We start from the raw sequence: 238,668 nt of genomic DNA on the forward strand, positions 1-238,668 counted from the left end.
CGCTGGTGGATTCTGTCCCAGGGGCTTGGAATCCCCAACACTAAGCCCCAGGACAAGGACACAAACTCACCCTTATCCTCCGCAGGTCTTGAGAGCTCCTTTGTCAATGAAGTCAGGCCAGTGTCCTGAGCTCCCCACCCCCATGGTCCCCTGACTCCCATGGCCTCACAGCTCCCGCCATTTCCCACTAGGTGGGAGACCCCACCCCAGGCTCCTTCCCTTTTCCCACCCATTCCTGCCCTCCCTCCTTTGAAGAACTGCACCAGCTGAGAATAAGTCCTTAAGCCAAAGGAGCAAGGTGAAAATGGTACAATTTCAGGCACTGCAACATATTTTGGGACAGGTGGCCACCTGCTCTCTCCCTCCTGAGGCCAGCGCCTGACACGATGACCTACTGGGAGGCTGGCTCTTAGAAGTACCCTGCAGTCCTCTGTAATGCTCAGAGCCCCCCATGCTACACACTGTGAGCTCAGCAAGGGCACGGGCGGCTTCTTTCCCAAGGAATTCACAGAACCTGGCATGGAACATGGGCTCAATAAATTCTTGTTGTTCACAACTGCCCTGCGCTGCCAGCCACATGCTGCAGGAAAACACTACAGGCTTCAGCCAGCCTCAGCTCTGCTCTCATCCCATCACCTCGAGCTGTCCAACCCAGGGCATGGCAGTTACAGCCATGCCAATGTCTGTGGTTGCGTCTATAAAACAGAGTGAAGAGGTAAAGACTCCACAAAGTAAGGGGATGAGTACAGGCTGTGGCACGTGGGAGGCCTCCACAATGTCAATTCCCTCCCCTAAAGACTCAGCCAGTCCTTGCCACTTGGGGCCCCACGTCTCATGGCAGGAACTCGTTGTATCTCAGCCCTGCTGTGAAAATAAAGCCGTCAAGAGGCCTGGGGAAATCAGGGCAGAGTTCTGAGGAGAGACTGAACAGAAGGTCGAGGGTTTTGACAGAAAAGTCAGGATCTCCCTTATGCACGGTGTTGAAACTGTACCAGAGTTCAGAGCCGGATGTGCAGATGTGGCGCTTGGAAATCAAGCCCTTAAAAACTAGCCCAGCTGCAGGGGGCAGTAAGCCCCCAGGCTGCAGTCCTGTGGTCTGCAGACAGCCGAGAACAGAGATACGTCCAAGGGTGCCAGTGGGTCCAAAGGGTACAGGGCCCCTACTGTCCCTGGGGCTGAGTCCATGGGCCCAGGGCAGCTCCTGGGACTGCAGCTCCTTACTCAGGGGCTGCACTGGAGCAGCCGCAGCAGCTGGGGCACTGTAGGGACTGCATAACAGCTCGAAGTGGCCCCCTCCGGCCCTCTGCAGACAGGCTGTTCTCGCTGGCAGGGGCCCGCTGCAGCTGCTCAAACTGCATCTCCAGGTGCTTCTGGATGGCCAGGCCGAGTACCTCAGGGTCCACTGCAGCTCCATACACCTCCCATGTCATACCCTCAGCATCCCATCGCACGTCCCGCACAGGGGATGGCACCTCCTCCAGGCTGGACCCCAGAGTTACCTCCGGGAATGTGTGCAGGGCCACAGGGGCCTCCAGAGGCGGGCTGGTGGCCACAGCTTTGCAGACTGCCTTGGGGGCTGCTTGCACACCGGCATCCTGGGCTGACAGAGGTGATGCCAAGATGGGGGCCAAGTCACTTGCTGAGGTCATGGTCCACATATCCTTGGTCCTGGCGCCAGCCTCCATAGTTAACCCGGTGGGACCCCAAGGGTAGGCACAGCAGTGGGCATGCCCAGGAAGCCCCGCAGGCAACCTACACTGGAATTTCACCCCATGCTGAGCCTGCAGCCCAGATTCACTCACTGATGCCACTAGTTTAGGAAAGGCCAGGATCCCTGGGGCAGGCAAGCCATGGCAGCAGCTGCTGGCCCCCACCTCCCTCACGCCACAGAGTAGGGCCGCTGGGGGCAGAGCATGGCAGGAGGTGGTGGCCGACTGCCCAGTGGCTTTGAGGCTGCTGCTGTGGGTCACTGTGCCCCCCAGGTCAGGTGGCGGCACCCACACCTGACTCTCCTCCAGTGTCCAGGCTGAGTTTGAAGTCTCATCCTCCAGAGCCAGGTCCCTTTCCAGGCCTGCGGGGGCTTGGCCACCCTGGCCAGAAGTGCTGCTGGGCTGCAGCTGAGCTCTATGGACAGGCGAACTGCCCAGGGCCGAGCAGCTGAGGCTGGCCTTTCGGGCACTGCTGTGGCCCCAGGTCAGGGTGCTGCAGACCAGGTCCAAGTGGCTTCTCTGCACAGCGGCGGTGCTGGGGTCCCGCAGGCAGCACAGGTCACCACCGCCCACGGTAGACACGTTGCCCACAGTGCTGCTCCGCCAGTGACCCACGGCCCTGGGCTGTGGCCGGGGGCTGGAGGCCCGTGCCTGTTCCTCACTCTCAGCCTGGCGCCCTTCCTCCTCCAGGACCTGGGCACCCGTGCTGGCCTCGCCCGGCTGGGCCCGCCATACGGTGCTGCTGGCGCTCTTATGGAGCTCCGGCCTCTGACCCCGGCCTTTGCCCAGCAGGCTGGAGGAGCTCCAGGACAGGGGCTGAGGGCAGGGACTGAGGGGTTCCTGGGCACCCCGCTCAGGGCGGCTGGATCTCATGGCTGCCTGCAGGAGAGAGAGAGGGAGGGAGCGGCGTTGAGTTGGGTGCAGCACTTCCGCTGGACTCTGCTGGGGGCCCACAGGGTGCAAGGCACACTGCGGGGACAGCTTCAGTCCCAGCCTGCCTGACCAGTCAAAGCCACAAGCAAAACGATGACAGAAGACCAGACACTTCAAATCAAGGTCACCACACATTATACACAGGGGTGACACTTCAAATATCTAAAAACCAGAACCGAGCGATCAGAAGGAGCCCTAGGGTAAGGTCGTAGAGACCACCCAGCTGTTGACTCTTTACTGCTGGGTTATGGGGAAGGGGGGAGCCAGGGGAGAGGCCAAGCCTGCTGGGGACAATAGGTCTTAGCACAGAAGCATTGCAGTATTTTAATAACCAGTAAAGCTCAACTGGTGAATACTAGCCAGGTTCCTCCCACAACTGTCAGTATCTCTTTCACCTGGACTAGAGCCTCCTTGGTACACGGTGTGGGGAGGGGGCTCAGAGAAGTTTCATGGGACAAGCAAGAAATGAATACAGGGCACACTGAGACCCACCCTGGGTTCTCCCATGCTCCCTCCCCATCTCCTCTGGCATAGCCTGACTGAGCTGTCATGCCTCTGGGGATCGGTCTTGGCTGCCATGAAGGGGAAGGGCTTTCCTGGCTTCCATCACAGGCTCCGAGGGTAGGAAGAGGCCCCCGTACCAGCCCTCTATGCACAGGACTCACTCGGCATTTGTTCGTTCCTCCCACAGCCATCTCCTGAGCACCTACTGCATGCCAGGCTCTTGGAACTGGGCAACATGGAACTAGTTTAGATCAGCTGTGCCCCCCGAGAATGGGGTCCAGTACAGGCCTCCCCCACTATCCGAAAGTACAGCACTCCTATGGAACCGTTCGTAAACCCAAATGGCGTAAAGCAAAGAAGCAACTACCTTTTCTTGTAAGATCCTCTTCGGATTTCTTTCCTTTATTGAAAACATGTACTAATTAAGGTAGGTCTCTCATACAAGTGAAGTGACATAAAGTGAACTTTTGAAAAGCAGGGGATACCTGTACCACCAATCAGACACCCACACCCTTCCTGCCCCATTCCCTCCCTGCCATTCCTGGCCCTTCCTCTAGCCATACAGACTCCTCCAGACCTGCCCGCTGGCCCGTCTGCAGCCCAGAGTCAGCACCGGCCCCTTCAACCTTAGTGTCTCCTCCCGGGGAAGCTTTCCCCAACGGGACTGGCTCCATCTCTGGCTGAGCACCGTCTGGATAGAAAAGCCTGGCCAACTGTGGGCCTCCCACCAGCCTGAAGCTGTCAAAGCCTGTGGCCTGTTCCCCACTGTCTGTCCTAACACGTGGCTGGCACTCAGAGAGTGTCTGCCGTGTGTCTGATGGAGAGAACAAGCGAATACAAGAGTAAACCCATAGGGGAAAGGGCTGAGTGCCAAGAACGGGGTCTGAGGGAGGTCATTTCCAAGGGAGGAGAGCTCACTTTGCGTGATGGATCAGAACTTCCTGGAGGACCAGCCATGCAGGTCAGGCCTGGAGAGAGAGGAGGGAGATGGTGCCCAGGGGGAAGGAACAAGGAACAGGGTAAGCAGAAAGCAGGAGGCATATGTTCAGAGCACAACAAGGGGGCAGCAGGCTAGGGGCGGGGCAGGGCCCCAAGGGGAGGGAGTGGGGTCAGGGCATCTGGGCCAGCCTGGCCCCGGCCAAAGCTGTGAATTAGAAGCATTACTCTGAGACTCCCAGCCAGGCAGGACCAGCTGGAGGAACACGGCAGGGATAGCAGGTAACAGCTGCAGTTTGGGCAATCCCAGTCCTGCCTTCCCAGCCTGGGCTGATAAGAACTGTCAAGAAACCAACCACCCTGACCAGGTGAGCAAGGCCACTTGAAAGGGAATGTGGGAAGGGCTCTCGGGAACTCAGTTTCTGTATATTACAAACCTCTCGCTGTCCCAGAGCTCAGGAGATGGCTGGTGGCTGTTCGAGCCAATGGTGAGGATGTTTCTAGGGCAGCTGTCCCCTGAGAGCTCCAGGCTTGCTATGAAGCCCAGTTCAGCACGACTTCCGGCAATGATGGAAAGATGCTGCTCTGTGCCATCCAATGCAGTAGGCGCTGGTCACACGTGAGCTGAGCACTTGACCTGTGGCTAGTGCGACTGAGAAACTGAAATCTTATTTTACTGAAATTTAAGTAAGTGAAATTTAAAGGGCCACCTATGGTTAAATGATGACCATACTGGACTGTGCAGCTATAGACATGGTCCCAGCCTAGGCAGGAGTATCCTGTCCTGGCTGCTCCTTGGGGCTGAAGCCAGACTGGTCCCCGGAAGAGTCAGGAAAAGGATGAGTAGGCAAGAGAGGACTGTGGCCCAGGCCCAGCCCTCAAGGAGTTCTAAGATGGACACATAAACAGAGAAGGGCAACAAAGCCAGTAACAATCACAGTGATGATAATAAGAAAAACAGCTCCTGGTGACCAATCGCCCACTGTTTGCCAGGCACGTGCCATCTCCTTTCCAGCACTGTCTCATTTAACAGTCCAAGCAACCTCATGACATATGTCATCTGAGACGTATGAGAGAGGTTTAGTGACTTGCTCAAGGACACACGGCTGGTAAGTGGTTAAGCCAGGAATTAAACCCAAGAGTGTCTGAGGGTCTCTGTGCTCCCTCTGAGCACCGTGCAGACCTCCATCCCAGACACCGTCAGTCTCCACTGTCGTTCCTTTTTATTTACTGTTGTCATGGCTCACCTGGAGTCCCAGAACCCGGCGCAGCGTCTGGCACTCCCAGTGGGGCCCACAACATGCCAGTGGAACAAGTGAATGAGTCGGAACAAAGCCTGGATGTCCATCCCGCCCGACCTGCTTCTTAGCAGCTTCATAGGCTGCCCAGAGTCAAGAGGGCAGGAGGAGTGCCTGCTGCGTGGGAAGGCTGTGGTCACAGATAGCCCCTGGCAGGCAGACAGCCACAGAGCCCCAAGACCAAGTATGCCAAGGAAGCCCTATCTGGACAGCCTACACAGCTTCTGGCTAAGCCTCACCTACCCTGGACCCTCCTCACAAATAGGTCCTTAAGAAGCCAGGCCAGGCCCTGGCCATCCTAAGGAAAGGGTGGGACAAGGCTGGGGATACCCTCAGACTCCACCAGGAGCTGGTGAGAAGCCATCAGTGACAAGGGTCCCGCTGTGCCTGCCTCACCAGATGGCTGTCTAGTGTCCAGGGTTGGTCATCACCCAGTGAGAGAACAGTGACCACAAAGACACCGGGGGTGGGGGGAGGAGGTTATATTTCTGTTGGTTCCCTGCCTCAGCCTACCTCCACAAATGGCAGGTGACAAAACTGAGACCTGGAGCAGCTCAGAAATGTCAAAGAACCCACAGCTGAACCCTAGCTGGCCTTCCCAGCCTGAACGAGGAAAGGGTTTCAAGGGAAGTTACTCGAGTTATGCCAGGGAAAGGAGGTTTCCCACATAGCATACCACCAAGAAGAGGGGCCTCTCCAGAAGCAATGGAGCTGACCAAATGAACCTTGGAGCCAAGTGCAAGCAGGTGGGGCAAGGGGTCTGCTTCCAATCCAGGCTCTTCCCCTTCCTACATATGTGCACTCAGGTGGACCCCTAACCACTTTGAGCCTCAGTTACCCCAATCTGCAAATCGGAAATAAATCCCCACCCTGCAGGGCTGTTGTGAAGACTGCACGTGATGGCATACGGACTGCCTGGAACAGTGATTGTTAATAATCTTATCTTTCTTCCTCCCATCAGGAGTGACTTGTGCTCAAGGTATCACAGGACGAGTACTGGGGGGTGGGGGGGAGCAGAAAGATGGCTTTTAGGAAGCCATCGAGACACCCTATAGGTTAGCCTGGTCTCGCTTCTTAATCTTTCCTACCCTCACCCCATCCTAGGGCCTAGTTACCAACTGTTCCCAATGTCTCCATCATCACACTGTTTCCAAGTCTATTTTAAACCTCAACTTTGAAGGATGCCCATGCACACGCTCATACCTGCATGCATACGGACACACACAAGTTTGGAGTCTGCATTCTAAGTGCCCCAAATGGCATGTCCATCTGCCTTAAAAATCATGGAAAAGGCTCTGGTTTCATGCAAAAAAGAGACCCTGGGGAGATGTTTTAGCACAAGTTAAAGCACAGGCACAGAGGCATCCAAGACCCCTAGTGTTCTTCAGATGACAGTTTAATGTTCTCTCTCCTGCCCCATTTGATGCCAGTCAAATTTGCACTGTGGCCAGTTCCCTGTGGCCAAGGCAGCACTCTCCTGTTGCCTCAGTTCTGCTTGTCAGCAAGTGGAGGAGCAACCAGCCTCACACGCAGCATTCAACCACTATCGTTTTGAGTAAAAAACTCCAGTTCTGCAAAAACTTCCAGAGTGGCCCAACCAAAGAGAATGCTAGGTTGACCTGGTCAGAGGTTCCAACTCCTGCTGTGTCGCCCTAGCAGAGGAGCCCAAGGCCTCTGGGGATGAGCCCAGGGGGATTACCAAGGCCAGTGCAAGCAGGCCCCATTGCAGACGACACCTGTGGCATCCATTTCGGCCTTCTCTTTTAAGGGACAGGCATTTGGATGATGACTTCTGCTTCCAGCAAAACCAAGACAGGAAAAAGCAAAGCTATGTGGTCAGGAGGAGAAACTGCTCATATGTTGAGATGTGGATCTTACCACTCAGGGACCAGGGAGGGATACACACCACCCAAATCCTTCACTGCATAGTGAGGATGTGGCAACCTCCAGCAGGTGGTCTGATCCATCCCAGCAGCAAAAGAGGGACTGATGGGACCAGACTGTTGAGGGCCAAAGTGGGGGAATGCAGTAGGGAGCATTCCTGAGCTACTGAGAAGTGTTTAGAGGGACAAAACGTACCCATCACAGAGCCTTAAGAACAAGATGCCCAGGTCACAAGCTATGCAGGAAAGGGTTCTGGGGTAACAGTGGGGCAGAGGCCCCAGGACCCAGCTCTGCTCACCACAGAGAAGCCTAGGCCCCACCAGCCCCAGATTTGCCCATACTTCCCAGGAGGAACCTGGGATGGAGAAGGTCAGCCTCCAGGCCCAGCTGCCCCAAACCCGAAGCAGCCCAGGTGGCTGGTTTGTCCCTACCTGCGTGGCCACGGGCACCCATGAACCAGCATAGGCCCACGCCGCAGCCGTGGACACACCAGAGGCCGACATACAGGCCCGCTTGCTGTGTGAGCCTGCAGGAAACAGCATCCACACAGCTGCACACTGCACAACAAACGTACAGGCTGTAGAGCCAGAGGCCCGAACACACCACACCACACACTCTCCCCCAGGGGCAAGGGTCCCTGCCCTGACCCTCCCACACAAAGCCCACCGGGACTCAGGGAGAAGGTCCTCAACGCGATCCCCCAAACTAGGCTACAGACCTTCCCAGCAGCAAAGACAGTGACTGAAGGAACACGGGGCTGTGGGCCAAAGGGGTAGGGATGGAGGGCAGGAGGAATGAGAGAGGGAAGGGAGGTCTGGGGCTGGGGGCAGTGGGAGGAGGGTGGGATGGGCGGTGGGGATGGAAAAGGGAGGAGGAAGGGGAGGGGAAGAAACCATAGGAACAGGGGTGGAGGCAGCATGAGACGGGGTCCTGGGCAGAGTATTGAGAAATGGGAGGATGGGCAGAGGAGACGTGGAAGAGGGGATAGGAAAGACAATGAGACCAGAGAGAGGAGGGATGAGGCCATGGGGGGCGCTGAGCACTGGGCAGGGGCCGGGATGCGGAGGGTCCGAGTGCAGGGAGAGGTGAGGAGTGGGGTTCCGGGGCGCAGGAAGGGGAGGCGCCGCCCATCCCACCCTCCTTCGCCCTAACACTGGCGAGAACGGAGCTGGCCTCTCACCCTCTCGCCCGCCCAGGGCCGCGCAGGCCGGCGGAAGCGCTGCTCCTGTGGCCGCCACAGGTGCCCGGCGCAGCGGCCCAAGATGGAGCCGAGCCGGACCTGGCCTGAGCCGAAGACGCCGCCAGCCGCGGTCCGCCCGGCCCGCGGAGCCAGCGCCGGGGAGGCGCCGAGGGGTGAATGGGGCCTGGGGTGGGGAGACGGGGCAGACGGAACGAAGGGGGCGGCAGCCCTGCTCACCTGGGCCCGCCCCGGCGCTCCACCGCCCACGTCGGCGTCCCGGCCCCGCCCCCGGCCCCGCCCCCACGGTCTCTCTGCTCCCCGTACTGTCCCCACATCCTACAGCCGCACGAACCCTCCCCTACTCTGCCCCGCGAGCCCCCAGTCCTCCTTCCTGACCCCCTGCTCGCGGCACGTCCCACTGTCCCGTCTTTTCGGCCCCGCCCCACCATGATCTCCAGTTTTACAGGCCTGTCCAACGACCCCCCACCCAAGACACCCATCTTCCCGACCCGACCCCGCCGTCCCAAGTCTCATAGGCTCGGCTCCCCACAATCCTCCAGCCCCCAACCCAGCTCCCCAGCCCAAGTCTTCCTAGCTCCACCGCCTCGGTCCTTGTTCCCCTCGGTCACCACGCCCTGCACAGAGGTCTACAGCCGCTCTGGAGACCCCCTTTCTCACAGCACCGTGTTCTTGGTCACCCTGGCCCCGCCCTTCACAAGTCACGGACTTCCCACCCTGCCCTCGAGAACCCCAGCGCTAGGACCTGTCCCCTGGGATACTCGGTCGGGTCCCTCTTCATCCCCGCCCTGCGGACGTTCATTCTCCAAGCCCTGGACCCCAGAGTCCGATCCTCTCAGATTCACTCTCGCAGACCCCAAGACCGACCTTTGTCCTATGCACTCCGCCTTCACGGCCCCTCCAAGACCCAGGTCTTGTCCCCAGAGCCCTCCACCCGGCCTTCACAACCTAAACCTCCTAGATTCCATGCCCAGTGTTGCTTCCCCAGTTCTGGCCCCAAAGCCCGTATTCTCCCACACCTTTCCTCATCCCTTTCCTCGCCCATGTCCCTGTCTCCACCTTTGCCCCCAAGCCAACCCAAACCCTGGCATTCAATCTTCAGCCCGCTCCCAGGGACCCCGACAGCTGGCTTGCGCATTGACCATGTGGGAATGAGCCGACTCCGCCCAAGCTCGCACCCCTTCCTGCTGCTCTCTGCAGTCCCAAAACGCCCTGTCTCACTCTCTCCCCACCCTACGATGCCAGGAACCAGTCCAGGCCCTGGGAAATCCTGATCCTGCCCTACTAGGATGGGGGCCTGTGAGCTCAGTTAGCTCAATATCCCCCAATCTCTGACAACCACCGGCTCCTTACACACAGACTCCCATCAGGCGTCCACCAGCCCAGACTAATCCTGACCCCTTCCACCCTCGAGATCCTACCACCCTCCGCCCCACCCCCAGGGCCCCTTGTAAGAGAATCTTGTCCTATCTCTGGGCTCTGAGAATTGAGCCCCAGTGTCGACTCTCCTCTGTTGATCCCAGCTTCAGGGACCACTGATTTGCTTGCCCAGCCCTTTGCTGAGGGGTCTGCACCCCTCTGGTTCAGTGGTGGAAGAGGCAATACCATCTCTACTGCTCTTCCAGTTTGGGAAGACCTCAGGCCCCAGCCTCACTTCTCCAGTCTCCACCAGCCCTGTGCCTCCACCTAGCATCAAGAGGGGACCTGCAGAATGTTCCCCAGCCATTGGAGAGTGGGAAGCCCAGGCAGGAGCCCGCACCATTCACTTTCCGTAGCCCCTAGCCTGGCACCTAGTCCAGAGGAGGGGGCGTGCAGCACTATGCAGCAGGTGTGGCTTGGACCTCACACCCAGCTGCCCCCACCCAATGCCTTGGTGTGTTCTCTGCATGTGAGACCCCTCCCAGCCTTAGTACTCCTCTCTGTAGCTCTGAGCTGCCCCTCATCAGTTTGTCTCATAGACCAAAGTACACAACAGATAAACAGTCATTCCCTCAGTATCCGCGGGGTATTTGTTCCAGGCCCCACCGCAGATATCAAAATCCTCAGATGGTCAAGTGCTATAGTCGGCCCTCTATATCTGCAGGTTCCACATCCTTGGATTCAACCGACTGCTGATCGTGTATTAAGTTTGCCATCTGTGGTTGATTGACTCCACACGTGTGGAACCCATGGTTACAGAGAGCCGACTCTACCACCATGTCACACACAGCATTTGACCCTGTGGGTCATGCCCTCACGCTTCTCTGCCCAGATTTTAATGACGGGCATCACTGTCTACTCCCCCCAGCCTGAGATCCTGCCACTTAGGGCCTGGAAGCATTGGTTTTACCTTCTCTGCCCACCCACCCCACCCTTCCAGTTACAGCTTCAAGTTGGGATCTCACTCACTGGTGAAGAGGGTGGGGTTCTGCTCAGGAAGACTCAGACTGTCCTAAACACCCCTTTCCAGTGGGGTCTCTTTCCCAGGGTCTAGCAGATGGCTGGCCTCCTCACCATACACAGCCTGGCAGGGGTATATGGCCAAAGGGGGCATGTTGGGGATTTGTTTGCTGAGACCACCACCCACTCCTGCCCCTGCCCAGGAATTAGGGCCCCTCCTCCAACATCTCATGAATCTTACTCTTATTTCCTTTTTAGGGAAGTCAACAGAGTTCCAGGAAGGGATGAGCTATGTGGGGATATACTGAGAGTTGGTGCCAGATCCGGGACTCAGACCTGGGGCTCCCAGCTCCCTGAGCATCAGAGAGCCCCCTGAGAACCTCACTGCAAGTGTTTCAAGGATCCCTGCTCGGAGGTGGGTGTCAGCTGATGTCTGCCATGCTGGATGCCCGCAGATGCAGCCTGACTGGACCTGCCGTTAGGGTCTCTGAACATCACCCTGGCCTTGGCCCCTTGTCCCACTGGTCCTCTTCTTCCATTTGTGGCTGGTCATGGGAACTCTCCTGGCTGCAGTGGCTGCCGGCAGAGAGCCCAGGATGGAGAGTCAGACAGGAATGACAATCCCAACACCCCCGCATATTCACTGGTTCTGTGGTCTCACACCCAAGCTAAACCATCCCTCTCTCTGGGCATCAATTTCCTCATCTGCAGAATACTTATTCTTACCTCACAGGACTATAGGAAATAGAGAGCTTAAGTGTTCTGTAGAGTCTTCTTGCTGCTATCAGTCATTTGATCAAATATTTATCAAGCTCCTCCTTTGTTCTGGAGATACAAGCTAGGACTGCATGGGGTGGGGATGGGAGTGGAGTTTGTTGATTGCTTTGGTAGAGAGAGGAGGCGCTTGACTTAGGACCTCATGGGCTAAGTGCCATTTCCTGAGACTCAGACCCTGACAGAAGAGAAGCAGGTATGGTGGGCTCAGGAGTTCAGTGGGGGCATGCTGGGATGGGTGAGACAGCAGGTGGAGAGGCGAGTGGCACATACAGGACTGGGGGTTGGGCTTCCCCAGGAGGTCTGGGCATCATGGGCACAGGGGTCTCTGAAGTCACAGGAGTGGATAGGTCTTCAGGGAGAGTGTGGAGAAGAGGACCTAGGACCCACCTGTGAGTAACCAGGTGGCAAAGGACTGAGAAGGAGCAGCCAAAAAGGAAAGAGGGAAACCGGGACATTGCTCTGACCCCGGGCGCCTAGAACAAGCAGCTTCAACGAGGTAATGGAGCAAGAGCCACTGGAGTCAAGGGGGAAAATGGAAGACAGTGCTTGTGAAGGCAACTCTTTTAAGGATGGCCGTAAAGGGGAAAGGAAAAAAAGGTGTCACTTGGAAAGGGGTGTGGGATCAAGAAAGAGATTTTTTTGGTGTTGGTGCTGTTTCTTGGTTCGCTTTTTTTTGGCTGTGTTGGGTCTTCGTTGAGCATGGGCTTTCTCTAGTGGCAGCAAGCAGAGGCTACTTTTCATTGCAGTGTGTGGGCTTCTCATTGTGGTGGCTTCTCTTGTTGCGGAGCACGGGCTCTAGGCGCGTGGGCTTCAGTAGTTGTGGTACATGGGCTCAGTAGTTGTGGCTCGTGGGCTCTAGAGCGCAGGCTCAGTAGTTGTGATGCACAGGCTTAGTTGCTCCGCAGCATGTGGGATCTTCCTGGACCAGGGCTTGAACCCGTGTCCCCTGCATTGGCAGGCGGATTCTTAATCACTTCACCACCAGGGAAGTCCTGGTTTGCTTTTTAATATGATGCATCATGTAGTGGTTTTCCTTGGTTTCAAGAAACAGAAAAGGACACTGGTTAAGTTAAGCAAAAAAGGAACTTGTTGGAAGATTGCAGAGAGCCCAGATGGAAGCTAATGCAAGAGAGCTGGCCTTGGTTCCTCAAGACAGGAGCCAGGTGAGTGCAGACCCCAGCAGCAAGGGCCACCCCACCATCTGGAAGGAAGGATTTCAGTTGTTTGTCTTCCGTATGCCTCTCAACTTGAGATTTAAAGAACCAGGGAAGCAGGAGCTCATTTGACTGAGCTAAGGCCACATGCCCTCTGTCCTTGGATGGTGAGAGGAATACCTGGCCGAAGGCATCTCTAGGAGCATCACACTGGACCCACCAGGACCGCACACACAAGGCATTTTCCCCAGAAGGAGGAATGGAGACTGGGTGGCCAGACACAGACAGATCACTGCACCTTGTAACAAACTGAGTTTTTTTTTTTTTTTTTTTTTTTTTTTTTTTTTTTTTTTTTGCGGTAGAAGGGCCTCTCACTGTTGTGGCCTCTCCCGTTGCGGAGCGCAGGCTCTGGACGCGCAGGCTTCAGATGCGCAGGCTCAGCAGCCATGGCTCACGGGCCCAGCCGCTCCATGGCATGTGGGATCTTCCCGGACCGGGGCATAAACCCGTGTCCCCTGCATCGGCAGGCGGACTCTCAACCACTGCGCCACCAGGGAAGCCCCCAAACTGAGTATATTTGACAGTGGAGAGACGGGCCCATAGAGAGGGAGTGCATGAAGAACAGGAAAGAGTGGGAATCACTGCTGGTGTAAGGTCCCCAGTGGGATCCTGAACGCGGTAAACAGGAGTCAGGCGATTTCTCTGTGTAACCAGAGGGCAAGAAAAATGATGGGGTAATACCTAGGCGCTAGGTTTGGAAATGGAAGTTTGTTGATCTCTGTTTTCTTGTCTGATGGTTCTGTTTTCTCTGTGTAATAAAACACAAGATCTCGTGCTGAGACAGACAGGGGAAGATGGAAAGGTTGGAGGGGCAAGGAGGGAGGAGGAGGTTTGAAATAGTTGTTGCAGAAAGTGGAAGAGACTACTGGCCAAAGAAATGCCATAGAAGATCACCAAGAAATATTGGGGGCCACGCAAGTTTGGAACCAGAAATCATAAAGAAAGAATCTTCATCAAAGAAAAACAAGTTTTAGTTAAGACTCACAGTTACGAGAGAATTAGAGAGTTAAACTTTAAAAGGTGCTTTTGAGACTTCCTTGGAGGTCCAGTGGTTAACACTCTGCACTTCCAATGCAGGGGGTGTGGGTTCAATCCCTGGTCGGGGAACTAAGATCCCACATGCCGGGTGGTGTGGCCAAAAGATAAGAATGAATGAATGAATAAATAAATAAATAAATAAATAAATAAAAGGTGCTTTTGACCCGTCTCCGCTTAACCAACTTGTGGAATGAGTCAAGGTCCCCATTCCTTCAGTAAAGATGGTGAACAAAGCCTTCTGGATGCTGGTAGCCAGGAGGACACACTTTAGCTAGCTGGGCACCCCTGCTCGCCCAGCTGAGTTGCTGGCTTACCAAGGGTCAGTTGAGTTTGTATCCAAACTTACTTATTCCAACCATATGTGTTATCATTATGCAAGGTAATTAAATAGCACATGAACCCATGGAATATGAATATGAAAAGAAAGTTTTGCTCCTGTGAAAACTGGGTTAAATGCTCTGGAAAGCGAGTCATCAAAACTGCTGCCAGTTAAGTGTGGGAAAGGCAATTTGAAAAAGCATAAGAAGAAAGTCATAACAATCTAGACAAATTCTGAATCAGATTGCTCCCCATATGTCTCTGAGTTAATTAACTTGCTTATTAACCAATCCTTGATCAGAACTGAACTCTGAGTAAAAGGGCTAATGTTTAGGCAAAGAAGAGAACTTCCTGAATCTAGCTTCAAGCATTGCAAAATTCAAAGGCTCTGTCTCTCACACTCCTTCCCTCTGATCCCCTCTGGGTTAGAGTCATTCTTACCTGGGCTCTCTCCTCTTGGGAAACAAGGGTTGCTGGCAGCCCCAAATCTACATCCTCATGTCTCTGGATCCACAAATCAAATCTTACCCTGCTTGACAATCCTGGGCCAAGGGGAGGGAGCTCTTCGATTGGCCAGCCTGTGTCGTGTGCTACTCCTGGGATGGTGGGGACATTGTGCTATGACTGACAGCCCCTCCAGGGTCACAGAAGGTGATGAAGATGCAAGATGCTGTTGCCAGACTAAAGGGGAAGTGACACTGAGCTAGCTCAACAGTGACCACTGGGGCAGCAACTCTGGGAGTCTCAGAAAAGGAGACGCTGAAAGTTCAAAGGTGTCAATGTGTCATTGCCTAAGGAAGAGAGAGCTCTGACTAAGTTGAAAGGTATATGCTTATTTTTCAGACAAAAATATCCCTAGAGTGTGAGAGACTCTTCTAGCCATAAGATCCATGAGTGAAAAGAACCTCCTGGAGAGAGAAGACTCCCTGGGACCTGGCATCTAATAGATGCTCGCTGAAGGAACAAAGGAAGGAAGGAAACGAGGGAGGGAGGAAGGGTTGAAAGGTAGTTTACCCAGGAATACCTATTACCACCTCAGTTTAGTCCACAAGCATTTTACCGAGTCCCTAATAAGTGCCAGTCCTCAAGGCCTCTGTGATGGGAGATTCAGGGACAGCAATGACAGACACACAGACAGACAATTAGATCATGGTGATTAAAGGAGGCGGAAGGGGCTGGGGCACACGAGGAGAGAGCCTATAAATAGACCTCTGTTGCTTTTTGCTCCCCGCAATCCATCCCCCCATTTCATTTGGAGGATCACCCCCAGACCGAGATTGCTGGTCATCCCCCAATATTTATTCTCCCTTTCTATAGTAATAGAACTCCTCTAGCCAAGAACATGACTACCCAGAATAAAAGCCACATTTCCCAGGCATGGTGCTGCGAGGCCTGCCAAGGGCCTAGGTTGTGTCCAGTGAGATGTTAGCAGAAGTGATGAGTGCCATTTCTAGGTTGTGTCCTTCAGAAAGAATGTGCCTTGGGACTTCCCTGGTGGCGCAGTGGTTAAGACTCTGTGCTCCCAATGCAGGGGGCCCAGGTTCGATCCCTGGTCAGGGAACTACATCCCACATGCATGCCACAACTAAGAGTTCGCATGCCACAACTAAGGAGCCCGCCTGCCGCGACTAAGCCGGTGCAACCAAATAAATAAATATTAAAAAAAAAAAGAATGTGCCTCGCCCTTTCCCATCTCACTTGATGGGATGAAGTCATGGCATTAAGCCAGTCTGTACCATTCAAATGAGGGCAGAGCCCTAGGGATGTCAGAGCAGCAAGTTAGAAGGGGCCTAAATCCCAACACTGTGCATGGTCTATCAGTCCTGGACTATTTACGACCGAGTATCACATGAAAGAGAAATTAACCTCTAGCCTATCTGAGCCACTCTTTGGGGTGGGGGCTGTCTTGCAGAAGGAAAGCCTATCTATTAATTAACAACAATTTTGACCTGGAAGGGAAGTGCCGCAGGTAACGAAACTTAAAATATGTTCTAAATACATACTATTGCAGGCTGGAAAGCTGGAAACCCATGTTATGCCACACTGAAGCAGTTGATAAACTGATTCCTAACAGTGCCTTGGAAAGTCATCTGTAGCTCTAGGGAAATGGTTGAAAATTTCAGGATGTTGAGGTTTGCGGGCTGCTTCTTGCCCCTCTCAACAAAGTCCTACATGAGCCAGAAGAATCTGGATAGAGGTGGCAGCATGCAGGCAGAGATGGGGGTTGGTGTGCTAGGAGAAGCTCTCTTTGCCTATTGGCTACAACCTAAACTGAAAAGTCTTTCAGGTTGAAAAATCCTACTGCTTCTATAGCGCAAACTGAGGCAGATATAGGAGTCGTTTCTGAAGAAGTGGTATTGGCCAGAGGCAAGACTATGGACCCCTGTCTTTCTCAAGTACTTTCAGTGAAAGCTTCTCAGTGTGACAGTGACAGCCAGCTCACTGGCAAAGACCAGATGGAGGATATTGCCTTCCAATCCAAGCTGAATGTTTTCACTGGTCTCAAGTTGAGAGGGTGGTGAACAGGTATATCATATAGGCTCATAAATAAAAGACCAGAGTTTTAAATTCTCTTACATGCCCAAAGCTAAGATTTTGAGGGACATGTGTTTCCCAAAAAAACCACAAGCCCGGCCAGCAACAGCCTGCATTGTTGACTCAAAGCAACGAACCCCAAGTCACGAAACCCACACCAGCAGGAAGTGGGCTGAAAAACTATGCAGCCCCAAGAGGGGTGCACCTTCGATGCCCACTTCAGATGTGGCCACAGAAGAGAGTGAACAAAGTGGGGAGCACCAGGGCCCAAAGGAACAGTCCTGGAGAGAGGACCTTCATCCAAGGAATTTGCTCCACACCCTGGGATTCTTTGCAATTTCTGCCCACCAAGATTTGATGACAGAAGCCAACCAGTGGTTGCAGGGGTTTCCATTTTCCCTTCTTCTGGACAGGGGTTCCTACTATGTTATACTGTTCTAATGAACTGTTGTATATTGGCTGTGATGAGGCAGCTAACTTGTGTATGTGTTTAGAGGGCACTGCACCACAAAGAACTACATCCAGACCCCACACTGCAGGCTGTCCATGCCCAGATCCTAGGCTGGGAGCTGGGTACAGGCACTGGATGGAACTTTGGGGTTGTCTTCCCCGGGGAGAGGACATTTGAAGCTTTGGGAGAATGGAGCACACAGACATTTGGTTGGCCAAAGGGACAGACTGGTAATGAGACTGCTAACTGGCCCCTAATGGTCATGATCTCCTTCTTCTATCTGGGGACATGGAAACCCAGGGGGGAAAAAAGACAATATTTCATTATCTTCCTGAAAGCAATGTTTGGCCAAGTAACTGACCAGTAGGACTGAAGTGCGGAGAGGCAATGCCTGTAACCAGAAGGGGTGAGCCCTCCTCTTTCTCTTTTCTGTTCCTACTGGCTGGGTGGTAGAGACAGTGAAACATCTCATACCACACAGATACCTAATACCTAAGGCTAGTGAAGCAACAAGATAGGAAAAAGCCTGGGCTCCCAGGCTGCTTACCTACACACAGGTAAGAGAGAAAGAAACTCCTATCTTGCTTAAGCCAATCTCACTTGAAGTTTCTCTTCCAGCAGTTCAACCTGTATGCTACAAATTACTCACCCTCTCCTCTCCTCCATGCCCATGTGCTTTGGGTGGGTCTCAGGAGGAAGAGCATATGACGAGGCCTAAGCCAATCACTGCATCACATTACCCTGGCCGCAGAGGTTGTTCAGGACAATAGGTATGTGTCCCACTTAGCGCCAATGACATACAATAAAGAATTTCTCTAGGAGTCTTGAGAAAGAAACTCACTCGTGGGGACTTCCCTGGTGGCGCAGTGGTTAAGAATCCGCCTGCCAATGCAGGGGACATGGGAGTCCTCAGGAACAAGCAAGACAGATCCAGAAATATCCATTACTGCATTGCTTCCTTCCTGGAGCTAAGTGCACCATCTAACCTCTTGACTTTCCTCTTTTCCACTCTTTCTACCAACTAGAGCCCTCTACTGATGCAGAATTTCTGCTGCTTGGACACCTTGAATCACCAAGGCCCCAGCTCCTCCTGGTGGCATCTCTTAATGCATCCTTCTTGTGTCTTCCTCTGCAGCTAGCTGCCTTGCTCCTGCCATCTTTCCAACTTCCCAGTTCAAACAAGAGGAATCTGATAGACATATGTGATCTTTAATGCCAAAGAAAAGCTCACAAGTCCTGCCCAGCCGATGAACTCAGCACTTTAGACCATGTGGCCCTCTCCCATCCAATGGCCACATGGTCTAAAACATGTCCACCTACTAGCTGTCCCCTCTGTTAGGGCTGTGGGCATAGCAGGTGCCACCACTGATGTATTGTACTTCTACATAGAAGTATATTAGCCAGGGCTTCCCTGGTGGCACAGTGGTTAAGAATCTGCCTGCCATGCAGGGGACATGGGTTCAAGCCCTGGTCCGGGAAGATCCCACGTGCTGCGCAGCAACTAAGCCCGTGTGCCACAACTACTGAGCCTGCACTGAGCCTGTGCTCTAGAGCCTGTGCGCCACAACTACGGAAGCCCACACACCTAGAGCCCATGCTCTACAACAACAAAAGCCACCAAAATGAGACACCCGCGCGCAGCAATGAAGACACAATGCAGCCAATAAATAAATAAATAAATAAAATATGAAATATATTTTTTTAAAAAGAAGTGTATTAGCCAGTGTACGCTTTGGACTTTGAGAGGCAAAAACCCAACTCAAATTGGGTGAAGCACCAAAGGACTTTTCTTAGGCTCTTGTAATGCAAGAGTCCAAAATCAGGTTTGGCTGAATCCAGAGGCTTAAATGATGTCAGCAGAGCCTGGCACCTTGGAGCTTCCCTGGTGGCACAGTGTTTAAGAATCCGCCTGCCAATGCAGGGGACATGGGTTCCAGCCCTGGTCCGGAAAGATCCCATATGCCGCGGAGCAACTAAGCCTCAAGTGCCACAACTACTGAGCCTGCACTCTAGAGCCCGCAAGCCACAGCTACTGAGCCCACATGCCATAACTACTGAAGCCCGCGTGCCTAGAGCCCATGCTCCAAAACAAGAGAAGCCACCACAATGAAAAGCCTGTGCACCACAACAAAGAGTACGCCCCACTTGCTGCAACTAGAGAAAGCCTGTGAGCAGCAACAAAGACCCAATGCAGCCAAAAATAAATAAATAAATTTATTAAAAAAAAAAAAAGAACCTGGCACCTCTTCATCTCTTTTAGCTGGACTTTCCATACGTTGTTAACTCAGCAGCTCCTGGGTTAGATCCTCACAGCTCTAAGTCCATGGAAAAGAGTTTTAGGAGTTGAGAATAATGTTAAATTATTGTAATAGGTATTATTGTTATTATCACTCTCAACAGTTCCCCTTAAATTCTAAGGAGTCATAATAAACTAACATGAGTCACTGCCCAGCTCTTCACTCATCACCATGGTCTAAGGAATGCAATGTTCTGACTGGCCAGGTCTGGATCAAGCTCTAGAGTCAAGGATAAGTCAGCCGACCCTAAGAATAGAGGTCTGAGAACAGAGGAGAACACATGGATTTTGTCACCAGAAGAAGCAAGAATGGATTCTGGACAGGCAAAAACACCAAATATCCATTGCAACCTGCACCTTTGGCCACCCGACATCCACTCCTATCCTTCCTCCCATAAACATACTTGTTAAAATATTCTTGCTTAAGATAATGAATGCAATTTTACCATATGCCACCAAAACTCTACTCATATCCACTGCAACAGAAGACCACAGGGGACCTAGATTCTCAATCAGTGACTGCCTCCAGCTCCAGGTCCATAATCTCTGGGTGATGTGCAATGCTTTCAGGGAGCCCAGAAAGAACTGTACTAAGTGAGGCTCTGAGGACTAGATAGCAGAACCTAATAGAAGATCTCTTTAGCAGGCAGGAGAATAAATTCCAATCAGTTTCCAATTCATCTGGATTATTCCACTCAAGATTCAGGTTTCAGATTAAGAGCATCTGATTGACCTAATCTGCATCCCACACCCACCCAGCCCCCGTTGACTAGGACAGAGTGCATCTGATGGAAGAGGGAACATGGTTTCTGTTATTCTATGAGGGAAGCAGGTATACATGGCAGATTCTCACCACATCTATTTCTAAGACTTGACAAAGAGATAGAGACACTGCTGAAGAGCTAGCTGGTGGGAGGGTGGCTGAGTCAGTGGGCTCAGATGTGGCATCAATGGCTGCTCCAGATAGGCAAGCATCCCTCATGCCTGAGAACCTATGGACTCAATTCTTTTTATGAGGCCACTAAAACAGCCCTTGCTCTGGGGAAACTGGGACATTGTTTGTGCCAGTTCAGGCCAGGGTGTTGGTTTCTTGCTGATCCTATCATTATATTGCCTGAGGACTAAATGATGGACACTGCTGATTGCTTACCTGTGTCAGGATAGGCTAGATTACATAGCAATAGCAAACCTCGTGAAAATATCAGTGTCTTAACTAAACAAAGGCCTATTTCTCTCTCTTGCTTTATATCCATCATAAGTTGGCAAGAGAGCTCTGTTCCTCATAGTTCCTCAGGAACCCAGGCAACTGGAGGCTTCTTGACATATGCTTTTACAGTCACCACATCGATGGAAAATGATGGGGAATCACGCACCAACTCTTAAAGCTTCCACTAGAAAGTGGTATGTGTCACTTCTGCTCGTATTTATTTCATTGGCCAAAGTAAATCATACATCCATGCCTAAGCCCCAAGTGGAGGTTTGTACCACCTGCATGAATAAAGGAAAGCCAACTGTACTGGCCAAGTACACACACAGTACTTATGACAAACGCTACCCAAGTTCTCTCTTCTTCTTTCTTCCTAACAGAGTCACAGTTTTATCCAGGATGACAATGTGCCCAGCTAAATATACATTTCCTAGTTTCCTTTGTAACTAGGAGTAGCCCTGTGACCTCATTCTGATCAATGAGATTTAAGAGGGAATCATCAGTAAGGAAAGCTAGATGTGATGTCCTAAGATGCAGCAGTCATGCTGTGACCATAAAGACAGAGCTACACAATAAGGAAGTTAAAGGAGGGGAATGAGGGAGCCTAGAATCTTAATGAAATCCTTGAGTGGCTGCCTTTCCCTAGGCTGCCAATCTCTGGGCTGCTTGTTACCCAAGAACAGTAAACCCTTATCTCTTTTATCCACTGATAGTCGGGTTGTACAGTGTTTGCATTCAAATACATACCTTATTATTTATCTTCTCTGTGTTTGAAGTTTCTCACTGTGGGTCTTTAACATACAGATGATTCATGGTACAAGGAAAAGAACATGGACTTTGGATCACTCAACACTGGCTTCAAATCTAGGGTTGACCAATTTTTAAGTATGTGTACTTGGGTGGATAACTAAGGATACATAACTAAGGTTCTTTGAGCCTTAATTTCCTTATCTATAAAATGGGAACAAAAACCCTGTGACATGGACGGCCATTTCTGAAGTCCCTTGCCCACCTCCCACTGTAAGACTGAAAAGTCAGTTACCTACTTTTTTTGTCTCCCTTGAAACCAGCCTGGCTGTGTGTGGGTCTTGCCCATGATGTATAAGAGTCAACATGCTGAGGGCTTTCTGATGAAAGGAGAGAAGTGAGTGAGGAAAGAAGCACTCATCCCACCCATGTTCTCTTCCTTCTTTTTCTGCCTTTGAACTTGGTGTGATAGAGAACACCAAGCTTGGTGCTACAGTAGCAATCTTGCAACTTTAAGCTGACACATGCTGAGACGGCAGAGCAGAAAGACACAAGGAGCCTGAGTCTTGGATGATACTCTTTGCCAAACCAAATCTGAGGCCATCTAACTCCAATTTCTTGTTAAGTAATACTATATTTCACCAATTCTAAGATCCACATTCTTTTTCACATGTAATACCTCTAAAATCAAGTCACATCTCACAAATGATTTGATAATAAAGAATTGCTTCATAGTTTGATAGTGTTTTTTTTCTTATGCAAAGAAGGTAGTGTACTAATGATACATTTCATAATCAATGGCATCTTCAAGTTAATAAAATATGGTAACAAATCTCCTTATGGTTTAAGCCACATTTAGTCAGGTTTTCTGTAAGCTGTAGCCAAAATAATTCCTAACTGATAAAAAAAAAAATACCTACTGTAACATAAAGAACAAACTTATGGTCACCAAAGGAGAAAGAGTTGGGGGAGGGATGAATTAGGAGTTTGGGATTAACGGGTACACACTACTATATGTAAAACAGATAAACAACAAGGACCTACCATGTAGCACAGGGAACTATATTCAATATATTGTAATAACCTATAATGGAAAAGAATCTGAAAAAGAATATATATATATATATATATATATATAAACTGAACCACTTTGCTGTACATCTGAAACTAACACAACGTTGTAAGTCAACTACACTTCAATAAAAAGTTGTTTGATTTGAAAAGAAGAAAACTTCATAATCTAAAAAATAAATACCTACTATAGAGGGTGGTTATGAAGAATGAATGAATAAAATAATGTAAGTAAAGTATGTACTTTGTGTAGACAGTTTTCAAGGGATGGTATTTGGTCAGCGGCTCAATATATATATATATTTTTTATTAGAGTATAATTGCTTTACAATGTTGTGTTAGTTTCTGCTGTACAATGAAGTGAATCAGCTATATGTATACATATATCCCTTCCCTCTTGGACCTCCCTCCCATCGTTCACACCCTACCCATCTAGGTCATCACACAGCACCGAGCTGAGCTCCCTGTGCTGTACTGCAGGTTCCCACTAGCTATCTATTTTACACATGGTAGTGTATTTATGTCAAACCTAATCTCCCAATTCATCCCACCCTCCCCTTCCCCCTCTGTGTCCACATGTCCATTCTTTATGTCCGCATGGGTCATTTGTAGAGATGTGGCTCAATATCTTTTTATATAAATTCTTTTTTTCTACCATGTCCAACAGTAAACACACATACACATGTATACACATACACTCACCTAAGAGGGGTATATGTCCAGAAAATAAGGCCAGGTAAACAAACTCTGAGTTATAATTTGGCCCACAGAGAACTCAAAGCGGGTGGCAATCTTGTATCATTTGAGATTTTTGATTACAAATGGCAGATACCCACCCAAACTTGCTTAAGTACAAATGGGAATTTGTAGACTCACCTAAGGGAAAAGTTCAAGAGTGTTCTGGCTTCAGACATGGTCTGATTCAACTGTCACCAGGACCCAATATTTCTCTCCCTCTGATCTCTGGTCACCACAACTCCAAGATGATCTTGTTCTCATCATGCTCTTTTCTAATCATGCAAGATTCCTGCGTTATATTCAAGGCCTTTGGGAAGAGCACCTGTCTCTCTCCCACCATTGTGAGGAAAAATGGGGTTACATCTCATTGGCCCTGATCAGCCCTGTGCCTGTGTCTTTCTGAACCCATCACTGCACCCAGGAGAGGAACTGCAGAGGAATCAAGGTCAGCTCCAAAACAGAGGGTGGAGTCAACCACACCTGAGCCATCAGCACTGAGACAACGCACACAGGGTACCATTTTAGCAGAAGAAGGATGAAGGATGCTGTGTTACAACAACCCCAGGTATCCTCCCTGAGCCTTTTTCTCTCTTTCCCCTAAATCCACTACCACCACCCAGGCCTTGGAGCTTTACCACTCCCACAATAATTAAGGCTGGTCCAGGGACTTCCCTCGTGGTGCACTGGTTAAGAACCTGCCTGCCAATGCACGGGACATGGGTTTGAGCCCTGGTCCGGGAAGATCCCACATGCCGCGGAGCAACTAAGCCCGTGCGCCACAACTACTGAGCCTGCTCTCTAGAGGCCGTGTGCCACAGCTACTGAAGCCCACGCACCTAGAGCCCATGCTCTGCAACAAGAGAAGCCACCTCAATAAGAAGCCCGCACACCGCAACGAAGAGTAGCCCCCACTCGCCGCAAACTAGAGAAAGCCCGGATGCAGCAATGAAGACTCAATGCAGCCAAAAATAAATAAATAAATTTAAAAAAAAATTAAGGCTGGTCCAGGGAAGACCAAAATCAGCCAGTAAGGAGAATTGGCAAGACCATCCACCTGGGGCCACAGCTGCAAGGTTTGTGAAGCAGGAGAAAGGATGTAGCTCTTCAAAGGTGAGCTCTGCTCAGCTCCCCACTCCAGTCTCACCAAAGTAATCAACAAGAGAATGATTGTGTTTCAGTCAACTCTTGCTGCCTACAGAATCTCTTGGGCAGTAAGCATTTATATCACCCTTCCATGTCTGCGCCTTGGCTGGGGTAGGTTGGCATAAGCTGACCTCATTGATTCCAGGCTTCCAGACCAGTTTGGATCTGCTCCACAGATCTCTCTCTCATCAGTCTGGAACCAGCAGCTCCCTGGGTCATGCTCTTCTCACCTCAGTGGAAGAAGCACAAGAGAGCAAGGCAAGTCCAGCCTTTGCTCGCATCATCTCTGCTAACATGCTATTGGCCCAAGCAAGTAACAAGGCCAAGCTGAAGGTCAAGTAGAAGGGAGGTGAGTTTCCCCACTCTGTGCAAGAATGAGGAAGTACAATACTAGTACAGGGAAAAGAGGACTTGGGATGGATAATTTAATCTGCCACAGAAGGTAACCAAAGAATAACCTTCCCCACAGGCTCAGCACTTCAACTGATTTGCTCTTTATAATGAACGCTCAGCCTTGAGCCCTAAAGTCCAATAAGATGGCCTTGTCCCTCATCACATGATCCATTTGGAGGGGGGAAAGGAGTAAGATATGAGAGAGCCCTGAGCTCTCTATGGAGGCCACACCTGGAATGGAGCAACATTCAACAGAGATTTCTTCTCTTCTGTCCCCTGCCCTCATGCCCTCAACAGTCTTGATTTGAAACTGAGCAGGAATCTGTGGGGCCCTCCTGGGTATAAAAGCCTTTCTGTGCTCCCCATTTCTTTCTTTCTTTTTTTCTTTCTTTTTTTTTTTTTTTTTTTTTTGGCTGCATGGGGTCTTAGTTGCAGCATGTAGGATCTTTAGTTGTGGCATGGCATGTGGACTCTTAGTTGCGGCATGTGGACGCTTAGTTGCGGCATGCCTGCGGGATCTAGTTCCCAGACCAGGGATCGAACCTGGGCCCCCTGTATTGGGAGAGTGGAGTCTTACCCACTGGAGAACCAGGGAAGTCCCCCCCATTTCTTGCTTGTAGGAAAAAGGCTTCAGCCTCCTAGACGTTCCCTGAGTTCCAAAGAGCAGATTCAAACAGTTACTAATTAGGAAAATGAGGGAATGCAGAAACAAATTCCTGCAGTCAAGAAACAATAGTGCAGGGACTTCCCTGGCAGTCCAGTGGTTGAGACTTCGCCTTCCAATGCAGGGGGTACGGGTTCGATCCCTGGTCAGGGAGCTAGAATCCCACATGCCTCGTGGCCAGGGAACCAAAACATAAAACAGAGGCAATGTTGTAACGAATTCAATAAAGACTTTGGAAATGGTCCACATCAAAAAAAAATCTATAAAAAAAAAAGAAACAATAGTGCAGCCTTGGGGCAGGGTCCTGGTTCCTCCTCGGGGAGGGTGGGGGATATGAATAGCAATTTGATACAAATCTTTGAGTTCTTCTACAGGAACTAAGGCTCCCACCCAAGTGGAGGATGGTGACTACATGCTGAGCGCAAGCACTTGGACCCCAGACTGGTCAGAACTAGATAGAAAGCTGATGACTGACATTCCTGGAACATCACCCTGTTAGCTCACCACCAACCAGTCAGTAGAAAGTCACATACCCTGCAGCCCTCCCCCAAATTTGCTTTTAAAACACTTTGCTGAAACCCATCGAGGACTTTAGGCTTTTTGAGCCAGTTCTCCTTGCTTGGCCCTTGCAATAAACCTTTCTCTGCTCCAAACTCCAACATCTCAGCTTGTTTGGCCTCACTGTGCATTGGGCACACAAACTTGGGTTCAATAACAGATTCAGTCTTCAGAAAAGCCCAGCCCAGGTAATAAATCTGAAAACCTGAGCTAGAGTTAAGTCTTCCCATCTCCCATAGCCAGGGCCAGCCTCAGGCAACCCCCTGATCTCTGAGAGAGTGTTGTGGTCAGCATCTTTTACTCTCTCACCTTGCCTACTGCAGCCTGCTGAGGTCAGAGCATAAGGAGAGAGGAAAGGAAGAGGTATGGAAAGTCCTTTCTTGATGGTCTCATGTGATGGCCTTATGCTCTCTGGATCTGGAAGAGGTTGAATTTTGTCATGGGCACTCTGAAAAGTCTCTTAAAGATCCTCCCTTCCCCACCCCTACTCCCCCACCTCTTTACCCCAACCCCCAGCTCCAGAGATGTGGTTCCCTTGACCCCAACAAATGAATCAGAAGCCACTTGCTCACTTCTCAGCCCCTAGAAAGTTTACCTCCTACTTCCTTCTGCTGCAGCCCCATCAACTCTCTGGGTAGGCACCCCAGCTCGTTCGTTCATGTGGCCCACATCCGATCATGGGAATTATGCACACAGCCCACGTCCTGACAAGCCCCAGGAGCAAGTCACTGGTAATTCCATGTCACTCAGACCCACATTCCCACCACAAGTGGCACATCTAGTCCCCGAGATCCACAGCTCTTTGACCCTCATTAGAGGGAGGGCAGCTACTTCCCAACACAGCAGCAGATTGCTCGGGCCTCTGGCTCTCTCTCCACCATCTCAAGCCAGAAGCCACAGTTGCCTGTGCGCATCAACCTCCAGTTCATTTCCTCCCAAAGCAAGCTCTCAGAGTGGTCCTGTTGAAGCTGAAGCTCCCTGGGCTCGAGGGGAGGGTGTAGCTTCCCCCCTGCCCCGCTTGCCGAGGGTCCCACATCACAGCCCAGCCTTCCCCAAAGGCATCTCCCAAGTCCTCTCTCTCCTCCACTCTCCCAGCCTTTTCTTTCCCACTATGGGCCAGTCATCCAGCTGGTTCTCAGCTGCCTTTGAAAATCTACATCATAGTCTACCCCCACTCTTTGGAGTTTGATTGCTAACTTCTTAGTATCTCAGCCAAAATGTCAATTTAACAATTTGAAATATCAAAAGAAAAAAAAATTTTCCCAGCAGCCCCCTGGAAGATGTCTTCATGTATCTCACTGGCTAAAACACAATCCTATGGCCACCCCTAGCTGCAAAGAGGGCTGGCCAAGTCAGAACGTAGCAAAGGGAGATGTGGGTGTCAGGAAAGGCTCAGACCCTCCAGATGCATCCCTGTGGGCCAAGCACCCTGCTGCCCCTAACAAAATCTGGGTTCCACTGTGAGCATCGGAGAAGCCGGAGGGAGGGTTGGGGTGGGTGTTGAAGGCTAAGTAGTAAATTAACTGTTGTTTGTCACAAATGGGCCTGGTCGATAAGACCCTACACTCGAGTGCCCAAAACAATCCTTGGGACAGCTGCCTGGTCAGAGGTGACAATTCAGAAAGGGCAAGTCTTGCATTGATCCCTGACTTCTGCTCTGAGGGGCAGCCTTGGTGGTCAGGGAACCCAGAGCTAGAACAGCTAATCAAACCTGGCCAGCCACTCCCTAGCCTCATCACCTCAGTGTCCCTCACTTCCACCTCAGTAAAATGGGAATAAGAGCCTCACAGAGCTTGCTGTCCCCACCTCCCATTCATTTCCTGCCTTGGCTAACAATTAAGAGTCTTAGTTGCAAATATCAGAAATCAACTCATACTGGCTTAAGAAAAAAAAAAGGTAATTTATTGGACCAGCCGGGATAAATGGCTGCCGGCACAGCAGGACCAAGAGCAAGACAGCTTCATCAGGCCTCCCGTGCTGCTCTGAGCTCTTGTCTCACACACACTCCTCCACACGGGTGCTCCCAACATCCCCAGACTCAGCTCCTTCAGCTCAACAACTCCCACCAATAAAGGGAGTGATGTCACAAAAATTCCAGGATTGATTCTGATTAGGTCATGACCTAACCCTGAACCTATCCCTGTGGTCTGGGTCATGTGCAAAGCTCCAGAAAAGAGGCAAGCTGATGATGCAGGGAAAGGGAAGAGATTGGTTTTATCAGCTACTACATGGACAAGGAGACGAGAGAGTAGTTCCCGAGAAAGAAAAGGCAGGATGCCATTGCCAGGAGAGGAAAAAGGCTGTCAAGCAGGGAACAGGAAGCAGGGAGAACTGGGCAGCGGAGCAGAGAACATCCCTGGAAGGCAAGAGTGAGCCGTGGGCTCTGGGCTCCACCCTGGGACCCTGGGTGGTCATCCATAGGATGGCACACATTTGGAGCCAGCATGGTGGAGTAGGGGAGAAGGAGGGGACTTCTGACCTGACAAGGACAGATGTTCCCTCCAAGCTCCTCAGCAGAAGGGGTTATGGGAAATTCGGGCTGAGGTCACCCTAATACAACCAGAGAAAAGTGATGATGCTGGTGGGGGAAACCCTTCCCCATCTCACAAAGAGGGACCTGGGATGACTGGGCTGGAATTGACATAAATGTCAGAAACACAGTCTTCCACACGTTTCTCAGCGTGTCCTTTAACCTGCTCTGGCCTCTCTGTTCCTAAGTGATGACAGATGACACTTCCTTAGACAGGGCTGATTCTTAAGGTTAATTGAAAGTGGCCTTTTGCGTGAATCATCCATTGCACTGAATTATTAATCACCTGCAGACATTTGCAGGCTTTTAAACACTTGGACTTCCTGCAACCCTCCCTGGAAATATGACTTCCTTTTGGCCACGGAAAACAGAAACATTGCCTGCTGCTGTTTCCAGATTTCCCAGCTCCCAGAGACCCAGTAAGGAGCAAGATCTGAAAACAGGAAGCAGGGTGGGGGCTGCAGCCAGACTCAGAGCCCATTCTTTTCTGCGGAGTTGGCTCCAGGCCAGCCTGGTCTCAGAACCTCCACGGGACAGTAGACAGAGGGAGATTGACCACAGTGCCTGTGGCTGTTGGCCTTGTTCATGGTCATCTCCACAGGAAATGGTGCCCAGGGGCCTTGCATGGGTCCTTCAGTGGGTCAGTGGGGAGGAAGGAATGAGGAGGGCCAGGTGTCAGGTCCAGCTCCACCACTTACTGGGTGGGCCATGGAACCTCTTTGATTTGGTTTCCTCGTCTGAAAAGGTGGTCCCTGCTGGACAGGCTGACACAAGGCAGGGCTCAATGGGATCATGTACATCAAGCCTGCATCACGGGACTTCCCTGGTGGTCCAGTGGGTAAGACTCTGCACTCCCAATGCAGGGGGCCTGGGTTCAATCCCTGGTCAGGGAACTAGATCCCGCATGCATGCCACAACTAAGAAGTACACATGCCGCAAGTAAAGATCCCACATGCCACAACAAAGATCCCACGTGCCACAATCTAAGACCTGGAGCAGCCTAAATAAATAAATATTAAAAAAAAAAAGTCTGCATCATGATAACCAGAACATAAGGAGCAACAAGAAAGGTGGATTTCCCTCCTGCTATCTGCTCTCATTCTCTAGTGGAAGAAGAAAGACTCAAAACTCAGTGGGCTGGGGCTTCCTTGGTGGCGCAGTGGTTGAGAGTCCGCCTGCCGATGCAGGGGACACGGGTTCGTGCCCCGGTCCGGGAAGATCCCACATGCCACGGAGCGGCTGGGCCCGTGAGCCATGGCCGCTGAGCCTGCACGTCCGGAGCCTGGGCTCCGCAACGGGAGAGGCCACAACAGTGAGAGGCCCGCGTACTGCAAAAAACAAACAAACAAACAAAAAAACAACAACTCAGTGGGCTGCCTGGACATGTAAGCTGCTTGCAGACAGAGCTACCAAAGTAAGGGCAAGTCCCAGCAGCTGGTGTCCAGGGCTAGGTCAAGGAGCTCCTATCAGACCCCGAAGGGTGAGCCCAAGATGTGTGATCCATGGACAATGGTGGCAGAAGCCAGGAAGCAGCTCAGCCTGAGGGCACAAGCTCTTCATCCACCATTCAGCACAGCCTTGGCCGGGAGGTGGATATTGGGAACGCTGAGATAAATAAGACATGGCCCTCTGCCTTCATGGAGGTTCTGGTCTGCCAGGGAGAGTGAGCTGGGGTAACAGTCACAGACACAGACTCCTATAAACCAACATAGTAGCTGCAGGTACAGTGATGACAAGGAAGGGGTGATGAAGGGCTTCATGGACGAGGAGGAGATACTAGAGTTTCATCCTGAAGGATGAGCAGTGAAGAAGGAGAGGGGGGCCCCTGGATATCTCAGGCAGGGAGAGGGCAGCATAATGAAAAGGCACCTGGTGCATTGGCAGAGCTGCCAGAAGTAGTTCCACCAGTCTGGGCCCTGAGCATTGCAGAGGGACGGGGGGATATGGGGTGTCCCGGTGGGTGAGGATGGGGAGAGGAGCCTGGGAGAAATAAGCTGGGGCAGGGGTATAGGATTGAATCTAAACTGCAGAGAGAAAGTTGATGAGGGGAGGCATGATGAAGACCTGGGCCAAGTTCTTGATGGTGATGGAGATGGATGGAGGAGGAAGAGGCAGGACTTGGTGACTGCTTGGTTATGAGTGGTGAGGGAAGGAGGCCAGGGAGGAAGATGGCACCCTGGGAAGGCACAGCGCAGGGCTCGGGGAGGATGGGCAGCTCTGGGCCTGGCACTTCCTGACTGGTCACAGGCATTGCCTTTTCCAGGAGTACCCACTTCCCCACCCCACACCCAGAAGGGCCCCAGGGCAGCTCAGGCCCAACTGTGGAAGTGGCTGGGTATGAATGGGTGCCATGCCCATCAGGGAGGAGTGGTCAGGCAGACAGGACAGTCACGAGTCAAGGGGGGGAGGGGTATGCTGTGGTAATGAGGGGTCATGGTGTCTGGAGGATTACCATCTGGGGGCACATGGGCCTTGCTAGCTGCCTGGTCCCAGCTTAGGAGCAAGCTGAGAGCTCCAGGCAGCAGGAGGAAGGAGAATATAAACCATCTCTCCCAGAGGGCTGCCCAGACACTGTGCTCAGCACAACGATAGCTCCAAAGATGTCCACTCCCTAGTTCCTGGAACCTGGGAATAGGTTACTTTATAAGGCAAAAGAGACTTTGTAAATATGATTAAGTTAAGCATCTTGAGATGCAACATCACTAAGTATTAGAGAAATGCAAATCAAAACTACAATGATGGGGGCTTCCCTGGTGGCACAGTGGTTAAGAATCCGCCTGCCAATGCAGGGGACATGGGTTCAAGCCCTGGTCCGGGAAGATCCCACATGCTGCAGAGCAACTAAGCCCTTGTGTCACAACTACTGAACCTGCACTCTAGAGCCCGAGAATCACAACTACTGAAGCCTGCGCACCTAGAGACCATGCTCCGCCAAAAGAGAAGCCACCACAATGAGAAGCCTGGACACTGCAATGAAGAGTAGCCCCCGCTCGCCACTAAAGAAAGCCCACACACAGCAATGATGACCCAATGCAGCCAAAAATAAATTAATTAATTTAAAACCATATGGTAATTAATTACCATATGACCCAGCAATCCCACTACTGGGCATATACCCAGAGAAAACCATGATTCAAAAAGACACATGCACCCCAACGTTCATTGCAGCACTATTTACAATAGCCAGGTCCTGAAAGCAACCTAAATGCCCATCAACAGACTAATGGATAAAGAAGATGTGGTACATATATACAATGGAATATTACTCAGCCATAAAAAGGAACGAAAGTGGGTCATTTGTAGAGACGTGGATGGACCTAGAGACTGTCATACAGAGTGAAGTAAGTCAGAAAGAGAAAAACAAATATCATATATTAATGCATATATGTGGAATCTAGAAAAATGGTACAGATGAACCTGTTTGCAAGGCAAAAATAGAGACACAGACGTAGAGAACAAACGTATGGACACCAAAGGGGGAAAAGGGGGATGGGATTGACATATATACACTAATATGTATAAAATAGATAACTAATGAGAACCTGCTGTATAGCACAGGGAACTCCACTTCGCTGTACAGTAGAAACTAACTCAACATTGTAAAACAACTATTCCCCAATTTTAAAAAAAAAAAAGGACCTTGAGATGGAGAGATTATCCTGGATTATCTGGGTGGGCCCCATGTAATCACAAAGATTCTTATAAGAAAGAAGGGGACTTCCCTGGTGGTCCAGTGGTTAAGACTCCATGCTTCCACTGCAGGGGGTGCAGGTTCGATCCCTGGTCAGGGAACAAAGATCCTGCAAGCCGTGCAGTGAGGCCAAAAAAAAAAATAAAGGAAAGAGGGAGACAGCACCTTCGGTCAATTAATCTGTGACAAAGAAGGCAAGAATATACAATGGAGAAAAGACAGCCTCTTCAATAAGTGGTGCTGGGAAAACTGGACGGGTACATGTAAAAGAATGAAATTAGAATAGTCTCTAACACCATACACAAAAATAAACTCAGAATGGATCAAGGACTTAAATGTAAGGCTGGACACTGTAAAACTCTTAGAGGAAAACACATGCAGAACACTCTTTGACATTAATTGCAGCAATATCTTTGTGGATCCACCTCCTAGCGTAATGAAAATAAAAACAAAAATAAACAAATGGGACTAATTAAACTCAAAAGCTTTTGCACAGCAAAGGAAACCATAAACAAAATAAAAAGACAACCCACAGAATGGGAGAAAATATTTGCAAACAAACTAACCGAGGAGGGTTTAATCTCCAAAATATACAAACAGCTCATGCAGCTCTATGTCAAAAAAATAAATAAACAACCCAATCAAAAAATGAGCAGAAGATCTAAATAGACATTTCTCCAAAGAAGACATACAGACTGCCAACAAACACATGAAAGAATGCTCAACATCACTAATTATTAGAGAAATGCAAATCAAAGCTACGAGGTACCACCTTACACCAGTCAGAATGGCCATCATCAAAAAGTTTACAAACAATAAATGCTGGAGAGAGTGTGGAGAAAAGGGAACCCTCCTAAACTGTTGGTGGAAATGTAAATTGGCACAGCTACTATGGAGAATAGTATGGAGGTTCCTTAAAAAACTAAAAATAGAACTACCATATGATCCAGCAATCCCATTCCTGGGCATATATCTGGAGAAAACCATAATTCAAAAAGATACATCCACCCCCATGTTCACTGCAGCACTATTTACAATGGCCAAGACATGCAAGCAACCTAAATGTCCATTGACAGATGAATGGATAAAGAAGATGTGGTACATATATACAATGGAATATTACTCAGCCATAAAAAAGAACGAAATAATGCCACTTGCAGCAACATGGATAGACCTAGAGATTATCATACTAAGTAAGTCAGGCAGAGAAAGACAAATATGATATGATATCACTCATATGTGGAATCTAGTTTTTTAAAAATGATATAAATAAACTTATTTACAAAACAGAAACAGACTCACAGATTTTGAAAACAAACTTATGGTTAACAAAGGGCAAATGTGGGTGGGAGGGATAAATTAGGAGATTGGGGTTAGAATACACACACTATTATATATAACATAGATAACCAACAAGGACCTACTCTATAGCACAGTGAACTCTACTTAATATTCTGTAATAACCAATATGGGAAAAGAATCTGAAAAAGAATTAATATATGTATATGTATAACTGAATCAATTTGTTGTACACCTGAAACTAACACAACATTGTAAATCAACTATACTCCAATAAAATTGAAAAAAAAAAAGAAAGGCAGAAAAAGTAGATATGTAGATGACAGGAAGTCAGAGATATTAGAAAGAACTGCTGCTGGCTTTGAAGATGAAGGCAGCTTCTAGAAGCTGGGAAAGGTCAGGAAATGGATTTTCCCCAGACTCTGGAAGGGAAGCAGCCCTGCAGGCCCATTTTAGTCTTCTGCCGTCCAGAACTGTAAGGTAATATATTTGTGCTTTTTAACCACTAAATTTGTGGTTATTTGTTACAGCAGCAACAGGAAACTAACACAGACATCCAGTTCAGACCTGAGGGGAAAGACGGGGAGGTCTGGGGCCACTAAGGCCCCATTTCCTGAGACACCGCCCCCATCTCCAGCCTGGTGAAAGCAGAGGTCAGGGCCTCAGGTCTTCCAGACACTCCAGCCAATAAGACTCGTCGCGGAGGGAGGGGAAAGGGCAGTGGAGGAAATGCCCTGCCTCCACCTGGCAGGGTGAGGGGGTGGAGTGGAATGAGAGGTCCCACTCCTCCGGGACACTTTCGGAGCCCCATCTTCTCACCACCCCACGCCCATCTAGATCCTGAAAAAGACTGACCACACTTCCTCTTCACTCTAGCGACCAAAGGCTCCCAGACAAACCCCTTCCCCTGAAGGGAGGGGGATCCCTGTTCACCACCCCTCCCACCTCAGCTCATTTAGGGCTCAGGCAGGGCGGGGCCTAAGGCACACTGACAGACTGGTGGGCTCTTCACCTTGTCTACCCCGCCTCCTCCTTCCCTTGATAGGCACAGGTGTCACTTGGGAGCAAGGTCCAGGCTCAGGCTCTGTCTTTGGACACAACCTTCAAGACCGTGAAACAACAAGACCGACCCTCCCTCCGCCCACAAATATCTTCCTTTCCTTCCCCACTTACAGATGCTTTGAAGTCTAAGTCGCTCCCACAAATGCTCTCCGCAGGGACGCCGTGCGGGCCCTGGGAGAGTGCTCATCCTCTACGGGGTTGCACGCTGGGTGAGAGCGGGCTGCGGACCAGGAGGGCCTTTACTCCAGCCTCTCCGTCAGGGCTGCGTTCAGCAGCCTCCATTGGCGTAGCCCCTGCGGTCTGACGGTAATCACTATAGAAATAGTGACAGTGGGTGGTTAGGACTCCTCGCTTCCACTGCAGGTGACACGCGTTGGATCCCTGGTCGCGGAACTAAGATCCCAAAAGCCTCACGGCTGGGCCAAAAAAAAAAAAAAAAAAAAAAACCCAAAGGTTACTGTGGGTGCAGAGTAGGAAGGAGGCCTAGGCGAAACCGCCCTCCGTCAGAAAATCACAATAGAGGCTGGCACGCGCTCTCCCAACCTTGGGCCAGTCACCGATCTGAATACATTAGATACATTAACCCTAGAGGGAGTACTATTATTAACCCAACTGAGCTGCGGAATCTGCGCTCTCCAACGCCTCATTGCTGTCTGTGTCTATTGAGCCGGCCAACTTGTAAACCTGGGCGCTGCCCTGCGCGCCCCCACGGTCAGACCGCAGCGCCGGGGCCGGACAGGGCGCGGAGACTCGGCCCTGGAATCCGCGAAAGCTCCCGGGAGCAGGGGTCGGAGTTGGGCCTCAGTCTGCAGAGGATCTGCGGAAGGTGGAGGCACATTCCTAGACGGGCACAGCGCGTGCCAAGGCCGCCAGGGGTGAAGAGCCAGGTGCGAAGCCGTCTACCAGACGCGGGCGGAGAAGTCTTTAGCTCTGCGCCCGGGAAGCCTGGCCTCGCGCCTCAGCCGCGGAGAGGCCCGGGCGCTCCGCCCCGGGCGGAGCCCTTCGGTTCCGGGAGCGCATGGTCGGCTCCGCGCCCTTCCAGGGCCACGACCAGGGCCGGGCAGGGGCGGAGCCGCGGCCTCCGGGAGCTGGGTCCCTGCCCCCGCCGTTCTTTGCTGACCGGAGCGCGACGAGGTACTGTCCCCTGCGTCCGCCCGACGGCCCCGCTCGGCGCTTTAAAAACCCGCCCGGCTGCAGCTGCTGCTGCTGCGGCGGCGGCGGCGGGAGGCGCGGAGACTGGCGCGACCGAGCCCGGGGCCCGCGCCCCAACGGCCGGCCAGAGCAGCCCCATGGAGGGTAAGTACCCTCGCCTCCTCACCCGCTACCCCGGCGCCGCGCTCCGCGCCCCGGCCCCTCAGCCACCCGTTGCAGCACTTTCCTTCACCCCGCGGGCCTCTGCTGGGGCGCAGCCCTGCCTTGCCTCCCGCTCCTAGCGGGGTGCGCGGATGGAGCGTAAGGCCCGCTCCTTGAAGCTAGCTGCGGGTCAGGAGGTGTGGATGTCTTTCCTTCTCACTACCCAACCGGGTCCTGACCCCAGAGCCTGGGAAGACCCGCGCCCGCGCGTGGCCCGAAAGAGGGACCTTCCTTGCTTAGCGCAGGATCGAGGGTCCGAACTCTCTCAGCCGGCTCAGACTGAAGCCTCCCAGGTCCGGGCAAGTGTGGGGTGCAGGTGCCGGTAGCAGAGTGCCTGTGTTTTGGGTTTCTCACGCTCGCTGCTCCCATCCTCATCCACATCCCCTCCACCGCCTCCCACTGACTCCGCTAAGTGGGCTTGCTGTGAGAGAGGGCTGGGCGGAGGGAGCGGTTTTTAGAGAAAGTTACAGAATTCAAGCTACAGTCCAGCCTCTCAGCAGGTTCCAGGACCCAAAGGGTAGAGCTCCGAGTGCCACCCAGGGCGTCATCCCTTCCCCTGCTTTCCTTAAGTGCAGGGTGCCCAGCTCACCCTCAAGCCTGAACAGGAGTCCAGGGAAGATGGAGGTTCTGAAAAGAGAAGGGTTAATTTCTACGCAGAAGCACAAGGAAATGGTTCATTTCACCCAGAATCCCAAGTCCCGGGCCAGCTGCTTTCCAAGGGAAATCAGAAAGCTCTGCCCAGGGCACTAGGACCGTAAGGGAAATGGTTTCTCCTTGAGACCCAGCAGAGCCCAGCCAGCAGCACCCCTCCCCAGCAGATACATTAAACCTGCTTCTATGTTATCCCTGGGGTCCAACCCAGGGGGGTGGGCTTGCTGCTCAAATTCTGTCCCCAGCCTGCCAGTGGTGTAAAGGGGAGTGGCCTTCCCCAGGCATCACATCCCGGTGGTGTCTGCCCCCAGAGCAGGTGGCCCTGGTGATTGGGGGCATCCTTGGGGGACTGCTGCTACTGCTGCTGTTGATGGTGGTGAGCCGGTGTCTCTGGAAGAGGCTTTGCTCCACGTTCGGCTATGAGGAGCTGTCAGGGACCACGGCTGCCTCCAGCACACAGGGACACAAGCTCTGCCCACTGGATGCCAGGACCCAGGCAAGCAGGTGAGGCAGGATTGGGGCCTTGGGGCCAAGGGAGCTCCTGCTCTTGCTTCGGGCCCTCCCTGTGGCATTTCCACTGGAGCGGCGTGGGGAAGGAAAGGTCTGTTTATGGAGGGCCTCCTCTGTGCTGTCAGCAGTCTGGGAGCTATCACAAAGAAACTCCAGAATTCTCACCACAGCTGTGAGGCAGGTGTTATGAAGCCCGTTTTCCAGCTAAGGAAAGTGAGGCTCAGTGGACATAAGTAATGGGTCCAGATAGCACAACTAGGAAGTGGCAGAACAGGCATTCAAACCCAGGCAGGCCTACTCCGGAAACTGTGCTCCTTCTCCAACTCAGCACTGCTGTGGGCAGACGGAGGTGTTGCCTCTGGCTCTGTGTGTGTGTGTGTGTGTGTGTGTGTGTGTGCGTGCCCTGGTGTGGGCCCAGAAAATGGTGCTCTTGCCTCCTCCTGGCTTCTGCTGGCTTTTTCTCCTCCAGCGTCTGGCACTCAACCCCTCTGGGCTGAGCGCTCTGAGGCCACACTTCACTAGCCACCTACGTGTCATCTCCCTGCCTCTGGACAGGCCACCGGGTGTACCATTCGTGGTGCCCCCTTCCCTCCAAAGCCAAGACTGGGTGCCCCTGAGCAGCAGAGAGTGGGCCCAGCCCCCACAGGACCCCTGCCCAGCCCCGGAGCTCCTGCCTCATGCCACCCGCAGCAATCTTGGTGAGTGTGCCCACCAGGGCCTGCCCCAGGGGTCATGGTCTGCTCAGGCCAGGGCGGACCCATCTGGTTTCATGGGCCTGGCTCCAGAAAAGAGCCTGGATGGGCCTGGGGATGCCAGAGTTGCCCAGTGACCACTGTTTCCAGGTGCTTGGGTTTACCAAATGCCTGCTGCACCCCAGCCTGGGCCAGATATGGCTTCATGTGCCATTTTGGAGTTAGACCATAACTCTGGGGCCGGGGGAGGGATTATCACCCCATTTTACACATTAAAAAACCGAGGCTCCAGAGGTTAACAGTGCCTTGCCCAAGGTCACAGAGTCAGTAAGCAACAGATCTGGAATTGGAACCCCAGTGTTCCTGGGTGCAGAACCTGTGCTGTGTCCTGCTTCAGGATGATGGGTTGGCCAATCTAGAAGGCAGCATGGTGGAAGCTGGGCACACAGCTTTCTGCCTACCTCTTTGCTCTGAAGACCTCCCCAGGAACTACCCAGTAATCAGCTAGGCCCTTCTAATTTAAAGAGGAAGAAAAGGGACAACACTGTATTACTGAGACACCCTCTGGACACCACGGAAAGGGGCCAGGCCAGATGCTGGGAACTGTGCCCCGCCCTGCAGGCCCTGACCTCTGGGGGTGGGGGTCAGTCACGGGGGCAGGGGTTGAATGAATACTGTGGCCTCTGCTAGGAGCCCCAGGGAGGAGCAGGTCTGGATGTAGAATGCCTTAGTGCTGAAAAAGCCTCTTGGGGGAGCTGCACTAGAGAGAGGGGCTGTGTTCAGTCTGGAGAAGAGAGCGGGGCGAACGTGGTCAGGAGAGGCCAGTGAACTGCCTGGTCAAAGCTCAGCCAGGAAGGGCTGGGCCAGGAGAGGTGTGGCAGTGGAGCCCAGAGCTTGCTGTCCCCCATGCCCCTGCCTTCCCCTGGCCTGCCAGTCCTCCCAGCCCCTGTGTTGTAGGAGACGCATGCGTGGTGGGGACCATCAATCCAGAGCTCTACAAGATCCCGGAGGACAAAAGTGAGACCCACTTCCCTGAGGGCTGCCTGGGGCGGCTGTGGTTCTCTGTGGAATACCAGCAGCAGGCCGAGCGACTGCTGGTGGGCCTGATCAAGGCACAGCGGCTGCAAGCCCCCTCAGAGACCTGTAGCCCCCTGGTGAGGCTCCATCTGCTACCGGATGAGCGGCGCTTCCTCCAGTCCAAGACCAAATGTAGAACAACCAGCCCACAGTTCGATGAGCACTTCATCTTTCAGGTATGGCCTCCGGAGCGGGCAGGGTCTGGGGCCCTCTCCCTCCTGGGAAGGACAGACATTCTGCAGGAGAGCCCCAGCCTTCTGTGCTAACCACGGCCCTGCAGCCCCCAGGACCCCTGTGCCACAGGCTCTGCTTTACCCCTCCTGCCAGGTCAGGGTGTACAAGAGCCCTCACCCTTGAATGGTGGGGGAAGATGAGAGACTTGAGGGATGAGGGGCCAGAGGGCTAGGCTCCTTCTGTCCAGGTTGCCTGGAGGTGAGAAACAGAAACATCCACTGAATGCCAGGCGCTGGCTCATGGGGCTCAGGGAGGCACCCCAAAGCCCTGGAACACGAGGAGCTCTCTGGCAAGGTTATCCACAGAAGGTGGAGGGGGAGACCCCCCCCCAGGCCCCTTGGGGTGGGGGCAGGAACTCACCCGTCCCATCAGAAGCCAGAGCAGGACCTGAGAGCCATCTTGCGACAGGTGGTGCCTTGGCAGCATGGTGGGCGGATGAGCTCAGGGTCTGGAGGTGCTGAGGCTGCCAGGGCACTGAGCCAAGCTCACGGCGGCCTGGGAGCCTCAGCAGGTGACTGGGGCCCTTATGCGAAGCCAGCGATCAAGAGCTGCTGAGAGGCCCTGGACAAACATTTTTAAGAGCAGGGCAGCAGGCTGGTTGGCAAGGTAAGGAGAGGCCAGTCTGCATCTGGGAAGAGTGTGATTCCTGCCTTCTTCTGGGGCTGAGCACTGAGAAGAGAGGCGGCCTGCGGCCCAGCCCCTGGCTGTCCTGCTGGTGCCGAGGCTGTGAGAATTCAGAGGTGAACCTGCTCCTCTTAGGACATCCAGATCCAAGGTGGGGAGGCTTGGATCAGCCACACATCATGCTTGCATAGTTACACCCATCACTTGCTCCTGGCCTCTCTGTGCTTTATGGGGGAAGGGGAAGGAGAAGAAGAGAAGAAAATCAATATTAATTAACCATCTGCCATTCGTGGTTTTATAACCCAGAGAGTAAGAAACATTATCCCATTTTACAGGTGAGGAGACTGAGTCTCAGGGAGAGGACTGTTCAGGTGCCCAACTCAGGTAGCAGAGACAGGCGGGTTTCCTGGGCTCCAGTGCGGGAGCCTCTTACACTTTTATGTGTAGGCAAATCATTGGGTGCCCTGTAAAATGTAGATTCTGCTTCATGGGTCTGGGTGGAGCCTAAGGTCCTGCACTTCTGAGGTCCAGGGGGTGGTGTGTGCTGCTGGTCCTTGGAGCACACTCTGCGTGGCAAGGCTCTGGCACACCCTGCCACCTCCCCGGGATACTGGCCCAATGGCAGCAAAGGGTCCCCTGAGGATGCCTGGGTTTGGGGTGCACAGGTCCCTGGTTGAGACACCCCTCATGGAAGGATCCTGTGTCCAGAACATACCACGCCATCCCATCCCCTGACCCCACACCTGAGCCCAGCCGGGCCCTCATCTCCCTCAGGTGTCCAGCAAGAGTGTCACCCAGAGGGTGCTGAGGTTCTCGGTGTACCACGTGGACAGGCAGAGGAAGCACCAGCTCCTGGGCCAGGTGCTGTTCCCCCTGAAGAAGGAGACCCTGGTGGGCGACGGTCGGCGCATCATCTGGAGAGACCTGGAGGCTGAGAGCCTGGAGGTAAAGGTCAGGGTCACCAGACATATGCCACCATGTGTCAGACTACCGTGGACAGCCAGCAGGTGTGGCCCAGCACCTGCTGGCCAGTGTCAGCCCTCAGCATACTGCCCACCACCCCTACAAGTGTGACTCAGCATGGTGGGCCCGGGCCGGAGCTGCGTGGGACAAGGAGGGTGTGTGGAGCCTGGGCAGGGAGGGGTGCCTGAGCCTCTTTTGCCCTGGAGGTCAGATTACCTGGAACATCCTGAAAAATCCACGTTTGGATTCCCATCCAGATCAGACAGCTGTGAAAGATGACACCCCAAATGGACCAGCCAAGGAAACTACCTACTCTTCCCCCAACCCCCAGTGAGGGTCCGGGTGGCTCAGAATAGGCCTTGGAATCCCCCAGACCTGGGTTTGAATCCTCAGCTCTGGTCCTTACTACTGTGTGACCTTCAGCGTGCCCCTTCAACTCCCCAGACCTCAGTTTCCCCATCTGTAAAATGGTGGGTGGGCTTCCAGGACGGAGTGTGGCTATGTCACGGAGTACCCAGGGCCTGCCTGCCAGGAGGAAGGAGGAGGGCGTGGGGGCCTCCAGTACCTACCAGGGTGACGGGTGCTTTCCTCTCGGCCTCTCCAGCCTCCCTCTAAGTTTGGCGACCTCCAGTTCTGCCTCAGCTACAACGACTGCCTGAGCCGCCTCACGGTGATCGTGCTGCGAGCCAAGGGCCTCCGACTCCAGGAGGACGCGAGCTTTGTCGGTAAGCCTTCGCCCTGGGGCAGGGCCCACCCCGTGAGCTTAGGACCCTCACCCCCGCTGTCCAGCTTCTGCTCGCATATGCTGCCAGGAGCATCACTGCCTCCAGAGCCACGCCCTCCCACTCTGCACAGCTGGGGCGTGAGAAGCTGCTTCGTTATGTGAATCCCAGGGCTGCATCTCCTTGGCCTCCATCAAGACCCCTAAGACACCTGAGACCAAGTTTGTCCTTCCCTTTTCCCAAAGCGGTGTCTTGGCTTCTTGCCTGCGCTGCCTGACTCTGCCCCGCCCTTCTGCGAAGGTTCCAGTTCCTCCAGGACGAGGCCCTGAGCCCCCCTGCCCCGGGAGCTGGGGGTGGCGGGGGCACCCCTGCATGCAGAGCTGATCACTCAACCGGAGCCCGGGAGCTGGGGGCACAGGAGCCCTGCTCGGGCTCACCCTGCATGTCCCGCCCCACAGTGAGCCCCCCAGCCACACCGTGGATGGTTGTCTTCCCCCATGCGTCTCTGCCTCTGGCTCACTGTAAGCAAGCGGCCATTCAACCCTCCACTGCGGATCCAAAACCCATCTAAGCCTCCCCCCAAAAAAACTTGGCCTCTGAAGGAGAAGGTGTTTAGGGGCCCCAGGAGGCCTGAGCACCCGGCAGGCAGGACCCGCCCCCTGTGGGGAGGGATGGGAGTGTGGTGCCAGGTTCCAGGAACAAAGGCCAGCCGAGCCGTGGGTGCGTGCGTTCAGGAGACAGGGAGAATAGGAAGGGAGCCGAGCGTTTCCCCGGCTGCAGGCAGTACACTAATCAACCCCGTTTCCTCTTGTAACGCCCTTTGGCTGCAGCAGCTGTGAGTAATGGGGTCCTGGCGCCCAGGCGGGGCATGTGCCCTCCCAGCCGGACCTCCCACAGGCTGGAGGCTGGGCCCCTGCTCGCCCCTCCTAGCCCGCAGTCTGCACTGCCCCCCAGGTGTGCTTGTCAAGGTGTCTCTGATGAACCACAACAAGTTTGTCAAGTGCAAGAAGACTTCGGCTGTGCTGGGCTCCGCCAACCCTGTGTACAGCGAGACCTTCAGCTTCAAGGCCGACCCTGCCGAGCTGGACACGGCGAGCCTCAGCCTGACAGTGCTGCAGAGGGCCGAAGGGGACAGTAAGGCTGCTCCCTTACCCTCAGGCCGTGGGGGCAATGGGCAAAGGAGGAGCTGCTGTGCATTCAGGAAGCACGGACCCTTTGGAGGGAGCTGTATGGTTTCTGTTCTCCACCTAAGGAAACTAGCGCTCAGAGAGACTGAGATATTTGCCCAAGAACACGGAGCTTGCTAGTGAGAGAGCTGGGATTCACACCCAGCTTTACTCTGGTTTGATTGTCCATAGCACCCTAGAAAGAGGTTAAAGGAGCATCCTTTAACTGCCTCCTGGGGCAAATCACCAGAGAGGTTGTGAGACGGCACAGCTACCTGCCACCAGCCCAATGACCTGGTGCCGTGGGTCTTTATGTGCCCTTGTGTTGCTCATGCCTTCTGTACAAGTCTTGAGGGTCCTGGGTAAGGTTTGGTGCGGATGAGAGGGTGGAGTTATCCCAGGCTGCTCTCCCATACTGCCCCCCACCCCAGTGTCCACTGTCACTGAGGGAGAGCTGTCGGGCCAGCTGGTCTCATGGGCCAGAGCTTAAGCCCCTTCTCCACTGTGGTAGTTGGTGGGTGAAAATCATTGTTGGATACTCCCCCTGAATATACAAGTAGGCTGATGGAAGAGGGCTTCCTTCTGGAGGGGCCCCTTCCTCCCTCGGCTCTTTGATGTGAGGCAGGTTTGACGGCCCACCGGGAGGGTGGGGGCAGAGTGGGTGCCCCAACGGAAAGGCAGGCTCTCCACCTGGGCTCCCTTCCCCTGCCAGCTGCCACTCCAGATCAAAGTCAAGACTTCTTTGGAGGCTGTTAAAGAGGGAGGGGGCTGGCTACTTCCTTCGAGGGGAGGAGTGAGAGAGAGAGAGGGAAGGCACTGGGGATGGCTGAGGTCATGTGGCTTCTGGGCTCCAGAGAATGACAGTGTTCTCCCACCCCGCCCCCCAACAGGGAGCCACGAGCTGGGCCGGGTGGTGGTGGGCCCGCACATGTACACCCGCGGCAAAGAGCTGGAGCACTGGAACGAGATGCTTAGCAAACCCAAGGAGCTGGTGAGGCGCTGGCACGCGCTTTGCTGCACCACTGAGCCCTGACCCGGGCAGGGACCTCGGGTCTGCTCCAGGAGCCCTATCTCCCCACGGCCATGCCTGACAGCCACAGGCCTGGACGCTGCATCCAGCATTCTCACTGGGCTGCAGGACCAGCCCGAGCCGGGGGATCACGAGTGCCGATGTGCAGGAGAGAAGAGACGACAAGAGAGCCCCGGCCAGGGCAGTGTTGCGGCTGCTGGGTTACATCTCACCAGCACGAGAGGCCCTCCCGACTCATTCCATCCTTCTTTACCCGTGGGGCTGCCTGGGCTTGGAATCCTGGCTCCTGGTCATCCCAGTCTCGAATTGGACCGGAATCTCAGGCATTGGGAAGAAATACTCTCTAGAGTGAAAGCATGGCTGTGCATGTTGCGTGGAGTGCCAGGGAAACTTGGAAAACTGATGATGTGTTGATGCTCAGCCTCCACTTTTTTCCTCTGTGGTTTCTCTGCCTTCTGCCTGGAGAAAATGAACTGCCCAAAGCGGTTATTTCGGTTGGTCCACAATAAATAGCACAGTCTGAGAAACTGGATCGGCATGTAGGTGCGGAACAGTCCCCAGGATGCCTGGGCAGCACGGCTTGGGAGAAAAGGCTCCTGGGGATCGCGACTCACTCGCTTCACACCTGCAGGAGAAAGCAGCCCTCCCAGGTACCAAGTGGTGGACGGGTTCTGGGCGTCCGCTCCTGGGGCTCTCACTTTGGGCATGAAATGGTGAAAGCATGTGGCCAAAGCATAGCCCATAGGGCTGAAAGCTTTTCCCGTAAACCTAGCAGTTCCATTATGAGTATTGTGTTGTGGTAGGTGTCGGTGTAAACTTCATTAAGATGGAAGTTCCCTCAACTTCCCGTGAAGATGTACTCAAGGTCACCGGCAGCCCTTGTGCTTGTCACTGTTATTTATCAGTCAGTTTGTATTTTCACCCAAATGCTACTAAACTTGCAGATTCAAGCCTCGTTACTGTGTAATTAGAACAACACTTAAAAGAGAATCTTCTCTTTTCTTAGGCAGTGAAGCAACTTCTGCAAAAGCAAGTAGTGAATGTTGACGTCGGTTTGTGCCTCTTTGACTTCATCTCCATTGTGTGTCGATGCACAAATATAAGCTTTGCTGGCAGTGGTCCATACGCACAGAATACCTTGTGTTTGCTTTTCCTCACTTATTTCACGGGTACATTTTTAATGTAGTCCACACTCCAGGAATTTCTAATAGTGCTGTAGCACACACATAATAGGCATTCTCTGTGTGTTTGTATAGCCAGCTACTAAAATGGAACTGTTCCCCTTTCACCTGGGGTCATGAAACCATAGGTGCCAACCACCTCCACATTTCAAGGGGAGGTTCATGCCTGTCAGTGACCTTTCCAGGGCCACTTGGAAAAGTTGGTAAGTTTTCCCTTTGCAGGACAGAATGGACGGGTATGGCCTACTCACAGTAGAAAAATCTCAATGGCAAGAGACAGGCAGGCTCTCTGCTCTGATGGGGAGGTGGGGGTGATATCCTGGACTGGCCCCCGTCTACAGATGCAGTCAGGGTAAAGAATCACAAGTGCCTCCCATGGACCAGAGACAACAGCCAGCCTGGGCTATCTCGATACTGTCCACAAGGTGACCTCAGCAGAATGAAGCCCTTGGCATTCCATAAAACATTTAGAACCAGCTTCTCAATTTCCACACCAAAAAAGTGCTAGAATTTGGTTGGATTCTTCATGGAGTATATAGATCAGTTTGGTGGCCACTTGGTATCTTTACAATGTTGAATCTTCAACCCATTAACATGGTGTATCCCTCTATTTCTTTAAGTCTTTTTGCAAGTTTCCTTAAACGTGTTTTGTGGTTTTCAGGAACGTGTTTTTGTACCTCTTTTCTTGGATTTATTCTTAGGTGTTTTATATTTGTTTGTTTCCAATATAGAGAGATTCTATTGATTTTTGTATGTTGACTTTGTATCTAGTGAGTGGCCTTGCTCAAGTCACTTGTAATAGTTTCTCTGTAGATTCTTTGTACTTTCTCTGTGAATGATAGTTTTACTTCTTCCTTTCCAATCTTTATGCCTTCTTTATCTCTTGCCAAATTGCAGTGGCTGGGTAACTGGACAAGAAAAGGAAATAAAAGGCATCCAGATCATGAAGGAAGAAGTAAAACTATATTTATTTGCAGATGACATGGTTTTGTATATAGAAAATCCTAAGAAATCCACCAAAAACTTTTGTGAATATAGAATTCTAGGTTGACATTTCCTTTTCTTTCAACGGCTTTAAAATGTTATTCACATTTCAGAACTTCTTTTTCTCTTCTTTCTTTTTTTTTTTTTTTTCGGCCATGCAGCATGCCTTCCAGGATCTTAGTTCCCAGAATGGTGGATGAACCTGGGCCACCGCAGTGAAAGTGCCAAGTCCTAACCACTGGACCGCCATGGAATTCCCTAGAATTCCTTTTCTGTGTCTCCCTTTTATCTGACATCTTGGCCCCTACAGCCCCAGCTGCCTTGGCAACCCCAATCTCCAGTGTCTTGTCTCTCCAGCTCCAGAGCCTCTGCTGCCTTTTCTGCCTCTTAGCCATGGACCTCTGTCCAAATGCTCAGCCTCTTAACTAGAATCAGCAAGTTTCCTGAAGGGAAATGTGGTTCACAGAACGTCAGCTCATCTCCTTGTGTTTTCCTTCTTCTGAGATCATGGCCCATCAAATGTTTGTCGACTTGGCAGCTCTTCAGCAAAGAAGTTTTCTGTATTTTATTCAGGTTTTCTAGTTGTTCTCAGCAATGAACATAACTCTGATTCAAGCAGAAGAATAATTATTTTCTCAGATTTCTTCTCCCAGAAAAAGAATTCTTAGCAAAGAGTGATTTTAGGGGGCTTCCCTGGTGGCACAGTGGTTGAGAGTCCACCTGCCGATGCAGGGGACACGGGTTCGTGCCCCGGTCCGGGAAGATCCCACATGCCACAGAGCAGCTAGGCCCATGAGCCGTGGCCACTGAGCCTGCGCGTCCGGAGCCTGTGCTCCGCAACGGGAGAGGCCACACAGTGAGAGGCCCACATACTGCAAAAAAAAAAAAAAAAAAAAAAAAAAAAGAGTGATTTTATACAGGGAATTTGATGACACAAGTTACACAACCTTCTTGGGAGGCTGATGAAGCTAAAAGGAGAAAAGTTGCTTGTATCAGTTGGCTATTTTTGGAATAATGGTGCATAACAAAAAATCTCAACATCTCGGTGTTATACTAAAATGAGCATTTATTTCTCACACATCTATGGGTCAGCTGAGTGTGGGCTGATCTAGGTTAGGCAACTCACTTTCAAGCTGTGGGTCTGGCCAGACTTGGGTCCTCATCCAGGCCTGCTCCATGTTTGTTCATTCTGAGCTCCAGCTGAAGGGGCAGCAGCTACCCAGGGAAAGCTCTTCTCATGGGGAAGGCAGAAGAAGGGCAAACACATTTCTACCCTCTGCTTGTGTTGTGTCACCTAACAGCCCATCGGCTGAAGTAAGTCATGTGGCCAAGTTCAAAATCAAGGGGCAGGGAGGTAAACTACACCTTTTTGTGAGAGGAACTGCAAAGCACCATAGCAATGGATACAGCTACAGCGGGGGTTAAGGATTGGGGTGATAACTCAGTGCACCATACTGATGTCCCCTGGAAATGGGGAAAACCAGGCCCCGTGCTTGGCTGTGCAGGTGCAGTCCCTGAGGAGGAGACCTCACTGCCTTGTAGCTGCTGGCAGGTCTCAAAGCCATTGCTGCCTATTTGGTATCCCATAGTGATTGACTGGGCAGAATTTGCACAAATTCTTTGCTCAAATCACTGCAAGAGCCTTGAGCATCCTGCTGTCATAAATGTCACAGTCAAAGGGAGAAAAGGATGATTTTTTACCTTCTTTCCACTTTCTAGCTTCACCTAAGTGTCTCACATTTGGTAAACTCATCCTGGAACCCTGTTCGTACGTGTCAGGAAGCATAATTTCCAGACTTCCATTTCCAAAAAAATGTAATAAGACCTTTAAAGGGGATGGGGAGGGGGCTGTGTGCCAACCCACACTCTGGGGCAAACCTGAGTCACAGGAACCTGCAGAGAAAGGAGGCTCTTGAAGAACCCACGTGAGTACTCTAGCTCATAACTGGTCATGTTAGAACCTCTCCTGCCCCTTAGGTGGCCTTCCCATAACCCTTCCCTGCCCCTGTGTGGATGATCAGAAATCCCTGTTAGCAAGTTGGGAAAGGAGGAGTGGGAGCACAAATTGGAGAAACAGGAAAACAGTGCTCTGAGCAGATCTTCTGCTGTGGCCCGCTATAGGCATGAGCCCAGGTCAGGGCAGGAGTGAGGGGGAGGCGTACACTTTAAATGAAGTTGGAGATAACTAATGAGAACCTACTGAATAGCACAGGGAACTCTACTTAATGCTCTGTGGTAACCTAAATGGGAAGGAAATCCAAAAAAAGAGGGGATATATGTATATGTATAGCTGATTCACTTTGCCGTACAGTAGAAACTAACACAACATTGTAAAGCAACTATACACCAATAAAACATTTAAAATAAAAATAAAAAAATAAATGAAGTTGGAGGTTTGGATCACTGCATGACTGGACATTTCAAGTGCTGAACATAACCTGTTTTTGCAAGTAGAAGTTATAGGAAAAACTTATTATTACATAAGAGTGCTCAAAAAAGTCATGGAACTTGCCCTAGATTTTATCCAAATGGCAGGAAGAAGCTACCTGCCAAGCAGGTTTGAATGGATAACTGGGGAAAAAAAGGATCAAGTATTTTGCTGATTACATTCTATAAGGCCGGCTCTTTCAACAAAATGGATATATTTCTTAATTGAATTTAATATGCCCTTATGAAGACAGATAGGAATACCTACTTATTATGGGGTTTTCCCCCTTATTTTTAAGTATGGAATTATTTGCTCAGATCACTCTTCCCCTCTCAATTTCAGAGGTGTGTTTCTCAGAGCGGAATGACTGTCAGGGTGGGGAGAAAGGCACTAGCTCTGAGGAACTGTACTAGGTCATTGCACATCATCAGCTCGTTAAACTCCACAGCAGTCCAGGAGAAACTGCCCCACACTTAGAAGTGAGGAAAGTGCACATCAGGGAGGAGATGCCATCTCTCAGGCCCCAGAACTAGGAAGTGGTGAAGCTGGAATTTGAATCAGACTCCAGATGTCTAAAAATGGTGTCGTTATCACATATAGCCAGAGAAACCTCAAAAAAGCGACGGTGTAGTGCCAAAACAGTCCCACAGCCTGGGATCCTTTAAAGGACTTTTTGTGTGTGTGTGTGGTACACGGGCCTCTCACTGTTGTGGCCTCTCCCGCTGCGGAGCACAGGCCCTGGACGCGCAGGCTCAGCGGCCATGGCTCACGGGCCCAGCCGCTCCGCGGCATGTGGGATCTTCCTGGACCGGGGCACGAACCCGTGTCCCCTGCATCGGCAGGTGGACTCTCAACCACTGTGCCACCAGGGAAGCCCTAAAGGACTTTTAAGTGCCAATTGGATAGAGCCGCTTCTGTTTGTGCACCTTTGGTTGCTAGTGAGGCTGTGCATTTCTCCACATTTCATCCTCCCTTTTTCCCCTCTTCCCTCCCTCCCTCCCTTCATTCTTTCCTCTTTCCTTTCTTTCACTCCTGTCTGTATAAATTATCTGTTCATCTCCACTGATGAAGTATAATCCAGCAAGTGACCAGATTTGATTTCTATCTGCCCTTTGTTTTTGGTAATATGTTTTTACCGGTTTGCTGATTGACAAATCTGATAGGACAAACGCAGGGGGTAGGTGATAGGTGGGTGGCACACCGGTGCAGACTGGATAGGGGGCTGGAGCTGGTGGCCTCCTTGTCAGGAGGGCTATGGGAACATGATTGACGGCTCAGGCCGGCCGCAAGCTGGTGGAGGGACCGGCGGCGTCCAGGGAATGTGGCCGGAGCAGAGCGCCACCCGGTCGGTGTCCTCGCACTCAAATCGGGACTGATGCGCAGCTACTGGAACAGCAAGAAAAGCGCCTGCCTCCCTCAATGTATCTCTGGCGCCCTCTACTGTTTAGCATCATACTCACTGCGAAGGAGAGACGCTTAAGGGAATTCCGTCTGCAGAGCATATATTGAAGGACGAATTTGGAGTTGATTCCGGAGGTGAAAAGCTGGAAAAAGGACCTCAGTTCTTGTCTTCTTTGAAGAATTTAGCAAAGAGACCAAGGCTGTGAAAAAGATAAAAGCCCTTATTAGAAGCAAAATACATGTGGAAGAGGCAATGTATGTGTGGAAAAAACAAAATACGTTTGGAGGAGCACACAGTCTGGCTCAGAGTGAGTTGCGCACAATAGGGGCAACTAGGTTGCTTATATAGGGTCAGTTTTCCGGGTTTTGGTTTTGGCCAATCATCTCCATATTTGGTCCTGGTGTGGGGCACATCGCTCAGCCAAGATGGATTCCAGCTGGCATCTTCTCCCTCTTGTCCTTCCCCTAAACTGAGGGCCTTCTCTGAGCTTGTGTCAGGCCAGGAAATCCACAAGAACGCACCCAGTCAGGGCCCACTGCTCCCGCTGGTATCCCATCTCAAAACGTTGGCAGGAGATCAGCTGCAGCTGCTCAGCCTGGGGCCTATCTCCTACCTCAGAGCTGCGAGGCAATTGCTAACTGGTGAACCAGCCCTCCCAGAATCTTTCCTTGCGCCCGCTCCCAAAGACTACCTCCCCCTCTCCCACCAAAATAGCCACTAACCTGATTTTTTAAACCACTTTATACCCATTAGAATGGCTAAAATGAAAATGATTGGCACCCCCAATTGTTGGCAAGGATGTAAAACTGGAATCCTCATACATGACTGGTGAGTGTGTAAAACTGGGCAGTCTTGGAAACTGTACACTGACAGTGTCTTATAAAGTTAAATATACACCTACCCCATAAACCAGCAATCTCAATAGGCATTTACCACACGCCCGCAGCTTCAAACTGAAAACATACATCCACAGGAAGACTTGTAAAAAGATGTTTATAGCCAAACATCTATAGGTATTCATAACAGCCAAAAACTAAAAGTGACCTTTCATAGGAAAATGGATAATGTAATATATTCATTAAATTGGTGTATTCCTCAGCAATAAAAAGAATGAACTATTGAGTCACATTAAAACTTGGGTTAATCTCAAAAATGTTGTGTGAAAAAAGCAAGTCACCAAGGAATATAAGCTATATGATTTCATTTATATGAAGTTCAAGAACAGGTCACACTAACCTATGGTAATTGAAATCAGAACAGTGGTTTCCTGTCATGAGTGGCAGGGGACTAACTGGAGGTGGAGATGAGAAATTTTTAGAGTGATGGAAATGTTCTAAATCTTAATTGGGGTATTGGTTACATGAATGTATTTTTTTTTCTATATTTGGGAAGTGATCTTTTTATTATTTTTTATTTTTTTTGGCCACACTTCACGGGTTGCGGGATCTTCGTTCTCCAACCAGGGGTCGAACCCATGCCCCCTGCAGTGGAAGTGCAGAGTCTTAACCACTGGACTGCCAGGGAATTCCCAGTGAAGTGATCTTTTTAATATAGGGAATTTATATTCTTTTTTTTTCTTTCTTTCTTTTGCGGTACGCGGGCCTCTCACTGCTGTGGCCTCTCCCGTTGCGGAGCACAGGCTCCAGACGCGCAGGCTCAGCGGCCATGGCTCACGGGCCCAGCCACTCTGCGGCATGTGGGATCTTCCCGGACAGGGGCACGAACCCGTGTCCCCTGCATCGGCAGGCGGACTCTCAACCACTGCACCACCAGGGAAGCCCTGGAATTTATATTCTTTAGAAGTTAGGGACATTTTCCTAGTAATTCCATCAAGTAAAAATAAAGAATAGGATTTCCCACCCAGGGGAATCACTATACCATTTTGGTAAGATTCTTCCAGACAGTATGATCCCAGTGCTGCATACATTATACTATACACATATGCAAATAAGGACAATTCCTTAGCTTGTCTAGTATCTGATTATGCAGACAATTTGCTGACCTGCTATCTGAGCTTATCTGAGCACGGAGTGAAGTGAATCAGAGATACCAGGATGGAGAGAGGAGTTACCACTTGGAGGGAGTTGTGGAGTGGAAGAGATCAGGCAGGAGCTTGATCTCCCATGACAAGAAATTGTCATATACTATATAAAAAGGTTTTGTTGGGAACTACAGACCCTTCTCCACAGAAGAAGGTACTTTTGTGTGTGTGCACTCTCATACAATCATTTTTGTATATGGTTTTGAGGAGAATCACAAAACTCCTGAGGTTCATTTTTAGGGAAGCCAAGTTAAAAACCAAAAAAGCCTGAATTAGAGAAAACAATTTCAATGAACCAAAAGAATTTTTAAAAACACACCTAGTAAAATAAACTTGTTCATTTTATCATGAATTTAGTTATGTTCAAACAATATGATTAATCTAGCAATCCTCCAAACTTCCAGGTTAAGTACCGCTCCCTATTTCCTCATTGGTGACTACCCTTCTCTACAAGCTGCTGCTACAGTCGTAATGAGAGAACCAACTGCAAAGTGTCTGCTGGCAAGCAAATTCAGTGAGGCACTCAAATCCTAGAAATGAACAATGTGACTCTCGGCCTCCCCTGATAAAGAGTTGAAACATGACCATGTTTCCTGCATTTTCAATGCCTCTTTATTGAAAGACATGCTCATCTGGAAGTTGTCTAAACGTAGGCTTATATGAACTAATCCATAGTCATGAAGAGTTATAATCAAGGAAATCATGTCATGTCTATGGTTTATTAATGTAGGTATAAGGAAAGCACTTAAGAGTTTGTGACCATAGCAGAAAAGCAATTCCTGAGGAAACGCCTCAGGTCCGCGTCCTAGTACTTAGGAGAGTGCCTGGAATGGAGCAGGGACTAAATGGAGAGAGCCTTTAATCCTAATGAAATGCTGCGTGTTCCCTTCATTGCTAGATCATTTTTCTAGAAGCAAGAAAGGGAAAGACCAAAAAACAAACAGAAAAACTCACAGAATTTTCTCAGGGAAAAAAAAGTTTTAATTAATATCTTTAACACAACTCTCTTTATAAAATATACTTATTTTAAAACGCCGAGCAAAAGCCCTGTCGTTCATTTCAAAAGACAAATCATTTCAGTGCTCTTCCGTGAAGTGCCTGTAGTTTCTTCCTCTGGTCTTAGAGAAGGGCATGGGACCCGTGCTTCATGTCGTCAGGATAAACATCCAGGAGGGAGAAATCCTGTTGTAGCGGGTAGCTGTTTTCATCTAACACAAAGAGGCTCTGAACCTTCAGGACACAAGGTGCCCCACTGCCCGCCAGCAAGGCATGGAGCAGGTCTGCGGCGACCAGGTCGTAGGTGACGTCTGAGGGAGGGGCTGAGGAAGAGGAAACATGAAGGGCTCTTAGCATCCCTTCCAGGGGTGTGGACATGCTCACATTGAAGGGTTCATTGTTTCCCTTGGTTTCTCAAGTCCCAAACCCACTGTAAATGTCTCTTTCTAGCCCCTCTCTTTCTAGTCACAGGTTACTCTAGAATGATGAGGCACAATTCCTGCTGATCTGGAGAGAAGGCACAGGTAATACACTGTTCAGACTGATGGTGTTTCCTATTATGGTACAGCCCCTGGCTTCTTCAAACAATCGAAGGAAGAACTGAGATTAATCTTTTCCTAAATTAAGCCTGAAACAAAAAGGGCATGTCCAGGGCTTCCCTGGTGGCGCAGTGGTTGAGAGTCCACCTGCCGATGCAGGGGACGCGGGTTCGTGCCCTGGTCCGGGAAGATCCCACATGCCATGGAGCGGCTGGGCCCGTGAGCCATGGCCGCTGAGCCTGTGCGTCCGGAGCCTGTGTTCCGCAACGGGAGAGGCCACAACAGTGAGAGGCCCGCGTACCACACACACACAAAAAAGGCATGTCCATATCAGAAAAGTACTCTTATATTTATCTAGTCTATAGCTCTTATCACAGTTACATATACACATATTTATTGTTTATATAACAGGACTCTAAGTTGGTTACTTAATATCAAATCTTGATAATATATACAAATACTAAGATTATAGGTGGATATGTCATTGTATTCTGCATTTGTCCTATATGCTTCCTCTCATTTTTTGAGGACATCCAATCAAGTCATTTAGCAAGTTGCTCAACACTAGACAGACAAGGCACCACTGACTATGCTCAGACTCTACTGGTTCCCTGACAAGCACCACCAGCCTTTCTTGGATTGAGTCTACAGACTCCTGGAGGGCCCATGACATATTCCTGGAGGTGTGAGAATTCTGTACAGCACTTAAAATTTTTGAATTTTCACTTTAATAAGCTAAAAAAAAATCAAGGTTAGTGGTAACCTGAATGATCTGATGAACACTTTATAACGGTGCCCACATCTTCACTTATGGATACAATTTAATTAATGCCAAGAAGGAGGACTTTAATTGTCTTAGGACTGGGCAAAACACAGGTCTATACTGTATATGAGAACAATGCTTCTCTGAGAAATAAAGACTAACTGCCATTGTGCAAAAAGTGAAAAGACAAGACTGAAAATAAACAAAGTACAACGAGAAAAGGCATGAAAACAGTGGAAAGAATGAAAATTAATAAAGAAAGGGAATTAAAAAAACAGAGAGACTTCCAATTAGGATGTAGAATACTGGGAAGAGTGTGGCTCCTACCCTAACAATTATTAGAAAAAGCTGAATAAACTACAAAATCACAATCTTCTTGGACCTATAAGTGAGCCAAGGTTGTACAGCTGCCAAGAAGACTGCAGTGTAAGGAGAGACAGGACAGGAGCATGGGTTTGCCTGGGGCTGAGCTCAGAAAGAAGACAGTCCACCAAACAAGCAAGAATGAAGAATGTGCTTAAAGTTTCAATGAACTGCTAAAAGGCAAGCGTGGACCAGCGTCAAAGACAAGGGGGCACGTGTTCTTCTCATCTCACCAGGTACTCACAAGGCTGGATGCAGGGCAAGACATCAGAGAAAGCTTCCAGCTATGGTGAAGGCCTGGGAAAGGGGAGAAGCTGCCAGGAGGAAAAGCACAAAACACCATTCAGGACGGCTCCCTTAAGGAACAAAAGCCTTAAACTGCTGGAGGAAGACCTCAAGTCCTACTGCCCCAAGATACAGATGGTGAGGATGAAGATGGAGGAAAGGTGAAAGGAAAATCCCTCTATCCCTGGGGGAGGGGCAGAAAACCACCCTGGATCAAGACCATTAGCGGTGCCCTGCTGCTGAGAGAGGGGCAGGACCACACAAAGATACCCACCAAAGACACAAGGCAGAGCTTGGCTGACTTGGCAGCAGGGGCAGGGTCACTGAGAAAGCACCACATCCAAGACCCAGACACACAGAGCCTGTGTAAGACTAAGGCTGGACCAGAATCAAAGGGAATCACTCCTGCCCTTCCCTCCAGGCTTGGATGCACCAAAGGACAACAAATAGAGCTTGTACAACCTGGGGAGGTACAAGAACATGAAGAGAAACTCTCTCTGAGGCCCAGGTACAGAGTGAAGGGTTAAAGCTGACTGGTGAAGCAGGAATATTAGGGAAAACTCTCTGGAGAACCACTCCCCACCATGAGCATACATAATGCTAGATAATTGGAAGCCAGTGGTGACCAGAAGGTAACCAGAACAATAAAAAACTCAAATCCGACTCATGGTCTGACAAGATTAACTACCCTGCCCACCCCCAACCCCCAGTAAAGGTCTAGGAAAACAGGCATGCCCACTTCAGGTACAAATACTGTTTACCTCAGTCTGTATTGTTCTATACGCAATGTTCAGCATTCAAGCAAAAATGAAAGCCAGAAAAAATAACTCACTATTAACAGACAGAGCAATGAATTGAACCAGATTAACTCAACTGCTTAGAGAGTCTAAGACTAATGAGAAAAGGATGGAGTTTGAGCATCTGACAAATGGGTTATCTTCACTTTGTTGTTAGCCACTGACTAGACCTATCATCAGAGCTGAAGATCCTACATATCCTCACCACCAACACTGGACAATCTTTATATGTTTATATAGTGTCACACATTCATTTACTTAACTATTATAAAACTAAGGTCCTGGTGTTGGACACCAGGTAGGTCCTTGTTGATTATCTATTTTATATATAGTAGTGTGTATAGTCTTGTGTTTCACTTAAGCTAAATTATCCTTCTGCTTATATACTGACAAAAAAACCCTCTTAATTTACAGTATAGTGTTCCTTCTGTTCCAATATACTATCTACACTCCTGAAATGAATGGTTTCACCAAGAACAACCTCTTGATGGCGTGTTGATATCTTACCTATAACTCTGTTGAGCCAGTCAGGAGAAATGTTGAGAAGAATCTTCTCTATCAGCTTTGATCCTACATGGACGCAAACCTTATATATTCCATCAACTATGGTCATTAAAGCTGGCCTACAAAAGAGTAAACAGCACAGGACCCTCAAAAAGATTTTCAATTAAAGAAATGTTTAAATGCAATATAATTTCAAAAATCACTGGGTTTTTATGCAGGGTTAATTTTAATTCCTAAAACAACTCTAGGATGTCCTGAAACATCCCAGAAATAAAAGAAGGGTATTTTTTTTTTAAAAAAAGTGTTTCAAGTGATAAATTAATAAATTTTATTTATTCCATATTCATTTTAAATTTTCAGATACTAATGTAAGAAGACATTACTTTACACTGCTGTGTAAATTATTTCTAGAAATAAAATAAAGATGATAATCATGTATTTCACAATCACGATTTCAAGTTATTTTTTTCCACTGGATTCTTTCTCATCAAAAACAAACTGTTTTGGGTTTGAGAAAAGCATGGGTCGCAAGTACACATTGGGACCCTGCCATTAATGGAGGGGAAAAGCGGGGAGACGCCAGCAGATTCCATCCTGTAAGCTGGTAGGAAGCCTGAAGGCTTGATGGGATTCCAGTGTGATAGGAGGCAAGGACATGCTTCAGGACCCCGGAGGAAGATGGCGGAAGAGTAAGACGCGGAGATCACCTTCCTCCCCACAGATACATCAGAAATTCATCTACACGTGGAACAACTCCTACAGAACACCTACTGAACGCTGACAGAAGACCTCAGACCCCCCAAAAGGCAAGAAGCTCCCCACATACCTGGGTAGGGCAAAAGAAAAAAAGAATAAACAGAGACAATAGGATAGGGACGGGACCTGCACCAGTGGGAGGGAGCCGTGAAGGGGGGAAGGTTTCTACACACTACAAGCCCCTTCGCGGGCGGAGACTGTAGGTGGCGGAGGGGGAAAGCTTCGGAGTAGCGGAGGAGAGCACAGCAACAGGGGTGCGGAGGGCAAAGCGGAGAGATTCTGGCACAGAGGACCGGTGCCCTCAGGCACACACCAGCCCGAGAGGCTTGTCTGCTCGGCCGCCGTGGCGGGCGGGGCTGGGAGCTGAGGCTCGGGTATCGGCTTTCAGTCGGAGCGCAGGGAGAGGACTGGGGCTGGCGGCAGGAAGAGAGCCTGAAGGGGTTAGTGCACCACGGCTAGCCCGGAGGGAGTCCGGGGAAAGGGTCTGGAGCTGCTGAAGAGGCAAGAGACTTTTTTCCCTTTTGTTTCCTGGTGCGCGAGGAGAGGGCATTAAGAGGGCTGCTTGGGGAAGCGCCGGAGACAGGCACGAGCCGCGGGTAAGGCACGGACCTCGGAGACGGGCGTGGGCCGCCGCCGCCGCCGCCGCCCGCCGCCGCGGCCCGCCGCCGCCGCTGCTGCCGCCGCCGCGGGGCCTGTGTGCGAGCGCGGGTCACTGTCCGCCCCGCCTTCCGGGGGGCCTGTGCACCCCGCCACTGCCGGGGTCCCCGAGACCCGGGGACGGCTTTCCCGGGAAAGCGCACGGAGCGCCACGGGCTGCTGCAACGTCACGCCGGCCTCTGCCGCCGCAGGCCCGCCCCACACTGCGCGCCCCTCCCTCCCCTCTGCCTGAGTGAGCCAGAGCCCCCGAATCAGCGGCTCCTTTAAACCCGTCCTGTCTGAGCGAAGAACGGACGCCCTCCGGCGACCTACGCGCAGAGGCGGGGCCAGGTCCAAGGCTGAGACCCGGGAGCTGTGAGAGCAGAGACAGGGAAATCTCTCTGTGCAGCCTCGGAGGCAGCGGATTAAAGCTCCACGGTCCATTTGATGTGCCCTGCGTCTGTGGAGTGCATGAATGGACAGCGAATCATCCCAAATTGAGGAAGTGGACTTTGAGGACAAGATTTAAGACTTTCCCCCCTTTTCCTCTTTTTACAACGAATTATTCCAAATTAAGGAGGTGGACTTAGAGAGCAAGATTTCAGACTTCTCGCCCTTTTCCTCTTTTTACAACGAATTATCCCAAATTGAGGAGGTGGACTTGGAGAGCAAGATTTTTTATTTTTCCCCCTGCTCTCTTTTTGTGAATGTGTATGTGTAATCTTCTGTGTAAGATTCTCTCTGTATAGCTTTGCTTCCACCATATGTCTCAGGGTTCTATCGGTCCGGTTTTTTTTTTTTTTTTTTCAATAATTACTTTCTAATTTTAATAACGCTACTATATTTCATACTTTATTCTATTTTACTTTACCTGCTCTTTCTTTTTTTCCTACTCTCCCTTCCTCCCTCCCTCCCTCCGCTCCTCCTTTCCTTCTTTCTTTTTCTTTCCTCCCTCCCACCCTTCTTCTTTCCACTTTCTTTTTCTTTCCTTCCTCCCTCCCTCCCTCCTGTCTTTCTTCCTTTCCTTCCTCCCTCCCTCCCTCCTTTCTTTCCTTCTTTATTTCCATCCTTCCTCCCTCCCTCCCTCCTTTCTTTCTTCCTTCCTTCCTTCCTTCCTTTCTTCCCTTCTTCCTTTCTTTCCCTCTTTCTTTCTTCTACTAATTCTTTCTTTCTACTTTTTCTCCCTGTTACTCTGAGCCGGGTGGATGAAAGGCTCTTGGTGCTGCAGCCAGGAGCCAGTGCTGTGCCTCTGAAGTGGGAGAGCCAACTTCAGGACACGGGTCCACAAGAGACCTCCCAGCTCCACATAATATCAAGCAGCGAAAATCTCCCAGAGATCTCCATCCCAACACCAGCACCCAGCTTCAGTCAACGACCAGCAAGCTACAGTGCGGGTCACCCTATGCCAAACAACTAGCAAGGCAGGAACACAACCCCACCCATTAGCAGAGAGGCTACCTAAAAACATAATAAGGCCATAGGCACCCCAAAACACACCACCAGACATGGACCTGTCCACCAGAAAGACAAGATCGAGCCTCAACCACCAGAGCACAGGAATTAGTCCCCCCCACCAGGAAGCCTACACAACCTACTGAAACAACCTTAGCCACTGGGGTCAGACACCAAAAACAACGGGAACTACGAATCTGCAGCCGGCAAAAAGGAGACCCCAAACACAGTAACATAAGCAAAATGAGAAGGCAGAAAAACACACAGCAGGTGAAGGAGCAAGATAAACACCTACCAGACCTAACAAATGAAGAGGTAATAGGCAGTCTACCTGAAAAAGAATTCAGAATAATGATAGTAAAGCTGATCCAAGATTCTATTTCCATGATCCATAATCTTGGAAATAGAATAGACAACATGCAAGAAACAGTTAACAAGGACCTAGAAGAACTAAAGATGAATCAAGCATCGATTAAAAACACAATAAATGAAATGAAAAATACTCTAGATGGGATCAATAGCAGAATAACTGAGGCAGAAGAACGGATAAGTGAGGTGGAAGATAAAATAGTGGAAATAACTGATGCAGAGCAAAATAAAGAAAAAAGAATGAAAAGAACAGAGGAGAGTCTCAGAGATCTCTGGGACAACATTAAACGCACCAACATTCGAATTATAGGGGTTCCAGAAGAAGAAGAGAAAAAGAAAGGGACTGAGAAAATATTTGAAGAGATTATAGTTGAAAACTTCCCCAATATGGGAAAGGAAATAGTTAATCAAGTCCAGGAGGCACAGAGAGTCCCATACAGAATAAATCCAAGGAGAAATACACCAAGACACATATTAATCAAACTGTCAAAAATTAAACACAAAGAAATCATATTAAAAGCAGCAAGGCAAAAACAACAAATAACACACAAGGGAATCCCCATCAGGTTAACAGCTGATCTCTCAGCAGAAACCCTACAAGCCAGAAGGGAGTGGCAGGACATAATTAAAGTGATGAAGGAGAGAAACCTGCAACCTAGATTACTCTACCCAGCAAGGATCTCATTCAGATTTGATGGAGAAATTAAAACCTTTACAGACAAGCAAAAGCTGAGAGAGTTCAGCACCACCAAACCAGCTTTACAACAAATGCTAAAGGAACTTCTCTAGGCAAGAAACACAACAGAAGGAATATACCTACAATAACGAACCCAAAGCAATTAAGGAAATGGGAATAGGAACATACATATCAATAATTACCTTAAATGTAAATGGACTAAATGCTCCCACCAAAAGACACAGAGTGGCTGAATGGATACAAAAACAAGACCCATATATATGCTGTCTACAAGAGACCCACTTCAGACCTAGAGACACATACAGATTGAAAGTAAAGGGATGGAAAAAGATATTCCATGCAAATGGAAATCAAAAGAAAGCTGGAGTAGCAATTCTTATATCAGACAAAATAGACTTTAAAATAAAGACCATTAGAAGAGACAAGGAAGGACACTACATAACGATAAAGGGATCGATCCAAGAAGAAGATATAACAATTGTAAATATTTATGCACCCAACATAGGAGCACCTCAATACATAAGGCAAATACTAACAGCCATAAAAGGGGAAATCGACAGTAACACAATCATAGTAGGGGACTTTAACACCCCACTTTCACCAATGGACAGATCATCCAAAATGAAAATAAATAAGGAAACACAAGCTTTAAATGATACATTAAACGAGATGGACTTAGTTGATATTTATAGGACATTCCATCCAAAAACAACAGAATACACATTTTTCTCAAGTGCTCATGGAACATTCTCCAGGATAGATCATATCTTGGGTCACAAATCAAGCCTCGGTAATTTTAAGAAAATTGAAATTGTATCAAGTATCTTCTCCGACCACAATGCTATGAGACTAGACATCAATTACAGGAAAAGATGTGTAAAAAATACAAACACATGGAGGCTAAACAATACACTACTCAATAACGAAGTGATCACTGAAGAAATCAAAGAGGAAATTTAAAAATACCTAGAAACAAATGACAATGGAGACACGACGACCCAAAACCTATGGGACACAGCAAAAGCAGTTCTAAGGGGGAAGTTTATAGCAATACAATCCCACCTTAAGAAACAGGAAGCATTTCGAGTAAACAACCTGACCCTGCACCTAAAGCAATTAGAGAAAGAAGAACAAAAATACCCCAAAGCTAGCAGAAGGAAAGAAATCATAAAGATCAGATCAGAAATAAATGAAAAAGAAATGAAGGAAACGATAGCAAAGATAAACCAAACTAAAAGCTGGTTCTTTGAGAAGATAAACAAAATTGACAAACCATTAGCCAGACTCATCAAGAAAAAAAGGGAGAAGACTCAAATCAATAGAATTAGAAATGAAAAAGGAGAAGTAACAACTGACACTGCAGAAATACAAAAGATTATGAGAGATTACTATAAGCAACTCTATTCCAATAAAATGGACAACCTGGAAGAAATGGACACATTCTTAGAAATGCACAACCTGCCAAGACTGACTCAGGAAGAAATAGAAAATATGAATAGACCAATCACAAGCACTGAAATTGAAACTGTGATTAAAAATCTTCCATCAAACAAAAGCCCAGGACCAGATGGCTTCACAGGTGAATTCTATCAAACATTTAGAGAAGAGCTAACACCTATCCTTCTCAAACTCTTCCAAAATATAGCAGAGGGAGGAACACTCCCAAACTCATTCTACGAGGCCGACATCACCTTGATACCAAAACCAGGCAAGGATGTCACAAAGAAAGAAAACTACAGGCCAATATCACTGATGAACATAGATGCAAAAATCCTCAACAAAATACTAGCAAACAGAATCCAAGAGCACATTAAAAGGATCATACACCATGATCAAGTGGGGTTTATCCCAGGAATGCAAGGATTCTTCAATATACGCAAATCAATCAATGTAATACACCATATTAACAAGTTGAAGGAGAAAAACCATATGATCATCTCAATAGATGCAGAGAAAGCTTTCGACAAAATTCAACACCCATTTATGATAAAAACCCTGCAGAAAGTAGGTATAGAGGGATCTTTCCTCAACATAATAAAGGCCATATATGACAAACCCACAGCCAACATTGTCCTCAATGGTGAAAAACTGAAACCATTTCCACTAAGATCAGGAACAAGACAAGGCTGCCCACTCTCACCACTCTTATTCAACATAGTTTTGGAAGTTTTAGCCACAGCAATCAGAGAAGAAAAGGAAATAAAAGGAATCCAAATTGGAAAAGAAGAAGTAAAGCTGTCACTGTTTGCAGATGACATGATACTATACATAGAGAATCCTAAAGATGCTACCGAAAAACTACTAGAGCTAATCAATGAATTTGGTAAAGTAGCAGGATATAAAATTAATGTACAGAAATCTCTGGCATTCCTGTACACTAATGATGAAAAATCTGAAAATGAAATCAAGAAAACACTCCCATTTACCATCGCAACAAAAAGAATAAAATATCTAGGAATAAACCTACCTAAGGAGACAAAAGACCTGTATGCAGAAAACTATAAGACACTGATGAAAGAAATTAAAGATGATACAAATAGATGGAGAGATATACCATGCTCCTGGATTGGAAGAATCAATATTGTGAAAATGACTCTACTACCGAAAGCAATCTACAGATTCAATGCAATCCCTATCAAACTACCAATGGCATTTTTCACAGAACTAGAACAAAAAATTTCAAAATTTGTTTGGAAAAACAAAAGGCCCCGAATAGCTAAAGCAATCTTGAGAACGAAAAACGGAGCTGGAGGAATCAGGCTCCCTGACTTCAGACTATACTACAAAGCTACAGTAATTAAGACAGTCTGGTACTGGCATAAAAACAGAAAGATAGATCAGTGGATCAGGATAGAAAGCCCAGAGATAAACCCACGCACATATGGCCAACTTATCTTTGATAAAGGAGGCAGGAATGTACAGTGGAGAAAAGACAGCCTCTTCAATAAGTGGTGCTGGGAAAACTGGACAGGGACATGTAAAAGTTTGAGATTAGATCATTCCCTAGCACCATACACAAAAATAAGCTCAAAATGGATTAAAGACTTAAATGTAAGGCCAGAAACTATCAAACTCTTAGAGGAAAACATAGGTAGAACACTCTATGACATAAATCACAGCAAGATCCTTTTGGACCCACCTCCTAGAGAAATGGAAATAAAAACAAAGATAAACAAATGGGACCTAATGAAACTTCAAAGCTTTTGCACAGCAAAGGAAACCATAAAGAAGACCAAAAGACAACCCTCAGAATGGGCGAAAATATTTGCAAATGAAGCAACTGACAAAGGATTAATCTCCAAAATTTATAAACAGCTCATGCAGCTCAATAGCAAAAAAACAGACAACCCAATCCAAAAATGGGCAGAAGACTTAAATAGGCATTTCTCCAAAGAAGATATACAGACTGCCAACAAACACATGAAAGAATGCTCAACATCATTAATCATTAGAGAAATGCAAATCAAAACTACAATGAGATATCATCTCACACCAGTCAGAATGGCCATCATCAAGAAATCTAGAAACAATAAATGCTGGAGAGGGTGTGGAGAAAAGGGAACACTCTTGCACTGCTGGTGGGAATGTGAATTGGTACAGCCACTATGGAGAACGGTATGGAGGTTCCTTAAAAAACTACAAATAGAACTACCATATGACCCAGCAATCCCACTACTGGGCATATACCCTGAGAAAACCATAATTCAAAAAGAGACATGTACCAAAATGTTCATTGCAGCTCTATTCACAATAGCCCGGAGCTGGAAACAACCTAAGTGTCCATCATCGGATGAATGGATAAAGAAGATGTGGCACATATATACAATGGAATATTACTCAGCCATAAAAAGAAACGAAACTGAGCTATTTGTAATGAGGTGGATAGACCTAGAGTCTGTCATACAGAGTGAAGTTAGTCAGAAAGAGAAAGACAAATACCGTATGCTAACACATATATACGGAATTTTAAAAAAAAAATGTCATGAAGAACCTAGGGGCAAAACGGGAATGAAGACGCAGACCTACTTGAGAATGGACTTGAGGATATGGGGAGGGGGAAGGGTGGGCTGTGACAAGGCGAAAGAGAGGCATGGACGTGTATACACTACCAAACGTAAGGTAGATAGATAGTGGGAAGCAGCCGCAGAGCACAGGGAGATCAGCTCGGTGCTTTGTGACCGCCTGGAGGGGTGGGATGGGGAGGGTGGGAGGGAGGGAGATGCATGAGGGAAGGGATGTGGGAACAGATGTATATGTATGACTGATTCACTTTGTTATAAAGCAGAAACTAATTTAAAAAATAAATAAATAAACTTTAAAAAAAAATATGGGAAAAAAAAACTGTTTTGCATGTCAATAAACAAGGAACTAGGTAAATAGTTTTCGGTACCTCATGCAATGGAATATTATGTGACTGTTAAAATGAATGAGGAAGATTTATAAGTGCTTTTAGGAGAGGAATGCCATGATACACTCTAAGGGACAAACAATATGAACAAAACGATATGGATAATATTATTCTATCTATGTACTTTTAAAGACAGGGATATACCTCTTTTAAAAATAAATTATTAAAAAATAAATTGAAATCCAGATACTACTTGTGGCAATCACTGGGTCTGTGAACATCAATGGCGTCAAATAAGGAACATGGTTGTGTTCCGTAATGTAGTTGAGGGCCAACCTTTTACAAACACAGTGGTAGCAACCAAGTAACTTTTGGAAGAGGAAACAGAGGATTCACTGTCTTTGACAATGATGATTGGGCATTATCTTCAACTTTGCAAACTGGTCTTCCTGCTGGTACATATTGTGATTTTATTTCTGGAGATAAAATTGGTAATGATTGTACAGGAATTAAAATCTATGTTTCTGGCAATGGCAATGATAATTTTTCTATTAGTAACTCTGATGATCCATTTATTGTGATTCATGCTGAATCTAAATTATAAAGCTTGAATTAAATAAATATACCCGGGCGGGGGGGAATAAACTGAGAACAGAATTTAGAAAGACTCACTAATATAGGGGAATTTAGTGTAACAGCTAAAACATGACTACTGATTTTCCCTCTAAAAACTTACTTCCCCCTTTATCCACATGATGATTCTAGTTCCTTTCCTCTTTTACACTCTATACTCTTTCTCCAGGCTATCTTTCTTCCTCCATTCTTTATTTCAACAAATACATACTCGATATCTTGTACCATGCAGTGTGCTAAGCACTGGGTATACACTAGTGAATAAGACAGATCTGGTTCCTTCACTCAAGGAACTTAAGAGTTTAATAGGATAGAAAGACAATAAGCTTTTCAACAATGGTGGCAAGATGATTCAATGGGGATAGAATAGTCTTTTCAACCAACTGTACTGGGACAACTGAATACCCACATGTAAAAGAATGAAGTTGGACCCCTTGCTTATACCACATACAGAAATTAACTCAAAATAGATCATGGACCTATACATAAGAGCTAAAGCTATAAAATTCTTAGAAGAAAATATAGGAGTAAACCTCCATGATCTTGGGTTAGGAATGATACTTTTCTTAGATATGATGTTTCTTTATGTTGCTTGAAAAGCACAAGCAACAAAAAGAAAAACAGATAATAAAAAGTGTTGACAAGGACATGGAGAAACTGCAACCCTCACACATTGCCGGTGAGACTGTAAAATTGTGCAGCAGCTTTGGAAAACAGTTTGGCAGTTCCTCAAAAGGAACAAAAAGTTACCATACAACCTAGCAATTCTACTCCTGAGTATACATCCAAGAGAAATGAAAACATGTCCACCCAAAAATTTGTACATGAATGTTCAGAGCAGTATTATTTATAATAGCCAAAAAGTGGGGACAATCCAATATCCATCAGGTGATGAATGGATAAATAAAATGTGGCATATCCATATTATGTGGCAATAAAAAAAAATGAAGTACTGATACATGCTACAATATGGATGAACCTTGAAACATGTTAAGAAGAAGCTGTCACAAAGGACTGCACACTGTATGATTATTTACATGAAATGTCCAAAATAAGCATATCTATAGAGCCAGAAATTCGACTAGTGGGTGCTATGGGTTGGTGGGAGGGGAGAACAAGTGACTGCTATGGGTATGGGGCTTTGGGGGAGGGGGAGATGAAAATGACCTAAAATTGATTGTGGTGACAGTTGCACAAGTCTGTGAATACACTAAAGCCATGGAATCGTACATTGTAGATGGCTTAATTTGATGGGATAGGAATTATATCTCAGTAACGATGTTTTTTAGAAGACAATATGCAAGTAAACGACTCCAGGTACACACACATGGCACTCTAACAGAGAACAAAAGAGGTGACTAAGAAGGCCTCTCTGATGAACGGTCACTGAACTAAGACACGAAGGAGCCAGCCTCGTGGAGTCAGGCAGAGAAAAGAGCATGTGAGAAAGCCCTAAGGAGGAAAAAGTCAGAGTGTCTAAAGAACTGAAAGAAGACCGCTACAGCTGCAGCCCAGTGAGCAAGGCAAGGAGTACAGCAGATTAGACCGCAGAGGCGAGTGTGATGGGAAACTCTGGAAAGGTTTTAAAGGAAGGGAGTGGTCATTCTGTCAGCTGTGGAGAATGGACTCAGGGGAGGCGAAGAGAGGGGACCACGCATCTGAATCCAATTTTCTTTTCCAGACAAGCAACTTTCAAAGTAAGAGCAAAGTTCATTTACTTATTTAAAACAAACATAAATATATGTAAAGGGAAATAAGGCTTATGGACTAAGCTTCTGTAAATTTTCTTAAAGTATTCCATGATAACATGCTGAATATATTTGCACACGGTTTTTAGATATTGCAGTATTTAGAAATAGAAAAGAGAATAAAACACTGAGTGCTAGTCTGCTATCCTTAATTTCTAATATGAAGCTGGGGAAACTGAGATACAGAAAGGTTAAACACCTTACTAGCTTCCACAACTCAGAGGTTAGATCATATAATTACTTTTAACCTTTAAATTCCAAAAATATGTTAAGGTGGGGAAATGAGTTTCTTATGAGCCATTTAGAACTTGGTTAAAAATGTAAACCAAGTAAAAGTTTTCTTCAGTATAGCTGCTTAAAGACAATAAAATCTCCCAATTAACTGCTTTTGAAAAATTCCTGTTATGATTACTGGGCAATTTCTGCTTTCATAAATAGCTATTTATCACTCAGGAGGAACAATTTATTCTCTTGGATTAGCTCTAGTTAGTTCTCATTAGAAAGAGTTGATATATGTAATTTTTTGGTCACTTCCAGTCCTATAATATTAAACATTTTCCATCCTGCTGGCTTACTTAGTTGCCTTACCTATAGTATTTTTTCTTCATGGTAAATGGCAAGCAGCTAAAACATTGTTTGTAGATCTTGTTCTCATCTGTTTCTAGTTCCAATCCACATTTTGCACAACCAGTATATATAATATTGGGAAGAGAAGAAAAAATAATCTTCAGAGAACTGTGAGCATTTAGAGCTATCTTCAGAGATGCTGTAATGGGAAACACTAGCTCTAAAATCTGGGCTTTGATTAGAATCACTCCTGTAAAAGACAAACAGAAAGAAATATCACAAATTAGGAGACTAAAACCATAATTTAATTTACAAACATGGTTAATTATACAGTTGATTCACAGTTATTTATAGTAAAGGATACACCGAGGTCTTGTTCTTGGTCTTCTCTACTCTTTTCCTAGACAGTCTCACTCACATAAGGACTTCCGTAATTACTCTAGAGTGTAAGGGGTGATCTGCCTGCAACTTAGAGTAAAGATTTATTTGGCTAATTTGGCTGAAAAGGTGGATGTTTTCTTCCTCCCTGTCCTCTGGAATCATGAAAAATCAGTTTAATCTTTTTTAGAAGAAATCCCTCTAAACACTTGAAACTAACTAATATGCCATCTCTTCTTTCTTTTTAATTAATCATCATCAAAAGTCAAATAGGAGGTCAGTAATTCTTCTATTCTCTACTTTGTCCAAAAATAATACACCACTAGCTTACCGTCTTTTTAAACTTTTTTTTCAATTTCCCACCCATCATCATCCACACTCTGGGTGTTGGTTACATGGCCACGTGAGCCCTGAGGGTCCTCATATACTAAATATTTTCTGTGTGACTCACCAGGCACCTCAAGCATGTTCATTCACTACTCACTGGCTCATGCACTCACCCATTCAACAAATACTGAGTATCTCTTATCTGCCAGACATTCTTTTTTTTCTAATTTATCTTTGCCTTACTGTATACTAGTGAGATTGATGAGTTTATCTGAGCAACCTTCTCTTTTCCTCTCCATGTTCAGTTTAAAGGCTTTTTTAAGGCTTTGAATTTGTTCCTCTTCATCCTTTTAGCACACTCCGGGTCAAGAACTCATCATTCGGTGTCCTGTTCCCTTTCCTGGTAATCTCTGCAGGGGTCTCATTAATGGTGACTTTCCTATTCCTAAGCCCTTCAGTTTGCTTCAGTCTTTTAGTGCCTGAAGACTGTTTCATCATCTCTTCCAATCATGTCATATATCTCTACACAAATTACAAGGGTGTGTAGCGGTCAGCATACCTAATAAACTATAGCAGACTCTTCAGCACACCTTTCCATAGACATGATGAATCACTAAGAAATTATTTAATGAAATAACTCAGTAATTTTATTTTTATTAAAGCATAGCTCACCTATGTTTTTTGTTTTTTTAATATTTATTTATTTATGTGGCTGTGTTGGGTCTTAGCTGCGGCATGCAGGATCTTCGTTGTGGCATGCAGGGTCTTTCGTTGCGGTGCATGGGCTCTTCATTGAAGCACGTGGGCTTCTCTCTAGTTGTGGCGCGTGGGATCCAGAGTGTGCAGGCTCAGTACTTGCGGCGCGTGGGCTTAGCTGCCCCACAGCATGTGGGATCTTAGTTCCCTGACCAGGGATCAAACCCTCGTCCCCTGAATTGGAAGGGGGATTCTTAATCACTGGACCACCAGGGAAGTCCCAATAATTTTAGAAGAATGTTAATATAATTGCTAACATTTTGTAAATTTACACAACTCTTGAAAAAAATTAAAAGTTCATGATGAATGTGGATACCGCTTTCAAGGGGTTCATGGCCTGCTGGGCACTGATATTCTGCCGATGGCAGGATACTTCCTTTCTTTCTCCCCTCCTCCCTTCCTTCCTTTCTTTTTTTTTTTTTTTTTTGGCTGTACCACGCAGCTTGAGGGATCTTAGTTCCCGACCAGGAACTGAACCCAGGCCACTGTAGTGAAAGCGTGGTCCTAACCACTGGACTGCCAGAGAATTCCCAGAATCTTCATTTCTTTACAAGGAGTCAGACACAGCCTCAACCCCTCTGGCTTTTACTAAGGAAGCGGACCCTCTTGGGAAATTCCCCCTGTTAATCTCCCTTTCTTCTGCCTTTTATTTAACTATGAAATAGGTTAGAAAAACATTGCTTGTATTTCCACATGCTCTCCCCATGTCTGTCTTAAAAACACATAAACAATGATAAAAATTATGAATTCCACCCTCATAGCTAAACATCAAGAGACTGAAAATAGCTAAAAGGGCCTCTGTGAACACAGGATACTGTTACTAAACACAAATTTGGGTGCCCGGTGCATAGTGAGGCTAAACAACCCGAAATGTTAGAGTTTGGAGCAGAGAAAGGTTTACTGCAGGGCCAAGCAAGGAGAATGAGCAGCTCATGCTCGAAAAATCCAAACTCTCTGATGGTTTTCAGGGAGAAGTGTTTTTGTTTTTGTTTTTATTGAAATATAGTTGATTTACAGTGCGCCAATCTCTGCTCTACAGCAAAGTGACTCAGTTATACACATATAGACATTCTCTTTTTTATAGTCTTTTCCATTATGGTTTATCACAGGATATTAAATATAGTTACCTATGCTATACATTAGGAACTTGTTTAGGGAGAAGTTTTGCTGAGCAAAATTTGGGATGAGGGCTGCAGGGTGTGACTTTCTTCTGATTGGTTAGCGGTGAGGTAACAGGGTGGTATTCCAGGATTGTCAATCATCAGACTTTTGATTTCAACCAGTCTGAGGTCTCAGCATGTAATTAACCATGTATGGTTAGCATGTAGTTAACCGTCTTCCACCATGGTGGGGGCCTTAGTTCCTGCAGAAGAACTCAAAAATTCTGTTATGTATATTACTTGAGCAGGAACCAGGATCCTGCCTTAATAGTTGCACTATCATTTCTTGACTGCTCCTTCTTTGTTTCTGCATTCCCTTATTTCCCTGGTTAGTAACTGTAATCTACTCTTTGGTATTCAGGAAAGTCTAGGAGGCTGAAGCCTTTATCCTGCAAATAAAAAACTGGGGACACAGAAAGGTTTTTGTACCTGGGAAGGCCCCGCAGGGTCCTGCTCAGTTTCACAACCAGGGACGGACTATAACAGCACGAAGTTTTTGCATGGTTTCCCACTGGGGAGTACCTCTCCAGGGTATGCAAGAATAGTCCCAATTCCCAGCCTCATCCCCAAATTGGTGAGTCTATATACTTAGAACCATTAATCATCAAAACTGTAGCCACCTAATTTGTTGTTGTCCATAATGTTGTTTATTTTTATTTTTAAATCTACTTCTAGGTCTCCAATCTCAGCAAGTAGCTGTTTTATGTAAAAGGTAGATAACAGAGTAGACTTCTCTGTGACACCAAATTAAATGTAGCCCCTCTACTGCCTATGGCATTCTTCTTGCAGTGACCAGCTCCACAAGCCTGTGGGGCTTTGGGGATGGGGGGGGCGGGGACAGGAAGGACATATAAATATGAAACTGGGTTAGAAATTTACATGGCACTACAACACTACCCAAGATTTCACCAACTAGTATAAATCTAGAGTTTCTATAGCCACTTACTTCCATTTTTGAAAGTTGTATCAAAATTTTGTTTGATATAAAAATTTGTAAATTTTCTATCATCTGTGTTTATTTTCCAGAAGTTTTATTAATTTAACTTAACTGTTAGTATTGAAACAGAGCAGGACCCTGTGGGGCTCTCCCAGGTACAAATCCTTTCTGTGTCCTCATTTCTTGTTTGTAGGAAACAGGCTTCATTCAGCCTCCTTGATCTTCCCTGAGTTCCGAAGAGCAGATTCAAACAGTTGTTAATCAACGAAGGGAGGGGATGCAGAAACAAGGGAGGAGAAGTCAAGAAACAATAGTAGTACAGCAGTGGGGCAGGGTCCTGGCTCCTTCTCATGGAATATACATAACAGCATCTTTGAGCTCTTCTGCAGGAACTAAGGCCCCCACCCAAGTGGAGATGGTAACTTCAGGCTGAACACACAGATTCCCAGAGCACCACCCTGCATCTCTCACCCCAAATACTGTCCATAAAACTTCTCCCTGAAAACCACCAGGGAGTTGGGATTTTTTGAACATGAGCTGCCCATTCTCCTTGCTTGGCCCTGCAATAAACCTTTCTCTGCTCCAAACTCTGACATTTTGGTTTGTTTGGCCTCATTGTGCATCCAGCAAACAAACTTGCGTTTGGTCACAGTATCAATAAATGTTTCCATGTAGAAGTGGGTATATGGAGTTCTCCGAGAATAAATCTCTGTATTCAATTAAAAGGTGGGTTTTTTGAGAGGCGGTTGTTTTTGTTTTCTACTTGCATTCTCCTTAGCTTAGTTTTATAATGTAATAATGCTAACCTATAATCACATCTTGGAAAATAGTCAAACACACATACCTGAATGAACACAACTTGTAAAATTTTAACCTGGCATTTGGCCAAGGTAGAGTAAGCGACTGGATTTATGCTCCTACCTTGTGATTAATAAAAAGTAAATATTCGGTCTTTGTCCTTAGTTCCTAGCACACAGCTCCAAAAACTCTTGGAAATCTCCCAGAGTGATAAGAGTATCTTTCTTTGCTAATGAGATGACTGGTGACTGGGGCCCATAGGTAGCTTCAGGATGGGGGCTGGTCACCAGAAGGACCAAGGCAGATTAGATGGTTAGAACTTTCAGCCCTACCCACTGACCTCTGCAGAGGGGAAAGGGGCTGGAGATTGAGCTAATCACCAATGGGCAATGATTTAATCAATAACGCCTACACGATGAGTCCTTGATTAAAAACCTTAAACAGGGTTCAAGGAGCTTCTGGATTGATGAACACATTGAGATGCTGGGAGGTTGGTGCACCAGAGAGGGCATGGACGCTCCATGCCCCTTCCCCCATACCTTGTCCTATGTATCTCTTCCATTTGGCTGTTCCTGAGTTGTATCCTTCATAATAAACTGGTATGTAAATAAAGAGAGTTCCTGAGTTCTGTGAGCAGTTCTAGCAAATTACTGAGCCCGAAAGTGGGGAGGGCTGTGGGAACTCCCAACTTTGTAGCCAAGTCAGACAGAAGGGTACCCAGGGTACCTAATACTTGAGACTGGCATCTGAGTGAGGAGAGTCCTGTGCGACTGAGCTTTTAAACCTGTGGAGTCTGATACTAACTCCAAGCAGGTAGCATCAAAATTGAACTGTAGGACACCAAGTTGGTGTTCAGAGTCAGAGAAATGGCTGTTGGTGTGAAAAAAACAAAAACAAAAAAACAGACCAAAAAACCCCATACATTTGATGTCAGAAGTGCTGTGTATAAAAATAGTTCAGGGCTTCCCTGGTGGCGCAGTGGTTGAGAGTCCGCCTGCCGATGCAGGGGACACGGGTTCGTGCCCCAGTCTGGGAAGATCCCACATGCCACAGAGCGGCTGGGCCCGTGAGCCATGGCGGCTGAGCCTGTGCGTCCGGAGCCTGTGCTCCGCATCAGGAGAGGCCACAGCAGTGAGAGGCCTGCGTACCGCAAAAAAAAAAAAATTGTTCAGACACTTGAAACAACTAAAAACCAAACAAAATGTATGACACAACAATTCTCAAGACGTGAGATATCAGACAACAAAGGACAGTGATCCCTAACAGATGAGAAGCAAAAGATGTAAGCCTGGTGACTGTCCCAGCTTACAAAGAGAGTTTCCTGGCTGTGGTGCAGGAAAGGCAGAGACTGGTGGTTTCCCTGAGTTGAGAGTTTTGAGTCTGGAAGGCTAGTATGGCTAGAGTTCTCAGGGTAGAGTACTAGATAGATGAGAGCTGCAAAGAGAGTGAACTCTGGAGAAATGCAGAGGGAGAATTCTGGAGAAATGCAGACGGTCCACCCCTTGGAGAATTCAACTGAGTATTGACCAATATATGTGACCAGAGGCCAAGGAAAGAACCAAGGAAAAGGATTACTGGGAACAATCACTGAAGCTTACACAGAGCTGGGAGTAGTGTATTTTCCCACCAGCTAGAGTGGAAAACCTTGTAATCCATAGGGCACTGGATAGAGAACTTAGAAGCTGTACTTGGAGGAAAATTTATGGCACTAAACTCCTACATTGGAAAAAAAAAAAAGTCTCATATCAACGACCTCAATTTCCACCTTAAGAAAGGTAAAAAAGTGAAACCCAAGAAAGCAGAAGAAAGGAAAAATAAAGACCAGACAAGAAATCAATGGAATAGAAATAGAAAAACAGAGAAAAATTAATGGATATAAAAGGTAGTTATTTGAGAATATTAATAAAATTGGTAAAACTCTAGCGAAAATGATCAGTAAAAAAAAAGAGAGAGGACACAAATTAGCAATATCAGGTAATACTGTTACGAGTCCAAGCTTGCTCTGTTCACCACCAGACAGGCCAATGAATCGGAGACTAGGAGATGAGGCAAGGAATACAACTTTATTCAGAAAGCTGGCAGACCGAGAAGGTGGCAGAATAGTGTCTCTGGAAAACCATCTTTTCTGGGTCTGGATGCCAGTTTCTTTTATACAATCAGAGAGGGAGAGGTGGTGAGGAAGTAAAGTAAAAGGGCCATCAGTCTTGCAAAACATCTCCTGGAACGACCAAGCCTTGGTGAGGGGATGTGTTAGTTTCTTCTTTCTTGCAGCCCATTCATAGGTGGGCAGGGTTCCCTGAGGCAGGCCATTATGTATGATTATAATAACAAAAACAACGGAAAGCAAAGGTTAAAGTCAAACAGGTCCAACATGGAGTCCAGTTTACCTCTTCCCCGTTACCAATATTACTATAGATTCTACATATATCTAAAAGGATAATAAGAGAATATTATAACTTTATGCCAATAAATTGTTGTTGCTGTTGTTGTGCCAACAACCTAGATGAAATGAACAGATTTCTTGAAAGATACAAACTACCAAAGCTCACTCAAGAAGAAACAGATAACCAGAATAGTCCTATATCTATTAAATAAATTTAATTTGTAGTTAAACCTTCCAATAAAGAAAACTTCAGGCCCAGATGGCTTCCCTGAGTTCTACCAAACATGTATAGAAGAAATCAATCTAATTCTAAACAAACTCTTCCAGAAAACTGAAGGGGAAAAACTACATACCAGCTCATTCTATGAGCATTGCTCTAACACCAAAACCAGAAAAAAGATATGTAATGGGGAAGAGTTAAATGGGACTCCATGTTGGATCTGTTTCTTTGACTTTAACCTTTGCTTTCCGTTGCTTTTGTTCTTATAATCATACATAATGGCCTGCCTCAGGGAACCCTGCCCACCTATGAATGGCTGCAAGAAAGAAGAAACTAACACAACCCCTCACTGAGGCTGGCCATTCCAGGAGATGTTTTGCAAGACTGACGGACCTTTTTACTTGACTTCCTCGCCACCTCTCCCTCTCTATTTTGCCTTTTTACTTTACTTCCCTCTCTGACTCTACAAAAGAAACTGGCATCCAGACCCCGATGAGATGGTCTTTTGGGGACCCTAGTCCACCATCTTCATGGTCTGCTGGCTTTCCAAATAAAGTCGTATTCCTTGCCTCAATACCTCATCTCCCGATTTACTGGCCTGTCACGTGGTAAGCAAAGTAAGCTTGGACTTGGTAACAGTTACTACAAGAAAAGAAAACTGCAGACAACACAGACATAAAAATTCTTATTAACAGATGTTAGTGGGAATTCCCTGGCAGTCCGGCGGTTAGGTCTCTGTGCTTTCACTGCCAAGGGCCCAGGTTCTATCCCTGGTCAAGGAACTAAGATCTCACAAGCTGTGCATGGCGCAGCCAAAAAAACAAAAAAAACCCAGAAATGCAAAGTTGGTTTAATATGCAAAAATCAATCAATGTAATTAATTATATTAAAAGATTGGGAAAAAACTATGATCATCTCAATCGATGGTGAAAAAAGCATTTGAAAAATTCTAACATCCATTTCTGATTTTAAAAAAATATTTTTTCAGGACTTCCCTGGTGGCACGGTGGTTAAGAATCCTCCTGCCAATGCAGGGGACACAAGTTCAAGCCCTGGTCCGAGAAGATCCCACATGCCGTGTACACCACAACTACTGAGCCCACGTGCCACAACTACTGAAGCCCGTGTGCCTAGTGTCCGTGCTCCGCAACAAGAGAAGCCACCGCAATGAGAAGTCTGTGCACTGCAACGAAGAGTAGCCCCTGCTCGCCACAACTAGAGAAAGCCTGCAAACAGCATCAAAGACCCAACACAGCCAAAAAAAAAAAAAAAAAAAGAATTAAAAAACAATTTTTTTTCAGAAAACTAGGAATAAAAGGGAACTTCATCAACCTGATAAAGGCATCTATGAAAAACATACAGCCAATATCATACTTAATAATGAAAGAATAAATGCTTTCTCCCTAAGATCAGAAACAAGGTAAAAATGCTTGATCTTACAACTATTTTTCAATATTGTATTAGAGGAGTTATCAAGTGTAACGAGGAAAGAAAAATAAATAAAAGGCATCCAGACTGGAAAGAAAGAAGTAATACTGTCTTAACACACTGAAAACTATAAAACACAGCTAAGGAATTAAAGGAGATATAAACAAATGGAGAGATACATCTTGTTCATGGATTGGCAAACTCAGTGTTAAGATGCTTCAGTTCTTCCCCAAATTGATCTGTAGCTTCAACACAATCCCAATCAAAATCCCAGTAGGCTTTTTTTGTAGAAATTGACAAACTGATTCTAAAATCCATGTGGAAATGCAAAGGTTATAGAACAGCCAAAACAACTTTGAAAAGAACAAAGTCGGAAGGCTAACAATATCTGACTTCAAGACTATCAGTATAAAACTTCAGTAATCAAAATAGTGTGCTATTGGTGGAAAGATAGACAAATAGATCAATAAAACAGAAGAAAATCCAGAAATAGACCATACATGTGGACAACTGATTTTGACAAAGGTGCAAAGGCAATTCAATGGAATAATCTTTTCAACAACTAGTGCTTGAACAACTGGATAGTCATACAGCAAAAAACAAATAAAAAAAACCCAACTTCAAGCCATACCTCATGTCATATACAAAATTAACTCAAAATAGATCATAAACCCAAATTTAAAACCTAAAACTCTAAAACTTTTAGAATAACACGTAGGAGATAAATTTTTGTGATATTGGGTTGGCAAAGATTTCCTAGAAATGACACCAAAAGCACAATTCATACAAGCATAAATGGATAAACTGGACTTCATTAAAATTTAAAACTTGTGCTCTTCAAAAGACCTGGGTAGGGCTTCCCTGGTGGCGCAGTGGTTGAGAATCTGCCTGCCAATGCAGGGGACACAGGTTCGAGCCCTGGTCTGGGAAGATCCCACATGCCGCGGAGCAAGTGGGCCCGTGAGCCACAACTACTGAGCCTGCGCGTCTGCAGCCTGTGCTCTGCAACAAGAGAGGTCGCGATAGTGAGAGGCCTGCACACCGCAGTGAAGAGTGGCCCCCGCTTGCCGCAACTAGAGAAAGCCCTCGCACAGAAACGAAGACCCAACACAGCTAAAAATAAATAAATTAAAAAAAAAAAAGACCTGGGTAAAATAATGAAAAGACAAGTAAAAGACTACAACAAAGGCAAGAAAAGACAAGCAACATTTTTGCAAAGCTTATAGTTGATAAAGAACTTTTACCCAGGGAGTTCCCTGGTAGCCTAGTGGTTAGGATTCTGGGCTTTCACTGCTGTGGCCCAGGGTCAGTCCCTGGTCTGGGAACTGAGATCCTGCAAACTGCACAGCACAGCCAAAAAAAAAAAAAAAAAAAAAAAGAAAGAAAGAAAGAAAAATAATTTTTACCCAGAACATAAAGAACTCTCAAAATTCAATAAAACAATCAAGTCAATTTTTTTAGGTAGGCAAAAGATTTCAATCGACACTTCATCAAAGAAGATATATAGTTGCCAATTAAGTACATAAAAGATGTTCAAAACCATCAGTCAATAAGGAAATGCAAATTAAAACCACAATGACCCATTACTACACACCTATTAGAATGAACGAAATTAAAAAGAATGTCCATACCAAGTGTTGAGGTAGGTGTGTAAAAAACAGAACTCTCATACACTGCTGGTGGAAATGTAAAATGGTACAACTACTTTGGAAAACAGTTAGGCAGTTTATTTTTATTTTTTGGCAGTTTCATTAAAAGTTAAACATATGCCTACCATATAATCCAGCTATTGACTCAGTTCCTAGGTATTTACTCATGAAAAAAGAAAGACTATGTCCATATAATGCCTTATACTTGAATGTTTATAGAAGCTTTATTTATAATAGCCAAGAACTGGAAACAACCCAGATGTCCATCCACAGCTGAACAGATAAACAAATCACAGTATATTCATATAATATGTACTACTGATACACACAACCACATAGATACATCTCAAAGAATTTGCTAAGTTAAAGACGCCAAACAAAATAATGTACATACTGCATGAGTCCATGTATATAAAACCATAGAGAATTCAAAGTAATCTCTACTGACAGAAAGCAGATTGATTGCCTGGAAGGATCTGGGGCAGGGATGAGGAGTCAGAAGAGATTACAGAGAGACAGCTGACGGTTTCATGACTGTGGTGACGGTTGCACGGGTTTCATGTCAAAACTCACCAATGTGAATGTGCATGCTTTAAAAAAGGGTAATTTCCTGTGTGAAAATTACATCCCCAAAACCCTGTTAAAAATTTTTTTTTAATCTGACTCTCTGAATCACATTTGAAAAGCACTAACTCTGGACTTCCCTGGTGACACAGTGGTTCCTGCCTGCCAATGCAGGGGACACGGGTTCAAGCCCTGGTCCGGGAAGATTCCACATGCTGCGGAGCAACTAAGCACATGTGCCACAACTACTGAGCCTGCACTCTAGAGCCTGTGAGCCACAACTACTGAGCCTGTGTGTCTAAAGCCCGCGCTTCACAAGAGAAGCCACCATAATGAGAAGACCACTCACCACAACAAAGAGTAGACACCGCTCTCCGCAACTAGAGAAAAGCCCATGCACAGCGACGAAGACCCAATGCAGCCAAAGATAAATAATTAATTTAAAAAAAGAAAAAGAAAACCACTAACTCTGAAGTATCCTATTAACTGCATATGACACAACTCTTACATTTCTGTGGATGAACCAAAAGTGGGCATAGCATGCTAGTAAAAAAGCCCAAGAAATATAGTTGAGAATCTTAGCATGTGATCTCTTAGGAGCTTCAACTTACTTTATTTGGGACCAGATTCTTTTCACTAGAAAAACTGTTAAAGTAATCTTAGTCCACTTAAAACACATTTAGCATTTAACAAAATCTAAAACCATCTATAAGAATTCAGAAAATTATTTATGCAGACTGGAGAATAAACTTCACATTCAGTATCAAGATCCAAAGCTCCTGAGTTATTCTCAATAACTCAACCTATAAAAGCACCAAAAATAGTAATCTTACAGAAATTCTGAGGAAAATTTTTGACCAAATTTTTCTTCTTCATTAAAACTTAAATTATGTAACAATAAACCTGCAGATACATCTCATTTTTTTCAACCCTTACTTGCCCTCTAAATACATTTGCTATGGACTTCCCTGGTGGCGCTGTGGTTGGGAATCTGCCTGCCAATGCACGGGACACGGGTTCGAGCCCTGGTCTGGGAAGATCCCACATGCTGCGGAGCAACTGGGCCCGTGCGTCCTAACTACTGAGCCTGTACTTTACAGCCCACAAGCCACAACTGCTAAGCCCATGTGCCCAGAGACCATGCTCCACAACAAGAGAAGCCACAGCAGCCGCTGGAAAACTTTCTATTAGTTTCCAAAACTGATAATCACTGACATTTACTCATTACTGGCATTTAGCAACCTTAACTATAGCTTTAAATGCTGTTTAATTTGTTATACCTTCAACCAGGAGTTAGCATCTTTTTAGCATCATTTCTGTAGTTAGGAATGCAATTTAGTGAAAAGTATTTCCCACTAAAATTGTAGCAGTTTATCTAGCTATTTTCACTATTTTACTCTCTCTTCATTCCAAAGTGTATAGCATTCTGAACCTAAAACATACGCCTTTTACTACTGCACTCAAAATAAATTAATTATATTTAGTTCATGGAAATTGTGTGAGTGTGTGTATAAAATTCATCAGGCATTCTTCCAAGTAGTATGCTTCTGAGAATGAAATTTATACGCACACTCACACTCACACACACATATTTGAGTTCAGGAAGTATGTTATTACATTATACAAAGCAGTAAGTAAATTCCGTAAATTCTGTATCAATGCTAACTTTTAACATTCATGTATAGATGATAGCTTAGTAACTTGATAAAATGTTTATCTCAACAGTGATTCTGGCTAGAGTCATTTTTCTATTTCTGGCTTATTAAATGATAAGCTGCTTTTAACTACATGCAAAAAATATTTTTAGGTAATCCCTAATAATTACAAATTAACCTCAAAGGATTGTAGGCAAAATGTTAGGAAGATGTCAGTACCTGTTTCAGCTACTTACAGAGATCTATATTTCACTTTTATATTCAATTACACATTTTCCCCACAAATGGCAGCTTCTTTGCTTATATTAATACTAGCAGACTTCCCTGGTGACGCAGTGGTTAAGAATCCTCCTGCCAGTGCAGGGGACATGCGTTCAAGCCCTGGTCCAGGAAGATCCCACATGCTGCGGAGCAACTAAGCCCGTGCGCCACAATTACTGAGCCTGTGCTCCAGAGCCTGTGAGCCACAACGACTGAGTCCGTGTGCCACAATTACTGAAGCTCACGTGCCTAGAGCTCGTGCTCCACAACAAGAGAAGCCACCGCAATGAGAAGCCCGAGCACCACAACAAAGAGCAGCCCCTGCTCGCCGCAACTAGAGAAAGCCTGAGTGCAGCAATGAAGACCCAACGCAGCCAAAACTAAATAAATAAATAAATAAAAGTATTAAAAAAAAAAAACTAGCAATGTCTTATATAAATAAAGGTCTTACCTGAACGCTTATCCTCTAGGTGTGTCGCTAAATCTGACATCTTCACAAAGGAGGGTGTGTTTTTTTGAAATTTTGCTTTAAATGTAATTGCCCTTATATCATCATCAAACAGGCACTCACAGGATGACCATGGTGTCGTGTGCAATTCTAGGTTCTCTAGGATACAATTGCGCTGAACAAAAAGATATTTAAATTCCCAAATATAATCTTAAACAAAACAGAAACAAAAAGTTACCAAAAAGGAAATAATCTAGGCTCAAAATCAGATTAAATAGATTGACCTGATTAAATCAGTTAAATACAACTTTCATCACATTAAGGAATTTGGATATAAAGAGGCAAAATATGAATGTTGTATTAAGGCAATAAGATAAGAATGCTAGAAATAATTTTAACAAAAATTTTTCTAAAGATTACTTGGTCTCCTAAACAGTCATAACTTATCATAATCAACTGCTTTTCAAAGTAGCAAACTCTCATTTTGAAAGCTACAGAAAAGATTTTTTAAAATAATGGCATAGAAATGGACGTCTGCCATAATCAATATTACTCATTGATTTTTCAACACCTTAGTTTCCTTTTATATTTATTCATTTATTTATTTATTTAGTTGCACTGGGTCTTAGTTGACGCAGGTGGGCTTCCTTAGTTGTGGCTCTCAGGCTCCTTAATTGTGGCATATGGGCTCCTTAGTTGCAGCTTGAGAGCTCTTCAGTTGTGGCATGTGAACTGTTAGTTGCAGCATGCATGTGGGATCTAGTTTCCTGATCAGGGATTGAACCTGGGCCCACTGCATTGGGAGTGCAGAATCTTAACCACTGTGCCTCAGGGAAGTCCCCTTAGTTTTCTTATTTAGCTAATTTTTCCACAACAAAAGAAAGCATTTAGACTCAGTTGCTCCTATTTTTAATTCCCTTAGTAATAATTCTGAACCACAGTAGCACAGACCTTCTTGCCAAATAATCAGACTATAAGTTAATAGATTCAACTTTAAAACTATATCAAAACAAAAAGAGGTCTCTTAGCACTAAGTTTTCTAATGACAGTTGTCTTTTTAGTTTCCCACATACTTCAGGCCATAAATCTAATTCACAACACCCTACCAGCTTCCTCAGTTTCTTTCATTGGACAGCTTTTTTTTGTGGACAATCTTAAAACAAGTCAATACATCTGTATAGACAGAGCATCATTAGAAAGAGCTAAAGCATGTATATTCCAAGCTGTTGCTTAAAACCAATCACTATTTTAAAATAGTTTTCTTGCATTATAAAATACATGCTTAGAAATCACAGATAAGCAAAGAAATAAATGGCAGCTATAATCAACACCTCAAAATAAACACAGTTAATGTTTTAGTGGCCATCTAGTTGTTCTCAATTTGTTTGCTTTTTACTGATGTCAAATATATTTTTACATGTCATTAAGTATTATTCTACATTATTTAAAAATACTGCGTAATATGTCACTGCACAGATACACCAAAATCTTAAAAATTATTAGAGTAATCCTCTCTTTTGGGGCATGTTTCTTATTTTTCACTATTATAAATAGTACTGTGATAAAATACTTTTAGATACATCTTTATGCACAACCATGATAAATTCCTATTAATTATGATTGTTAGGCCAAAGGTATTCCAAATTCTAAGGCTTTCATATGCATTGTCAATTGTCTTCAAGAAAGGTTTTACCCCTGAAACTAATACACTGTAAGTCAATTATACTTCAGTTAGAAAAACAGTAAAGAATAGGGCTTCCCTGGTGGCGCAGTGGTTGAGAGTCCGCCTGCCCATGCAGGGGACACGGGTTCGTGCCCTGGTCCGGGAAGATCCCACATGCCGCGGAGCGGCTGGGCCCGTGAGCCATGGCTGCTGAGCCTGCGCGTCTGGAGCCTGTGCTCCTCAACGGGAGAGGCCACAACAGTGAGAGGCCCGCGTACCGCAAAAAAAAAAAAAAAAAAAAAGACTTCTATTAAATGATTTCAGGAGAATATTGCATTGGAAAGGCATTTAATTCTGAATAGCTTATTTTATGCATACCCAAGTCCCAAGAAGTGTAATTTATGTCCCTAGCCCACCCTCATTAGGACCTAAACTGTGACCAATGCTTGCTACCTATAAGGCATACCAAATTCCTACTAACAACGCATATTTCTAAAAAATGCAAATTGGGGATTAGTTTCTTATTCTTCTTCTCCAAAACATTGACTCTGTTATCTCTAGTATTCAGTAATGACTGCTTGACGATCATTTCTGATTATATCACCTAAATGTGAGTTTGTTTTCCTTGGGAACAAGTAAAACCAGGGCCCAGTACAGAAAGAATAATACAGAGAATGCCTTAAGAAAAAAAAAGAAATACTAAATGAATAGACAGAATGCTAACAATTTGTGAAAGTAGAATCACTTACTTAAATGATTCTTCAAAATTGGTATTTTCCCATTTTAGAAAGAATGATCTTGAGGTATTAAGGTAGATATTAAAACTTAAAAAACAATGATTATAAATAAATATGCTGAATGAATGAACAAAGAACAACTACACCTTAATTCCTGGATTCATAAATTTTCAAAATTAACTTAAATATCATAGAATTATCTAGAGATAACTACAATTCCTCTTCTATTAACCAAATAACTATTAGTTTTAAAAGAATATTCATATTAAGCATGGAGCAATCTGCTTTGCTACAGCTCCACTGTAATTGGAATGACACCTTCGACCTACATTCTGCTCAGCATGCAGTAGACTCATGTTCCTGGCCATGACATGGTGGTCAACAACGATGGTTTGTCTATCATCGACACATGTTTCAGATTTCTCAACCAAACAAATATTTGTCACTGTTTGATCTTAACATAAAAGTCAAAAGTCAAATCCTAGTTATGGGCTATTAATGATTAAGAGAGACAATGTGATAGATCTTTAGATAACTATTTTGAAATAGAAGTTTGAAAGAAACATTAACTCTTACAGGTAAAAAAGAATGGGTCACATACTTAATCTTTGAATTAATTTAGCAGAGTAAAATAACTCATAAGCCAGTAATTACACTGTTTCTGATTGCTGCAGCTAAAGGATCTCACAATATCAAAAGGAAGATGTTATACTGTTTTATTGAAACATCAATTCCATTTAACTCAATACATCATAAGTGATTAACTTATGCTTCAAAGAAAAATGTAATCATGTGTCATACTTTAAACATGAACATTCTATGGATGGCTAATAGTCCACACTTTTAAAACAAGTGGAATAAAAACCTGGCGCACAGTAATTTATTAAACAGTAACACTGCGACTTGAAAGAGTTAATGCAAATCCCCTAACATCTGCCCTACAACCAGAGAGAAGTTTATTTATCAGAGTACTTTGGCTGAATAAAAATTGTAGAAGCATCTCCAGAATTAAATTTTTAAACAACATTATCCAAAGAAGGTAAGATCTTCACTACAAAGGTAAAGTAGTATACCTGGGAATAAACAGAAGATTTTATTTTGCTACCATTAATTATAGAAGACTTTTTAGATCACTGAATTGCTTACAGGAGGTATAAAATTATAACAGAAGAAATCTGCAAAAGAATATTCAATCATGATCAATTATATTTCAAATGTAGTCTGATCTCCAGAGTCTCTTCATCTTAGGCTCTTAAGCATTAATCATTTACCTAACTATAAATAGATTAAATGCTTTTTGGTGTATTTACCTTTTTTCCTTTGAAGTTGAGGGTACCAGGCTGCTCCAGGACCCCATAATACAAGCACATAATGTTGACCTTGGGCCTGTTCCACTGTTAACATAATTTTCCTTTGCTTCTGTCCTCTATAACTGTATAATGCCTCTGGAAAAGGAAAAGAAATATTTTAGTTGGCATTACTCTGTTACATGGGATACTGTACTTCAGTGTCTAATGATATCTACTGATAACCAAATGGTACACTAAGACGGTCCTGTATCTTAATTTTTTAAATTGAAGTATAGTTGATTTACAATATCGTGTTAGTTTCAGGTGTACAGCACAATGATTCAGAAGAATATACATATATATATTCTTCTTCAGATTCTCTTCCCTTATAAGTTATTACAAAATATTGAGTATAGCTCCCTGTGCTATACAGTAGGTCCTTATTGTATCTTAATTTTTTTATAACCTAAAATTAAGGAGGCACCCAAAATATTTACCTGTCAGTATAGTGATATCAACAACTCTTAGAACTGCATGGACTAATACGTCTGGCTGAAGCTGCTCCAATTCTACAAATTCTATACTGCTCATTTTCTGAAGCTGCCTCTGAGGAAGATCTCTGAGATAGGAATGTTTTGAAGACACATATGCCAGTAAGTCTTGAAGTACAATATCACTAACCATACTGGAATCTAAGAAAGAAAGAAAAAAAAAGACGACATGTACAAAAAATGGAAACATTATATTTTCCTGATAACATGGTATCTTCTTAGAACTGTTTATGTTGTAAAGTGTGATTAAGTGTAAAACATGATTTCATTTCTATAAAACATGTAGCTTATTCTTGAATCAGTTTAGATGACAAAATAAGCTTGATATTTTTAACCAATGGAAATGGAATTATTTACCCTCTCCAAAAAACTTGCCCTGCTCTCTTACTTCTCTATTTTGTTAATAATATCATTTTTCCACCAATTAACCAAGACCAATATTTCAATTATTTTTTGATTCCTCCATTACCCTGTTGTATCCAATCAGTTCCCTAACTCCTGGAGTCTGATTTGATCACGTCTTCCCCAACTATCCCAACCACTGCTATTCTTCCTCAAGACTGTTAGCATTTCTCATCTGAAATACTCGAAGACTCCCCTAACTGGCTCCCCCGGAACATGCCTTATTCCTTCTCACTGCTAAGCCTCTGCCTTCACTATATTCACTGGCTATAATGCTGTCATCCTCCTCTCTCCCCATCCAAATACTATACAGAAAAACAACCACTATAGACTCCCAGTGATTTCTCCTTCCCCTGAACTTAGTTTTTATCTCTAACTCTCTTGGCATTTGTGCATGCGCTACTTTACATTTCTCTTGATTGTTAGATCGATTATTTAGTTCTTAAGTCATTATGCTACTTAGATGTTTTTCTCTCCTGTCTCAATTTTTTTCCTCATTTTTATACTTTACATACAATAAAATACACTTTAAATGTACAGATGGATGAGTTTTGCTGATTAAAATCTAATTTCCCTGAAGGAAAGGGAGGTATGTTTAAATAAATGACTAATTGTTGATGAAAAATAAGATCTTAGCAAAAAACAGGAGTACCTTTTGAAAAGCAGAGTCTGTTAACTGATTTCAATAGAAAAAAATCAATGATTCTTCTTTCCTTCTCCCAGTATCATTTTCATCCTAATGTATTTCTTGTGCCACACTAAAGCCTCATTATTCACTCACTCATCAGTAGACCATCCACTATGTGCCAGGCATCATACCAGGTGCTAGGGACACAAAGACATGAACCCAAGGCTGAAGAAATTATCAACCTAGAGGTTGATAACCAACAATGGGCTTAGGGTATATGCAGTATATGTAAGCATTCCTAAGAGCACACCAAAAGAACTGCCCCGGGAAGTTGGAAGAGGCTTTATTGTGGAAATATTTAGCAAGGTTTTGGAAAAATGCCTAATAAAAGGTTTCTAGGTAGTAACTGGGAAGGATAGTATATTACCAAGTAAAGAGAAGGGGCTGGTAATCCTTTATGTACCTTAGACGCTTTGATATTCTGATAAAGCATAGAGACCCATTATCAGAATAATAATTTTTTTATGAATAGAGTTTATTTATTTATTTATTTATTTATGGCTGCATTGGGTCTTCGTTGCTGCGTGCGGGCTTTCTGCAGTTGCGGTGAGCAGGGGCTACTCTTCGTTGCGGTGTGCTGGCTTCTAATTGCGGTGGCTTCTCTTAGTGTGGAGCATGGGCTCTAGGTGCGCAGGCTTCATTAGTTGTGGCTCACAGGCTCTAGAGAGCAGGCTCAGCAGTTGTGGCTCACGAGCTTAGTTGCTCCGTGGCATGTGGGATCTCCCCACACTAGGGCTCGAACCTGTGTCCCCTGCAGTAGCAGGCAGATTCTTAACCACTGTGCCACCAGGGAAGTCCCCAGAATAATATTTTTATAACAGCTTTATTGGAACATAATTTACATATATAAAGTTCACACTTTTAAAGTGTAAAATTCAGTGTTTTTTTTAGTATTTCACAAAGTTGTGTAACTATTACCATTATCTAATTTAGAACATTTTTATTACAGAATAATATTTTTAAGTTCATGAAATGAAATAGGATAGTAAAACCAATTATATGGAAATACAGTAATCAAAATATTTTTAAAACTGGGCATAACCTATGAGCCTCATTAAAACATTAAATAACAAGATATAGCAGAGTATGCAGCAACTACTTTAATTTCAAAGTATGCCAAAGTATCATGGGCATAAATGATATTCAAGTTATCTTCAACAACTGTAATGTGATATGAAAATAGATGTGTTTTCCACTGGTGACCAAGTCACAAGTATTGATAATATTACTGTGGATTGTCACCTTATTCATAATGGAAGGAAATGCTAATTTTCAATAAGCAATTAGTGAAAATAAAGATGTAATATCTTACTGTTACCAGAGATGGAGGTGGGGGCAGGGGAAAGTGGATGAAGACAGTCAAAAGGTACAAAGTTCCAGTTTTAAGATAAATAACTACTAGGGGTGTAATGTACAACATGATAAATATAATTAACACTGCTGTACATTATACATGAAAATGGTTAAGAGAGTAAATCCAAAGAGTTCTTATCACAAGGAAAAAGAATATTTTTCTATTTCTTTAATTTTGTATCTATATGAGATGATAGATATTCACTAAACTTACTGTGATAATCATTTCATGATGTATGTAAGTAAAATCATTATGCTGTATGCCTTAAACTTATACAGTGCTGTATGTCAATTATATCTCAATAAAACTGGAAGGGAAAAAAAGATGTAATGTCTTCTCATCCAAGTTTATGGACGCTTTAATGTAGAGGAATCAATTTTCATAGATGAAAGAGTAGGAAGAACTTTTAGAAGGTTAGTGACCATCCAGCAGATGAAAGGGCTAGAAACCAGGCAAGACTGCTTAAAGGGGAAAACGGTGATAGATTTGTGAACTAGTTCTGAGGTAGAATCCAAGAAGCAATTAGATGTGGAGGGTAAAGAAAAGACTGCAGAAGACATCAAGATTTCTGGCACAAACGAGTGGATGGATAAAAACAAATGTTCTGGGCTTCCCTGGTGGTGCAGTGGTTGACAGTCCGCCTGCCGATGCAGGGGACATGGGTTCGTGCCCCGGTCCGGGAAGATCCCACATGCCGCGGAGCAGCTAGGCTCGTGAGCCTTGGCCGCTGAGCCTGCGCGTCTGGAGCCTATGCTCCGCAATGGGAGAGGCCACAACAGTGTGAGGCCCGCATACCGCAAAAAAAAAAAAATGTTCTAAAGCTTTTAGAATCTGATACATGAAATCTATTCTAATTAAGGTGACTCAATTCCTAAATGGATTTTATAAAATAATGGTGATAGCATAACAAAGATAATGAGCATAAGAGAAAAGAACAGACAGTATGAAAGATGAATGAGAAAAAGGGGAAGAGTGGGGATAAGGAGACCAGTTAGGTTACAGCAAAACCCAACTCCAGATATCTCCTTCCACAGCTCCAGTTTATTCACCAGGCCTCCTGATTCCTCTTTCACAATATTTCCAGCACATTTGGAATCAGAAAAACTGGGTTCAATTCTGACTTCGTCAATAATGACTCCTCTGAAATTGTACTTAACATCTCTGGGCTTTATTCTTTATCTACAATAAGAGCTTTTTTGGGGAAAAAAGATTGCTAATATCAAATTATTTACTTATTCTTACTTCATAAAAATTTGTACAGAAACATCTGATTACTTAGATTTCAAATAAAATATTCTACTTCATGAAAACATTGTGTTAAAACTTAGATTTATATACTTAATTTAATAATATTTAAGATAAATTTATATCCTGTCACATTATCAGGACTGGGTTTGTAAAATTTATAACACCTTACTGTAATGAGGAAAGAACAGGAGCACCATACACATATTGATCAGAAGTAAGAATGCTCTCATGAGTTGTAACAACTTGCAAAAACAAAAAATCTCTTAACTAAACTAACCAAATTGACTTATTCTTTCAGAAGAAAAACAATTGCAATATTATCAAAGTATCAACTGTTAACTATTTCCCTAAATCAAACAAAAAAAGCCTTAGAACATACTTTATTTAGCTACTAACTTGTGTAACCTGTGAAAAACAAGGCAATATAAATTCTTATGTAAGTATAAAAACAAATTTGAAGTAACCTCTAAAGGTTATTTAATTAGCTCAAGGTTTTTCACATTGTTCTACAAAACCTGAAGCTCCCCAGGTTCCATGGGATATTCTCCATCCAGAATTAGATCCTAAGATTTTTATGAAATTACTGAACTAGAGCAATCTTACTTGAATCTATATCAGTCTTAAAACCAAAACTATCTACAACATCTGTCTCTCAAATCCCTTGCAAAATATTTACATACCATGTTATTTTCATTATTGTAAAACATTCTTTACCCTTCCATTGTATTAACATCTATAAAACATTTATAAAAGCCATTTAGCTCCTTGGAAATATGCTTTCAAAGATGTAGCAACTTCGAATGCTCATAATAAAAGATTAAACTTTAATCTTTTTTTTTCTAAACTTTAATCCTTTAAAGAAATCCCAAAATTAAAAATTGGCTGACTTCAACTGGCCAAAACCATACCGTTTTTAATTACTATAGGTTCACACTAAATCCTGATATCTAAGAGGGCAAATTATTCCTGCTTTTCTTTTTCAAAAATGCCCAGGCTAAAAAAATATATAGATAAATATAAATAAGTAAATACAATAAAGGCCCAGGCTGCTTTTGACCACTTACTCTTTTACCTATCAGAATAATCTTATCAAATTTCATGAAAATCTTATTGGGATTTTGATTGGATTTTTACTGAATTTATAGATCAACTTGGAGAGAACTGAAATCTTTACAATGTTAAACCTTTCAGTGAACAAAGTATGTTTATTTAGTTTTTTAATATCTCTTAATTTTTTCATTTAACAACAAAATTGCTAAATTTCTTACTAGATATTTAGTACCACATGATAATATTGTAAATGGTGCCTTCTCTTTATTTGTGTTACCAGTTGTTAGTCACTCCACTCTAGAAATGCAACTGACTTTTGTATATTAACCTTATACCTGGCCACCTTGCTAAACTTTCCCATTATTTCTAATAATTTGCTTGTAGTTTTAAGAGGGGAAAGATCCTTTGTAAATCTATGAATAATAATTATAATAATCCATCACATCATCTATAAATAATGACAGTTTTATTTCTTCTTTTCCAATCTTTCTGGAAATTTCTCTTTCCATGTTTTCTCACACTGGTTAGTATCTCCAATAATATGCTGAATAAAAGTAGTAACAGCAGCATCCTAGTCTCGTTCCTAATTTTTTTAAGGAATGTTTCTAATATTTCTCCAATTAAGATATCTGCTCTGGATTTTTAAAATATACTTCTTATGAATTTAAAATAAATTTCCTTCTATTCCCAATGAATAGGGGTTGAATTTTATTTTCAAAAGCTTTTCTGTACCTTTGAGATGAACATATATGGCTTCTTTTAACTTCTTTTTTTGAACTAATATTAGTCTTACAAAAAAGTTGCAAAAATAGTGGAGCTCTCTTATATTCCTTATCCTATGTCCTCTAATGTGAAGATCTTCATATGTACAGAATAATTATGAACAGGAAATTAATACTGCTTAAATACTATTAACTATAAATCTTACTCAAATTTTACCAATTTTTCCACTAATATCCTTCTATGTAGCATCTTATCCAGGATTCTACATTACATTTAGTTATTTCTCTTTAGTCTCCTCCATGCTGCAGTAGTTATCAGTCTTTTTTAAAAATATTTATTTATTTATTTGGTTGCATGGGGTCTTAATTGCAGCAGGCGGGCTCCTTAGTTGTGGCTCGTGGGCTCCTTAGTTGCACACGTGGGCTCCTTAGTTGTGGCATGCGAAGTCTTAGTTGCGGCACGCATGTGGGATCTAATTCCCCGACCAGGGATCGAACCTGGGCCCCCTGCATTGAGAGCACAGAGTCTTATCCACTGCGCCACTGGGGAAGTACCCAGTCTTTCTTGTCATTCATGACCTCGACACTTCTGAAGAGTATTAATCAATTACTTTGTAGAATGTCCCTCCATTTGGGTTTCTCCAATGTTTTCTCATGACTGAAATGAGGTTATGCATTTTTGGCAAGAATACCACAAAAATTATGCTGTCTCCCTTTCAATGCAACATAGCAAGGAATTCATGATATCCTTAATACTGATATTTACCTTAATCACCCAGTTAAGTTGGTGTCTGCCTTGTAAGTTGGTTTTCTCCTTGTAAGCTGATAACTACCTTGGGGAGACATTTTGAGACTATGCAATGTTATTTCTCCCCCAACTTCTATCTACTAATTTTAGCATCTATCAGTGGATCCTTGTTTACAATATTTATTACTGAAGTGGTTACCTAATGGTAATTCTCTGTTTTCCTTTTTCTTCTCACATTTATTCATTGGAATTCCAATTTATTCATTGTGAAGAAGAGCTCTTATTTATTTGTTTGTTTATTTGTTTACTTAATTTATTTTGTAAGTCAGTCAGTTGAATGTTTATTTATTTCAGTATGAACCCATAAATATCTTATTCTATGGGCTATAATCCAATACTATCTTTTTTTTCTTTAAATTGTTCCAGTTTTGGCCAGTAGGTACTCCTTCATGTTGGCTCTTGTGTTCTTTCAAAACAACCCTTTTCTGACACCACCAGATGTTCCAGGCTCTTCTTGTATTTTTGCTGTCCCAGTGCTGTAATCAACCACTTCTAGCAGTGCTGGTTCCTTTTACAGACCAAGATCTGGGCACTAGGTATGATCATTCTTACCGAGGTGTCACTACTTCCGTGTCCTCTCAGCAGACAGAACTAGGAAATATATGTACTAAGCATAGTAGTCCACCTATACATATATCTATATTTCTGTATCCCTTTATCTGTGTGCTTATCTATCTATATATTGAAAACCATGAGCTTATACTAGTATTTCTAGCTCTAATCCAAAAGGTTCCTTTTAACCTTCCCTCTTTTTTAAATATAACTTCTCTCTTTAACAGTGAGAAACCCAATTCTCATTATCTGCAATTTATTTACTTACTTGTTTAATTTTAGTACATATACAGAGTTGTTGCTAATCCATTCCTCTTTGAGAAACACTTTTACTAACTAGATTACATCATTTATGTACGTTTTTTTCCTTAGCCTTACAGAATCCAGTCAATACACTGTTTTCCAGTTTCTTAAGTTTGTTCTTTTTCCCCCCACCCTTCTGTGTAGTTATTTTATTCATCTGTAATACTGTTAGACTCATTTGTCAGTGTTCATTCCATTTTGGGTTCCCCCTCCACCACATTCTAATTGGTTTTAATCGTTTATTTTCGGGGGTATATGAAACATCACTGTGGTTCTGCGAGACAGAGCCACACAAAAAGACATACTCAAAGAGGTGTCGCTCCCTCCTCATCAATGTTACCCTATTTCCATTCCCTCTTTCTTTCTACCCCTTTCCCAACCTTTCCCAAGATTGCAGGTATCCAATCTTGTTATTTCTGGTTTATCCTTTCTTCATTTTTTTTGCACAAATGAGGAGTTACATGTATATTTTCTTATTCCTCCCTTCTTTCTTAGATGAAGGATAGCATACTACATACGCTTTTGGGGGCTTTTTGTTTTTCACATAACAATATGTCGCGGAAATCACTTCATATCACTTCACACTTTTTCATTTTCTTTTTACATCTGCATAGTATTCCACTATGTGACTGTACCACAATTTAATCAACCATTCTATGTATGAGCATTTCAATTTTTTCAATGTCTCATAATTATAAACAATACTGCAAACAATAACCTTGTTCTGATGTATTTTCATATTTTTGTAATGATGGTTGTATCTTCAGGATGGATTCCTAAAAGTAAGCTTGTTGGGTGGAAAGCCGCGTACATATGTAATTCTGTTAGGTATCACCAAATATCCCTCCAGAAGGGTTGTGGCAATTTACCTTCCCACCAGCGATGTGTAAAAGAGCCTTCTCCCCCACAGCCTCATCAACAGAATATGTTGTCCTAGTTTTTAATTTTTGCCAATCTGATAGGCGAACAATGACATCTGTGTTGTTTTAACTTGAATTTCTCGCGTCTACTTCCCATTTTTCCATCAGGTCCACTGTTGCTCAGTTTTTAAGAGTTCTCCACATATTAGGAATACTACTCTTTTGTCTTAGATGTATGTTGCAAATATTCCCTCCAAGTATGCCAGCTGTGTTTTGACTTTATGTTGTTTTTAGTCATTCAAATTTTTATTTTTCCATAGGTAAATATATTAGTCTTGTATTTTATTGCCTCTGGATTCTGAGTAATAGTAAGAAAGACTTTCCCTACACCAGGTTTAGAAGGGAATTCATCTATGTTTCCTTCTAGTAGTTATATGGTTTTATTTTTTACGTTTAGATTATTATTTTTTTGTAATTTATCTTTTTTTTAACATCTTTCTTGGAGTTTAATTGCTTTACAATGGTGTGTTAGTTTCTGCTGTATAACAAAGTGAATCAGCTACACATATACATATATCCCCATATCTCCTCCCACCCTCCCTATCCCACCCCTCTAGGTGGTCACAAAGCACGGAGCTGATCCCCCTGTGCTATGCGGCTGCTTCCCACTAGCTATCTATTTTACATTTGGTAGTGTATATATGTCAATACTACTCTCTCATTTCATCCCAGCTTACCCTTCCCCTCCCTGTGTCCTCAAGTCCATCCTCTACGTCTGCATCTTTATTCCTGTCCTGCCCCTAGGTTCATCAGAACCATCTGTTTTAGATTCCATATACATGTTAGCATTTGGTATTTGTTTTTCTTTTTCTGACTTACTTCACCCTGTATGACAGACTCTAGGTCCATCCACCTGATTACAAACAACTCAATTTCCTTTCTTTTTATGGCTGAGTAATATTCCATTGTATATATGTGCCACATCTTCTTTATCCATTCATCTGTCAGTGGATACTTAGGTAGCTTCCATGTCCTGGCTATTGTAAATAGTGCTGCAATGAACACTGTGGTACATGACTCTTTTTGAATTACCGTTTTCTCAGGGTATATGCCCAGTAGTGGGACTGCTGGGTCATAAGATAGTTCATTTTTAGTTTTTTAAGGAACCTCCATACTGCTCTCCATAGTGGCTGTATCAATTTACATTCCCACCAACAGTGCAAGAGGATTCCCCTTTCTCTACACCCACTCCAGCATTTATTGTTTGTAGATTTTTTGATGATGGCCATTCTGATTAGTACGTGATACTTCATTGTAGTTTTGATTTGCATTTCTCTAATGATTAGTGATGTTGAGCATCCTTTCATGTTTGTTGGCAATCTGTATATCTTCTTTGGAGAAATGTCTGTTTAGGTCTTCTGCCCATTTTTGGATTAGGTTGTTTGTTTTTTTGATATTGAGCTACATGAGCTGCTTGTATATTTGGAGATAAATCCTTTGTCAGTTGCTTCATTGGCAAGTATTTTCTCCCATTCTGAGGGTTGTCTTTTCGTCTTGTTTACGGTTTCCTTTGCTGTGCAGAAGTTTTTAAGTTTCATTAGGTCCTATTTGTTTATTTTTGTTTCTATTTCCATTTCTCTAGGAGGTGGGTCAAAAAGGATCTTGTGGGGCTTCCCTGGTGGCGCAGTGGTTGAGAGTCCGCCTGCCGATGCAGGGGACACGGGTTCGTGCCCCGGTCTGGGAAGATCCCACGTGCCGTGGAGCGGCAGGGCCCGTGAGCCATGGCCACTGAGCCTGTGCGTCCGGAGCCTGTGCTCCGCAACGGGAGAGGCCACAACAGTGAGAGGCCCCCGTACCGCAAAAAAAAAAAAAAAAAAAAAAAAAAAAAAGGATCTTGTTGTGACTTATGTCATAGAGTGTTCTGCCTATGTTTTCCTCAGAGTTTTATAGTGTCTGGCCTTACATTTAGGTCTTTAATCTATTTTGAGTTTATTTTTGTGTATGGTGTTAGGAAATCTTCTAATTTCATTCTTTTACATGTAGCTGTCCAGTTTTCCCAGCACCACTTATTGAAGAGGCTGTCTTTTCACCATTGGATATTCTTGCCTCCTTTATCAAAGATAAGGTGACCATATGTGTGTAAGTTTATCTCTGGGCCTTCTATCCTGTTCTATTGATCTACATTTCTGTTTTTGTGCCAGTACCATGCTATCTTGATTACTGTAGCTTTGCAGTATAGCCTGAAGTCAGGAAGCCTGATTCCTCCAGCTCCGTTTTTCTTTCTCAAGATTGCTTTGGGACTTCCCTGGTGGTGCAGTGGTTAAGAATCCACCTGCCAACGCAGGGGACACGGGTTCGAGCCCTGGTCCGGGAAGATCCCACATGTCACGGAGCAACTAAGCCCGTGTGCCACAACTACTGAGCCTGCGTTCTAGAGCCCGCAAGCCACAACTACTGAAGCCCATGCACCTAGAGCCCGTGCTCCTGAACAAGAGAAACCGCAGTGAGAAGCCCGCGCACCACAATAAAGTGCAGCCTCTGTTCACCGCAACTAGAGAAAGCCCACGCGCAGCAACGAAGACCCAACACAGCCAAAAAAAAAGATTGCTTTGGCTATTAGGGGACTTTTGTGTTTCCATATAAATTGTGAAATTTTTTGTTCTAGTTCTGTGAAAAATGTCATTGGTAGTTTGATAGGGATTGCACTGAATCTGTAGATTGCTTTGGGTAGTATAGTCATTTTCACAATGTTGATTCTTCCAATCCAAGGACATGGTATATCTCTCCATCTGTTTACATTTAGATTCTTAATCCATTTGGAGTTTATTCTTCTATTTGCTGTGAGAATTTGTTACCTGAAAACTCAGTTCACCTTTTCGTGGGTGTCAAGTCAAAAGACACTACCAAGTCAAAGACGGGGAGAAGGCAGGATTTATAACTTGCAGCAAGTAAGGAGAACACTGGTGATCATTCCCAAAGCAGTGTCTCCCTGAACAGCAAAATTGCATAAGTTTTAAGCTAAGGGTACCTGCATATTCATGATGGGGTTTGGGCTGGTGTACACATACTCATGAAGGGACTTGGATGGTTGGCAGAGTCCAAGCTGGAAAAGGTCAATACCATCATCCCTTAGGTTCCAGTTGATCTGGTGGTTCAGCAATTCAGGTTAATCTCTACCTTTGAAATAGAACTGGGAATCTTTACAACGGATATTTTATCTTTGTTATTGTTACTTCTCTTCCCTGATAACAGTCATTGGTTTCTGCATTCCTTTGTTCCCTTAAGATCATTAATTACTGAGACTGTTCAAGGACAAGCATTATGGCCATGCTTAAACCACAAAATGGCTTAGGCCAAAAATGTCTTCTCTTGTGTCAAGAAAGCCATGCCTGGTTCTCTTTCTCTGGGGACTCCCTTACCCCATCTGGTTCCAAAATGGATATAATCTTATCTTTTTCTAAATGGCTACCCAGTTACCTCAGTACCATTTATTAAAAAGCTAACCATTACCTCAGTGCTTTCAGATACCATCTTTGTCATATACTAAATTATACATATGTGGTCTAATTCTGGTCTTCCTATTCTGTCCCACTGATCTAGTTGCCTATTCATGCACCAGTATCACACTGCTTTAATTATGGGGGCTTTAGAGTAGGTTTCAATGCCTGATAAGCCTAGTCTCTCACAGTTTTTCTTTTTCCTAGCTTTCCTAGTTTTTCTGTTTTCCTAGCCATTCTTGCATGTTTGTTTTTCCATATGAATGTTAGTATCAAGTTGTATATGCCATAACATAGCATGTTGGTATTTTTATTGAGACTGCATTGAATTTATAAATTATCTTAAGGAGAATCGGTATCATTATAATGTTGAGTCATCCCATCCAAGAATAGGGAATGTTGTCTTTCCATTTGTTCATGTCTTCATTTTTTTCTAGTGTACTTAAAATTTTTCTTCATATAGGTGTTGCACATTTCTTATTTAATTTATTCTGAAGTATCTTCTTTATTACTATTGTAAATGAGTATTTTGCTACCATTATGCCCTCTGTTTGGTGTTTGTGTATACAAACATTATTGGTTATTTTTAACAGTAATTTTTGTATTGTTACACGACTGAATTCTTTTATTGTTTGAACTGATTTTATCTTTGAGTCCCTGGAGTTTTCCAGATATGTTATCAAGCATTTTTACATAGAGATAGTTTTTATTCTTCTTCACCCATTCAAATGTCTCTTCTTGTCTAATTGCATTGGTTAATAAGTCTATATATAATGGTGAAGAATAGCAGAGATAGTGAACATTCTTATCTTATTACTGATTTTAGTGGAAATGCCTCTAGTGTTTCTCCATTAAATAAGATTAGGCATTAGGGCTAAGCATATCTATATTATTGATACAGTATCAACTGTATTGTAACTGTAGCACCGTACTGAAACTGTACTTATTGATAGAAGGAGAAAGTATCCCTCAATTTTTACTTCCTGGAGTGCTTTTTATGATAAATTGATGTTGAATTTTGTCAAAGGATTTCTCAGCATCTATGGAGATAGTCATATAACTTTTTCCTTAGATTTATTAATATGAAATATGATACTCATGTATCTTCTAATACTGAACAAATCTTCCATTTCTGGAATAAATCTCACTTGGTCATTATTTTCCTAATGTGGTATTAGATTTTGTTTACTAAAATTCTGTTTAAACTTTTTGTACCAATAATCATGTATAATACTGGTTTATATTTTTATTTGTAATGTCTTTATTTGGTTTAGGTGTCAGTGTTATATTTGCTTTATAAAAGGAATTAGGAATTTTCCTTCTTCAATACTCTGGAATATGGGCTTCCCTGGTGGTGCAGTAGTTAAGAATCTGCCTGCCAATGCAGGGGACACAGGTTGGAGCCCTGGTCCAGCAGATCCCACATGCCACGGAGCAACTAAGCCCATGTGCCACAACTACTGAGTCTGTGCTCTAGAGCTCGTGAGCCACAACTACTTAGCCCGCATGCCACAACTACTGAAGCCCACACGCCTAGAGCCTGTGCTCCGCAACAAGAGAAGCCACTGCAATGAGAAGCCCATGCAGCGCAACAAACAGTAGCCCCTGCTTGCCCCAACTAGAGAAAGGCCCACGCACAGCAACAAAGACCCAACACAGCCAAAAATAAATTAATTAATTTTAAAAAATACTGTGAAATAATTTTAACACCATTGGAATTATCTGATCTTTGAAGGTTTGGTAGAATTTCCTATGAAACTATCTGGGCCTGGCACTTTTTTGTATGGTAGTTCCTTAATTCTTTTTTTTTTTTTTGGCTGCACGTCACGGCTTGTGGGATCTTAGTTCCCGGACCAGGGATCCAACCGGGGCCTCCAGCAGTGGAAGCACAGAGTCCTAACCACTGGACGGCCGGGGAATTCCCTGTATTTCTTCTATAGAAACTGGTCAGTTTAAGCTTTCTATCTCTAATGGGATCAATTTTGGCAATCTGTATTTCCCTAGAAAATTATATATCTAGCTTTTTCAAATTTATTTGCATTAAGTTCTGTAAAATAGCCTTTTATTTTTTAAACATATTATTATTATTATTTTTGGCTGCCTTGGGTCTTCATTGCTGCGTGCGGGCTTTCTCTAGTTGCGGTGAGTGCAGGCTCTTTGTTGCAGTGCATGGGCTTATCATTGTTGTGGCTTCTCTTACTGCAGAGCACAGGCTCTAGGCGCATGGGCTTAGCTGCAGCACGCAGGCCCTAGAGCACACAGGCTCAGTAGATCCGAGGCATGTGGGATCTTCCCGGACTAGGGATCGAACCTGTGTTCCCTGCATTGACAGGCAGATTCTTAACCACTGTGCCACTAGGGAAGTTCCCTTTTATTGGTTTTTAACTTCTGTTTCAATGATTATTTCCTCCTCCTCATTTATTCTGTATCTTTGTGCTTTCTCCCTTTTTTCTTTTCTTTCTTTTTAACTTTATTGCATTACAGTTGATTTACAATGTTGTGTTAGTTTCAGGTGTACAATGAAGTGATTCAGTTTACATATACATATATTCATTCTTTTTCAGACTCTTTTCTCATATAGGTTATCACAGAACATCGAGTAGAGCTCCCTGTGTTATACAGCAGGTCCTTGTTGGTTATCTACCTTATATATAGTTATGTGTGTATGTTAATCCCAAGCTCCTGATTTATCCCTCCTCCCCACGTTTCCCCTTTGGTAACCATAAGTTTGTTTTCCGTATCTGTAAGTTTGTTTCTGTTTTGTAAATTAGTTCACTTGTATCATTTTTTTAAAAAATTAGATTCCACATATGAGTGCTCTGACTTACTTCACTTAATATGATAATTTCTAGGTCCAACCATGTTGCTGCAAATGGCATTATTTCATTCTTTTTTATGGCTGAGTAATACTCCATTGTATATACATACCACACCTTCTTTATCCATTCCTGTCAGTGGACATTTAGGTTGCTTCCATGTCTTAGTTATTGTACATCGTGCTGCAATGAACATTGGGGTGCATGTCTCCCTTTTTTCTTGATCAAATTAACTAGTTGGTTCATCTTTTTTTGAAACAAGATTTTGATTTATTATTAAAATTATCATTTTTTAATTCTTATCTTATTAATTTCTGCTTTTACCTTTATTATTTCATTCCTGTTTCTCTGCTTTACTTTGTTGTTCTTTTGCTAGCTTTCTGAGTTTGGAATTTAATTCATTTATTTTTATTCTTTCATTTTTATCGATAAAAAGAATTTAGCTAATAAATTTCTCTTTGATAACTCCTTTAAATGCACCCCAGAGATTCTGACATGCAGAGTTTTCATTATTTTTTTTAAATTCTATAATATCAGTTTGTATTTCCTTTTTTACCCAGGATTTTTTTAATAGGCTTAAAATTTCCAGATATAGGACCTGCTGTTGTTGTTATTGTTAATAAATTCTAGTTTTATACTATTTGATCAGCATGTTTGTAATAATTCCACTTTATAGAAGTTACTGACATTTTCTTTATGACCTACTAGGATCAATTTTCCTGACTGTGTTGTGGATACATGACAAAAATGCATATTTCTATCATTAGAATGTAGAGTTCAATTTATATCCATAAGATCTACCCTATACATAGGATCAACACTGTTCACTATGTTATTTAGATCTTTTATGTCCTTAGTTATATTCTGTCTATTAGATCTGTCTTGTGCCATTAGAGAAATACAAATTAATACCACAATGAGATATCACTACACACTGATTAGAATGGCTACTATTTCAAAACAGGACAATACCAAATGCTGACAAGGATGCAGAGAAACTACAAGGTACACTGTTGGTAGGAGCCACTCTGGAAAACAGTTTGGCGGTTTCTTTTAAAACTGAACATGTATTTGCCATACAACCCCGTTTTCATTACCTCAAGAATTCCAGAGTCTCAGAAACTCCACGGAAGAACTTCTGAGGTCCCTGGAACCACTTGGAATGATATGCAAGGTTTTATATCTATCTACTTAAGTCTCTTTTTCTGAAGAAATGGCCCATAGCTTCTCAAAGAGGTCTATGACTTGCTAAAAGTTTAAGAACCATGACTATATTGACTCTAAGGAAAATAAGAAAATGAAACATGAACCCCAATATTTTTTTCTTTTTTTAAATTAAAGTTTATTTATTTATTTATTTATTTATTTATTTATTTATTTATTTATTTAATTTTTGGCTGTGTTGGGTCTTCATTGCTGCGCACGGGCTTTCTCTAGTTGCGGCGAGTGGGGCTACTCTACGTTGCAGTGTGTGGGTTTCTCATTATGGTGGCTTCTCTTGTTGCGGAGCACAGGCTCTAGGTGCGTGGGCTTTAGTTGTGGCACGTGGGCTCAGCAGCTGTGGCTCGCGGGCTCTAGAGTGCAAGCTCAGTAGTGGTGGCGCATGGGCTTAGCTGCTCTGCAGCATGTGGGATCTTCCCGGACCAGGGCTTGAACCCATGTCACCAGCATTGGCAGGTGGATTCTTTTTTTTTCTTTTTACATCTTTATTGGAGTATAATTTCTTAACAATGGTGTGTTAGTTTCTGCTTTATAACAAATTTAATCAGTTATACATATACATATGTTCCCATATGCCCTCCCTCTTGCGTCTCCCTCCCACCCTCCCTATCCCACCCCTCCAGGCGGTCACAAAGCACCGAGCTGATCTCCCTGTGCTATGCGGCTGCTTCCCACTAGCTATCTACCTTACGTTTGGTAGTGTATATATGTCCATGCCTCTCTTTCGCTTTGTCACAGCTTACCCTTCCCCCTCCCCATATCCTCAAGTCCATTCTCTAGTAGGTCTGTGTCTTTATTCCTGTCTTACCCCTATGTTCTTCATGACATTTTTTTTCTTAAATTCCATATATATGTGTCAGCATAAAGTATTGTCTTTCTCTTTCTGGCAGGCGGATTCTTAACTACTGCACCACCAGGGAAGCCCCCAATATTTCTTAAATATGATTATACTGTACAAGTTAATTTTTGTAAATTCTATTTTCATTCTTACAAAGAAAACAGACCAATACCTTTCAGCTAACTTGTTCAGAAGATATTTTGTAACATTACCATTTTAACCCTACTTTTTTCTAATATACTTCAAATACTAAGAAATTATTATATTTAAAATGTGTCTTACATTCTTCAGGATGGACAGATGAATAACTCCCAAGATTTAGTAAGTGACTGGTAAATGTTGACTGCAGTACTGTCTCACCAACCCAATGATCCTCATGAATAGTAACATCTAGAAAGGGGAAAAAAAAAGTTCTGATCATGCCAAAAATTCCTTCACATTGTGGTTAACATACCTATCATAGCAAGATACTGTGCATGCCTCTCACATGCTAGCCAACTGAAGTTCAAATAGGGTAAATCATCTGCCTAAAGGAACAAAATGATAAAATAGCAAATCTGAACTCTGAACCTAGGTATGTCTGTATGCAGGTAAACTAACAAAATTGCTTCTGTATATTCAAACAATATCAATATGGAAGCTCTGCTCCACAGATAGAAGTTTAATGGCCTTTGTTCACTTAAGGCAAATGGTACAATGTATACTTCTGATAAATTAAGAGTGAATAGGGACTTCCCTGGTGGCACAGTGGTTAAGAATCTGCCTGGGGGCTTCCCTGGTGGCGCAGTGGTTGAGAGTCTGCCTGCCGATGCAGGGGACACGGGTTCGTGCCCCGGTCTGGGAAGATCCCACATGCCGCGGAGCAACTGGGCCCGTGAGCCAAAATTACTGAGCCTGCGCGTCTGGAGCCTGTGCTCCGCAACAAGAGAGGCCGCGATAGTGAGAGGCCCGCGCACCGCGATGAAGAGTGGCCCCCGCTCTCCACAACTAGAGAAAGCCCTCGCACAGAAACGAAGACCCAACACAGCCAAAAATAAATAAATAAATAAAGCAAACTGTCAACAAGTAAAAATAAACACTATTAAAAAAAAAAAAAAAAAGAATCTGCCTGCCAATGCAGGGGACGCGGGTTCAATCCCTGGGCCGGGAAGATCCCATATACCTCGGAACAACTAAGCCCACGCGCCACAACTACTGAGTCTGTGCTCCAGAGCCCACAAGCCACAACTACTGAGCCCACGTGCTGCAACTACTGAAGCCCACGCGCATAGAGCCCATGCTCCGCAACGAGAAGCCACTGCAATGAGAAGCCTGTGCACTGCAACAAAAAGTAGCCCCCACTCGCCACAACTAGGGAAAGCCCATGCACAGCAACAAAGACCCAATGCAGCCAAAAAAAAAAAAGTGACTAATTTAGGGCCAGGAAGCCAAGCAGTGGTTCATTCCGAAGCACTAGTGCCTGGAAGAGTAAAAAATATTCAGTATGCATTACTCCTTCTGCTAATAAGCATAACATAAGGTATTCTTATTCAGAAATTGTGAACTAGATATTTTTTTTCCTAAGGAAATGAAGCAAAGCAGAACAAACAAAAAACCCTGTTAAAAAAGAAAAAAAATGGTGTTCATAGAAATAATCTAAATATTTAATAATAGGAAAATGGTTAAGTAAATTGTGGTAAATCACTTCACAGAATGTTACCTAGTTGTTAACAATTGTATGGACACTAGGAAAAGATAGAGATAGGAAAGATAGGAAAAGATAGCAGGGTTGAGTTTCCATCTGCTAGGAAAAGGCCTCCTGGGAGGCACACACAGTGACAGTAATGCCTTGGTAAAATAACCATGGTCCACGGTCTAACCCTCTCTTTATGGTCTGGGGAACCTCATTTTTTTCAGCACTCCAAAAATAGATTTCAGCTCTGCAGCATAAGCTCAGTTGATGAGACAAAAAAACCCAAAACAGAACACAATCTTTTTGTTTAAATTAACAACAAGGCATTAATTGCCAAAGAACAAAACTTGCAGCCTGTTCTCACCTTGTAGGCAGTTTTACACCTTGGAAGCCAAGTCATATGGAAGGGGCTGCTCAGCAAGCACTGAATCAGGACAGAGCTGAGTTAGATGACCTGAGCTGCCAACGAATAAGGATACAGCTAGTGAGACAAGACTACGCCAAGCTGTTACAATCCCACGTTCATCTCTTCAGTAGAGACTGCACCTGACAATCTTACACAAATACCAGCGTATATTAGCTAAGGGTCTCACTTCCCCAGAAAACCATCTGGTAGGAATTACCAGTGACTGCCTTGATTTCTCTTTATAAGCTTCTAAGGCTGACCCACACCTCTTCTCTATCACATTCTTTCTTTAGATGTGCTAAAGAAAGAATCCTGGTCTGGGATTCATGCTTTTTTTTAAATAAATTTATTTATTTATTCACTTATTTTTGGCTGCGTTGGGTTGTCATTGCTGCCCGCGGGCGTTTCTCTAGTTTTGACAAGCGGGAGCTACTCTTCCTTGCAGTGCGCGGGCTTCTCACTGCGGTGGCTTCTCTTTGTTGCGGAGCACGGGCCCTAGGCACACGGGCTTCAGCAGTTGTGGCACACAGGCTTAGTTGCTCTGCGGCATGTGGGATCTTCCCGGACCAGGGCTCGAACCCGTGTCCCCTGCATTGGCGGGCAGATTCTTAACCACTGTGCCACCAGGGAAGTCCTGGGATATCTATTTTTATTTATTTATTTATTTATTTTTGGCTGTGTTGGGTCTTTGTTGCCGCGTGCAGCCTTTCTCTAGTTGCGGCGAGCGGGGACTACTCTTCACTGCGGTACGTGGGCTTCTCATTGCAGTGGCTTCTCTTGTTGTGGAGCAGGGGCTCTAGGCACGCGGGCTCAGCAGTTGTGGCTCACAGGCTCTAGAGCACAGGCTCAGTAGCTGTGGTGCAAGGGCTTAGTTGCTCCACGGCATGTGGAATCCTCCCAGAACAGGGCTCGAACCCACGTTCCCTGCATTGGCAGGCAGATTCTTAACCACTGCACCACGAGGGAAGTCCTGGGATTCATTCTTAAAATGACTGGTATCTCTGCCCTAATACACTGGTGTGTTTATTTATTTATTTATTTTTTTGCGGTATGCGGGCCTCTCACTGTTGTGGCCTCTCCCGCTGCGGAGCACAGGCTCCGGACGCGCAGGCTCAGCGGCCATGGCTCAGGGGCCCAGCCACTCTGCGGCATGTGGGATCTTCCCGGACCGGGGCACGAACCCGTGTCCCCTGCATCGGCTGGTGGACTTTACCACTGCGCCAGCAGGGAAGCCTGGTGTGTTTATTTTTAAATCAATAAAAGACGTAACAAAATGTTAAGATTTCTTTTTTTCACGTGAAAAAGCAGGATACAAACTGTTTTTCATGATTACAATTGTATATTAAGAGTAGGGATTCTGGAGTCTGGGTGAAACCCTGCTTTGCCACCTCCTAGCTGGGTGACAGTGGGCAAGTTACTTCACTTCCCTGGGTCCTAATTTCCTCCAGCTGAAAAATGAGGATGATAATCAGTGCTCTCCTCATATCGTCGTTGTAATGAGTTGAAAGACACGTAAAGTTTGAAACAGGGACTGACACTAAGTAAGCTCCCAGTAAACATCAGCTATTACCCATGTATGCAGACACAGACTGAGAAGCATGGGGATGATAAGAGGAAGGTTAACACTCCAAAACTCCACTGGCGGTTATACGAGGTTGGTATAATACCAGGAGTTTCTCCTTTCCATATTTCCAAATGTGATTAATAGCGACCCTTGAATAACGTGGGGTTAACGCATCTATAACTTTACAGTCAGCCCTCCTTATCCCTTGTTCCTCCACATCCACGGATTCAACCAACCACGAACAGTGGAGTACTATAGTGTTTACTATTGAAAAATATGCACATATAAGGGGACCCATGCAGTTCAAACCCATGTTGTTCGATGCCCTACAGTAATTTTAATAATTTTAAAATGCAACAGAAATTCTACGTTCCCTCAATAAGAATGTAGTGTGCACAGCTTTATTAGGGATTAAGTAGTAGATATATTGTCCTTTTATCATAAGATGGTTAATACGCCTAAGGAAAAGGGTTCAAGAAAAGATATCCATAAAGAAAACTATAAAAGAACAAAGAAAGAGTCTGATGATACACGACATGAATGCTAGCACAGTGAATGAAAGGAGGAGCAAGCAGAGAAGGCGTCTTAAGGAGAAGATGAGTGGGAAGGAGGGACAGAACTAAGGACAGACAAATGCCCAGAAGTGGCAACGCACGGGACCCCGTGAAGGGGTGAGGAGACCAACGCGGATGCCATAAGGAACTCGATCATTGCTGGAACCCTGAGAGGCAAAGGGTAAAGGGAGAATCCTCAAAGGCTTAAAGTGGGAGGGGGAAAAAGCCCACAGCTTTGTCAGATAAACTCCCACTATACCATGATGACCTTACCCGTGAGTAAAATTATATCTCCAAGAAACACTGTAAGTGCCCAAAACGCTGCAGTCCTCCACAGAAAAACCTTCTTCTTAATTTCTGATTGGTCAATTACCACAACTGTTGCTAAAGGCACTTTAGAGCCAGAATTTGGTCCAGATTTTATGTTTATTTCTTTCACGTGACATGGAGATAACACCATGACTAAACAATTATACTTCTGACTTGCAGAATCACAGTTTTTTATTAACGATGTTTTTTTAATGCCCTTAAATCCAGACACATTCCTACGGTGCACTGTTACAGTATGATCTCTCTGATTAGAAATCAACTTGATTTTCTTAGCGATGTGGGGGACTTCAGACAGAGCTTGAGGATGGCCTGATTTATCTTCAGAGGTCCAATTTCTTTCAATAGAACGTTTGTGGAAGGTATTTAGTTGGGAACACAGTATTCCTGAGCTACACGGCTCAATGCGTATCTCATTTGGTGGCAATTTATCATCAAAACTGAAAAGTTCTTGAGATCCTACATTTTCTTCAAGACCTTTATCGGTGTTCAAGAGAATGTGGCTATTTTTTGTTTCGGGACTAAAGAGTTCAAGGGAACAGGCTTGGTTCTGTCCACCTTCATATCCTTCTGTAGAATCATCATTGGGCTGAATCAAATTATCTTCAGTTATTCTTATTTCCCCATGACTTACCTCTGGTTCAATCTCCATTTTAATGGTTCCTTTATTTATAGAATTCTGCCCTTTATACTTCCTTTGAGCTAAAAAAGCAACCTGGCTGGAGGTCATTACACTGAGAAATTCAGTATCAGTGGATATTTTAAGGCCTGAGAACCTCCTAACTGTTCCTTCAGGCCTTGGTTTGTCTACTGTGCTAGAGGAAAAGAATTCCAGACACTGGTTTTGTACTTCATGATGCTCTGTTGGTGCACAGTTTGCTTCCATAGCTCCTAGCCCCGTATTAGTCTGTTCAACACCACAGTTCACATCCAATATAGCTGCACACTTACGACCTAACTGAAAGGAATTTTTTGGAACATTCTGACCATGTATATTTGATTGATCTTTATGCTGTTCATCTGTGATTTTCTTATGTTCACTGAAAAGCTTTTGATACTTTTCTTCTTCAGTTAAATGTTGAAATCTGGCCTTAAATCCACATATTTGATCACTGGAGTTGGTTTTATCACTCAACCCCAAGGGGTGACTCTTCTGGGATTTTATAGTTTGTGTTTCAGAAATGCAATGTGTGAAGTCATCTTTCACATGAAGAGATCTGTTCACAGAGTTTGCTGGAAAATGACCAAGAGGAAGATCTGGAGGGTCCAGAGGTTCCAGGGCCTGATAATCCTCAAGACTTTTGTGCCTGCATTTTTCATCCTTCAGATGTAAGGAATGGTGATTGTACAAAAGCTGAATTTCTTTCCAGGGGTCCGCAGTGGACACTAAAGAAGTTGGTTCCTGTGATACTGTCGTTTCCAGTGGACTGATTGGAGCACCCCAAAAAATGTGGACTTGAGATCCTCCACTCATGGTTTCTGAAAAAATGAAAAATCTAAAATAAGCCTTTGTCATTAAATTTTTATAAGTTGATTATTAACTTATACCCCCAAAGCAAATATAATGTAAACTATGAATCAAAAACATAATTAATAGGTGATTTACATTGTTACTCCATTTAATTATAAAAGTAATAAATATATAAGAAATCATAAGGAGAAACCAAAACATCCACAAAAATTGCTCACATAAAGACTCTCTTTAAGGAAAATAAAGCTAAGTATACTAACATCAAACGAGTAAATCCTTAGCATGGTCACTTTTTTGTGTTGAAAAACTTGCACCATGTAAACAATAACTTAGTAAAGAAGGCAGGAAACAGCATTTGTTTAACTGCACGATAGTCACCTTTAAATCTCCTCTTTCCTTTACTCCATTGATTATGTAAGTTTAGGGCCTCCTTCCTTCAACTGTGAACTCAATTCCCAAGATTAGGGACTTCCCTGGTGGTCCAGCGGGTAAGATTCCATGCTCCCAATGCAGGGGGCCCGGGTTCAATCCCTGGTCCGGGAACCAGACTCCACACGCATGCCGCAACTGAGTCTGCATGCCGCAATAAAGGAACCCGTGTACCAAAACGAAGATCCCGAGCGCCGCAGCTAAGACATCCTCATAGCCAAAATGAATAAATAGATAAGTATTAAAAAAAAAAAGTAAACACACACACACAACACGTTTCAATTCCCAAGATCAAAAGAGAAGGCTTGAACCAGAGAGAAAATAAAAAACCAAGGCTCAGGCTTCCCTCGTGGCACAGTGGTTGAGAGCCCGCCTGCCAATGCAGGGGGACACGGGTTCGTGCCCCGGTCCAGCAGGATCCCACATGCCGCGCAGCAGCTGGGCCCGTGAGCCATGGCCGCTGAGCCTGCGCGTCCGAAGCCTGTGCTCCGCAATGGGAGAGGCCACAGCAGTGAGAGGCCCGCGTACCGCAAAAAAAGGAATAAAAAGAAAACAAAAAACCAAGGCTCTGGGGCTTCCCTGGTGGCGCAGTGGTTGAGAGTCCGCCTGCCGATGCGGGGGACACGGATTTGTGCCCCGGTCCGGGGAAGATCCCACATGCCGCGGAGCAGCTGGGCCCGTGAGCCATGGCCGCTGAGCCTGCGCGTCCGGGGCACAACGGGAGAGGCCACAACAGAGAGAGGCCCGCGTATTGCAAAAAAAAAAAAAAACCAACCACCAAGGCTCTTTTCAAGATGTCCAAGTGACTGTATTATCTATCTTTAATCTGTTAGCATAATCAATAGTTGCTTCTGTATTTTTAATCTTCTCTAAAATACACCAGATTAAGAAAAGTCACTTTGTAATACACAGATTAAAATCTCATTATAATTTAAACAGTTTTTCATTAACTGTGGCACTTGATATAAGTAAATCTAAGTAAGCATCATATTTAATGAGATAAAAATAAAGAAACATACCAATATTTACTTGATAGTAACTGACTTTCAAAAAGTTTGTGTTTTTGTTTGTTCGGTTTTTTTGGCCGTGCTGCATGACTTGCGGGATCTTAGTTCCCCAACCAGGGATACAACCGTGCCCTTGGCAGTGAAAGTGCAGCATCCTAACCACTGGACAGCCAGTGAAATCCCCAAAGAGTATTTATTAAATAGATCTATTCCTAGAGTTTGCTGATAAATTTTTTATAGTGCTACAGGGACAAAAAGACAGATTGAGTCCCTGGCCTAAGAGAACTGTCAGCCTGGTTTTAAAAAAACAAAAAGGAGAGAAAAATAGTGAATGTAAACTCATAGTTTAAAAATAATGTAATAAATACTATAAGCTATAAACAGGAAACAATAGTCTCCTGGGGAACAATGCTCCTATGGAAGGTAAGCACTATGGCTATAAGCATCTAAACAAAAGAACGAGCAGCTGTAAAAGGCAGAGTTATGAAAGACCATGGTATGATTGAGGACTTTTGATGAGAGTACAGGGTCCTTTGTAAAAGGGTAAGAAAGTTTCAAATCATGAAAAGTCCATTTGGAAGTATGGGAAGTATGGCAGTATACAGGAAACAACAGCTATTATCCCCAGTCACTCTTATCATTCCTTGAAGATTTGTTCATGGTCACCTCTTCCAAATCTAATAACCTATCCAATTATAATTCTTGTGATTTCAGTATCAATGTGGGTGTTCCTTCCAATATCCTGGCCTCTTGGTTCCTTGCCCTCTTCTCCTCCACTTATTTTATTCTCCACCCTACCTCAGTTATCCATTCTCATAATCATATAACTACCATTATCAATAACTACATACTTTTCCTTAATTTCAATTTAAGCTTTCAACTCTGACTGCTTTCTCCTATCTTCAACTTACCCCCTCTAAATGCACAACTCCAACAGTTCTTTGACCACAAGGGATCTACGTTGAACACAATGATCATACTTCATTTTTACAGCCTCATTCTTCACTTCCCTCCTTAACCAGCTTAGATTCCATGATCCCTTATTATACTCGTTCCCTATCATACTTCTCTAATTCTGCTGCTCTCATCTCCAAGGTATTGGCCCGGCTAAACTCGAACCCTAGTTCAATCACCACCTACTCTACACCTGTAACCAGTGAAAACTAGTCATTGGTTAGTTCATTACCACTAACCTCAAGGTGGTACCCAGCAAACTTATCTTTTCTGTCCATTCGTTCTCCAAGATAACTCTTTTATACCTTTTTACTCTTTAAATCCCCAGCATCTCCTCCCCATCTTCAAGTGCAGCTGGTGATCATTTACATGTTGTCAACAACATATTTACCCACTTCTATCATACCCATATACTTTGCCCAACTTCATATTACTACAGACGAACCAACTGTTTGTGCTTCTATGCAAAGCCATCTCTTCCTCACTTAGACATTAGATCTTATACCCTCTTTCCTACTCAGGTTTCAACAAGTCTCCCCTTTTCTCCTAAATCTTGATTTTTCTCTCTTTACTGGAACATCTCCATCAACAAACAAACATGCTGTGACTGCTCCTCAAGCTGGTATTCCTCAGCTCCTCCACTCTACTTATTGCACCACTTTTCTGCTCTCCTCTACAGCAAAATTCCTTGAAAGAACTGTCAATATTCCCTCTGCTCCCATTCTCTCTTAAACCCACTGCAGTCAAGCATTGGTCCAAACTACTCCACTGAAATGGCATATTTCAAGGTCTCCAATAACCTCCACCTTAGCATCAGTCAACTCCCCATTTTCAACTTACTCGGACTGTCAGCAGGATTTGACACCACTGATCACCGCTTTCTTCTTTTTATCTGGCTTTAGGGATACCACATCCTCTTGATTCTCATCCCACCTCACACTACCTCCCCAGTCGCTCCTTCTCAGTCTCCTTTGCTAGCTCCTCCTCATCGCCTCAACTTCTTACTGAAGGGCCCAGTACTTGGCTCTCTCTCTGCACTCACCCCCTAGGTGATTTTCTTTCAGTCTCAGGATCTAAATACCTTCTAATGACTACCAGATGTATATCCCCATCACTAATGACTAATGACCACCAGATGTATATCTGATGTAATGACTAATGACTGCCAGATGTATATCTCCATTACTAATGACTAATGACTACCAGATGTATATCTCCATCACTGGTGACTAATGACCACCAGATGTATATCTGATGTCATGACTAATGACCACCAGATGTATATCTCCATCACTAATGACTAATGACCACCAGATGTATATCTCCATCACTAATGACTAATGACCACCAGATGTGTATCTCCATAACTAATGACTAATGCCTAACAGAGGGGGCACGGGTTCGATCCCTGGTCAGGGTACTAGATTCCACATGCCTCAACTAAGAGTTCGCATGCCACAGCTAAAGATCCCGCATGCTGCAACTAAGAGTTCACATGCTGCAACTAAAGATCCTGCATGACACAACTAAGAGGTCGCATGCCACAACTAAAGACCCCACATGCTGCAACTAAAAGATCCCACGTGCTGCAACTAAGATGCGGTGCAGCCAAATAAATAAATAAATAAAATGTTTTTTTAAAATCCTAGAAAGAAAAACACTGGGAAGCAAGATTAAGGATGATTTTTTTAAGATTTCTATATTTTAAAAGATTATTGTGATGAATAATGAATGTTTATTATTTTCATAATAATCAGATCTTTTTTTGTTTGGTAATTCAGGCTCTTCCTTCACAATCTTCAAACTGGATATGGTGTTCCAACAGACATAAAACAATGGACCTAAATCTAACATTGAAGAATAAGAGCTGAGAACAATGATGTCAGCTGTTAACTTATTAGCAGCTAAAACAAAGATATACCGCTATTTTCAAAGAGTTTATAATAGTGAATTATTACTAAGGAAACAAAATTATAGTAAGTTTAGGTGTCAAGTCTTGACCCATAACAAAACAAAGAGGGCTAAGTATCATAAGTACTATAACCACATATCCCACCCCCATCTACTCCTCATAGAAAGAATAATCTGCATAAAGAATAACTGGTACATTAGATCTGACAGTTTACTATCTATATATCATTATTAAATTGGCCACTAGGGGGCCCCAAATAGCACAGCAAAAAGGTTCAAGTTCAAAAGATACATCAAAACCAAGTGGAAGAGGGAGGAATATATTAATCTGACACATAGGTAGAAACACTTAGATATGTTCAAATCAAATGCATAAAATTCCTATGCTAACAAACTTCCTTCTCTAGAATCTTTAGGTTTTTCTCCAATAGTTTCTTCCCTTTAGCCTCAAATCTTTAAAAACAAAACAAAAATACAAACTTCCATGTTGCTTCTTTGTTCTCACTTCCTATTTATTCTTCAACCCACTTAAATATGGCTCTTAACTCCAATCACTTTGCTATAATGTTTTTTACTATGGAAATCAATGACCTCTAATAGCCAAATCCAAAGGTCAGTTTTCAACATTTACCTTACTGCCATTTGAGACTGTTTATCAATTCCTCTTTCCTGAAACACTCTACTTTTTTTGATTCTGTGAGACCATCAAATTAGAATTCTTTTCTGCTTAAAAAACCAGAAAACTATTGATTTATTTATTCAATCATTCACATAACAAATACTTAGTAGTGTGTGCCAGGCATCATGCTAAGCACTGGGAATTCAACAACAATAACAAAGAGCTTTAAGGACCTTATAGTCTAATGGGAGAGCTAAAATTATAACTGTAAAATAGAGAAATTGAGTAACCACAGGAATACATGCAGGGCGTCCCTAGGAGGGAGAAGCCTGGGGCAACTCAACCAAGTAGGACTGCCCATTACCTGCATTTTTCATAGGCTCTCTGGACTACGTTTAGTGACAAAATTTTGAAACTGAATTTAAATAATATTCATAAAAAAGGAGTACAATACAGTCCCAAGGCATCCCTGCGCTTCACCCCAACACCGGAACCAGTAAAGCAGCCTCCACTGTCTTACCCAAGGGACACACCTGCAATAGGTAATCTCCAAAAGGTTTAAAAAGAGTGTAAGGGCTTCCCTGGCGGTGCAGTGGTTGAGAGTCTGCCTGTCGATGCAAGGGACACGGGTTCGTGCCCCGGTCCAGGCGGATCCCACATGCCACGGAGCGGCTGGGCCCGTGAGCCATGGCCGCTGAGCCTGTGCGTCTGGAGCCTGTGCTCTGCAACGGGAGAGGCCACAGAGGTGAGGAGTCCGCGAACCGCAAAAAAAAAAAAAAAAAAAAGAGTGTAAGACACTCACTGCTTCTAGGTCCTCACTTAACATTTTCTCCTAAATGTCCTGCAATCTGACTTCTATTTTCTATCTCTATTAAGACAACAGTGAAGCCCAAATTGTCAAGTAAGTATCCACAGTACTTCACCACTCCAACTGTGAAACTCTTTCCTTAGTTTCTAGAACACTACCCTTTCCTGACTAGTTCTTCTACCTCTCTGGTTTTTCTTTCTCTCTTTTTCCTTGGGCCATCCCATCTTCTCATTCCATACAATGCTGCAGAATTCCATCCAGTTGCATTCATTTAACTACTAAATATCCAATTATGCTTTACCAGGCTATATTGAACCAACCACTCTCCCTAACATCAGACTTATATTTCTAGTATCATTATATCTGACACAATCACAGTAGATAAAAAAGCAATGTTCTTATGGAGGTTTCTCAAAAACCTAAAAATAGAACTACCATATGAGCCAGCAATTCCACTCTTGGGTATATATCTAAAAAACAACAAAAACACTAATTCGAAAAGATACTTGCACCCCAATGTTCATAGCAGCATTATTTACAATAGCCAAGATGTGGAAGCAACCTAAGTGTCCATCAACAGATGAATAGATAAAGAAGATGTGGTATACATATACAATGGTATATTACTCAGCCATAGTAAAGGAAAGAAAGTTTTCTATTTGCAACAACATCGATGGACTTGGAGAGTATTATGCTAAATGAAGTCAGACAGAGAAAGACAAGTACTATAAGGTATCACTTATATGTGGAATCTAAAAAGTAAAACATACTAGTGAATATAACAAAAAAGAAACAGACTCACATATATAGAGAACAAACAAGTGGTTACCAGTGGGGAGTGGGAAGGGGGGAAGGACAAGATAAGGGTAGGGGATTAAGAGGTACACACTAGGGACTTCTCTGGTGGCGCAGTGGTTAAGAATCTGCCTGCCAATGCAGGGGACACGGGTTCAAGCCCTGGTCCGGGAAGATCCCACATGCCACGGAGCAACTAAGGCCGTATGCAACAATTACTGAGCCTGCGCTCTAGAGCCCGCAAGCCACAACTACTGAGCCCGCGTGCCACAACTACTGAAGCCTGAGCGCCTAGAGCCCGCGCTCCACAACAAGAGAAGCCACCGCAATGAGAAGCCCATGGACCGCAACGAAGAGTAGCCCCCGCTCGCCGCAACTAGAGAAAGCCCATGCAGTAATGAGGACCCAATACAGCCAAAAATAAATTAATTAATTAATTTTAAAAAAAGAGGTACACACTATTATGTATAAAATAAATAAGCTACAAGGATACAACTCAGGGAATATAGCCAATATTTTATAATGGCTATAAATGGAATATAACCTTTAAAAATTATGAATCACTATGTCATACACACAAAACATATAATATTGTACATCAACTATACCTCAATTAAAGAAAAGAAAGCAATGTTCTATTAGTCTCTTTCTTGAAGGGAAAATACGACTAAATGACCCTATATCCGACTAGATTCCATAGTCACTGGATTCAAGTTTGGTAGGGTTGAAGGTTATGAGGCCCAGAGGCCACAGATTCCCAAGATTCAGAGCTCTCCTTGCCTTCTAGGCAGGGGAAGTCGCTGAAGCACACAGGGGTGACACGAAGCAGTCTTGAGAGTTCAGACAAGATCTCCCAGGACGAGAGATGTCTGAAATAAATTAAAGGTCTATAAAATACAAGGTTAAAACGTAAGGTAGAGTGCTAGTGGGAAGCAGCCGCATAGCACAGGGAGATCAGCTCGGTGCTTTGTGACCGCCTGGAGGGGTGGGATAGGGAGGGTGGGAGGGAGACGCAAAAGGGAGGGGATAAGGGAACATATGTATATGTATAACTGATTAAATTTGTTATAAAGCAAAAAAAAAAAAAAACCAAGGTTATTTGTATATAACAATTACTTTAGTATGCCTTCACGTATTTGTCTGAATATATACCCGTGTACGTGTGGGACTCCCCCTTCCTGCTCAAAAGAAAAAGAACAAAAACTGATGTAAAAGTATGGGCCTGTTAATTCAAAAGAGAAAGAGAAAGTCTTTATATCTAAGGCTGCAGCTAGTAACTCCTCTACTTTATAGGATTTGTGAGTCTGTGAGCAGGGGGATGGGATGTGGTGAGGCCAGAGGGAAACAAAATATGTATCATAGCAAAAATACACTGACTGAGAGTTAAATTGTGAACACTGACATATTTCAATGATTCTTGGATAACGTTTGGGTGGACTCAGAGGGTTAAAGCTCATTAAGATACCAGATGCAACTTGCAAGTACATATCCATCACCATAGTTAATGATTATACAATTTCTCAATCGGCAGAAGGCCACTTCAGTCAGAAAGACCAATGCAACCATAGTCCTTTATCTTTAGAGTGGTCAGAGTCTGATGAATGGGTCAAAGATTTATAAAACAGGATGAACCATATCAGCAGGTTTGTCTTTGCAGAACACTGCAACTAAAAATGCTTGTTACAAAATATATGTGGTTAAAAGGCAGTGCTTTCTCCATCTTATCACCAACCTAAAAACTCATCATTATAATGCCTTTCCATGTCAATTTTACCAAAAAAAACGAGCATCATAAAGTTACTCAAAAGCATCAAATGACAAAATGAAGAGGCAGCATAGGATTGTAATTAAAAATATGGGTTCTGGGGCTTCCCTGGTGGCGCAGTGATTGGAAGTCCGCCTGCCGGTGCAGGGGATGCGGGTTCATGCTCCGGTCCAGGAGGATCCCGCGTGCCGTGGAGTGGCTGGGCCCGTAGGCCATGGCCGCTGGGCCTGCGTGTCCGGAGCCTGTGCTCCGCGGCGGGAGGGTCCGCGGCAGTGGGAGGCCAACATACCACAAAAAAAGGAAAAAAAAAAAAAAAAAAAGGTATGGGTTTTGGAGCAAGATAGACATGGGTTAAAACCCTACTCTGCAACTTACTAAAAATGTAAACTTGAAATTGTTGAAGCTAGGTGATATATATATATATATATATATATATATGTATATATTCTTTATATTTTTGTATATAGTTGAAAACATCCATAACAAAATTAATTTCTTTATATGTCCAGTGAGAATTGTCTCCTAATCTGTCAGATGAGAATAACATCCATCCCTATCTTACAGTGTTGCTGTGAGATGGGCACAGAGTACTTACTCAATAAAGATTAGAGTCTTAAACCTCAGGAACTCTACACATACATATCGATACTTGGTGACACATAAAAATCAGCCCTTTGTATTTCAGGGGTTTTTTTTAGTGTGTATTTTTACATAGTTGTAACCATAAAATTGAAATAATTTTGTATCCTGCTTCAATCCATGTAATGTTACTCTTTTATGTCAACCTATAAATTCTTAATCATTTTTTAAAAATACATTTATTTATTTATTTTTGCCTGCGTTGTGTCTTCATTGCTGCGCATGGGCTCTCTCTAGTTGCCGTGAGCAGGGGCTACTCTTCGTTGTGGTGCACAGGCTTCTCATTGCGGTGGCTTCTTTTGTTGCAGAGCACGGACTTCAGTAGTTGTGGCTCGCGGGTTCTAGAACGCAGGCTCTGCAGTTGTGGTGCACGGGCTTAGTTGTTCCACAGCACGTGGGATCCTCCCGGACCAGGGGACCCGTGTCCCCTGCATTGGCAGGCGGATTCTTAACCACTGCGCCACCAGGGAAGCCATTCCTAATCATTTTTAATGCTAGCTTAATATTTTCATAATGAATCTAATTTAGTTCACCATTACTCTCTAATTCACTCATTTGTTTCTAACCTGTCACTATTATAGCCATTGCTGCAATAAATTATTTGAGGAATTTAGCATTTCCTTTCAATTTTTTCCTTGTGATAAATTCCCAGGTATGGAATTATTAGGTCAAAGATAATGTACATTGTTATAGCTCTTAATATTTATTATCGTGTTGTTTGCAACTGGACAGTTTATAATGCCACAAACAATGGCCAAGAGTTCCAGTCTTACCACAACTTTGTTAGCATATTAAAAAGTAATTTTGGGACTTCCCTGGTAGTCCAGTGGGTAAGACTCTGCATTCCCAATGCAGGGGGCCCGGGTTCGATCGCTGGTCGGGGAACTAGATCCCCCGTGCATGCCACAACTAAGACCCAGCGCAGCCTAAATAAATAAATACAATTTTTTTAAAGTAATTTTACTAATGAGGGTGCAGAGGTACTTCACTGGTGTTTCACTTGCATTTCTCCAATTATTTCCAAATTGAAGAAATAGTGAATTTTAAATTATGTTTGGATTAAAATCCTTAATATATAGGGAATATGCAAGCATGTGCACACAGACACACAAAGTAATAGAAAAATGGGTTAAGAAGATAACCAGGTTGGGAATTCCCTGGCGGTCCAGTGGTTAGGATGTGGGCTTTCACTGCCTTGGACCCAGGTTCAATCCCTGGTACGGGAACTAAGATCCCACAAGCTGCATGGTGCAGCCAAAAAAAAAAAAAAAGTAGATAACCAAGTTTATAGCACAGAAAAAAATACATGGTTAAAAACAAAGAAAACATTCAACCTCCTAATAAAATGAAAGAAAATTTTATAAATTAATGAGAAAACATTTCTACCTATCAAAGTTGCAAAGATTCATGAAAAAGGTACAAAGGTGCAGGGAAATAGCTTATACTAATAAGAGTTTAAACTAGTAAAATCCTTCTGGAGGGCAATATGGCAATGTATGTCAAAAGTCTTAAAATTCTGTATCCCTTTGACGCCATAGTTATACTTCTAGGGATCTAACCTAAAGAGAAAAACATCGTATACACTCTCATAGATTTAGCTACAAGGATGTTCACAGCAGTGTCCTGTAAAATGTTAGAAAAGTGAGAAAAACGTGCATTGACTGAGGTCTGATAAATTATGGCACATCCATACAAAGGCAAAACTATATGGCCATTTAAAGTCATGAAGATATGTATTACCACAAAAAATTTTCCTTAATATACTGATATGTAAAACAAGGAGACTATAGAAGATTATATATGGAAAGATTTTATTTTAATTTATTTTTTTAAAAACAGTATTCAGGGGCTTCCCTGGTGGTGCAGTGGTTGAGAATCCACCTGCCAATGCAGGGGACACAGGTTCAAGCCCTGTTCCGGGAAGATCCCACATGCAGCGGAGCAACTAAACCCGTGCGCCTCAACTACTGAGCCTGCACTCTAGAGCCTGCGAGCCACAACTACTGAGCCCACATGCCACAACTACTGAAGCCCGCACGCGTAGAGCCCATGATCTACAAGAGAGGCCACCGCAATGAGAAGCCTGCTCACCGCAACTAGAGAAAGCCCGCGCGCAGCAACGAAGACCCAACACAGCCAAAAATAAAAATAAATAAAATAAATTTAACTTTTAATAAACAGTATTTAGGTTACTACTATTTACATTGAAGTTAGAAACCATTTCTACAGTTTCCATGTGTTCTCCATAGTGACTGATACAAGTGGTGCTAAAAAAGAAATAGTTCTATTCTTTAACCTCATTCAATCAATCCAATTTATCTTAATTCACTGTGCTAAGAAATAACATTGAATACTAGTAACCCACCTACTATGTACATTCATGGTAAACTCGTCACTCTTACCAATACCCAATAGTTACTAAATGCTAGTATCTGAATTTCCTACTTAAAATGATAGAATGTTGCCACATTTTATGTCACTAAAGGGTATAAGACACACCATCTGCCCCTCAAAAACAAAATCAATTGAAGTTTAAAGCTATTACTTATTCCTGTATCTAAAATAACAGCTACTAAAACAAATCTTTAAGCAGACAATTGATTTCTTAAATGTTTTTCCATAAGCTCTCATTTCCTTTGCAACAGGCTTTGGTTTTTCAAGTGAGAGATTTGTACTCATGTTCTCATCACCACCTGAGGTACCCGATGATTAGTGCGGTGCAGTGAGCCTCTTAGTCCTGCTTGCAATGCAGTGGGAATTTCTCCCTCCCAGCCCCTATTCCAGGCATTTTCCTTCTACCAGTAAGTATTTAAACAGGAAGTGACCCTTAATCTAGCTGCTCTTCTGCCTTAAAGAATAGGGTGACCGGACATCCTGATCTGCCCAGTATGGTCCTAGTTTAAGCATGCTGTCCTGGTGTCCTGTTTTGTCAGTCTCCCTTCTCACTCTTAAAAATGTCTTGGTTTAGGAATAAATTACATGGTGTCCTAGTTAAGAACCATATAAATACACGAATAAATGTCCTATTAGTGAAGGGTGTGCCTCCTAATACATTTTATCAGAAACATTATAACAATAGTTAGGAACAACTTTAGAAATAAAGGGAAACACTGTTTCATTTTCCTGTAAGAAGTTTTTAAAAATAAAACACTAGGGGCTTCCCTGGTGGCACAGTTGTTGAGAGTCCACCTGCCGATGCAGGGGACATGGGTTCGTGCCCCGATCCGGGAAGATCCCACATGCCGCGGAGCAGCTGGGCCCGTGAACCATGGCCGCGGAGCCTGCGTGTCCGGAGCCTGTGCTCCGCAACGGGAGAGGCCACAACAGTGAGAGGCCCGCGTACCGCAAAAATAATAATAATAATAATAAAAAAAACCCCACTAATAGAAATAGGCTGAATTGCATCTAAAATATATAATATGCATTTAAGAAATCTCACAACACAGATAAGAATTAAATGAGGTAGAAAAGAGAATTAACCTGCTTGGCAGCTAAAGAATCTAGCTTCAGGTGCTGGGTAATGAGGCTGCAGACACAGGTATAAAATCTTTTGGATCCAGTCTTCCTAGAAAATATCTCAGACAGCAAGATGTCAACTTCTCCAAGACTCACCCTTCCTAAGGAAAGTCAAAGGAGCAATGCGAAAATGTCACACTTCACCCCCCCATCTCCCACACTATGTAACTGCAAAAGAACTTAACTGTAAGACTAGTAATCAAGATCTCAAGCAAAACATGGGTCCCAGGGGTCTGCCTGCCAACACCTGTACTTGCTCTCATCTCCACCCACCGCCTAAAAATGGTGAAAAACACAAAATCGAGGAAAAAAAAAACACAACTTTGCAACTTCAGCCCTGACATTCCTTTGTAAAAAGTCCATACTCATCTCAGCAAATGGTAACTCCATTCTCCCAGTTCCTCAAGCCAAAAACCTTGGTATCCTCTCTGACTGCTCTCTTTTTCTCATACTTCCAATTTGTCATCCAATCCTTTTAGCCCTACCTTTAAAATTCATTCAGAACTTGACCACTTTTCTCCACCTTCACCTGCTCCTGCCCTGGTTCAAATCACCATCATCTGGATTATTTGCAATAACCTGATTTTCCTTCTTATTCTACTGCCTCCTCAGAAAACAGGTTTATAGAAGTTAAAGGAACTTGCCCCAGGTCACACAGCCTGCAGGCAGTGGAGCCAAGACTGGAATGCAGGAAATCAAACTGCAGAGCCTAAGATCTTAACCAGTATACCACACTGCCTCTCTGGGTTTTTGACTTTGCACAACTGTGGAGCTAGAATCCAAGCCGGAACTCTGCCATTAAGTCATATGAAACACACTCAGAAAACACTGGTGGAACTTCCTTGGTGGCACAGTGGTTAAGAATCTGCCTGCCAATGCAGGGGACACGGGTTTGAGCCCTGGTCCAGGAAGATCCCACATGCCGCGGAGCACGGGCTGTGCATCACAACTACTGAGGCTTTGCTCTAGAGCCCATGAGCCACAACTACTGAGCCCACATGCCACAACTACTGAAGCCCGTGCACCTAGAACCCGTGCTCCACAAGAGAAGCCACCGCAATGAGAGGCCCGCGCACCACAACGAAGAATAGCCCCCACTCGCCACAACTAGAGAAAGCCTGTGCACAGCAATGAAGACCCGATGCAGCCAAAATTAAATAAATAAATAAATTTATTATTTTTTTAAAAAGCACTGGCTTATCTAGACAGGTAAGAAAAGAACTTTAACATAAAGGAGCTACATTATCAAAGAATTCCACTTAGAAGGTTTACTGTAAAGTTAATAATGAAGTGAATAATAAATAGCTTTTAAGAGGACCTCTCTTTCTCTTCCTTAATCCCTTCCTTCAAACCTGACAGATTTTCTCTCTCTCCCTCCCTCCCTCTCCCTCTCTCTCCCTCTCTTCAGTCATCTGGCAATGGGATGATAAATTTCCAAGACATTAAATATTCAAATTAAAAAACCTGTTGCTGGGAATTCCCTGGCGGTCCAGTGGTTAGTACTCTGCGCCCCCATTGCAGGGGGCATGGGTTCGATCCCTGGTCAAGGAACTAAGATCCCACATGCCGCAACGCAGCCAAAAAAATAAATAAATAAAAATAAAAAATAAAAACCTGTTGCTTAGCAAGTTAAAATATACAGAGTAAATGTAACAAACCATAGATGACAGACCTACTTTCCTGACCTAAACCACTTTTCTTCCTTTCACCTTAAATACCCCAAGGTATACCTCAGCATCTATGTGCACTAGCTGTTCCCTCAGCCTTAAACGTTCTTCCCCTAGACTCTTGTTTACTATTTTTAAAATTTGAAGTATAATTAAACATTCAATAATAGGCACAGGTTTTAACAGTTCTGTTTGATGACTATTGACAATGGTCTACACCCAAGTAACCATCACCCAAAACAAAATACAGAACATTCCCATGATCTCAGGAAGTTCTTTCATGTCTTTTTCTAAACAGCTTCCTTCCCTTTCCAACCTACAATTATCTTCTGATTTCTATCACTACAGAATAGTTTTGTCTTTTCTTGAACTTCATATAAACAATACAGTATATGCTCATTTATGTCTAGTTCCTTTCACTTAACACAATGGTTTTGAGATTCACCTGTGTTGTTGGGTGTATCAGGTGTTGGGTACTGTGAATACACCACACACACACAAAAAATACACCACAAGTTGTTTATCCATTTTCCTGTACATGGACATTTCAGTTGTTTCCAGTTTGGGGCTTTTATGAATAAGACTGCTATGCACATTCTTGAATTCATAATTTTGAGGAAATATGTTTTCATTTCCCTTCATTAAATATATAGGGGTAGAATGTTAAATCATAGGATGTATATATGTTTAACTTCAGTAGAAAATGCCAAACAGCTCTCCAAAGTAGCTATACTATCTGGCACACCCATCAGCAATGGATGAGTTCCAGTTGCATCACATCATGCCCAACATTTAGTATCTTCAGCCTTTCTCTTGTTAGCCATTCTAGAGTGTGTGAGACGGTATCTTATTATGAATTTACTTTGCATTATTTCCCTGTTGACTAAGTGATGTTGACTACCTTTGCAAGTGCTTATTGGTCATTAGTATATCCTCTTTGGGGAAGTCTGTTACTGGGTTATTCCTCTTTTCCTCATTTTACTATTGTGTTATTGCACTTCTTTACATACCCTAGATATAAGTCCTTGACAGATAGATATGCTGGAAATTTTTTTTTCCCTACTCTGGACTTACCTACTCTTTTTCTTAGTGGTATCTTTTATTACTTTTTAAAATATTTATTTATTTATTTGGCTGGGCCACGTCTTAGTTGTGGCATGTGGGATCTTTAGTTGTGGCATGAGAACTCTTAGTTGTAGCATGTGGGATCTAGTTCCCTGACCAGGGATCAAACTTTGGCCCCCTGCATTGGAAGTGTGGAGCCTTAGCCACTGGATCACCAGGGAAGTCCCTTAGTGTTATCTTGTAAAAGGCAGTAATGTTAAATTAGTTGAGGTCCAATTTATCAATTTTTTTTCTTTTACTTCTCTTTTTTCTTTTAGGATCTTATCCAATAAATATTTGAATACTCCAAAGTCATAGGGATATTCTTTTTTTTTTCTTCTAGAAGCTTTGAAATTTTAAAAGTATGTCCACAAATTATTTGATACTCCTCCCTTCAGGAGGTGAGGCTTAATTCCTCTACCCTTAAACATGAGCTGGAGTAATGAGTAGAATATGGTGGAAGTGATGGTATGTGACTCCCAAGACTTTGTCATAAAAGGCAATGCCACTTCCTCCTTGTGCTCCCTCTTTGATCACTTACTCTGAGGGAAGTCAGCTGCCGTGTTATGAGGGCACTCAAACAGCCTCAAGAATAGGCTCATGTGGTGAAGAACTGAGTCCCCAGACAATAGCCAGTGAAGAGCTGAGGCCTCTAGCCAATAGCCCTGGGACATAAGCCATCTTAGAAGGGGATTCTCCAGCCCCAGTCAAGCCTTCAGATGATTACACTCTTGCTAAAATCTTGGCTACAACCGGATAAGAAACTCTGTGCTAGAATTACCTAGCTAAATTCTTCCTGTGTTCCTGACACAGAGTAACTGTAACATAATAAATATTTGTTACTTTAAGCCAGGAAGTATTGGGAAGTTTGTTACGAAGTGAGAGATAATACAGAAGTTGTATCGTTTTTGCTTTTGCATTTTAGATATCTGATCCACTGCAAATTAGTTTCGGTGTATGGAATGAGCTGAGGTGATAGTTCATTGTTTTCCATATAGATATCAAGTTAGAGCAACGTTTGTCTTTCTTTCTCCCATTGTACTGACTTGGCACTTGGGTGGGAAAATGTATGAGTCTATTTCTGAGATCTCCATTGTGTATCACTGATCTAAATGTCTATCCTTATGCCAACACTACACTGTCTTGATTACTGTAGCTTTGTGGAAAATCCTGACATCAGTAAACAAAAGTCCTCCAACTGTCCTTTTCAAAATTATTTTGGCTATTCTTAGACCTTTACATCTTGGTAAGTTTATAGAATCGTCTTACCTATTTCTTCAAACAAAGCCTACTAGGATGTTAAAGAAGACTGAATTGAATCTGTTGGTCAATTTAGAGAGAATTCCATCTTAATAATGTTGAGTCTTCCAATCCGTGAATATGGAATATCACCATTTATCTAGGGTTCTTTTTAAACTTACATTAGCAATGTTTCTACCTTTTCAGTGTTAAGAGCATATCCTTAGTTAGATTTATTCATAGGTATTTGCTTTTTTTTATGCTATCAGAAATAACAGCTTTTATTTCAGTTTTCAAATAGTTCATTGCTAATATAGAGAACTACAAATTATTTTCATATAGTGATTTTGCTAAATTCACTTATTAAAATTGTTTTCTGGGGCTTCCCTGGTGGCGCAGTGGTTGAGAGTCCGCCTGCCGATGCAGGGGACACAGGTTCGTGCCCCAGTCCGGGAGGATCCCCCATGCCGCGGAGCGGCTGGGCCCATGAGCCATGGCTGCTGAGCCTGTGCGTCCGGAGCCTGTGCTCTGCAACCGGAGAGGCCACAACAGTGAGAGGCCCGCGTACCACAAAAAAAAAAAAAAAAAATTGTTTTCTGTAGATTCCATACGGTTTTCCATGTATACAATCATGTCATATGTAAGTAACAGTTTTACTTCTTTTCTAATTTTTATGCTTAATTATGTTCTTTTTCTTGACTTATTACACTTTCTAGGACCACTAGCTCAATGTTGAATAAAGGTGGTGAAAGAGAAACATATATCCATATTACTGCTTTAAAATTTTTAGGATCCATAGCTAAGGTTGGCAAATGTTTTCTACAACAGGTCACAAAGTAAGTATTTTACGCTTTGCAGGTCATACAGTCTGTTACAATTACTGTACACTGTGGATGTAGCAAGAAAGCAGCCATGGACAATACATAAACAAATGAGCATGGCTATGTTCCAATAAAACTTTATGGTCACCAAAATTTGATTTTCCTATTTTCACATGTCACAAAATATTAGTCTCCTTTTGATTCTTTTTCAGCCATTTTATTACATATAAACCATTCTAGGTCACAAGCCACACAGGAACATGTGATGGGCTGGATGTGGCCTACAAGCTGAAGTTTGCTGATCTCTGGTTTAGACCATTGATTTGAGACCTTTCTTCTTTCCTAATATAAGAATCTAATGCAATGTTTCCCTGCAAACAGTGCTTTATGGCACTACTATTTGTTTCACTTGTGCTTTGTACTGGTTTTTTAGCCATTGCTATAGGATTTTCAATTTACATCTTTAACTTTACACAGTCTGCCATATATGTGGGTTCCATATCTGCAGACTCAAAGAACTGCAGATCAAAAAAAAAAAAAAAAAAAAATCCAGAAAAGTTCCAAAAAGCAAAACTTGAATTTGTTGCATGCCAGCAACTATTAACATAGCATTTACATTGTATTCACAACTATTTACATAGCATTTACCTTGTATTAGGTATTATAAGTAATCTAGAGATGATTTAAAGTATACAGGAGGATGTGCATAGGTTACATACAAATACTGTGCCATTTTACATAATGGACTTGAGAAATCTGAGGATTTTCGTATCCAAGGGAGGTCCTGGAACCACTCCCCGGGGATAACAAAGAATGACAGTACCACTTAACCTGTTCTTAGAACCTTACAACAGCATTGATTCCCAATCTGAATGTTATACTCAGGCCAAATTATTTATCAAGGTTAAGAGGAAAATAAAGGCATTTTCAGAAATGCAACATATCCAATAATTTGCCTCCCATTCACCTTTTCTTCAGCAAATTGTGGGAGTAAACCAAGAAAGAGGAAGACATAGAACAGAAGAAACAAAAGATCCAACACAGAAGAAAAGGAAATGCCTAGAATGATAGCTGGGCACTACGATAAAACAGAAACCACTCCAGACTGGAGCATGTTACTCTGGAGGGACTTCTCTGAGATGATGACACTGACAGAATAAATTATGTGAAAGAAAACAGGAAATTTGGGCAACTGGTAGCAAATTTTGAGTTGAGTTAGTGATAAGGACACAAAAAACCATATAAACAAGTTATGTCCTAAACTGAAAGCATCAAATACATTACTTGAAAAATCACAGGTAAATACAAAACAGCTAGGAGTTGAGAGTGGTTACCTATGAGAAGGGGAAGTGAAGGTGGGGACCAAGAAGTACTGTCTGTCTGGACAATCCCTGACAAACTACTTGGCTTGTTAAACTGTATAACTCTGAAGAAGAAAAATATGGAAGATAAGGAAATAAGGTACTTAAGGATTTCCCAAGGACATAAAACCATCTTGGCAACTAAATGTGACCTCTGGAAACCAAGAAGTCTAACAAAATTGTCCTGCAAAATAGAAAACAACACAAACGAATGCATCTGATGGGTGGAAAAGGGCAAGAAAAAAGCAACATTACGCCTGTGCTATCATAACTCTTGTCAAATGCATGACATCAAGAGCAGAAATCCCTAGGTTTCTGTGCTTCAGTTCCCCCGTCTATAAAGTGTGCGTAACAGTATCCCTCTCCCAGGACTGTAATGAGGCTTCAACCCAATAATGAACATAAAGTGCTTACAGCAGTGTTAGAAATAAATATTAACACAGTTAATACTTTACTCTTTTTAAATAACTGAAATTATTTTTTATTTCAAATCATTCAATTTAATTGTCACAATGATACTGAAAAGTTTATTTGAATGCATACCTTGTCTATGCAAACATCAAGGCCTCTAACCCTTTTACATATCTCCAAAAAGGGGGGGCTGTGGGGGGAAGAAGATAAACTGTCTGATGACCCAAGAGAAACAGAAATAACAATTAATGAAGGTTGTCTGTAAAGATGCTTATCATTCTGAAGAACTAACTGCACCTGAAAAACTACTCAGGATACCAGGCTTTATCTTACACTTCTTAGTTGATTATGACCAATCATTCACTCACTAAGTAAGTCAGCAATTAGAACTGAAAACTTGATCCTAACTATACATTAACTCAGTAATGTTGAGACCAGCCATTTTTCCACTTCTAAAGAGAGAAAGTCTCCAACTTATGCAGATTGTGCTCTCCAAGTTCAGTTCTTTGTTATAAAACCTGAGAAACATTTTTCCAAAGGAAAAAAGTATGAAATAAAGTTGAGATCCTGGGCAAGAAATAAAGGCCAATTTAATCCATACATACCTAAGAACCATGGAAAAAAGAGAAGAATAAATATAACCATGTTAGGTGGCTTTCAATCTCTTCTTTTGTGCTCTAACAGCTAGCAAAAAAATAGTTACTTGAGATTGAGTTGTCCCACACTTTGTTTTATTCATCTATGGATCCTTGTAAACATAAACAATATGTAACAGAGTACCTGACTTCTATTAGAAGCTTAAAATATTTATTTAACAAATGAATAACTAGAATTAAGAGTACTATTTGAACTATACTCTTTTTATGGAGAAATACACTACAACTTGCAATTGAAGGAATATTTTCCTTTATCTTGGCAACAAGATCAGAGTTTGAACACCAAGAACAATAAAGCCTGGGCAGATACTCCATCTACATAATAGTCATTTCACCTAGAAATCACATTTTGATCACAGATCACTCATACTGCTTTGAAGTATGTATAAATCACTAAGTTGGGTTTCATAATATGAAACTTGACCTCCAAAATTCCCTGCTTTTTTCCCTTCACCAATATCTTATATAAAAATTGCAGCCATCAATATTTTATCTGGGAGGATTGCCCCCCCAGTTTTGAGATATAACTGACATATAACATTGCATTAGTTTAAGGTATAGGGTATAATAATTAGATATATGTATATATTACAAAATGATTACCACAATAAGTTAACAACCATCACCTCACATAGTTATAAATTCTTTTTCTTGTGATGAGAACGCTTAAGATTTACTCTGTTTGCAATTTTTAAATATTTAATGTAGTACTGTTAACTATAGTCACCATGCTGTACATTACATCTCCAGAACTTATCTCATAACTGACATCTGTACCTTTTGACCACCTTCCCCTATCTCCCCATGCCCACCCCCTGACAACCACCAATCTGTTCTCTGTTTCTGTGCCTTCAGTTTTTTTAGATTCCACATTTAAGTGATATCATAAAGTATTTGTCTTTCTCGGTCTGCCTTATTTTACTTAGCATAATGCCCTTGAGGCCCATCCATATTGTTGCTCCCGTTGCGGAGCACAGGCTCCGGATGCGCAGGCTCAGCGGCCATGGCTCACAGGCCTAGCCGCTCCGCGGCATGTGGGATCTTCCCGGACCGGGGCATGAACCCGTGTCCCCTGCATCGGCAGGTGGACTCTCAACCACTGCGCCACCAGGGAAGCCCTCCTTATTTTTACGGTTGAATAATACCCCATTGTATATATACACACCACATTTTCTTTTCTTTTTTTTTTTTTTTTTTAATGATTTGGCCTCCCAGGTCCAAGTCAGTATTTTTTTTTGTAATTAATTAAGTTATTTATTTATTTTTGGCTGTGTTGGGTCTTCGTTGCTGCGCATGGGCTTTCTCTAGTTGCATCGAGTGGGGTCTGCTCTTCGTTGTGGTGCGCGGGCTTCTCATTGTGGTGGCTTCTCTTGCTGCAGAGCACGGGCTCTAGGTGCATGGGCCTCAGTAGTTGTGGCTCACGGGCTCTAGAACACAGGCTCAGTAGTTGTGGCACATGGGCTCAGTAGTTGTGGCACGTGGGCTCAGTAGTTGTAGCTCGCAGGCTCTAGAGCACAGGCTTCAGTAGTTGTGGTTCTCAGGGTCTAGAGCGCCGGCTCAGTAGTGGCGCACGGGCTTAGTTGCTCCACGGCATGTGGGATCTTCCCAGACCAGGGCTCAAACCCGTGTCCCCTGCATTGGCAGGCGGATTCTTAACCACTGCACCACCAGGGAAGTCCCATACCCCACATTTTCTTTATCCATTCAGCCATCAATGAACACCTAGGTTATTTCCATGTCTTGGCTATTATAAATAATGCTACAATGAACATGGGGGTGCAGATATCTCTTCAAGACAGGGATTTCACTTCTTTAGAATATGTTTCCCAAAGTGGAATTGCTGAATCACACAGTAATTCTATTTTTAATTTTTTGAGGTCGATTTAAAAAAATTTTTTTTAATTTTTTTTTTTTTTTTTTTTTTTGCAGTATGCGGGCCTCTCACTGTTGTGGCCTCTCCTGTTGCGGAGCACAGGCTCCGGACGCGCAGGCTCAGCGGCCATGGCTCACGGGCCCAGCCACTCCGCGGCATGTGGGATCCTCCTGGACCGGGGCACGAACCTGTGTCCCCTGCATTGGCAGGCGGACTCTCAACCACTGCACCACTAAGGAAGCCCTTGAGGTCGATTTTTTAATCTAAAATTTATTTTTAAATTTTTTTGAGGTAGAAAGCAGTTTCTATACTACTTATAGTCAGTACCAAAGGTTATCAACTGAAAAATTAATACAATGGAACAAAAAATGTAATAAAAAAAACTTATTAAAAGATTCAATACTCAGGGACTTCCCTGGCGATCCAGTGGTTAAGACTCCATGCTTCCACTGCAGGGGGCACAGGTTCGATCCCTGGTCAGGGAACTAAGATCCTGGATGCCAGGTGCAGCATGGCCAAAGAAAAAAACAAGATTCAATATTCAGAGAGAAATTCTGTTTAAAACCCAACATTTCTCTAGTTCAAATGCAACTACCTATACTTAGACATCCAGAAATAAAAGTAGATAAAATTACCCAACCCAATAACATAAATTATGTTAAGAACAAAAATAATTGCAAAACAACTGAAAATTATAGGTTAACATTACAGAATTTAGTAAACAATGAATTCAATGTCCACATTGCAAAGCTGACTTCTATAGTTTAAAACCTGAGTTTACCTAAAAAAGAAACCCCTTAATTTTTCACTACTCAAAGAAAACAACTCAATCTCTATGATACATCCTTACAGAAATAAAGATTAATTTATCCTAGAGCCAGGGTTCACATCAACCTTTATGGAACGACTGATAATCACATTTCTTCTTACAAACATAAAATTCATGTGGAGTGTCACCTTAAATGAGAAAGGCATGAAAAGAATGTAAGCTCCAATCTAGCATTAGAAATTACTCCATAAATACCCTTTCTGCTTTGAAAGTCTATTTCCCCAATGAAACCAATATACTTTATTTCTTTATAATGATTTCATTTCATGTAAATTTATGAAGGTTGTATAAATATTTGTTAGAATAGGAGTTTGTTTGAATAGTTGATAATGACTAGTGAGAACAAGAGACAAGGGTAGCATCATCAGCAGAGGAGACAAAAGCATCTCTAAAGCACCCACTACATTAACACAACATTTTTTACACAAAGATTTTTAAGTAAGGTCTTTATGTGATATTTTTGAAAAATATTTTTATATCCAAGAAAATTTAAACATAAGCAATTAAATCTACTTTTAATTTTTAAATTGTTTTTTTATTTTGAATTTTGATTAAGAATGTTTTCTGTAGAAAGACCAGATCAGTTTCTCTGCTTTAGTAAACTATATAATAAAATATGAAACTCATTAAGGAAAAGCAAAGCAGGAAACTTAATATGTCACTTTTAGACACCTATCCTTAGGTGACAGTAAACAGCATTAATTCCAAGCATATTCCAAACTTTTAGGAGAAGTGGGTGGGTGAAGGAACAAGAGAGAATAAAAACTGACGCCACTTCTATAGTGTAGGTTTATATTTTAATGTTTTCATTCTGAAAAGCAAATGAGGCAAATTGAGACTTCCACGTGGCTTGCCAGAATGACTCTCATGAGTACTAACATGCTTAGGTTAACATTTTCATAAACTTTTCTCTCATTTCTTCCAAGTATCTTAAATAACATTAAAGACTACATAACGTGATGCAGCTGCTTCGGAAAAACTGTTTGACAGTTTCTCAAAAAGTTAAACATAGAGATATCATATAACCCAGTAATTACATCCTAGGTATACACCAAGGAGAACTGAAAACATACGTCCACAAAAACCTGTAAATGAATGTTCATAGCACCATCATTCCTATCAGTCAAAAAGTGGAAACAACCCAAACATCCATCAACTGATGAATGAATGAACCAAATGTGGTATATCCTCACAATGGAATATTATTCAGCCCAGAAGAGCTACAAATTACTGATATGTCACATCACAGGTAAACTCTGAAAACACGCTACATTAAAGGAACCAGACACATAAGGCAATATATCGTATGATTCTATTTATATAAATTACTCAGAATAGGCAACTCCATAGAGATATAAACAGAGATATGGCTGCCAGGGGCTAGGAGAAGGGGGAAAACTTAAGAGGGGTTTCCTTTGAGGGCGATGAAAAAGTTCTGGAACTAGATAATGGTGATGGTTGCACAACACTGATTATACTCAAAGCCACTGAAACTTTTATGCTATGTGAATTATACTTTAATTAATGAAAGAAACCCTACAAAACAAAAAAGAGATGTTAACATCTTATCAGAGAAAGTTAACTTCCAAAATAAATGATGATTATTTTGGTATTTCTTTAAAAATCTTATTGTTAATTTGATATGGACATTAGAAACATTTTTATTTATATATTTATTTATCTTGGTTGTGCCAGGTCTTAGTTGTGGCATGCAGGATCTTCCACGCCTTGTGCGGGATCTTTGTTGCCTCATACAGGATCTTTAGCTGTGGCATACGGGATCTTTAGTTGTGGCATACAAATTCTTAGTTGGGCATGTGGGATCTAGTTCCTTGACCAGGGATCGAACCCGGGCCCCCTGCGTTGGGAGCATGGAGTCTTAGCCACTGGACCACCAGGGAAGTCCCTAGAAACATTTTCAGAAATAAACCTTTTTCTATAATGCCCAATACCATCCTTAAGCTTTTCTATTTGTCAGGAATTCACATAAAAATCTTTTATCGCCAGCTTTGCAATGCTTAGTCTGCCAGGGTAGGAATCAATTTTATATAATATCTAAACAAGTCAAGTGAGTTTTAAAATAGGTAGAATGTTTTATTAAATTTGGATTACCAATATTGTATGTTGAATTTTAGTACAGGAGAGGAACATGTTTATTTCTAATGAAGAAGATCAGCAAAAGATGAAAAACTTTTATTTTATTTATTTATTTATTATTATTATTTTTTCGGGGCTGCATTGGGTCTTCATTGCTGTGTGCGGGCTTTCTATAGTTGTGGTGAGCGGGGGCTACTCTTCGTTGTGGTGCACGGGCTTCTCATTGCAGTGGCTTCTCTTGTTGTTGAGCACAGGCTCTAGGTGCATGGTCTTCAGTAGTTGTGGCATGTGGGCTCAGTAGTTGTGGCTCACGGGGTTAGTTGCTCCGCAGCATGTGGGATCTTCCCAGACCAGGGCTTGAACCCGTGTCCCCTGCACTGGCAGGTGGATTCTTAACCACTGCGCCACCAGGGAAGTCCCGAAATACTTTTTATTTATTATTTATTTATTTAAGATTTATTTACTTTATTTGTTTTTGGCTGTGTTAGGTCTTAGTTGCAGCACACGGGATCTTTGTTGCGGTGTGCGGGCTTCTCCCTAGTTGTGGCATGAGGGTTTTTTTTCCTCTTCTCTAGTTGTGGTGCGCAGGCTCCAGGGCACGTGGGCTCTGTAGTTTGCGGCACACAGGCTCTCTAGTTGAGACGCGCTAGCTCAGAAGTTGTGGTGTGCGGGCTTAGTTGCCCCGTGGCATGTGGGATCTTAGTTCCCTGACCAGGGATCAAACCCGCGTTCCCTGCATTGTATGGCGGACTCTTTACCACTGGACTACCAGGGAAGTCCCCAAAAAAACTTTTTAGACAGCGAAATGTACCTGGTCTGCTTTAGCCCTCATGAAGCTATCTCTGACATTCATTTTTTAAAATTTTGATATTCAGTACGGAAAAGCAACATCCAAAAAAAAAAAAAAGGCCATGCCAAATGCAATAATAGCCCATTAATTTATTTTACCTCAAATATAATAGAAAACACCACTTCTGCTGAACCTGATTCTAGGCAAGGTAAAATTCAGTCGCCTACATAATAATTTGCCCAATGTCCATTCACAATCTTCCTGCTTGCTCTTAATGGCATTTGAGTAGAGTAGGCTCTCAATCTACATGAATTAATTATGTAAATTATCAGATTAAATAACAGTTTCAACTTAAAATAATGACATCTATTTGGGGCCTATGCGAACCAGGCAATGGAACTAGAGGCTTTATATATTTAATTCATTTCAGCTCACAATACCTTACAGGGAGGTTAAGTAACTTCCCTAAGGTCACAACACTAGTACACTGCAAAGCCAGGATTCAAACCAAGGTCTGTCAGACATACAATCATTTTTGCTAAAACATTCCAAGTGTGGGCTACAAAGGAATATAATTTCAGTTTAATTGGCAAACATTCATCTTATCTCTTGAATACAGCTTCTAAATGTTTAGGTAATGAGAAAGAAAAAGAGTGCTTGAAAAGAACATTACTGAAGAATGAAGTGATGTGTCTGGGGAAACATGCAGTGCACTGTTTGCCTACTATGTGCCATGTGCTGGGACTGGCTATCTTAATGCATGAACACTTGATTGTTACAACAATACTGGGACGTAAATATTGATGCCTCCTTTTTTACATAAGAAGAAACTGAAGTTTAGAAGGTGCAAGAAGGTCCAAGGTTACAGAAGTTGCAAGGCACATAGTTGGGACTAGAAACCAAATTCAGTCGGTCAATAAATATTTACTGAGTGTTTACTATGTACCAGGGATATATGAGGCACGTAGAATAGAATATTAGAGATCTCTCACATACAGCTCAAACCAAACCCATCTTTTTGCTTAGGTAGTAAATCACTGTGAAATTGAAAAATCCCCAGATTTTTCTTTTAATAGCTTTGTTTTAAATGATTATTCATGCTTTGGTTATACATGTTAAGTACTGTCCTTAAAGCCAGAAGTTGATTGCCATAAAAACTGAATAAGCCTCCAGTAGATAATGTGAAAATATAAGCAATTCTGTCCTCCTGCATGATTTTGACCATATTGCTAGATAGAGAACACCACTTTGGAAAATATACTTCTTATGTTCTGAAGGATAATTTAAACCATTAAGCATTTTACAAAGCTTTTGAAGGTCAGATTTTAAATGACAACAGTGAAATTTCAAAAAGAACAGGAAAAGTCAGCACCAAAGCTAGTTTAACATTAATAATAAGTGATCTAATACATAGGTCTATGTTTGCCTAGTCAGGTTTTGCTTATTATGTCAGTTGGAAAGCCGTAAGGAAACTGGTTTTAACTCCCATATAACCTGTATCATGACAACATTACTTTATCAGAAATGTAGCTGATATCAGCATAATGCTAAGACAGTTCAAATTTAAAACTGATTTTTCTTTTCCAACTATTTTCATAATCATTAATGGTATATAGAGTCGAGATAACTTAAGAAAAAAAAATAAGGGTATTAACATTTACTGTGACCCTTCTATGTGCCAGATACTACATTTTATTCTCACAGCCACCTTAACCTTTTAGAGGAAGAAACAGAAGTTTTGAGAAATAAAGTACCTTTTCTAAGATTACATAGCTAATAAAGAGGCAGGTTCAAACTCTGATGTCAATTATTATAACGCTCCATGGCGGTAAATACCTGTCAGTTTCTTAATTTATTTTTTAAACTTTATGATAATATAGTATTAGAGCAGAGAAAGCAGAGTAAGATAATGATTTGGATTATGAACTGTTTTAGTACCTCAAAAGTACTAAAGAGTGATGTTGCCCTTTTAAAAATTCCTATGACGGTCACTGTGAAAGAGAATATAAAATACCTTCAAGTCAAAGTATTAGGCTTTTGAGTAGAAAAAAAGTAACAAATAAATAAGTATACATTTAATATTATCAAAAGAGAACCAAGTTAAAAAAAAAAAAAACTAGTTCTATTCTAAAGCAACACTTTTTGAAAGACTGCAGATCACCAGCGTAGGCTGGCTCGAAGCAGCATTTTTCAGAGTTAACTTCATGGAAGACTAATCCCTATAAAAATATTGAAAGATAATGAGTTTACACAGTCAAACAAGTTTGAGAAATGCCGTACTTAACACTAAACCAGTTTCTTCGCTGGTTACAAACAGTACAACATAGTGCCTGGAGCCCTCTGGAGTCAGACTATCTGGGTTTGAATCCCTGCGCTTCCACCTCCTGGCCTAGCCATGAGATTTGGAACATGTTATTTCACTACTCTGGGTCTCAGGTTTCCCACCTGTAAAAAAAAAAAAAAAAAAAAAAAAAAAAAAGGAGACAATTGCAAAGACAGATTTGTTGTAAAGATTAGAAAGATTAAAACATCTGGGGTTGAGATATGGGGATATATGTATAGCTGATTCACTTTGTTATAAAGCAGAAACCAACACACCATTGTAAAGCAATTATACTCCAATAAAGATGTTTAAAAAAAAAAATTCTGGGGTTGTTAGAACAGAGCCTTAAAATAGTAAGTGCTTGATAAATGTTAAATTATTAGTAGTAACATCATTTCCCTGAGCCTTTATTAACCTGATAAAAGTTGATGCTCATCATGAATCTCCAAGGAGCCAAGGGATATACCTAGTATGGTTTCCCAAACTTATAGATAGAACGCACTCTTCCACAGACCATCCCTCAAGACTGATTAATGTCTTTTAAAATCAAAACAAAACAAACAAAAAACACTATGAGAAACAATAAAGAATTCCATCACTAAAATTAAATCTGTTTAAAAAGAATACAAGTTTAGTGCTCCCCAGTTGGTGAACACATCGAGGTGCAGGAAGGGTGGCATGTGGAAGAAGGCATGGGAAGCTCCATGCCCCTTCCCCCATACCTTACCCTACACATCTCTTCTACTTGGCTATTCCTGAGCTGTATCCTTAATAAGCCAGTAATATCTCCTTACAGATTCCAGCCCATGGGTTCAGTGCCTGGAACCTGTACACGTAGTAGAATAGAGCATTGTTTTATTTTCCATTCTCAGAGCCCTCAGTGGCTTCAAGTGATCACATCTCATCACAGTAGTCATTCAATTATTCAAGATACTATGTGGAACCTATTCATCATCACCCAGCCTGCAATCATTTGAATAAGGACATGAATGGTTTCCGTCATCAAGATACATCTATTTAAGTCTCATATCTGTTGTATAGAATTCAATATTCAAATGATGGAGTGTTTTCTGTTTGGTATTTATTGTGCCCATTTGGCAAATTTACAGTCATTACCAGAGTGCTGATCATGCTACCCTTCCATTTAGAATTTTTTCTAAGCAGTATGTGTCAGGATCTTCAGAAATGCTTACACCCTTTGATCAAACAAATCAATTTCCAAGAATCTATACTATGGAAATAAATAAGAATATAAGATAAAACCTTAAATACACATATTGCATCATTGTTTAATATTGTGGAAAATTAGAAATACTGAAGAAGTCTAGGGAATTCCCTGGTGGTCCAGTGGTTAGGACTCAGAGCTCTCACTGCTGAGGGCCCAGTTTCCATCTCTGGTCCAGGAACTAAGATCCCGCAAGCCGAGTGGTGCAGCCATAAATAAATAAATAAGTCTAATTTTAGTGGAAGGATTAAACAAAGAGTGGTACATTACTTGCATTACACAGTCATTACAAATTATATTTGAAAAATTATGAATAATGCTATGCGAAAAAGCAAGTTGCTAGTTTATTTTTGTAGTATAAGCATAATTTTCTAAAACAAGCCAACAAAACACCAAGTAATCAAAGTTTAAGACAAAAACTAAATCTAAAAATACGCCAAGGACTTCCCTGGTGGCGCAATGGTTAAGAATCTGCCTGCAGGGCTTCCCTGGTGGCGCAGTGGTTGAGAGTCCGCCTGCCGATGCAGGGGACACGGGTTCGTGCCCCGGTCTGGGAAGATCCCACATGCCGCGGAGCGGCTGGGCCCGTGAGCCATGGCTGCTGAGCCTGTGCATCCGGAGCCTGTGCTCCGCAACGGGAGAGGCCACAACAGTGAGAGCCCCGCGTATAGCAAAAAAAAATTAAAATACACCCAGTGACGTGGCACACAGCAGGCAGAGAGGACGTGCACACCCTCGTTCCTTCCTTTCTCAACCCCATCTTCACGTTAGCGGCAGTGGTAAAGCGGTTCAGTTGCCAACATGCAGCTGTTTGTGCACAGTAGCTACACACTCTCCAGGTGACTGGCCAGGTGACAGTCACCCAGATCAAGGCTCATGTAGCCTCATTGGAGGGCCTCACTCCAGAAGATCAGGTCCTGCTCCTGCAGGATGAGGCTACCCTGGGCCAGTGTGGGGTGGAGGCTGTGAGCACTCTGAGCACTCTGGAAGTAGCCAGCCGCATGTTTGGAGGTAAAGTCCATGGTTCCCTGACCCGTGCCAGGAAAGTAAGAGGTCAGATTCCCAAGGTGGCCAAACAAGAGAAAAAGAAAATGAGCTGGGCCAAGAAGCGTATGCAGTACAACCAGTGCTTTGTCAATGTTGTGCCCACCTTTGGCAAGAAGAAGGGCCCCAATGCCAACTCTTAAGTCCTTTGTAATCTTGGCTTTCTCTAATAAAGCCACTTAGCCCAATCAAAAAAAACCCCCCAAAAAACCAAGAAACAAAAAATAAATTAATAAATAAACAAACACCCAAATGTCAACTATGGTTGATTTGAGCCATAGGTGACCCTTCTTCCTACTTCTCTACATTTTCCAAGTTTTCTTTATGGAGTATGTCAATTTTGCGTAACTCTTACTTGATACCACTTGCCTTTGAGCTAAAGTTCTACTAGATGACAAAACAAAGCAAACTGGCCTAGTGGTCAAAGATGGGAAAAGTGTGAAATGTGATTTCTTTCAAAGGTTATTTATCATTTTGTGAGAGGCAGAAATGGTTAAACATACAACGAAGTCGTATTTCCTGCTAGCAAAATTGTTCTTAGTTTGTACAATGAAATCACACACATCAGTATTTCTTAGTGTTCTGCAAAAACACCATGCATCATGATTCTAAGTATTTTGTGACCTGAGGAAGTCTGAAAGCATATTTAAAATATGCCAAATATTAATGTAGTGTAACCTTTGGTTTTAAGGCATATTGGGAGAGGTAAAACTCTCAGAATATTATTTTGTAACTTTATCAATTGATACATTTTCTAAATGTCCAAAAATAGACATTTAGGGAATTCCCTGGCGGTCCATCCATTAGGACTTGGCACTTTCACTGCTGTGGCCTAGGTTCAATCCCTGGTGCGGGAACTAAGATCCTGAAAGCTGCACGGCCCGGCCAAAAAAAAAAAATCAAAACACATTTAACATGTAGTATTTCAGGTTATACTTTATAACTTAAATATGGCTAAACTATTGCTGCAATATTACTAAATTTACATGTCTTTAAAGAAATCAAGAACTATTTATATTGCCATTCCCTCGTTTTGTGACTCAGAAATTTTTATACTCCCTCTTAACCTGGCATCTGCTGTGCAAAGGTCTGAAGACCTGATTTCTCACCCCAATATGGACTCAGGGTTACCTCTATCCATATGCTTACCCCTTAGAGACAAGTTTGCCAAGGCCAAAAAATTAAGTGAGCACCAATCACTTCCACCCCTGCCTTCCTCCTTTCCCAGGGCTAAGCCTTGACAAAAAGAAAACAGCCCCATGCTAGGGTTCTTTATGACATGCTGAGCAAAGGCCACAGACTGCTAAACATTGCCAAGTAGACCTGAAAACGATGAACTCATCTAGCTTTGTGCATAACCCAGAACCTCAGTCTGTCAGCATCAACGCATTTTTCCCACAAAATTAATAAAAATTTTGAGATTAGCTAACATCACCATATTCTTACAATCATCCAAAATGTAAGCCCCTACGATTAATCCCTCTTTCCTGCTGCACTCTGATCTCATTTCTGCTCTGTACTGTCTCCCTCTTCAACCATCACACACCCTCCAATAGCTATACTTCCTGATAACCCTTTACACTGTTCCACTGCAAACAAATTCCCTAAACCCCAACCAATTTAAATTGGTTGCCAGCAGTCTTGCTCTCTAAACGAATCTGGGTGCGAGCTATTCTCTCCCACTCAGCAAACGTGAAGCATGGAAGTCATGCCTTGTTCACCATCACAGTTCTTTACCCTCAGATAAAGGTACGTCTTTTGAGGTTTAAGTCATCTGTTGCTACCTCGCTCTCCTTGTCATCCACTGGTCTCTTGGTCACTCGCCCACATTCACTCAAGGCTTTGGAACCTGGTTCAAAATCTTCCCACCCCTTGCTCTGCCACCATTCTGAGCCACTCGCTTCCTGTGCAGCTGACTCCTGTAAAATCTAGCTCTACAGTTCCCTTATCTCAACTCTGGGAACCTTCACTTTCTCTCCACTTCTGAAACCCATTCCATAGCCAGATCTTGCATTCAGTCATAACCAGCAACTGCTCCTATTTAATCTTAAAATCCAATACCCAGTCTTGACCACTTCATATCCCAGCAGCTACTTTCTGGTTTCATTTGTTCGCTACTGAGCCTAGGCTCAATGGCCCAGAACTTGAAATGCTCTAACTACTATAATTTCTTGCATCCTTACTCTGTCTGCCACACTGGCCTGTAAAACTCAAACCAAAATCAGTCCAGTTGTTCAACTTGTCTGCTCAGCCCCTCAGGCTGGTGAGGCCTGAGAGAGGGGGGAAAAATCATCACACAACTATATATACCAGAGCCATGAAAAATTATTACAATTCCTTTAAGTAATCCCATTCAGTTAGCCCTCTCATTTCTCTCAATGAAATTCTCCCTTTCTCCTCAAACTCTCCCCGACAATCACCATCACCATCCTCTATAATCTCAGCTGATGAGGTGATCCCCACACTTCACTGAAAAATTCATCAAGTGTGTTGATGCCCCAAATTCCTCACCTACAACCCAAACACTTTTCTCCATCTGCACCATCCTTTTATTCCTACTTCAATGGAAACAACATTCCTATTCCTACTGAAACCTAGTATCCTCACTCTGTTCCCTCTACTCTTAAGGACAATGTTCAATCAATCTCACATACCTCCTTCTTCCTGTATCAACTTCTCCGTTCCTTCTGACTCTTTCTGTTTAGCACATAAACATGCTGAACTTTTCTCTCATCTCGATAGAATATGCTCTCTACCTACGATCCTGTATCTCTACAAGCTTTTTGAAAAGAATGTCTGCACTTACTGCTTCCACTCTCTCACAACTATTCACTCTAGTTCTCAGCAACCTGGCATTTATCTCTACCATGGAGATTCCACTGAAACTGTTCTATAGAAGATGATCAATCAGCTACTTGCTGCTCTGTCGTTATAGCAGCTGACCTATTTTCTACATTTGACACTGCTGACCACTCTTTTCTTAAAACTTCTCAGTCTTCATTTAATGACATTTACTGAAAACCTACTTTATGATAAGAACTGTGGATAAAATGATGAACATGATGGTCTTAGTCCTCAAGAAACTTAAAATCGAGTTGGGGAAGCTTTTATGGTAATTCATACTCATATTTCAACCTCTCAGATCCTTCCTTCCTTTCTCTACTCAGCCCTTAGATTCTGACACTCCCCCAGGGCTCCTCTCTTTGCTCTTCTAACATCCACCCCAGGATTACTGTATTTACATTACCTACTCACTGATGATGACAAAATTTACATCTCTAGCTAAGAATTCTATCCGGAGTTCTGGACCCTTTTACTCTATGAAAAGATACTGGTACTTGGATATTTCACTATCTTGATAATATCCTTTGATACACAAAAGTTTTCCATTTTGACGAGTCCAATTTATCTATTTTTTCTTTGGCTATTTATGTTTTTGGTGTCCTATTTAAGGAACTGCTGCCTAGTCTAAGATCATAAATATTTATACCTACATTTTTTCTAAGACTTTTACAGCTTCAACTCTTACAATTAGCTCCTTAATCCATTGAAACCATAATTCTTGAAAGATAAGGATTTCAATGGCAGTATCTGAAGGCTTAAGAGTAAAAAAGAGCTTTTCTAAATTCTAAAACCATGGCTTTAAATATCACACCCCAAGGCAAAAAAACTCTGCTGGCAGAGTTTATACTGTAAACTACAGCACAGAGGAAGTAGCAGGTGGTGACGTAAATGCAATTCTTCCACAGCAATTGAGAGGACATAAAAACCTGGGAAAGGAGTGCAGAAAGAAAGAGGAATTAGAAATAGTTTAGATACAAGTTCAAAATTCTTACCTTCTGTCTCATCTGGGGCTAAGTCTCAGGGTGAGGAAAGGTGAGAAAGATCTCCAGTATGTTTGTGGGGAAGGGCCCAGAATAGAAGATAATTATGTTTCCCCTTCCCAAGTTATGGTCCAGGGAACCACAAGCCTTTTAGCAAAAGCTTGCAACTAACACTACATCAATGTAGTAGGGGAGCAATACCAATGACATGCCCAGACCACACTCCTGAAAAGCGACCTCAGAGTCCCAAGCATGCCAGCAAAATGTGGAAACCACAAGGAGTTTGCCTTGGGTCAGTGGGCCCAAAAGAGCCTGGGTTTAAGGAGGACCCAGCACACACAGACCCGCTGACCAGAGGCCATGGAAGCATCGGGACATCAGCCTCAGATGCAGAAGAACAGACAGGGCCACTCAAGATTAAGCCAGTACAAGGTACAACCTAGTAGTGGCCAAGGGCAGAGGATGGCACAAAGATGAGAGGCCACTTCCTCAGTGCCAGAAAATATTATAAGGCTTCTCTATAAATACCTTCCACCCCAGAAAAAAAAGGGGGGGGGATGTGAAAAAACTGAACATTTATCCAAAGGACTGATTATTTACCCAAGGGTCTGAGTAAACCTGGAATTAACTAATAAATTAGACCAGAAGGTACTGACTTTATCCTAAATTGGCAAGATTGTTTTCTATTACCCAGTAGAAATAAGAAGCTCCAGAGTTAAGGAAGTTTTAGTTATAGAGAAATAATGAAAGTTATGTTTGCACATTCAAATTTGTAGTTTACAAAATTTATGCCCGTTACACTTGCAATTGGGTTTCTCACTGAACAAAAAGTGAAAAGGTAAAGCCCTTGCCGACATAATCTACCTCTCCAAAATCACACTGGTTTCTGTCCATTCCTAAAATATGTCGAGGTCTTTCCCCTCTCATGGCTTCTCCACATGCTGTTTCCTTCACTTGTACCCATAGCTCTTTATATAGGTTGCTCCAACTCAGCCTTTAGTTTCAATGTAAATGTTTCTTCCTTGAAAAGGGCTCTCTGGCCACCCTATCTAAAGCAGCACAGCACCCTGTTACTTCCTCTCTAGCACTCCTTGCAATCTAGCTTCCCAAGCTCTGTCTTTGTCTGTCTTGTTCACTGCAGGCTCTGGTCAATAAGAGGTGCTCAATAAACAGTTCTATATGAACGAATGAATAATTAAGTAAAATGTGAGAGAGAAAATAAACCTTAAAATCTTCTAATAAATCTGAGTATTAAGGAGTTAAAAATTTTAAAGTAGACAACCACCACATTTTAACTTGGATATGAAAGTCAAATAAAAGACCATAAATAAGTTCCTATTTCCATTTTAAGAACAATGCAATTACAGAGTTTTACAAAGACAGTTATGTAAATTCATAGGGTGCCTTCTCCAGGCTAAAGCCATTTAAAACAGAAACACAAAACAGAAACACAAAACAGAAACAAATCCAACAAAGAATCAAGACAAGTTTCTTTTAAATTAAAATAAATAGGGACGCCCCTGGTGGTCCAGTGGTTAAGACTATGCCTTCCTATGCAGGGGGTACGGGTTCATCCCCTGGTCGGGGAGCTAAGATCCCACATTCCTCATGGCCAAAAAACCAAGACATAAAACAGAAGCAATATTGTTACAAGTTCAATAAAGACTTTAAAAATGGTCCACATAAAAAAAAATCTTAAAAAAAAATTAAAATAAATAAATAAAGTACATAGGAATAAAAGTTAGCCTATAAAAACAGTGAAGAACAATAGAGGCTGTTTGAATATAATGGAAGGTGCTTCATACTTTTATGGTTCAATAATAATATATCAATTCTTCCCATATGAATCTATAACTGTAATGCAACTTTAAGTAGAATACAAAAGGATCTTGTGTGTGTGTGTATTTACAATGATCAATATTAGACATACTTAAATATGTAAATAACAACATAAGTTCCAGCTCTCCAAAGTGATGAGCAAGAGTCAAGCCAACTTATCCTATGAAAACAACTAAAAACACTAGGTGAACTATAAAAAACAAATCCTTAAAAGTCACTAAGCCATAACAAGATAGTAAGGAATTACCTAGTTAAAACTGTAAGAGAAAACCAGGAACCTACAGTAAGTTAGCAATGGAGCTGCTTTTGATCTGAGGGCATTTGATCATGAGGGAAAATATAAATTTTTGTTTGATGATGTCATAGGGTATGAGGAACACAATTCAAAGCACAGGACCCACATAAAATGATGAGTCTAGTAAGAGAGTATCCCCACAATAATCTGTAACCCTAAAGGGCAACACCCTCACGCTAACAGTCATCTGAAAGTAAACCCCTATAACCAAGGTCTGCACTGTCTCATGGTCCCGGGAATTACAAACCTTGGATTAAGGTGGCACTTTGCCTGACCCCAGGCACCTATAGAATATAACATAAAAAAATAAAAAGTTGCATAAAAAGAATAGGTAAGATACACAGAAGATAAAGTGAGAGATGATAGAACTGAGTAGAGACAGTATTTGAAGAGGTAACAGTTGAAAATGTCATAGAACTATGAAAGATCCCCATCTCTAGAATCAAAAATCACATAGAACGAACATACAACAGAGGATATCAGTAAGGCCAATGAAATGGTCCTCTGAAGAGACGCACCATCTGGTGAGCTGCCCCACCTGATCTCTTCCCATTTCTTCTCCTGTTTCTCCCCCTCCCCCCCCAACACATATACTCACACTCCAGCCACAGTGAACTATGACAGTGCTACCTAATTCATACCATTTTGACCAGGATTTTCTTTTGTTTAAAAAAAGAAAACACTTGGACCACATTTAGAAGGGGGGACAAGGATATTATAAAGATACATATAAATGAGAAATGAAATTAAAAACGGAAAGTCATCTTTCTGACCAAGTCACGTCATAGGTTTCTGGGCCAGCATTTAGATTGGACATGGCAGGCCAAAAGGCACTTGCTGCCCAAAGGCACCTTCCTGAAAGGCAACCAAGCATCTGTAGCCTGAGGGACAAGGGATTAAAGTCACATGACCACCTGAAAGCATGTCCTGCTATGAGGACATAGCAGTGATCTTGATTAAGATCCATAGTACAGCTACAGGTAATTTGGCAAAAAGTATGTTGGTCAACATGATAATTTGGCTGAAATGAAAATCAAAAATAAATATACCTGTACCGACATTAATTTCTTAGTTTTGATAAATGCATCGTGGCTATATAAGATGTTGATAGTAGGGATAGATGGTCAAAGGGAACTCTGTAGTATCTTTACAACTCTTCTGTAAATCTAAAATTATTTCTAAAGAAAAATTATTTCAAGAAAAATTATTATGGGCTTCCCTGGTGGCACAGTGGTTGGGAGTCCGCCTGCCGATGCAGGGGACACGGGTTCGTGCCCTGGTCCGGGAGGATCCCACGTGCTGTGGAGCGGCTGGGCCCGTGAGCCATGGCCGCTGAGCCTGCCTGCGGCGTCCGGAGCCTGTGCTCCGCAGCGGGAGAGGCCATGGCAGTGAGAGGTCCGTGTACCACAAAAAAAAAAAAAAAAGAAAGAAAATTATTATAAATAAAAAACCAATTTTCAAAAGTGGAAAAATCGAAAATACCTAGTCATTGTTTTTGTTTCTGTTTTTCCAATTACAGTTTTCCCCCACTATGCGAAAGTAGAGAATTCCTCTGAAACCTTTCATAAGCCGAAATGGTGTAAAGTGAAAAGCAATTACCTTAGGAGACATCTAGCTAATGGATGCACAAAATAAATTGAGATAAAGCATAGATGCACACAGGAACAGTTCAAAGCTATGGCTGTTTGATGCTGACATGCTGAGTGTGGTTCCTGAGAAGGAGCTTGGTGGTGCACCGTCTCTATAACAGCTTGGCTCCCTTCAAGACAAACACCGAGCGCTATTTTTGCTTTTCACCTTTTTCATAAAGTGAAAGTCCTCTTCAGATTTCATTTAGGTACTGAAAACCGGTACTAATGTAGGTCTTTCATAAAAGCGAAGTGGAGTAAGGTGAACTTTCCAAAAGTGGGGGATACCTGTATTCTACCTTAATTACATCATGGAGTGCTTTTATGATCCTAGATATATATATTTAAGCATTATTCTTTCATATTTCAAATTTTTCAGGTGTTATCCTACTTTTTAAAATTCTAATTGATTTTTTTTTTTTTTTTTTTTGTCTGCACTGTGCAGCTTGCAGGATCTTAGTTCCCCAACCAGGGATTGAACCTGGGCCGCCTGCAATGGAAGTGATGAGTCCTAACCACTGGACTGCCAGGGAATTTCCTGTAATTGATTTTTTGCCAGTTATTTCTGCTTTCACTGATAACTATAGAGAAAAATTAGAAAAACGTAAATGTTCCATATTGAGAACCAATATGAAAAAATTGTGATTTAGATTAGAAACAACATGAATCTATAGAAATAGGTTAGGAATAAAATCTAAGCAACCATTGCTATCCCATCTAGCCTGTTGCTGAGTTCAGACACCAAGAGCTGGGTCAGTGAAGAACACCTGTAGTTAAAAAGGTATCATGGACTTAGGGGTAGTCCTTCTGTTATTCTCATTTGTACACTTTTTCATTTTTCTCTAAGTAAATGTTAAAATAAATGGAAACCATAAGAGGCAAGGAATTGGAACTTCTCAGGGCTTGGTTTTTTTAGTTTTTCCACTTAAACTTTTTCTAATTAATTTAAAGCCAATTGTGATTGCTTGTTGAATGTGGTTGGGTTCACTATTCTGGGGTTTGTATTGTATTTTTTTTAATATTTATTTATTTATTTATTTATTTTTGGCTGTGTTGGGTCTTCGTTTCTGTGCGAGGGCTTTCTCTAGTTGTGGCAAGCGGTGGCCACTCTTCATCGCGGTGCACGGGCCTCCCACTATCGCGGCCTCTCTTGTTGCGGAGCACAGGCTCCAGACATGCAGGCTCAGTAGTTGTGGCTCACGGGCCCAGCCGCTCCGCAGCACGCGGGATCCTCCCAGACCAGGGCTCGAACCCGTGTCCCCTGCATTGGCAGGCAGACTCTCAACCACTGCGCCACCAGGGAAGCCCCCTGTATTGTATTTTTTTTTAAAGGCAGAAAAGAATATGAAATTACAGAAGATAGTCAAAGTCTATAATTCATTAAAGTAGACATAAAGGGCTTCCCTGGTGGCGCAGTGGTTGAGGGTCCGCCTGCTGATGCAGGGGAACAGGTTCGTGTCCCGGTCCGGGAGGGTCCCGCATGCTGTGGAGCGGCTGGGCCCGTGAGCCATGGCCGCTGGGCCTGCGCGTCTGGAGCCTGTGCTCCGCAACGGGAGAGGCCACAGCAGTGAGAGGCCCGCGTACCGCAAAAAAAAAAAAAAAAAGTAGACATAAAAATACCAGATAATTATTATTCAAAGTAATTTCATTTTATACCTGACCTAGAAAAAACACATGAAGGATAAATATTTGCTTTAATTTGAACATTTCATCAGAAATACCCCATGCTCTTGAAGTCCAGATATTTGTTCTTTCTGTACTAACACCTTTTCACCGATACTTCATTCTTTTTTTCTTTTTCTTTAAACAGCTGACTGGAATTTTCAGTGTGTATGGCTGGCAGATATCAACTTCTAGAATCTAAGATGTAATCCCTTTGTGTTTCTTTGGTTTTAGATGGCCCTACAAGAATGCAATCATAAAGATTCTACAGTTGATGAAGACGCTGTGGAGGACAAAACTATGTAAAGGGCACCTTTACATAGCTAACCCATATATCTTCAAAACAGTCTTATCTCAAGCTGTGTTTCTGACAGTATGTTACTGTAACACAGACTATGATGAGGCTGTCATTTCCAACCTTAGGACAAAGATAAGAAGAACTTCTAATTTCAACATAAATGCTAGATTAGTCATCTTAATTTAAGCCATTTGCCTATGTGTTACACCAATGACAATAAGTTACTGATGGCAGCTCCATCTGAAAATCTGTTGAAATCATTTGAGCACTTGATATTTCATTATAAACGCCAGATTTTTCCCCCAGAAGTTGAGGATGGGTTCCTGTTCTGTCCTCTTGTGTGGCAACAGAGCAAACACCACAGCATGGAGTTATTGCCTCACAAGCTGTCAATGGTAAAAAGCTGTTCAAAAAAAGGAGGCATAATCTTAAAACTATCATCATTATATAAGGTCTCAAAGGGAACTAGACTCTGCAAATTTCTCAGTGTAGAGAACATGAAACATAATGACGATAGTTTCAAAGGGAACTAGAATCTGCAGATTTCCCAATGTAGAGAACATGAAACCATAAGCATCACAATTCCCAGTGTCATGGTTAAGAATGCTTCACCCCTCTTAAACTGTACTTGTATTCTAAGAAAATGTATTATCACAATAAGATAGCATGGAGAGGATGTTATTTTTGATGGCAAATACGGTAAACACTGTTGGCTGCCAACTGAACAGTTATTCCTTCCACAACTTTCCCCCCTGCCAGCAGAGCCTGCCTATACTTCAGAAGCTAAAAGTGCCAGAAAGTCCTCTTTCTAGCCTCCCTTAGAGCAAGAGCATGGGCAAATAACCAATCCTAGCTACTGGGGCCTAAGAGAGCTGAGCTGGCTGGCAGGCCTTTGGAAAAGGTTTTCTTCACCAATAAAGAGATATGTATGGGAGGAAACTGCTGTTCTTCTTCATAATACTTGGTTGTGTCTGCATGTGACCCCTGGAATCACTGTAGCAATCTTGCAACCATGAGGAGAGATATCACCAAGTTGCTAAAAATAACACAGAGACAAGCCCTAGGTCCCTGAAGCAATGGATCACTAAGCCCTGTACCAACAATGAATATCCTTGCCTCTGGACTTCTTGTTGGATAACAGTTACTAGTTAGTTTATGGCTTTAGTTTAAGCCATCTTTATTTGGATATTGTTACTTGAGGGCCAAAGCATCCTAACTAACAAAGCTAACGAATATCTGTTCATTGCATGCTATCCAGATCAGGAAGTTAAATTGTTGCTACTTAGCCAACTCCAGCCTTTACTGTTACTTGAAAACTGGGTTGGCCTCTGAGTGGGTATCCAGTCAATAGACACAACCAAGCCAAAGATCGGGAGAAGGAAGGATTTATTACTACTTGAAGCAAGTAAGGAGAACACCTGGGATCTTTCCCAAAGCAGTGTCTCCCAGAACAGCAAAAGTGGGGAAGTTTTAAGGTAAGGGTACCTGCATATTCATGTAGGCACTTGAGCACAGGAGAATTTGGCATAACACATGGCCAAAAAAACACAAAACAAAAACAAACTGGGGCAAATTGAGGGAAAGGTCAACAGAGTCCAAGCTTTAGTGTTTCGAAGTCAGGAGGGTCAACATCATTCCGTCCTCCACCTGGATGGGACTTCAGTTCCTGCAGAACTCAGATATATTATTATGTATATCCCCTGAGGAGGAACTAGGACTCTGCTTTATCACTGCACTATTGTTTGCCTTTTCTCCGTTCCTGCATTCCCTCAGTTCCCTTAAGATCATAATTACTGAGACTTGTTCAAGGGCAAGCATTGTGGCCAGGCTTAGATCACAAAATGGCTTCTCTTATGTCAAGAAAACCACTCCTGGCTCTCCTTCTCTAGCGACCCCTTAACTTATCTGCTTACATTACCAGTGTCTCTACCTTAATCCCTACTGCTTCATTCATGTTCTTCTTTTCTGCCTTTCACTAAGGAGCAAACTCAGTATAATTATACACACATCTATGCTTCACAGTAAAGTCTGTTTCTTCTGCAACTTTCCATCATGGCCAATGGGAAGGTACTTTTTGCTTCTCCAGTATATTTTTCAGTTATGTTTGCTTTTAACAGCATCAGAAATGTGTTGCAATTTTTAGCTTATAATTTCTTTCTTTCTTTTCCCTAATTCCATATTGAAATCACAACTGATCTAAAATTTCCAGAGAGAAAATGCTAAAGATAGAATAAAGATTTGCTGTTATAGAGGGTCATCCACATAGATCAATAAGTGGAGCTGAATGGTGAGGCATCTTGAATAATGAATAACTGAATGTACTATCCTTTTTACCTATAAGGAAAGCAAAAAACCTAACATCAATTTAAAAAAAGAGAGACAGAGACATAATGAATTACATACACGTGAGTTCAAAATCCTAGCTTAGAACAGTTAATTTTTAAGAGACCTCACTTGTTTCTTGCATGCTGTGCTTAAAGGGACAAAGAACCTACTATGATTTTTCATGTTTACTCATAACAGGGAAAGAACCCTTAAGCAAGAGCTGATAAAACCTTTGTTGAATATTATTCAGCAACACAGCAAAATGAAACTAGCCAAACTAGCCAAGCAGATATACCTGACAGTTGATTTATTAAGAAAAATAAAGTTTTTTAAGAGGAAAAAGACTACAAACCCTGAAAATTTCAGATCCTTTTCTTGGATATAGTTTCTTTTCTGTTTTTCTGCTTATTACAAAAACATACTCACTAAAGGGGAAAAAAAATCCAAAATTACAAACTTTTCTGAATATCCATCAGAAGCACACAAGCAAATATTAGAAAAAATTATCCTGAAAACTATGGCACAAAGACTTGAAAAACAATCCATGATGCACCAAAATTACCAATACTTGAATAAAAAACAGAACTGGAGATATTCATAACAGCTGTTTAAGCCAAACTGTTATGATGATCAAATTGCTTTTAACCAAAATATACACTACCCTGTATTTTCAAACCATGCTGTCATTTATCTTCAGGCCTTTGTAAATGGTCTCCCCTCTTTATGGGGTACTCTTCTCTCCCCCACACTCATCTGGCTGATTAATGAGGTACTGACAAGCACTTGAGAACTAAAACCTATTAAAATTAATAACGTGGGGGGACTTCCCTGGTGGCACAGTGGTTAAGAATCCGCCTGCCAATGCAGGAGACACGGGTTCGAGCCCTGGTCTGGGAAGATCCCACGTGCCGCAGAGCAGCTAAGCCCATGCGCCACAACTACTGAGCCTGCGCTCTAGAGCCTGCGAGCCACAACTACTGAGCCCGCGAGCCACAACTACTGAAGCCCATGTGCCTAGAGCCTGTGCTCCACAACAAGAGAAGCCACCGCAATGAGAAGCCTGCGCACCACAACGAAGAGTAGTCCCCACTTGCCACAACTAAAGAAAGCCCGCGCGCAGCAACGAAGACCCAAAGCAGCCATATAAATAAATAAATAAAAATTAATAACATGGGGACCTGATTTAAATAAAAAATCAAGATTTTTAGTTCCTTGTTTTAAAAGCCCTTTAAAAAAATTAAATATTTGATTTGTTATATCATTTGGTTTTATTATATCATTTTTAATATCCAGATAGGAAAATTTATGTCAAATATGAACTAAACAACTCTATAAGAAAAACAAAATTCTGATGTCTATTAAATTCTTTCTAAGTTCAAATTCACTATTCACTCTTAAGGTAAAGTAGTCCTGAGATGAAAGAGTTTGAAAACTGATATTCTATGTAATAGGTTATTCATTGCAGCACCGCTGTAACTTCAAGATATTGGAAACAACCTACACGTCCATCAGTAGAATAGCAAAAATAATCATGGCACATCCATACAATGAAGAACTATATAACAGTAAAAAAAGAGTAAGGAGCAATTACGCAATAAAATAAAACACATCCAGATTGGAAAGAAAGAAGTAAAACTACCTCTACTTGCAGATGACATGATCTTGTATAGAGAAAATCTTAATGAATCCACTACAATAATTATCAGAACTAATAAATGAGTTCAGCAAGGTCGAAGCATAAAAGATCAATATACAATAATCAACTGTATTTCTGTATACTTGCAATGAATAATGTGAAAATGGAGTTCAGAAAACAATTCCAGTTATAATAGCATCAAAAAGAATAAAATACTTAGTAATAAATTTAACAAAAGAAGTGCAAAACTTATATTTTGAAAAGACAAAACATGGCTGAGAGAAATTTTAAAAGACCCAAATACATGAAAAGACATCTCATGTTCATGAATCAGAAGATATAATATTGTTAAAATGGCACCACTCCGCAGGTTGATCTATAGATTCAACATAAAACTAAAATTCCAGCTGGCTTCTTTGCAGAAATAGACCATCTGATCCTAAAATTCATATGAAAATTCAAGGGACTCAGAAGAACCAAACAACCTTGAAAAAGAACAAAGTTGGAGGACTCACACTTCCTGATTTCAAAGCTTATTACAAAGCTGCACTAACCAAGACCCTGTGGTACTAGCATAAGGACAGACATATGGGTGAGTGGAAAAGAACTAAAGAATGCAGAAATAAACCCTCACATCTAGGTCAACTGATTTCAAGAGAGTGTGAAGACACTTCAGTGGGGAAGAAATAGTCTTCTGTTGAACAAATGGTGCTTATCCACATGCAAAAGAATGAAATTGCATTCTTTCCTTACTCCATGCACAAAAAATCAACTTGAAATGTAAAAACTAAAACTACAAAACTCTTAGAAGAAAACACAGGTGTAAATCTTCACGACCTTCAATTAGACAATGGTTTCTTAGACATGACACCAAAAGCACAAGCCACAAAAGAAAACATTATAAGTTGGACTTCATCAAAATTCAAAACTTATGTGCTTCAAAGGACATCATCAACAAAGTGCAAAGACAAGCCACAGAATGGAAGTAAACACTTGCAAATCAAATATCTGATACAGTATTTATATCTAAAATATATAAAGAACTCTTACAAGTCAACAATAAAAAGACAATCCAATTTAAAAGTGGAAGAAGGATATGAATATACATTTATTTTTAAAATATATATACAAATCATCAATAAGTACATAAAAAAGATGCTCAACATCATTAGCTATCAAGGAAATACAAATCAAAACCAAAATGAGTCACCCCTTCACACCAGATAATAATGAGTGTTGGGGGGCTGGGATGAACTGGGAGATTGGGACTGACATATATACACTACTATGTGTAAAACAGATAACTAATGAGAACCTACTGTATAGCACAGGGAACTCTACTCAGTACTCTGTGGTGACCTAAATGGGAAGGAAATCTAAAAAAGAGGGGATATATATATATACGTATGACTGATTCACTTTGCTGTACAGCAGAAACTAACACATTGTAAAGCAACTATACTCCAATAAAAATCTGCAAAAAAAAAAGTGTTGGGGAGAATACAAAGAAATTAGAATCCTCTGCCTATAGGAATTAAAATGGTCCAGCTTATGTGGAAAACAGCTGGGCATCTCCTCAAAAGATTAAACACAGACCCAGCAATTGCACTCCAAAGTGCATACCCAACAGAATTGAAAACATCCATCCCAACAAAAACTTGTACAAGAATGTTCATAATAGCATTACTCACAATACCCCAAAAGTGGAAATTACCAAATGTACATCAAAGATGAATAGATTAAAAAGAGGGCTATAGCCATACAATGAACACTCTTCAGCCATTAAAAGAAAAGAAATATTGATACATGCTACAACGGGGATGAATCTTTAAAACATATGCTAAGTGAAAGAAGCCAGTCACAAAGAACCATTTTTAAAAAAAAATTTTTAACATCTTTATTGGAGTATAATTGCTTTACAATGGTATGTTAGTTTCTGCTTTATAACAAAGTGAATCAGTTATACATATACATATGTTCCCATATAGAACCATATATTGATTGCATGATTCCAGTTAAACAAAATGTCCAGAACAGACAAATCTAGAGACAGAAAGTAGAAAGTATGTACTACCTTTCCAAATTAAATTATTTTTAAAACAACTATGTTGTTCCTATATTTATATGCTGTCTTTCTAAATCCTAAAATAATTCTAAAATATTTTTTAAAGCACTTGAAAGCACAAACACATGCTATGAATCAAAGAGAAAAGACCTGGAATTTTGAAACAGCTAAGGAAAACTCATAAACCTTAAAGGCAGAAAACCAGTTGTCTTTGTTGAATGCTATCAAATGACCAAAATTCCCTTCAAGTTAAATTCTAGCCTCCTTTTGTTTTTAAATTTTTATTTTATTTATCTTTTATACAGCAGGTTCTTATTAGTTGTCTATTTCATACATATTAGTGTATACATGTCAACCCCAATCTAGCCTCCTTCTGAATGGAAATTTATAATCAATAAAATTTAATTTGAAAAATATCTGTATATTTTATAAAGCAGTCATCAGTGTAAAGTTGAAACCCACTAGACTTTACATCACAGTAAATAATTTTAAACTAAATGCAACAAACACTTAAAATACTTCTTGGAATAACAGAAATAGCATAACTTGGAGTCAGATACACGGTTTGAATCTTAGCGTGCTATTTACCTTCTAGGTGATCATCAACAATTTGCTTGGTCTCTGTGAGCCTCAGTTCACCCTCCAGATAAATCAGGAATTATAATACCTACTTCAGAATGAAAAGAAACATTCCAACTACTTACTAAATGGGAAGGTGGGGGTCAGGACAGTGTTTGGATGATTCCACTCTTTTTAAAAAATCTATCTATACAGTTTGATTTTTTTTTTACAACTTGTAATAATGATTTTAAAAACTAAAAAATCTACTTTAGGGGTTCTTTTAGAGATATTTCGTAAAACATCTACACATAGGAGACTCTCCATTAAAATTTCCTCACTCCTTCCATAGCCTTTCTACCTTCTTGAATTCAGGTGAACAAAACTGGGAAGAAGCAAAGTTAAACATTTATTTTCCTGAAGGCTACAGTTATCAAGAAAGAGATAAACAAGGGCCATAAAACTAAGCTTTTAAACCACTTTCCTCAAAACATACCTAAGAATTTAATCTGAAGGGGAAAAATTTCCACATTTACTGATTCTAATCACTTGATTTTGATACTTTGTATTTGCTTGTTGTTGTTTTTGCAATATAAAATTATGCTATCAAGTGAAAAGGAAATTTAGTACCTTAATAATTTGACCAACAAGACAAATTCAGGATTCAGTCCAGAGAATAGTTATCACTGAAAAACACAATACAAATATACATCATTTATGTAGCAATTAAGATAATACTAAAAAAAACAGATAAAAATAAGATAAGCTCCGCCTTTTTTGCTTTGACAGCACACTGAGTAGATGAATGCAATTTAGTTGATCTAGGTTATCACCTAATACTGTACAGAACACTGTGAGAATTAAAACATTCTCTTCCATATGCTAATAGATGAATAAAGTGAATGTCAGGAAGCAAAATCGTTTTGCAGGTCAAAAAAGTGCCATTTTAAAATCACAAAAGTACACTGGGACCGCTAAAGCTGGTTATGCGGCCTTTGATAGCTTGTCTTAAAAACTGAGTCATTAGACTTTTACAAGCATCTAATGTATAACTTTAGCATTTCTCATCAAGTATGTGTAAGTACATAATTAAACCCTCATGTCCTTTAACGTTTACAAATCCTATTCTGGACCATTAATACATATACTACTGAGAAACAATATCCGGGAGTATTATTGCATTTCTATAGTGTCCTTGTTTTTAGACTATTTCAAGAACGTATCTCTGAAATGGGGAAGCACACTCAGTAAATATTAGAAAGATACAACGATTTACGTAACTATTTCATCTCAACCTCATTGAGTGGTTGAATGGAACAAAAGTAAAAACTTAAAGTGGTGAAAGTCAATAGGTAAGGGATTCCCCAGCTCCCAGGCTTTCTCCCTTCCACTTCCTTGCAAGCCACTTCAAAACTCCAACTCCGATGACAAGAGTTCTTCGAAGTCCCAGCGGATAAAGCCAAGCTCTTAGCCCGGCCTCCAAACGCTGCTTCTCCGGGCCGCCCCAAGACAGGCGCAGGGGTGGCAGGATGGCTGCCCCGCGCCCGAGGGCGCGCGGGCGGAAAGGAGGGACACCCATGACTCATTCGCCCTCGGCCCACCGCCAGACCGCACCACCTTCACCCGCGCGCGGTCCCGGGACCGGACTCTCAGCGCCCCCCAGAGGCGGGTGGGCCCCTTCCCCAGGGAGACCCCCCTCCCCCGGCAAAATACCCCCCAGGACGAAGCCCGGTCCACGCACAAACCTGAGACACCTGCTCCCCGCAGATCCCGGAAGCTTGTGGGATTCCCTCGCCCCGCCCCTCGCCCTGCGAGCATGCGCACCAGGACGGCCCGCGCCTGCGCGCCCCCGAGAGCTCCCGCCGGCGCACGCCGCCGCCCCGGCTCCCTGGGCGGCGCGCGCCCCCTGCCCTGCAAGTCACAGGCGACGTTGGCCCACTGCACCCTAAGTCCGTCCTCCCGTTAGGCGGCGAGCGCCGGAGGGGAGGGGACAGCCAGGAAGGCAGGAAGCTGCAGCTTAAAAGGGCAGCCCGCGCCGGGCCCTTCCTCCCTCTGTCCGTCCCCGGGCCTGTGAGAGCGCCTGCCTCCGCGGCCTCCGTCCTGCCGACATGTACCGGTGCCTGGGTGAAGCACTGCTGCTGTCCCGCGTCGGGCCCGCAGCCCTAGGCTCGGCGGCGGCCGACTCGGCCGCGCTGCTGGGCCGGGCCCGCGGGCAGCCCGCCGCAGCCGCCGCCGCCCCGCAGCCGGGGCTCGCGCCGCCCGGCCGGCGACAGTACAGCGAGGCGGCGGCCGACCGCGAAGACGACCCCAACTTCTTCAAGATGGTGGAGGGCTTCTTCGACCGCGGCGCCAGCATCGTGGAGGACAAGCTGGTGGAGGACCTCAAGACCCGGGAGAGCGAGGAGCAGAAGCGGAACCGGGTGCGTGGCATCCTGCGGATCATCAAGCCCTGCAACCATGTGCTGAGCCTGTCCTTCCCCATCCGGCGCGACGACGGCTCCTGGGAGGTCATCGAGGGCTACCGGGCCCAGCACAGCCAGCACCGCACGCCCTGCAAGGGAGGTGAGCCCCTCGCGCCCTGTCCCGCGGCCCTGCCCCGCCCTGCCCCGCCCGGCCTCCTGCCTCCTGCCTCCGGGTCACGGCTCGACTCAGCCCCGGCAGGCACTGTCCCCCTCCCACGCTCCCCGCTCCCTCCCAGCCCCGGCCTGGGATGTGTCAGGCTCTGGTGGATAGTGAATTTTCCGCCCTGTCCCCACCACGTAGTTGGTCCATCCCCCGCGAGCCGTCATCCCCGGCTTATGCTTGTTGATGCTGTATGCAGAAGACACTGCATCGCTCTTTTGACCCTAGCGACTGTGACGAACAGGGTGGGTCTTGACGGAAATCACTTGTAGAAAAGGAAATGACTGGCCCATCAGATTGTGCCTCTACAAGATTTTGTGGGCTTCTATGACTCAAGCGAACGCAAACCACGAAATAATTGTTTTCGGATTTTTTCACTTTGTACAACAGTGACAGATGATACAGGAACAAACAAAATGAATTGCCTTTTAGGTTTGAAATCCAGAGTTTTACTAACCAAATGAATTTATTAATTATACTTTGATCTTTTATTAAATTACTTTCCTACTCTGGCAGTTTCAGTTTTGCACACACAGAAAAGGTAATACATGAGCAGTGTAACATCTGACAAACACCAGGCATCCTGACAGTAAATCTAAAGGGTGTAGACTGCAGGACAGCCCGCCAGCCAATGGAATGGAATAGCCCTGGGGGTGTGTACTGATCCAGGCTAGCATCAGATTTGAGCTTGAGGAAAAGATAAAGTGCTTGAAGAAAGGGGATGAGTCGGTTAAAATTTGATAGTCACCAAGTTATCCTGTAGTTTAAACTTTTGAATGTCTGTAGATTTGGCTTCTTCTGCAGTCAGATTGCCTTCTTTGAGCAAATAAAGGCTCCCCCCCACACTTATCCCCCCTTAAAATCGCACAGTGCATCTTTAATAGTGCTTAAAAGTAACGTGGCAAAACCATTTTTTTCTATTAAAAAATTATGTAGAATAAAGGCCCGAGGAGGTAGAGTCTAGCTGGAGGTTGCTTGGCTAATAAGCACAGAGGATGTTGGACTAGACCCTTTGTCTCAGTAAATCTGGTCCAGTGTTCTTTTATACCAGCTGACTTTTAAGGATGATTTTTAGAAATCTCTCTAGCAGAAAAATTTGAGCTCTGCTGGCATTCTTAGCCCAGGAACAAAGGTTGCTTCAAACTACAAAGGTAAATGATTTACCGCTACCACTTGCTAAATTTGCATTGACCCCACCCACTTCTAGGACTTAACCTTTAGAGCTTAATTATCCTCTAGCTCTCAGTTTACTCTTCTAAAACCAACTTTTGAACCGCTTTGACCTCTGGTTTCCCTTTCCAGCTCCAATACCACATAAAACATATACACTGTCCATCTACAGCGCCTTCTACATCGCCTTCTTCCTATCCACTCCCTTATTCTCTAAACCAAGAATACAAGTTCAAGCTCCCAAGAAAAGCAAAGATGCTGGAAGAAGAGGCAAAGTTAGCAAATATTAAATTGCAGTGTTTCTTTAGAATGGACATCAAGTTTATATACTATCTTGTTGGCAGTATTTTCCAGTTGCTTAAAAGGTATGCAGCGAAACCAGTCAATTTGTTTTCCTGCAGGATCTGACTTCGTTTCCTTGAAGTTCTTTATATTATTCTGTTCTTTCTATGCCAGGCCCTCTCCTATCATGAGTCACAACTCCACAGACTCACTAAAGCAACTAAAGTTTGCCCTAATTTGTTAGTCCTCTTCCTGTTGCCACAGCAGTTTTATACCAAAATAATAATAAACCTAGCAACAAATTGCATCAGCTACAGAAAGCACTGTTACTGTAACACTTGTTCCTACTAGAACGTAAGATACAATTCTCTGTTCTATTTATCCCATTTACAAGAAGGCTTGCTAGTGAAAGCACTACTAAATCCCAGCATATTAACAGAGAAGCGGAAGTGCAACTAATAAATAGTAGCAAGCATTGCAAGATAATGTGAAAGAAAATCAGCCTCTATAAAGTGATAAATTTATTATCTTAAGAAATTTGAAAGACTTTATGGGGAGAAAAGGATGGGGGAGGATCAGATAGCTATGCAGGCTCTTCAACATATTTTGGGAGTGCTTAAGATAATGAACAGTATACTAAATAGATGATCAGCAAAATTGGGGTACTGTAGACACCCATGCTTTGCGTTCATGACACTCTGGGATTTTCCTACCCGTTTATCACCCCCATCTTGTTGCAGAGAATATATATTCCAAGAGGGACTTATTTTCGCTGGGTTTTTTTCCCTCTAATTAAACAGTACAAGAAAGTTGTTAACCTCCTTGGTCTCACTCTAGTTTTAGAAATATAGCATATATTAGGTGACTGTGATTTTTTTAAATGCTTTGGATAAGCCATGCAAACTTACCCTCCTAAGCACACTTTGCTCTCCCCATCCTAACTCAACTGCCTTCTTGACCAACTTCTTTGAGTTGGGGGGGACCCTTGTCTGCTCCTCATCATCCTTTTCCCAACCCTCAGCTTTCTAATCTTTCATCAATAGCAACCGTTCACCTGAGTTTTCCAACATAAAATTCTCAAGGTTGTAGCAAAGCAACAATCTAATTTATAATATGGGTAAGGGAAACAGGTGGTTTTAAGACCTGAGGGTGGCTGATGTGTACTTTATACTGAGTAAATATTTAATAAGTAAATATTTAATAATACATGCTGTTTTTGTGCTTCTTTTCCCACATAACCATATTTAAATGAACGCAGTAGATTTGTATCTGTTAAGGATTTGCAAAAGAGTGTGCTTCATGCTCTGAAAGGAAGTTTTAAGGGAGGCCTTAAAAATATTTTCAGCAAAGATGAACCTTGTGGGAATTTGCTTTAAGAAGACTTTCAAAGGTTCTTATGTGTTTGAAAACATTATCAGTGATTATTCCTGTTAACTTTTTCAGAATAAATTCTCTGTATTTTATTGGCCCTGGTTCGACCTGAGATTAATATACCTTTTTAGAAGGAAATTTATTATTTAACTCATTGGGGGAGAAGTAGAGAGATTGATGATAGCAATTCATTGATGTAGGAGTCAATTTACTTTCTATTCCCTCCTGTCCTCCCATCCTCCACCCCCCTCAGGTCTTCAGATTAAAAATGTTGAGTCCAAATTTCCTGTGACTGATTTTTCCTCTTAGAACTTTCTAAAATTATCATTTAAATAAAGTTGATGGAATCCTGATGCACTGACCTAAATCTTTCATTTAACTGCAAATATCAGCACCCCACCCCCCCAAAAAAAGTGTACCTTATGTTAACCCATTGACTTGTTTTTAAGAGCCAAAATGCAAAAAAAGAAACAGTAGGAGATAGGTGGTCTTTGTTCTTGTCTTTGGGCGGCAGGATACAGGGGTTGGGGGCAGGGCAGCCAGCTAAGGGTTGGAGTCAGTACAGTATTGAAGTCCCCCTCGGCCTTTGGGATCTAAGTTTGTGGTAAATGGTAGTGCTTCTTGAGAAAACACTAGAAAGTACTGATACTGTGGTTTTTGTTTTTTTTAACATCTTTATTGGAGTATAATTGCTTTACAATGGTGTGTTAGTTTCTGCTTTATAACAAAGTGAATCAGTTATACGTATACATATGTTCCCATATCTCTTCCCTCTTGCGTCTCCCTCCCTCCCACCCTCCCTATCCCACCCCTCTAGGTGGTCACAAAGCACCGAGCTGATCTCCCTGTGCTATGTAGCTGCTTCCCACTAGCTATCTATTTTACGTTTGGTAGTGTATATATGTCCATGCCACTCTCTCACTTTGTCACAGCTTACCCTTCCTCCTCCCCATATCCTCAAGTCCATTCTCTAGTAGGTCTCTGATACTCTTTTTAAATGAGACATCCTCTGCTTTCACTGGAAAAAAAAAAAATGTTTCTTACTTATTTCTCCTATGCTGAACTGACAACCATCAAAACAGGTAACTTTGAATAAATTCACACTATCTAATATTTTTAGAATGTGAGTATGTGTCTACATCTGCTGCCACAAGGTAAATGTAGTCTTTGTATATAAATTTAACTCAACCTGGAAGTTCAGTTAGAACACAGGTAGTTTATGTTTTCTATCCTCTAGCCCTTGGCCTCGAGTTATTGTTGTTTTTAATACTTTTTTAGTTAAATCTGAATTGCGTTGCTGTTATAAAGGTATTCTTATTTCATGGGAGCCAAATGCCCTCCCCGAAAATACTAGGGAATGAAGAGCTATGATAATGGTTGAGACCTGTAAGCCAGGTTGTTCTTCAGTCTTCCTGTCACTTTGTGTGAATTCCTTTAGCTAGTTTGCTTTGGCAGTAAAAACCCCATATGCAGGAAGACAGACCCTTACTGCTCACTTAATATGCAAAGGACACTTTTCAGGAATTGGGGCATCAAAAATTGGAGGACAAACACCAATAGTACGTATCAAACTCCAGATAAACTGACAATGTTTAAATTTCTAAGAAATGACTTAGATTTTATAACTTATACAGTGGGAAGAAACTAGCTTTAGATTATTGGTGATAATTTAGATTGCTTAGGAAAATTGTTTCTTATCCAATTATGTTAAAGATACTGAGGGCTTTGCCAACAACCAATAATAATTAGGTTGTTATAATGTAAATAATAAAGGAAAAAACCTTTAATATCACTTGAATGAAGCACATTGATTCATAAATGGCCCATAATTGCTCTACCCAACAAACCCCTGTTAAAATACATACGTATGACTCAAATGTTCTAATAATAGTGAAAGTTGTAAAATGAAGCAGCCCTACTCCCAATCCTTTCCTACAAGATAACCGTGAACAGTCTTAAGTCCACAGCTATTATCTAAAACTGACCTAGCTATTCAGATGAATCAGTGTTTTCCTCTTTCCAGAGGCAGAAATTATTGCAGATTGAAGTACTCACTATCAAGACTGAAGTGTTAATGTATGAAATACTACTGATAAAGGCAGGACAGGTTTTATGAAGGGCAAGAAGACAATCTGGGAGAGGGCTGCTCAAGACATTTTTAGTTACTTTTCAAAAGGCAGCTGTACCTGGGAGAGTCTGCCTTCACAAAGGTCAACTGGCAAAACAAGGGATAGCAATAATAGCATTTATTGAGCTCTTACGTGTACACCAGGCATTTTGCTAAGAGCTTTTCGTGCATCACTGCTTTGATTCCTCAGAACAACCTCATGAATGCACTGTTGACCCGGATTTTCTGATGCAGATACTAAGGCTGAAGAGTGAGGTCTCCCTTAGCAGGGTTACACAGCAGTAAGTAGTAGGGTTGGGTTCAGGCTCCAGCCATCTGTTGCCAGCACCCACCTTCTTAGTCATTGTCTGGATTTATTCATGTAAAAAGTTACAAATTGTATCATGGAATAAGCACTGATTGAGAGTCATGTCATGCAGTCAACACAATGATTCCTACTACTTTGGATCGTTTGAAATTTGTTAATAGCTATTAGAAGACCTAACTTCTTGCTAGAAAATAAATGCGTTCACAGGTGATGTCTTTACCAGTCCCTTTTGTTGTGATTACTTAGGCAATGAAGGAACATTTTAAAGAGTTTTCCGTTGAAAGAGGTTTCAAGAGCTTTGGTGTTTAAACAGTTTATGTCGGCCAGAAAAACTCATTTCTCCACCAGAGTGTTATTTCATGTATCTTTATGGGTCTTCAGTGCAATGATTTTTTTAGCACTTCACAATATGTTTATTCTTTAGAGTTAGTCAAAACTTATTACTACTCAGGTCACTAACTTTTTTTTTTTTTTTTTGCGGTATGTGGGCCTGTCACTGCTGTGGCCTCTCCCGTTGTGGAGCACAGGCTCCAGATGCGCAGGCTCAGCGGCCATGGCTCACAGGCCCAGCCGCTCCGCAGCATGTGGGATCTTCCCGGACCAGGGCACGAACCCGTGTCCCCTGCATTGGCAGGCGGACTCTCAACCACTGCGCCACCAGGGAAGCCCAGGTCACTTAATTTTTTTTTTTTTTTTGCGGTACACGGGCCTCTCACTGTTGTGGTCTCTCCCCTTGCGGAGCACAGGCTCCAGACGCGCAGGCTCAGCCGCCATGGCTCACGGGCCCAGCCGCTCCGCGGCATGTGGGATCTTCCCAGACCGGGGCACGAACCCGTGTCCCCTGCATTGGCAGGCGGACTCTCAACCACTGCGCCACCAGGGAAGCCCAGGTCACTAATTTTTAAATGGCTTTCTTCTGGGTGTCTCTTCCTAAAAACTAAAAAAAGCCTTTGTTTATCATGAATTGCTATTCTCTTGATTGTTCTTGGAGAAAGTCTGTCTGACCTTCTAATTTTTCTAAATTTCTGCTTGGCTAGAGGAAAATGTGAAAGATGACACAAATGAAAATTACAAAGGTTGATTTTTCCCTTCCTGGAACCAGTCAATAAGTGACATAGTTGGAAGCACACTGGGTAATATGTTACTGCAACAGGAGTTCAAGGAAGATGCCCGGGAAAGACCATCTTGATTTGGAAGTAGGGAAGGCTGGTTAGGAGTTAGACTGGGGAAAGGTCATTTCAGATAGAGATGTCGTAGAGGGGGTGGCATCAGCTCAGGCAGGAGGTGGGACTGTGTGTTGGGATCATGAGGACAGAATATGTTTGTAAATAGTGAAAAGTAAGGTTTTATGGAATAATAAATATTTATGTGGTCTCTGCCCGAAGTTCCTAATACAGAGCTCCTAAAATCCTTGTAATTTCCTTAGTGATAGGGGTTCTGGGAGTATCCATTGTTCTAATATTTGGCCTTTGACTCCAGTTGCTGACAAGGAGCCCCTGAAACCCTTGTAATTTCCTGAGTTATGGGGGGTGGTAGGAGCATCCTATACAGAGTTCCTAAATCCCTTGGAATTTCCTGGGTGATAAGAGCACCTTTTGTTCTAATGAGGTAACTCTTGATGGGCTCCTGATTAGCTTCAGGATTCCCCTACAGGTAGAATATATGGAATAGGGAGTCAAAGATTTAACTCTCATCTGAGTCACTGGTAGAAAAACTGGTATCAGGGAAAGAAGTGTTACTAGGAAAGAGGATTGAATTTTGAAAATAAAGGGAATCTGGTGTAAAATGATCCTTAGGAAAAATGGAGATGCAGGCGAATGTTTTTCTCAATCTTACCCTTGCAAAAAAACAGTGTGGTGCCGGTCCCTACCTTGTCTCCCATATCCCTATAATTCTTCTCGTCCTCTCTTAAGATCCCTCTCAGATATCACCTAGACTTGTAAATAATAGATATGAAACTAGATATCTGAAATTTTGAGCCTTTACCTCTTTGAACCTTTTTATAACAAATTGTTGTCTTTTACTAAGTGTTATCCACTTTATATTCACCAATTTTACTAACATCATTTCCAGGACCTGTTTGGTATGAAGATATGACTAAGCTTAGTGTTATTATCAGAATAAGGAATCTATAAAACAAAAATTAACAGAATCCCCCTTTTAATTCATATTCTTTCCTCCATCCATCGGGCAGTAAGTTAAATACTTAAACACAAAACAGCTCTATGTTCTATAGATATGTATGTACATAAATACAGGGAAATGACTTGGAAGGTTATATATACATTTAAGTTGCCAAGAATAGTCACCCCTAAGGACTGGGGTCATAAGTGGTAATCAGGAGACATCAGCTTTTTCTGTATTTGAATTTTGAAAACGTGCGTATGTGTTACATAATTTTGAAATTTTAATGGAAAGAAGAAATATATTTTTCATTTCGTTTTTCCAACAGCAGCTAAACATTTGCTTCCCAGAAAGCTTAGTTTTTTGTCTTTTCAAAATGCTGAAAATAAATATTTTGATAATGGGTTAAGACTGTAAAGTGTTTTTTCCCTGCCTTCTTGCACGGAACAGTACATGGATACTGTCAAGCAACCCTTAGTTCCTGTACTAAATGCTCCTTCCTGGAGCTGAAGGAATTTTTGTGAGACTTCTAGTATTTTACATGGTCATTACTTGCTGGTGGGTAGGTACTGGTTCCTCACTGCTCCTTTCCCTCCTCTCCTCATTTTTAATTGTTATGCTCTTCTGTTGAGAGTTAGGGAATATTAAGTGAGAAAATAGGTTCTAATGAGTAAATGGCAAGTGTATTAGTGCATGAATTTTAAGAGTTCTAAGTCCTCTTTGCCTTTCTGGGGTTCTGTACTTGTGGTAGAGCTCTTGGTTATTGAGTAAATCGCTTCTGAAAAGAGACAATACAGTTGGAATTTGAATTTCTGGTCAGTAAATCAAACCCTGTTAAAAGATCCAGGTTCAAGTAACTTTTAAAACCCTATTTGAATTTTCATGAATGTGTTTAGTTAATGATTCATCATAAAAAACAATGGTGACTTAGTCGCTAGGAGCTTTTTTGTATGTTTTTGGGTTTGAGTCAGCTAGCAAAAGGGAGAAAAATTCAAGCTACTCAGTTGTGTTTTTCACTGCATCTTTTTCAAAGTAATCAGCTGGTGTGTTTTCTTTATCACCATAGCAACTTAGTCAGTTTTTGCTTTTGATTTTTTTTTTTCCTCCTAGAAAAACTTACTGTACACCAGTCTTAGGCTCTTGAGGGTAGTAAGGAAAATATTTGGGAATTAAGTTAAAAGGCTGAGAAATGTTTTGTGCTGTGTAAGTTTGCAGAGGTCTGCATTTCATTAATGTTCTTTTGAAACATCTGATTACCAGTTAGCTCAAAATAACTATACGTTAAGTTAATTCATCTGGAGAATCAAAGGTATGATTTCAAAGTTGTATCACCAGCCTTTCCTCCAATTTCACCAAGTTTGATAAATAATAAACATGGTCATGGGTAGTGTTTCTTTTTACTCTTGCAGCCGTGGTCCTTGAGTTTAGTTAGACCCCGTTGCTTTCTTTCCTTTTTTAATTTTATTTTATATTGGAGTATAGCTGATTTACAATGTTGTGTTAGTTTCAGGTGTACAGCAAAGTGATTCAGTTATACATATACATATTTCTATTCTTTTTCAGATTCTTTCCCAGATAGGTTATTACAGAGTATTGAGTAGTGTGTAAACGTTAATCCCAACCTCCTAATTTATTCCTCCCCACGAAACCCCATTTATAATGACATCAGACCTGTGGTCCACATCTGTATAATCACCCAGTTCCCTTTCTAGTGTACCCAGCCATGGACTCGTGCTTTCCATTGGAAGCATCTACCTCCATGATTACATCTGTCGTTCAAAGATCCTGTTGATCTCTTCCCAAACAGTAGCAATGCTAGTGTCAGCGTAGGCTCTAAGACTTTAGGACACCAAAAAACTATAATATCCTCTTCTCCATTTTTGAAATAAAAGTTGTTCCTTCTAGTTTCTATCCCTGTGCCCCATCCAATCCCTGTTGGTCTTGCTTACCTTTAGCCTTCTGTGTCACAGAAAAGAGGGAAAGGCTTGGTTTTATAAAAAGTGAGAATGTTCATACTGCAAATAAGGTCCTTCTTGCTTCATTTTGGTTTAAAATGTTTTAAGGTTTTTTGGTTTTCTTTTATGCATGTGGGTATTTGGCTTTATTGAACGACTTTGTCTTCATATTTACTATTCTTGATATACAGTAGGCATTCAGAAATGCTAGGTGTTCCCCTTCTTTCAGGACTTCAAAGTATATGTCACATCATTTTGTCCTTCATGTACACCAATTGTGCTAATACCTCCTCATCCGCTGAATTTACAAATTTATTGGAGAATATTGTCTTTTTTGCAGTCATATTCTTAGCATTCATTAGAATGTGGTAAAGAATTTTCAGGTGGCAGTATATTTTGAGTAATTATCTTTGGTTTCCAATCCCAGAGGAAGGAGAGTAACTAGCCTTTCCTTGGGTGTGGGTAATTCCCGTATTACTGGAGTCTGTACTAGTATATCTGCCAAATTCTGCACGTAAAAACATTCAAGTATCACTAATTAGAAAGTTAAAAATGAAAGCATATGTCTTCTTTAGCCCAGGCATCCCCTGCATTCATTTCTAGGTCTCTCACCCTTATCAGTTCCAGGGCTTATTCCCCTGACTCCACTACTTTCCTTATAGTGGTCCCTTGCCTCAGTTCACTAGAAGTCTTCATTGGTTCCTAACCTGCAGAAAATGCCTGTGGAGTGAGGTGATTTATGTAACTACTACTCTTCAGTGTCTTGCAGTTGACCTCTCTAAATGGGTGTGGCTAGGAAAGAAAATTTCACTTTACAGACAGGAATTCCTGGGTGCCATCCAGTGGAAACATGTTTTTTGTTACATGCAGTTTCTGACTCATATCATTCCAGGACTTCTGAAATAAAATAGACTTTGTTTACACTGTTTTGTAGAAGGAGGGGCCTGGTTTCTAATGAGCATTTAAGTCTAGAACATTAGGATTGCTGTCTGATTTATGAATGTTAGTGTTTCAAGCTGTTTTTCGTTTCCCACTGAATGCATTAGTTATAAGCACTGGGTAAGGGAAAGTAACTTTTCCCCCGCTTAAGAAAGCAAGGAAAATTAATGTAACTTAGTGACTATTTCCATAGACTCTAAAAGCACAATGAAAAAAGTGCTTCAACTGTAATAGGAAAAATGCTGATTCTTAATAGAGCACTATTTTACCACCTCCATGAATTTGTCTTGAGAAGTAATAAAATCAAAGTATTGAGCTGTTTGTTTAAAATCCTATCCATTTAGGGCTTCCCTGGTGGCGCAGTGGTTGAGAGTCCGCCTGCCGATGCAGGGGACACGGGTTCGTGCCCCGGTCCGGGAAGATCCCACATGCCGCGGAGCGGCTGGGCCCGTGAGCCATGGCCGCTGAGCCTGCGCGTCCGGAGCCTGAGCTCCGCAACGGGAGAGGCCACAGCAGTGAGAGGCCCGCGTACCGCAAAAAAAAAAAAAAAAAAAAAAAATCCTATCCATTTAAACTTTTTGAAAACTACATTTCTTTGTTATTTGCCACTACTTTGCAATATTTATAATAGCAGTGAAAATAGTTGAGATTGAAGTATTGACCACATGCAGACACTGTGCCAGCTGCCTCAAACACATTATCCCAAGCAATTCTGGCATGAAGCCTAAGAGCATTGTTTGCACCTCCCCAGGTGAGCAAGTGCAGATGCCCACAGCAGTTGCTATTGGGGTGAATTCACCTAGTTAGGAAATGCTGGGCACTGCACCCAACCCAGCTCCCTGGCCTAGCATAGTTTCCACTAAATAATATGCCTAAGTAATGCCTATTCACTAAGCGACCATTTGTATAAACACATTTTAGTATTTAAACAATTTTTTAACTTAACCAAGGAGATAAAAGACCTATACTCTGAAAACTTAAAGATATTATTGAAGGGAATTGAAGATACAAAGAAATGGAAAAATATCCTGTGTTCATAGATAGGAAGAATTCATAATATTAAAATGTCTGTACTACTTAAAGCAATCAACAGGTTTTATGCAATCCCTATCAAAATCTCGTAACAGGACTTCCCTGGTGGCGCAGTGGTTAAGAATCCACCTGCCAATGCAGGGGACATGGGTTTGAGCCCTGGTCCAGGAAGATTCAACATGCTGCAGAGCAACTAAGCCCGTGCACCACAACTACTGAGCCTGCGCTCTAGAGCCCACAAGCCACAACTGCTGAGCCCACGTGCCACAACTAATGAAGCCTGCGCACCTAGAGCCAGTGCTCCACAACAAGAGAAGCCGCCGCAATGAGAAGCCCGCACACTGCAATGAAGAGTAGCCCCCACTCGATGCAACTAGAGAAAAGCCCATGCGCAGCAATAAAGACCCAATGCAGCCAAAAATTAAAAAAATAAATCTCATAACAATTTTTCACAGAACTAGAACAAATAATCCTAAAATTTATATGGAACCACAAAATCCTGAATAGCCAAAACAGTCTTGAGAAAAAAGAACAAAGCTGGAGGTATCATGCTCCCTGACTTCCGACTATACTACAAAGCTACAGTCATTAAAACAGTATAGTACTTACACAAAAACAGACACATTGATCAATGGAACTGAACAGAGAGCCATAAGTAAACCCACACACTTATGGTCAATTAATCTACAACAAAGGAGGCAAGAATATACAATTGAGAAAAGATAGTCTTTTCAATAAGTGGTGCTGGGAAAACTGGGCAGCTACATGTAAAAGAATGAAATGAGAACATTTTCTCATGCTGTGCAAAATAAACTCAATGGATTATACAAAAATAAACTCAGTGGATTAAAGACCTAAAGGTAAGACCAGAAACCATAAAACTTTTAGAAGAAAACATAGGCAGAACACTCTTTGACATAAATCATAGCAATATTTTTTTGGATCCCTCTCCTAAGGCAAAGGAAACAAGCAAAAATAAACAAATGGGACCTAATTAAACTGTAAAGTGTTTGCATAGCAAAGGAAACCATGGACAAAATGAAAAGGCAACCTACCGCGTGGGAGAAAATATTTGCAAATGGTATGACTGATAAGGGGTTAAATATCCAAAATATATAAACACCTCATACAACTCAATACCAGAAAAACAACCTGATTAAAAAATGGACAGAAGACCACAAATAACAAATGTTGGTGAGGATGTAGAGAAAAGGGAATGCTAGTAGAGTTGGTGGGAGTGTATAAAATTGGTGCAGCCAATTTATGGAAAACTGTGGCGGTTCCTCGAAAGAAGTAAAGATAGAACTACCATAGGATCCAGCAGTTCCATTCCTGGGCATATATCTGAAGAAAATGAAAATACTAATTCAAAAAGATACATGCACCTCAGTGTTTAGAGCAGCATTACTTGCAATAGCCAAGATGTGGAGGCACTCTAAGTGTCCATCCAACAAATGAGCAGATAAAGATGTATATATATATAATTTTTATGTATTATATATATGTTACATATATAAATATATATAATATAAAAATGAATGCTACTTAGCCCTAAAAAAGAATGAAATTTTGCTGTTTGCAACCACATGAATGGACCTGAAAGGTATCATGCTTAGTAAAATAAATAAGAGAAAGACAAATACTGTATGTTATCACTCATGTGGAATCTAAAAAATAGATAGGGACTTCCCTGGTGGCACTTCCCTGGTGGCACAGTTGGGAATCTGCCTGCCAATGCGGGGGACACGGGTTCGATAAATTAATTAATTTTTAGAAAGTAAAATAAAAATTTTTAATAAATAAATGGATGAATTTCACAAAACAAAACATATTCATAGATACAGAGAACAGTAGTGGTTACCAGGAGGGAGGGGCAAGATAGGGGTAGGGGATTAAGAGGTACAAACTACTGTGTATAAAATAAGCTACAAGGATATATTGTACCGCACAGGGAATATAGCCAACATTTTATAATAACTTCTTGTTTTTTGGCTGCATTGGGTCTTTGTTGCTGCGCACGGGCTTTCTCTAGTTGCGGCGAGCAGGGGCTACCCATTGTTGCGGTGCTCGGGCTTCTCACTGCGGTGGCTTCTCTTGTTGCGGAGCACGGGCTCTAGGTGTGCAGGCTTCAGTAGTTGTGGAACACGGGCTCAGTAGTTGTAGCCCTCGGGCTCTAGAGCGCAGGCTTAGTCGTTGTGACACGCAGGCTTAGTATTTGTGGCGCACAGGCTTAGTTGCTCCGTGGCATGTGTGATGTTCCCGGACCAGGGCTCAAACCCGTGTCCCCTGCATTGGCAGGAGGATTCTTAACCACTGCACCACCAGGGAAGTCCCTGTAATAACTTTAAATGGAGTATAATCTATAAAAGTAGTGAATTACTATGTTGTATACATGAATACTTTAATTTAAAATTTTTTTAATTAAGCAATTTTTGTTGAAACCAGTGTTTGGTCTTAATATTACTTACAGATTTTGCATTTTTTTTTCTGGAATAGTTTTTAGGACCTGGTACTTTTGCTTTTTAGTGCTTTTTATTCCTTCCATAATATGCACAGGCACTGACTTACATGTATGTCAAAATTTTAACATGGATTCTGTCTTTCTACCTTAAGTTTTAAGAGTCAAGAAATAGTCATATTTATTCCACATGTATTTGAGTGCCTAATACATGCAAATTTTCTGTGTTAGGCACCAAGAATTAGTAGACAAAAGAAAGTCTGTCTTCATGGTGCTAATTTGCTGGGGTGGGGGTGGGTGGGGGTGGAAGCTGGAGAGTAAACAAACGTAAAGTCAATTTAAAGTAAATAGGGGCTGGAGAGTGGGGATGAGGAAGAAGTGCTATTTTAAATTATTTTAAAAGGGGTGGTCAGGGAGGGCCTCTCAGAATGAAGAAAGTTTTTAATAAAGACCTGAACAAAATGAGGAAGCAAGCTTGTAGCAACAGGTATCTGCTATATGCAAAAAAAAAAAAAAAAAAACCAAACCCTGTCATTTCTCATTCTAAAATTTTAATAACAATTTATTCCACAAATAATCTGAGAACCCATTATATGCAAGATACAGTTTTCTAAGAGTTTGCTTTTCTAAATATATTCATTTTATTTTTCTGATAGGACAAAGAAATATGTTCAGTTTCAGAATTTGCTCTTTATGATCATATACCGACAGATGAATTCTCTTGAAACGTGTCGTTTATGTTTAGATAGGTGTTTTCTGAAACATCCAAGAAGCCAGCTTTTTCAAATGACTAAGGGAGTTTTCTCAAACTGCTGGTCCATGAGAATACTGTGTATTTCTATCTGAAAAACTTTTATTCCCAGAATCCTTTAAGAGGTGTCCCTGGGCCCCCATACTTGGATTCAGTGTCAGGGAGCCCCAAGCAGTGTGCAAACATCAGCCTCACTCAGGCCTTCTTCCTTGGGGTTGAGAAGCAGTGCACTAAAAGGATGAGAGGTGGCTTAACCCTGCAAAACTTGTAAGGGTTATTGACTAAGACCCCCAAAACCAAAGTAGTGGGCATAGCCGCTTTCTGTGTCCCCTCTACCAAACATCTAGTTTGGTAGAGGATTGGGGGCATTAAGACTCCGAGTTGCCTGTCTGCTTGGCTACCTCACATCCTTATAGAAGAGTGAAGGGAATTGCTCATTTCCAGGAAGGAGAGATGACTTTGTCAAGCTTCTCACTTCTTGGTTGAAAGAGGCTGGCAGTGGGTGAAGGGAGTTACAAGTAAGGATCTCTTTGGTTATACCCCATTGAAGCCAAAACCTCTATTTAGACATCTGATATTCAAGTTGAAACTGTCAAGCCTGTTAACTATCCATTTGCCTATAGCAAAATTCTTGAACTCTCTGCTACCAAGTCACCTAAAGCAAAAAGTAAAAGAAAGAAAAGCCTCCGTGGAGTTACTGCCTCCCTGAAAGTATAAAAAACATTCATTTGAAGGTAATTTTTGTCTGTGAAATCATATTTACTGTTATTTCCCACTGGGTTATAAGTCCCTGAAGGACAGGGCTATCTTATCTCGAAATCCCCAGAAACCCTACTTGATGCTACTCATACCAGAAAGCAAACAGTGAACTTCACCAATCTTATTCTCTTAAATATGAAAATACTTGAATCAAATTCAGTGCTCATTCTGTCGCTCTTTCTGGGTATCTAATTAGCAGCTTTTTTCCTACTGACTCTTTTTTTTTTTTTTTTTTTTTTCTGGCCAAGCCACGCAGCATGTGGGATCTTAGTTCCCCAACCAGGGATCGAACCCGAGCCCCCCTGCAGCGGAAGCATGGAATCTTAACCACTGGACCACCAGGGAAGTCCCCCTATCGACTCTTTAGTCATAAGCTACTTTAGGTGTTCTTGAAAATAACCATAAAAAGTGTGGACATTTTCAATTTCTAGAATTTTTTTTTCAACATGCCAGAAGGATGTTCTAAATATATCCCCTTCTTTCTCACCCCCCCTCTTTTTTTTTAAACCGCCAGGTATCCGTTACAGCACTGATGTGAGTGTAGATGAAGTAAAAGCTCTGGCTTCTCTGATGACATATAAGTGTGCAGTGGTTGGTAAGTGGTTTCCTTTGCTGCTACCTAATAAGAACTCTGGGGAAATATGTTTGCATACAAGGTTACTTTTAAGATGTTAGAGAAATATACCTCATCAGAAGTGGGGGGTTTTTTGTTTTTGTTTTAGGTTGCACAGTTTGACTTATATCATTTTTCAATTAGTCTTAATTAAGATTTAGTCTTTTTTTTTTAATGGGGACTTTATAGGAACTAATTGAATTTTCCTTAAGTGTAGATCTTTGTTTAAATCCCTTTCTATACTCTTTAAATAAGACCAAATCATAGTAAAAGGAAAATAAATATGCCATTACATTTTAGAAATAGTAAAGCACACTGATTAAATATGCATTGTAATTTGCCTAGTCTATTTTCTGTTCACTAGAATTTTAAGGTACAACATTTTAGAAGAGATTGTGGGTTTATTTATTGAATTTTCTGAAAATAAAGCTAAAAGTTTCACACTTTTATAATATTACACAGCTTTTTCTGCCTTTTTAATTCTTTTAGCCTGTATATGGAATAATAACTTTCAGCCTTCTCTTTCAGATGTGCCATTTGGGGGTGCCAAAGCTGGTGTTAAGATCAATCCCAAGAACTATACCGTAAGTATCAAAGTGACATTAGTGCACATGGTGCATTTACAAAGAACTTGAAATTACTGGACTTCTGTGTATCCCCTATACCAGTGAGATTAATGGTTCCTATTGCTTTTATAAATTTCTTTATTTCTTTATTTATTTTTGGCTGTGTTGGGTCTTTGCTGCTGCGCGTGGGCTTTCTCTAGGTGTGGTGAGCAGGGGCTACTCTTCGTTGTGGTGCACGGGCTTCTCATTGCGGTGGCTTCTCTTGTTGCAGAGCACAGGCTCTAGGTGCACGGTCTTCGGTAGTTGTGGCTCGTGGGCTCTAGAGCTCAGGCTCAGTAGTTGTGGCGCACGGTCTTAGTTGCTCCACGGCATGTGGGATATTCCCAGACCAGGGCTCAAACCCGTGTCCCCTGCATTGGCAGGCGGATTCTTAACCACTGCACCACCAGGGAAGTCATCCTACTGCTTTTAAAAGGAATGGAAAAACAAGCAGATAATTAACTCATTGAGTGTTTTGCCATATGAAAGGTCACCTACTTACATCAATGTCCTTTTTCATTTTCTTATTTGGTTAAAAGGTAATTAATATAATTAGTATACCTTCATATTCTTAAGCATTTATATTCATGTGTGTTATATACGACTATAATATAAATGTATTCCGTATATAAATAAATATATACTATATATAACTGTGCTCAGATTTTTATGTTGGGGCCCCAAGGTTCTAGTGACATATCTTAACTAGTTTGGTAAAAATTTTATTATTTATCCTATCAATTCCAAGTTAATTTAAGCTGCTAATTAACCTCTGTATTAAGTTAAATAAATTATGTGAATAAATATCTGTATATGGACAATATATATATGATTTTATTTTTTAAATTTGCAATTTAAATGAAAATACACCATAAGGATTGCTCATAAGATCCTATATTAATACAAGGAGAACAGGTTTGAGCCTTAGCACTACTATCTTTTCCTTATGTAACCTAATTTCTGGTCTCAGAAATTTAAAATTTAATTTTCGTTTAAAATGGAAATACCTACTTTATGAATTGTTCTGAAGATTACACAAGAAGATATATGAAAATATCCTATAAGTAGAAAATAGGATGCAACTATTAGTTATCTCCACAAGTGGTTTTTCTATCAAAAATTATTTTTTCATTATTGTTTGTGTTTCACCTTTTTCCTTTATAGGATAATGAATTGGAAAAGATCACAAGGAGGTTCACCATGGAGCTGGCAAAGAAGGGCTTTATTGGTATGTATTGCCATGTAGATTTACACGGAGTGGGAACATCTAAAAAGTAACTCTTAATTTAAACTCCTGCTTTTGTCTATACATGCATAGAGAGACTTGTCCTCTTACTTTGAGAAATTGGGTTCTTTGTTCAACATGGTGAACATACCTGGGCCTGTTCATGACACCTCTCTAATAGAAAAGTTCAGGTTCTCAGTGTACAGTGTGGATACCAGGAGAGGTCACTTCCACCTCTTCTCCTTGTACAGACATAATAAAGGTTTTTGATCCATGTAACAGCATTGAACAACAAGCACAATCACAATTGTGACATCCAAAAAGATTTTAGGAACTAACTAATGCCTGCATTATAAACAGTTTTTAATATGCAAAAAGCAGTTTTGCAATAGTAATCCTGTTGTGAAAGCAGTGAGAAAACTGATGCTGTTTGGAATTGGAGGCTTAAGCAGGCCTTTCCCTTCAAAGCAGTGGGCACAGGCTGGGAGGTGTGGAGGCTCATGCCGATTGATTACTCACTGTGATATCACTGGCTGATTTTAAGGATTCCTGGGGCTCCTAATGTTTGTTACTCGGACTAAATTTCTGACTAATTTTCTATCGTACTATTATCTATGTCATATGTTATTTTGTGTATGAGATGTGAATATTCTTTTCTGTAATATATAGTTACTATTTAATCTTTAAATTTCAAGCAAATTGCCTATTTATTTTCTTGTCCTAGAAAGATTCTGATTTGTTTTAAAAAAATAAAATCTTTAATAGAATTTTGCCCCTTTAACCATAGTTAAAACTAAGAAGACTGACTAAAATAGGAAAGAAAATCTACTTCTGTTTTCCTGTCCCTCTTGCTTTCCTTCCCCAGTATTCTTCTCACTGTTGACAAGTTCCTATGAACTTAACATATCCTTATTTTGAAATCTGCCCCTTTTAAGTAACACTAGAACTTTACTAGATTTGTCCTGTCTTTTATAATTTAAAAGGCATTTGGATTCTTGGCATGCATCCTCCCTGGCACTGCCGTGAGCTTTACTTACACAGTCATTGTACAGGGGTAGCACTAGTTAATGAGATAACTACCTCCTTCACAGAAATATCTACTAATTCTGATAGCCTTCATAATTTTTTATATCATAACTTAGCTTAAACTCTTAGCTTAAATCTCAAACGTATTTAATAGTCTTGAGTGGTTTCAGACTTTATTCAGTTGTATTTATTGTCATATATAGAGGATATCCAGCTTAATTTTCTCTATATTAACAAGAACCCTGTAATTGCAAAGGTTAAAAAGTGATTCATTGAAACACTGAAAGCTTAAATATTAGCAATTTGACTTTTTTGCTTATGTGCAAAAGCCACCATGCAGCTAAACTGACATCTGGGCCCAGAAAGCTTTGTAGCGTAAGAGGGATGCAGCTGGCATTCTTTCCCTCTCTAGGGCACAGAACTACTCCTGAGCAAACCTTTGGAACTGATGTCATTTCGGTTATTTTCTGACTTCCCTTTCCACAGAGTTTCAGATTATGAGTTAGACCTGAATCTGGGTCCTGGTTCTGTCACTTCGTGTGAGTTTAAGGTCAGCTTTTCAATTTCTGCAAAAAGAGTCAGCTCTGGTTTTGATAGGGGTTGCTTTGAATCTGGAGACCTATTTGTAGAGTGTTGCCATCTTAACCTTTTTTTTTTAAATTTTGTTTTATTTTTTATACAGTAGGCTCTTATTAGTTATCTATTTTATACATATTAGTGTATATATAGTGTATATTTTATACATTAGTGTATACATGTCAATCCCAGTCTCCCAGTTCATCCCACCCCCACCCCCCACTTTCCCCCCCAACAATGCCACTTTTCATCCAAGGGAGAACATTCATACCTTATTCTATTTTCCCCTTTAAACTAGTCCATGAACACTGAATGTCTTTCCATTTGCTTTTGTTTTTAAACATACATTTTATTTTATTTATTTATTTGGGGTTTTTTTTAATTAATTAATTAATTTATATATTTTTGGCTGCATTGGGTCTTCATTGCTGCGCGCGGGCTTTCTCTAGTTGCGGCGAGCAGGGGCGACTCTTCGTTTCGGTACGCGGGCTTCAGTAGTTGTGGCTTATGTGTACAGATCTCACACTACTTTTGTTAAGTTTATTCATAAGTATTTTATTCATTCTGATACTGTTCTAAGAGGTATTAGTCTGCCGTATTCTTTTCTTCTTTTTTTCTTCTTGTGGTACGCGGGCCTCTCACTGTTGAGGCCTCTCCCGTTGCGGAGCACGCAGGCTCAGCGGCCATGGCTCACGGGCCCAGCCGCTCCGCGGCATGTGGGATCTTCCTGTACTGGGGCACGAACCCCTGTCCCCCTGCATCGGCAGGCGGACTCTCAACCACTGCGCCACCAGGGAAGCCCTGCCGTATTCTTTTCTTAAGAAGTCTTTGATACCAGGATAATACTAGCCTCATAGAATGAGTTGAGAAGTGGTCCTTCCTCTTTTTCTCTCTTCTTTTTTAGTTTGTGCAAGGGTGTTAATTCTGTTATGTGAGTTTTGATACCACCTTTGTACACTGTGAAGTTCCCTTTTCATCCACTATATCTCTATGCAGCAAAATTACCCTTTTAGCTTTACCCCTACATTCATGTTCTGTGAAAGCAGTTGCTTTTTTCAGCCAATTTTTTATCTTATTTATACTGTTGCGGGATTGAGTGATGGCATTTTAACTTTCCTAAGGGTAGTTACCTGTTTTTAACAGGATGGACATTCACACCTGTAGGTATTTGAGAATTTACCTGTAATCCAGGAATTGCTTATAATCTGTACATCCCTATACATTGATTTTGTAGGGAGTAGGAAACTCACAAGCCTAGTAATATTTTGTGATTTTGCTTTGGGTAGGGGGAGCTATCTGACTTCAGCATATCTAGACTAATAATTGTTTTTGAAAAACAATTTATCATTATACGTTTTTGATTTACAAACTACATACCTCAAACTTGCCCTTCTCCAAATAGAATTGTTATTTGAGGCAACAAGCTTATTTAACACTTGGTATTGCTGAAAACAAGCATTAATACTTTTGTAGATACCTCTAAAGAGATGTGGGAGCCATTTGTCATTTATACCTTAGGAGAAAAGCAATATGATTAAATATACTTGTATTACCCTCCAGTTGAGGTATGTCACTGTAAAGGAATGGGAATTGTGGCCAATGGAACAGTGGAGCCCTTTTGTTAGAGGATGAGGCTAGGATATGGCATTAACTGTTCCAAGCAGGAAAGTTGTATGGGGTGAGGGTGGATTGGGGGAAGTTAGACTTCTTGATATTTGTAAGATGCCTAAGGAGAAGAGTACCAGGACATAGGAGAGTTACAGGTTGGGTACGGAAGGGGGAGCAAGAGTGTAAAAAACAAAACTTTGACCATTTCAAAGTTGTCTTATACCAATTCTGTATCATTACATCACAACTTGTATAAAGAAGTACATATGTAGGGCCTGGGCCCCTAAAATGTAGAATATTAGAATGGACCTTATTCTGTTTTTGGGTTTTTTTGCGGTACGCGGGCCTCTCACTGTTGTGGCCTCTCCCGTTGCGGAGCACAGGCTCCGGACGCGCAGGCTCAGCGGCCATGGCTCACGGGCCCAGCCGCTCCGCGGCATGTGGGATCTTCCCGGACCGGGGCACAAACCCGTGTCCCCTGCATCGGCAGGCGGACTCTCAACCACTGCGCCACCAGGGAAGCCCTTATTCTGTTGATTAAAAGTACTAATTATAGGAAGAACTCAAGTATACCTCTTAGAAAGAACTTAATTTGGGAGACAATAGTTTAATCATTTAAAAGTTGTGTTTTTCTTTTTATAAAGATAACGAGTTTGTATTTTACAATTAAAACAATATAGAAAGTTATAAACAATGCTGAAGTCTAAACATAGTGAAAAAGTTTGTGCATATCTTTCTAAACCTCTGCATACATATATATACACATGGAAATATGTATAGTTATTATACATCGGTATATATAAAGAGAATTTTATATGAATGGGAACTTATACATGCTATATGAAACCTGCTTTTTTTGCCACATGTATGTTTTGGTGATGATCCCAAGTCATTTACATGGATGTACATCATTCTTTGTAATGACTGCATAGTATTTCTTTGTATAGATGACCCATTAAATAATTAGGTTGTTTTGTATTGTATTCTTACTGTTTTGATGGGTATATTTCTATGTATTCCTGCCTTTACAGATTTGAGTGGGCACCATTTAATACATTTCCATCTGGGATCTCGACATCAGCATTAGTGCCGTCATTGGCACTTGTTGCTGCCTGGGGGCTAGCTTCTTGTTATCCTCAAACTTTTTATTTGCTGATCTGAGGAACTGAAAGTCAAGTCCTAAAACTTTCTGTACAGAGTAAGCTTTGAATAATAGGTCAAAGCAGCATTATGTCACAGGTAAAAGTACTATGGGGCTTAACATAATACTTCAGCAGTGTGTCTTTTCCCTTTTTCTACTTGGTGAGGAGGGCTTACACCCCCAGTAAGCAAGTATGTCACTGTGCTGTCTCATACACATAAACTTTCTAACCATAACAACCCTCCTTATGGTACTGTTATCTCTAAGTACAGTTTAAGGAACTGAGGTCAAGAGAGGCTAAACTGGTTTGCCTATGCTTGCAACATTCAGAAATCTGTTGAGCAGCTTATCAGTTGTGCATAGCTAATTTCACATAGCAAGTGAACACCAGTGGGAGAAGTTATCATGTAACACTGTGTATCTGTAAATTTTGTAATGAAACATTTAGTAAGTATTTCTATGACTTGAATTAGTAACCTAGGTGAAATCTAAAGTTTTCTAGCCATGGTAGCTTTGTTATTATAGAGAATTGCAAGGATCTATGTGTTTGAGATGCATTTATCTTAAAAATTGGTGCGATGCCCTTTCCCTGTGCCCCCAGGTCCTGGCGTTGATGTGCCTGCCCCAGACATGAGCACAGGCGAGCGGGAGATGTCCTGGATTGCTGACACCTATGCTAGCACCATAGGGCACTATGTGAGTACCCACCAAAAGCTCTGAGGGCTTCATTTGCTACCTACCAGAAATAACAGTTCAAATGATGATATGTATAAGGGGAGAATTCACTGGGTTATTCTCCTCTCCTTTAATCATATCGTGATTTTATATATTACTTCTGTCTACCTTATATCATAAATGCAGTGAACTTGGATTGAGCTTTTACTCATATGCAACCCTATCCTGACCCGCTGGGATGGGCCCTCAAAGATCACCTCCCAGGGCAGGATACATTACAAGACAGTAAAAGGGAAATAAGAAAGCATTTGATTCGGGCTTTTCCCTCAAAGGAACTAAGACACATTAAGCAGATAAGGTATGTAGATAGTGTAATAGCAGGGTGGAGAGTTTCTAAAAGCAGGCTTCCTGGAAGAGGTATTTGGTCAGGGCTGGACATTGAAAATGGATAGAATTTAAACATGGAGATTTGGAGGATAGGAGGGGAGACTGTAGAGCTCAGATTGTCTGAAGATAAGGCACATTTAGAAAGGTAGTAAGAGAACGATGAAGTAAGTGAAAGAGTAGAAAAATACTCAAGTCCCAGTGTTTTTATTTTACTTGCTAGTCAGTGGGGAGCCTTTGATGCTGACCCTTCCTTAGGGAAGAGGGGCCGGCAGCAGTGTTAGGCTGGAGCAAAGAGATGGCCTCCACAGCGTCAGTGTCTGTCTTCACAGCCGGGAGCGATAGGGCTGGGGAGAAGCATTGGCTTATGACAGAGGTAGACTCAGCAGGACTGGGTTGCATCTGTGGGACCAAGGAAAAGGACAGGATTGAGTCAGAAAGAACCAGGAGGACTTAGAGTCTGGGGACTGAGCAGAAGTAGTGCCATTAATACAGAACACAAGAAGAACAACTAACTTCGTCCTTGAAAGGGATGGAACCTTGAAAAACACTTAAGGAGTAGGAAGAGAAAGTGAGTTGAAACGACATTTTGTTACCCAAAAACTGGGTGCACGTCTTGGTGGGTGTCGAGCCAAAAGACACAACCAAGCCAAAGATCGGTAGAAGGATTTATTACTTGCAGCAAGTAGGGAGAACACTGGGATCTCTCCCAAAGCAGTGTCTCCCTGAACAGCAAAATTGGGGAGGTTTTAAGTTAAGGGTACCTGCATATTCATGAAGGGACTTGGGTGGTTGGCAGAGTTCAAGCTTTAGTTAAGTCACTAAGATCAGAAAAGGTCAACAGGGCTTCCCTGGTGGCGCAGTGGTTGAAAGTCCGCCTGCTGATGCAGGGGACATGGGTTCGTGCCCCGGTCCGGGAAGATCCCACATGCCGCAGAGCGGCTGGGCCTGTGAACCATGGCCGCTGAGCCTGCGCGTCTGGAGCCTGTGCTCCGCAACAGGAGAGGCCACAACAGTGAGAGGCCCGCGTAACGCAAAAAAAAAAAAAAAAGGTCAACATCGTCATCCCTTAGGTTCCGGTTGATCTGAAGGTTGAGCACTTCAGGCTTATCTTTACCATTGAAACAGAACTGGGAGTCTTTACAACTGATAAATTACCTTGGCTATTGTTACTTCTCTTGCTTGATAACATTCTTTTGTTCCCTTAAGATCATTAATTATTGAGACCTGTTCAGGTCCAAGCATTGTAGACAGGCTTTGATAAAATGGCTTAGATCACAAAATGGCTTCTCATGTCAAGAAAGCCATGCCTGGTATTCTTCCTCCAGGGACCCCCTACCCTAACTGCTCACAATTTATTTTAAAAATATAGAGAGAGCACCTACTACACAGGAGGCTTAAAGTACAGCAAGGAGTTCAATACGATTGGGGTAAAGGCTAGAAAGAAGAGTTTTGATGCTATGAAGAGTACTGGGGACCTGACCACGTCTCTGGATCAGGAAAGCCTACTTGAGACGTAACCTTCTGGTCTGCACTCTGAAAGATGAGTACACATCAACCAGGGGAAGTGGCACCGGCCAAGGGTTGGAAGCAGAAGGAAGCACCTGGGTAAAGGTCCTGATGTGAAAAGAGGTGAACCTGAGAGGCTGAGGGAACACTATGGTGGCCAGAGTAGAGAGGTCATGAGAGAGGCCAGCAGAGGAGAGTCGGACCAGATTCCTACCTTGTAGGTGACGGCAAGGACTTTGATCTTTGTCCTGAAAACAGAGGGAAGCCAGTGAAGTGCTAATTGTAAGCAGGTGTGTGACACAGTAAGCTTCACTCTGTGTGCAGCAGAGAATGGGATTGTTGGGGACAGGAGACTACACAGGAGCCCAAAAGAGATGATATTGGCCTGCCATAGCGTTGGAGAGGAATGGACAGATTGAAGAGTGATTGGGGGCTGGAGGGGAGGAACAATTAGTTAGAAAAGAATAAGAAGTGCCAAGAGCTTCGCGTTGTGGATGTTCTGAGGGGGTGGTTCTGAGAAGAGAGCAATTCAGCAACCAGATTGGAATAGTGAGGTTGGAGCCAGACTGCAAGGGCGTGTTGAGAGGGAAGTAGGGCATGAAGAGTAGCCCTCACTTAAGAAAAATGGCACTAGGGAGGAGACAGCTTGAAAGGTGCCTGTTGTCTAAAGAGAAAGGCTTTTGTTGTTCTTGGCATGTTGATTGGTGTGGGCCACAGATTCATCTTTTAAGGGCCCTAGTGGAAAGATCAGCCTTAGAAGAGGAGGAATATTGTTTCCTCTAAAAGGAAGGAAGGGGGCATCTAATGGAGGGATTTAGGCTTCTCTCGTTTCCTGGGGCGTGATGTAGTGTGTAGTTGGGAGCACACTCAGACACCCGGGATTCTGGGACTGGCTCCTTCACATACCAGCTCTGTGACCTGGGGCAAGTGCCTTCAGCTCTCTGTGCCTCACTTTCCTTATATGTAAAATGACAATAATAATAGCACCTAGTTCATGAGACAGTCATGAGGATTAAGTGAATGACAGTATAATTATAACTGGCCCTCAGTAAGCATAAAAAATAAATATTTATAAACACTGAACCAGGTAAATTCCACCAATCCCCTGAAGTAAAACAGGAGCAGCATGAGACACTTCAAAGATTTGGTTTTGACTGCCATTTCCAAAATGTTGCTCCTCCGTGTCACCTTCTTATGTTAAATGAGCTCTGGTTATGGTCTTTCATTCTTTTGAAGCAAGGCATTAGATTGAATAGTACAGAACAGTGCGCAGTACACTGTTATTCATAGCTCTCTCCCAAAGGTGACAAAAGAAAGTTTTGTGAGGCCCTGCCAACTAAACCTTGGACTAAACACTGGTAAAAGACTGTCCTCCTTAAAGTGATAGGAAATACCAAATCAGAGCCTAAGGTAAGAAGCCGCAGTTTTTGTTCCTCGTTTTCAGACGTGTACCTGAACACGCAGCTCCTTTTGCCTAGCCTCGCCCAGAAGTGTGGGTGCTGGAGAGCAAGCGAGTTCTCCACCCGGGCCCAGGCTTCCAAAACAATTAGGTATGCTGGGCATCTCGCAGCCAGCCAGCCAGCCAGCCGGCACCGTGCCTGACCTCAGACAGGATTGCTCTCGGCTCCAGCATTTGCATTTTCTCTGTTCAAAAGCATTTGGCACTTACTTGGTTTGCAATTCTGTATTCATAAGCGTTAACTATTCATGAAGGAAAACCGTGGGAAAACTACTAATTCCATAAATCACTTTACTAGACTGTTTTGTTTTGGTTTTTTTACTTTTGTTCTTTTTGTTGGTAATGATACAGCTAATACAATTCTAAAGATTCTTATTTAAAGTTAGTTTTTAAGTTCTTAAACAGTCACTTTTTAACTTATCCAGCTAGAACATACATTGGGAGGTAGGGAATATGATATGAAGTAAGGCACTTTATCTTGTTTCACATAGGTAGCAAATTGCCTCAACAAATTTATTAAATAGTCCATACTTTAGCCACTGACTTAAAATGCTTCCTGTATGTAATATTGATTTCCTATATACAATAAGACTGTCTCTAGTTTCTCCTGTCCCACAGAAGACAACAGATTTGTCTACTATGCACTGTTCTGGTTGCTACAGTTTATAGTATGCTAAACTGGTTGCTTCCAGTTTATCCCTTGGAAGGGAAGCCCTCCCAAGCCCCTTTCTTCCTTCTAATTATACTTGTTTCTGAACTAGAAACATGCATACTGTCAATACAGAGAGTACAGAAAGGAGAAGACTTACTCTCCCACTCAGCTTCTTAGAGCTAACAGCTACTACAGGAGGTGCTCTACTGACACATGGGCATGGGCCTCTGTGTCTCACCCACATGTACCCCTTTTTTTTAACTCCAGTAATACCATACTATATATACACAATTTTTTGTATATATACAATTGTATATATAGTATAGAATTAGAATTTCTGGATTAATGGCTTTTTATCTTGATAGGTATTCCAGTTGCCCTGCAAAGCTTAGTTATTTTGTTTTCTTTCTTTCTTATTTCTTGAATAGTTTTGTTAGTCCACTCTTAGGTGAACTTATCTTTTAAAGTTCTTTTTTAAAAGTGACACTTAATTGAATTTCTAGATTAGTTTGGCAGAAAAATATTTTTACAGTGTTGAGTCTTCCCATCCATGAACACTGTAATGGCTCTTCCTATCTTAGGTTCTGTTTTGGTGACATGCTCAAGTCTTATGATAACTTTTAAGACAATTACAGGTGACATGTATACCCTTACTTAGTAGGGCTTAAACATTTGGTAAAGGAATAATAGTTTTAAGCTGAACTCTCTCTACTGGTGTGATATTGCTATTTGTTTTTACTTGATGTTTAATTCCTAAAAACCCTGTTTCTCCCATCAGAAAAGTCTACTTTATTATATATTTTCTAGGAACAGAAATTTGAAAAGGTGAGACTCCCCCCTATTGATGAAAGTATACTTTAAACACACACACACTCCTAATGAGCATATTAGTTAAATGAGAGAATGTGTTTCCACTTTAACGCTTCTTTATGTTGGTTCCTCATAGAAATTGATGTTGACATTTCATCTTTTAAGTTTTGCCCTTCCTTTGCAGGATATTAATGCCCATGCCTGTGTTACCGGTAAGCCTATCAGTCAGGGTGGAATCCACGGACGGATCTCTGCTACTGGTCGGGGAGTTTTCCATGGGATTGAAAACTTCATCAATGAAGCTTCTTACATGAGTATTTTAGGAATGACACCAGGATTTGGAGATAAAACATTTGTTGTTCAGGTAAAAACGTTCACTTTCTTAAAGAATAACTGATATACATATAAGCTTTTCAGTGTTTTAAGATATGCAGTTTTTTTAAAATTTTTTTGGAGTAGACTTGATTTGTGTTGGCTGTACAGCAAAGTGATTCAGTTATAATATAGTTCCCTGAGCTATACAGTTGGACCTTGTTGTTTATCCATCTTATATATAATAGTTTGCATCTGCTAATCCCAAGCTTCCACAAACCAGTTGTTGCTCTCTCCTCTGAGCCTCTGAAGCTCCCTTTCTGATCTTCCCACCGGTGATGGGGCTTCCCAGAGTGTGGGAACCTTTCTTTCCTCTTTTACAGCTGCCTTCCAGGGGCACAGGTCCCATCCCAGCTCCTTTTTTCTTTTTTTTTTTTTCCGTTTTGTCCTACCTGATTATATGGGGATCTTTCTTGTCCTTTCAGGTGTTTGAGGTCTAGTGATCAGTAGGTATTCTGTGAGAATTGTTCCATTTGTAGATGTATTTTTGATGTATTTCTGGGAAGAGGTGAGTTGCACATCCTTGTACTCCTCCTCGATTGGAACCCCTAGATCTGCAGTTTTTTAAATTTGATTCTTTGGATCTCTTAAGTTTTAAAATGGACATATGCAGAGTAATACATCCTTTGTTTTTTGAACCTTGGTAAGATTCATGTGACTAAACCAAGTATCTCTCAGAAACATATGAAACTATCATCAACTTCTTTTGTTTGATATTTAAATTGAAATTGTATCCAGAAGGGGACATCTCTTAAACTATTATGTGTATACAGAAAGGTTTACACAATGATCCAAATTTCAACTTTTGTGTGGTGTTTTGATTAGTTTACTTAGAGGAATCAAAATTAAGTTGAATCCTACTTTAAAATAAAACCCATACCCCTCCCAATTACTGACTTATCTTTTCACGACCATAGGACATCTGGTCATCCGGAACTGAGGTCCTAGGTAGCGTTGTTGACATCACTGCCGTTTCTTTATAGGCCAATAAGGCTGCATGTCACTGAATGTCCTCAGGACTCATTATCACAGAGAACAAAGGGTTGGGTTCCACATTCCGAACCAGAAATTTATTGTTGAAGAGAGACATTGTTTCTTTTATCAAAAGGATTTTGAGAATTACTTCTAAACCAACAGAATTGTATTGGTCAGAATATGACATTTATCATCTGTGCTAGGACTTTGACTCTTGTTTCATGTACAACTGTTCTTCACAGGGATTTGGTAATGTGGGCCTGCACTCTATGAGATATTTACATCGTTTTGGTGCTAAATGTGTTGGTGTTGGTGAATCTGATGGGAGCATATGGAATCCAGATGGTATTGACCCAAAGGAACTGGAAGACTTCAAATTGGTATGTTAATGTAATATCTGAACAGTTTGACCACCTGAATGTTGTAAAGTTGAAAAAAGTATTATTGAAATCTGTTTGCATTGTTTTTTTAAATTAATTTTTATTGGAGTATAGTTGATTTGCAGTGTTCTGTTAGTTTCTGCTGTACAGCAAAGTGAGTCAGTTATACATATATCCATTCTTTTTTAGATTCTATTCCTATACAGGTAATAACAGGGTATTGAGTAGAGTTCCCTGTTCTATACAGGTCCTTATTAGTTATCTGTTTTATATAGAGTACTGTATATGTGTCAATCCCAATCTCCCAATTTATCCCTCCCCGCCTTCCCCCCGGGTAACCATAAGTTTGTTTTCTACATCTGTGACTCTATTTCTGTTTTGTAAATAGGTTCATTTGTACCATTTTTGGATTCCACATATATGCAATATCATATGATGTTTGTCTTTCTCTGACTTCACTCAGTATGACAATCTCTAGGTCCATCCAGGTCACTGCAAATGGCATTATTTCATCCTTTTTAGACTGCCATATTTTAGATTCCATATATACATGATATCATATGGTATTTGCCTTTCTCTTTTTGACTTACTTCACTTAGTATGATAATCTCTAGTTGCTGCAAATGGCATTATTTCATTCTTTTTTACGGCTGAGTAATTAATATTCCATCGTATATACGTACAACATCTTCTCTATCCATTCATCTGTCGATGGACACTTAGGTTGCTTCCATGTCATGGCTGTTGTAAATAGTGCTGCAGTGAACATTGGGGTACATGTGTCTTTTCGAATTATGGTTTTCTCCAGATATATGTCCAGGAGTGGGACTGCTGGATCATATGGTAGCTCTGTTTTTAGTTTTTTAAGGAACCTCCATAGTGGCCTCCATAGTGGCCTCCATAGTGGCTGTATCAGTTTACATTCCCACCAATAGTGCAAGAGGGTTCCCTTTTCTCCACACCCTCTCCAGCATTTATTGTCTGTAGATTTCTTGATGATGGCCGTTCTGACCAGTGTGAGGTGATACCTCGTTGTAGTTTCGATTTGCATTTTTCTAATTATTAGTGATGTTGAGCGTCTTTTCATATGCCTCTTGGCCATCTGTATGTCTTCTTTGGAGAAATGTCTATTTGGATCTTCCACCCATTTTTTGATTGGGTTATTTGTTTTTTTGATATTGAGCTGCATGAGCTGTTTGTATATTTTGGAGATTAATCCCTTGTTGGTCGCTTCGTTTACAAGTATTTTCTCCCATTCTGTGGGTTGTCTTTTCATTTTGTTTGCTTATTTTTTTTAATGTAACTCAAAGACCTCCTACTAAATGAGTCTTCATATCATAGGCACTAAACATAAACATTTAAACTCTGTTGCAACCATTAATTCTGATTTTCAATCAATTATAGCAACATGGAACAATCCTGGGCTTCCCCAAAGCAAAGATCTATGAAGGGAACATCTTGGAGGCTGACTGTGACATATTGATCCCTGCTGCCAGTGAGAAGCAGCTGACCAGGTCCAATGCACCCAGAGTCAAAGCCAAGGTGACAGCATGATGGATTCAACCTTACCAATGTGGAGTGACACTGAGAGTCATAGAAAAGCTCTAATGGGTTTCCTCTTTTTTTAAAAAAAAGAAAACAGCTTTATTGGGATGTATTGGGGTGGCCAAAATGTTCCTTCAGGTTCGTTACCATCTTATGGAAAAACCCAAATAAACTTTTTGGCCATACAAGTCCCCAAGCATACAATTTAAAGTGGGATTTTGCTTCTCTCCCACAGCCCCATACCCCACACATCTCTTGAGCTCAGCTGGAGGGGATTTGATGGTGTTATTGGCATTTCTCTATGTTCGTGACTTTCTTGCAGATCATTGCTGAAGGTGCCAATGGACCGACAACTCCAGAAGCTGATAAGATTTTCCTAGAGAGGAACATCATGGTTATTCCAGTAAGTAATCTACATTTGCCATATTTTATATGTACTTGGAATCATAATTGTCTTTTGCAAGGAACTGGGGGGAGAGGAGGATTGTTAGTTTCCCAAGCCTTCGTGATGAATTCTTCATCTTTATTTTGTTTTAAACTTTTATTTATTTATCTATATTTATTTTTGGCTGCGCCGGGTCTTAGTTGCGGGATGCGGGATCTTTTGTTGCAGCGCACAGGCTCTTGGCTGTGGCTTGCAAGCTTCTCTCTAGTTGTGGCATGCAGGCTCCAGGGCGTGTGGGCACTGTAGTTGTGGCAGGCGGGCTCCAGAGCGTGTGGGCTCTGTAGTTTGCTGCACGCAGGCTCTCTAGTTGAGGCACTCGGGCTCAGTAGTTGTGGTGTGTGGGTTTAGTTGCCTCGCAGCATGTGGGATCTTAGTTCCCTGACTAGGGGTCAAACCCACGTGCCCTGCATTGCAGGACAGATTCTCTACCACTGGACTACCAGGGAAGTCCCTTTATTTTGCTTTTAAGAAAATAAAGTAGAAGTGTGGTTAATATAATAAGCCTGTCTTATATTGGACCTGAACATTTTCTTCCAACTTCAGGCTCTTTCTTGAGTATGTATTTAGACTTCTTAAAATCCAGTTATATAAATGTATAATGTGCTAGAAGTACTACTCTTATCTTTCAAATGTCCCTTGCTGTCTTACTCAGAAAGCTAATATGAGCAACATGTGCTTAAGTTTTTCAGTGGTTAAGCATGGGGTCTGTACCAAAAGGTCATTGGAAATTAGAAGTTAGTGTGGACTCGCGATGCATTTTGAAGAACTGCTTTTGCTGAAAGCACTTAAATTCAGTTTAACTGAAATAGACTGCCTGTATGTAGTGGGAGAGTGAACACTAATCTTCTGGCAAGACACCCTTGGACCATCCAAACCAGTGGTTAGTGGGCAGGCAATTTTCTCAGAATTTTTTTGGTGGAGAAGAGGCTCTAAAACCTCTGATCCAATGCTTGCTGATTAATAAACCAATAAATTATTTTTTTTTCCAAAGGGAGAAAGCCTTAGATGTATTGGGAAGGGGGTTTGTTTAAGTGTAAAATTTCTGATACCATCTAAGATGTATTTGGGAAGCTTGAAGCTTAATCTGCTTTGATAGTAAAACTTTGATATTAAACAATGAGCTCACGTTCATTGTAAGCTTTTATTAAGACCATCATCTCCTCATTTTTTTGTGTATAGGATCTCTACTTGAATGCTGGAGGAGTGACAGTGTCTTACTTTGAGTGGCTGAAGAATCTAAATCATGTCAGCTATGGCCGTTTGACCTTCAAATATGAAAGGGATTCTAACTACCACTTGCTCAGTAAGTTCTGATTATCCTGTTCTGCAAAAGTTATCTTTTGGGTCATCTAAAAGGTTGGGGAAAGCCTGCACTTAATAAAAGGGCTAATTTCCTTTTTGTTTAGTCTCAGAACGAAAACTATTCTGACTCATGAGTCTTAGACCAAAAATACACAGTTTCTTTATAGGTATTCACTACATTAACTCTCTGGAATATATTTATATTCCAATGTTTATTCTGCGAGTATGTTCTGGTTCCCAGAACCTAATCTGTAAGTTAATAGTATAAAGAGTATCATTTTAAACCAGGAGCTCCTGCTGATACTCATCCATTTCTATCTCAGGTTGATTTTGGTAAAGCCCTATCTATTGTCAAGAATTCTTTGAGTCTTATGATGAGAATACTGTTTTGTCTTTGACTAGAATAGGCTCCAGAGTTGACACTAGAATTTTCCTCAAGCTGAAATAAGACCAAGACCTCCAACTGAGCTTTACTGAGCCCACTCTGAGAATCTGGGTGAAGTGTTCCATCGATTTCCATTCCTTTTTCCCTCAGCATTTTCTTTTTAAAAGAGCCAAGGAAAATCCCTGCTAATGGGTGTTATGGAAACAGAGCAGTGACCTAAATTCACATTTATATAGGAATTTGGCAAAGTGCTTTATTCCTTTTAACTGAGATTTAAGTGAGTAACCCTTTTATGTTATTAGTGTTGAAGGTTTTATGTCATTAGTGTTTGGGGCTGTGGATATAGTTTGGGGCTACTTTCGTTTCTACTTCATTTTTTTTCTACTAGCAATATCGTATCTTCATCTCTTGGCTTTTTATAGTGTCTGTTCAAGAGAGTTTGGAAAGGAAATTTGGAAAGCATGGTGGAACTATTCCCGTTGTACCCACAGCAGAGTTCCAAGACAGGATATCGGTGAGTGTGCTTGTGGTGGCATCACATACACTGCCTGCTGTCTTCTTTAGGTCAGGCCAGCTGTATTAAATGGGATTAAGGCGTGGTTATCAACATGACAGTTATATGACTTCCTCTTTCCTTACATTCTAAAAATGGAGTAAGAATCTTAGTTTGAAATAATGCATGGTTCTGCTTTTGATACTTTTACAATACAGATGACTCAACAAGTGATTCTAACATAATGGTGAAGAGTTATTGTGTATTTTAACTATTTTAAGCTTTAGAGAAATGGAAAGAATTGAAAAGTAAACATTAGATTGACCTATGTAAAAAATTGAAATTACTATATGGACACAAATAAGAGTCAAAGAAGACAGATGAGAAAAACTATTTGTTGTTAATTAGCTATTGACAGGATATATTAATACACATCACAAAGAGAATTTCTTTACCAGTAAGTAGCAGGCGACATGAAAAAAATCAGAAGTAGGCCTAGAAAAAAATGTTTAACCTCGTTGTTAAAGAAATATACATTATTAAAATAAGGATTCTTTAATGTATTAAACTAGCATAAACAATTAATGGATCTTATGCTCACCATGTCTGTTGTGAAGCAGTTGTACCTTTATTCTGATGACAATGCAAAAGACTTATTAAAGAGTTCCTGCCCTTTGACACTTAAAATAACATCACCTCTGGGAGTTAATCCTAAGAAAACAATTTTAAAGGAGAGGAATGAGTCCGTGCATGATGTCATTGGAACTGTGTTTACAGTCATTTTTAAAATTAGGTTTGATTTTACAATCCAGTGTGTGGCGGGGGGGGCAGGGAAATGGCTAAGTGATAATATGTCTTCTTATGAAATATTCAGTCATGGGAAATAATTTAAGACTATATTGCAACATGGGGAAACGTTAAGGGTTTTGTTTTGAAGGAGAAAAGATGCTTTTGCCACTCTGGGTAAGTCTCCTCAAAGAACCTTCCTCTTTCCCAGAGCCATGTGTCTTAGTTCTGGTCCCTCCTTCTGGAACACCCAGACCCACTCCCTGCTTGAGTATCACATCTCAGTGGCTTTTCCTGAAAGTCCTCTCTGCCTGCCAGCATTTCACCCATCCTTCCATCACAAGTCACTTAGTGCGTTTATAGGCCCTGCTGTTGCTGCGGCTTTAAGATGGGATTCTTGCTCCTCCCTGTGGTCGCCCCATGTCCCAGCACACGCCTGCCACATAGTCAATCAGACTGAAGCCTGGAGAGGGAGTGAAGAGGACAGCCAGTTGGTTAGGAAGACAGAGCCATGATGCCTTTCATTTTTATGCTTTTTTAAAATAATCTTTGCCCAATGTATCAGTCTTCCAGTTTTCAAATGCTTTCGGTGCTTCTAATTTTAGACTTTAATGCTATTTCTCATCTCTTAGTGACTGACTTATTGCGGCAGTCTTGTAATAAGTGTCAGTTGAAAACCCAGTTTTTTCCCCCAGCTCCTTGCTTTTAGTTTCCTCCTCCCCAGCCATGCTGTGGCCCTGCCAGGACCTACATCATTGACCTGATCATCTTTTCACTGTCCTTCATCACACCTGTCTTCACTTAAATTCCATTGCCCATCATTACAGTCACTCTCCGGTCTTGTTTTGCTTCATCACACTCCTTTGTTAGCACCTGAACCCTGAGGAAATTTAGCTCTCTGCCCCCTCCATTCCTCCGCTGTAGCAGGAGGCCCTGCTGACTCTTCAGACTTAAAGTAGGCTCTCAGCTGCCCAGCAGTTAAACTACTTTTCCCTGTTCCATTCATTCTCTCATTCTCTTCGTTAATTGTATCATATTTTCTCCTTTTTTCTCTCCCTGCACTCCAGTTCATGACCTGGTTATCTATTCACAGAAAAGTGAAGCAGTCAGGGAACGTCCACATCTACCCAGCTCCTGGTATCTGTACCCTTGAGCAACTCTTTGTGCTTCCATCTCAGCCCGAGTCTTGTTCTGGGCTGTTTTCAGTCTCTCAGATGCACTGCTCGAGCACACCTTCCCCTTTCTCTTGCATCGTTTTCCCTCTATTCAGTCATTCCTATCAATGTAACAAATGCTGCCTTAAAAAATATAAATCTTAATCCCACTTGCCCTTCCAGGTCTTGCTATTTTTATTTCTCGTATAGCAAACCTCCTTAAGAGTTGTGTATACTCTGTCCCCAGTTCTTCTATACTCAAACCTCCTATTCTGCCCACCACTCCACCAGAACTGTTCTTGTCACGGTAACCAGTGGTAGCAGCATCACCAAACCTAGCGGTCATTTTTCAGTCCTCACCTTACTGCACTGGCCACAGGTGACCACTCCCACTGGAAAGATTTCTTAGCTTCCAGGACACCACATCCTCCTGGGTTTCTTCCTGCTTCACTCGCCAGTCCTTCTGCTGATCCTTGTCATCCCTGTACCCTGTTAACATTGGAAGTCCTCAGTCCCTGAACCACTTCTCAGTCTGAATTCAAAATTTTGGTGATCTCACTCAGCCTCATGGTTTTTTATATGCTGTCTCCTCTAACTAGAATATAAACTCCAGGAGAACAGAGAATTTTCATTATTTTGTTTTCTGCTGTGTCCCCAGTACCTAGAAGAGTGCCTGGAACATAGTAGGTACTCAGTAAATGTTTGGTGAATGAATGAGTGGGTGAAAGGAATAGCAGTATTCCACTTGTAAAGCAAGTTTTCCTGTTCCTAACTTGGTAGAACAAAACAAAGCTCAGGGCTTCCCTGGTGGCGCAGTAGTTGGCGCAGTGGTTGAGAGTCCGCCTGCCAATGCGGGGGACACGGGTTCGTGCCCCGGTCCTGGAAGATCCCACATGCCGCAGAGCGGCTGGGCCCGTGAGCCATGGCCGCTGGGCATGCACGTCCGGAGCCTGTGCTCCGCAATAGGAGAGGCCACAACAGAGAGAGGCCTGTGTACCGCAAAAAAAAAAAAAAGAAAGAAAAAAACAAAGCTTAACCTATATGTTTCTCTGTTTGTTTGTTTTTTTTAATTTAATTTTATTTATTTTTTGGCTGTGTTGCGAATTAGTTGCTGCGTGCGGGCTTTCTCTAGTTGCAGCGAGTGGAGGCTACTCTTCATTGCAGGTGCAGTGGCTTCTCTTACTGTGGAACATGGGCTCTAGGTGCACGGGCTTCAGTAGTGGTGGCACGTGGGCTCAGTACTTGTGGCTTGCGGGCTCTAGAGCGCAGGCTCAGTAGTTGTGGCGCATGGGCTTAGTTGCTTCACAGCACACAGGATTTTCCCGGACCAGGGCTCAAATCTGTGTCCCCTGCATTAGCAGGTGGTTTCTTAACCACTGCGCCACCAGGGAAGTTCCATGTTTCTTTTTTTTTAATTAATTAATTTATTATTTATCTTGGGCTGCGTTGGGTCTTCATTGCTGCGCACAGGCTTTCTCTAGTTGCAGCAAGTGGGAGCTACTCTTTGTTGCGGTATGCGGGCTTCTCATTGCGGTGGCTTCTCGTTGCAGATCGCGGGCTTCGGTAGTTGCGGCACACAGGCTCAGTAGTTGTGGCTCGCAGGCTCTAGAGCGCAGGCTCAGTTGTGGCGCATGGGCTTAGTTGCTCCGAGGCGTGTGGGATCTTCCCAGACCAGGGCGCGAACCCATGTCCCTTGCATTGGCAGGAATATTCTTAACCACTGTGCCAACCAGGGAAGTCCCCCATATGTTTCTTAATTGATGTAAGTGTTACAGAAATATACCTTCTTAAGTGAATAAGTATTAATTAGATAAAGTTCAGCATATATAAAAAGTGGCTCACCAACAACAGGTTTTTATTTGGCATATCAGGATGTGTTTGCTAGCTATATATATCATATTAAGAGTGGTGGTGATAGTTATTTGTCCTAACTTTAGAAAACAGTCCAAAAAACAAATTAGATAGAGGAACCCGTTGAAACAAACTGGCTTACAGAGATAATTGGCAAAGGAAAGAGAGGCGCTGATTTGGTGGTCAAAGATGCTGGGTTATATCCCAGCTCTAAAAATAGCTACCTGGGGACCTCCCTGGTGGTCCAGTGGTAAAGAATCCGCCTTCCACTGCAGGGAACATGGATTCGATCACTGGTCGGGGAACTAAGATCCCACATACCGCAGGGCAACTAAGCCCGTGGGCCACAACTACTGAGATTGCACACCTCAACTAGAGATCCCATGTGCCGCCAACTACAGAGCCCACGTGCCCCAACTAAGACCAGACACAGCCAAAAATAAGTAAAATTAAATTTTAAAAAAAGCTACCTGTAACTTTGGCCAACTTCTCTGGTTGTCAGTTTCCTCATCAGAAGAATCAGAGTGGTTAATTATGAGCTGCTAAGATCCCTCCAGCTTTAAAGTTTGTGGCATTGCTGAATATACAGGCAGGATTCTACCCCACAGCTGCTGTTGGAGGTAGCTGGATTCTTTTCGGTGCCCTGTGTGGTGTGCTGGGGAGCGGAGATGAATGTACCCTGACACCGACAGGGTAACATGTTGTTGTGGTCTGCATCTCAGATGGTTGGTTGACTGGTGCTGAGCCCACTACTTGGCCTATGTTTCTTGGTCCATACTTTCCTGTGGTGTCTTACCATGATATTAATTTCAATTTCATGAGTATTTGTTTGCTGTCAAATATAGTGAAAACTAAATTGCGGTTAAAACATGACTACTTAAATAGGTATCAAGATACTATACAGAAATTAAGTATATCTTTCCTGAAAGACAAAAAACAATTCTATCTGGCTGTATATTGACTTAAGAATCCTTTGTGCTCTATAGGTGAAGCATGTCTTTATGGTTTTGTTAAACTATTCTTTTTCCTAACAGGGTGCCTCTGAGAAAGACATCGTGCACTCTGGCTTAGCTTACACCATGGAGCGCTCTGCCAGGGTATGTACACAGATGCTGTTCGCGTTTCTGGTAGTTACGTGAAGTACAGCTCAACTGTGTCATCTCAGCTGCCAGATTGTGTGTGCAGTGACAGAAAATAGCGATGTGTTTAAATGTTCCAAAACATGTGCTTTTTCAGTCTTAAATGATGGGCGTTGTTTTTAGGATCTGCCATATGTTTTCCAAAGTTTGGGAAATAATGCCAAGTTAGAAGGAATCATGTTTAGCTTAGTCAGCCAAACTTGGTTGCAGCTTAGTGCACCACTGTTATAGCTACAGGAAGCTACCTTACTACATAGAATTTGGTATAAGTGGAAGGTTTTTTGACCACTTGATCCTTACTTCAAAGCCTTAAGCACAGTTCGAGTCCAGTTTTCCTAATTTCTTTTTGAGTTCAGATTCTATCCACTTGGCATCAAGTTGAAATAGCAGAAGCAGATATTAATTTTGTTAATTTTTTTGAGATAATTAGCATACCATAAATTCACCCTTTTAAAGTATATAATTTAGCAGCCTTCAAGTATGTTCACGAGGCTATGTAGCCATCACCGCCCACTCCAGAACATTTTCATCACCCCATCCTTAGTTCATTTAAATTACCACAGTGTATATCAGACTTGCTCCAGATTACAGGATGTCTAAAGGGCATAGAGATAACTCACATCTTAAATTCTAAGGAGCAACATCTTCCTGTCATCTAAACAGTAGTTTGTATTAATTCCAGAGAATTAGTCCTTCCTGACTCGAGGTTATTTCACTGCCTGAGTAGTTTCTCTTTGGCTACCCAAGTCCAGTCCTGAAGTGGTACTAGGGTAACTTGTACCAGGCTGTTACGTGCCTTGTGTGTTCATGGCCTGGCTACTTGAGTCAGGGTCACATCCCATCTCCACATCACATCTCCTTCATTTCAGCAAATCATGCGCACAGCCATGAAGTATAACCTGGGATTGGACCTGAGAACAGCTGCCTATGTCAATGCCATTGAGAAAGTCTTCAGGGTGTACAATGAAGCTGGTGTGACCTTCACATAGACCGGACCAGACTGCAGCTGACTTCTTCACTACCCTCTTCACCTCTTCATCTGCAGACCTATCACAAGTTTACATGTAACCACAAAAATCTCTCTCTCATGACTTAATAGATGATGGACACCATTCTCAACAAGTCAATCCAAATCAGCCCCTTGAGAAAAAAAGTTAGGGGATCGTAAATAAGCTAATAAGTGATAGTAGAAATTAGCTATGTCAGAGAGCCATTTGGGCATTTTGCCTTTAAATAAAGTCGTTTCCCTCTGCCTGTGCTGCCTTGTTCCATGGCTGTTTCCAGCACAGTCAGCTGTAGCCCTGGGAAAGCACCTTTTGTCCAAGAGTAGTCAGTCACTTGCCACTTCAGCTCTGGACAGATCTATCAGGTGCTTTGACACATTTAAGAAGCAGGTATATGGCATTTTCAGGAGGTAGCATGGTCCTCAAGTGAGTTATTGGTATTTTACATCAGCAAAATAACTCAATTTTATAGGTTACAAACAAAAAAAAACTTTCTCTTTATGCATTTTATTCTTTTAGAATAAAATAAGTACATGCTGCTGTAATAAAATTGCCTTTAGTCACTTAACAAGCCTAACCTTGACTCAAGCAGTGAATGCCTGTAAACATAATAAATGAAAAGAGCTAGTATTTTTATAACATAAAACAGTATCATTTATAACTTGTCAATTGCATATTGTCATCCAGCAAAAATAAAAAGCCTGGTAGAGAATTAAGTTATCTTCATACCTGCAAATGATGGAGGCTATTTTTGTTAAGACTGTTGGAATTTACTAACCACAATTATGACATATAGTCCAAAGAATGCAGTAACCTCCTTATCACGTTAATTGTCCTCTTTTGAAGATCTATTGTGTTGACTAATTGAACAATAATTCAAGTAGAGTGCCCCAGAAAAAAACCACTTGGGCTCCCTCTTTGGAGTCTGGCTGGCGGCTCTGAGCATTGCCAATGGCCCGGACTCTTTGTCCTCATTTAAAGGCCTCATCTTCTGCACACGGCTTCATTCCCAGTGGGCTGGAAACAACCCGGGGTTGTGTTTTGTTTGGGAGTTGTTTGGCCAGGGCCTTTTGAACAGTAGTGTCCCAATGAAGTACTAGATATTATTTATGTAAGAATTAGCTTTTCTTTTTTTTAACAATAATATCCTTTCAGAAATTTCTAACTACTTTGTAACTGCATGACTTAACCTGGTGACAAAAGCAGTTATTAAAAAGACTACCTTTTCCAAAGCTTATGTTTCTTTTCTGTGTTTTTGTATTTGATATATTTGTCTCTTTTAGTAGATGATAAAACTATAATTGGGTTTCTGAAATTTTTGAAACCACCACTTATATAACATTTCTTTCCATAATGTTTTGAGCTGCCAAAATTTTATTCCTTGAATTCTTTTGTGTTTCATTCTGTGAAACAATATCAATGGCTATTCCTGGGGAAGAGGTTCTGCTTAAAGCTGATATACTGACATAATTTATATACCTATTTATACATAGTACTTTTTAACGAAGGAAGGTTTCATTGATTATGGTTCATTTTTAATAATTTAGCCACAAGATGTAACAAGACAATACTAACTGTAATCAACAGAAGTGGATTCTAGACCTGATTCCACCAGCTTACACAGCTGCCAGATCTGAAACATAACTTTCAGCTGGACTTTGTGTCTGTTTTGTCCTGATTCTGCCTTTCCATGGTTCTGAGCATCGGGTCAAGGAGTAGATAAACAAGCCCATGGCACCTAGCCTTCCTGAGCACAGTGACATCTACTTGCACTCGAGATGGAACATTAAAATAGGGGAGAGTGACTTCCCTAGTGGTCCAGTGGTTAAGAATCCACCTTCTAATGCAGGGTTTGCCGGTTCAATTCCTGGTCAGGGAACTAAGATCCCACATGCTGCGGGGCTACTGAGCCTGTGCACCACAACTAGAGGTAAGCCCACATGCCACAACCAAGAGTCCATGTGCTGCAACTAAGACCCGGCGCAGCCAGATAGATATGTTTTAAAATGAATAAAATAGGGGGAAAGTGATGTGAAAGCAAGTTCCAGAATATCTGGAACAGCACCAGGTGGGTCAGCAGAGCCGGGTCACGTGAAAGCGGGATGATAAATCTTAGTGTGGCCTTTGGCTACCATATTGGGAGTATTCATAGCGCTGTTTTAAAGACATACATTAATGGGTGTTATTGATATTGTCAGAAAACTGGTATTGTTCATGCTAGCTATATAAAGGCAACACAGCACTAGTGTATCAACTTTGGTTCCTGGAGTTTTGAGTTAGAAGAAGATTCTGGTCAATTACTCTTGGTTTCACTGAAATGTGCTAATTTATCTGCTTATAAAATTCTTCTTTAAACTTACGTATAACACTCTAAAGTTAATTGTTTCTGAAATAGCCACAGATGGCTTTTGTAGCACTTATTTAACTGTTACCTCAAACCCCTACACCAGAATGTGTTCTAATTACCCCTCGATAGTTGAAGTTTAGGTAAGTTAAAAAAAAAAAAAAAAAAGTTTTAAGAAAGCCTGCATCTTAATTCACAAGCTTTAAGTAAATTACCTATTCCCTAAACATCCCTGGCAGGCTTTCTCAGCCCTGCTATGTGTAAGGCCGTCAAAGCATGGCACATGAAGAAAACTACATCTGTGAACCTTGCACAGAAACCTCTGCAAAAGTTTTATTTGTACTACGTGTGTTTTTAATTTTTTTCACAACTCTTACTGGCCTTTTTTTGCTTGCTTTTTTTAAATCAAAGCTTACACATAGTGTAGACAGGATTTCTCAACACTGTTGACATTTTGGCCAGGTAATCCGTTGTTTGGGGGACAGTCCTCTGCATTGTCGGATGTACAGCAGCATATCTAACCTCTACCCATTAGAGGTCAGCAGCATCCCTGAGTTGTGACAGTGTATTCAGATTGCCAAATGTCCTGTCAGGGACAAAGTCACTCCCTATTGAGAATTACTGGTGTTGAGAGCCAAATAGTTCTATAAGGCTTACTGTGAACTATAGTATTATACTGGACTCTTAACATCTATGAGGCTAGTATTATCCTTATACCAAAGCCAGACAAAGACATCACAAGAAAAGAAAATTACACACCAATATCCCTTGTTAACATACATATAAAATACTTAAACAACAAGGTTCTACTCTATAGCACAGGGAACTATATTCAATATCCTATAATACCGATCGGAATAGTCATCATTAAAAAGTCTACAAATAGGGGCTTCCCTGGTGGCGCAGTGGTTGAGAGTCCGCCTGCCGATGCAGGGGACACGGGTTCATGCCCCGGTCTGGGAAGATCCCACATACCACGGAGCGGCTGGGCCCGTGAGCCATGGCCGCTGACCCTGCGCGTCCGGAGCCTGTGCTCCACAATGGGAGAGGCCACAGCGGTGAGAGGCCCGTGTACCGCAAAAAAAAAAAAAAGTCTACAAATAATAAATGTTGGAGAGGGTGTGGAGAAAAGGGAACCCTCTTACACTGTTGGTGGGAATGTAAATTGGTGCAGCCATTATGGAAAACAGTATGGAAGTTCCTCAAAACTAGACTTGCCATATGATCCAGCAATCCCACTCCTGGGCATATATCTGGACAAAACTAATTCCAAAAGATACATCCATCCCCATGTTCATAGCAGCACTACTTACAATAGCCAAGACACGGAAACAACCTAAATGTCCATTGACAGATGAGTGGATAAAGAAGATGTGGTGTGCAATGGAATATTACTCAGCCATAAAAAGGAATGAAATAATGCCCTTTGCAGCAACATGGATGAACCTAGAGATTATCATACTAAGCAAAGTAAGAAAGACATATACCATATGATATCACTTATATGTGGAATCTAAAATATGACAAATGAACATATCTACCAAATAGAAACAGAATAGATCTGTGGTTGCCAGAGGGGATAGAGGAGGGAAGGATTGGGACTTTGGCATTAGCAGATGCAAACTAGTATATACAGGATGGATAAACAAGGTCCTACTGTTTAGCACAGGGAACTATGTTCATTATCCTGTGGTAAACCATAATGGAAAAGAATATATACATGTGTGTGTGTATATATGTATATGTATATGTATAACTACCTCACTTTGCTATACAGCAGAAATTAACATTGTAAGTCAACTATACTTAAATGGAAAATTTTTCTAAAAGAACACTGCAGGAGAAAAAATATATCCTGTAATAAACCATAATGGAAAAGTATATATAACTGAAAAGTATATGTATTGCTGTATACCAGAAAATAACACAGCATTGTAAATCAACTATACTTCAATAAAATAAAATATCCCTTAGTAACACAGACACAAAAATACTAAGAAACCAAGTCCAAGCTCATAAGTATCATACATACATCATGACCAAGAATTTCTCTTAGGAATGCGAGGATGGTTCAACATAAGAAATCAATCTGAAACCCTTTCCACAAAGATGGCAGCAAAGGCGGAGAAGAAAGCCCCTGCCCCTCCCAAAGCAAAAGCAAAAGCAAAGGCTTTGAAGGCCAAGAAAGCAGTGTTGAAAGGCATCCACCGCCACAAACACCGCCATAAAAAAAAGATCTAGCCATCACTCACCTTCCAATGGCCCAAAACACTGCAGCTCATGGGGCAGCCCAAATATCCTCAGAAGAGTGCCCCTAGGAGAAACAAACTTGACCACTATGCCGTCATCAACTTCCCCCCTCACCACTGAGTCAGCCATGAAGAAAATGGAAGACAACACACGTGTTCATTGTGGATGTCAAGGCCAACAAGCACCAGATTAAACAGGCTGTGAAGAAGCTCTATGACACTGACATGGCTAAGGTCAACACCTTGATCAGGCCTGATGGAGAGAAGAAGGCATATGTTTAACTGGCTCCTGGCTACAATGCTTTGGATGTTGCCAACAAAACTGGGATCATTTAACTGAGTCAGCTGGCTAATTCTAAATATAAAAGTTTTCACTATAAAAAAAATCTAATAAACCCATTAATTGAACAAAGGGGGGAAAAACACAATCACTGTGGAAAAAGCATTTGACAAAATTCAAGACCCTTTCTAAACATAAAGGACATTTATGAAGAACCCACAGCTAACATCATACTCACTGAAAATTAGAAAACTTCCACTGAAGAGAAACAAGATTCCTGCTTTCACCCTGCTATTCTACATTATACTGGAAGTCCTAGCCAGAGTATTTAGGCAAGAAAAAGAAAAGCCATCTGAATTGGAAAGGAAGAGAAACTATTTTGCAGGTAACATGATTCTACATATAGAAAATCCCATAGAACACACACACTCTACTGGAACTAATAAACAAATTAAGCAAAGTTGCAGAGTACAAGACCAACACTCAAAAATAAGTTTTCCTATGCATCAGCAATGCACAATCTGTAAAGGAAACTAAGAAAACAATTCCATTTACGATAGCATACGAAAGAAGAAAATATCTGGGAATAAGTTTAACCAAGGAGTTGAAACCCTTATAAAACTACAAAACACTGTTTAAACAAAAAGAAGACCTCAATAAATGGAAAGACTTGCCATGATTATAGATTGGAAAACTTAATATTGTTAAGTTGGAATTACTTCTCAAAGCAATCTATATGGAGTCAAAATTCCAATGGCCTTTTTTGCAAAAAAAAAAAAACAAAATCTGGGGCTTCCCTGGTGGCACAGTGGTTGAGAGTCCGCCTGCCGATGCAGGGGACACGGGTTCGTGCCCCGGTCCGGGAAGATCCCACATGCCGCGGAGTGGCTGGGCCTGTGAGCCATGGCCGCTGAGCCTGCGCATCCGGAGCCTGTGCTCCGCAACAGGAGAGGCCCCAACAGTGAGAGGCCCACGTACCGCAAAAAAAAAAAAAAATCTGATTCTGAAATTAATATGAAACTGCAGGGACTTCCCTGGTGGCACAGAGGTTAAGAATCTGCCTGCCAATGGTCCAGGAAGATCCCACATGCCACGGAGCAACTGAGCCTGTGTGCCACAACTACTGAGCCTGTGCTCTAGAGCTCACAAGCCACAACTACTGAGCCCACGTGCCACAACTACTGAAGCCCACGCACCTAGAGCCTGTGCTCCACAACAAGAGAAGCCACTGCAATGAGAAGCACATTCACCACAACGAAGAGTAGCCCCTCCCTGCTTGCTGCAACAAAACTGCAAGTGGCTCCAAATAACCAAAACAAAATTGGAAAAAAAAAAAAAGGCAACAACAAAAAAACTTGGAATTCTCACACTTCCATTTCAAAATGTAATACAAAGCTACAGTAATTTAAACAGTGTGGTACTGACTGACATACAGACATCTGGACCAATGGAATAGAACTGAGAGTCCAGAAACATCTATGGTCCAGAAACATCTATGGTCAATTGATTTTTAACAACGGTGCCAACACCATTTATATTAGTTTCCCAAGGCTGCCTTAAAGTACCACAAATTGGATGACTTAAAACCACAGAACTTTATTGTCTCATAGTTTGGGGGGCTATAAATTGTCAGCAGGGCCATGCTCTCCCTGAAACCTGAAGGGGAGAATTTCTTGCCTTTTCCTAGCTTTTGGTGGTAGCCATCAATCCTTGGCATTCTTTGGCTTGCAGCTGCATTACTCCAATCTCTGCTTCTGTTGTCACATGGCCATCATCCCTCTTATGTGTGTCTCTTAATAGGGACACCAGTTATATTGGATTAAGGGTCCACCTTACTCCAGTATGACCTCATCTTAACTAGTTACATCTGCAATGACCATATTTCCAAATAAGGTCTCTTTTTCAGGTACTGGGGGTTAGGACTTCAACATATCTTTTTGGGGGGAACTCAGTTCAACACATAACACCATCCAATGAGAAAAAGAATAGTCTCTTCAACAAAAGGCATTAGGACAACTGGATATCTACATGCAAAGGAACAAAGTTTGACGTCTTCCTCACTCCATATATAAAAATTAACTCAAAATGGATCAAAGACCTAAGTATAAGAGATAAAATTGTAAAACAATTAGAAGAAACCATATTTGTAAATCTTCATGGCCTTGGATTTGGTAAAAAATTCTTATTTTTTTATTTCAGTTGTATTTTGAGTTCTACAATTTCTACTTCATTCCTTTTTATAATTTCTAATTCTTTATTTGTATTCTCTATTTGATGTTGATCTCATACTTTCAATTCTTTAGATGTGGTTTCTTTTAGCTCTTTGAACATGTTTAAAATAGCTGAAGTCTCTGTCTAGTAAGTCCACGTTCTGAAGTCTTAAGGCACAGTTTCTATCCCTCCCCCACCCCCAAATGGGTCATAATTTCTTTCCTTGCATATCTTTGTTTTGTTTTTGCTGAAAACTGGACATGTTAAATAATATAAAGTGGCAACTCTGGAAATCAGATTCCATACTCCTCCCCCCAGATTTGTTGTTGTTCAGTGTTTAGTGACCTTTCTGAACTAATTCTATAGTCTGTTTTCTTTGTTGTGTGTGGCCACTGAAATTTCTCCTCAGTTAGCTTAGTGGTCAGCTAATGATTGGACAGAGATTTCTTCAAGTACCTAGAACCAGTAAGTCTCCTATCTTTGCCAAGACTCTGTCTATGCTGGGCCTCACCTTCAACACTCAGCCAGGCAACTCACATCGTGGCCTTGGTTCTCACTTCCTGCTTGCATAAAGCCTCAGGGTTAGAGATGAGAACTTCAGGCCTTCTCAGGTCTTTACTGAGCTTGCCTCACACATGTGCGTGGCCTTCTAGATTCCCAGCAATATGTTAGAATTTTCAAAGCCCCTAAGGACGTTTTATTCCCCAGTTTTTCCTTTTAAGATTTTTGGTTAGCCTACTGCTTGCTCAAACTGTTATTCACCACCTCACCTCATACTGCCACCAACTTAAAAAATTACCTCTAAATGCTTTATAGCAAACAGCCCCAGGGAAAAGCCTTTTTGCACTAGGGGAGCTTCCAGTCCATACAAATAAAGACAGCCTTGCAGTGGGGGTCTTCCTAGGAGCCACCAGTCAAGTCAAACAATGACATTTCTCTGGGAATAAGCCTTGTGAAGAAACACCAACTCTGTTCTACTCTTTCCAGTAGCTGCCAAGCTGTTGATTTTCACTGTGACTGTGGGCTGTTGGTGTCCAACCTTGTACTGCTCACTGCAGGACAGGCCAGTAAATTGAGAGACGAGTTGCTGGGGCAAGCAACAGCAACTTCATTTGGAAAGCCAGTAGATCAAGAAGATGGTGGACTCATGCCCCAAGAACCATCTTGCCCAAGTTAGAATTCAGGCTTCTTTAATACTAAAAGGGGAGGGAGTAAGGTCAAACATTTCCCGGTTTCCATTAGCCTCCAGAGGGGATGTGTTAATTTCTTCCTCCCAGCAGTCATTCACAGGTGAGCCTGGTCAGGATGTTCCCTGTGAGCTAAACAAAGGTATTTTAGCTTAATGCTCATTACCTGGGAGGCAGGGTTCCCAGAGATGGGCCGTTATGTATAATTTAAGCTCACAGGCAACATCCCTTCAATAATTAGCTTGTAATATAATGCAAAGTTTCTTAGCTATTACAATTCCCCATTGTCAATGTCAATTCCAGTCTTGTGGGAAAAGGGATGAAGACTGCTCTGGCTACTTCCAGAGGCTATGAATATTCCTTAGAATCTTTAGTCCTTTTTATCTACAACTATTTGAACCTGATAAAACTGCTTAGCACTTTGTTGTCTAATTTGTAATTGAACTTGGGGTTTTGGTTCCAGTTCCCAATACAAATACTAAATTCCTGTGCTATTTATTTAGACAAAATTAAACAAATTGGTTGACCCTTCTCCAGCTACAATGAAATTCCCATCTACTTCATTTGGATGGGCAGACCTGTTGGAGGCAAACTCACGAACAAAGATTAGAATAGTGCCCAAAGTTTCAACGTAATTGGCAACCGCTGCTGGGGTTTTTTTTTTTGTTAAATAAATTTATTTATTTTTGGCCGTGTTGGGTCTTCATTGCTGCACGCAAGCTTTCTCTAGTTGTGGCGAACGGGAGCTACTCTTCATCGTGGTGTGCGGACTTCTCATTGTGGTGGCTTCTCTTGTTGCAGAGCACAGGCTCTAGTCGCCTGGGCTTCAGTAGTTGTGGCACGCAGGCTCAGTAGTTGTGGCTCACGGGCTCTAGAGCGCAGGCTAAGTAGTTGTGGCACACGGGCTTAGTTGCTCTGCGGCATGTGGGATCTTCCGAGACCAGGGCTCGAACCCGTGCCCCCTGCATTGGCAGGCGGATTCTTAACCACTGTGCTACCAGGGAAGCCCAACTGCTGGGTCTTTTAGAGCATTTATAGATTCTCTCGCCTAGGCAGGCATCTGGAATGGCCTACCATACAATATTTCAAAGAGGCTTAATTTTTTTAATTAATTAATTAGTTTGTTTGGTTGCACTGGGTCTTAGTTGCAGCTCACCGGCTCCTTAGTTGTGGCAAGCAAACTCTTTAGTTGTGGCACACATACGGGATCTAGTTCCCTGACCAGGGATCAAACCCGGGCCCCCTGCATTGGGAACGCCACAAGGGAAGTCCCCCAAAGGGGCTTAATTTAAGCCTGCTTCTGGAAGCCATCGACCCGTAGCAGGGCAACTGGCAAGGCCTTATCCCAAGTTAAGTTGGTATTCATTTTCTCAGTTTTTCCTGTTGATTGTGGTCTCTGGGATGAATGTAGTTCCAATGCCTTAATCCAAGGCCTTAATCAGGGGATAATTTCCTTTAAGGAGGGCTTTAACCAATTACAAGATACTGATTTTAAAGATTAATAACTTAAAACTGCCACACACAAAACAAATGGTCCACAAAACATTTTCCTTTCCTGATGAAGGTTTTACGATGCATTGTTATCATTAACCAGTCTTTTACTATTAACCTTAAATGGCCAGTTGAGACAAACAGTTTTTCTGAGACCCTTCCTCCACCACTGATTAAAACTGCGGTGGCCGGGATTGGGGATAATATTCATTTCACCTTCTAAGCTTTCTGTGCAGACTTGGTGACCTTGCGAGCTCCAGCTGCCTCCTTGTCCACTGCTTTGATGACACCCACAGCAACCATCTTTCTCATGTCACAATCAGCAAAACGGCCCAGAGTAGGCTAGTCAGAGAAGCTCTCAACATACGTGGGCTTGCCAAGAACCATATCAACGATGGCAGCCTCACCAGATTTCGAGAATTTGGGGCCATCTTCCAGCTTTTTTCCCAGAACGATGATCCATCTTTTCCTTCAGCTTAGCAAACTTGCAAGCAACGTGAGCTGTGCAGCAATCCAGCACAGGTGCATATCCAGCACCGATTTGGCCCGGGAGGTTCAAGATTATTACTTGAACAGGAAAGCCAGCTGCTTCCATTGATGGGTCACAGTCACCAGCCACTACGCACATCTCTGACAGACATGTTCTTGACATTGAAGCCCACATTGTCCGTAGGAAGGGCTTTACTCAAAGCTTCATGGTGCATTTCAGCAGATTTTACTTCACTGTAACATTGAGTGGAGCAAAGGTGACCACCATGCCAGGTATGAGAACACCAGTCTCCACTCCACCCACAGGGACAGTACCAATACTTCCAATTTTGTAGACGTCCTGGAGGGGCACACACAAGGAATACACCGGCTGGTATTTTGACAAGTCAATCTGTGGGAGAAGTGATCCTCTTGCCTCAGAGGATATATTTTTAGACTAGGTGTCCCAGTGACCCTTTTTAATGGTATTTGTATCGGCCCTGTGTTTTTGGCCTTCTCTGGGGTGCGGTTAGCACACACTTCTGGTCTCACCTTTCAGAGACCTGTGGGGAAAGAGCTCTGTCTCCTTTCCTGGGGCTTTCATGAGCGCCATCTGTAGGCTTAATGTGTGTTCTGGTGGGACTCTGATGTCAAGCTGTTCTAGTGAGAAACTTCAGGGTGAGGTCTACCAGAAGGTTAATCAACTCATTCCCCACTGTCAATTTTACCCAGGGCTCCGGTGAGGAATCAGGCGCCTCAAGTCCAAGGGAGCCCCTGGACTGTTCATTCACCAGAGTGTTTCTCTCTTTCTGCCATATGAGAGAGGCTCTCATCTTTTGTTTTTCTGCTTATGTTTTAGCCTAGGGCCACCTGTTTTCCTTCCCCAGTGGTGACTTACTACCAAAAAAGTGGTGTTTTGTTCTGCGTCTTCTTTCTTCTGTTGTTGTTCCTATTGAACACTTTAAAAGCAACATCTACCAATTGAGAAGGGTTCATTCCAAATGCACCATCTAATCTTTGCAACTCTCTCCCGATATCTGAGGCACTTTGCCCTCACCAAGAGGTCAAATTTACCATTCTAATATTTTCAAGGGCCTCGGGATCTGCATTAGTATGACATCTGTACACCTGATAAATCCTTTCCAAAAATTCAGAGAGATCTTCATTTGTTTTGCTGAATTTCTCGAAAATCTTTTGCTTTGGTTCTCCTTTTCAAAGCCCTGCCAAGATGCACCAATAACTAGTTCTCTAATAAGGGCATTCTTCCCTCACTGCGGTCCCAATCTGGTTCAGCTGAGGGTGCTGCCAAGTGGACTTCAGGTGTAGAGGATCCTCCCTATTAAGGAGGGTTGCAATCTTTCCAATTAAACAAGCCTGAGAAACCCAGAGGGCAGATCATTTGCATTTAGGTTACCTATGAGGCAATGGGGGAAGGGAAATTGCCGTCCCCTGGGAGTGGCTCCTGGCCCAAATTGGGTGCCCTGTCGGTTCTTAGATGGTGATACCAGACCAAGTACCTGAGCCCCCAAACCTAACACACGATTTTGTAATTGACCCCTAGAAGGAAGGGAAGTCCTGAGCCCCAGTGCCAGGAATTGGGGCTGGATAGGAATGGAAGGTGCTGGAGGGGTTGGATATATTGGCCAGGCTGGGACAGCTAGCTCAGCCGTAGGAGTTAGGGTTTGAAGCAACATATCCTCACTCTCATTCCCTTCTTTTTATTTTCCCTGATGTAATAGCATAAATGCTTACACATAAAGGATTTCATCATTCTTCCCCACTTCTTCACACAATAGCTATAGTCATTCACAAGCCACTGTAAAACCATAAATAGCAATTGACTGTCTCTAACCATTAAAGGGATGCCTTTATGCTTTGGCATCAACCAACTGGGATTACAATGCAACTGAAAAGAAACTTGGTTACTGCTGTGACACACAACAATTTATGATAATTACTAAAATTATGACTGATACCATTTACCAGGATATACCAGAATTTTAGGAGTTCCATATAATTTCTAGAATGTGTATATTAACAACTTTTACCCATATGATACAATCTAAGAAGTTTCATCATCACTTATTTGACAATGCTTCCCACATAATTTAACATACCAAATAAGCCTTATTCGTTTAATATTCCTCTCTCTGAGATAGAGAAAACAAATAATTTGAAGTGTTCCAGGGACACTTGGGAAAACCTCAAAGTCGGCTAGAGGTCAGATGAACTTCATTTAGAATTTGATCTTTGGGAAGTTCATCAAAAATATCAAAAAGTTTTAACCAGTGATAAAAGATCTCAACGGCAAATACAGATCACTTAAAGAAACAATTACCAAAAGCGGTTCAATATTTTAAGAAAACTTTGTCCTCTTAGAAAACCAAATTCAGGTTTTATACGACTTTACCTTTGTTTTCCTAAATTCAATCTTATCCTAGCCAATCCCTATCATGCACAAAAAATTCTTTAGTGTTCCTCCTCCAAAAACCTTCCACAATTTTCTGTATCCAGATTAATCTGTCCCTCACTTTTTCCATTCAAAAACAGCCAGCTCTAAAACAAAACCACCTTTTTCCCTTTATCAAGATGCGTTTTCATTCCTCATACCTTCTTTGCTGAAAACACACATCCTACATCTTGCATACTGAAATGCTCCCTTTATAATTCTTAACTTTAAAACCTTAATCTCTAGTGAAAAATCAAGAAGTAATTGTAAAACCGTCAAACCAGCATTTCCTGATTGACAAACTTATGCTTTAGTCTTCCTCTTCCAAGAAGGCAAATGTAGGTAAACTTAGACCTGTCCAGCAATTAATGTTCTAATATTTTATCCTATTTGAAATGACAGAGAGTCAATGAATTCTCTTCATTTAACTTAGTTTCAAGTTATGAAAATCTGGAGAAGCTATTTTAGATAGACATTCCCCAAACATAATTATTCCTATAGAGTTTACCTAAAACTCTTACCTCGTATACCTCTATTTTATTTAGTTAAAATCTTTGTCATATTATTATCTTCTTGCTGACAAACTCTGTTAACAAGAATAGGTCTTGGGACTTCCCTGGTGGTGCAGTGATTAAGAATCCGCCTGCCAGTGCAGGGGACATGGGTTTGAGCCCTGGTCTGGGAAGATCCCACATGCTGAGGAGCAACTAAGCCCGTGCATCACAACTACTGAGCCTATGCTTTATAGTCTGCGAGCCACAACTACTGAGCCTGTGTGCTGCAACTACTGAAGTCCGTGCACCTAGAGCCTGTGCTCCACAACAAGAGAAGCCACAATGAGAAGCCCATGCACCTCAACAAAGAGTAGCCCCTGCTCACCACAACTAAAGAAAGCCCGTGCGCAGCAACAAAGACCCAATGCAGCCAAAAAATAAATAAATTTATTTAAACAAAAAAAGGAATAGGTCTTAATTGATTTCTCGCAAACTTAGGTACAATAACAGCATTATACTTAATGTTGATGACTCTAAAGACATGTCTGTGGAAACAAACCAACAAGCTTACGCAAACCTTAATACCAGATATTAATTCAATACTGAGTATTTCCTACATCACATGAACCCAGAATTCATTCTAACTAGTTTCTTTTATATTTGAGTGTTTACATAAGTGCTTAATTTCCTTTAAGCCAAATAAATAGAGCTCTTTTGCACATTAATGTTGGCAGTGCTACACATCTGTAACATGTACAAACACACAAACACAGGGACCTCACAGTTCCATTCCAACATTTCAGTCATGAATCAAGTACAACAATGTAAAACTAATCAGTTACAAAAGAGGTTGGATTCAAATTGGGTTTCTGGCAGATGGGACAAATCAAGATCACCGGTCTAGATGGCTAAATCCTTTTTACTAATATTTATTTTACTTCTGTTTCTACTTGTAGCTTTTGGTGATTTTAGGAACCAAGTGCAACCTTTCTCTTCCTGAGGATGCCTCACTCTTAGATAAGAACAGAGTTTTTTGGTTTGGTTTTGTTTTTTCTGTTCCTTTCCTCCATTTAACATCAGTAAAAGTTTTAAATATCACAAAACTGATTTGGCTGTAAATGGAGAAACAGTACCAAATAAAATGAAATTAAAAACCCAAACGACAAACAGAAAATCTTAAATAAACCCTCAAGTTTGGTCTTGGGGTTTTACATATACCAACAACACAGGAGACCATAAACAAAGTACTTAACACAGCAAGGAAAGCAGTACATGGTGCACAGGGTCCCAAGATAGCCCTGCCTAAATCCTTTGTGCAGACCCTAACAGGTACTGTGGCCACACATTGTTATGATAAAGTATCATCTTTCTCTCACCCATGGGTTCATAGCTGTAATCAGATCACTTATCCAAAATGAGCCTCAGAGGACTTAAGGGATAGTTGAAACATTTCCCATTTTTAAAGACAGAAATTCAAGACAAACAAAACACAAACTGCACACACAAATGCTAGCATCCACAGGAACAAACGAACCGGTTCACAAATCAGAAAAAGTCCAACAACTCTTTCCTCTCTCCAACAGTGCACCCCACTCAAATACAAAACAAGTTGGCTTATTCTGGAGAAAAGCCCCAAAGAGAGGAAAAAGTTCCCGGCTGTACACACCGGAGCAACTTACCCTACTGTATGGAGCTTGTTGGCTCCCAAACGTCGATTTGTTGCTCCAACTGTCAAGCTCTGGGGAAGCCGGTGCCACTTTGGGGAATTTTGAAGGGAAAGATCCTCAGGACAAGCTGTCCCGGAAGCTGCTAGGGACTTAACCCAAAATTCCCCAACCAGGTCTGGCTAGCCTCAAGTAGCGAGGCTCCTGGCTGGCTGCGCCAAAATTTGTTAAGAGTCCAAGCTCGTGCTGCTCACCACACTACAGGCCAATAAATCAAGAAATGAGTTGCTGGGGCGAGGAATAGTGACTTTATTCAGAAATCCAGCAGACCAAGAAGATGGTGGCCTCACGTCCCAAAGAACCATCTTGCCTGAGTTAAAAATTCAGGCTCCTTTTATACTAATAGGGGAGGGAGTCGAGTCAAACACTTCTGATTTCCATCAGCCCCTGAGGCGATGTGTTAATTTCTTCCTCCCTGCAGTCATACACAGATGGGCCTGGTCAGGATGTTCCCTGTGAGCTAAACAAAGGTATTTTAGCTTAATGCTCATTACCTGGGAGGCAGGGTTCCCTGATATGGGCCGTTATGTATAATTTAAGCTCACAGGCAACATCCCTTTAGTGATTAGCTTGTAATAGAATACAAAGGTTCTTCCCTATTACATTGGTTTTCAAGGCTTACAGTGGAGCTGGAAAGGTGGGGGGGAGAGATGAGAAAAGAATAGGGCAAGTTAAAAACATTACAAAGCTCGCTGTTCTTAAAAAAAGATTGTTTTTAATTTGTTTTATGTAAATACTCCCTGGATTACTGTAAGCCTCTGGTTAATTTCCAGAGTTCTGAAAAAAGTTGATTCTGACCATATTTTTGTCAGTTTTCCCATGATTTTTATGGAGAATTTTTGGAGGTCTTGGAGAAAGTCAGCGATTTTCTTTGACATCACTCTTGACTGCTTCTTATAACATGCTTAGAGTCTGGGGTTGATGCCATGCCCCTCACTGCACAATACACACAGTAAGAAGAAAATGAGAGATGCAAGTATCTATTTTAGAACAGCACACTGCAAGGTGAAGTTAAAGGAACGTGGGAGTGCTTCTCCAATTCTCTGTGAAGGAGGTCCGGTTTTTTGGATTTTTGTTTGCTCCTTAACCTCATTCATCATGATATGTGGTGCTACTTCTGCTACTTCCTGTGACTAGTTCACATGCAACTTACCGTACAAGTTCAACAACCTGAACTGGTCTATACCCCATTCGACAAGAATTCTCCACTGATCACACTCTTGTAGGTCCAGGCGATGCCCAGTTGCTTTAAGAGTTTCTAAACACTGTGTTTCTTTACTTCCCTTGTTGCCAAGTGGCAACAAAGTTTGAAAGCAGCAAACTTTGAGTAGCACTTAATTAGGAAGCAATCTTCAATAAGCTAGTATGTGGCCTCCACAACCACATTTTAAAACATATGTATTGGTTTTCTCTTAAATTCAAGCATCATGGAAATACATAATATAAAAAGTGAGGGCTTCCCTGGTGGCGCAGTGGTTGAGAGTCCACCTGCCGATGCAGGGGACACGGGTTCGTGCCCTGGTCTGGGAAGATCCCACATGCTGTGGAGCGGCTGGGCCCGTGAGCCATGGCCGCTGAGCCTGTGCTCCCGGAGCCTGTGCTCCGCAACGGGAGAGGCCACAACAGTGAGAGGCCTGCGTACAGCAAAAAAAAAAAAAAAAAAAAAAGTGAGGATTCCTCATATTCCCACAGAGTTGAACACTGTTAATATTTGCTATATATATGCTACCAGTTTTCTTCTATTCTTATATGTTTGCTTTGTAAAAATGAACTTATTCTACATACATTTCACAAACTATTAACTTATTTGTACATGTTCCCTAATGATATATGTATATTTTCCTCATTCTTAACAGCCACAGAGTATTCCATTTCATATAAATGTGATGAATGTTAACCAGTGGTTAGGTGGCCATCTAAGCGCAAGTCCCATTTTTCAAGCTAAAGCATTATAATACACTAGAAGTAATAAGTGTCAACTCTATATTGTCAAATCTAATAAGCAGAGTAAAGCCTGCCATCCAAGTAATTTCTAATTATCATTTTAGGGTGTTTCCAATCTCTTGCTATCATTAATATGTCAGAATGTATCCTCGCCCTTCAGGCCTCTGCCTTTACATCCAAAGAATAAAGTCTGGTAAGAGAAACTGCCATCCAAAGAGGCTGTTCCGGTCAATACTCTGTTATGGCCTATATGGGAAAAGAATCTAAAAAAAGAGTGTATATATTTGTATAACAGATTCACTTCGCTGTACACCTGAAACTAATACAACATTGTAAATCAATTATACCCCAATAAAAATTTACAAACAAAAACCCTGCCTCCTAAAATTTAAAAAAACAAACAAAGAGGCTGTTCTGGTTGACACTGCCACCCACAACCCATGGCTCACGGGCCCAGCCGCTCCGCAGCATGTGGGATCCTCCCAGACCGAGGCACGAACCCACACCCCCTGCACCAGCAGGCAGACTCTCAACCACCGCGCCACCAGGGAAGCCCTCCGCATCCTTTTGAGCTTGGGTTTGGATTGGGAGAACTCAAAAGTCATTAGAACCCAAATCAAGATATAAGGTCCATATCTAGCTGGACAATAGCGAATGTTCCAAGCCAGAACACTGGATATTCCTGGGCCGTTCAGAAAGGTTTGAAACCAATTCTGAAAGAACACCAGAAATATGGGGAGCAAGTAACTCATTCCACAAAACACCTTTTCTTCTAATTTCCCCTAAGAACAAGTAACTTCCAGCAGGATAAGTAAGCAATGCCGTATCTTTACAAGTCATTTCCTTTTTCTTTAATCCAAAATGTTAAGCTAAGTGCTAGGTGAACATGTTTAACTTTAACGGTCCTGACTCACTCGTGGCAGGAAGGGGAGAAGGCCAGGCATTCTGACCCACTCCCGCCAGTTAGGCCTAACCCACGCCGCTGAGTAGAGACCTGACAGCAGCTCCAGCAGCCAAGAGGCAGTGGACTGAGCTTCTCCACGACCTGATTCTGTGACTGTCCAGCAGAAACGTTCCTCTGGAGCCTCTTCCAGAACATGAAGCAGCTCGACTGCCTGGGCCTGCCCAGCTAACCCCTCAGTCAGGTTGGTCTGTTACCTTCCCTGATTGCTGTAAGAATATTTCAAGGGAAACGCAAGGAACACATAAGCTGAACTGTGGTCCTCCCTGGGGGTGTCCCTGAAGCACTGAGGTGTCTGAAAGCTGTGCACAGCTACTGCGGAAATAGGCTTTTAAGAAATGTAGCACAGACACTAACAGTTCTCAAGAGCTCCTTGCTGACAGAAGCAGCCATAACGTGAGAGCGGCACATCTGATTTATCACAGGGACTTATCTGACCCCCAGTGGGTGCCAAGGTGCTGGCCTCTTGTCCCTGCAGAGTGGACACTCAGGACGTAACACAATGTTTCCACGCAAACAGGAACAAACCCAGGGCTCAGTGTACACATTTCACAGCTTTTTTTTTTTTTTTTTTTTTTTTATTTCTGGCTGTGTTGGGTCTCCGTTTCTGTGCGAGGGCTTTCTCCAGTTGCGGAGAGAGGAGGCCACTCTTCATCGCGGTGCGCGGGCCTCTCACTGTCACGGCCTCTCCCGTTGCGGAGCAGAGGCTCCAGACGCGCAGGCTCAGCACTTGTGGCTCACGGGCCTTGTTGCTCCGCGGCATGTGGGATCCGCCCAGACCAGGGCTCGAACCCGTGTCCCCTGCATTGGCAGGCAGATTCTCAAACAGTGCGCCGCCAGGGAAGCCCCCGTTTCACAGCTTTTTATCGCGATTCAGGAAGAGCCTGCTGGTGGCAGGCATGCTCACTGTCCCAGTTTGCCCAGGCCTTCTGCTGCGTGCGTGACAGCATTTGTGATTGTGTTGGTCACCGTCTCAGTGACTTCCTTTACCACTTTGTCCCCTGTCTCATGGGTCTTTTTTAAAGCTTCAACAATTGTTGTCAGGAAGAAAGGATATCCAGGTGAGCAAAGTAAACAATTCAAGCCACCCGCTGGGTTGGAGTCACCTGGAGTGGCCTGTGGGATGTGGCAGTCTTACCCGTCATGCCCTGGAGGAGTCTGTGGGGCAGAGGGCAGCACAGCTCCTGGAGGAATGCATTCAAATTTGCTTTTATTTCTCCAAACAGCTTGCATTTCTCCAACTATTAGTGAGAGAGCATCTGCTTGTGGGTGTACTACCTACTCATGCCTCATTTTTCTGTGAACTGCCTGTTTGTATCTTTTGGTCATTTTTATATTGGTTTATCATTTCTACTACAAATATTTTTGCCCAGTTTGTTGTTTTTCTTTTGGTTTGGCTTACAGTTTTTTTTTCCACTATGGAAAGTTTTGAAGTTTTATATTGTCCAATTTACCTAGTATTTCCTTTATAGCTGTTGGATTTTGTCATCGTTAAAAAGATCCTCCCTCCTCTGAGATTATGCCAAAATCTATGTTCTCTTCTATCAATTTAATAATTTCACGTATTTCTATTTAAGTCCTAATCTATCCGGAATCTATTTTGTTGTAAGGAGTGAGATATACACGTGCTTTTTTTTTACATAGTGATACTCACAGCACAAACATATAAACATTTATGGAAATATGTATTCGTGTAAATATATGATTTTATGTCTCAAATGTTTTGTTCCAGCATGCCTGCACCTGGTCTTTTGTGATGTCATCCTCTTAACATTCCACAGAGAGGACTATCTAGATGGAACTTGCTTTAGCAAAATATGGCCTGTGACCTCAGATGAGCACAGATAACTATACACCAACTGAAAGGATGCCACACTGGGGTCAAGGTGTGATCTGGTTAGGCAAGGATCAGGCTGCTGCCAGCACCCAGCTTCCCTCCTTCCCCGCCCCGACCTTGGCCGTACCATTCTCTCCAGCCTCCTTGGCAGGCTCCACCGCCTCCTTCACCACTCCCTCCACGATGTCAACTGAAACAATGAGACAAGCCCAGAGTGAGAGCACAGTGTAAGCTGCCTGTCCTCACAGCAGGACCCAGACAACCCTGGATACCCTGGAAGGGGCTCGGGGATACTGCCCCCGCCAGGACAGGACAAGCTGCTCCCAAGAAGGGCCCCCAGCTGGCTTCCTTCAGAGACGGGAGAGGGGCCCGGCTGGCAGGAGATAAGCTGAGTAAGCCAGGTAAAGGCGCAGGGCTCTCCATGCCCCTTGGCCAGCGAGGCCTGGAATGCCAACGAGGGACCTGGAGCCAAGGCCGGGCGTGTTTCCCAGGTCACCAGGCCTCTCAGGCGAGCTGCGGTCCTGCCTGTGGCCGGACGGAGGCTGCGCTGCAGTGGGAGGCTGAATGTCAAAGCTCCCTCCGGCAGCACCAAGCTCCCCAGAGCAACTCCTCCAGCACCACGAAATTCTCTGCCCTCCCAGGTTGGTAACGGGCTAGCCCTGGAAGACGCCACGGTCAGAAGACCTGGCTCAGCTTCTACCTCCTAGAATCACCTCCACCACTTGGGTCCCTCGTGTGCAGACTGGGAGTGACATAGCACTCAGAGAGTTGGTGAAAAGAAAGGGGGTGCTAAACAGCAGCTGCAAAGTTCAAATGAAACACAGACAGGTTTGCAGCCCTTTAGAAAGAGAACAGCAAACTCCGGCACAAGCTGTTTTTCACAAAACGTCCAACAAGTGGGGCCTGGATCAGCCTCCCTGCATCCAGCGGCTGACGTACAAAAAAGGATTTCTGGGTTTTTTGTGGGTTTTTTTGGCTGCACTGGGTCTTCGTTGCGCGGGCTTCTCGTTGCGGTGGCTTCTCTTGTTGCGGAGCATGGGCTCTAAGCACGCGGGCTTCAGTAATTGTGGTTCGCGGGCTCTGGAGCACAGGCTCGGTAGCTGTGACACACGGGCTTAGTTGTCCCCCCGGCATGTGGGACCTTCCCGGACCAGGGCTCGAACCCTTGTCCCCTGCACTGGCAGGCGGATTCTTAACCACTGTGCCCCCAGGGAAGCCCCTGGGGACTTTGAAGAAACTGAAAATGTCCTTTGTGTAAACCCTGGGGACTGACTTTGAACAGAATCAGACTCGGTGGTTTCTTAAGCAAAAAATCTTTGAAGCTTTAAAGTTATGCTAAAAATTAAACTCCATCTTCCTTATTCTGTATAGGATACTCGGAATAGTTTGTTTTAATACTGAAGGGCCCCTCCCTGCTTTCCAGAGGGACGGATTTAAGCCACCAGCTGCTCACCCAGCACCCTGGCTCCCCTCTCGCCACCAGGGGCCTCCTCTGAGCTGCCCCCTCCCGGCCTCAGCCACAGACCCCAGGAATGTATCAAGCCCAGGGGGCAGAGCAGGGCTGACAGGGAGGGTTGCTTGGGGCAGTGCACCCCTCATGGCTCCTCCCCGAGGTACCTGCTCAGCTTCCATAGCCCCCCACCTCCATCCTGTCCCTATGCGGCTGATCAGCCTCAGTGCCCCATGGGGTCAAGGCCTGCCCCAGTCCTGCTGGGATCAGCACAGGCCCAGTCGAGTCTGTCCCAATCCCCCAGTGGCAGGAACGGTGCAGGTGGAAAGGAGCCTCGGGGTCCTTACCAGCTTTCTCGGTGGCCTTCTCAGTGCGGTGGGCCAGACCCTCGGCGGCAAGCTTCCCCAGGCCTCCCAACATTGTGCAGCGACAGGTGGTAATCAAGCAGGATGCTGGGGCCTGAACCAGTCTGCCTGGCTGGGCTCTGGGGCACGAGCCCTGGTCCCGGTGGTGAGTCAGCACAGACGGCAGGAGGAAGAAGCTGGGTGGAGCCACCCCAGCGCTGTGGCTGGGGCAGCGCCCCTCTGGCAGCATGAGACCCACACACCCCATATCCTGGGACCCTGTGAGGGGCAGGGACAGGGAGCAGGGTGAGGCTGGACAGAGGGATCAGCTCTGGGACATGCCCCTACCCCAAGGCAAGAGGCCCGAGTGCCCTGTGGGATGAGAGGCATTTGGGGACCGCAGCCCTGCCAGCCCCCTAGGCTCCCCGCAGCCTAGGCATGGTACCTAGACAAGGGCTAGGACTTCCAGCCCACTGCCCACAGTCTCCAGAGTGACCTAATCAAGGATTTAGGGTTTTGTGGGCCTGGGGACCTGGGTGGCCCCTCAGGCCAGGAATACAAGTGTAATGGCGGCCGCTGCCCTCCCCGTTCCCAAGGACCTCAGTTCTGGAGAGTGGCTGTGCAGCCTCTCCTGGACAGGCTGGGGGGCGGGAGGAGTCAGGGCCATGCCTGGCCCAAGGCAGAGGAGGACACAACATTGACCAGAAGCCTAGTCATCCCTGGCTTGCAGTCACCTGGTTCTCACACATGGGAGCACCTGAGTGACCCAGCACTGAGGTAGCCAGCATGTGAGGGAACCCAGCCCGCCCTGCGCCTTGGGGCCTGGTCTCTCAGGGGAGCCCTGTGAAGTCAGCAGTGCCCACCCAGGCGGTTCTAGGGGAGTAGATGGAGGACCCCACTACCATCTGGGGAGGTGCTTCTGGCCGTAGCAAGAGTTCCCAGAAAGCAGCTCTACTAGCCCCTGATGCACCACACACATGCTTAGGGAGCCAGGCTGCCTCCTTAGTTACTTAGGATGGAGGGAGATGCCTCAAGTCACATACCACATGCTGCTTCCCTTAGTCACTAGCCCAGCCTGAGCCTCAGTTTCCTCATCTATAAAATGGGGGCATCCATGCCTGCCTGGCCTTGTCACTGTCAGCTGCTGGAACTATGCGTGCAAACTCTTGGTAAACTTCTGTTCCCACCCCCTCGTCACTGATGTGCTAGGGAGCGGCTGCTTGGCAGTGAGCCCTGACCAACCAGTGGGTGGAGCAAAGAGTGGCAGGGGTATGAGCCTGCCTTGGAGTGAGAGGGCCTGGAGATGGGACCTGCCGCCACTGGCCAGGAGTCATGGAGGAAAGGCCCTCCCAAGGCCCTACTCAAAAAGTCCAGGCCTGGGGCAGGAGTTTGAGGCTGCTCCCCCCTTGTAGGCTCCCTCATCGCTCAGACGGGTCCAGGAGGGTATGGTGGGGTCTAATTAGTATTTACCTGACACAGGCTTTATGGAGCCGAGGCCCTCCCACATCCTGAGTGGTACCGGAAGGCCCTGGGCAGTGGGCGGCCCGCCTGGGGTGGGCAGTGGATGCTGTAGGCAGCAGGAACTCTGGGTCACAAGGCCACAGCCCCACACGTGCCACTGGCAGGAGTAGATCAAGTCTTAAACAATCTGGAGAGTCCCTGTAAGAAAAAATACACTACTACTCTCTTGCAAGTTTTATAAATATATATGCAAGACCCTGTGGACTCAGAAGGGGCCATGACAGTGAGGGCCCTGGAGCTTAAGCAGGTCCAGATGACTCTGGCCTCCCCGTGCCACAGCCAAACACCAGAAAGCTCTGCTCACAGTATCAGGACAATGCTGCCAAGGGTAGGGGCACTCCTGGGACATGGCTGGTGCGAGCTGGTCTGAGAGACCCACAGAGATGCTCCCTAGGCCCATCAGAACCCCTTCCCTGTTTTCTCTGACGTGTGTGTGTCCCCCACCCCCAGAGGGGTCCTTTGCGCCAGACTCCCTGTCAGGATGGCAGTGTCACCCACCAGGTCTGGGATGGCTTCCAGACCCCACGACCCCTCCCCACCAGGGCCCACCCTGGGGTACTCTTCACCATCCCCCTCTCCTCAGGAGCTCACCAGCTCCTCGACAGGCCCTGGTCAGGGCTTGGCCACTCAGCAGGACTCTGGCTGCACTTTTTCCCTCCCTGTCAGACTGCTGTTGCCTTCACCCTATCCCCCCTGCACATGGGACCCTCTCCTCCTTACTGCATGGCCCCAGTGTGAGCACCCAGACTCCAGTGACAACACACCATGGCCCCAGATCTCCTGGCAAGGCTGGGTTCAGGCACAGATCCCAAATGCCCAACAGGGGGAAGGCAAGAGAGCTGGAGAGGCCAAGCGGCCCAAGACTGGACTTGGGCCCCAGACCTTGGTGCTCTGGCCCACATCTAGTCCCACAGGCCTTCCCACTCTAGCTCTGACCAGCTTCCTGTCCTCTCAGCTCAGCCCAGCCCATCTGCGGCTCCCAGCCAAAGAAACTAGGACAGCCCAAGACCCTCCTAACCGGGATTCTGGTCTGAGGGGTTGGGTGACTCCGGCAGTGAGCAGTGTTACTTGCCTGGGTGAGGTTGAGATGACTGACTCAGGTGGGAACCACCCCATCTTGGAAGAAGCCTGGCCCATGCTGGGCCCCAACAGAGCAGGCCTTGAACACAGGCACCCATGTCAGCCTGTCCTGAGTCAGAAGGTCAAGTCCTGCACTTGGGGCAGGGAGAATCGAGCCTTGACAAGAGTCAACTAATTCTCCAAGTAGAATCTGCTCAACAACCCAGTCTGGCAAAGGACCAGCTGACTACATCATCAAGTCAGGACAGTCAATTTTTCAAACAGCAATTTGCCAACTGAGCACGTAATAATTCTGAAAAAAACAAAACAAAACTGTGAGTACTTAAATACTTAGGGCTGTCTTATGTCTGAGGCATGATGATTTTTTTTCCTCCTGTGATTTGAACTTCAAATGCCATGAATGTCAAGAGTTTTATGACCGTCATCCTGCCTATGCTTTCTCCTACTTCTGCTTCATGGACTTGAGCTCCCAGTATATACAGCCCACATATCTTGCACATACAGACCCCTCCCAGCCACAGGGAGACTAGACTCCTGGAGACTTGGTTTGTCAGTCACCAAAGGAAGACTTCCCCAGCAGATCAGCACTCATACATCCATGGGTGTCAGTCAGGGTTCCGGAAAAAATCAGAGGGCACATCAAAGGGATACCTGAGGGAAGGGACAGTTCACAAAGGTGTGGACAAACTTAAGGGAACCAATGAGGGATGGCGAGGCCCCCAGCGACCAGGAGCAGTGGGAGTTGTTTCCTCCCTGGGCCTGGAGGGGCTGTAGACCCCGAAGAGAGCTGCAGCTGTAGGAGAGGGTCAGCAGACAGGAGCTGCAGCTGTCAGCAGAGGAAGAGGGTCACTGCCCAACCACGCCCAGCAAGAAGGAAGCAGGAGGAATAAATTCCTCTCCTCTTCTTCTCCATCTCCTTTCAATATCCCCCATTGGCTGAACCCAACCAAGTCCTGAGGGTGAGGGAGCCCGGGTGATGCAGTTCAAGAGGCAGGTTACCAGGGCAAGGGCAGGGAGGAGAGGATGTGGATTCTCAGCAAAGAGAGAACACCAGCTCAACCTGCCAGACTTCTAAGTCTGGAAGCAATGTGGCTGCAGCTTAATCCTTAATTCAGCCCATTTCTCCTTCCTGAAACTCTATGGGGCAACAAGAACACAGGAAGAATTTTTAAAAGCCCATCACCAACTCACACATCAAATTTAACTTTTCTGGGCTTCCCTGGTGGCGCAGTGGTTGAGAATCTGCCTGCTAATGCAGGGGACACGGGTTCGAGCCCTGGTCTGGGAAGATCCCACATGCCGCGGCGCAACTAGGCCCGTGAGCCACAACTACTGAGCCTGCGCGTCTGGAGCCTGTGCTCCACAACAAGAGAGGCCGCGATAGTGAGAGGCCCGCGCACCGCGATGAAGAGTGGCCCCCACTAGCCACAACTAGAGAAAGCCCTCGCACAGAAGCGAAGACCCAACACAGCCAAAATTAAATAAACAAATAAATGAATAAATAAAAAGCTAAGCATTTGAAGCTCTTTAAAAAAAAAAAATTAACTTTTCTGAAGTTAAGTGTCACTCTCTCCTCATCTCTGCTACCTTGTTGTCATTCCCTCCTTTCCACTGCCTTCCCACCTGTCCCGTGTAGATAACTGGTCTCTCTGATGCTGGTTTATCCTCCTGCATTTTCTTCCCACAAATATGCAGAGACATGTGCCCTGCATATTTTCTTGCATCCTCCTTCTTTCTTTACAGGAAGGATAGCATACCAGAGATATGCAGTTTTGACTTCACTTTTTTTCTACCTAACAGTAAAAACATACTATTTTTTAAATATGAAAAAGAATACCAAAACAACATCACAAACAAAGAAATCCCACAAAACAGTGTGCTTCAAAGGAGGCACATGAAAATTATTACCTAACGTGAATTAAACTCCAACATGAATTTTAGAAAGAAAATAAGACACTTAATAAAAAGCATTAGTAGTTATGAAGGAAGACTGTAAAACAGAAATACCAAAATTCAGGGATGAGATGGCAGACGACAGGAGCAGGCAGAATAGGAACTTACATAACTCTGGAATAAAACAGAAGAAAAAAGGTAAAACAAACCATTGCAGAAATGAAGACTAAACTAGAAGGAGCCACAGTAGGTACCTATGGGAACAGAAATGAAAAAAAGCAAAGACAAAAGAAGGAGCCATATTAAAGACATACACAGTGTTTGGGAGACAATGGCAGATGTGGAAGGTAGAAAACTTTGTGCCCACAACTGGAATTCCCAAAGAAGAAAGCCAAGCAATGGAACAGAGCAAATATTTAAAAATACAATTAAGAAATGTTCCTGAAATAAAAGAAATCTAGAATCAATATGGAAAGGGCAAACAGCATACTAGGGAAAACTGAACCAGAACAATCATCACTGAGACGAACCCTAAAAAAATTATTGTACCTTAAAGGTAAAGGGGTGAGAGGGACAGATTAGGAGTTTGGGATTAATACACACTACTATATATAAAATAGATAAACAACAAGGATCTAGTGCATAGCACAAGGAACTATATTTAATATCTTGCAATAACCTATAATGGAAAAGAATCTGAAAAAATATGTGTATGTAATTGAATCACTTTTGTATATGTAACTGAATCATATACAAAACTAAAACTAACATAACATTGTAAATCAACTATATTTCAATAAAAAAGATAAAGAACGCCAGCCAGCCAGAAAGATCAAGTCACTTATTAGAAATTCCAGTGAATTAGAAATCAGACTGCTAGGGACCACTCAACCTTCTGTGGCAGAAAGTGGGGCAGCCATACCTAGAAGATGCTCATGGAAAAAAGTGTGAGATGTAAATTTCAAACCCAGTTGAGGATAAAGTATAAAGGCTACAGACAAACATTACCACACATTTAAGAACTCAGAATATGGTTCACATGAGTCCTTTTTTAAAAAAATTTTTAACTTTTTAACCTTTTTTTAAAAAAATAGAAAATGCCATACACAAAAATAGGACACTGTGAACCCTCATGGAAACACTGCAATAACCCAAGGGGCCTAGCTATAACAATTCTCAGCTCAGATCCCAGATGTCTTCTCAATTCGTCTGAAAATATTTCATTCTTGAGGAAACTTTTAGAGGACTAACTCCAACCAACCAAGAGATAACAGAAAACATTTCAGCAGAAGGAATGGCAGAGCGCTTCTAATATTTTCAGTTGCAGATCTAAGACAGAACAAAGGTGTGGAGGAATGGGATGCAAATGCTATGTGTTTTCACAAAGTAGAAATGAGACAACTAACAACAACAAAAACAAAATAGGAGAAAAGGAGAGAAGGTGGAAAGCAGAAAACTCTGCCCCTTCTCATCTGTAATTTGATGGGAATCAGAGCTGAGAAGTCCAGTGGAACCAAAATGTGATGTTAGTGACTTTGTGTTTGGTTAGTTGGAGAACTGAGATTTGGAGAATTAGGAACTGAGGAATTGCTAATGGAAGAATTAATCTTTGGAGATTTGACCAAGACCCAACAGGGGCAGTGGCCAACGCTGCCTTCTCCTCAGCCCATCTGGGCTCAGCTAGCTTCATGAACCTCACGGAGACAGGCCTGGACTCCTATAAGCTCCCATGGCTCCCCAGCACCATGCCCACCTTGTCCCAGACATAGGACCAAAGACAAGTCCAACCTGGCCCTGCGCCCCAGGGCTCAGTGTTGGGGGAATAGAGGCACACAGAAACAGGCATTGGCACGGTGCATGGGAGCATCAGCTGCATGGCGGCAGGGTTTGTGGAAGGGGCTGCATTGTAGGAGATGGCACCATGGTGAACCTGACAATGTGTCAACTCTGTTTTCTGGTAGGAGAACCAAAGGACCGTCATCCCTGCATTCATGTGGCAGATGTTGCCAGAGCCCCACTCTAGGCTCTGGGTGTGCACTAATCAGTAGAAGGGACTTGGCTGCAACCCGTGGACAACCATCACAGTGAAGCACACAGGAGAGCGACTCATTAGTATATAACCGTGGAAAAGAAGTACAGTGGGTGTGAGAACGTATTGGCAGTAGCCAGACCCATTCTGTGTATATGCTGGGGGAGGATCAGGGAAGCTGAGATCTGAAGGATGAAAGAGCAGGAGCAACTTGGACCAGGGTGGTTAATGACGGAGGATGGACAGCATTCCGGGTAGAAAAAAAGGGCTCATGCAAAGACTGAGATGAGCAGAAGCACAAGGCCAAGGGAAATGAACAAGGGTTAACGTGGCTGAGGCAGAGAGGGAGGGCGTGTTGGGGGAGGAGGCTGGGGAGGTGGGTGAGGCCGGCAAACACAGGACCTTAGCATCAAGGTAACATCAGGATTTAAGCTTTTGTTTGCAATAGAAAACCTAATTCACAGCGGCTCAAACAATGAGGAAACTGATCCTCTCACCTAGCTCCTGGCAGCTGCAGGACTGGTTAAGTTAGGGACTGAATAAAGTAACTTGGGATCCGGGTTCTTTCTATATTTCTGCTCTGCCCTAATCAGCAAGTTCGCTTTTCCTTAGGCTTGCTCCTCCTGTGGTTAGAAGTAGCTGCCGGAGTTCTAAGAATCATTTCTAGACACAAAAATGTTTAGTGGAATAGGAGAAAATGCTTCTTCCTTGGTTTTTTTTTTTTTTTTTTTTTTTTTTTGAGGCTGAAAAACCTTTCCTAGAAGGCTCCTGGCCCTCCTCGCCTTGGCCTGAGCTGGCTCACACATCCATCCCTAAGGCCGACACTCCCAAGGAGAACAGGATGAAGAGGGATTGTTGGGCCAATTGGAATTTCTCCTGAGTCAGGCAGGGGAAGGATGCATTCCAGAAAAATGTGAGGGCTCTGCCAGTCCAGCCCCACCTGCCTCCTGCTGTGGCCCCAGGTGGTCTCTCCCAACCCTGGCATCCTCTCCTGGGGGCAGGGGCTCCTGGAGATGCTGGAAGCACCTCCAGATTACCCCAGGTATCTCTTCAAGGACCTTCCCTTTAGGCCTTGGCCCATTTTGCAGACTAGCTGAGCCCTTCTTTAGGGGACAGTCAGCAACAGGAACCAAGCATGGAACTGGGCCTGGCCCTGGGGTGAGGGTGAGAGATGCTAAGAGTTAGGGAGGAGACCTGTTGCTTCCTTGGGAGGGATCTCAGATTGGAGAAGGGAAAGGTCACCTGGGAGGATGTGAAGGGGAGGGATGGGGGTGGACACGACGACACTGCCCCCTGCTGCCATGTCTGGAAAGCCTCTGGGAAAGCCGGCCCCGAGTCAGCGTGTGAAGGAAAGACGACGGTTTTTTTCCTCCATCTCCCCAGAACTAGGAAGTGCCGTGTAGCCAATATTTGTGAGTTGAAACGGCACGACTACGTATGTGCTCATCCAGAAGAGAACGAAATCATTACGGACAGAGGGAATAGTGTGTGCAAAGCCGTGGAGGTGGGGAAACGGAACGAGGCGTCACCTGCCGAGGTGTGGCGGGCATTCATTTGAAAAGGTCAGCCAGCACGCGGCGCCAGGGCTGGGCCTTATCCTGTGGCAACAGTGAGTCACCCATCAGCCGGACTTACCCAGGGTTGGTATCGCGTGCATGGACACGTGGACACGTGCTGGGGAGGTCGGAGGGAATAAGGTTTGCGCGAACTCTAGACCCTCTGGGGGAACCTGCCCGATAAAAAAGCCGGCCTCTGCGCTGGGCCAGAAAGTACAGGCGCATCCGGAAGGGAAGGGGTGCCCGAGGGAGTGGCCTAGCGCGCCTACGCACACACTGGGTCCCAGCGCTTCTCGCCCACGTGCGCCACCCCGTGCGCCGCGCCCACGTGCACCGCCCCGTGCGCCGCAGGCACCTCCCCCGGGGGGGCGCGTCTTGGGCGGAGCTCCTGGCGACCGCGCCAAACACAAGTCAACTGGGTGGGACTCAGATCTTCGGGGCGTGTCCTCGCCCTCCCGGTCCTGCCCCGTGACTCACCGTCGGGTGGGACAGTCGCACAAACACCGGGCGGGCGGCGTAGGGTGTCGAGGGCCAAAAGCTCCGTCCCTGCGTCCCCTCTCTTCCCCGAGAATTCCTGCCCCCTGAAGTCCTCGAGGGCGCCTGGCCCTGGGATGCCTCGATGCTTCCAGCCCCCCGCCCCCAGCTTAGCTCACTGGGAGAAGTTCCCGAGGCCCGTGCCGTTGGACCCTTCGCCCCCCGCCCAGAGCTGAGCTCCTCCAGGATCTGGGCACCGAGTATCCCCCTCCTAGGAAGGGGCGGGTTCCTGGAGCTGAGGGAGCGGTTTTGGAATCGGGGGCAGGGGGAATAGAGCGGGGGAGGGGCACATACCTAGATGGGGGGTTGAACTTCGGATAAGGGGGAGTCTGGACGCACGGTTGAGACATGGGAAATGAGTTCTTGGACAATCCGTCTGGGTTTCCGAATTTGGAATGCCAGGACTCTGGACGTCGGGGCTGAGTTTCTGGATACCCGAGCATCTGCTCTAAGCGAGGGAGGGCTGGGCCCAGTTGGGGAGGAGGCATGAAGTGGACACAGAGTAGGCATATGTGCTTTAATGAGGTGGCCCGCCAAGAGCCTGCTAGAGCTCCGGGCCTGGAAGGGAGTCACCCATGTCTCCCTTCTGTCATTTCAGGAGGCCGAATTTTTTCCCAAAACCCGAGAAAGCCTCAGAGGCCTGGTTAGCAGTCTTGTCGATGGTTTCCTGGGTAGACTTGGCAACCTGGTCCATGGCTGGGAAAGGAAAGGATAGGGCAGTTGAGTGCGGGGCCCCGGGGAACCACAGCCCTGCAGGGTTAGCCTGGCCTGGGTCTCCCTCCCCAGGAAGCAATGCTGGTAGAGGGTCTGCAGAGGAGAGGGTGTGTCTGGGCAAGGGCTGGGTGAAGGGCAGGGCCGCGCTGGGGCTGTCCACCCTCCTGCCCACCAGCCCCACCAGACCTTTCTGCCCTGTTTCTGTGGTCTGATCCACCACTTGCTGAGTTGCTGCTCCAGCCGCCGTCACTAGAACAGAGACGTTGGTTTTAGCCCCTGTTGAGATACCACCAACCACAGGGGCCCCACCATTGCCAACCTCATCTGCCTCTAGAGTGGTCTGTCCTACAGGCCCAGGAATGGATGCCATTGAGGTAAAGTTCTTTGACCAAGGCCACTCAGTGAGGGGCATGAGCCCTTTCCATGATTCCAGGTTGTTCTTGTTCATTTGTAACTCTGGGCTCCTCCCCTCTGGCCTGCTTCCCTTGCCTCTCCAGGATTGCTGCAAAAATATCCAAGTGGGGAAGGAAGGCAGGGCTGGGCCAGGCTGGAATTGGCATCTGGGCTGTGGCTGCTGCTGGGCACAGCCCAGGGAGAACCCTGCCGCCTTTAACAACTTCTCCCCCGGAGGCGTGGCCCAGATGCCTGAACTCCCACATGTAGAGCACCGGGGCTTCTACTTTGCAAGGCCCTCTTACTACCTCCTCTCTCCTGTGCCTCTCCCCAGAGGGCACACAAGCAATGACTGCCAGTGCCTCCGTGAGCAGGCAGCGTAAGGCATTAGGAAACGAAGTGTGGAAAGTAGGTGAAACTTCCAAAGTCAGGCTATCTCCTCTAGACCAGAGTTTGTGCCTGTGAAGAACAGGGTTTCCAGGGGCTCAGGTGGGTCCCCACCTGCTCGGTAGGCAGACAGGTGGCTCTGGCCTTCAGAGATCTGACTCATCCTTGCTGCTGAACAGGAAAGGGCCTGCTTTACCCAGACCCTGGGGACCAGGGGGTACAGGGGTCAGGCAGACCCTGGGTCTACTGCTCACAGAGGTCCCTGGGGTCTTTGTCTGACGTAGCACAGTCAGGGAAGGGAAGACTCTGCACTCAGCTTACAGATGGGGAAAGCGAGGCCCAGAAGGAGGGGTACTGTAGACAAGAGGCTTCCCGGTACCATTTTAGCCTCAGGGGAGCACCTGTGGGCTTTCCTTGGGGCACTGATGAAGGAGGGGGTTGGATTAGGTGTTGTCTGTTGACTGGGATATGTGTAGGACAGACTGGGAGCTGGAGTCCCAAGGGAGGCTGAGCTGGGACTGGAAGAGCTGCCGCTGGTGGGGCTGAAGTCTCCTTACATACCCTACTGCCCAGTCCATCCCCAGCCCCCAGCTGCATAACCTCAGGTCTGAGGGGGAAAGAGCCAGAGGTGGAGAAACTAAGACTGGGGACCTGCCCTGCCCGCATGAAGGTGGGAAGGTCCTCTGCGTGAGGACTTAGGAGGAAATGAGTATTTCGGAGGAGGGCGGGGAGTGCTCAAAACAAAGCCCGGTGGGATTCTGGAGCCACCCGTCCCATCCTGTTTCTGTACGCCTCTGGGACCTGGCGGGCAGAGATCAGGCATGGTGGCGGAGCGCGCTCATGGTGGCGGAGCGCGCTCTCCTCGTGGACCCTCACTCTCCCCTGAGGGCCCGGGTGGGGCCGCTCCCGGCCCTAGCAGCTGCCTCGGATTGGCTCTGGCAATGCCCAAAGCGCTCCCCACCCCGCACCCCGCACCCCGCCCCACTCCTTAGGCACTGCTGTTCTCCCACTTCCCTCAAGGCATCATTCCCGGGCTGGTCCGGGTGGGCGTCCTTCCAGGTCCCTGCAGCTCAGGAGAGGGCCCTTCCTAGACAGAACCGCCCGCCGACTTTCCGGCTGTGCAGTCCCCAGGCTTCTGCCCCCAGCCCCACCCCCGCGTCCACCCGGGGGTCCCAGTATGTGCCCTAGGTCGCGCGCTGTCCTCACCCGCTTCCTGGGCCGCCCCCTCCACTTGCTGCTTCAGGTCCTGCAAGCCTTTGCTGGCCATGGCTGCTGGGGTCTGCGAGGTGCTTCAGGGTAATCGTAGCGACGTTGGATCCTGCTCAAAGCGGCGGCGACCCGGGCACCAGCTCTGGTTTTTAAGGCGCCCCAGGGCCGGCCCGCCCCGAAAGGAGGGGGGTTGGAGGGGGCGCGGGGCGGTTCCCAGTACTCGGGCTCAGGGGAGTGACCGGGCCCTGCTCCAGTCCCCGCCGGCCCGAAAGCACAACCTGGCCTCCGGCTGTAGTGGGAAGGCGGAGGCCCCAACCAGGGTCTGGAGCGGGGCTCGGGGCTGCAGAGGGGCTGGATCAGGGGTCCAGAGAGCGGCTGGGGGCAGAGGGGGGCGCACCAATCTCCCTCTACCGCGTGAGCCGGACTTTTCCTCTTTGACCCTGAAGATTCCCCAACCTGTGAGCGCGGGGTCAGCACCAGGTCAGGATCTCAAGGCTGGAGTTGTAATTAACAATAGCAGCTGCCTTTTATTAAGCATTTACCTTGTGCCTGGCGCTGCCCTAACGCTTACAGCCTCTTGTGTAACCCTCACAACTCTTGGAATGGGTGTTATTAGCAGTTTGCAGGAAGAAATTGAGGACAGAGGGCGAGCTAGGTCTCACCCAAATTCACATGGCAGGGACTCAAGTCCGAGTCGGTGGGCTGTAAACCCTAGCGCCCTGACCCACGCCGAGCTGGCGGTCCCCACAAACTCAGCCTGGACACTGCAAACCGGCCCTCTGCCCAGCCGCTGCTGGGACAGGGGTGGGGGGGGAGCGCAGTGGGGAGATGGTCGAGTAAATCCCACCCCCTTCCGAGAGGGCGAGTCACTGGCGTGCGTGCGACCCTGGCTGGGGACCAAGCAGCCTGAGGGGGAGAGGGAGTAACGGAGAGGGCGGCCCGTGTGTGTCCAGCCCAGGCAAGGAAATCGTTGCCGGTCACCAAAGCCCAACGACTTGGGCAGGAAGCACCCCAGGCCAAACAGCGAGGAAGGGAGCGGCCAAGCCGCAGGCCTCTCAGGTCACCACTCCTGGGACCGGCGCGCGGGGCGTGGTGACGAGGGGCGGCGCTGGGAGGGGAGTTAGTGACCTGTGCGTCAGTAGGGCAGCCAGGGATCCCAGAAATAGCAAAACGACCCTCGAGGCACAACATCCTGGCGCTCAAGGGTGCAGATCGGGCCCCCACCCCGCCCAGCGCTCTTCCGCTCCAGAGCCCGCCTTCAGAGTCTGGAGGCCACCCCCTCTGCGTCTCGGTGCGGCGGCTTGTCCCTCTCTAAGGCTGCTCTCTGATTCATCCTCTTTGGGCCTGTTTCTGCACGTCCGTCGGGGTCTCCCCTATTTTGGAGCTCTGGGAAGCTCCCACCTACCCAGGTCTACTCGGCTGGCCCAAGCTCTGCCTGTAATGCGTGGGGAGGGGTGGATAAGCCTTGGAGGGTCAGACCCTGGTGTGGGGTATATGGAAACACACACACACACACACACACACACACACACACGAAATTGATTAAGGGAGAAGGATTCCTGGGCAAGAGGAAGGGGCAGGCGCTGAGATCAGGTGGGGGGATGGGACACCAAACGCAGACTAACAAAGCAACTGCCCCGCCCTGCCCCGCCCTGCCCTTCCCGGCCTTGAGCCTGGTCCAGCCCCGAGCACTAAGGCGCTGCAGAGCCGCCTGATGGTACCTCCTGGACTCCGGGGAGCCCCGGCCAGACCCTGCCCCAGGCCTGCCTGCCCTCCTGAGGCCTGCCAGCCCTCCTGAAAAACCACCAGTAGCACCAGTCCCTTTAGCCAGGAAGGCCTTTTACACGGCTCCAAGTTAGCTCACCCGTAGCTGCTGTTGCTATTTGGCACCAGGCCCAGTGGGCAAGGAGCGAGACTGGGAGGCAGCAGCCTCTCTGGGAGGGGCTGTTGGGCCCGAGCAGGTGACAAAACAGACAGTTGAGTGTAAAGCCTCAGGCACCAGAGTCAGACCTCTTGGGTGCAAATACCCCCAGGGCAAGTTCCTTCATCTCTCTGAGCCTCAGTGTCTCAAGGAGCCTCATCAAGCCTCAACTTCATCAAGCCTAATGGTGGGGGACACAATACCAGAATCTCCCCAGAGTGTTACGGTGAGGATTAAATGGGCTGATGGATGCCTGACACTCAGCTGAGGGTCCTTCAAGGTGGGGGGAGGGAAGGCCCCCTTAATCTTGCTAATTCTTACTCATCCTTCCAGTTTCATCGAAAATATCACAACCACGGGCTTCCCTGGTGGTCCAGTGGTTAAGAATCCGCCTGCCAATGCAGGGGACACAGGTTCGAGCCCTGGTCCAGGAAGATCCCCCATGCGGAGCAACTAAGCCCGTGCACCACAGCTACTGAAGCCTGCGCGCGCTAGAGCCTGTGCTCCGCAACAAGAGAAGCCACCACAATGAGAGGCCTGCACACCGCAACGAAGAGTAGCCCCCGGTCACCGCAGCTAAAGAAAGCCGGCACACAGCAGCAAAGACCCAACGCAGCCAAAAACAAATTAATTAATTAATTAATTTTTAAAAATATATCACAACCTCTGAGAAGCCTTCCTTAACTATCACAGATTAGATGAAGTATGCCATATTGGGCCTCCCAGCATTCTGTACTTCCCTAACGTGACACTTACCAGACTTTAGTGATTGCTTTTCAAATTCTCTCTCTTCCCTCTGTAGGAGAGCAAAATTTGACACTCCAAAATGTCATTTTGGCAAGCCAGTTATTTCAAGCTGAAAACAATCAAGGCCCAAAAGACTCAGGGAGAAACTTTGATCTTTCCCCTTAGCTGAATTTAGAGAGAGGGCCTTACAGGAATAGAGCTATCGCCATAAATAACTAGAGTATGAACTAGGTGTGTAGACAGGGAGGAACCAAGAAAAGTCTATTTGTTAAAATTCCTCTCTGTGTCCCATTGTCTGTACATGGCCCAGCAAACATTTATTTACCGAACACTTGCTTTTCCATCTCCATGTCAATTGCCTTCCTCCCCAAATCTCTAGCCCCAAGATCCTCTTTTGTCTTTAGCTGAAGATGCTATTTAAGGTGAAGGCTTCAGCCATTTTGACAAGTTACTCAGTTTTCCTGGGTCTGTCCCATGTATACACGCTATTAAATTTTGATTTTCTCCTGTCAATCTGTCTCATGTCAGTATGATTCTTTGAACCAGCCCGAAGAACCTAGAAAGGTAAAGGGAAATCTCTTCCTCCCTGACACCTCCAAGATTCTGAGCAATTGGAGAGGAGAGACCATACCTAGTTTGCTTAGTTTGGTTCCTCAGAGTCAAGCACCTTGCCTGATACATGGTAGATGACTGAAAAATCTGTTACAGCAGTGTTGGAAGAGGTCAAGAGGGTGTAACTGTTGGTTGCCTTGCATGCTGCACCTGGGCAATCAGAGGCTCCTCACCCCCTCCCCTGTCCTTGGAATGTATGTCCTGCCTGCAATTCCCATACTAGCGGCCATTTCAAGGACACAGCCTTGACAGAGTAAGGTGTTGTTGAAACCCTCTGGATTGAAATATGACTGACCCCAGTTAAGTCCTCTGTTAACTTTTAAGATTTTGGTGGGCTGGGGCAGAGATCTATTCATCTTGTGGCCGCCCAAGACAAGCCTCATATGTAAGTTGTCTTATTAAAACTGCCACCTACTGGGACTTCCCTGGTGGTCTAGTGGGTAAGACTCCACGCTCCCAATGCAGGGGGCCCGGGTTCTATCCCTGGTCCGGGAACTAGATCCCGCATGCACGCCGCAACTAAGAGTCCGCATGCTGCAATGAAGATCCCAAGTGCCGCAACTAAGACCTGGCGCAGCCAAAATAAATAAATATTAAAAAACAGAACTGCCACCTACCAAAAAAAAAAAAAAAAGGGACAGGGTGCCTGGGGCTTCTTGGATAAGGAGAGGATGGGGGGAGAGCAGTAACTCCTCTAGGGAAGTCAGGGGCAGCCCCACAGATCCCACAGCACATAATAGGGGGCTTAAAGGCAAAGAGCACTGCAGTGCCCATGGGATGGGGAAGAGGCTACCTGGACCAGGCGGACCTTGTTGTTTGATCACAGGAACTGGCCCTGGATATGGGGGTGAGAGCGGGGGGCAAGCAGCAGGGACCCTCCCAGGTTCCTTCAGCAGAGGAGAGGGCACTGGGACCCCAGGGGCCGAGTCTAGGTGTCCTCCTCCCCCAGTTACCTGAGAGGGCCCAGCTCCTCCCCTCTTTCTCTCCGGCAAGCCCAGGCCCCAGGTGCCCTCCTCCTGGGGCACGCACAGGCCTGCTGATGAGCAGTGTCTGAGCCCGGGAGCAGGAACACCCGGGACTGCCCGCACCTCTTCCAGGCCCTTCATTCCTCCCATAGTAGGTTTTGGGGGCTGCAAGAGCAGCAGCTCACTGCTCCTTTCTGCCTCCTCAGCCGTGGATACCCATGACCGGCAGGCTGGGATACAACGAAGCTCAGCTGTGTTTGACTGGTTCCCAGCCCCCAGGGCTGCCCTTGACCTCTGCTCCCCACCACAGAGGCAGGGTGGTAGGGTGGTGTGGACTCAAGTTTGGGTGCCCACACGCAGGGCTGGAGGGCTGGGGCAAGCCACTTAGATGCTCTGAACCCAAACTGGCTGTCAAAGGAAAGGGAGCCCTGCTCTTTGCTCAGGCACCTCTGAAAGAGACTCCAGGGCGTGATGCCAATAGCCCTTCGTGTAGGACAATGACCACCCTGGTCCCCGGGTTGTTTTGAAACCTTGGGGGTGGCAGCATCTGCCATAACGCCACTGGAGCCCCCACAGTCTGGGTGGACGTAGCAGAGCATGGGAATCAGCTGCATGGCTCTGGAGCGAGGCCACCTGGACTTCTGCCCAGGTCCCAGCTTCCTAGCTTTGTGCCCTTGGGCAAGTTATTTAACTCTCTGTTTCTCAGTTCATTTTCGACGAAACTGGGACATGCCATTTGTTTTGAGGATTAAAGGAGGTAAAGCACTCAGTACAGTGTCCCACACCTGGGAGGAGCTTAACAAATATTTTTACTCTTTTTCTCTCAAGGCGGAGGCTGGCTCTTCTGCCTCTAAGCTGTTGTGTTTTCTAATGATATTTGACAGAACTCTTCGGTGAAAGGGAAAGCCCAGGTCCAACTTGGTGGGGAGCTCAAGGCTGGGTGGGACCAGGCGGGAGGAACCCTGGGGTCATGTCCTTCTTCGCAGAGGAGGATGCAAAGAGTCCCTACTATGGGTTTAGACTTCCCATCTTTGAAAGTTACCATCTGCTCCAGGGAGGGGCATTAGGTGTCCCTGTTCCCAGAAGGAACTGTTCCACCAAGGACACACATGGAGGGAAGGCCCAGGAGGCCCATCCTCACCCTCTGTTGTCAGTGGGGACCATTCCCGGAGGGTGAGCCAAAGCTCAAAACCTGGGGCATCCCAGTCTCACGCTCCAGCGGACAGTGTGTCCTTGAAGGTGTCTGCCCGAGCCAAAAGCAGGGATGCCACCTCCATGTTAAAAGCCAGTGGGGGTGGCCTGGTTTCAATCCCTGGTCGGGGTACTGAGACCCTGCAAGCCACACAGCATGGCCGAAAAACAAAAAACAAAAAACGACAATGGCGGGGTGGCGGGGTGGTGGTGCAGGGGGATTCCCTGAAGGCAGTGCCCGCTATTAGTAGGTTCCAGAAACACGCAGGGCGTTCCCGTAGCATACCTGGCCCAGCTCCTGTTCCCAGAGGGCCCAGAGGGTGTCTTCATGAATGAGGCAGCACAGACAGGAGGCCTGAGCAGGTATGCAGCAGGGATTTGAGTTTTATTTGGAATCATTAAAAAAAAAAAATTCATAGCAGCATCGGTGGGGTCAGAAGGACCAGAGGGGATGAGGGGACAAGGGAGGCAGGTGATGGTGGTGGCGGCAGCATGGGAGGACCAGCCTGTGGGCAGCCAGGGGAGGACGTGGGGGCCATGGGCAGCCCCATAGGTCACACTCCAGGACCAGACATTCCTTGTGCCGGGAGGGTTGGGGTTCCTCAGGGCCTCCAAGCTCACCTGCAGCCCTCTAATCTCCTCCACTCTTGGTCTGGGAGAGAGAGAGACTTTCACACACAGCTCTGGGGCCCCAGCCCTCAGTGGCCACCCTGGGTGGGGTGGGGACAGGTGTCATCTGTGCCCCTCTGCCCTGAGGGGGTCATCCATGAGGAGACCTCACACTCAGGCTCAGGGGCCTGCAGGTCAAGAGGCTCCCTTGAAGGCTCTGGGGCCCCAGGAGGGAAGCAACTTGCCCAGGGACCCCCCTGTAACGCCAGAAACCCAGATCCTACCGCCTCAGCCACTTCCTCTTCCACTTTGGCAGCCTTGTCCTCCTGCGAGGGGGCAGGTTGCTGCAGGTCCTCCTGTGGGAAAGCAAAGGGGATGTGGGACCAGGTGGAGGGCACAGAGTCCCCAGCTCCTTGCATCCCGGGCCTTGTCACCCTGGCCTCAAAGATGAGCAGAGGCCCTCATCATCTTGCTCTATGTGGAGGTCTGGAGGTGAGGGAGGTATGAGGGCCAGACTGACCTTGGAGGTGATAGAGCCTCATGTAAGAATTCACAGCGGGGGCTCTGTCTGATGCTGCCAAGGCCTTCTGGGGGTACCAAGTACCCCTGAGCCCAGCTTCACCCCCAAAAGCAGATGCTGAGTCACTGACAGTCCCTGGTTGGGCCTCCTCCATGAGGAAGCCCAGTGAGGTGGGGTGGGCAGTGGCCCCTGAAGCACTAGGCCTGACCCCACCCTCAGTGTTCCTGAATCACATGATCACATACCCTTATCCTCCTGTGACCCCAAAGAGCCCTAAGAGGAGGTGCATGTTATCACCATTCACATGGCGACCCTATGCCTAGATAGGCCAGGTATCCAGCTTAAGGCCACAGAGGTCAAAGCAGTGACGCTTGTAGGGATCAGGTCTGGCTTGCTCCAGGCCCAACCCTATCCCAGTAGCATGAGTGCCACCCTCTTTCCTTCTCCCTGCCTCCTGGATGGGCACTGGGCTCAGGCTGGTCTGGTTGGAACCTGCAGTGGTTATACGGTCCTCTCCCACTTCCTATCTCTTTCTACCCACCTACACCCGGCCAGGCGCTTGCCTGAGATGGCGGCCTGCCTGGGGGTGGTCGTGTGAAGCTGGTAGGCTGGGCCAGACTGGGTGATCAGCTTGGACACTAGTCTCAGCTCCTACCTCTGGAGGGTCCTGCCACCTCTCTGTCCATGGGGCCATCCTGCCCCTTGGTGGACTGGGGCAGCCAGAGTTGGCGCAGGCGCTACAGGCAAAGGACAAGTGGCCGCCAACCTAGTCCTGCTGCCCCAAGGTGGGTGCATGAGGCCAGCGGCATGAACGGTCAGACAGACTGGCAGTGCTGCATCCTTCTATGGTTCACTGGAGGGTGAGTCATGGTTTTTGGGTGTCACCAGGAAATGTCTTCCTTGGGGTAGCTCCAAGGGCTCACCAGCCCTCCTCCAAAGTCAGAGAAGAGTGCCCAGGCTTCTGCTCAGAAGTGCAGGGGCAGCCTGACCCCATCCCAAGGCCTCTTTTGCTGGAGGATGGGGGAGGGAGGGGCCTGGGATCTCCTGGGGTACATTTGGGTCCTGCCCAGGGGCACTGATGATGATGATGTAGTCACCTCCCTTTGTCGGGTGCTCACCATGAGCAAGGCGAAGCTGCTTCATGGGGGCCATTTCCCTGCATCATCACAGCCCAGTGAAATGGATCCTCTCAGCCCCACCCTCCCCCCACCCCAGGCATTTTACAGCTGAAACAAGGGAGGCCCCGGAGAGCTTCCCAAGGTCACAGAGCTAGGACGAGGCAGAGCTGGGAACGAGGAGGAAGGGCGCCTGCCTGTTCCTAGGATCCGGAGACCTTGTGCTGGCCCTGGGATCAGACGCCTTGGTGCTGCCCCCAGAGGCAGGGGCAGGGTGACCCCCTACCCTTCCACCCACCCACTCCCTGGAGCAGGGGTTCTTAGTGCTGGGTGCCTGGGACTCTACCGGCCCCTCGGGGCCTGGGCCAGGTAGGAGAGCTTTCTAAAGCACAGCCTCGTACAGAGCTGAGACGGCACATCTCTGGAATAGGAAAACCTCCTGCCCACAATGCTCCCACCATGATCTCCCGCTCAGAGTCTCCCTTTCAGAGGATAGTCTCGGGACCCAGGCTGCCCAGAGAATTGCAGGCTCACTCAGACTAGCCATGGGACCTTGATTACCATATCTCTCTGGGCCTCATTTCCACACCCTGTCTCATGGGATTTCGGGCCAAAGAAATGAGTTAGTAGGTGTAAAATGCTTCAAGCAGAGTCTTTCTGTGGTGGGTTCTGGGACAGTTCTCCCAACCAGCCCCCACCGCCTGGGAGTGCTCCCCTGCTCCTGTGCTCTCTGTTGCCCGGTGCGCGTGTATGCGCGCGCACACACACACACACACACGGGCACACTCACACCAGGCACAAGCACGCACACACGCACGCTCACAAAGGTCGAGGCAGAGGGTGTGGTCAGAACCCTCACTGTTTTTCCGTCACCAGGGGGCGCTGCTTCCCTGCTCCTCCTTGGAGGAGGAGGCCCTGCCCAGCCAGGCCCGGAGGGAGGCTGGCGGTGACCTGGCAGCTCTGAGCTGGTGTGCACTGCCCGTGGGAGGCTGCCTGTCACCACTCGGGGCCTTCAGGACGCCGCTTTCGCTAGTGAAATGGGGTGTCTCCTAAATGCTGAGCACCATCAGGAGAATGCGGTCTTGCGCCTCATTCCAGTTGGGCCCCACACAGCTCCGCTCACAGGGCTGCTCGTGAGGATTCCAGGACTTAACGGACGTGACAACTCCAAACACAGGCCAGGGCCCCTGAGTCTCCATATTCCCCTGTATGTCAGTGGGGTGATAATGCCTCCTCCCCAGCTGGCCTCCCTGAGGCCCAGGGGAAAGGGTGGGACGGGTCTGAGGGCCAGGGCTGGGGACCAGGTCTCACCTTGTGCACCACTCTGGAGGTGATTGCGATGTTCTCTGCTTCCTCCACGGTCTTGGTGGCCACGGTGTTGACACTGGAGACCACGGCCTCGCTCACGGTGTTGGTGTGCTCCTTGGTCTTCTCAGCCACTGTGGGAGGAATCTGGCTGGCTTTGGCCCTGACCCCACCCCACCCGGGCCTGGCCTTCCCGTCAGGCCAGGGCAGCCCCTTTCCCAGGGCGCTCAAAACTCTGGCTCTACTGGAGACCTTAGACTCTCCGCTTTCTGACTCCGGGGGAGCTCTGACGACGATGGGGGCAGCCCACCCTGGGTCTAGCCCCAGATTCTGGAGAAATCTGGGTCCGTGTACAGCAGGGGGGAAAGGAGGGGCCTGGGCTTGGGCCTTTAGCACCAGGGTGCGAAAGTCCCTGGACGTCCCAGCCTCCATGTCCCCGGGTCCTGGGGCTCCTTACCTGAGGTCACACTCTGCACAACACCTTCCTTGGTCTTGGCTCCTGTGGAGGAAGTGGAGGCGTCAGTCCAGTCCCACTCCTGGTGTTGGGAGGGGAGTGGGCCAGGCAAACACACCACAGAACAGCTGGACAAGCTGCAGGGTCAGTGGGAGGTAAGGATGGTGTCTGGGAGCCGGCCATCCTTTCAAAGGCCACTTCCTGCTGTGTCTGGAGGAAGGGGACGGATGGGAAGTGGACAGGACAGGATGGGGGGATGACAGAGACCAGGCCTGAGGTAGGGTCTGGACCTCACGTGGGTATGGCCTGGGCCTCGGAAGCAGCGCAGGACTGGGTCAACGAGAGCTGAGTCATCGGCTCAGCCTCTCTTTGGAAGGAGCTGACGGGGGTGGGGTGCACGGGAGGCTGGACAGGACACTGAGGGCTGGTCTCATCTCGCCTGGCGGGGTGGGGACCTGTGGCCTGGCTGCTGAGCACCTGCTTGCTCAGTCCGCGGGGCTCCAGGCTCAGTGTGGCTTCTTACCCAAGTCAGGGGGCCTGTGGGTGATGCTGGGCGGGGGCGCTGGTGTGCGTTGGTGTGTGCATCTGTGTGCGCACAAACAGGTGTGTCTGAGGGCTAAGTGCCTCCCTTGCTGTCCTGTTCCAGAGGCCCCTGGGGCCCTGAGGAGACCCAAACAGACAATGGGGTGTGCGGGAGGGTGGCGGTCCTCCAGGGCTGGGAGACCCTGACTCAACTGCCAGATCCTCATCCCTCTCAAAATGCCTCCCAGGGGCTGGGGGATAAAGTCAGGCCCAGGTAACTGGGTGGCCACCAAGCTGCCCTGCCCTGCCACGCCCTGCCACGCCCAAACTCACCCACATACATGACACCCTCCTTGGTCTTCTCAGCAGCCTCTGTCACCCCCTGCTTGGTCTTCTCCACGGCGCCCACCACACCCTCCTTGGCGATTGAGAAGCCCTTCTTGAAGACGTCCATGGCTGTGGGCAGGGACGGGGTCCTGACTCCCCGGGCGAACTGTGAGTGGAGCTGGCTCGAGTGCTGCCGCAGCCGCTGTCCCTACTGCGGCCTCTTAGTGACGCCAGTGAAATATTGACGATGCAGCAGCAGCTGATGGGAGCCCAGCCAGCCCAGGGGTGGGGGTGGGGAAGGAGGGAGGGAGGAAGCAGGCTCGCCCCCGCCCTTCTCCCAGGGTCCCTGAGCCCCTGCCGGCTCAACCCTCCCCTCCTGTCCCCTGCCCTCCCTGGAGGGGCCATAGAGGGCCGGACACATCCTTATCCATCACTGCCCTTCATTCATTTGCCGCCCTGCGCACCCACAGGGGCGGCCTTGACTGGGTGCTCCCAGGCCTGGGGCTGTTGTATCTGTGTACATCTGGGGCAGAGAGGGGTCAGAGAGGGGGGCAGGCACAGAGAGGGGAGCTGCCTCTGTTACCAGCATCCAAGGTAGGGCAGGGGTCAGGACCAAGCAGGCCTGTCAGGCAAGAGTGGCCAACCTCCCAGACTGGCCTGGGCTACCCAACTTCTCACCAGCACCATGGATGCCCCCATCCTGGGGCTCGGGCAAGGCCAGGTGGAGGAGCTGAGCCACAGAGAGCTGACCCAGGCCCTGGGCCCAGCTACAGACTGTGCGACCCTAGGACAGCTCCTTTCTCCTTCTGAGCCTCCACCCGTCTGCTGGCTCCCACTGCCCAGTGGTGAGAGACGCTGAGTAGGCACGAGTGCCCCCCACTTCCTGGCCACCAGCATGGATGGGCAGCAGGTTCCCTGAGGCTCATCCGACCACTTCCTGCTGCCCTACCTCTGTGCTGGTACAG

At 44.1% G+C, this 238,668-nt stretch overlaps 7 protein-coding genes and 2 pseudogenes across 11 annotated transcripts; 4 read left to right on the forward strand and 5 right to left on the reverse strand.

Annotated features, from left to right (window-relative positions):
• Positions 1-1,217: 1,217 nt before the first annotated feature.
• On the reverse strand, positions 1,218-39,516 carry GPRIN2 (G protein regulated inducer of neurite outgrowth 2; the record flags this gene model as incomplete). Of its 2 annotated transcripts, none has more annotated exons than XM_081242667.1 (2): positions 1,218-2,588; positions 39,451-39,516. In XM_081242667.1, 2 exons carry the CDS (start codon positions 39,514-39,516, stop codon positions 1,218-1,220), a joined length of 1,437 nt encoding a protein of 478 aa, XP_081098793.1. The 2 variants fall into 2 exon arrangements, with proteins under 2 accessions (XP_081098793.1, XP_081098794.1); XM_081242668.1 differs by lacking the exon at positions 39,451-39,516 and adding an exon at positions 3,038-3,055.
• Positions 39,517-40,691: 1,175 nt separating this feature from the next.
• Positions 40,692-46,362, forward strand: LOC308624935 (synaptotagmin-15-like; the record flags this gene model as incomplete). The annotated part of the gene is made up of 4 exons (XM_081248766.1): positions 40,692-40,832; positions 41,282-41,402; positions 42,297-42,533; positions 43,456-46,362. The coding sequence occupies 4 exons, from the start codon at positions 40,692-40,694 to the stop codon at positions 43,596-43,598; spliced, it is 642 nt and encodes a 213-aa protein (XP_081104892.1). The 3' UTR covers positions 43,599-46,362.
• A 6,227-nt stretch (positions 46,363-52,589) lies between these two features.
• Positions 52,590-154,444, reverse strand: SHLD2 (shieldin complex subunit 2). 2 transcript variants are annotated; one of them, XM_081240552.1, is made up of 10 exons: positions 154,400-154,444; positions 153,285-153,340; positions 105,117-106,649; positions 100,930-101,037; positions 84,235-84,429; positions 83,759-83,893; positions 80,052-80,258; positions 67,106-67,334; positions 55,882-55,997; positions 52,590-52,950 (listed from the first exon to the last, which is right to left on the reverse strand). In XM_081240552.1, exons 3-10 carry the CDS (start codon positions 106,642-106,644, stop codon positions 52,751-52,753), a joined length of 2,718 nt encoding a protein of 905 aa, XP_081096678.1. In that variant the 5' UTR covers positions 106,645-106,649; positions 153,285-153,340; positions 154,400-154,444; the 3' UTR covers positions 52,590-52,750. The 2 variants fall into 2 exon arrangements, with proteins under 2 accessions (XP_081096678.1, XP_081096679.1); XM_081240553.1 differs by lacking the exon at positions 55,882-55,997.
• Positions 133,755-136,779, forward strand: LOC308625016 (ubiquitin-like FUBI-ribosomal protein eS30 fusion protein; annotated as a pseudogene). Its single transcript has 2 exons — positions 133,755-133,770; positions 136,252-136,779. The product of its transcript is annotated as a ubiquitin-like FUBI-ribosomal protein eS30 fusion protein (transcript).
• An 85-nt stretch (positions 154,445-154,529) lies between the features above and the next one.
• On the forward strand, positions 154,530-195,287 carry GLUD1 (glutamate dehydrogenase 1). The gene is made up of 13 exons (XM_081232227.1): positions 154,530-155,216; positions 171,067-171,147; positions 171,694-171,749; positions 172,935-172,998; positions 177,948-178,042; positions 183,020-183,199; positions 184,425-184,562; positions 185,967-186,104; positions 186,430-186,510; positions 187,732-187,855; positions 188,662-188,753; positions 193,558-193,620; positions 194,532-195,287. Exons 1-13 carry the CDS (start codon positions 154,763-154,765, stop codon positions 194,649-194,651), a joined length of 1,686 nt encoding a protein of 561 aa, XP_081088353.1. The 5' UTR covers positions 154,530-154,762; the 3' UTR covers positions 194,652-195,287.
• Positions 195,288-199,107: 3,820 nt separating this feature from the next.
• LOC308615221 (large ribosomal subunit protein uL23-like) lies at positions 199,108-199,595 on the forward strand (annotated as a pseudogene). Its single transcript has one exon. The product of its transcript is annotated as a large ribosomal subunit protein uL23-like (transcript).
• Positions 199,596-213,318: 13,723 nt separating this feature from the next.
• On the reverse strand, positions 213,319-224,409 carry FAM25A (family with sequence similarity 25 member A). The gene is made up of 6 exons (XM_081248992.1): positions 224,258-224,409; positions 218,693-218,992; positions 217,570-217,758; positions 216,103-216,378; positions 214,386-214,495; positions 213,319-213,584 (listed from the first exon to the last, which is right to left on the reverse strand). The coding sequence occupies exons 3-6, from the start codon at positions 217,604-217,606 to the stop codon at positions 213,372-213,374; spliced, it is 636 nt and encodes a 211-aa protein (XP_081105118.1). The 5' UTR covers positions 217,607-217,758; positions 218,693-218,992; positions 224,258-224,409; the 3' UTR covers positions 213,319-213,371.
• An 806-nt stretch (positions 224,410-225,215) lies between these two features.
• On the reverse strand, positions 225,216-227,573 carry ADIRF (adipogenesis regulatory factor). Its single transcript, XM_081243226.1, has 3 exons — positions 227,413-227,573; positions 225,613-225,675; positions 225,216-225,408 (listed from the first exon to the last, which is right to left on the reverse strand). Exons 1-3 carry the CDS (start codon positions 227,471-227,473, stop codon positions 225,302-225,304), a joined length of 231 nt encoding a protein of 76 aa, XP_081099352.1. The 5' UTR covers positions 227,474-227,573; the 3' UTR covers positions 225,216-225,301.
• Positions 227,574-233,287: 5,714 nt separating this feature from the next.
• On the reverse strand, positions 233,288-237,864 carry SNCG (synuclein gamma). Its single transcript, XM_081218427.1, has 5 exons — positions 237,710-237,864; positions 236,858-236,899; positions 236,407-236,534; positions 233,745-233,816; positions 233,288-233,503 (listed from the first exon to the last, which is right to left on the reverse strand). The coding sequence occupies exons 1-5, from the start codon at positions 237,828-237,830 to the stop codon at positions 233,483-233,485; spliced, it is 384 nt and encodes a 127-aa protein (XP_081074553.1). The 5' UTR covers positions 237,831-237,864; the 3' UTR covers positions 233,288-233,482.
• Positions 237,865-238,668: the final 804 nt, after the last annotated feature.

The sequence above is a fragment of the Mesoplodon bidens genome (assembly GCF_964165515.1).
Source record: "Mesoplodon bidens genome assembly, chromosome: 1".
NCBI classification, from domain to species: domain Eukaryota; kingdom Metazoa; phylum Chordata; class Mammalia; order Artiodactyla; family Ziphiidae; genus Mesoplodon; species Mesoplodon bidens.

Coding starts and splice junctions, on each gene's coding strand:
- SNCG (XM_081218427.1), bottom strand. CDS start 237,830: ATGGACGTCTTCAAGAAGGGCTTCTCAATCGCCAAGGAGGGTGTGGTG. Junction 236,535..236,857: donor TGTGCAGAGTGTGACCTCAG/GTAAGGAGCCCC, acceptor TTCCTCCCACAG/TGGCTGAGAAGACCAAGGAG. Junction 233,504..233,744: donor AAGAGGAAGTGGCTGAGGCG/GTAGGATCTGGG, acceptor TCTCTCTCCCAG/ACCAAGAGTGGAGGAGATTA.
- ADIRF (XM_081243226.1), bottom strand. CDS start 227,473: ATGGCCAGCAAAGGCTTGCAGGACCTGAAGCAGCAAGTGGAGGGGGCG. Junction 225,676..227,412: donor GGGGGCGGCCCAGGAAGCGG/GTGAGGACAGCG, acceptor TCTCTGTTCTAG/TGACGGCGGCTGGAGCAGCA. Junction 225,409..225,612: donor CACAGAAACAGGGCAGAAAG/GTCTGGTGGGGC, acceptor TTCCTTTCCCAG/CCATGGACCAGGTTGCCAAG.
- SHLD2 (XM_081240552.1), bottom strand. CDS start 106,644: ATGAGTGGAGGATCTCAAGTCCACATTTTTTGGGGTGCTCCAATCAGT. Junction 84,430..100,929: donor ATCTGTCCATCCTGAAGAAT/GTAAGACACATT, acceptor TTTCTTTCTTAG/ATTCCAGTATGGTTAGTGAT. Junction 67,335..80,051: donor CCTAGAGGATAAGCGTTCAG/GTAAGACCTTTA, acceptor TGTCTTTTACAG/GAGTGATTCTAATCAAAGCC.
- FAM25A (XM_081248992.1), bottom strand. CDS start 217,606: ATGTGGGAGGGCCTCGGCTCCATAAAGCCTGTGTCAG. Junction 216,379..217,569: donor CTCCATAAAGCCTGTGTCAG/GTAAATACTAAT, acceptor TGCCCCTCACAG/GGTCCCAGGATATGGGGTGT. Junction 214,496..216,102: donor GAAGGCCACCGAGAAAGCTG/GTAAGGACCCCG, acceptor TCATTGTTTCAG/TTGACATCGTGGAGGGAGTG.
- GLUD1 (XM_081232227.1), top strand. CDS start 154,763: ATGTACCGGTGCCTGGGTGAAGCACTGCTGCTGTCCCGCGTCGGGCCC. Junction 155,217..171,066: donor CCGCACGCCCTGCAAGGGAG/GTGAGCCCCTCG, acceptor TTAAACCGCCAG/GTATCCGTTACAGCACTGAT. Junction 186,105..186,429: donor CACCCAGAGTCAAAGCCAAG/GTGACAGCATGA, acceptor ACTTTCTTGCAG/ATCATTGCTGAAGGTGCCAA.